The sequence below is a fragment of the Onychomys torridus genome, chromosome 9, assembly GCF_903995425.1.
Source record: "Onychomys torridus chromosome 9, mOncTor1.1, whole genome shotgun sequence".
In the NCBI taxonomy this organism is placed as follows: Eukaryota; Metazoa; Chordata; class Mammalia; order Rodentia; family Cricetidae; genus Onychomys; species Onychomys torridus.
The window spans coordinates 39590212-39878569 of NC_050451.1; the positions used below are offsets into that span (position 1 = coordinate 39590212).

Consider the following 288358-nt stretch of genomic DNA (forward strand, 5'->3'; position numbering starts at 1 on the left):
GCTGACTTTAAAGGTGAGGGAGAGTCTACCATTTGTCAGAATCATCTCTGGAAGAAGTGCATGTTATGTTCACACATGGGCACTCTTATCCCTGAACTATATTGGCTGCTCAGTAATCCACAGAAGCCATTGCCTTCTAGGATTCTAGAAATGAATAATATTTCCATAAGGAGAACTCAGCAAGGTGCTTTTGACTGCTGAGCAGGGACTAGTCTTACTTCTTATAGTGACTTCTAAGATGCAGCTGCAGCTGGCTTGTTAAGGCACAACACAGACACAATCCTATTTGCTCAGTAACTGAAGATGCAGCATCTCCTCTGATCCTCATGATGGCCATGAGAGGCAGCAAGGAAAGGTGTCCTTCATTATAAGAACCCGAATTAAAGGGGAGGTCCTATAATCCTCCTGATGTAAGTAAAGTTGGAAGCTGTTGCTTTAATTGTCAGGGTGATAACTTACCTGCAAAGGTGGTGAGCTCCTACAACCAAGCTTATTCCCTGCACATCTGTGTATCCACCTCTCTTACTACAACATATAGAATATTTCTAAGATTACCGAAATCTCCAACCTACAGTACTGACCTAGAGTAGGGATCAGTTGATAACAATCTCACATAAAAAACAATTTCAAGTAACAATAGTGTTTGAGTGAGTACATGAGGGACTAACACAATGGAAATGTTTTCTTCAAGTAGGCTGAGTTAGTTCCGGGGATCCATATAGGCCGAGTTAGTTATAAGAGTCCACTGTATATTGAATGAGTTCTCTCCAGGGTAGTGGATACCATCTCTCAAAATGAACCATGCTAAAGAGCAAGACAACGCATTGCTTAAAGCTGTCAAAATGCAATTTTAAATGTCATGTATGTTATAAAGCTTAGTGAGTTAGGCAGTGATTACTACAATTTAACAGTAATTTAATGAGGCAAGAACAATGTTTGCATCAATATGGCATTTAAATAGCCAAAAGTGACTGTTTGTAGATAACAAACTAATTTGATTTGCTAATAACATTACATTTCCTTTGTACTATTTTTCATAAAGCTTAAAACATGTCCCGGAGCTTAAAACGTTTGTTATCTGGTTTAACATGTCATTTAGCTATGCCAGGACACTGAGAGTGCCTCTTCCAAAAGGAACAGGAAAATCAAATGTTTGATACATTAAGGTTTTTATTATGGTGCAAGGCACTCTGAGTTCCTCTCTCTTGCCAAGGGATTGGCTCACTTACACTTTTAGGAAACTTGGAGGTGGGGAGGGGCAGAGACCATACAAGCTTGATTGATTGTCCTGAATTTCCTACGAAGAACAGAGTATCCTCAGTGCCTCTGAACCAGCCTCTCAGGGTCCAAGTCCCTTTTATTGGCTCAGTACGCTTGCACAGATAAGGGAGGCTGTGGTGTACTTGATATCTTCCAGTCCCGAACTCAAGCAATCTTATCCATGCCTAATGTCTGTCCCTCACTAAGATGGACCTCATACAGTTCAGGACCAAGGATATCCAGCACAGAGCTAAGCATGCATTCTCCTATGGGATGTCTGTAAGTAATAAAACCTGTGAACACATTTGCCCTGCTCTCAAAAGCTCATGGTCTCCTGGAAACTCGGAACAGCAGGCTGGCACTGATCATAGACAGGGTTAGCGTTTGAGTAAGTGTATCCCAGCTGTTGGTGGTCTCCAGACTGTGGGGCTATTGAAAGGTAGAGAAACTCCTAGGAGATGGGACACCTTGGAGGAAGGTAGGTCACTGAGTTAGGACTTTGAAGGGATATTGGAATTCTAGGCTCTTCCTCTCTTTTTTCCAGCTATCGTGAGGTGAGCAGTCTCCTCCACCAGGTGCTTCTGCCACCATGATACCAGAGGTCCAAAGCCACAGGGCCAAATGTCTGTGGACTGAGACCTCTGGAGCAGCAAGACCAAATAAACCTTCCTTACTTGTAAGTTGATTCCCTTGGAGATTTTGTCATAGCAGAAGAGAGCTGACTGACACGGAAAGCAGTCGGTACTGTATTGGGGCTAAGTAAACTCCATTATTTAGACTGGGGGATAAGAAAAGACCCCTAGGAAAACAGCTGTAGGTAGTATCAGGGAGTGTAAATAAGGTAACATCACTCAGGCACCGAGAGAGGGAAAGAGAAGAGTGTAAGAAAGAGGCATAGTATCATGGAAGTGCCATGTGTCTAGGGGAACTATAGGGCAGTGGGGCAGAAGCAGGCTCTCTGCTTACATTCCAATATGGTAACTGAATGGGCAGTGCATGGTAAATGATTGAAATAAGAAAATACAGTTTCTTCATTCAAGGCGCTTAATAACCACTCATAGCTACTGTCTCGGACAGCATGATAGTCTACATACGTCCTTGCATAAATAGAGACTATACAGACAGGTACAGACAATGTCCATCATAACAGAACATCCTAGTAGGTAGGAAAGATATAGATAACTTCCATTAACACAAAGTTCTAGTGGAAACTACTGTAATATAAGCTAGCCATGACCCATTAATAATGAGCTTTGGAGGGCATGTCAAGGTATTTAGATCTGATTTTGTGGACAATAAGATGCCATTTATGTATTTTATGTTGAGGGGATAGAATCAAATTTATAGTAGAAAGCCACTCCACAAAGATTACAGGCAGGCAAGGCTACAAATTAGATATCAGTGAAGAGAAGAGGCAGACATGGAGGCTGGTCCCTGGATGATGTTAGTAACCTAGACAGGAAAGAGAGAGGGCCAGGTCTGGAGAGGAGTGACTGACTTAACTTTGCTTTGCCTCATTTGACGTATCCAAGCGAGCTGATGAAGAGATCCTAATGTAAAATCTAAAGCTCAAATTTCAAACTTGGTTTGCAGAAAATGAATTTTTTAAGTCACCAGCACATTGGAAACAGCTGAAGCCATGCGGACAGTGGAAACCCTGAGGGAGACAGTCAAGAAGTGTGATCAGAGAAGCTGGTGACAAGGGAACCAGCCTAGAAAGAGGAAGGCAGAAGGAGAGACATAAGGTGGTGGGTTTGAGAATGGAGGCAACTTTAGCAGGACAGGGGGTAGAATATCAACCTATCAACTGCTTCTGAATAGGTAAAGAGTTGAAATTGTCAATATGGTATTGTTAGAGAGAGGCCATTGGAGACTTAGTGGAAGGTAACTAGAGCAATGGTGGGGGCGGAGGGTGAAGGGTCGTGGGGTAAGGAGAGGATAGGAACACAACGTGAAATGACAGACATGATAGAGCATTCTTTCAGGGAACTTGGTGGTGAGGGACTGTAGAGATGTGGGAGGTCTCCAGACCACTTCACCACTGTGTGACATCTCTCATAAAGATGTCAGCATGTTGCTTGAAGCATGTTGAAAGTTCAGCTGTGTCTTTTCTGTCTTTATATCCTTACCATTCCCAGTGTAGGTCTTGTGTACAGAAGGACCCTATTGGTATTTGTTTAATGACTTTCTAGCTTTCGGATTTCAAGGCTGAAGCAAATGTAAATTACGTATCATTTTTACAGGTTTTCCTGTTTGACAACTAGTTCTTAATGAAAAGGTCTCAGGTACACTTAAGAGAATGGTGAAGAGTCTATGATTTAACCAAATGTCATATTTTTAGGAACTTGTGTGAATTGTGGGGAGTCTTCCTTCTGAATAGGATAAACAAAACAAGGAAAATATGTTTTAATAAAAAATTTATTATGATTATTTACATCAGTTCCTTGATATGCATATAAATGTAAACTTTTATTGTTGGCAATATTTCACATATGGTTTATTCAAATTCAGAGTTGATACTGTCAATTGAGTGTACAGGTAGTGAGAAAATGTTATATTCACAGAATATACACACAGGTGCATCCAAACGTCATGTCCTTTTAAGCCAGTGGTATGGACACAGTGCCGTTGACCCTGCTCCTGCTCCGCAGGTGCACGCTGACATCTGCCAGGTCCTCCACGTGCTCCTCGCTCTTCTTCTCCTTCAGGCTGTTGATAAATCTCAGAGTGATTTCATCCCACTCCTCAGGCAGCAGCATCAGAAGAAACCCGACACAGATGATGATGGTGGCAGCCAGGCGGACCACGTTGAATATCACCTCCTGCTTCAGGAGATCCACGGCTAGGGAAGGGAAATGTCACACCAGTCACACCCTGTGATAGTTCATGAGCTTTTCTGAAAACCAGGGACCAAAGCCAGGGATGGAGCTCAAGACTTCCAAATGCCCTAATTATTCTCCATCACTATCTATGCTGACTTCCTGTCCCTTCTCTGTAAACCACACTTGTGCAAGGCTCAGCCCATGCAATTGGGCTTAGGAATGTTTTCCTTTCTAAGGACTTTTCCAGGGCATGCTTTCTTTCTTCTGCTGTATTGGCCCACTGCTGTGTTTTGCCTTTTTTCTTAATTTTTTTTTTTTTTTTATGAGTCAAACCTGTTCTTGTCTTGGACTTTATACCTTTTCAGGGTTTAATTAAGCTGAAATTTATATAGTCTAAAATGAACAGCTTTATAAAGGGAATTTAGTACACTCACACTGTTGTCTGACTCCCCCTGCCCCAGATCCTCGAATCCTACTTCATTCCACTAAACTATTCTTTAGACCTCTGTACAGAGGGCTCCCCGTAAGAACCCTTTTAAAGAATGCCACAACTGTGTGTGCTCAGCACGTTCCATGCTAGCGTCTATCAGAGCAGTTGTTTCTTTGTGCTAGAATGGTTCAGTTCCTCTAGTTTCCCACTCTGTGCTTCTTTCATGGCCTTGAAGGTGGAAACTACACCTTGCTCAGGATCTATCCCCATTATCAGTCTGGTTCCTGACATATGCTAACCCGTCAGAAGTTATTTGTTGAAAAAATGAATCTATGGATGAATGAACGAACTTCCTGACAACTCCACTTGTTTCTGGTTTCTGTTTCCCTCCAAATATCTTACAGCCCTTGGAGTCTATCTCATACAATTTTACACCTAATAATAAATTACTCTGTAGAGGTCCTAGCTGTTTTGTGTATGTCTACTGTCTCTTCCAAATTCATCTGTAAGATTCTTAAGGGAACAGCAATGTAATTTTTTTTCCTTTCCTTGAACATAGCCCTGATCACATAGTAAGTGCTTAACAAACACTGGCTAATTGTTTTGCAGAAAGATGGTTACTAGAGACTTGGGAATCACAGATTTTTTTTAAGTCAAAATAACTGAACTGTTATCCAGAGAACTAATTTCTATGACCAGTTTTAATGGCGGGTTTCACTAGAAAGTTTCTAGAAAAATATTAATAGCTTTCCCTCTTGTCCCTGAAGTGAGACTCATTGCTTTTCCTGGAGGGCCACCTGCTCAGCGCCCCACCCCGCCCCCCTGCCAGAAGCTTCCACAACTCCCCAGGGATCATCTGATGGGGAGCCGACACCCTGTGCATTGCTTACACTTTCATTAGTGATGTTGACTTCACAGTCCTGTGCTGTGAGGCCTTTTGTTTCCATAGGACTTCCTCTAAAAATACCCACAAAATTAGGTTGTCAGGGAGACTACATGAAACCCAAATGATACATTTGGTATTTAATTCTAAAAGCACGACCAAGCAAAAACAGAGCCTCTGTAGCTGCAGATTTAAGATCTGCTGCGTACTCTGCTGTCTTCCACATTGTAGTATTTGAAAACATCTTCCTAGGGTAGGGACGTTATTCTCCACCATTAGAAGAAACAAGTCAGAGCAAACCCGTGGCCCACGTTGTACCAGTACCTGCGTTTCCAGGGACGCTGAGCACTGTCCCAATGGAGATGAGGATTGGGTATGTCAGCACTACTCCAACGTTCACGAGGATGTTGAATGCTGTGAAATAAGGGAGATGTAGAGGATGAAGGGGTTGGTACACTGGTCTCTCAATATACAAGAACCAACACCTTTGCTAAATGTGTTTTCTCAAAGGTCTACACCTTTGTTCAGTTAATCTTCTCATTTTGGTGATGGGAGCATGAATCACTTGCTTGAATCAGTCTGATTCTTGGGTCCTCCTTTGCCAACACTGCCTGAGCTCTTGCCGGCTGGCTGACAAAGTTGTGTGGAAGAGGTGAGGTCATCAATCTTCCACACTGAATGTTACTCTGGAAGGACAGTCTGGGGCTAGCTAGAGGCTAAAAGCAGTTGACTGATAAGTTTTGAAGCTTCCTCCTTTGTTATTTGCTATTTCAGTCATAAGCTTGGGCACTTTACAGGCTCTGGTGCTCATGCCTAAAAGAAATTTGTCCAAAGACAGCAGAGCCTGTGTTTCCCCTCCCTCTTCTCTCAAGGTCATGTGGACAAATGAGGATGAGCTCAGTGTAATTCTCTGGAGCCTGGGGACGATTTCCCTACCCTGCTTGTGCACAGATCAACCGAGGTCAGATCCACAGAATAAATAGAGTAAGTTGATGCTCTTTAATTAATACATTTGGACTTTTTAGTTAAAAGACCATTATTTAAAATGATCCTCTCACCCCATCTGAAATTACCAAAATTATACTTTTCTAAGGTTTATAAATTATAGACTATCATTTTAATAGAGTTAAATGAAACTCTTCAGAGATTGTAGAGATGAGTATTCACAAGTACAAAAGGTCCTTTAGTATGAGATGGTCTCTACAAACACAGATGAAGCATGTTGCCCATTTTTCTGAAGATTCTAGACTCAAAGAAAGTTCACTTTAGTGAGGGTGTTGTATATTTTTCTGTTGTCATCTATAATTAAGTTCACCAATTTAGCAATCTGAAGTCATTTGTGTCTGGAGATGAGAGGCAGTAGGTTTGACCCTCCAAGACTCATAAGCATACAGCAATGGCAGTAAAGACTTAGGTTTGTAAATGTCCCTTTGTCATGGCAAGGCTCAGTGTGAATGAATATTCCAGCACCCCGAGTCTTTCCTTCATTGCGTGGAGTCAAATACAGAAATTTCTTACAAGTTAGGAATTTACTAAATGCATCAAAGCTCAGCTAAATTCCTCAATTGTCTTTTTATTGACTGAATTGGATTTTGGCATTCTGAGTGAATGTAATGGTGTTTCAGAACTGAGCCTTCACCTTCCATGAAATGTGTTGTCTATTTTTCCTTGGCTCTTTAGATGGAATAGTCTTCTTTGATGACCCAAGGAAAAGCATATCCAATTCAATGTGTTCTCCATAGGGAGGGATTCAGCTCGAATTTAAATGCAACTCAGATATGTCAGATGAATGTTTGAGGCTGACCTGCATCCGGATTAAGATAACTCCCCGGAGGGCAGGCCATGGCCATAGCTGCAGGAGATGTGAGAGTTCAGAGCACACCCTGGGGTTTCAGCTCTGGCTCTCAGACTAGTCCCAGCTAGATCACGTGTGATTCCCATGGAGAAGAGAGGGATGGAGATAAAAAGCACTGGGACAGGAGAGAAGCTGTCTCTTCAATTTGTCACAGCTCTGCTTTGGCACGGTGAACTCCACTGTGCGCTGGTGGTTCTAACAGAGCAGCTGCAGTGCCAGCTGGCACCATGCCTGGTGGAGTGTGGATGCACGCTGCTTGGAGACTCCAGGGTCTGAGTGCCACGGGTGGCCCAGCCTGACAAGGCTTACTTAGGAGGGCACACTACATGTGCCAGTGACTCTCACTGGTGGAGGGCTGCTTTACAGGAGGCACAAATTCCGTGAGCACAGAGGTGGATAAGAATAAGTGATGTTTTGGTTATGATTGTTCCCAGTTACATTATTTCTGGCCAGGAAATAATCTGAGCACTTTTAATTAGGATACTATCAACTTCCAAATGTGTTACTGTTTTTTCACTCAACTTAGAGGTAATGAGAGATGATAAGCATACAGTTTTGGCCTTGGAAAGTACAACTCCAGGGACCAACCATGAATGCTTGATCCTTCTCTTGAATGTTTTCCGTTTAAGGGCTTCCCTGAGGGATCTGAGCTGGAGTAGGATAAGCCAATCAACGATCTTGCTGGAATCAGGACATTTTTCTCTTGGAACTGCCGGGCTGATACTCTTTGCAGAGCCACCCCAGCTTAGAAGGTCAGTGGTGGGTCTGCAGGACGAGCATGGTGGGTAAATGTGGATCGATAGAGGAGTTGGCCTTGGGCAGCATGTGGAAGGAGCAGAAGGAAGCTGGCTCTATTCAGAGTGAGCACCGGGGGATTGGGGTATGCTCTTCTCGATGGCTGGAGAAGAGTGGGGTCTTTGGCTCTTTGATTCCTCTCACATCAGGTACCAACAGGCGAATAGCTTGGAAGTGGGAGCCTGGAGCCCAGGGAGGCATACAGCCCAGAGTTCCGGATGCCCAAGAGAAAGACCTCAGGTGAACTTTATTTTATTTATTTATTGATTGATTGTTTTTTGAGACAGGGTTTCTCTGTGTAGTTTTGGTGCCTGTCCTGGATCTCGCTCTGTAGACCAGGCTGGCCTCCAGCTCACAGAGATCTGCCTGCCTCTGCCTCCCGAGTGCTGGGATTAAAGGCGTGTACCACCACCACCCAGCAGGTGACCTTTATTTTGCCCTCAACTGGACACGGTCTACTCAGCCAGGGCCACCAAGCTCATCGCTCTCCTGGTAAGGATTCTTGGTTCAAACCTATTCCCCATACTCAGTAGAGTGAATGGTTTAATACCCAAGTGTGAGCTTTCAGCTCCAAAATGAAGTGAATTTTAAACACAGCTTCCTCAATATGGCTTTCCAATTTATTCATGATCTGCTTTTCTCTTGAATGTCTTCCCCTCCCTTCCTCCCCTCCCTTTCTCTTCCCCCTCTTCTCTCCCCTTCCCTCTCCTCCCCTCCCTCTCCCCTCCCCTCTTCTCTCTTTTCCCACTTCCCTTTCAGCTGAACCCAGTGCTCTGGCTACTTTGAACACTTGGGTGCATCATCCATTCTCGATTCTGCCTGTCGTACCATGCACACAGGAAGCATAATAAGTCACACCACATCATGAAGACTAGATGAGGCTACCTAAAGGCCCATGGTAGATAGAGGGGCCTGGGCTTTCAACTTAATTCATAAATATCTTAACCTATGGCAGCCACACCATGTACATAGCCCTTAGATAATCCAGAAAGAGCCCACCAAGAACCTTCCACATATTCAGTGTCTATAACCAATGAAATCTGGGCCATGGAGCACAAGAGCAGCCAAGGAACAACCCTATGACGACCATCTGTTCCAGGGAAAGATCAGGCGACACAGAGAATGGCAGGCACAGGCTACAACCACTTACCCAGCCACAGCCCAGCCATCCCACAGAGACAGCCCCAGGGCAGAGCTGCAAAGGAGGACCAGTGCTCCACCTTGGTGAAATACAGGATGATGGGGGTGAAGGAGATGAAGATCAAATTGAAGAAAGCCAAGGTGGAGATGAAGTGTGCGGCTTCACCCAAGTTGGCACTTCCAAGAAACATCTTAAACAGAACCTGGAAAGGAGAGAAACTCTTCAGCTGCACGTTGAGAGTTTTTGCTGCTGGAGAAAAGTGAATTCTACTGAACTTGCTGGGCTAGAACTTAGTCTCCACATCTTCCTGCCCTGCCACCTCCATGTGACTAACTGAGCTGGGATGACAAGGCATTACAATTTCCCATATTGTTCACACGGCAGAGTGACTGTCACCAAAGCGAGTCTCTTGTGGTGTTCTAAGTTCCTGGGAATACTCAACAGTGTGAAAACAAAACCAATAAGATGGGGGCATAGGGTGAAGGATAAATAAATGTTATGTGAGCCCATAAAGCTCTCACAGTGCTGACACGCTATCAATTCTCCTTTGCAACCATGGGATTTGTTGCATCCTTATTATGACAGATGCTGAAAGCTAACTGGACAGACAGCCTGTTATTAGGTTGTTAAGAGACATGCCGAGGCCTTACGTTCATAAGCACTATCCTTCCTGAGCGTGAGATGTCTTCACAAACATTGTGTTGCCCTCTGGATTAAAAACAACCTCTTTATCTGGATTCCAAACCCATGTGTAGAGGCAGACAACAAGTGGAAGTGGATGGCTAACATGGACTCACAGAGCAGGAGGAGGAAGCAGGGCCTGAAGCCTGTATTCTTAGCTTCTTAACCCTGTTCTCCCTGTGCTGATCCACTAACACACATTATCAAACCAAGCAGACTATGTCTGCCTGGATTTAGGGGTCAGATAGAATTTTGTATCTGTTAACAACTGTTATCACTTCTTGAATGAATGAATTCTGTAATCCAACCAGGAGAATTCTCTCTATATAATAGCCATCCTGCTTTCCCAGCCATTTCCAGTACCGTGTGGATTTTTAACTTCATTAAATGTATTAGTTTTTCTCTTAGAAGACTTAATCTTGCTGGTCTTTGGTCCCATCAACAATTTTAGTGGAGTCCCATGGGAGAACACATTAGGCATGTGTGGTAAACAATGAACAATTGTCCAGTTTGTCAGAATCAATGGACCCCCAAACATTGTCATTGTCCATGGGCCACAGTGGTGGCGACTAAGCAAGCCTCCAGGAGGGGAAGCAGAGGGCTGTTTCTGTTTTCAAGAGAGTTTGTTTCATCTACGATTTTCATCTGATTGAAACTCGATGAGAGGAGAAATTGGAATTGCCCTTTAGAACCACTCAGACAGTTGGCTTTTAAAGAAGCTGAGCTTCGGGAGAATAACCTTTTAGATTTGCTGTCTGAGGCCTTGCTTCTGAAGTTAGGTGCAGTGGCCCCAGTGGTGACATTTTCCTGGATGACAGGGAATCCAGGGGAGGAAGAACACAAAGTCCAAACAGCAGAGAATGGAGTGGCTTCATTTTGCTAATGGCGTGGGTTCCTTATAGTGTGTGCTCCCTATGTAGTAAATAGCACAATGTCAAACGACAACTTATTGTTTTTAATACCTCTATGGAGTTAATATAATTATCATATACTCAAGTGAACAAAAATATAGAGGAGAAGAGCTGCTTTTCTTACATTCTTGCTGCAACTGCCTGATTTGGAAGCAGGGGAGGGCCACATTGTTGGCTCCAGTCCGGGGTTGTAACCTTAGCTGCCTCATGTGGCCTTGGAGAGTTACTCAATCTTTCAAAGCTCCAGTTCTTTCATCCAGTAAGTAGAATAAGATCTATGGCATGTAAGGACATGTCAACAGAGGTGAAATCCCTGACAGATGCCCCTCACACAAGTATTGACCAAAAAAGTACTTACTATTATTTAACACACCTGTATTTTTCTAAGGTTTTCATTGCTTCCTTATTTTGTTCTTAGTCCTAAGCTGTGAGTGACAGTTGACTATAGAGGAAGATGCAGACATACCTTATATAATGCAGATGTAGAGGCCGAGCCCACTGCAAACGCCACACCTATGATGGAATCAGCGTGGAAATTGTCTGCATAAGCCATCATGACAATGCCAGTAATTGCCATGATTGCGGCAACTATCTGTCAAACAGAATGGAAAGAAACAGAAAAAAAATTATGCTTTCACATTCCAGATCAAGCTATTTAAGCCCCATGAAAGCTGCTGAATACTTTCTTAAGACTAATTACCCCCTCTTTCATCAATATTTACATTTAAGAAGGGTCAGTTTCAAAGAGACCAGTCTGTTCATGCCACAAGCATAGACTATAAAAAGCTGTGTTGATTAAGGGCAAGAAACTTTGAATTTGTATTGTTTATCTTCCTTGAGATTAATATCCTTGTTGGTGAAATGGATTTAACAGGAAGTCACATCTAAGCATTTTTATCTGTACTAAATTCTTCAGATAATTCCATATATACCTTAACCAGCTCCTTGGATCAGTGTGTGTTTCTGAACATGTCCACATAACTAAGACTTGATGAGGGAGATGCACTTTTGATAGAGTTGAGAGGGAAACCCTAGATGAAGGGCAGAAAGACCTCTGAGCATATAGTCAGGAGCAAGCTGAATCTGCATTGGTCACTTGGAATGTCCTGTGAGGCCTCTTTTCCCTTTCTTTACATGCAATTTAATTGATTTTAAAAGATAAACCACAGAAAGATCATTTAATTTAATTACCTTTTATTTTTATCACCTTGCTAGAACATTCTTTAACTTTACAAATAGAAACAGGAATAATTTGACCAAGGTTGTAACAATTGGTTGTCAGAAGATAGGACATGGGTATGTTCAGGAGCTCATTCGGAGCGGCCTGCAACCTTGCATCTGTTTTTAAAATTTTCCTGAACTTGTCCCACTGGAAAGCATTTCAAAGTTACAGCAAACAGTAAAACAGAACCTTGAAATAGGAACATGACATTTCCTCACTGACTTGAAATTCAAGGTGAGAACCTGCAAGGGATTTAACTGTAGGAAGATTCACTTCTGAATAATTTTTTAAAAAAACATTTACTTATTTATTATGTATACAGTGTTCTGCCTGCATGTATGCATGCCTGCACACCAGAAGAGGGCACCAGATCTCATTATAAAGGGTTGTAAGACACCACGAGGTTAACTGGGAATTGAACTCAGGACCTCTGGAAGAGCAGCCAGTGCTCTTAGCCTCTGAGCCATCTCTTCCACCTCCCAGTTCTGAGCATTTCAAAGCCAGTTCCTCTGAAGGTAGCTTTTTCACATTGGGGATGTTTCAGGCCATTTTGAATGCTATTAGTGCATTACTAATAATAAGAAGATGGGAGTAAAGCCCTGAGGGCAGCTCAGAGTGTGTTCCTGATGGCTGTGACCCAGTGACGCTTTTGTTAATTACCCTCAGTGGCAAGCACACAGTGGCCCCAGGATGGTTCTACATTTAAGTGTCCTTTACGAAAACCAGCCGGAACCCTTGAGAACGGATCCTATCTGTTAGCAGAAATAGAACACCTTTATAACTTGTCACCAGGGAGGTGAGAAAATGTTAGCCACCTAGCATAGCATTGCCAGGTGTGTGCACCTGCCCGTGTGTGTGTGTGTGTGTGTGTGTGTGTGTGTGTGTGTGTGTGTTATATAATACACATATTGGAAAGTATCAGGGGCATTTTACAAATAAAAAGTTATAGGCTTATAAGTAAACCCACAAGGGAATTATCTATATCTGAGAATTCTAGAAGGCAATCACTTGCTTTGATTTGGGATTTATCATTCAGCCAGAGAATGTAACCATTTTGGGAGCAGTCTCATTTTTGAAAAATGAAAAGGCATATTGGCCAACTGCATTCTGATTTGATTTTGTGTTTAAATCTTTACCACCTAAAGTGTTCATGTGCAAAAACAGATTTCCCTCTGAACGCCAAACTTGGAAGATTAAGATACTTTAAAAAATGTTGCAAGCCAACCATCAGTTTTATTCTTCTTGATCAAACAATTACATAACTGCTTGAAACAGGTTTGAAAAACAGTGTGGATCCTAATAAACTTGAGCGTGGTTAGCTGTGTTTACAAAGTAATATTTGCATTCATTGTGTATTATATGTAATTCTGAATGTCAAGAGCTATTAAAAAAAAAAAAAAACACTGCCCACAACAATTGAAAGAACAGAACCCTTGTCCAGGAACTGATAAACAGACGATACAATTATTTCTAGGACAAGCACAGGTAGGAACTCGTCCCTTTCCTCATTAGCCAGAAGTAAAAACAAATATGAATGAAGAAATTTCTATTATAAGTTTTCTCAAGATGAGACTCAGCTATGGCTAAAGATGACATAATTTTATAGCAATTGGAAATTATAGCTATAGCAAGCATCTTCAAGAACTTGTGAAAATATTCGCATGAACTCCTTGAATTGACATGCCAATTACACCAGTGTCTGTTTCAATTGCTTGCATGGGGAGAGGTGGTTTTCCCATTAGGGGGCCAGATAATACTTAGTTAAATTCTGAAAGCATAAAATCTGACTATTATGAGATATTAGGAAAACTCTTACCCATGGTAGAGGCAATGATTTATAAGGCATATAGTACATTCCTATTGAGGAGATAAATGTTTTCTACATTTTAACTTAAAGTTTATAATAATCTGAATAGATAAATTCTCTACCTCGTGTTTTAAGAAATTCTCAATGTATTTCTGATGGACACAGCTATAAGTTGAGGAATGGATCTCAGCTCATCTTGAACATGTAGGAATGCATTGGGTGGAAAGTCTATTTGGAGAAATCATTTGGATGACCCTAGAACAACTCTGCTTGGTACCACTGGTTTAAAACTTCAAAGAGTAAACACTCCAGGCATTCATATAACAAACACCCTAAGCCACACACATTTTCAGAATCAGTCTTCAAAGGCTTGGACACTCACTCAACAGAAAAATGGAAGGATGCTGCTTAGCATGCTGGTCATGAACTCCTAGGAAGTCTACATCTTAAGCAAGTTCTTCTACATGCTCATGTTGACCACACAGGAAAACTGGGACACTCTGCCTCCCATGAGAACCTCTTTTGCCACAAAATGGAATATCTAGTGGGGCTAGGTGTTTGGCTTCTGAAAAGCAAAGTTTTTCTTATAGGTTATTCCAGATTCAGTTTCTTAACCAATTACATGCATCTAAGTCAGATGAGCACAACCATCATCATCATCACCTGAATCTCATTTGGTTACCATTTTTTAACTTCCCAAAACTCTCTATTTCCTTATAGTTAGTGTGGCAATTTCAGCTGAATACCTCTGGAAATGGATTCAGTAATCACATTTCCCCAGCATGCCAGCCAAGTGATACAGCCCTGTGAGCCAGCTACCATCTTCTGCAAGCTGTCCTTCAGAGAATTCTTGCCATGAACTCTTAGGGACAATTTGTAGAGGGCTAGGAGACTATTTGAGCCTGTTTCTGAAACTGAAATGCTTGACATCCTAAACACTATCTCTAGTCCTACAGGAGAATCAAGCTTCTTTTACCTTAAAAATAAAACATAATAAAATTAAAAAAAACCCACTAAAGTCAAGAGAAGCATCTGAATTTTGGCTGTTTGTGTTTGTGTGTGTCTTTGTATCCCCCTTTCTGTGCAGTCTCCCTGAAAGCCACAGGATCTGATTGCCCTTGCATCATCTCATTCTCTGTGATGCCCATTCACAAATGGTTTCCAGAATTCTTTTCTGCCTAGCAACATCATCTAAGTTTAGGGAACAAGTCATTGGAATAAGCCTTCAATCTATTTTTTTTCCTACAAAGTTCCTATAAGATCCTCACATATCTAAATGAGAAACTGTAATCTTAACATGTTTCCTTGAGGCCAATTCTGCTTTTTGAAGCTAATGAGCATGGAAGAACTTCACTAGTTTACAAGGAACCCTTAAGACTCAAAACCAACAAGAAGTTCTAGGACAAAGGTATTAAGCTATATTGTTGACCAAAGTTGCCCTGAAGTTTGAGGCTATATATCAGTGGTTGAGACTAAGACACCAATTAAGAGCTCAGCCATTGAGTGCTGTATGAACACAGCTTTTGGGTGGATTTTAGTAGACCTATTTTCACAGAATCCTTAAACTTCTATACATGCTATATTTAAGATTATGTAAGGAACTATCTCTTTCATTCGGAACCATAAGTTGAACAAGAGCTGAAATGTGAAAAAAAAAAAAAAAAAAGAGCTGTGGGAAATCTATAGCCATCATAAAGAGGCAAGAAGTCCATAGAACATTGTGGGTACTGGGCCTCTACATTTCTAATCCACCCATGACTATTTTTAGGAATAAAATCCACCTAAAAGTGAGATCACAATCAAACCTGGGTAGAAAAGAGGGAAAGAAATCCCAGAAAGAAGGACTGATAGCTGTGTGGACAGACACTGTGACCCTTGAGTTAGTGACTAAGGGTGCCGCCCTTGTGACAATGATCAGAACCTTGCTTTCTCCTTTCTGGGATCCATTCATAAGGCTTTGTTTGGCCCAGAGGGTCCTACCGGGGACGATTCCATTGTCTATCCTCTGCTGCCACCCCTGGGAATCTTGAAGGCTCCTGCGAGTCTGCACTGTATATGAACGAGCAATTACCAAAGCAGACTAAGGGTCATTTTGAATCTTCTCTGGGGGTTCAGGATTAGCACATTCCAGTGGCAGCTCAACTCCAGTATCCTGTTTTAAAGCCACCCTGGGCCCAGTTTAATTCAAATTACAGATTATGAAACAAAAGAATCAGAGCCGCTGATGTTCTCCAGTTAGAACTGGGGGCTCTCAGAAAGACTCCCAAAGAGCCACATTGTGTTATGTTAGCTGCTTGGGAATGACATAATGGGGGGATATTTGGTTACTGTAGGAACACATGCTGAAGGAACATAAATCATCCCCTAAATTTCTAAGAAAGTTGGAGTCCGTTTAAGTATTTTCAACCATCAATTTTCTGAAAATTCTCCATTTTACTAATTTGAAAATGAAAAACTTGAAATAATGATACAAAATGTAAGAGAGGATCAAGATATCAAAGGAAGGGTCCTAAATTTCTAGTCTGGTATCGAGTTCTTGTTGGAATGAACAGGCACCAGCGACAGGGAGGGCAACCCCCAGTCTGAGGGCATTCCATCCTCTGTTCTCTGCTTCTGTGGTGCTGGTGGCAGAGCCCAGAGTCTCATGTATACCAGAGCAGCACTCTCCGATGGAGTAACTGTAGCGGTGATTTTCACGATTTTAAGAAATACAGTTAAGTACACAGGATCTCAGGGGTAGAAAAACAGCCATGTGAAAGGTGGCAAGGAGTAGATGATGGCTTTCTAATATCTTTTAAAAGTATAAATTTTACAAATTTCCATGCTAATCAAATTAGTTGTAAACAAGTACTCCTGAAAGAGCTGTTTAACACACCACAGATTACCAATAAATTGGATGAAATGACTTCATAACAGAAAAATGATGAATATTTTTTATTTCTATCTGTACTTCAATCAGTAGTCCAAGGAAACAAAGTATAAATGAGTGATTTATAGTGGATAATCTATGATTATATGAGTGTTATTCATTAGTGGTCCAGACAAGTCCGTGTTTTCTGATATGACTACAGCTTAAAGCATCTTCTCTTCTGTCCATGGTGTTATTTTGAGATGCGGGAAAAAAAAAAGGAGAAAGCCCTCATTATTTATGTTTAACAGGATCTTCCTTGGAGCCAAGCAAATGAGAGCTTAAGTCCAATGACTACCTGCTTACAACCCTGCCTCCCTTATGCCCTTCCCCTCCCCCCACACCAAGCTTTAGCTTGAGGTAGAAAGAGAAACGTTAACCTTGTGACTGGAAGCAGCCCTTTGTGTTTGGAGTGCAGGAGGATGAATTCTGGGGTTCTAAACCTTGGATTATTTACAGATGGGGACAGTCGGACAGTGTTCAGGTTGCACTCTATATTCAACCTCTTTTAATTTCTCAAATGATCTAATTATAGATGTGCGCTATATGCCTTTGAAGAAAAAATATTGTTGATTTGTCAAAAGGCAACATGCTGAATACATTTTGGCACTTTCCGGCTTCTTCTTCTTCTTTTTTCTTTTTTAAATTTTTTATGTGCATTAGTGTGAAGGTGCCAGATCCCCTGGAAATGAAGCTACAGACAGTTGTTAGCTGCCATGTGGGCACTGGGAATTGAACCCAGGTCTTCTGGAAGTACAGCCAACATTCTTAACCCCTGAGCCATCTCTCCAGCTCCCACTTTCTGGCTTCTACAGCTTGCATGTGGGCATTGTTTTTTCTTTTCAGGTTTATTGTGATTATTTTAGTTTTTTATTATTATTAAGAAATTTTCTGTGTGGGCATTGTTAAAATTAGATTTTGATATCCTTTAGGAGCAGAGGCAGGCATGGACCACTTCCTAACACATCATGTAAGTGGTGTAGCACCTTGTTACTGATTTAAAAAAAAAAAAGCCCCAGACTTCTGCTAGCTTTCCTGATACCCACACTTAACATTTCTAATGTCTCTACTTGGCAGGCAGATTTACTGACACATATTTGTTGGCTACTTAGCACCTCCTCTCCTGGGTTTACTCTCTACCAGTCACTGGAGACTGCTGGGACAAGTTGCCACAAATTCGGTGACCCAAAACAAAAGAGATGAGGTCTCACACAGGCCTGGAGGCCGGGATTGCAGACTTACACAAGGCTGAACTTCCAAAGGCAAGTTTAAGAGAGAATCCAGTCCCTGCATTCTCAAGAGACTGATGGTCACCCTGCCACCCTGCCATGTGAGGATGCCCTTCCCTCAGAGTCTCTCATAGGGATACTTTAGTTTGGATTTAGAACTTACCCTAGTCATCTCAGACAATCTTTTTGTCATGATCCTTACTGGCAAAGCATGGATTCATTCATTCTCTCTTCAAGTAACACCTGAGCTTTGCGCTCTACATTATTCTACGTGTTGGAAACACAGGTGGCCGACTTGATAAGTATGACCGGGGCAGATAAATGGGTCCTGCACGAGGGTCCCTCTGTTTAGCTTAGCACTCTGTTGTTGCCACCTGAAAATAGTTCATTTGTAAGCAAGTGCTTGCAGTTGTATATTACACAGGGCTTAAAAACAGAGGTAGCCTTTCTGGAACGGCACAGTGAACAATGCAGGAAAGGTCCCTGTTTGCATGGGATTGTCAAATTTTCTCATAGTTGGCAACCTACAACAGTGCTTCTGCTATAGATACATGACACTGGCCTCTTTGGGTGCCAAATGTAAGGTTACTCAGGGGAGTGTGTACATTCTAGAAAGAAATAAGGAAAGAAAAAAAAGGAAAAAAGTGTTCCTTATTTTATTTCTTATTAAATCTATCTTTTGACTGTTCATGTTAAGCTTTCCACTCCGAATTTCTGAGCAATGTCTCCCAAACACAATTGGGAATTTTGTAACTGTGTATTCTTCCCCTCTAAAGAGATAGAAGTCTTTCTATTAACGAGCCTGGCTTTGAACTCCTGGTCTGAGATGTCCCTCCTGCTTCAGTCCCCACTACAGGCAGCACCAGTGTACCTGGCTCTTAATTTTCTTTTAAAATGGAAGTTTTTTTTTAGTCAATGGCTGCCAGGCCCTTTGTCTCTCCGTAGACATTAACCTCAGCATTTGGAGAGAGACAAGGACCTAGGCGGATTGTCAACTAGACAATATTTGGGGAGAAAAATACATTTCAAACCCAAGCCTGGACAGCTCTTCCAGAAAAGAATAGATTGCATACTCCTGATACTTCAGGAAACAAAGTTCCTTGGATGGTTTTCCTTGTAAGGTATTACTTCCTTGATGTGGACTGGAGCATGCCAGATATGAATGGGGTCTGGCTCCTGAAATCCATGTGGTGCCCAAGAAATCTGCTTCTAACATGGAATAATCACACACGTTGTATTAAATTGTATTTGAAGTTCCATGGCATTGCTAAAAGGGGTAAACTCAGAACTGTGGTAGCAGTCCACATTTCCCATAGTTCAGCTAAGGATCTGTACCCCAAAGAACAAGTTGTTGCTTTTCTTACCACTCCTAGATTAGTCACACTAGATATATAGCCACTTTTAATAGCATTGTGCCATCACCAGTGACTTTAATTACTGTTTGGTAATCTTATCTACTTACACCAACATTAATTAAATCCATCTGGGTAAGGGCAGGTTGGGGGTTGTTCCAAAATATGTTGATTGACAAAAGCAAATCCCAATCTTTACTGTGGCTTATTTTCTCAGACCCTTCTTTGCTGAGGACAAGGAATTGATCGTGACAATAATTCTACAAGTTAGTTCTTAAGGAACTTAATTTCTCAGTCTGTTTCAGTGCCTAGGGTTGTAATCAACTGACTCCCCAGTAGAAACATCCCTTTCTCCTTTCATGATGCTGTCACTGCCGGGGTTCCTAACACATCTTCAAATTTCAATTGGTACTCAGAATCAGTAGGGACAGTTTTAGAGACACTCCATGAGACAGCAGCCGCGGTGGTTAAGAGTTAGGAAGCAGGGAGGCACCGCGCATGCGCATGGAATTGAGCGTGCCATTACCCGCACTCCCATGAACCTGTCCTTCAGCACAATCCAGGACAGCAAGAAGACAAAGGCTTTGTTGCAACAGAACAGAGCAGAGACGTCAGTGGCCGTCAGCTTCTTTAAAGCCAGTAAATACAGGTAATTTGTCAAAGTCCACAGAATAGAAAAAGGAGCAGTTCTTTTAAGAAAGAGCTTGAGTGTCAGGCCATCTTCACCGAAAATCCGACTGCATTCCCTAGGAAAGAAAGAGAGGGTAAGGCACAGGTGCGTATCTTGTCTGGCTGTCTTAGTGCCCGTTGTCAGGCAAGAACACAGTCACCAGGGCTCATCAATGTGGGCTCTCTAGAACGTGCTGAACCTGTTTCGTCACCTGTGAGTTTCTGGAAGCGCACGGGGGTCCTTGGAAAGAGCCCACAGATGCTCAGCACAGAGCAGGACCCTCTCCTCACCATACTCTCCTGAGATGGCCAGCAATTCTGTTGCTTCTGAAGATTCTCAGAGAAGCCTGGAGAAACTCAGACGTGGGTCATCACCAAAGTCACTGGCTACCCACAAAGCTGGAAGCTTCCGGTACGCAAACCCAGCAGGACCAAGATGGCTGCTGTAGGGTGAATGGGCTGCAGTCAACTCCCAGAATTCTGCAGATAGGGAGCTTCCTTGTATGTCTGTGAAGCCACACACACCTTGGGGTTTAGTTATTTCCAAGACACTACTTCTTTCTAAAATCTCAATTTAGTGACAGAGTTCTGTCAGTTTCCTTAAAGCAGAAACATGAACATTTCTTGATAATTTATTTAAATTCAATTATTGAATGTTTTTAACTTAAAAAGTAAGCATGCAGCTCAGGTTCAGTAAGCATTGTCCATCTGACTCCTTTGAATTTAGTATATGAAAATAGTCACTTTCTTCAATGAAATCTTTGATTTGTTTGAATTAGGATTAAATCGGCTACTTATCTTTTGGGGCTACTGGGGCTATTGTAATAAACATGTTCAAGCTAGTGACAGATAGGCAGTAACAGCAGTGGTGTGATGACAGTGCCTTTGCTACTGTGGGCTGAAAAGACTCCCTTTGGGAGCTTCCTTTACTTGCAATCACTAACATGTAGTATTTACTGGAAATTATCATTTGCCAACTGGTATTTTTAAAAGTAGTATAAATATCTCACCCAAAGCAACAATTTACTAATATTCGAGCATGTTTAGAGTAGAATGCACTTCTATGACTCCAGACAGTACAAATACTAGTTTAGCTTTTACTGAAGAGTGATTGTGGTCCTGAAAATCCAAGTGATTTCTAGCCAGGATATGCTTCACACAATGAAGTAACTTCCCTTCCAGGAGGAATGGAACAAGACAGGGGCTCTAAGCATAGGGAGCAGAGCTGCAAATGGGGAGTCCTATGGTAATCTCTACTTTCAAGCTGGTAAGGATGCTGGGAATTCAGGAAGGCTAAAACTTCATTTGCTACACACACACACACACACACACACACACACACACACACACACACACACGGAACCTTGTCCTGTGGGTTGGCTTTCATGTGAGATAGATCCCCAAGCTGGGAGTTTTCATAAAAGGAAAATGCAATTTCCCAAAGGGCAGTTTTAACTTGACAGAGACACGGCTTCTTTAACGAAGGGAATCAATTCCCTCAAGACAAAGCCTTGGGTAAAGCACTCAGAAATCTCACATATCACATACGAAAATGAAGGACTCTCAGCTACTTGTGCTAGTGGCACAAGGCAGCTTCATACAGAGGGCGAGCTGTAGTGTTTCCAGACTGTCCAGATGTGACATTTGCTCTTGGTAGGGCATCTGCCTGGTCAGAGAGTAAGAGGGAGTTGAGAGTCCTGGGCTTATCATTTTATCCACAACCAACAGATGCCTTTGTAAATCCACATTTACTGAAAAGTGTGAAGAAACCCATTTCTTATGAAATGGTTTCTCTCTTCTTATCCCTGGCTCTATGATGATTCTTATCAGGAGCCCAGAGTCACAGGTTGAGAGTCTTAAAGTCAGGAGGGCAGGGAAGAAACACAGTTCTACAGGGATCACCATAGAGGCTCATAGGCAAAGTGGCGAGCAAGGCTGATTGCTAGCAGAGGTTGTTCTCCTCTAGCTGGTCACATGCCCCAGGTATTCAATCTCCTCTTGTTCCCTTTTCCTACCCACCTCCTCACAGCCATCTAGCTCTTCACATGTAACTACTGTTGTAGACATTAGAAATCATCCTCCAACCCCTTCTATATCCAAATGCGAGGTGACCCATGTAAAACGGTGTGCAATGTAAGCAATAGGTACTGAGAAATGTGAATATTCAAAGAAAGGATGCTTACTAAGAAGCAGTGAGCAGTGTGCCTCTCTTTGGGATGATGGGAGAAGAGTTTCTGGATAAGAGGCATTGACAGGTGGCAAAGCTTGGAATGAAGCTAAAAGCTGGGGGAAATAATGGATTAATTATGCTCTCCCTTTAGTAGCAGCTACTTAACTAGTCACTGAGCACTTTTGTGTGCCAAATGGTACTTTAAGTGTATTTAATCAGAGACTGCTGTGTCTTTGACTCTAACTCATTGTTTCTAGAGATTTTTTTCCACTAATGAAGCATTCTTATTAAAACTATCGCGAATACCCTTTTCTCTGCAAATTTCAAACACACCTGAGGCACTTGAATTCTGGCAGTATTTAATTGGAACAACGGATTCATCAAAGTCCACTTCTAAGGGGACATGTTTTATCATCTAGATTTGATACTTTATTGAAAATTCCTTTGATGTTAGAGATAAGAAAAAAAAACCCTGAAATTCTTCCACGCTGCTCCGGAGAAAAAATACTGAGAGATCCTAGTGCTGTGGGAAAATTCTGCTTCCAGTCTTCCAGGCTAACTCATCTCTCCCTGTTCAGCCTTGAAAGCTCTGGGGGTGCCTGCTTAGCAGATGGTGTTAATGAGTCTGCAGGGAAAAAAGTTCAAAGATCTAAGGATTTTCTAACAATGTTTAGCTCACGTTGTTCTCGCTAGAGAACAGCCCTCTCTGAGACAATGTTCTCTGCTTCACAGTAAAAGCCTTTTGAGTCAGTTTCAGAAATGGCTGGCTTCACTCTACCTACACTAGCACACAGGTGGAGGTGTCTTGTCGACGTGCACACACACTCTGCAAAGCTCAGGGTTTGTCCCAACACGAGGGGTATGGAGGAGACTCAGCTGGTTCCCCAAGCAGCATTTCTGCCTTCTGTAAATGGGTTTTCCTGGATAAAGCAGCATGGCTTGCTTTAAAGTGCTCTTAAGTTGCTCTATTTCCTCTAAACTTTTAAAATTGTTTTTATCACATATGTATCTAAAACACAGGGGCTTTTGGGAAGAGCATATATATTATACTATCTGGCACATACAACTCTTTTCAAATATGACAATTACAATTTGACAATCATACTTCCTTTGTATCTTCTTTTAAAAATGCCATCATTAAAAATCATGCTCCAAATGCCAGGCAGTGGTGGCTCATGCTTTTAATCCCAGCACTCAGGAGGCAGAGGCAGGCGGATCTCTAAGTTGGAGGCCAGCCTGGTCTAAAGAGTTTGAAGACAGGCAGGGCTACACAGAGAAACCCTGTCTTGGGGAAAAAAAAAATCATGCCTCAAAGATGATCTCTATTTTAACTGCAACCAAATACAAAATATATTTAGCAATCACAAACAATTATAGGGCTTTTCTTTAAAAATAGACTATATGTGTACACCATGTATGTGCCTGGTACCGAAAGAGACCAAAAGAAGGCATCGGATCCCCTGGAAGTGAAGTTATGTGGCTGTAAGCGACCTTGTGAGTCATTGAACTAAACCCAGGTCCTCTGCAAGAGCAGCAAGTGCTCTTAACTACTGATCCCCTCTCCAGCCCTTTTTTTGTTTCTTTAAAATAGAATGTTTATGGTTACATACAGGAAACCAGCTCACAGTGCGACCTCAGTATTCCCCCACACTTCCAATTTGGTGACAAGAAATGGAAGTTGTTTTAAATCTAATCTTAGCATGTACCAATTGTAATAGTCATTTTTTTTTTCTTGTTGAGCACAGGGGGAATAAAGAGGGGTTATTAGAGCTCCTGTATGACAAATTGTTATCATCCTACTGGAGACCAATTGTTGTGATCTACTGAGGACCCTGCAATGAGCATATTTGCTGCTGATGTTGTTCCTTTGTGTGTGTGTGTGTGTGTGTGTGTGTGTGTGTGTGTGTGTGTGTGTGTGTGAACGTAGAGGCCAGAAGACAATTGTGGCTGTCATTCTTTAGTCACCATCCACTTTCCTTTTGAAGACAAGGTCTTTCATTGGCCTGAAGCTCACCGAGGAGGGTAGGACTCCAGGGGTTCTCTGGTCTTCACTTCCTCAGTGCTTGGATAACAAGTATGCTCAAACAAACTTACATATTTATTGTTTGTTCTGGGATAGAAATCAGATCCTCATGTTTGCAAGGCAAACACTTTACCTGCTGCAGTCCACAAAGAAACTTTGACCCAAACATTGCTTTTGCCTTCCAGGAGTGTTGTATAAAGCTGACATTAGCCCTGCCATGTTCCTGAGCACTCCCAGAGGGGACCTGGCTTAGCAATGGACAAATACCAGAACCACGAGACAAGTAGGCTAGCCACCACCTTGCAGATTTACCAAACAACAGACCAGGCCCATGTACTCCCACCACAAAGATGAGCATCTCTTCATGTTGCTCAGTGCTAAGCCTGCTGTCTCAGGAAACAAGGCCATTTCATCCACTAAGATAGCAGAGTGCTGGCAATAGTTACTAAATGTGTGTGTAACAGCAATTAAATTTATTAATATACATTTTTTCCCTCTAGAGTTTGAGACGTTCTGAACATATGACCTTCAGAGACAAATAAATCTGAATGTAAATCAGATTTCGATTATGCACAACTAACCTTGGAGCAGACTTTCAGCCTTTGGGAATATGTTTCATTTTGGTTAAGATGAGGATATTAACACCACCTGGAAAGGTGCTTGTTACCATGATGATGACTACCTAAGGTAAGTGACACAGAAGCATCAACCAGCTCCGTGTCTGCCATGTGTAGACACAATCTTCTCAGAGGGGAGTGATTTGCTTCCTCCTGCTCACCACCAACACTTCACATGCTCCTTCACTTGGAAAGCAAAGTCAATTCATATCCCAAAGAGGTGAGAATGTGCCGCACATTCACATAAAACAGTTTTTGAAACGTCAACTGTAGATCATTCAACATGGAACCTACCTGAATTTTTTCATTGGTGACTGCTTTTCTTGAGCTGTGGCTAGATGGCCAGAATAATAGACTGGGAAAAACATGATGTTCCAGTTGGTTGAAAACCAGGTCATGAAAAAGGGACAGTAAAAATTCTTGTAAGTAATTTTCACAATTTGCGTGGTTCCAACCCAAGACGACGAAACTGACAGGATGATCAACAGTCCCCAGACGGCCTTCAGAACCACAGACGTGCAGGACAGGCAGCGAGCCTTGAGTCTGTTTTCTTGGCTGCTGCTCTCAGGATGAGTCTGTGCCCCATCATCCCCTGAAAACAGGAGAGGAATACAGAGGTGGAGGAGCAGGATGTAAAACAGCAATCACATGTGTCGGCTCCTTTAAGAAGATGTATAGGACTGCAAGCATCAGCATGCCAGAGTTTGTCTTTTCTGTCCTCAGAAGAAAACAACGATCCCCAGCTCATCTGTTTTTTTTTTTAAATTTTGTTTATCTTTTATTTTATAAATATGAAGTGTTTGTATGTCTGTGCCCCACATGTGTGCAGGGCCAGTGACGGCTGGAAGAGGGTGTCTAATCCCCTGGAACTGGAGTCACACCTAGTCACCAGCCACAATGTGGATGCTGGGAATTGAACCCAGGTCCTCTGGAAGAGCAGTAGCTAGTGCTCTTAATTGCTGAGCCACCTCCAGCACCCCATCCTGAACTCATTCTTTCTATGGTCTTCCCTTTGCAGGGTCTAGTGTGGATCTGGACCCCACCCAGAAGGTAAAGATGCTCTTACATGTGCTGCATATTACATTGTAGGCATGCTTTGCCTTTAAGAGTGTTCCACACCTCGGCTTCTAAAGACTGTGGGCCTCATCTAGTCCCATGGGGTTTCTGCCTTGTCTCAGAAGCTCTAAGAGGCATGGGAGGCTCTACCAGGTCTCTTTTTCTTCCTCTCTGTGACTAAAACAGAAACTCCATGATAGACAAAGCTGCTCTTTCAGTCTGTGTGGGGGATAAATGCAACTGAATCAAAGCTGCCCTATATCCACCAACATGAAAAGTCAGTGATAAGTAAGTGCTTGTTCATATCGTCTTCTGAGATCTTTTACAACTCTTAAACTGAAAGCAGTGCATCCCAAGAACAGAGCAAACCATGACTATACAAAGTCATTTCCCATCTTCTAACAAATTATTGCTCAATTGTGGTTTTGGAAACATAGTAGGCCTTGTTTGAATTTTAATATTGACTAGGAAAATTCAGTAGCACTTTTCACTTTGAAATTGTCAAAACTCTTGGAGTTGAAAGCTATCAGTGCCCCTTCTCCTGATAGAAGAAATAAGTTAGAAGTGAATTTGTGTACCTCTTAGGCAGCTGAGAAGGACACTCTCCTAGCTGAGATCCCATACGGTGGCATCCTGCAGGGACACAAAATTGTCTGCAAGATTTTCTTCTGTCTCTAGGAACTAGAGGCCCAAGACTATACTTGGGGGTGGCAGCAGTGAGGGGCGGGGCTTTTCTCATCCAGCCTTTCTAGAACCTGCCTGAACATGTTCCCCCTGCCTGGTGAGCCAAGCCTGATGGACTTCCTCCTGCACTCTGGGTTAAAATCTTTACTGGGCAGCAGCTTTTAAGAATCATCTTTAAAGTGAATTCTTCACTTCAGAATATCAATGTGAGCACAACAATCACTAGGAAACTTCTTAGTCTTCTAAATGGTACTGAATTCTTGGGGTCTTGAGTAACGGGAGTTGAAAACTGTCATTCTCTGACTTATTTAATCAATAAACTCTTGGAAGACTCTCAGATCTGGTTCTCTCCTTGCGGCCCAGGGGTTCAAAGGTGAAAGGCTTGAGTTTACAAGTTTGGTAAAACACACAAGACCCAAGATGACAAGCACCAGTTCACAGAGAGATGAGGCTGTGTAGAGCAGAGAAACAAATGTGCTCGGGAGAAACTTCCCTAATGCAGAGACATTGAAATGAGCAAGAAAACAGGATTTATAGCTAGCTCGCTTGACTACGTCCAGATAATACCTGCTTCGGCAACAGTTCTGCAAATGTCCTGTGATTTATGCAGAGATGAGAAGGGGAAAACGAAGATAAATATTGATGTCAGAATGAGAGACTATTGTGTCAGGAGGCCAGAAAAGAAGCGCAAACCTTCTCAGTACAGATAAAAAGAAGAAGGCTTAGGTGAAGGGCTCTGCAGGTCAGTAGAACTCTGGTCCCTCTGTTCTGAGCACACATTCACTCTAGGCTTTATTCATACAAAACAAGCTATTCATAAGTTAGGAGCACTTGAGAAGAGGTCCTTCATTCCGTTTCTTGCCTCGTTTTAAAATTTGCTCACCCCCCCCATTAAATCTCACAAATTGTAATTTTTTTATTCATTAAAATAGCTTAACTCTGCTTTGTTTTGACTAGCCAGTTATTATGAATGGTATATGCTGCTGTTATTTTCTCTGCTTTTTGAAATATGAAAGAGATTTGGCATGTTAGAAGTGCTTGAAGGGTCGGATAGAGGAGGCTTTGTGGATGCAAGCAGAAGAGGCACCGAGGGGCTGAGCATGGAAGAATCCGGATGGAGTATCTGACATCAGACAGGGAGGGAGCCACTAGCAAGGGAAGATTCCTCAATGATGGTACCTGGTGAACAAACTCTCCTAGACAGAGAAGGAACTTGTTTGTTTGTTTGTTTGTTTTTCCTTCCCAGGGAGGTAGATATGAGGCCATTTGATGAGAAGATAGGAAATGAATATGAACTTGGGCTTTAGAGCACTATTTGAGATAGGAAATAAGGTGTCCAAGATTAAATAGTCATAGTCTTTAGCAGCAACTGGTGAATCTGGATGCATCTAGAAAGTCAGGCCTTGCTGGGAAGCTCAGGGGCATGGCTGAGGTCCCTCTAGCAACCCAGTAACCCAGGAGTTAGTGAGTAGTCAGGTGGATGTGGGGAAAGGCTGAAGGTTTCAAGTGATCAGAAAATGCTGCACAGGAACTTGGAAGACTGGATGGGTGCCAGGGACTGGTAGTCCTGACAGGAACAAAAGCACAGTGTGTGATTTTGCTGAGGGTTTCATTCTCTTTAGACTGGACACAGAGTGTTATCACTGAAACCCAGAGCTGAGCTAAAAGATGCTGGGGTTGGCACTCGAAGATGAGAAAAATGAACTACCTTGTGAATTTCACCAGAGGTCATTGACTGACTATGATAGAGTTTTTTCCACAATAGATTTTGGAGTTGGGTTCTCTATGACACTGTATATCCCTAATAAATTGCATCTCCCTGTGCTCTAACTTCTACCTCTTCCCATTTGATAAACCATCCCTCCACTTACTCTTAAGAGTCTGGGAAACATTTCTGCCCTCTGTGCCCAAGGCAATGTTTCTCCCGGATGTCTAGAAGGCTGCTAAAATGTACTGCTACTCAAGAGGAAGTCACACACATACCTGACCTGCTCTGTCTCTCAACTCTGAGTCCACAAACTCCAGAGGATCCTCGGCTCTGAAGTTCAAGAATAGGAGCAGAAGAATCTTCAGTGACAGATAGAGGGGACAGTTGCCTGCTGATGCTGCTGTGTGAAGTGGGGCAGTTGGATCCTGGTTTGCATCGGGTAACTGATGATCTGGAGGTACCTGGAAAGACAGAGTGCACACCAGTTTGAGAACTTCTGAGCAGAAGAGTCAGAAATGACTTTGAATTCCTTGGCAGTCAAGTACATGACCATGACAGTCCCAATGAACTCATTTCTAATCTGGAAAGGAATCCCCAGGAAGGAAATGCATGGAGGCTGCAGGTCTCTAAAGGCATTTTTAAAAATAGAGTCATTAACTGGAGGTGAGTACTGGAAGATGATGCGTGTATGGAAACTTGCATTCTGAATGAAAACTACTCACACAGCCCAACAGTTACTTTGAGGACAGCAAACCATGGTGTGAAGCCTGCTCTCACCTCTTTTCCTTCCTTAAGTGGCCAACTGCCAATAGCATCCCCCATCAAAAGCCACCCTATGCTTTTCTACCAGTCTGACTGCTAAAGTTCAGTTTCTCCTGTAGTCTTTGTCCGATACGGCAGATGAAAACTCAGCCTTCAGAACGCCCCCTCCACCCTAATATCCCACTCCTCTTCTAATCAGTGTTCCATCTATCCCCAAGGCAGGATGGGCTTCGTGGGTCTGTGACCAGAACAGTTGTGTAGGAACTCAAAGGAGTCTGTCCCAACAATCGCTACAAGCAAACTCTAGACTCTCCCACCCCACTGGTGCCTTTGGCAACATTACAACATAAATATCGGCACATACGTTACTATTGATGGGACCCCAGCTCTCATTGGAATCCCACTTGTTTCATCACTAATGTCCCTTTTCTGTTCCAGTAATTCATCTAGGATGCCATGTTCCATCCAGTCACCATATCTCCTTAGCCATCTGTGGTCTGCGATGGTTTCTTAGTTTTCCTGGTTTTAAATAATTTTGATAGTTTTGAGGAGTGATGATAAATTGTTTTTTAGAATTCCCTCAAGTAAGATTTGCCCTGTGGGTTTTTTTTTTTTTTTCTTTTCATGATAATGTTGGCGCTATGGGTTTGGGATATAATAGAGAGATGGAGTATCTTTTTTGTTATCAGTCATATATGCTGCTTGTATGATATCAGTGATGATGCTATATTCGCCTTGACAAGGTGGGAGTTGTTAGGTTTCTTCTTTTTTAAACAGAAAATGTTTCTTTTACAATTTTCTTTCTTTCTTTCTTTCTTTCTTTCTTTCTTTCCTTCTTTCTTTCTTTAATGTGTCTGGAGTTTTTGTATGCATGTGTGTCTGTGTACCACATACATGTTGTTGTAGTTAGGATTTTTATTGCTGTGAAGAGACACCATGATGACAGCAACTCTTATAAGGAAAACATTTAATTGGGATGGCTTGCTTACTGTTTCAAAGATTCAGCCCATTATCATCATGTTGGGGAACATGGTGGCGTGTAGGCAGACATGGTCTTGGAGAAGTAGCTGAGAGTCCTACATCTTGCAGGCAATAGGAAGTCGACTGAGACACTTGGTGGTATCTTGAGTATAAGAATCCTCAAAGCCCACACCCACAGTGACACACTTCCTCCAACAAAGCTATACCCACTCCAACAAAGCCAAATTCCTGACAGTGCTATTCCCTATGAGATTATGGGGGCCAATTACATTCAAGCTACCACATGTGTCTAGTGCTTGCAGAGATGAGAAGAGGGTATCAGATCTCTTGGAACTGGAGTTAGGTATAGTTGTGAGCTGCTATATGGATACTGGGAATTGAACCCAGGTCTTCTGGAGAAAAAAATCAGAGCTCTGAACTGCTGAACCATCTCTTCACACCCAATTTGTCAGATTTCTTGTTCTGTCTTCTTGTGCTCTTGTTTCATAGCCAGTGACTAAGTCCTGCCACTCTATGGGATGATAGACAGAGGATTTAAGCTACTTTCTAGAGGGTTTTACATGGACTATTTGGAATTCTTTGATAAATAGAAATTTTCTCTTTTCATTCTCTCATTTACTTACTGAACAGCTTATAGTGATATGGATCTATCTATCTATCTATCTATCTATCTATCTATCTCTCAAACCTGTATCACTGACTCTTGCTCAAACCACTCACATGCAAGATGAACTGCTGAGTCTCACTGATATACCCTCATCACTTTGTTTATTTTTATGCTCCTCTTTACCTCTTGGTACTATAAGACTCTCTCTCTCTGCGCTTGTCTTTTATTTTTGTGTCCCTCTCTTATAATGGATTCTTATCTTCTTGAAAAATGATGTCTAAAAACCAGTGTCTCATTGTGAATGAGTTCAATGTTATTGGGTTCTTCTGCCTCTAAGCCCTCTCAGTTGTCAGAACTAGAAAATGTGTACACATGTCAAGTTAAGAATATATGTGTATGCAGATATATGTACATATATATCCCCTAGTTAAACCTGTATCTATGTAACTTATTGTTTATATGTTTTCTAAAATTTGGGTAAGATGTTCTATGCATAGTGTGACTGTGAACAGCTCTTATTGGTTCCAATTGAGATCCACCAAAGTGATTAGATATAGAATATGAGAATTAACTTAGACCTGTGTATACCAAGATAGATATTCAACTCTCTTCACTCTTTGGACATTTGCATTTTCTCTTCATAGAAAGGCATGAGCTTCCCTTTCACCAGTGGGGAGCAGAGCATCATTCTATTTGTGCCATGGCAGCCCTGTTTTGATGTGGTTCTTCTAAGATGGTAGAAAATGTCTAATGAAAACTGGACTCTTGAACTCTCAGTGACATCCTTGTTTAATTTGGCTTCGGCTTTATCATGCTGTATACTAGTTGATAACCATGAAAATCACCAGACTTGTAGCTGCGAAGTAGCAGAATCAAGGAAAAGGAAAGTCTGTATTCCTCAGGTCTCAAGAGCTAACAAGAACTAGTCAGAAGTGTGTAAGTACAGCCTTAACTTGGTGTCAGTTCTTTTATCTAGGGATATCCACCCATCTTATCTAGTGTTCTTTTCCTTCTCTTTTTCTTTTTCAATCTTGGAAAAATGAATAGAGATGTCTAAAGATTCAGTTAGCTGTATCATCTAGTATATTACAAAGTGTCTCAAGCTGCTCTGATTAAAGTGTATTATTTAATAGTTAATTAAAATGTAGAGATGCTTAAGAGCCAACAGAAGCACCACACACTTAAGCCTCTACTGAAATCAATGCCCTCTGCCAAGAATACCTGTGGCCTTATTTTCATATCCCAAATGCTCATTGGCCATTGCATAGAGATGTTTCTAATGAACACTGTGAGTTCAGTGGCAAGAGATTGAGATCCACGTGCTCTTAGTGACTGATGCTTTTCCGAGAGGGTCGGTTCACAGATACTTCGAGGGCCTTTCAAAATCAAGTCTCTTTGATACAATGTACCCCCATGAGGTGTGCTCCTTGATCTGCTCTTAGTTTAATACCGGGTTTCCTTTGGTGGTTAACCAGCATTTTAGGTGGGAAAGAGGAAGTCTAGAATTAAGCTGGGTTGCAAATGAAGATGTGGTTGAGGCAAACTATTGGTCATGACTACCTAAATTTGGCAACTCATGTGTAGGGATTAAATGGTAAGTAGTGAATTTTTTTTTGTTGGTTTATGGTGCTTGGGATCAAAGTCAAAGCCTTTTGCATGTTAAGCACATGCTCCACAACTGAGCTACACCCCCAGCCCACATGCCGTAGACTTGTAAGCCACCTAAGTGATTTCTCCCTTTTCCTTGTTTTCACGGGAAACATTAGGTCCTGGCATTTGCATCTCCCATTCCTTATATGGCAGAGCCAATTGCCCGCTGCCAGATTTCTGGCTCATGGAGGAGATGGCAGTTCATCAATTGGAGGGATTTAGTCATTAATTATAATAAAGGCAAACCTTAAGCTTTCATGGCCATTCCTAGAGGCACACTGGGAGTTTGAGCCATGAAACAGTCATCTCAGTTTTGGAAATGAAGACACTGTCCTACCCTACATTGTCTTATCCCAATCACTTAATACAAAATGAACCATGACTAAAAAAAAAAAAAATCAATATTTTTTGATAAGAGAGCTAAATTGGAGGTTTCCAGTGGTTCCCTCCACTCTGAGCTTGTGGAACCCTGTGGAAGAAAGGGGAGGAAAGATTGTAGGAACCAGAGGGGAAGGAGGAAACCAGGAGAACATAGCCTACCGAATCAGCTAAGCAGGGATCACATGGGATCAGAGACTGAAGCAACAAAGCCCAAGGCCCATATGGCTCTGTGCCAGGTGCTCTGTGTATATGTCATGGCTGTTAGCTTGGTGTTTTGGGGGACTCCTAACAGTGGGAGTGGGTGTGTCTCTGACTCTTTTGTCTGCTCTTGAGACTCTTTTCCTTCTACTGGGTTGCTTTATCCAGCCCCAATATGGGGGCTTTTGCTTTGTCTTATTGTATCTTGTTTAGTCATGTCTGGTTGTTGTCTCTTGGAGGCCTCCTTTCTGAAGGGAAACAGAGAGGGATTGGATCTAGAAGAGAGGGGAGGTGTGTGTAGGGGAATCTGGGAGTAATGGAGGGAGGAGAAACTTTAGTCAGGATGTATTATATGAGAAAAGAATTATTTAAAAAGCAATAATGAGAATATCACTTGAGATGCAACAAAGCATTATGAATAAATCACATCTACTTTCTATGCCACTAAGTGCCTGGGTGGAAGCAGGGTTTGCAAATACATGTGTAATACCCACTCTGATAGGCACTGAGAAGAAGCTATATTAGGAGTGCTGAGCTGGGATCATTCTCCTAGTAGTCAGGCCAGGTATTTTCTCTATTCCCTCTTTAAGACATGAGCCATAGTAGTAGGGTCATTACAGACCATTTTTCCTATCTATCGAGGCTGGAGAATATTTTTCCATCTGCAGTGATGGGACTCTGCATGCTCCCAAATTAAATTTGGCTCAACAGATGGTTATTAAATATCTACTATTAAGTAGTTTTGTGTCAGGAGCAAAGTCAGACAACTAAAGGATACATAATCCATGCCTACATGGAGCTCTCAACTCAGTATTAAAGTTAGATAGGTAACCAATTAACCATAATTTTATGTGAACTGTAGAGTAAGAGGGGAGTGAATCTGTGTCAAGCATGGAGCAGGAAAGGCTTTGTGGTTACAGCAAAAGAGGCCTTAGAGAATGGCCAACACATCACCAGGCAGAGTTTTAAGCTGAGGACTGGACTATGTAGTTAGAAGAGACTGAATACTGGGATACGTGAAGTCTATGTCATGGGGTCTTACAGCAAATGACCAACTCTAAGATTCTGATGTAAAAGCACAAAAGAGCATGGGAATCCTGGCTTTCTGCCTTTACTTATTTCTTGAAAAGGAAGTTCTGCCCAATTGAGATCAAAACAGCAGGTAGTAGTTAAAAGCCCAGGCTGTCTGAATCTGGGAAGACTAGGTAAGAAGCTAGGCTCAGCAACATCTACATGTAGATACTGAACCCTATGTAGTCATGTGAGTCTCCATCCTTCTGTTTCCTCTTCCTGTTGGATTCCATGGCTTGCAGGAAGTACTGAGTAAGCACAGGCAATGGTGACTAACAATGAGCAGGGGAAAATAGTGACCCACAGTAGACTTTCAAGAACACTGACTTCATGCATTAGAAATCCACTCTAAAGTAGGTTAAGAAAAAGGGGAGTTTTTAGTTTGGCAACCCAGGGGCAGAATAGCTAAGATGTCCCTGAAGCAGGAACAGCTGGACCCAGCCATGCTATCATCTCTTCACACTGTTAGTATTCTTTGTAGTGTCAGACTTCATTTCTTCCAATTTAGCTGAGGCTCGTCCCATCTGCAGAAAATGGCAAACTTCCAGATTTTCATTCTCACCGCTTTAGGCTTCTGAGAGAAATGTAGTGACCCAGAGTAAAAAAAAAATCTAGAGTTAGGTCTTTGTATTATCTGGCTTCTTGTCTACTCACATGGCTGGTAGTGAGGATAAAAAGCCCCCAGAAAAGATTGGAAAGTGCTGGGCAGAGGGTTCCATAGGGATCTACTCCAGGGTGTTCGAAGCCGAAGGAAAATGGTCTCAACTCCTGAGTGAAGCAATTGCTTGAGTGTGTTGAATGTGAGGTGTGGTGTTTCCAGATAAATGGAAAAGCCAAGCTGATAAAGAATAGCTAGAAAATAAGTTTTTGGAAAGCACTGTGAGTAAAACACAAAGAGCTAGCGCAGTTTCCACGTGAACAAAGATATGGAAGATAGTAGACCAAGTGTGTAGATATCATTTAAATCAAGGACCCTACCATCTGCCTTTATATCCCATGGGCACAAAAAGCCAATGAAAACAATGGCCTCACAAAACATTCCTCTGAGTGGATCTGGAAACCTCACCTTAACTCTCCCCCAAATTATTAGTTAACTATCATGTACAAATTTGGTGCCAGGGAGCATCAACCTCCTTCCCTCACACCTCCTTGAATTGTGTTAATTACCTCATACATGTCTATTATCTACGTGGAAGACTAGATTCTTTGGTGGATGGTTCTTCTAACAAACTCTTTCAAATAATGTGTTAACTGTGAAACTGACTTTGAGATTTCCAAACATTTTTTGATGGTTGGAAGAGCTGTAGTCTTTTTCATGATGATGGTAGATGAACAAACAAACATAGAGAGCAGAAATAGAATTCTATACTTTTTAATTGTATTAGTTGACAGTCATAATTATCTGACTTTTTTCTCAAAGCAAGATATGAGAATTCAATAAAACATTTGGTGGAAAGCTATATTTCATAAAAGAAGTCATCTGTGTGCTAGAGAGTTGCTTAAAAGTCATGCTACTTTTTGAGAAGATGCAAGTTCAGTTCCTATCACCTGTGTTGGGCAGCTCACAACTACCTGTAACTTCAGCTCCATGGGTTCTAACACTCTCTTCTGACCTCTGCAGGCACCAGCACACATATCTACACACACTCCAGCACACATACACACATAATTAAAAATAAATCTTAAAAAATAATTTGTGCTGAATCTCATAGATGGAAAATATTCAACTGCAGTAAGATTATTGTCATTACTATTGGTTAGGCGTTTATAAAAGTTTTCATGGGGTTTGCATAAGGGTTACCTTGTTCTTAGGTAAACACAGAACATTAGAGTTATAAAAAGAGTTGTCCCAGCAGGTGGCCCACACACAGGTAATACTACAACTTTTCATTTTGATCTATTTCTATTTATTTTTTTATTCATTCATTCATTTATTCATTCATTCATTAATTCACTATTTATGTTTTTGGTGCTGGCAGTCAAACCCAGGACCTTGGGCATAGCAAGCTAATGTTTTGCCTATAAACCACATTCCCAGCTCAGTACTATGTTCTCTAAGAAACCAAAACTTCCCAGCCCCAGCTCTATCTATTATACTTGTTACATGCTCTTCACCTCCTATAGCTGATGATTTTCATTCATTGTGTAAAAAAAAAAAAATCTTGTTAAACATCTGCTGTTTATATCATTGTCTGTATTTTTGTAGGTTTTATATGAAGTTTTTCAAGATTTGCTAATTATCTTACTTCAAATGATAAGTGTCTAACCAAAAAGCTAGGTTTTCAAGAGACATATTTGAAATATTTGAGTACTCACACATTTAAAAAAGCATTTTAATTGTTAATTTTTCCTAAAATATTTATATATATGAAAGAAAACCAATAGACTACTCCCACTATACCTATCTCATCCTTAAAACAGTATTCATTTATTCTTTCTAGAATATGATGCATCTTGTGTATCTATGGTTGACTTTAATACTATAGAGTTGGCACTACTACTGATTTTTGTGACATAAAAATAAAATGCCTAGCATATGCTTAACACCTACTATGTGCCAAGAAGCTTTGCATGCACTATCTCCGGGGGTTTCAGCAACACTGCAGGATGGATTTTACTATCCCCATTTTACAGATGGGGATGGTGAATCTCTAACAGCTCAGGCACGAATCAGCAATGAGTCAAAAATCCCATTTCTCTAGTATAGTTTCCAGCTCATCAGATCAGTTTTATTAAGTCACTCCTATACGCTAGGAGCTGGTGATCTTCTTGGAAAAATGACAGAGAGCCTTTTCTGCCTGGGTGTTAGATTCTAGCCATTGGTAGCAGAGGGAAGGATTTGGATAGGATGAGAACTTGAAGAGCTGCCAACATTGGTAAGACCTGGATACTCACAAGCCAGGCTTGCTTCTGTGAATCACTCGCTTGCTTTGCATTAGGTGACAAACCGACTTCCTTCTATAATGACTGGGCCTCTCTCTCCCCTCCCCCGAACTCCTGACTTCCTCTCTATCCTAAACCAGATTGCTCATTCACACACAGGACTTTGTAAAGGCACCTGTAATTCTTATGTACCTTACAACATCACAATCACCCTCCTGCAATGCCACCATTGCTCAGCAACCTTGGGGGATACTACTGGTTCTAGAAAACCTCTGCTTACAAATTTGTTCCTGGAGATTTTCTGGAACACTTCCCTTTCCAAATGACCCTATTGAATTTCTTGATTGATAGATTTGACAGAACATTGATAAAGCAGCCTCATCACTCATTATTAGTCTAAACCTCAGTTCAAGAGAAACCTTTGTCTCTTCGCCTATTTCTGTGATGACCTGGTAGTCAATGTGACTGACATCTAATGTGGGCCTGGCTGTGCCTTAGCACTCTGCTGAATGCAGGGAAGAACAAGAAGGCATTGTGCTTGCCCTCATTTTGTTATGGTCCAGAAGGGGAAAAGCCAATTACAGAAGCAATTTTTGTAAAGTGAGCTAAATGCCAAGTGGGTGGAAAAGCTAGTCTCTGGGAGCCAATTCATGGCATAGTCCCTTGCCAGTGCTAATGGTTCACAAATATCTTCTCCTTTAGGAGCCAGGCTTTTAAGCCAGATGCCAGTGTATCGGTTCACAAAATATTTATGCCTTGATCATGAAAAGAGGAACAAAGGACAGACACACCTGCCAGGGGAAGAGCTAATGGTGTTTATACAGTCATCAGTCACCAGAGGAGGAATGCTGGACAGAAGCTGGCAGAAGAAGCTGCTTAGGCAGTCCTTCTGTGGGTTAAGACACAATAGAAATAGAACTGTACTGCAGTTCTGCCACTGAGGACAGCAGAAAAAGCTAAATGACCAGCATTAGGCCATATTCATAATCATTATGGACACCTATACATACCAGGTGGGTGGGCAGAAACAGCCCTTGAACCCAAACCCACTTGACAAGTCCCTGTCTGACATGCATAGAAACTCTTAGTTTCAGTTCCTATTACTGTGATAGAATACACTGACAAAGACAATGTAAGAACAGGTTGTTTCAGCTCACAACTCCAGGTTACTGTCCATCATGGCGGGGGAAGTCAAGTCATTAGGAGCTTGATACAGCTGGACACACTGTAGCCACAGCCAGAAGAAGACAACAATGGATGTATGCTTGCATATTTGGTTTGATTTCTTCATGTCATATAGCCCAGAATCCCTTGCCTAGGGAGTGAACCTGCCACAATTAAGCTGGGTCTTTTCATGTCAATTAGAGATGTAATCAGGATAACCCACCACAGGCACATTCAGCCGTCTGTCTCTAATGTCATTTTAGAGTTTTGTAAAGTGACAATCCTAACCACCACAAGAATCTTCTCCACTTGGTAGAGTCCCATTTTCCCCAATCACAATAGATCTTAAGGCCTAACCATCTGGGCTCCTGTCCACTACTTGTCTCATGATGCCAGTCCCTCCAATTATTCCATCTCTGCCCATTTTTTCACATTGCAGAACAGTCTTCCAGGAAGCCAAATCTGACCGTTCTAGTTCTGTGTTAAACCCATTCAAATGTCAGTGGGTGGGGGTTATCTTGGTTACATTGTTAATTGATATGGGGAAACACATTTTAATTGTGGGCAGATCCATTCCCTGAGCAAAGATTGTGAATGTGACTCAGTGGTAAAGCACTTGTCTTATACAATTATAAGGGCCTGCAGTTGAATCTTTGGACCAATAGTGTGGTGGTGTTTACTTATAATCTTAGAGAATAAAAGAGGGCGTGTGGAGAAAGGCAGATCCCTGGAAGCTCATGAGCCTGCTAGCTTGGCTTACTTGGTGATGGTCTAGCCAATCAGAAATCCTATTTCAGACAAATGTGGAGAGCATGTGAAGACTATACACCTGAGGTTGCCTTTTGACTTTCATACCTGTGCTGTGCCCCATGTACCTGCATCCATGTGAGTACACACACACACACACACACACACACACACACACACACACACACACACACACATTAGTTTCTATCTGAGACAGCTAACTTGGTAAAGTACCATTCACAAAGGTAGGAGGACCTGCTTCGAGGAAGGATGCTGAAATGTGGTCTTAGACACTACACGAAGCTCATCGATAGGAAGATGACCCGGGGGTGACAGCACTAGAGTCCACGAGACACATTTGGGCTCAAGTGTGGGAGTCATAGCATATCAACACACAACAGCAGCTGTGAGAACAGCCATGAGGCAAACTTGCTTCTCTTTCCAGTCACACAGTGAAAACCTAACCCCCAGAACCTGAAAATATGACTTTCTTCTGAGACAGTAAGAGACAACCAAATTACAATGAGGACATAGACTGGGCTTCATTTCATATAACCGATGACTTTATTAAAAAAGAGATAGCCCACAAAATACTTGGAGGGAGGACCCCATGTGAAGAAGGAAGAGATATGGCTGATGCTTCCACAAGTCAAAGGATACCCAAATGTCCAAGAAACCACCCGAGGCTAATCAAGCAGCTTTGAGTGGACACCACTCTATGGTCTCTGAAGAGAGTAACCCTGTCAATAGCTTGACTTCCTGCTTTCACAACAGTGAGACAGTAGACCTTGGCGGGTATTGAGTTTGTAGTACTTTGTTACGGCAGTCCACGAACATTAACAAATAGGTAGACGGGGCCATTTCAAGGGAAAATGTTAACTGAGTAATGCAGATTCGTAAGGCTAAGGCCCCCTAGAAGCCACGAGGTAAAATGGCAGCTGTGTAGATTAATTTAATGTGAGTGTGACATAAACTAGAGCCATTGGGGAAGAGGGACTCTCAGTTGAGAAAATGCCTCCATGAGATTAGCCTTTGGGCAAGTCTGTGAAGCACTTTTTTTTTTTTTTTTTAATTAATGATTGATGTGAGAGGAACCAGCTCACTGTGGGCAATGTCACTCCTGGGAAGGTGGACATGAGTTGTATAAAGAAGCAGGCTGAGCATTACGTAGAGCAGACCATCAAGCAGCATTCCTCAGTGGCCTCTGCTTCAGTTCCTGTCTCCAGGTTCACGTCTTGAGTTCCTACCCTGGGTTCCTTCATGATGGATTGAAGCTGTAAGGTGAAACACCCTCCACCCTGCCCCCCCCCCCCCAGTTTCTCTTGCCTATGATATTTATCCTATCAATAGAAATCCCAAGACTTCAGCAAATCTAAGAAAAAAGGTACCCAGAAGGATCAAGAGAGGGGAAGCATATTGTGTAAGAGGAGAGAAGGCAGTAGAAGAGAGTAGAAGAAGGTGGCCGTATCCAGAGTCTTTAGTAACATGACAGCTAGTGTCGTTTTGGAAAGAGTGCTGTTGGTAGACAGGGTCACAGCTGGGCTGGTTGAAGATGAGAAGAAGCAGGCGGTGTAGACAGCACACAGATGCAGAGGGAAGGAACTACTAATCCATAGAGTATATGGATTTTTAAACATTTTGGAAATTTTGTCAGATACAGAAATCTTTCTAAGTCTGCTACGTGGATGTGGAAACAGGAACATATAAGTGGATGGGAGGGTGGATGCATGGGTGGGTGTAAGAGGTGTGGATGGACACATGAAGAGATAGATGGAAAGGGATAAGCAAGTCAGGGTGGAAGAAAGGTAATCCTCATTCACAGTGCGAGGCACTTACGACAATCAGCATGGTTCTGTGATTTAACAGGAGACCGTGTAGACTGTTTTTAATTTCTTTGACATTTCCCTTCCTAGAATGTAGGGGAGCCAAGTAGGGGTTTTGCCATCTCTTGGCTCCCATGGCTGTTGCAAAGCTTTCATCAAAATTCCCACCACAAAGATCATTTCTTGGCTGAAGATGAGGGGGAAAGATATCACAGGATTTGTTCTGTTCCTTTGGTGAGTGAACAGGGGTAAATTATCTCCTGGGAGCAGTGTAAGTCAGCCATGTGAGGCAAATCACAGCAGCTGTGCAAGCATTAGGAAGTTTAACGTGCTGTTGCTGACAATTGAGTGTAATATAAAGATTTCCTTTTACAGTGTCATTATGCATGCTGTCCTCTTGAAATCTTACATTTCTCTGCTGGAGCGAAAGATAATTCTTTTGATGCTCACACAGTCTAGGAGACAACTTAAATTTGCAACTGTGATCCTGGAACAAAATAAAAGGTACCGTTCATATTATATTCGAAGCATCCCTTGAAGCCAGATCCTCTTCCTATCCTTATCCCTCCACTTCCCTCCATCAGGTTCTTGCCGCCTTTGTTTTTGATAACCAACTACCCACCATCCCAGGCACCAATGACTGTGGAGAGAAACCATCACGTATATTAGCCCTCCTTGGAGAGCAAGTGGGTCAACCCTGTCCCACACATCTATAGCCAACAAGCTAATTTTCCTTGCTATTATTTGGCAGCACTGCTCAGCTGCCCATGAGCATTTACTGAGAGCTTTTGTGTTTGAGTGAGGACTGTGCCCCAGAGCTTCATGCATTTATACTTGGTCTCCAGTGGGTGGTGCTGTTTGGAGAAGGTTATGAAACCTTGAAGAGGTGTAGCCTTGCTGGAGGAAGCATGTCATTGTGGGTGGGCTTTGAGATTTGTAGCTTCCTTATACTTCCTGTTCTCGCTCTGCCTCTGCTTCCTTTTTTCCCCTAAATTTTAAAAACATTTTTATAAGCTTTATTATAAAAGCCTTGCAAATAAATAAAAACATCCCACACCAAAATGAACCAGACCCCAAATCTATACAACTCTCTGTTTCTTGCATATAGTTGAAATTATGATCAGCCTGTATCTTAGTTATTTTTCTATTGTTGTGATAAAGACACCATGACCAGGTTAATTTATAGAAGGATGAGTTTACTTGGGCTTTGTTTACAGTTTCAGAAGGTTAGAGTTCACAGTCACTGTGGTGGGGAGCATGGCAGGCAGGCACTGGGAATGGCATGGACTTTTGAAACCTCAAAGCCCATTCCCAGTGACACATCTCTCCCAAAAGGGCCACCTCTCCTAATCCTTCCCAAATAGTTTCATCAATTGGGGCCCACATATTTAAATATATGAGCCTATGGGCCACGAAATAGCCAGCCAGCTTCCTGCTTTTTTAGGCATGCCATGCCTACTCCACTGTTATGGATTCTAGCTCTCTGGAACCCAAAATAGACTCCTTCTTTAAGTTGCTTTTGGCCATGATATTTTATCACAGAAACAGAAAAGTAAGCAATACAACTTTCCTGTGCACCTAGTGTTGAACCATGCTATGGCCTCCAAAGACAGCAAAGACCAAATTTGTGCCTGAGTTCACACTCTCTTGAGGTAAAGACGCTGGAAAAAAAAAGTGAATTGTGACCCAACATGCAACATGCTAATGTATCGACAATCCTGGTTTTAATGGAAATAGACTCTTCAGGGCTCTGGTCCTGGAGAGTAGAAGAAAATGTAGGACCCTAGAAATGAGGAAGTCATCAAAGACTGGGAAAATGACCTGCCAGTTTCTTGTGTCTGTGGCACCAGCTCTGCCATTCAGATGGAATAACAGAGAGCCATAGACATCCATGGTATGTGACAGCAACCCACCAGGAGGTGGAGTTTGGGCTATCAGATCAAATTGAGTGTTTCTGCTTTAAATTCCTCATGAACCATCTCCTCTCTGGAAAGTCTTATCCTGCAGAATCCACCCTCTCAGATTCTCTCAGTTCAGTGTTCACTTCGTTTCAGATGTATAGTATAGGAACCAGAATCTGCAAGACTGTCCCCAGCATGAGCAACTAGGACAGCAAACCCAGGGTGGGTTTCTCTTCTTAAAGGGGAGGAATAGATAGTGAATCTACTCATGAGCTCACCCATTTATCCAACAGATAGCTACAGAGTTTTTACTGTGTACCAGGCACCATGATAGGTGCCACCAAGGCCAAATTGTTAAATGGACAGGGTTCTTCTCAGTTATGGTTTATAGTAAGTGAATGGACATGTGGATACAACATGGGTAAGCAAATGCACCAACAAGAAAATCTACATTCTGTGTATTATGAGAAAAGCAAGAGGAGAGAGTTGAAGAGAACAGGGTCTAGACAGAGGACCCAAGACAGAACAGAGTGAGTCTTCAAGGGTAAAAAGGAGACAGATGGACACTGAGTGACTAGGAAGATGGCACATCATGAACAACTTTATGGATAATAAGAATTAAATGCATGTCAGGAAGCATCACAGACAACAGAAAAGCCAAGGGCAAGTTACAGAAACTATCAGCTTTGATGGAAGAAGTTTGGACTGCTCATACACAGTTGTACTCATTAGCATAAAAGAGACCATGGGGAGCAAGACCAGAAGCAAATCAAGTGAAGCTGTGGGGTAGAACTGTCTAGAAAGATGAACATCCTGGAGAATGCTGTTCTGAAGAGTTGAGAGAGACTGAGGCCTTTAAACAAAAGGGAATAGTAGGCATGCCAGAAGCAGACTCATGGAGGTCAGGAGAGAGTCTAGTAGAAGAGTTTTAGGCGAGACAAAGTCCACCACATCACACAACAGTTCCCCTGACTTCTGAAGATGATGCTCTTATCAACCCAGAGACAATCGAGACTGTAGTCAAAACCCCAGACCTGCTCTGCTGCAGCTCAGCAGCCTGCTCCTTGTGTATTGGTTACTGCATTGGTGGTCACATGCCTGACCAGGAACAGTGGCTTGCACCAGAGTGTCTCCTAAGGCATATGCCTGGCCCAGCAAAGACCAACATACAAAATTCAAAGTACACTGTCTACTGGATGTGCATGGCTTTTGTACCTTTTAAAGTGGAAAGACCACAAATCAAACTCTCATAACTTGGGACTCTCTGCACTGTCAGAAGGTCCAGGAGACGGAGGATGAAAGAAATAGCCATTTGCTATGGCCACCAGAGAGAGTGTCACAGATGGCCTAGGAAGGTTCTAAAAGAGTGGGGGAGAGAGGAAGGAATAGAAATGAGGCAGAGGCTCGAGAAGTTGGAAAGTAGATGAGGTTGAAGTCCAGTAGAATATTAGTCAAGATTTGTGGGCGTTTCAGTCATGGTGATGCTCCCACAAAAGACAAGGGAAGACAGAGGACAGGTGACTGTCATTTTCACGCATTGGTCAGCAGGTGGCACAAGAGTTCACTCTCCCAGGAAAACCTCAGAAGGCCAGTCCACTACCCCAGTCATTGCTCGGGGGGCCATTTTGTCACTGTGATAAAAAAAGAAAAGCTAGACTGAGGTACCACTGCACAGAGGAAATAGAAACCTAAGTCCTGGTTGAAAGAGCTAGAATTCACAAGCCCATTAAAGAGAGAAGAGCTGGGTCTTCCTAGCTTGTGATGAGCAGGCTTTCTCTCATCCATTCTTTCCAGCCTAACATGCCACCACTTCCCCTCCCAGGCCTTGGGACTCTTTCTGGAAGCTCATCTTTTGGCTCCCAGACTCAGTTCAAGTGTCATTAGTTGGACATTTCTTGGCTCTCTTTTGCATCCACTGTAATTACCCAGTTCTACTACTCTGCATTGTGATTTCTGGTCTACATCTTCCTTCCCCAACATCTCTCCCCCTAACACAGCTTTGTCTTGACTTGTAGTCTTGGTATTTATTAGCTTTCCATGGACATTTGTTGAAGCTCCTTTGACAGGGCAGGACAGAGAGAAGGTTCCTCCATCTTGTATTCTTGCTGAGGTCATTTTATATTTTACCAGAACTCGATCTCCTTGATGGAGAATCCCATGGACAATTACCCATTTCTATCCTAGGAACCCAATGTCAGGATGTCCTAGCTAACTTCTCTTAGTTAAATTGTCCGTGTGTGGCTCCCTTTTCCAGCCATTCACTTCCAGCTATCTTAGCTTCCTTCAAGTTGCTTGCTTACGTGAGGTGCTCCACCCCTGCCCCTGCAAGCTGCTGAATGAGATGCTAGGATATGGTTTCTGCCTTCAAATACCTTATGTTCTGGACACTTGGGCCTATACCTAGGTCCCTGAATACTGGGGTGTAGTCGCAGCTACCTGGAATAAAGACTTTCAATTGGCTATAAACTGGGTTTGAGTGATCATTTTTGGTGGGTTTTCTATAACACCTTGACTCTTGGGGAGGAAATAAAGATAATAGTACATGTAACATCCATTTACTTTCATGTGTATATTCTTACAGCTCCCAATAACACATGATCAAGGACTATTTGTCAAATGACTAATAATAAAAAAGGTTAGAAATGATGTAATTAAGGACATGGACTAATCTTTACTTTTATTTATTATTATTATTATTATTATTATTATTATTATTATTATTATTATTAATAGCACTTGAAGTCCAGACTGGCTTTAAGCTTACCATGTAGCAGAGTCTGGCCTTGCAGTCCTGATTATTTTACCTCTGCCTCCAAAGTGCTGGGATCATAAGCCTGTGCCACCACACCTGGGGGCAGTTTTCCCTTCTTTTGGATCCTTGATATCTCTATGAAAGGGTATTGGGTGCTCACTAAATATTTAGTAAATGCTTGTGAAGTTGGGATCTTAGCAGAAGAGTGAGCAGGCTTCAGATACAATCAAGTGCCACCTCATGTCTCTGTCTTTGAGAGGTAGTCACTTGATGAGGCTGCACTGACAGTTACTTTTAGAGCCTCCTGAATCTGGGCAGGAAGCCAGGGGTGGTGGTGTACATCTTCAATTATAGCAGTCCAAAGCAGAGGCCTATGAGTTCAAGGCCAGCCTGATCTACATAGAGAATTTCAGGCCAGCTAGAGCTGCATAGTGATGCCCTTTGTTAAAAAAATGTGGGCCATAGAGGTGGGATTGCTTGTCCCCTCTGTTCCTGTCTCCTGAGAGAGCCGAGAGCATGCATATGCTGACTCTTTTTGAGAGGTCTCTAAGGTTCCACCTTCTGGATGAAATTCATTAAAAGATAATCGGAGAAGTCTGATCAACAGACAAATGCAACAAATTTGGCTCTCAAAGCATTTTGGCAAATTTAATATGGTCATAAAATAATTAATTGTATGTTTGGCTCCATTAGGAATTTAGATGAAAGTGAAATACCTGTGACTTGATAATGATAGACTTGAAGTCTTTCTGGTGGCAGAAGAATCTGTCTATCATCCTATTTAGAAGGTTGGGCTTTGTCCCTTCCTACAGTTCTTTCTCTTTCCTATAATGTGCAATTCACAGTCAGAGGCTTCAGAGTCTCCCGGTCCTTCTGGAGTCTGGTTAAGTCAAGGATACTTCGCAGCCTCAGAAACTTGAGTAAACATTCAAGGAGGAGCTTTCCCAGGACATCAATCGTCATTGTGGACTTCGTCCCATCTGAAATTTAGTGCAATGCTTGTCTTTGTCCATAGCAGCTTCTAGGGGTAGGGGTTGAATATGTGGTTTGGTCCAACCCTGTCTACTGAGATCATAAATTCTTTATACTGATCAGCCTGGACCTGGGTAGAATGCCATCTTTAGCTCTCTCTGGAGAGCAGGTTGTCTTCCCTCTCCTTGCCTTAGGTTGTTTATTGGCAGAGGAGAAGGTTGTTTATAAAGATTCAATGATAGAACATGCTGGTCATTATTTTATTTGCTGCATGTTATAGCACATGGGTAGCTTGATTTTTATCAATTTTCACTAGTTAAATTTTACTGAGAATTCAAGGCATAGGCAATCACTGACTTATAAACTGTTCCTTTTTTAAAAAAAATCAATTGAGAATTCTGTGCATGCATAGACAGTTGTGTTCACACCCACCCCAAACATATGCTTTTCTAAGTGAATGAATTTCTACACATAAATCAAGGGGCAGATTGAGGTTTGACTACAGTGTAGCACTAAATCCCCACCAGTACATCCTAGTGCTGACACACTGCATATTTATTTGTAAGGGGAAATCATGTAAAGTCAAACCAGTCATTAAATGAGACAAGAAAACACTGAATCAAATGGCTTCATGATAATTTTGAAAGTGACGGGAGGAGTGGAAGAAGGTTTGGTTTTAGGAAGTTGTAGGTAGTTGCTAGAGAGGGTCCTCAGAGAAACTATTGTGTGTTTAACAAATGTTCTCAGTGTTGACACCCTGCATCTTAATTCTGCTCCATTCCCATCAAACCAAAGTCTAGTCACAGCAGTCAGTTCCTGGTTAGGTGAAAGACTCTAAGAAAGCAAGAAAGAAACCAAGGAAGGCACTCTGGTTTGCACACACACACACACACACATACACACACACACACACACACACACACACACACACACACACACACACATGTTCCTACCCTCCACACACATGTGCACATAGACACACATAAAATGAAAAAGAAATTGAGATTTCTAAGGCTCACTGGCTGGTTTAACCACTAATAGTAGCATGCCATCTAACTGCAGATATCTGCCTTTTGATTTTTCCTGATAGGAAATACAGAAATAACTGTCATTTCCTCATATCAAATCCCATATGGCAGCATCAAACTTGCCAGTTTTACCATTTTAAGCTATGGTATCGAAAGCTTTTGCATTGCTGCTGAAAGACCACCACCGCCTACTTTCAGAACTTCCACCTGTCAAACCGAAACTCCACATCTGTCCTCTGATTCTAACATCATTTCTCTATATCTACTTAAAGGATCAGTATGAAAGCTCATAGGATGCGCCACATGGAGCGTGGTGATGAGAATTTAATTTTGCAGAATTATGATGATGAGGTGGAGCTTTTAGGCTGGTTAGTTTGATGCCAATGTGTCACAGGGCTGGCATAGCAAGTTGTGGTGATTAAAAGCCTCCATCCTACCTTGGGCTACACTCAAAGAAGGAGAATGTTGGAATTTTGTGAGCTACACACACCCTTTCTGAAGAACATACCACAAAGATTCTCAGTCATTACAGGGGAAAACATCAATGATTTTGTGGGAAAACTGACAGATCAGCCTTCAAGAGAAGCTGAGGGACTGAGTGGATTGGATGGATCCATCCATTCCATCTAGGGTTTTCCCCAGCTTTGTATCTTAACTGTCTCCTCAATCAGCTGTTCATCTTGAATCTCATTCTTTCTGTCTCATCTATTTTCTGACATTTTTTGCCCATCTTAGCTTCCATGTTTTTCCTTGTCTGTATTTGCCAGATCTCTACTCTTCAACTACAATGCCTTCCTCATTTTAAATAAGGATTAAGTTTACTGTTTGCTCAGCCTTATTTATAATTTGGATTTAAAAAAAAGTCGTATAATTTATATACAACTTTAAAACTCCAATCATGGGGCCAGATTAAGAGCGCAATCAATTAAGTTTTAGCCCTAGAACCTATGCCACAAAGGCCTGGTGTAGCAGCTCACATCTGTGTAAACTCAATTTGGAGACAGATGATGTAATCTCAGTGGGCCAGCCAGCTACCTTCATGTGGTAAGTAACAAAGCAATTCCATGTAGTTTGTCTTAGAGTCAAAGAGGTTTATTTTGGTGTGACTTACAAAGAGCAAAGGGATCAGTTACAGGATCTGGAAGTGGTGAGGTACAGTCCAACACGGTTCGCTGGAGAACACTGACTTGGTTTGCAAGCCAGCATCCAGGATCATGAGGTAGCCAAGAGAGTGGAAATGTATCCATCTTAAGGGGTCCCTGTCTCAGCCACACCCCCAGGCAGGTCATAGGCAGGTGTAGCAGTTACCTGTGGCCTCAATAGAGGCAGTACTTCAAGGTCAAAGCTGGAACACTACCCACTACACTACTTGGAGAATCCCAGACAGGTGAAAGGCAAGGTGGATGACATCTCAGAAATGATAGCTGAGGTTGTCCTCTGGCCTTCACCTACACACAGACACAGACAGACAGACAGACACACACACACACACACACACAGAGACATATATGAATACACACATAGATACAGACACACACACAGACACAGGCATAAAGACATAGACAGGCAGGTAGGTAGACAGACAGACAGACACACACACACACATGCACCACACACACACACACACACACACACACACACACACATACACACACACACAACACACACACACACACACACACACACACACACACACACACCCACTAAACCTAGCCATGTATTGAAGTATCAGCCAGGCCTTTGTTCTTTAAAGTTCACATATGACAAGAAGTATGGGATCTTTATGGGCTTTTCATCTAGAGTCTAAGATATTGGGAGGCTTCAAAAGGCCCCAAACTGTGAAATTATATCCAAAATTTACACACTCACACATATTGAGTGAAATTCCATTGCTTTCGGTGTATACTCCACAAGGAAGTGAACATGGACTCTTTGAGCTTGCCTGGTTTTAAATATCAGAAATGATTTATTCTTGTATTAGGAAACAGGCACCATGAATAATAGTCACACCAAATATGCCCCCCCTGAGAGAATATCAAAGTATGACAGGAAAGATTTGGATTAGCATAAAGCTGAGTATAGGAAAGAAAAATTCAAAACAGCAATGAAGGAGTGAGCATAGGGCCATGATTTTGAAGGCGATGTGTAGTTTTCTTCTTCAAAAATATATTTACTGAACAATGTGATTTTTATTTACTGTATCATAAGTTCTCTAGCTACAAGGACTAGATGGCAGGACACTGAGTCCCCACGTGTTTGTCTTAGTGACACACCGGCAAACAGAATCATAAGCCCATCTGAAGACCACATATGGCTTTGTATATGAAAGCCACAGGCAGGAAAATGGTGTGTTTCCAGCAAAGGATAGTGGAAAACATCAGGCCCTGCAACTTGTCCTAGAATGGAATCAAAGCTGCAGCTAATTTACATCTTGTGATCACTTGGATACAGTCCAGATTGGCGCTTAGACTTGTAATCTCAAAGTGAGTCTAACAGAAGTGTTCAGAATAGAGAAATGGTGCAGGGAAACTGAGTCACCTGCAAGGTTCACAAGCATCCACCCGCATATCAAGAGAAGGCCTGAAAATGCCACCTAGTTATGGCATCCAGTCCTTAGACTGACCACATGAACTTCATGACTTTGTCCTTTTTGGATTGTATTCATCTAAAAAATTTCAGCTGCTCAGGCTGGCAAGATAAAGGTAAAGGTGCTTGCATGCAGGCCTGGCAACCTGAGTTCAGTCCTGGAGTTTGCTTAAAGGTTAGAGGGGACACGATGTCGGGTGACTTCTACACACATACCATAGCAAGTGAATGCACACACACACACACACTGCACTCTCTCACTATAAAAATTAACTAAAAACTCAACTGCTGTCTTTTTCTTAAAGATAAAGCTTTATGTAATCTTTTTGTTAGCTTATTTTATATTATTGTTATTCATCATGGAAATATGAAAGAAATATTCATTCTTAGGTGAGCCCAATGAGTAACATAAGAAAAATTACCTTACTACTTGTTCTTAAATATAGTATTTATACAGTTGCCTCAGTGAAAGCAATTCTAAAATATTCCTTTACTAATACACCTTTTACTTATGAAACATGATGGTTCAACTAATAAAAGACATTGCTGATAACAAGTGAGAATTTTAATTCTCTTCCTTTAAAATTGCCTTCCGTGAATTGGTGTATTATAAAATTCAAGATTAGCTATTTATTATGTGATTCAGAAGAACTAAGAGTTCCATCTTAATTCTATTGTTTTCCTCTTCATTCTTTAGAAATTAAGTCAGCCCAGACTCACTTGGAATGTCTGCCAGGCTTATGAGGATGACAATTCAGTATGTAGAAAATAACAATTTTATTTGGTTCCTTTTGTATTCTTTTATTTCTCCAGGTGCTAGGCTCTTACACAGAATTTTTACTTCATGTCTTTTTTTTTTTTTTTTTTTTAACCTATCAACAGCTAAGTAAATGACTAAAATACCATTGCAGTTAAAACTACAGGAGCCTGTCTGTTGGAGAGTTTGCTCAGTGGTTAGAGCACTAGCTGCTCTTCTAGAGAACTGGAGCTGGTTCCCAGAATCCACACTGGGAGGCTCACAATTGCCTGTGACTCCTACGACAAGGGATCCAAATCCCTCTTCTGGCATCCATGGGCACTGCATGCACACACACACACATGTGCAAACATGCAATTAAAAATAAGTAGTAAAATCTTTTAAAAAGCCGCAGAAATCACTGTGATAATTAATAAAAGAGTTCACATTCTAAATAACCTGGCACCCAAATAAGTAAATTCTAAGCAACCATTAAAACACTCTCTCTTGGAAGGAGTCTGTCAGATTTCTCTGAAGTAATTTCCAAACCTCCAACTGTATAAGTAAAAATTAATTTAACCAGCAGACTTCCAGCCAGGCTTCATGGATATCCACTGAGAACCATGCTGTGGTGGTGACCGTGACTACAGGAACTAAAGACCGCCTGCAGGGAGGCGGGCAGACGTCCAGGAAAAGAGCGTGAGCGCTGGAACACAGGCATGGGAACGGCATCTCTCTTACAGAGTATGCCTTCTCTTCAGAGACAGAGAGCTTTCTTCTCGGTGCTTCCTCTGACTGCTCTGAGTCTGTTTGAGAGCAGACAAGCTGCTGTCGCTGGTGTCCCCATGCCCTTCTGGAGAGAGAAAGCTACAAGTGCTAATTTGCTGTTTCCTTGGAAACCATTTGCCACACCGTCAAACATCGTTTGACCTCCACAGTAATTTTTCTTTTAATCAACTGTTAGACATAGTGAGAATCTATAAAAAAAAAATAAAAGGAGAAATCAAGATCGTTTTACTGGTAAAGTGTAAGAGTAGCCAGCCCCAAGTCTTTCCTTTCTAAAGGGGCACTTGTGGCTGAAAGCAGGATGTCCAGAGCTCAACCAGAAAATATTGAGTGTGGTGTGCCCGGGACACATAATGACTGCAACACCATGGTGTCCTTTCTTCTGATGGTGATGAAAGGGGTTTGTTCAGACCATACAGACAGATTAAAGAGTTGCCATATGCAGAAAAGAAACAAAATGTTCTCATTTAGGGATCACAGAAACAATTGCTTTATGTACACCAGTTTACTCACAATCAGCAAGGACAGATCTATGAGTCGTGGTACATGAGGGTACATAAGACCTGCATGAGGAAGCAGGGGCAGACATGGAGAGCATCTGAGAGGGGTTATATCTATCCATGGTTGGAAAAAGATTCCCAGTTAGAGCTTACCCGAGGGAGAGATGAGCAGACCCCCAACACTGCCTTCGGGAATACTTTTTTTTTTTTTTTTTTTCGAGGCAGGGTTTCCCTGTGTAGCTTTGCAACTTTCCTGGAACTCACTTAGTAGCCCAGGCTGGCCTCGAACTCACAGAGATCCGCGTGGCTCTGCTTCCTGAGTGCTGGAATTAAAGGCGTGTGCCGCCGCCACCACCCACCACCACCCGGATCTTTTTTTTTTTAGGAATACTTTTTAAGATCAATTATGTTTTTTAGAGCACTTTTAGGGTACCAGCAAGACTGGGCAGAGATTCCAGAGATTTCTCATTTATTATTTACTGCACCCCACCGATTCTCAACAATAAGCATGTTTGTATTGATACCCTTACACGACACACAATAATGTCAAAGCCCACAGTCTGTATTAACATTAGGCCTCTCTTTTGCCGCTAGACAATCTGCAAACCTTTGCTAAGTATACAATGGCATGTAGCTATCCTCATATTGTCGTTCACAGTAGTTTCTGTATTGATTGCTTTCTCAGTGTTGCTGGGACAAAATAGGAGAAGTTACGGGGAGAAAGATCCGTTTAGGTTCAGTTTCTGCTTGGTTTGACTATTATGGTGGCGAGAGGCTATGGTAAAGGAAATTCCTCACTTTATGGTGGCTAGGAAACAGAGATGGGAAGGGATTGGTGTCTAGGGACAACCTTTCAATTAAGGTATATCCATAGTCATCTACTTCCTTGAAAACTCTGCCTCCTAAAGTTTCTAGAATACCCCCAAATAGTGGTCACCAGCTGGGGACCAGGGGGTCAACACATGAGCCTGTGGGTGCATAGTTCATGTTCAAATCTTACCCATTACAGTGAGCTGAGAGAACCTCTACACTTTGCTTCTACAGTCTTCCCCACCCCCCCCAACTCTGAGGTACTGCTGATGTTTTTATGTCATATAGTTGAAACCACACAACACATGGAGTTCTCTGATTGGCTTCTTTCAGTAGGTGAGATCCATTGTGGTTTCCATTATGCTGTCTCACAACCTGACAGCTCATTTCTTTCCACCATGGATTGACATTCTGATTTTTGTTTATCCATACCTGAACTGGCGATCATCTTGATTATGTCTAGACTTTGGCAATTGTGAGTAAAACACAAGTGCATAAATTTTTGCCTGGGTATAACTATTCAGTTTCTGTAAGTGAGTATCCAGCAGCATAAGTGCCGTAGCATGGAAAGAATATGCTGGGTTTTGGAAAAACTGTCTCTCAAGGTAGGTCACCATTAGGATTCTCCCTGGAACATAAGAGCTCCTATTGTTCCCATACTCAGCATCATGCTGTGGCATTGCATTGGCTTTATTATGCACTTCCCTAATGACAACTGGTGTGGGATACCAAGCAGGAACTCCCATGAGTGTAGCTGTGGAGAGCAGACAGGAGGAGGGGTGAGTCCAGGTGATCTGTGATGGTGGATGTGTTTAGAGTGGTGGAGTGGAGAGAGACAAGAAGAAGACTGTAGTTTCAGAGATGAGTGTGACAAGGTTTGGGGACAGATCATTTCATGCAAGCCATTTGAGAATGAACGAGTGTATACTAATAACAAACCTCCAACCTCTAGCTTTTGTAGCTCTAGATTTCAGTGCTGACACAGTACAGGTCCAGGGGGTTTAGTGATCTTTTATCTATCTATCTATCTATCTATCTATCTATCTATCTATCTATCTATCATCTATCTACCTATCTATCTATCATCTATCATCTATCTATCTATCATCTCTATCTTTTGGGGTGTGTGTGTGTGTGTGTGTGTGTGTGTGTGTGTGTGTGTGTGTGTATGTGTTTGTGTTTGTGTGTGTGCATGTGCAAGTGTGTTAAGCTTGGGAAACTAATGAGAGAACCGAGTAGAGGCTGTTGGCATAAGCAGTCTGTTGCTACAAGATAACAATGGGAAGGAGAAGTATGAAATTGTCCACTGGGATGCTTTAGCAGCTACAAGTTCGGGTGAGATGAGCTCACACAATCCTTTGCAAGAGGAACCAGTGCTTGAGTCCACTAACGTTTAGAAATGAGTTTGAGATTGGACCAATAAAGGAGACCTATGCTCAACAGGTTAGCATCTGTAAGCCTGCAGCTCAGGGGAGCTTCAAAGGTGGCAGCCTGTGCCACATTTGAAATGTCAAAGGAACTGTTTTCCAGGAATTATATACATATTCTTGGAAGCCAATGAGCTGTTTTGATGTCTGAGAACAAATTTAAATAAATTCTAGAAACTGCATCAGAGAATTTATGCTAATGTGTGCAACTATACCAGCGCAGACTTTAGGTACTTGGTAATTCCAGTCTGTGCAAAAGTGAGTAAAGCCAGGAAAGGTGGTGCCCCAACTCAGAGCATCCTGGCCATGCCAGGAGAAGTAAGACAACTTTTCCTTCCCTGCAGGATCTTGTTACCGATGTACTAGTCTAGATCTCACGTGACTGTAGCAAATGCTTCAAGAAAACTGCCCTGAGCCTGTGTAGCCTAAGATGTTAAGAAAGCAGAAGTGACAGAGGGAAGAGAGATTCTATGAGCAAGAGGCATCAGGATCATGATGGGGAAACCTACAGAGACAACCAAACCAAACTAGTGAGAACTCGTGAACTTTAGACCAACAGCCGTGGAGCCTCCAGAGGACTGGACTAGGCCCTCTGCATAAGTGAGACAGTTGTGTAGTTTGGTCTGTTTAAGGGGTCCCCTGGCAGTAAGATCAGGATTTATCCCTGGTAGACGAGCAGGCTTTTTGGAGCCCACTACGTATGGTAGGGGCTTGTACAGATTTGAGGCAGGGGGATGGGCTTGGACCTGCCTCTACTGAATGTACCAAGCTCTGCTGACTCCCCAATGGGAGACCTTACCTTCTTGTAGGAGGGAATGGGGGGTGGGTGGGTGGGTGGAGAAGGCTGGTTGGGTGGGAGGAGGAAAGAGAAGGGGATCTGTGATTGGTATGTAAAGTGAATAAAAACTTTCTTAATAAAAAAAGACAGAAAAAAAAAAAAGAAAGCAGAAGTGAGATGCAGTTCTCGTCCCTGCTGCTTGCTTAAGGCCAAATGCTGACCCCTCCAGGTGCAAATGGGAACAGCTCGCAGGAAATGCTTACCAGGGAGCGGGTCAGCTACACGCGTAGATTGCACTAACACATTTAAAGACCTACTTACCAGTCTCTCAGTCTCTCTTTCTCTGTCTGTGTCTCTCTGTCTGTCTCTCTGTCTCTCTGTCTGTCTGTCTCTCTATGTGTGTCTCTCTGTCTCTCTCTCTCTCACTTGCAGTCCCAAGCATGCAATCCATGGCCTCATGCCTTCCAGGAGAGCATCCTACCACTGAGTGATGCTCCTAGCCCCTCGGTTTTCTGCCCCTTTGTTCCTAGTGGTGTCTACAGCACATGTGCAGAAAACTCAACAGCTCAGGAAGATGGCTCCTGAAGTCCATCTCACATCACTCACCCATTAATAAGTGAGATGGTGACCACTATTACTTTTGCTTACAGATCAAAACAGACAAACAAACAAACAAACAAACCTCAAAGGAACTGATAGAAGCAATTATTCATTTTACTGTTTTCCAAATAAATAATCTAATAATTCTTTTATCTCAGAATCCTATGATAAGCATTTTCTGTGGGATCAGATGTTGTTTTAGGATCAGAAAATATCAAGTAAGAAGTCAGCTGGATGATTTCTGCTCACAGTCTACTGACAAATATTCCCAGAGTTGCCAGAGAAAACTTTCTGGAACATGCAGGTTAGATTTATATAAAAATTATTTGTTGTTTATTTGGTTCAAAATTAACTGAACATTCTTTTTTATTATTTGCTTATAAAGTTTGATAACCTTATAAATCTCCAAGATGACTAGATCTTTAATGAACCACCGGATTAGTTGAGCCCACCATTATTTTTCACATTATATAAAGTGGCTCTAAGTGCTTAATTTTCCAGACAATTATATCTACTGACAAAATGCATAGTACAAGCTGGCATTTGTAAACCACACCACAAGCAGACAAAAAAAAGTATAAGGCTGTAATCAAGGAGAGTTGTCCCCTAATTCATCACATGTAAAATGTTTTTCATTTACATAAGAAGCTAGTGAATGTATCATCCCATGGGTCCTTGGACAGAGCAAGCGGTATTGATTTAGTTTACTGATGAGGGAATCCCAGCTCAGAGAGACCAAGTGGCTTGTGAAGAAACAGTAAACCTGAGCTCTGAAACTGTCTTTGCATTTCCAACTCTAAAGCTTCTTTTCCCAAAGGATAGATGCTGGTGCCAATAAGAGCTCCTAACACAGGATCCTAAAACTGGACTCCTGTTCCTTCAGTTCTGAATGAAATGCCAGAAGCAGAGAACAGTAGTTCAAAGTATGTATGTTCCTCAGACCTGAAAGTCAGAACACGCTCTCTAATCACACTGTAAAGAAAGGGAAGTCACTTCTGTGTCAAACTACCACTTCCTCACCTCCCTGTGGTCTCAGTGAAGATGAAGGTACAGCAAATGGTCATTTGCTGTGCGCCCATTGAAGTTTCAAGTTCATAACTGCTCTTGGGATGAGTATCTCAAGGAGAACTTCATAGGCAGAATTCATTTCTAAGATAGCCCTGTGGGTTAGCAGAGAGTAAACAGTAGTACTGGAAGCAAGTATCTCTCTTGGTGACCAGGGTATGTGCTAGAGACCCATGAGAGACCTGCCTGGAGGTCTTCAAAGGGATCTCACTCATGATGATGATTGCCACAAGAGGAAATATGGCCATGTAGAGGGTGGGAATAGGGTTGGGGGTACCTTCACCAGCCTGTGGTGTGGGCAACTGCTGGGAACTCTCCGTAGCACTTTATAGCCACTAATTCTAACTGTCACCATCCCTGTGAAATAACTACAAGGTTTACGTTATGTCTACATTATAGCCAAGGAAACTCAGCTGTGTACACAGGGAATTTCCCTAAATCCACAGTGTTGGGGCTGGAAAAGTCTAGTCCAGAGACTGGTTCATTGGATTCTTACTTTATTTCATTTTCATATAACTTTATTACTATTCTATAATTATTTTTATTCAGGTCTATAATTTATGAGGTGAAAGGTTCTTAACGATCGACTTACATGGTCAGAGAGCACACACGAAGATTGACTTCCCCTCTTCTGGAATTTGCACGCCTTGGTGCTATAGAAGAAGACATGTTAACATGATATTTTCCCCCAGGTATGGAAACATGTTGCCAGGTTCTCTGTCTCCTAACCCCATAGACTCTAGAGACAACTTCACAAATAACACAAATGAAGACTGTAGAAATACTGGGTTTTATGTGCAGTCTTGGGCTATATCTCAGCATTTGGTGGCAGGTATGTGAAAAATGAAGAGATAAGAAATAAAGGAAAATTTGACTTTAATCTGCATAAGAAAAATATGAATGTATAAAGAGCCTGCAATCCCATGCAGTTTATGTAGAAACACATGCAGATGTATAAATAAAGGAAATGTGATCTTCTCCGAGGAGGGTTTTTGCTAAGACCACTGAACTCAAAGCAGCATCAGTCTTCTGAGCTAATTGATCGAAAGGCTAAAAGTCACCTCCTAAAGGACTTACCACCAGTAGATTACACCATTTAGCATATCCTAAATGACTGGTTTAATAACATGGACATCATTTCAAACACTTCCTGAAGAGATGAGGGCAGGAGGCCAGCTGGGTCAGTGCTTTGGAGTCAATTGAGATTAAGTCAAGAGTCAGTCTACTGCAAAGAAAGGCAGGTGATTGGAGGGAACAAATTTTCCTCTTGTCTTCACCAAACGCTTTCTTCTGGATCACAGATACGCTTTCCAAAGAGAAGCTCTTGCCCCGTTTTACTGTATGGCTTCTAAAGCCATCCCTCCCAGTTAGGGATGGGCTCACTCTTCAGCTTGAAGTACCGTTCTGTATTTTTATCTCATAAAGTTCTAGTTAAACCAGTAAGAGCTAGCCCTGGGACTTTGGTGAAATCCTTGTGAATGGCACTGTTTAATTTTCAGGTTTGCTTGTATCAGTAGAATGCAAGCATGATGGCAGAATTGCCCTTGCCCAGAAGATGGAGAGGCAGAGCCCTTATTGTATGTGAATTTGTGTTAAGCTTTACCAATGTCAACAGGTCCCCCTGGACTTGTTAGTTTCATGGAGCAATAAATTCCCTTTATATGTGGTACGTATTTGAGTTAGGGAATTGTCATTTGTAAATAAAGACAATACTACCATTTCAATGGCCCCACAAAAAAGTAGGCTAGTGATGGGGACATTTGACCCAATCAGCTATTGCCAGCATTTAGAAGACAATTAGAAAAAAAAAAAAGGCTCATTATCTGTATCAGAAGGCTCAGTTGCTTACACAGAATGTGACTTGATAGGAGATAAGGAGAGAGCCTCACATCACCATCTTGCCTCATTAATGACACAGACAATCATGCTTTTCATTTTTCTTTTCTGAGACCATTTTTCTCATTCCCTTTTGCACACACACACACATCCAAAGAAATAAGAGACACGGAGATGTCTCCATCTCTTCTGCATTCATGTTAATAAGGCATTTTTTTTTTTTTTTGGCTTGAGATCAATGTGGTGCTATATAGCTTCATGTGGCTTCATCATGTACATTCATTTTTTCAGCTCAGGAAAACAAAGGGGCATAGGGCACCTAGCCAATCAAATTACACATTTATTTGTTTTATTGGCATCAGAAATAAGTATGTTTTGAGATATGTTTTCACTTTGAAGTTGTTATAATGCATATGAAAATTATTCCAGGAACATGATTGCCTTCTTGATGAGGGGCTATATCATTTATTAGAGATGAAGTGGAGGACAAGTGTCTATAGATGACAACTGCCTACTATGAAGACTGACTACCCTCAAGCCCCCTGCTTCAGGAAACTTGGTTTTCTGATGTTCTGGAGCAACAAGGGGAAGACAGCTGATTAACCCACAGATTCCTAGGAAATGCCTTCTTGCTGATGGTGACCATTAACATCATGGGGATGTGAGGTATCATCTCACTGTGTAAACTGACAACATGACTGCTCTGTGGTATGTGAAGGTTTTATTGCAGTATGAGAGAACAGCCAGAGGCATCTGAAAGAGTCCAGAGCAGAGAGGAACAGAACTGGACTGAACATGGACAGCAGACTGGACATGGCCAGGACTAACTGTGACAGAGGGGAGGCCAGAAGAGGATAGAGATGAGAGAGAGAAGAGGCAGCAGAAGCTGAGAACAGTGAGACTATCTGCTACAAGAAGGGTGAATAGCTGGGGCCAGGAAAGGGCCAGGAGGCTTTTTAGGCACATTGAAATATCTAACAAGTACTGTGAGAGGGACTGAGGGAGCCTGGAGGCTAGCATGGATCTTGATGCTGATAGGTGCCACAGGTATATGTTAACTGGAGAGCCATGTGTCCCTTTTGTCAGAGGTAAGAGAAATGACTCCTTTTGTTCAGATGGGAGCTGGCTTCACAAATTCTTGAGGAATTCTGGCTTTTCTCCAGAAATCCTTCTATTGTCCAGCTTGAGCTTGTGTCTAGATATCTGGACTACTCTTTGAAGGTTAGGGAACTGGAGTTTCCTTTAGACCCGAGTTTCCTCAAAGTCAACCCTCCCGCCCCATTTTAAAGTCTCTCCTCATAATACCTCCCTTCCTTTGACCATGACAACTTACATCTTACATCTCACAATAAATCATCAAGTCCCTAGTCCAGAAAGACAGGCACATGAGAAGAGGGAGGGTTCAAGTCCTTCTCCTAAGATCTCTACTTAAGGATTCTCTTGAGGGAACTCTTCTAGCTGTATGCGTGTGCGGGCACGTGCGTGTGTGTGTGTGTGTGTGTGTGTGTGTGTGTGTGTGTGTATGCATGTTTGTATGTATGTGTGTATGTATATGTTGTATGTTTGTGTGTATGTGTATGCATGTTTGTATGTATGTGTGTATGTGTATGTTGTATGTTTGTGTGTGCGTGCGCGTGTTTGTATGTATGTGTGTATGTTGTATGTTTGTGTGTGTGTGTGTGGTTGTGATGGTCATCATATTGGTAAATCATCATGTGTACTTTGAGCTCACTGAGAAGGTGGCTTTGGAAGCAGGGTTGCCTCCCAAATCCAACTCATTTTACAGCCTAGCGTGTGTGTCTTCAGGTTTTCTCCAAGACCGTGTCTGAGCATGAACTACCCCCTCCCACTTTGTCACAGTAAGGGAAGAGATCAGCTGGTGAGAGCCATTCCCACAGAGGTTAATACTGTTTGTCCCACAATACAAAAGTGCCCTTAGAGGGAAAGAGAAACAGGGATTTTAGCAATGGGAGGCTCAGACATGGAGAGAAAATTCAACTGGGACCTCTGGCGGTCTGCTGGCTTTTATCTTACCTCCAGAAACTTTCCCACTTGGTGTCTGCTTGATGTTATGAGAACCCAATTTGATGATGTCACCTCTATTGGCTGCCATTTGTTCTTAGAAGCCTCCCCCAAGGGGGCACTCTGCTCTGTCCAGGACTTTCTCCATAGGGAACTCTAGCTGGCTGCCTTACAGGGACTTCCCCACTTCATTTCTGCTGGCTATTTTGAGCACCTGATTTGATTACACTTTGCTTACCCCACTCTTTCTCCTCTCCCCTCCTCCCCTCCCCCTCCCTCGCTCTCATTACTCTTTGACTTTGGTTTGAAATATACTTAATAAACTCATTCTTTCAAAACCCAAAGTATGGCTATTGTAGATCATTCTCTGTCCTTCACACAACAGTGATGTGTGGTACACGCATGCAGTGTGCAAGGTGCACACACAGAGGAAGATGTCAGGTGTGTGCTTTATCACTTTCTGCATTACTCCTGTGAGATGGGGTTTCTTAGTGAACCTAGAGTGAGGCTGGCTAGAAGCAAACCCCAGGCTCCTCTGTCTTCACTCTCTATAACACGATGGGGCTTACAAGAACATACATGCTCTATTAGCTTGCTTTCTGTTGCTGCAATGAAGAAAATATTGACCAAAATCAACTTGGGAGCAAAGGGTTTGTTTGAGCCCAGGTCACAGTCTTACAGAGACTGGGCAGGAACTAAGTGGAGGGATCTGGAGGCAGGGACTGAAGCAGAGGCTATGGAGGAACACTGCTCACCAATTTGCATTCCTATACCTTCCAGAATCATCTGTTCAGGGCTGGCACCATTTTCTCCCACATTAATCATTAATCAAGAAAATGCCCCTACAGACTTGCCTACATCAGTCTTATGAAGCTGTTTTCTCAGTTGAGTTTTCCTCTTCCTGGATGGCCGCAGCCTTCATGTAAAGCTGACAAAACAAACAAACAAATAAATAACTGACCCTCATAATAACCACTTCAAGATTTTCACTTGAGTGCTGCTAATTCCAAACACATGTCCTCATCCTTAAACATCAAGCCATCCTCCTAGCCCAAATACATGTTCCAGATGGATCTATTTGCCCTCAATATCACAAGTTCACAGTATTCCACCAGCATGGCAGCTCAAATTCTGTAAATCCCACTGAGCAGATGATGAAACAGCAAAGAATCTACCCTGTCCATCTAGACCTCATGCCAAGTAAAACTAAATACAAAATACCTCCAGCTCTTGGGGGCGGGGGTGGAGGGTTTGAATGTCAGACAGTTTCAAGCCAAGAAAACACACAGATACACAGGAATCAGCTGTAGACTTAAGCATTTTCTGCCTCTTGAATTATGAGTCAGAGTAATTCTACTGTTTATTTCAGTATTAGTCTCTGACACCTAACCAATTCCAGTAACAACTTTGTACATGTGACAAATTCCATTTCAAAGACACAAAAAGCCAATTTATTTTTTGCTTTTCACTCAGTAAAACATTATTCTTATTTATGAAGAGGAAGATTAAGATTCAGAGATGTTAAGTAAACAAATAACGTTATATAGCAGGTATAAAAAATCACATAACCCTGATACATCATGTTGGATAATACAATCCCCATAAATTTGGGTTTTGCATGCTATCTTTATTAGAAGATTGTCTAGAGAAAGATTTTTCTTCAGTTCTTCAAAAGGGCCATCTGATACAGGAAAGGAATTAACCAAAATAATATTAAAATAAGAATAGAACTGACACAGAACTGATTGAAGACAGATAGTTGAGATAACAAGAAATTTATGATGTACAGACAGTTGGATTGGCTGACTTAAGAATGGATTGGTAAATGGGATTTGGGTTTGGGTACCAATGTTTCTTTGGTCTTTTCATCAACTAATTTTTTCATACTAGAAGGTGTAATCATAAGAACTGAAAATCAATACCATGTTACAGAAAAACAGATTTTATATAAACAAATACAGCAAGCATAAAGAAGAAGCAATGATGATCAGTCATGAGAGGTGAGACCTTTTCTGGTCAATAGTCGATTCACTAGCTGCATTTTAATGACTTTCTCAGAGGAAAGATGATCATACACATACTGATTTAAAGGAGAGATGACTGGCCTGCCAGCAAACCAGATATGCTGTCTGCAGACCTTCTCTCTCTGTCCCCAGACCCAATCACATAGTCTAGTCCTGAGCCCTGCAACAGAACACCAGCTGCAGCCTCCCTTTTCCTCTGCCCATATCTCTTGAAGATTCCACAGACCATTCACTCCTGACACCCCCCTCCCCACTTGTTGCTGTATCCCAACATTCAATACCAGCAGGCATTCCCTGTGAACACACCAGCTGAGCAGGCCAGTAAAACAGGAAACACATAGCCATCACAACTCCCTGAAAATCCAGAGAAGAAACAAAAACCAAGGAACAAAACACCCACCCAATGACAAAACCAGAAATCAGTACCTAGAACTATGATCACCCCAAACCCAGATGCCTAGACTCAAGTGTAAGAACACAATCAATAACAGCCAGGGTAATGTCTTAACTAGAGCTTCGCTATCCTACCACAGCAGGCTCTGAACATTCCAACAAAGCTGAAGCATAAGAAAAATACCTATGATGAAGATTATAGAGGTCTTTAAAGAGGAAACAAATAAGTCTCTTAAAGAAAGCCAGGAAAACTCAAACAAATAGTTGGACAAAATGAATAAAATCCCTTAAAGAAAGCCAAGAATAAACAGTTGAAGGAAATGAATAAAATTGTTCAAAGCCTGGAAATGGAAAGAGAAGCAATAAAGAAAACACAAACAGGTAATTCTGAAAAAGAAAAATTTAGAAATCCAAAGAGGAACTACAGAGACAAGCTTCACCAACAGAATACAGTAGATGGAAGAGATAATCTCAGGCACTGAAGATGAAATAGAAGGAATGGATACATCGGTCAAACGAAAAAAATGTTGATTCTAAAATTTCCTGACACAACACATCCAGGAAATCCGGGACACTCTGAAAAGACTAAATCTAAGAATAATATGGATAGATGAAGGAGAAGAATCCCAGGTCAAACAAGGGGCCAAAAACAGGGACAGAAAACATTTTCAACAAAATCGTAGAAGAAAATTTACCTAACCTAAAGAAGGAGATGCCTATCAAGGTTGAAGAAGCTTATAGAACACCAAATAGACTGGACCAGAAAATAAATTCCCCTTGTCACAAAATAATCAAAACATTAAACATACAGAACAAATAAAGGATATTAGAAGCTGCAAGGGATCTGTCCTGCTGCCTGAGACCATGTTGATGTCTGTGATCTGTGCTGGCATCAGGGACTAGGTTGATGTCTGTGAAACTGTGTCAATGTCCATGACATATGCTTCCACTGGAAACCATGTAGAAGTCTATGGTCCTTGCTGCCACTGGCTGCCATGGGCAAGGAAGCTTCTTTTGCAGTGGTATCTATGGCTGCAGACTCACAACTGAGAATGAGAGATATTGAAGGCATCTGTGAAACACCTCCCCTCCCCCATCCCAAGAAACAGTTCAGACAGAAAGCTATTGAAGACAATCCTTAAAAATTGTGATAAAGGAGCTAAAATATAGTCTTCACAGTGGGTATTAGCTGTTAAATAGATGATAACCAAGCTACCATTCATAGACCCAGAGAGCTTTGGTGAAAAAGAGGGCTCTAGGGGGAAAGCATGTATCTCCCTGGGAAGGAGAAATAGATTTTCCAAGTGGACTGGGGGCAAGTGGGGAAGGGAGAAAAAGGGATCAGGTTGGGTGGGGGGTATGGGATGGAGGGAGACAGTGGGGGCAGCTGGAATTGGGGAGGGGGCACTTGGGGGGTGATCTGGAAACCAAACACAGTGCAAACTTCCTGGAATCCATGAAGGTGATCCTAATGAGGGCTCCTAGTAATGGGGAATATGGAGTCTGAACTGGCCATCTCTTGTAGCCAGGCAAGGCTTCCAGTGGAGGGACTGGGTTGCATGCAATTGAGTTGTTGATGAAGGGGGTCCCTGGGAAATCTCCAAATAATCTAGGCTGATGGTACAACAAAGAGGGTCTCCATTGCCAAGGACAGTACCCACACAATGCATAGAGAAGTCAAGCTGGAGCTACATGGAGCCTTTACCCTTACATTCTAGTCTCTTTGTTGCAGAAGGTACCAAAAAAGAAATCTAGACACCAACACAACCACAAAACCTTTGACCTACAATCTGTCCTGCCTGCAAAATATGTTAGGATAATGGTAGTATAGAACTTGTGGGAGTAGCCAACCAATGTCTGATTTGACTTAAGGCCTACTCCACCAGAAGGAACCCATACCTGACACTGCTTGGATAACGAAGAACAGGAGACTAAATAGCATAGTGACCTATGGTAAAACCAAACATTACTGGTTTTAAAAAGAATTATACTCTTATATCAGTGCCTTATCCAGTCATCATCAGAGTCATTCTCTGGCAACATATGGGAACAGATGCAGAGATCCACAGCCGGACATTATGTGGAAAGAGAGTCCAAACTGGAGGCCTCTATCAAATATCTCCACTCAGAGCTCAGGGAATTTCATAGAAGAGGAAGTGGAAAGATTGTAAGACCAGAGAAGATGGAGGACACCAGAACAAGGCCCTCTGAATCAACTAAGCAAGGTGCATATGAGCTCACAGAGATTTAAGCAGCAAGCATAGGGTCTACTTGGATATATACCAGGTCCTCTGTGTACATAGTATAGATATTAGCTTAGTATTTTTATGGGACTCCTAACTATGATAATGAGTGGGTCTCTTGACTGTTGCCTGCTCTTGGGACTCTTTTTCTCCTGTTGGGTTGCCATGTCCAACTTTGATATGAAAATTTTTTCTTCATCTTATAATATTTTATTTTGTCATGTTTTGTTGTTATATCTTAGAAGCCTACAGAAAGGGAGTAGTTCCAGAAGGGAGAGGAAGGGAAGGGAGGTGGGAAGGAACTGGGAGGAGTAGATGGAGGGGAAATGATAATCAGGATATAATGTATTAGAAAAGAATCTATTTTCAGTTTAAAAAAAGAAAAAAATAGAGATAACTTTAAAAATCAATTGGTGATTTCATGCTCTCTGTCTCACTGAAAATCTTACAGAAGCCACTAGACATGACTCAGGAAAGACCCAGACACCTTGACCACTGGGTGAGTCCAATTTCTCTGGACCTCTTCCTCATACTTTAGATGAGAGTGTAGGCTGGGTAACCCCAGCCAGCCAGAAGCAATTAAAACAAGACACTCCCAAAATAACAAAGATCTAGGTATGTTTTTTCTAGCTGAAGTTGTGTAATAACTAGTCAGTTATAACCTTGTGGCCTGTGTTAATAAAACTCAGTAAGTAAGCCCTCCAAATTTCCCAAATGGGTAAAATTAGAAATATTAAAAAAATAATTCATGCTATGATTTTAAAATACCAATATTCTGCCGGGCAGTGGTGGCACATGCCTTTAATCCCAGCACTCAGGAGGCAGAGGCAGGCGGATCTCTATGAGTTCAAGGCCAGCCTGGGATACAGAGTGAGTTCCAGGAAAAGGTGCAAAGTTACACAGAGAAACCCAGTCTTGAAAAATGGAAAAAAAAAAAAGAAAGAAAGAAAAATACCACTACTCTATGGAAAAATGAAAATAAAATTTAATTCAGATAGAGCAAAATTTTATCTTCAAAGTTCTAACAGTTTAGCCATTTTGCAGAACAGGAGCTTCCATGTTGATAGACAACAGTTTATCAGTTTTCATGGACATCTTGGAAATGAGAAACATTCACTTGTCTAGACTCACAGAGGGATAAAGCAGCCTTCAAAGCGATGGATAAGGGCAGTCAAGATGGTTCATTGAGTAAAGGCGCTTGCTGCTAAGATTGACAATGTGATTTCTATCAATGGCACGCACATGGAAGAGAGAACCAACTACCAAAAGTTGTCCTCTGACCTCCACATGCATGCCATGAACCCACACACACTCTCATTCTCTCTATCTCTCTCTCCATCCTCCACCCCATAAACCCTAAATAAATGTAATAAAAATTTATTAAGAGATGCATAGGCAACTTTTATGTACATGAGCCTCTGTTTTCTTTTCTTTTCTTTTTTTCTTTTCTTTTGTTTGTTTTTCGAGACAGGGTTTCTCTGTATAGCTTTGCTCCTTTCCTGGAACTCACTTGGTAGCCCAGGCTGGCCTCGAACTCACAGAGATCTGCCTGGCTCTGCCTCCCGAGTGCTGGGATTAAAGGCGTGTGCCACCACCGCCCGGCCTCTGTTTTCTTAAGAGCCATTATTTTGGAGTTATTAAAGACTATCTTCTTTGGGCATACCATTGAAGATTTCATAATCAGCCCAAATCTATAAATACATATCCATTGCCTTGACACAAATGCAGTTCCTGGGATGTCTGCATATCTGGACTTCCTGACCCTAGCACTTCAGTGGAGCTTAATTGCTTAGTTTCATCTTACTAGTTGGTCCCATAGTTGTTCATTAATAAATAAAATAGCAATAGAGCCACTTTTAAGGGTGAAATAACCCCAGCTAAACATCATCATTTCTTTCTTTGCTTAACTTTTACCGTTGGTCACAAAGGCACTGCAGACTGAATGTTGGCAAAAATTGATCCCCTCTTTGGGGGCTGGTTTCACACAAATGTTCTTAAGTCATTTCAATTTTTTCTGCAATATTCAAGATGTTTAGAATATGTAAGAGCACCCTAATAATGGTGACAACCATATTTCATAAGATGTAGATTTTTCCCCTCATGCTCTAATACCTTCCAAATCAATCTTTATTGTAGAATTAATGATCTCAGAATCCTGTCAGCCATGGGGCCATTGTAGGGTTCATGACAATGTCATTGAGAATGTTTCAGTTCCTAGTAGCATTACCCGACAATTTTAATCCTTTGATGTCTCCTTGAGTCTGCCCATCATTTAAGGACCATGTGAGCAAGCAAAGAGCATTGTGCATGCTGTCTGAAAGTTCTCATTAACACTGACAAGGATTCTGCCTGGCTAGATTTTAGTCAACGCTCCTGAACTTCCCCCTGAGCTTGTCTGCACTTCTTGGTAAAATTCTGTTTTAACAGGGAACCACCCAGGTTCTTTCAGCATGTACCAGTCATTCTCCATATCTGACCACCACAGATTGGAACTCTTCATCCTCCACCATCCCCACCTGGTGTCTGATCACTATGGCCTGCTTTCAGCCTGAGTTCCATCAGCTCACTTCAGCAGAAATTACTCAGAGATTTACTCTTAGAGATTTCCCACCTCCAGCTCCTCCCCAACCCCTTGGATATCAATTTCTACTTATCCATTCTGTGTTCAAAATTAAGTCCATCTCTACCTAGAGGTCTCCGTTCCCTTATTGTGGCAGTGCTGGATAAAATTTGGAGGTAGTCTACTGTCTAGGTATCATTATGATTTGGCAATACCTTCTGTTGAGTATAACAAAATATAATGCACTATTCATGCCAACAGCCTTGCAAAAAATTATGCAGTAATCCTGGAGCATTGCTTGAAAGGTGGAAATACTCTCATCACTCATGACAGCACAGAGGAAGTGACAATAAGGAAAACTCAGACATCCCCAAGTGAGCTGGTGAATGACTTGGATGACTTAGGCATTTAACTTTTCACATGTTTGTAAGGCTGACAGATGTTAACTTTTTATGTCTAAATGAGCCTCCATGATCTTTTTTTAAACAAACCTCAAATAAAAGTCCAAATACAACATGGAAACACTATGTACCATGATTTATTGCTATTATTTTTTTGTTTACATAAAATACTGATGTATTTTTTGAAGATAGGATCTAGCTATGAAGCCCATACTAGCCTTGAACTTGCTATGTAGTCTAGGATGTCACCAAACTTCTGAGCCTCCTGCCACAGCCTCGGAAGTTCTGGGACCACAGGTGAGTTCCCCTATGCTCAGTTAGTCTGTCTAAAGTCTTAGATTTGATAGCTTACAGTGAGTTTCAACTTGGAAACCATATGTAGCAGATCAGTAGTGCCCCCTTAAAGGGCAAACCTGAGGTCCAGACTCCATGCTGAGGGAGTCAATTGTCAGTACAAACACCAGGAGAAGAGGGCATCTCCGCTGCTTTCCTGCTTCAGCCCCTTCCTAGAACAATATTCTCTGTTCTTCTCGTAGTCTTCAGTCAAGAATATAAACATTTTTATATTCTTAAATTTCATATTCTTTTAAATTTCTTTTCAAAAGGCAGAAGAAGCTGAGCTTTTAAAAAATCAAGGACAAAGCATATTTGCTTTATTTTTCCCCCGAAAAACAAAATCTGCACTTTCAGCCTCAACTGCATGTCCAGGCACAGTATGTATGAGATGGACTTCTACAAGCTAAGACTCAAATTTACCTTGGTGAATTTTTGTTGGCTAAATCTGTGAACCCTAGCCCTCACTTACACTGCTCTAGTCACTTACTTTCCTGTCTGTTCCCCAGATGCTCAAGCGTCCCACCTCCTCCTCCATCCTTCAGGTCACAGCTTCAGGACCACACTTCAGATGCCCTCCTGACTACTGAATGTAAATCAGCAACTCTGGGGATGTCAGACCTTTTCCTTTCCCTGCATGTGTCACAGCTACACTTACTCCCTTTAATGGCCTTGTTCGTGAGAGGGTGCCTGTGTGAGTTTCCTCTTGCTGCTGTAACAAATAGCTCAAACTTAGTGAGCTGAAATGACATAAACCCATCTTGCAGTGCTGCTGGTCAGAAGTCTGTGACTGGCAGCAGTTGTCACCTGTAAGCTCTAGGAAGTATTTCCTTGCTTTCTCAGAATTTAGAAACTGTTTGCATATTTTGGTTTGTGACCACATGTCCTCCCTGCTTTCATTTACATATCCCTTTCTCTGACTTCTATCTCCTGCTTAGAAGAAACCTTGTGGTTAGATCAGGTTCTCCCCTACCCTCCACTCCCTGACCCCCATATTCCAGAATAATCAAGATCCTTCATTCATTTACATCTAGAAAGTACCATTTGCCATGTAATGGAATGTGCTCACAGGTTCATGGGTTAGCATGTGGGCATCATTGAGGGGTGATTATCATGCCTATAATGGCATTTTGTTGATGGTAGAAATGGACCATACTTCTCCTCCTGCATTATATTGCATTATATTTCAGGTATTTCCATAGAATAGACACTAGATCTCTTCTGTTGCTTTATTTAAAAGTAAATAACACCCCCTTGCATGAATTACTAAAAACAAAACAAAACAAAACAAAACAAAACAAAACAAAACAAAACCAATGAGTGTGGATAGTTTGTTCAGAAGCATTTCTTAAGGAGATGGGTAAGAAATACAATGTATGTCTGGAGGCAGGGATGTAAGGGATCAGAGATGCCTTTGGCAGCAAGAAGACCCCATATTGGCCCTTTGACTATGAGGAGCCTAGCATCCCTCCTCAGAATCCAAGGGAGGGGCTTAGGCTAGGCACCAGGTGTAGATGGCATCTTCTATACCCATTCTGTAGCTATGACTGGGGAATGTATCTCTGTGTGAATGTGGGGGCCAACTGCTTCCAGTTCTCTAGTTCTGAGAGCCCAGGTCCAAGAGGGCCAGCAACAAGCGAAACACAAGAGAGAGATTTATGCTCATCAGTCAACAGGTGGTGGCTCATGAGTGGAGACAGTAATGGACTGCTCAATGTGGCTTCATGTCAGCCATGGTCCAAGAATAGGAAAGCCTCAGTGGGTGAGCAAGCTTCTTCAGTTCAAGTGAAAAGTAAGTCAGGTTGTCACATTGGACTGTGTCAGACTCCTTAGACTCCCTGGAGGGAGAAAAATGTCAAGAGTAGAAAACAGGGAGCCATTTGCTGTGAATTCTGAGCCCTAACCTAAATCTCCAGTGGGATGCTAACATCATATCCATGCACGTAACAGCAGATAATATATTATATGTAAAAAAAAAAAAAAAAGACTAGGGGCTGGGTGGTGGTGGTGGTGGCACACGCCTTTAACCCCAGCACTCAGGAGGCAGAGGCAGGTGGATCTTTGTGAGTTTCGAGGCCAGCCTGGTCTACAGAGCGAGATCCAGGAAAGGCTCCAAAGCTACACAGAGAAACTCTGTCTCAAAAAACAAAACAAAACAACAAAAAAGCCAAACAACAACAACAAAGACTAGAGCTGGGCGGTGGTGGCGCACGCCTGTAATCCCACCACTTGGGAGGCAGAGGCAGGAGAATCTCTGTGAGTTTGAGGCTAGCCTGGTCTACAAAGCAAGTTCCTGGACAGCCTCCAAAGCTACAGAGAAACCCTGTCTCGAAAAACCAAAAAAAAAAAAAAAAAAAAAAAAAAAGACTAGAATTTTTCTATAGCATTATGTAAGCTCTAATGTTTTAAGGACTCTTACTAAACCAGAAGCAAGAAGGCAGCTGAACAGAGAGTGGGCCAATGGCTTCTGATGTGCAATGAAACAGCAGATAAAACAGTTATTCTTGGAGAATAACTAAGCTCATTCCTCTCAATAGTAGACTGGCATTTAATTAGAGAGATGTGGAGAAGAACAGGATGCTGAGACGAAGCCACATATACACAGCCAAGAAAAATGGATAGCTAAATTAAAAAAAAAAAATCAACAATTTCCAGAATTTAAAATCCTGAATCATGACATGACACTAATGGAATTCAGGTATTTCTGGTACATGGACTGCTCTCACCAAATGTGAGGTCAAACTATTGACCTTTTATACATCCTAGTTCACAAAAGAGTACGCTAAGCCTATAGGCTGAAGATGATGCCCCAATACTGTGGAGAAACCTCAAATGACTGTCCAGGCAGCTGGCTGTTTCTGTCAACTCACATTTTTTTGGAAGCTGCTTGCATGCACTTCCTGTTTTTATTTTTTATTAGGTAGTATTATTTCCTTCTTGGGTCTCTGAGGGAGTTGAAGATCAGTTAGTTATAGTTATAATTACCTTTGTTAAGGATTTCAAAAAAACTCACTAAGTGCTGTAAATGTACAAATTTAAAAGACGTTATAAGACAGTTCCATTAGTAATATAAGTTAGGATAAAAAGTGAATCAGGTACATTTTGGACTTACCAAAATAGGATAGATAATGGAATTATTTTCTCTGAATTTGTCAAATGCAAATGGACTAGACATTGTTTAGGTATTTATTGTTTGTATATATGGTATATATAGTTATTGTACTTCTATATATAGTTTTTCTTATATTAGTTATAACTTTTTTCCTTTTTTTCTTTTTATTAAAATAGAAAAGGGGAAATATAGTGATATTTTATTTGTATTGAAATGTGATTTTATTTGTATGTTAATAAAGTTGCCTTGGGGTCAGAGCAAGCCATAGCAGAAGCTGGGCAGTGGTGGTGCACGCCTTTAATCCCAACACTTGGGAGGCAGAGCTAGGTAGATCTCTGTGTGTTCAAGGACACAGCTAGCATGGCAGACACATGCCTTTAATCTCAATACCAACCATAGAAGACCTGGAGGTCTGTACAAACAGGCAGTGACGAGGAGGTCATATGGCTGGGTTTACAACCAATGAGAAAGCAGAACAGAAAGTCTATAAAAAAAAGACAGGACACACAAAAGTAGGTCTCTTGCGGAGAGGAAAGACAGCAAAAGCAGTAAAGGGTAAGGCTCTCAGCTATTGCTCTAATCTCTTGGTTTTTAACTCTGCAGCTGGCTCTGTGCTTCTTATTTAACAAGACCATTACATCTACACTACAGAGAAACCCTGTCTCAAAAAACCAAAAAAAAAAAAAAAAAAGACTAGAATTTTTCTATAGTATTATGCAAGCTCTAATGTTTTAAGGACTCTTACTAAACCAGAAGCAAGAAATAAGAAGCTGCCCCATGAGCAGGCTTGCCAGCATTGTGTCGGTCCACCAGTTTCCTGGGCCATATTTAAGGCAAGCGCCTCCTCGTGGTAACTGAAATCTAACCCCAGTTACCCTCATTCCTTTCCAGGAGGACTGCAACACCAATGGTTTTGAAGCACCTTTCTTCCTTGGTTCAGATTGGCAGGAGGTAAGTTTACCTCTAGAGACTTTCTAGCCATGCGTGTAGATGACATTGGTTGTTGCAAATGTAAGGGATGGGTGTTTCTGTATGCATCTAGGGATGCTGCTAAATATCCCATGATACAAGAGACAGTAAGCCCACCCCCCAAAATTGTCCTGTACAAAATGCCAGTAGTGCAGAGATGGAAAAACACTGACTTACACTACAATGTACATAATCCCTCCTCTGTCCCACCTCTGATTATAAATGGAAGGAGAGAAAAGATCTGTGTTATTGAACCAGTTGGTGGGCAGTTCATCTTGCGAATGATTTTAATCTAGAATGGTTCAACCAGCTAGTCCATTTCCTTTGTATTTAGGGCTGGGGCATGCCATGGAAGATTCTGCTGCACTGTTTTCCTCTAACCATTTTCCCTTCCATGGACTAATCTCCTTTTACATGGCAGTCAGTCCCCTCAGACTCCAAGAGGAGGGCTGTACACTCTTGCTATATTATAAAACCTCAGGTACATATTCCTTGGGAAGTTCAATCTCACTAAAGCCACAAGGCCATTTATGAAGACCACTTTAAAAGGCTTTTTACAGCTACTATTAAATAAATTATATGTTCAATGTACTGGAGCATCAAAGAAAAAAAGGTGTGGAATTCTTGTTGTGAGTGCTCACAATAACCTGATGGGCCCCATAAAACAAGGCACGTGAGGCTACTCGAGTGTGATAAGAACTGTCAAGTCTCATTGGGAGAAGAAATCACAAAGGGATACTATTTCCGAAGAGCAAGCAGAGCTCCCATACTAAAAAAACCAAGGTCCTGCAATCAGTGGGGACCATCACCCACTTTATATCTGAAGTAAATGTGTCCTGTTACCACCTGCTGTTAACTCTGTGACCACCCTTGTCAGAACTGTTCATATCTGGCTCTTTGGTTTACTTCTTCCCATCAGCACAAGTTTTGATTTCTTGAAATTGCTGGGAACATAAAATTGTTTAGCTTCATCCTCAAGAGTAGCCCAAGTTCTTGAAAATTCTTATATTGACAAATCATGACACAGAGCAGCTGTTATCTGCTGCCATTTGTCAACAAGAGGTTCTTCAGAGGTGGTCACATGTCTCAGAGCTGGGGGCACAACTGGCTAGGGAGAGCTTTTGTCAAGCTACCGTGCAAAGGCCCGCTGAGTGGTTTCAACAATAGAAATGTATTACTTCACAATTCTGGAGTTTTGAGACCAAGGTGTCAATAGAATTGGTTTCTTCTGAGAGCTGTGAAGAATCCTGCCTACAGTTACCCAATATTCTTTTAGTTTGTTGGAAATCTGTGATGCTTTTATAGATGTATCCTCTGATTTCTGCCTTCATATTTATACAGGTCATGCCTGTCTAAATGCCCCCTGGCCTGCCCTTTTCACAGTGTACAAGTTAGATTATATGACTCTCCTCCCACTCTGCTCCATTCATCTCAACTTTTTACAAATGTAAAAAAAACCTGCTTCCAAACTTGTGTACCAAGGTTCTGGGAATTGGGACTTTAGCATGTGAGTTCTTGGAAGACACAATTCAATGCATCACAGGAAACTAGTGAAGCAAAGGAGGATTTAGAGCCTCTAGCATTCTCCTATTTAAAGACATAGGATGCCCAAATGCCTCCAAACCATAGGACACTTCAGGAGTGCCATCCCTCTTAATTCTGTTTTCTATGGTGTCCCCTAGTACTAAAGTTCTGGCTTCTATGATTCTTCAGAGCTTCCCTCTAGCTGTTCTAGAAATATCTGTCTCTACTATCAAGAGTCATCCTGTCAATCAGCATCCAAACATTGTACCAACAATGAATTAGCTCCCTATTTATTTCCTTTCTGTTAAGAATGTGAAGAAGCAAGCTATAAGTGATCCCTTCTAGAATTGTGTGCTGATCAACTAGTTTGGTGCCCTCTTTGAAGAAGGGCAGACAACTGTGCCAAGAGCCACGGAGGGAAACAAGACAGTGCACATATCACAACTCTCAGGTGGATTGCTGGAAAATATAGTGCTCCAGCAAAACCCAGTCTCAATATATGAGAACCAGCCCTGAGGTTCTTTGTGGCTGAAGAAGGATGTACTTAGGATGGCACATGTGCAGCTTATTGGGGGCCTACTGGCAGAGTGTGGTCTTGGGGACAGCAAGGCTTTAGATCTGTAATCAAATTTAAACACAGAAAATACACCAAAGCATAAGCCCAAGTAACAATCTCTCCCCTCTCCTGCCCCCCATCCCTCCCTCTCTCTGCCCTTCTCCCCTTCTCTCCCCATCTCCTTCTCTCTCCCCATCTCCCTCCTCATCTGCCTCCCCATATCCCACCCCATCTCCCTCTCTCTCCCCCTCTCCCTTCCCCTCTCCCTTTTCCTGCTTTCCTGGATTCCCCCATACATGCCAGCCTTACACTTTGCCCTTTGCCTTCTATCTTTCTGTGGAAGTGAGAAAAGAGAAGGGAAGAGGCAAGAGACTCCCACTTGTGACTGCCACCTGGCTTTTATGAGAATGTTGCCTGTGCTAGAATATGTTGAGTGCAACTCTCCAGCATCGACTATTTTTCTGACGTGGCCAAGTAAGAAATAGAATTGAGAGCCCTCTCATACTGTGGGTCCTTTCCTTAGGTTTATAAGCATTCCATATGAAGCCAACACATTTCTGGAAAGACAGTCATAATAACACACACACACACACACACACACACACACACCACACACACACACACACACACACACACACACACACACACACACACACAGCCTTTTCCAGATCCTGGATCTGCACTGGCCCTGGTTCTTCTCTACAATGACTCAGTATCATCTCACATGAGAAGCTGTGACTATGGAAATCCGTGCTATGATTTGGGGTTGGATGACTTTTCTCCCTTCAGGCTGAAGCCTCCGAGTACAGGAACCAGGCCACCACTGTGATTTATGTAAACACAACAATATTAATAGATTTAAACATTCTCAAATACTTGAAGAAAGAAACCTAAGGTTAGGTGGATACCAAAAAGGTTTCTTGTCTGCTCTCCACTGACTGTATTTAGCATTGTGGTATGAATACAGAAAGTTACGGTACCACTTTGAGGAAATCCCTTCACTTCTCTGAGCCTTGAGAATTATCACTATTCACAGAACAGTTCTGTGAATCAAATGAGAATAGCCATAAAATGTAACTACATGTTAGGATTAGGATTATGAAGACCCAGGCAGGTTGCTTTTCTCCCTGGAGACATCATTTTTCTCCCAAATGAAGATCACAGTTGTCACTTGGTGGCACCCAATAAGAGTATAAAATCCATCAAGGGCTCTCAGTTGGGTCTTGGATAAAAGCCTCACTATGAAGTGAAAAATATGCTGTTTTTTTTCCTAGAGAAGCTATTTGCTACGGTTTACTGTGAAATATTTGTTTTCCTGATACCTCATTAATAAAACCAGTGCCAAGTGTGTACACTTTCAAATGTGCCAATTCATTATTTTAAGTGCCTCTTTATCAAGTGAAAACATCTGTGTTGAACCAACTCTGATTCAGTGCTTGTCACCATGACCAGAGCATTTGTTAGGTCTACAATAAATCTCTTCCCATGTCTGCATACGTTTAAGATGCTTGACAAAGAACTGGAGAGCAAAGCCGTTTCTGTAGCACCAAGAAGACAGCAGACGGGACAGCAGAAGCATCTCTCGGGTTCCCAGACCTCCTGCTACTTTCGCTCTTCAGTTTAAAATGCAAAGATTCCACCCTGATTCTCTTCTGACCAATTCCTAAAGTGAAGTCGAGCTTAAAACCGTACATGCCTCTGGCTGCCAGGTTTCTTCAGTGAAATGATAAATGTGTTGAAGCCTGACTCAGTGTGCTATGGTTCCTAAAAACACAGATATAGCCCTCCTGACAACCCCAGCCCCCCATACAAAAAACAAAACAAAATAAAACAGCAGCAGCAAACAAACCAACAGGCCCAGAACAGATTCTGGAATGGTGACTAGCAAGCCCATATGTGTTTATGAATGAACAGATAAACCATATAGGTTTATGAATGAACAGATATACCCGTATGTGTTTATGAATGAAGGGATAAACCCATATATGTTTATGATGAATGGATAAGCCTATTGCTCCCACATTTGGACATGGGGAGAGTTAAAGACACACAGACATTCAGAGAAGTAAAGATAGAGCTGTCAAATAATCAGAGGTCAGCAAGATTTCCCTTCCTGCTAAAAGAAGCCAGGGAAGGCTGGAGTCCTGGGAATCATCATTCAGCAACTCTGCCTTGTCTCCTGGTGTGCATACCAGGCTCCGTCTGTATTGTATGACTCATGGAACCTGTACAAAGGATAGCCTGTGACTTTCAAGATGAAGTTAGAAATGACTTGTCTTTGCTGCTGTTACTTTTTATTGGAATACTTGTTCTGAGAAACCAGCTGCCATATTATGAGCAGCCCAATGAGGGAGAGACCAATGAGGCAAAAACAGCAGCCTTCCTGTAAGCATGCAACCTAGTCAAGCCCCTCAGACACCAACTCCAACTCCTAAGTGATTTGGACCCCAAACAACAGAAATAAGACATTCTTAGATTCCTGACTCTGGAACTATGTGTAATCATAAATACTTGTAGCTGCATGCTGTAAGCCTGTGAATAATCTGGAAATAGTGCCGGAGATCCAGTACATCCACTGTGGCAATACTTGCCAATTTGAACTGTTCAGTTTCTGCTGCACTGTAGACAGACATTGCAGCACTCAGACAAACATTGTTCCACCCAGAATTAAATTGGTTAGATCATCTTATCAAGGCCACTTCAGAGCTTATCAACCTATGCGTACCCCTTCAGACCCTTCATTTCTAAAGTCTCAAGTCTGTAGAATGAAATGATTTTTCCATGGTGGGTGCTAAAATTCTTGCTACTTAAAATATCTTCAAATGAATCAGGGTTTCTGGGGTGCACAGGTAGTCATAAGGATCACAGGCTAAGGGGACACACTGAGTAGGAACTGGATGGAGCCTTTTCTCTCAAGGCCTTGCACTACTGCCTATGATGCATCTATCATGTGTGTACCTCATGCCTAATGGACCACGAAAGCTCTACAGCAGTGGTTCTCAAGCTTCCCAATGCTGCCATCCTTTAATGCAGCTCCTCATGTTGTAGTGACTATCGACCATAAAATTATCTTGTTGCTACTCATAACTATAATTTTGCTACTCTTACAAATTGTAAATATCTGATATGCAACCCCAAAGGGGTCAAGACCCACAGATTGCAAACCACAATGCTAGAATCTCCAGGACATATTGTCTCAGTGTATTTCCCCAAGTGAAACTGGTGAAGTCAGACATATGACTCAACATTATTGACTTTTTGGTTTCTCATCTACCTTTTTATGGATTTTTAAATGTGCCAACAAAACCATCTTAAACCAGTACATAACTATATCAATAACAAACCAGTAAGAACCAATCCTAATCATACTGTGGTTAGAAAAATGTCCTGTAAGACTTGCCCTGGGACCTCAGGCTGGTAGCTGAAGAAAGTCAAGGGACACAGACCAGCTGGTGATGGGACCCATGTCACAGAATCAGCACCCTTTCAGAAAGCTTCAGGAAATGCTAGACTCTCCAGGAAGGTTGGCGAATAGCATTTGCTGGGCCCTGCCCTGCAAGCTTTGACTCACCACAGAAAGAATGAAACTGAATAATCTGAATTCTAAAAAGGTTCAAGAGGGTGGAGATATAGCCAGATGTAAACCACTTGCCTCTCACATATAAGGTTTCCGGGTTGGATCCTCAGCACTGTAAAACACAACCAAATGGTTTTTTTTTTTTTTTTTTTTTAAAAGGCCTCAGGTAAAATCACTACAAACTGGCAACCATTCTCTGAGCCTTGAATGCAGGATTACAAAATCAAAGGCATTTAATAACCGGTCCCTGTCCCCCACAACAACATAGAGGACAGGTCACATGATACAGTGGTAGTCTGCAAAGTGTATTCATGGTTTCAAAGCCATTCCAAACAAAAGCTTTGTTGTAAACATTGCACAGGACACGGGAAGTCTGACACCCTGACCCAGATCTCTCCCTAATCACCCTTTCGGAGGGGCTATAGAAAATTAATTATTATGCATTTGGAAGCAAGCTGGTGTCCTTTGGAAAAAGAGGGTAGGGCATCTTCAAAGAGTTGGCCAGCTATGCAAGATAGTCCTCACTATCTCTCCAAACTCACCCTCTATTCTATTTTGCCTTCTGTGCTCTACAGATGACTTCTGGGGACTCTGTGACCCAGGCTCCCTTGCCTTCCAGTTTCTAGCTGGGATTGGCTAATGTGAGGCACAGAGGGAGACAGTGATAGGAGAGGGGGACCCGAGCCCTGATTGACAGTGCCTATGCTCCTCTGAGTCAACAACTCCTATTTGGTGACTGTCTTCTAATGTTTATTAGAGTAACTTTTCCCTAAAAGCTACTGCTGGACTGATCACTCCATGTCTAAGGGTGGAGATGGCTCTTTGTTTTCCCATTCCTAGCCGGTCTTCCTTAACTCTGAGAAGCCCTCAGCAACTACTCTCATTACTACAGAGATTCAGTCTCTTCCTCTAAGTGTCATAAATTCCTTTGCTAGACCCCATTCAATCCACAGCTTTACTGTGCAACAGGTAGACTCTACCCTATTAGCATCGACATTACACAGTCTACTCAGCAGCAACCAAACACACAGGAGAAGAATGGGCAATTTTGTCTTTCAGTAAAAGCACTAAATGTTGCTTTAATTATGGAATTAACATTTTATATGACTGCTGGTCAGTGATTCAATTCTAGAGTCAGGGTTTAGGCTGTTCAGAGGGAAGCCAGGCAATCACAATATTGACTTTATCTAGAAGAATCCTCCCAGGAGGCTCGTAAATGCTTATTCTTGTTATCAAAGGATACTGTATCCAGCAGCTTCTGGAAGCAGTAATGGAAGCTGTTGAGTAAGTGACTTGTTGTGACATCGCAGGGAATATGAGCCAGGATGAAGTTACACACGCCTAACACCTCTACACAATTGTTCAGGAGTCTCAGGTTGTCAGGGACACATCTGGGACAAGTTGTCAACCCCAGTTCCATGGGGTTCTAGCAATGGAAACCACGATGGGTGAATACAAATGGAACTTGAAGGCCTCCACAAATTGGTCTGCTGGTGACATCAAGAAGGGCCTTCACTAGGAATGACAATTCAGCACCATATCTATGATGAGAAGGAAAGGAACACTCTGGGTCACCATGCAAAGCCATGACCGAGAGACTGAAAATGAGCAGCTCCCAGTATTTTCATTTTTAAAAACTACTTATTAACTGTAATAATATATTGTGTATTAAATAAAGCTTGCTTGAGGATCAGAGGACAGAACCAGCCACTAAATTAAACATAGAATCTGGATGGTGATACAAACCTTTAATCCTAGCACTTGGGAGGCAGAGATCCATCAGGATCTCTATGAGTCCTCAGCCAAAAAACTTTTAGTTCCTGTCTCCTTACACCTTATATGCCTTTCTCCATCCAGCCATTTCAACTTCCTTCTTTTTTTGGGGGGGTAGGGGCAGGATCTAGGTTTATTTCAGTCTATGAAAAACTAAAGTTCAAATTAAATTCAATCTTGCTTAAGGGAACATTGTTAAGTAACAATTCTTGATATTACATGCCTCATCTGATCTATTTGGAACCATAGAGAATTACATCGTTATGTAATCTCTGTTATGTAATCTCTGTTCCAAGAGACAAAACAAATCTGGACAGCTAAAACATATGAAAATGTACCAAGCTTATGAAGTCTCAGACCAAACTTGAATTTCCTGTACATACTCCTGTCAAATGAAGTTCGTTCCTGTACATCACTTCTTTTGCAAACTGATCTTCTACTTCCTTTCATTTGACCTAGATTGGCTACGAGACCTAGAGAAGGATCGAGACAGTGTGTGATTTCTCTCGAGACAGAGACCTTTCTCTTCTCCTATCTCTAGAAAGTGACTTGCTCCGGCTTCAAGAGAAGCTTCTCCTTCTTGGAGATCTTTGCCAAGGTGGAGGACTCCTCTATGGTAATCATCTCGAGGGCGACGACCCCAAGAGGGTGGTGGGCCATGATTCCGACTTCTTTTTTCACCATTCTGAAGTTCCACTCTTACATGGCGCCCACATAGTGTTCTTCCATCTAGCTCTCGGACAGCATCAGCGGCATCTCGGGGATCCTCAGATTCAACGAACGCAAAGCCAGGAGGGTTTTGAGCAACCCACACACTTCAGAGTGGTCCATAATAGTCAAAAGCCCATTCTAATGCAGTCTTGTTCCCATTGTTTCCAAGATTACCTACAAACACCTTAAAATCTACTGGATAGGAATCACGGTGCATTTCCAGATCCTGGGTTCAAAAAGCTGAAGCTCAAATCCCAACACTTGGACAGGCTCACCTGCGCCCTTCGGGATCTGCTTCCAAAGATGCTCTCTGTTGCCTGGCGTCCATGAAATGGCCTCAACTTCCTTCTTATTTCTGGGGTTAATGGCGTGTGCTTCCCAAATACTGGTACCAAAGACATGAGCTCTCAAGTGCCAGGATTAAAGGCATGTGACACCGCTGCCTGGCTCTGTTTCTCTCTTAGACTGAATCAATCTCATGGAGTCCAGGGTGACTTTGAACTCACAGAGATCCAAATGGATCTCTGCCTCCCGAGTGGTAGGATTAAAGGTGTGTGGCACCACTGCCTGGCATCTATGCTTAATCTAGTGGCTGGTTCTGTCCTCTGATCCTCAGGAAAGCTTTATTTGATACACAATATATCACCACATTTCTCCTTTTTTGTCTAGAGGACTCAGAGGCTTTCAGCCAGAGAATTAATGGAGACAGGATCTCACCTTCCATTCTGCCTGAGGATTATGTAGTGGTGAGAAGTTTCTTTAGTGGCTTGTTCCTTTATCTCTCTGATCTTGCAGCCTCTCTGATATTGCAGCATTTACCCCAGTATCTGGCTTTGGGTTTTTTATTATAAGATCATTTAGAATTCAAGTAACAACACTTAACACTTGGGAGATTCTACATAAAAATATAGATGTTCGCTTTTATTAAAAACAAAATTTCCATACAACACTCTACATATGACAGCACATTTGATTAATTGATGGAAATATTCATGGTATAAACTAAGGGACTAAGGGATGAGAAGGATTTAGTGTTGCCTAGAGACAACCTAGAGACATGATAGTCATGAATCTGGTGATGGTCACGCAGCTACTGGAGAGATACACAGAGAACGCGCATTTAGGTCAGCCTGACATTCAATGACTACATTAGCTGTGGCTTCAAAGTTCTGAAGGAACGGCTGTGACCAAGGACATTACAATATTACACATTTCATTCTCTCTCCCCATGGGACACAGCCACTCAGCATGTGGAGTCCAGTAGGACGCTAAGAATCCCTGTTCTGAACCAGAGGGAGCCTGTGTTTTTCTTTCCCAATGAAAGTAACTGTAACAGTGGCCTTGGAGTGTCCTTATGAAAACTAGGCATTCTGGCCTCAAGGCCTGTCCCATTGACCTACATGTATGCAATCACTGTGACAAGAGAGACCTGGGCTTGAGCACAGCATAAACAAACAACAAGATGGAAGAAGACATGACATTGATTTGCTCTATTTCTCAAAAGGTTGGCCAGCAAGGTCCATGTGCTCCCCGTTTCATGGCGGGCTGATTTAACAACATGATTCCACATCATAGTACGGCTGAAACTTCCTGGGGATTTTCTCTCTTCCCTTTTGCCTTACAGTTTACACATATAAACCACATACATACTTCGCTAAATCAGAAGTTTATAGAGAAAAAGACAGATGCTTGAATGAAAAACATTTTATTACTTAACTCAGGTCTTGATTTCCTAATCCCCAAGGTCCATATACCATACCTTTGCATTTTAAATAAATAAAATAAATAAAAACAGTTAACAATCACTGAGCAAGGCATGCAGTTGTGTATATCACTTTATTTTAAACATCTTCATTTAATCCTCTTGGCAGCCTTTGAGGTATGCACAATCATTATCTGAATTTTAGGAATGAGGAAACTGAATAACAGTACCTAGCTTGTAAAACAGGATTCCTATGAGATTATAAGTGATCTTGCTCAATCATCCTGTAAAGGAATGTCTGGTAGTCTGCAAACAATTTCAGGAAGCCAAGACCACAGGAGGGACACTTAGCACACTCCATAGTTGCAACAATATCCTCACTCCCAAGTCCCTTTCCCTGCCCCTATAGAGTGTTGAGGCCAGCTTTTCCCCTGGCAGACACCTCTATTTCCTGTGGGAGAGAGGCTGCCCCTTGCTGTGTACACTAATAAAGACAATCCCATCTGTTGAAGGTCAGACTCTGATCTCTTTCTGCCTTCTCTCTCTTTATGTTTCCTTAGAAATTTAACACTGAGGCTCAAGGACTTCAGCCTCTGGCAATCAAAACTCAGGACCCTAGTCACACAGCCTTGAGGAAAGGAACCCAGGGCTTCCATCACACAGCCTTGAGGAAAGGAACCCACGGCCCTCCATCGCACAGCCACAGTGGAAAGAACCCAGCCAACACCAACATCTGGATGTACACATGCTTCTCAGCAGCTATAAGAACACTGCATGGTCAGCGTTTCCATTTCAGCTCTGGTGAATCCTGAGTTGAGGGTCAGTTAACCCATCTCCTGACTCCCAATATACAGACACTGTGAGACTGTGACCTTGCATGAGCATATACCATCAAGTTTGCTGTTATACAGCAATGGAACACAGGGACAAACACAATGAAATCAGGGTTATGCCCTCTGCCCCCAAAAGAAATGTCTGATTAGTTTTTCAACTGCTAGTGACTCCTTGGAAAGCAAAAGAAAGGCAGGCTTCCCATCAAAGCAGCTGGAATGTGTCATTTATTTCTAGACAGTAAGTGTCCAGGGAACCTATATGTACCTGACATCCAGTTTAGTGGAGGCAGGATTTCTAGAGGCTGCAAAGACACTGGCCACTGTATGTGTCCACAGGGAGACGACACTACAAACAATGAGCTACAGCATGGAAAGTGCTAGAAAGGCCAAATATGTAGGTAGGATGGTCTGGAGCAAGAACTGGAGCTATGAAGTAGGAGGAAGTACGGGAATAAGCATCAAATAATACAAATTTTTGATTTAGGTCATTCAGGATGAGGAAGAATAACCTAGGTCAATGAAGGAGAGTAGAGCGGGAAACAACATCATCCTTAATAGCTCGGCACTCAGAGGCTCATGTGCTCCCCAGATTTTGTGGGAATGGTGTAAGTATGGGGGAGGGGAGAGAAGAGAAGAGAAGGTATTACTCCATCTAACAGCTTATGGGTGAGCCCCAAATGCTGTTAGACAGAGTGTTAAATTGGGTGCTGCTTCCAACCACCTTGCTGTTACATTGGGGGAAGAGAACAGACTAGTACTGCTTTTCTTTAATGAGGAACATGAGGACCTAGGACCACCTTGTATAGTCTTCTCCAATAGAATGTAAGTGATCCATATGCAAATGGGCCTGATGCTGTTAGTCCTTGGAAGAATGCAGATGTAAACCACCACCAGATACTATTACAATACTCATGGAAACAGCTAAAATAGAGCAGGTAGACAGCATCAATCACCGACAAAGCTATTGATCCACACTGAACCTCTCATATGCTTTGGTAGGAATGAGAAATGACACAATCTCTTTGGGAAAGGTTTGGCTTTTTAGCAAAACTAAATATTTGTGTACTTTGTAACCTAACAATTCTACTCCATTCATAATAAACTCTGTCCCCAAAGTGAAGACATATTTATAAAAAGACTCGCACAAGGATTATGGAAGTTTAATCCATAGTACCCAAAACAAAAGGCAAGCAACAGACAAAGCAAAAAACGGAAAGAAAAGAAAATGAAACTGGACAGAGCCCGGGCATTCATCCCCAGTAGAACAGAGAAATGAACTATGCCACAACAGGGTATTTCCCCATGATAAAAACAGAACAACTGTATGTTAAGAACAACAAAGGGTCTAGTCTTTCAACCTCCTTGTAAGCTAACTGGAGAGTCCACCACATTTAATGATAGAGGACACAGGACTCCTGAGTCAGAGACAAATGACTTTACTATGCACAGCGACAATGGTTGCCAGAGGGAACTGTAGCCCAATGTTGGGCACCAGATAATGGGATTATATTGCTAGCAACCCATGGAGTCTGCTTAGTGATCAAAGGAATTTATTTGGGGGTTAACTTACAAGACTGAATAAAATAATTTGTCGCAGGATCCTGGAAGGGTGAGGCATGGTCCAATGCTGTTCTCTGGTGAGCTCTGCCCTGGTCCATTCCACCATCCAAAACCATAAGGTAGCACCATGTACGTGCATCCCAGGTCTGAAGAGTCCTTGAGCAGCCACACCCCAGAAGCATATACCTCAAGGTCATAGGCAGGTATCAGAGTTACCTGCTACCTCATCAGGGTGGTGCTTCAGGGCATGGCTCAAACAGCTACCCACTACATGGACAATTTCTTGAGCTGCCATTTTAGTGAAGAGGGTCCTAACTTACCAAATTGCATCTTTTGTAGTCAATGGTAAGCACACCTGCTCTTTGCTCCTACAGGAGACAGCATCTGTGTATTACAAGCCCCTCACCACACACATATCCTAGAAAAATGTTTCCTTCAAGAGCTATATTTGCACCTTAGCTGGCAAGATGTGAAGAAATACTATAGGTGGTAAACTACTGACACACAAAATTCTATAACGGTGTTTTCTGTGTAGTTTTTTAGAGAGGCTGTTGTGGCAGGGAACTCTGTGGGAGAACTTTAGTTTATGTAGGTGTCTAGGTGTGTGCATTTGTCAAAACTCAGTGAAAGTACACTTAAGATTTGCTCATTTCATCTTAATTGAAATAAAGCTTTGTGGGCAGATATTAGGGTCCTGTTAATGATATGACTTGGAGAGGTTTACACAGTGCTGGAATAAGTTCCCTACAGGATGAATTTCACCTTACCAGCAGAGGTGCACATGGCCCTTAGTGCAACAATGGTTGTAGAGTGAGAAGTTTTAGAATACAACAAGGCTGATTTAGAGAGGAAGTATGCTGTTGCCTGTAATTTGTGTTGAAAAGTATCAAAAGTAAGCTGGGAGAATGGATGGATAAAAGGATGAGTAGATGCATGCCTATGCATACAGGAAGTACAATAAGATGTTCATGGTGGAAATCTAGGTGGTGTATACACAAACACTGTATGTAAAATTCAGTTTGGGTGCTTGTTTGAAAACAGTCATAATTAAAGATGCTGAAAAAGTAAAAGAAAATCTGTAAGAATAATAAGACACTGATGAACATTAAGAGATGATTTTTGAAAAGCCATAAATGGGGGAACTGAGTTATAGGATTATACAATAATTAGAAAACATCATTGGCACATAAACAAAATGAAAGGACATTGTGGAAAAATATTTATATAAATCCAATAGTTGAGTTGTTAAAAGAAGAGTTCTTATAAATAATACAGAAAAAGATTAAGGCTAATTAATGCAAGGATTACCAAGCTTGTAATATTAGCATTTAGGAAGCTGAGTCATAAGGCTTGTCTAGGCTACATGGTGAGTTCCAGGCCAGTCTGGGTTATGTAGCAAGACGCTGGGTCCAACAAATTAACTTTTTTGGCAAGGATTATAAATAAGCACTTAGTTAATAGGAAATATAGTATCAATACAATAACAAAATGTGCGGCATCATTAATAATCAAAGATGTAAACTAACACATAAGTACTAGGAGTTGGCAAAAGCAATTTTAAATGAGCATGACTCACAACAGAGCTAGTGTGATTGAGGCTGGCTGCCTAGCCTGGATGCCTGAGCGTGAATCCAGCTCCTCCAGGTAACAGATAAGTGGAGTAGGTACTTAACCTCATTGTGTCTCAATATCCTTGTCTCTAACACTGAAAAACAGTAGTGTTTGTTAAGTGTGTAATAGGAGTACTTCTCTACCCACCCCCACCCTTGTAAGTACACTGAGGTACAGGTCAGAGTGTAATACTAACTGGGCCCCCCTGAACATTCACATTGGAAAGATGTCTAGGAAAAAACAAAACCAAAACCAGAACTTCTTGAGATAAGTACATCTTCTTGTGTGAAGAATCCCTGATTTCTCTATAAAAATATATTTAAAGATATTGTTTGAAGGTTTTAAATGTCAAACTGTGTTATTATTTTTCCCTAGAAATATAATCCCCAGTTAGGACATTTTTAAATTGCTGCTTTCAACTCTGAGTTCCTTTTGGTGCCAGGAACATTTCCTATCACTTCTCTGCTCCTATTCAATACATTAGTCCAGTATTTGTCTCAACCCCCACCCCCAGCTCCTGTTTGTAGACTAGCCTTGGGGTCACAGAAAGTCAAAGCTTGGTGCATGGGGTCAGAGCAAGAAAAGCTGCTGCAGAAGTCACAGGTACTGCTGGCAGGACATTGAGGAGGGGGCGTAGCTTGCACCCTCTCTCCAGTATCCCACACTTCTTGGGGCCCAGTGGCTTCCGCCTTGGACCTCTCCAGCTCAGAAGCAGCAACAGTCTCTAAGGCATACCCCCATTCCTAGTGGCTCAGAACTAGCTCTCTATGGCTCTTCCCTTGGCAAATGGGTCTTTGAGTTTGAAAAAACAACAACAAAAACACAGGCCAATTTTCCCATCTAGAGGGTACCTTCACCTCTCAGGGTCAGCATCTGGGAGCCTCCTTACCTCTGTGGGCTTTGAGGAAGAGATGTCCCTTGTCTTATCCACAAGAGGGCTTCTAAACACTATAGCTCCTTGTCAGCCAGCCCTAGTCCTGGGTGGTTGCTGAGCTAACTAGCACTTTTTCTTTTTAGTTTTAAGCCTAAAGTTTTAATCCCGGGACACACCCCATTTTATATTATTGCATGACTTGAATATTCTAGAAATTTGGACAAAAGACTATAAATGGATTAGTATATGTAATGTACATGAGAAGAATCAGGAATCATCTTCTCACTGTTATGTAGGACAAATGGGTTAGTTATATCTTTATTGAAAATAAAGGGAAGCAGTCTCATTAACTCTAAGCATGACAAAGATACCACCTTAGACCTCCCAACCTTCGGGAGCAGGGCTGATGAGTCTGCACCATCCTGCCGATTAAAAATTTGAGATAATGTAGGAAAGGAAGCACAGTCAGAGCCTCACAGCAAGAGCAGGGTCATCCATCACCTGACCTGACCACGTGACAGGAGGGGGCTGACAAACAGAGAATGTCTTTTGGCTAAAAATGGACAATTACAGTGAACCTTCTTTGGCAATGATATGTAATTTCCTGCAAGGGAAAAATCATCTTTTTCAATGCTAATGTTTTTTTAAGTTTTCCTCAGTTTATTCAGAATGCAAGTATTTCTAGAGCAATGTAGGTCTTTATCTTCATAAACAAAGTTTGCCATAGCATCATACTCTTCTTAATTCCTCAATCCCCTTAATTCAAAGTCATCTTTACAAATTGCAGTTGGGCTGGGCAGTGGTAGCGCACACCTTTAATCCCAGCACTCAGGAGGCAGAGGCAGGAGGATCTTGGTGAGTTTGAGGCCAGCCTGGTCTACAGCGCAAGATCCAGGACAGGCACCAAAACTGCACAGAGAAATCCTGTCTCGAAAAGCCAAAAACAACACAAAAAACAAATTGCATTTGCTGTTCAGGACATTTGACAAGAACAAGCACTTTTTAAACATTATTAAATGTATTAATAAATAAATAAATTAATTTAACATTCTAGTTGCAGTTTCCCCTCCCTCCTCTCCACCCAGTCCTTCCCCCCAGCCCCCATTTGTTCCCATCCCCCAGTCCACCCCTCTGTTTCTGTTTAGGAAAGGGCAGGTCTCCCATGAGACATATCAACTTGAAGGAAGACTAGCACCTCCCCATGTATTAAGGCTGGGCAAGGCGACCCAGTATGAGGACTAGGGTCCCCAAAGCCTAAGAACAGGCACTTTTGATACATACACTAACCTTCAAATTTACACACTTCTAAAAATCGTTTGCTTGTTAGAAACTTGTCTTGAGAAACTTTTTCCTTACAACCAGGTGACCCTCCTCACTATACTCTGGCCAATAAAAGTCTTATAATCTGATGCTCCCTGGATGCAGAAATCATATGACCTCTGAATTCACTTGAAACTCATGAGTAGGAAGAGTTAACAAACTCACGAGAGAGGGTCTGAGCAGGTCTCCAACACATAAATTGTGTGAGCCTCAGTGCATGTGATGCTCAAGTTTGCTGCCGAAGGTTTATTCCTGGTTCTTGACTGTGTTTGAGATGGGCAAGTTTACTAGAAACCTGAGTTCCAAGTAAGTAACTTCCAAGCAAGTAACCAACTTACATAACTTCTAGAATGAAACTTGGTGCAGAGAGGAGGCATTTATTCCTACAGCACTGGGTTATTTCTTTTTAAAAACCGACAGAGAGTTGGAGACATAAGGAAATGTCTTAATGTTACTAAAGAGGCAGTTACTTGCCTGTCCCATATCTTGAAATTAATTCCTAAAGCTATTTATGCCACATGAGCTATCCCTAGACCTATACTTTAAAGGATGCTATTTCCAGGCATGAGCCATTCAGGGCAGTATCTTGGGGTTTTCAGGAAAGAAAAAATCAAATTAGTTCAGCTGGTCCAATAACCCAAAGCCATTAGAAACCTTCAGTTCTCTTGGTAACAGCTCCCTGTTCTTCAAACTCTCCTGCCTTGGAACTGCAATGTTCAGCGCAAAAGTCCTCTTTCTGATTGCTTTTGGCATGGGCTTCAGGCAGGTGAGCATGTAGTTGGAAGTGCATCTGGAATCAAAGTTTTACAGTGACATTGATCTTGCTCCAAAAGCCAAAGGGAGAGTTCCATTTCCTCTGTCATGTGTCAGGGATATTCACATATTCTGGCTGTGGGGTGGGGCTGTAGATCAATTTTAAGACTGTAAAATATAGATCTCACAATATAATGAGAAAATAATCACTAGAGCAATTTTCCAATAAAATTTTGATTTATTATGAAATGATTCCTCCCTGTCTAGCTAGTAATGGATAACTTGCTCTCTGTTCATCATCTCTTCACTTCTTTCCTCCAGACAGGGGTTTACTCCCCACCCTCACCCCATGCACGCACACGACTACATTATTTCCCTCTCCTAATTCATATCAGTTATAATCTCCAGTGTCTCAGAACATGAGAGCATTGAGATGGAGCACTTGGGGTCACTCAGTCAAAACCAGAGAATTACAATGGAGCCTAAATTAGTATAACCAATGTCCTTAGAAAGAAGGGATTAGGGCAAGCACAGAGAGAAGAAAGACCATGGGAAGATGACAGGGAGCAGACAGACACTAGCACATCGAGAGGAGAGACCTCAACTTTGCTGACGCCTTGATCTTGGATTTCTGGCCTGTAGAGTTGAGAGAAAATAAATTTCTGCCGTGTAAGCCATCCAGTTCCTAATGCTTTGTTGTGATTCCTATAAGCCAGTTAATACAAAGTTTCTTTTTGAATTAATTTTTTTCTTTACATTTTCTATTTATTTATGGGGGTGGGGGCACTGTGTGCCAGGTGTACCTGTGGAGGTGAGAGGACATCTTAAGAGAATCAGTTGTCTCTACCATATTGGTAGGTTCCAGAGATCAGGCTTAGTATCTTTGTGTTAACTGAGCCATCAGGCCAGTCCATGATTCAAGATTTCACTGGTTGAAAATCTGCATCTCAAACTAAAGAATTAGGAGAAAATGGATCAACATACACAACTTCAGTGGTACCAAAGATAGTACTTGAATTATAATTTGAGAATATACTTTTGCTCAGCAACTGGACTTGTTTAAATATATTACCTGGGGCATGGGATATAGCTCACTTGGTGGAGTTCTTGACTAGCACGCACAAGGCTCCAGGTTTAAGGCAGTTCAAAGACATTTTTAAATATGTAGCAAGTGGGAGCCCAGCCTGAGAGACATGAGACTGTGTCTCAAAAAAATAAAGTAAAATAACCAAAAGAATGAAATCACGTGTAGCATTTTCCCACTAGGTAGCTCTTGTCCGTCCTGTTTTGAACGTGAAATGTCCTCCCCATTCCGAGCATTATTTTCACCTTCTAGCATGCGATAAGGTCATTCCAATTGCAGGCTTTACATCCTTGCTGTCTCCTTCATAGCTGTGTGTGAGCAAATTCAACTCTTCCTTCTCTGTGCAGCCAATTTCTGTATTCCTTTATCACTCAGCCAAAGAAGAGCCCCTCCTACAAGACGGAGTATCCCCCCCTACAAGGCAGAGGAGCCCCTCCTACAAGAGGGAGGAGCCCTTCCTTTCTACAAGAGGGAGGAGCCCATTCTACAAGACAGAGAAGCCCTTCCTACAAGATGGAGGAGCCCCTCCTACAGGAGGGATGCCTTGGCAGGTGCTGTCTTCAACACACTGTGGTTTATCCTCTTTCCTCTTAGTACAGACTACCAAGAACCAATCAATCAGTACTAAGCAACTCTTCTTATAGGAAGAGGAACTTCATCACTACACTGAAATGCATTTCTGAAGAACATAAGAGAGAGCCTTAATTTGGAGCGAAGATTTCAATACTGTATGAAGATCGTGTGTACTCATGTTAAAACTGTGACAATAGTAGGTGGATTGTCACACTAAAGACTGTAGAGTCATTGATCTGCATTGCTCCAAGAGAAGGATGGTTCAGTTCTGCGCGCATATTAGAGTCTCCTGAGGAATGCTTAGATGATTCTAATAGCTTTCACTTGGAGGCCGAGCTAGTTGGTATGAAGAAAGGTGTATTACTTGGCATTTCCAAAATATACTGGGAATTTAAGGATGGGATGAGGGAAGGGGGATTGGTGAAAAAGACACAGAGATTGTGAGAGGCTGAGAGATAGATGGAGGAAAAGGACACTGATTTATTTTTGTTCCTAACTACTGTGTTTAGACATGTGGGACCCAGCATTGTCTTTGAAAGCAAAACTTGGAATAAATTAGGTTTGATTGCAGCTAAGAGTATCGTATTACAGCCTTGGAAAAACAACTCAAATTGTTGCATTGCGAATGGATGTTATCTTTAACTACAGCATCACCATGAGATAGCTTTATAAATTACAGGGTATAGTGGGTTATTTTGATGTGATTGTGGGTTCTTTGTATTGCTTACTCAGACAGGGATAATAACAGAATACAACTGCATATGTTTATAGTTTCAATTGAAGAAGCCCTTAAGGACGATCAAGAAGAAATTAATCATGATTGCATCTCCAGAGCACGTCTATTTCATAGTGAAGTTAGCATCACCTCAACTGCAGTTAGATGTCAAGGTGAGCAAGATTCCATCTAGGAGTAGCCAGTAACCTACCCTCTAACTGCAGTCCAGCTTATGCTGGTTGTTCTGCCTACTTGCTAAGATGAATTTGCTGATCTCACTGAGTTGTTCAAATGATAAATACTTAAGAACTCAAGCAGGATTGCAAGTTGTTATGAAAGGCTCTCTATTATTTTCCATTATAAGTGAATATAATCTTGTTCAATAACAATTCTAATTGACAACAAGGACATGATTAAAATAGTGCTATTGGCAACTGAAAGCTGCTGGGAGAGGGAGAGTCAGTTTTCCTTAAGGGATCCCTAGTATGTAGAGGTTGGTCCAGTAGATGGCCCCATCCTCAAGACTATTTGGACAACACAAATTAGACTCTATGGGCTTTAAAGTAAATAATAAATAAATGAATAGGACATTAATTAGGTTGTTTTGGAGACAGGGGTGGATATTGGAGGAGCTAGGGAAGAGAGTTGAATATGATCAAGACACATTGTATGAAAATTTACAAGAATAAGAGCATTATTTTTGAAAATAAAAATAAAAACATTTTGTAACTACAACACACTATTTTTCAATTAAATAATATGATGAAAGTATTTTGTTTAGTAACTAATGGACCATCAGGTTATGAGCACCCAAAGTACCGTTCATTCATAGGAGAGAATAATGACATAAAGTATAGTAAAGTTTAGGCTAAACAAGTTACTTTAGTATCTAGTTTTCAGCACTTAATGCTTTATTTAACTTATTTTAACTTATAATTATTTAATTTATTTCTTCACAGTTTGCCTAATGATCAGTTAATACAAAGCATTAAAGCCAGTGACCAGTGAGGTAAAGAATAATAGATTATAGTTACTACTACGAAGGCTGCAGATTACATGCTTAAAAAGTCTTAAAGGAGAATTGGATAACTTATTTCTAAAGCGTATGAGTAAAACAGGAGTATCTATGTACATGTTAATATATTTAACAAGTTTAAGTATATCAATACAGTCTATAACTCCATTAAAACAGTGCTATGACAATATGAAGCTCAGCACTGTGGTGGCTAAAGAAACCCCACTTCATGCTCAGCATCCATCTTGGTATGTCTCCAACTCCAGTCCCTGGAAGATAACTTCCCATAACCCTCATTCAATGACCTCCACCCAGAATGTACAGCTGTGAGCGTTTGCTGTGTTATGATATGACTGACTGCCTTTTGTCTTCTGTAACCCGAGTATGCAGACATTCACTGACTATTTTGGGGTCACGTGGACTACCTAATCTTGGCAAAGCAGAACAGTCTTGGCTTGTTCGTACAGACACTCAAGGTCTCCTTGTGTTTTTTGCCTTTAGAAATCCTTCCCTGATCCCCCTTTGTATGACACGTCTCCAATTTGGCTCAAAGATTGTTGTCTTGCTAGTGGCTTTAAGAAATGTGACTAGTTATAATCCAGATCATCTACAGTCTTTCCCCGGGGCGCTCACAAACTCCAGACCAGCACTAGGGAAAGTGGTCGTGCATAGGGAACTTGGCTGAGATGATGTTTAAGTTGCTATTACAGCTGTAGCAATGGTCTCTTTAGAAAGATATTAAATAAAAATAACCAAGAAAGCCATCGCTTTTCTCTGTCCCCATCTTTTCCTACCCAGATACCCTACAAGGACTTCAAATTCAGCATTTTTCAAAATGAAATCGTTTTCCCCCACTCCACAGCAGAGCGCTGGCTTCAGCTGACCCCAGTTAACAATACCGTTCTCTGATCAAATTAGATAATCTCACTCCATCACCAACTTCTTTCTCCTTACCTTAACCCACCCATGCCTTCAACTAATGTCTCCTAATTTTCTCTCGGGTCTCTCTCACTGCCCTTTAATCCGCAGGCACTAGGTTACTTACATGTTTGGAGCATGCCAAACATTTCCCAGAGAAGGGTTGCCCCACCGCTCAGCTGCTTTTAGGAATAGGGCGCAGTTAACAAAACCGCAGCAGGGACAAAAATCCCCAGTCCTGGGATCACTGCCCCGTTCCCACCGCAGAAGCCATTTCCCATCCTGTTAACAGATGAAGCTTGTGGAAACAGAAATTGACTGCATCACTCTTTTGCCTGAGATTGTTCCTACTTAGCTTCTTAGCACACGTGTCTTAGTATTCTAACCAATTTATCCCAGTCCAAACTGGAGAATTTCATTCTTTCCCTTCAGTGACACATCCTACTCCCTCTTTCTAAAATATCCTTCTGCACTCCCTGTTTTAATATAAACAATTCTACCACAAGCCCAAAGTGTAAAATTACGTTGCCAACCCAGCTAAGCCTGCATCCTTTGGGAGGAATAAGCGTGCCTCCCCGTTAGCACTGTGCAGACTCTTAGAGCGGGTGAGTAGCTTGGCAATAAGTATAAAGTACCTACTGTGTGCTTGAATATAGTACCAGAAAAGAGATATGATCTTATTTTCGTGGAACTAATCTTCAAATTGTGTAATACCGTTAGTCAATGAACAGAAAGAACAGCCCCTCTAGTGAGATGGGGCGGAAACTAACAGGGGCATTGCGGAGCAGAGAATTGGAGACTTGCAAAGTGAGACAACTTAATTCTTTTTGGGTTTTTAATTGACTTCCATGTCTTTGGTGTCCTTCAACTGTGACCCACAAAAGAACAATGAAATCTTATTTATTAATGTACACGAGTAATTTGTTATTTAATTTGTTAATGTACAGTGTCTGGCTTCAATATATGAATCGATATATGTTCAATAAAAGAAGTTAAGAAAGGGGACGAGGGAGTGAGGAAGGAAGGGAGAGAGGAAATAAGGAATGTGAAAAGAGAAGAAGACCAGGAGGAGGGAGCGAGTGGGAAGAAGAAGGAAGAAGTGCAAAGAGGGAGAGCGAGGGGCGAGGAAGGGGGAAAGAATTTGGGTTGTACGTGTCTCAGAAACAAATCTAGAAATGCTTTGGCTGAGCAAACATTAATTACGGGTGTGTAATCACTTAGGTGGACTGTTGACCAATTATGTGTAATTGTACTAGTTTTTCACCAGTGTGACAAGGGTTGCCAGTAAATAATTCACCTTGGTTTACACCTGTCTACTCTGAGCAGGTAAGTCACCTCATCTCTGTCTCTCTGTCTCTGTCTGTCTGTCTGTCTTTCTTTCTGTAATGGAAGTCAATCCAGGACCATGTATATCTCCTTTATCCGCAAGTCCTTGTGATGAGGGATGGTTTCTCTTTGCTAATGCTGGAAAATCAACACATCAAAAGAGATGCGAGCACTCACTTAGGGAGTGAAGGGCTAAGCACTGGTCAGCAGAGCACTGATGTCTCTCATTTTTCTTATTTGTGTGCAAGCCTCCACCTCCAGGTGGAGCCAGTGTGCTAGGCAGTCATGGACGTGCAGTTGGGGTTGGTTTAATTAATGCTTCCAGATAAGCCCATACCGACATACATCTGTTGCATTATACAACTGCTTACCTATTTAAGAATTTCAAACAAAGCGAAAAACAAAACAAAACAAAAACAAAAGAAAACAACAACCCAAGGAACTCTTGTATGTTTCATTATTCCAAAGGCTATTTGGTTAATTGGCCTTTTAGCAATGAATATGAGAGCTGGTTGTGAGTCCCACAGAGAAGACGTTCAAAAGAAACAGTAAATATGGCCCAACTGTTTTTGCACACAACTCTGCTTGAAGTAATTATATTTCTCTGAAAAGAGTTGAAGTGACCAAGCTGAACTTTTGTTAGGGCAAAACGTCCATCGATACACAGTGGGTTCCAGAGTCTTCCCTCAGCCTGGGAAGTCCTTCACCAACTTAAGCAAAGCTCGTCAGAAACCCAGCCAGGACCTGAGCACAGGTCAGACATGAATCTTTTCCCAAGAATTTTAAACTTGTTCCACTTTCGAGATACCTGGGCTGAGTTAAACCAGAAATAAAAGTTTAATAAAATTCAATTCGTCCTGTTTAATCGGAAGCAAGTATCATAGAAAAGTGAACAATTAAAGTCACAGAATCAAAGGGGACGGCAGCTTTCCAGCCAACTACGAGGGAAACCAAGGATATGTTTATGTTTGAGGGTGGGAAGTTGTGGTTTAGGATAGGACGTGACAGGACTTCTTGAATGCTGCCAACAAGCATCCTTGGTTTCCCTCGGTTTGGCTACTAGAGTGTGCATAGATAAGTCCTCTGATTACTAAATTGTTCCTTGAACTTTGTACAGGTGGGTTCATTCTGTATATTTTTAATGTCTTTATTTCTTCATTTGATGAAATTCATGTAAACATTTTGTGAATTTTCAGTGCATTCATTTTTTCATTTTATGAATGTCACAGCTGTTTATCTATTATCAATGGACATTTCGTTTATGAACAAACACATGCTCACCATGCAATACCTACTTTTTTAAGAACAGAAAACAAAACAGCAAAAACACAACTCTGGGTTCTAGGGACTGACTCAGGCCTTCATGTTTGTAAGGCATGCATTTTGCTGACAGGGCTGTCTCCTCAGTTCAACCTTTTCTCATTGTAAGTTAATTACCTCAGATACTTGGTATAGTGGAGGAAAGCTAGCTAAAATGATCTTTCATGGTCTTTTTTTGTTTGCATTGCTTTAGACCTCTATATAGTTTGAACAGAGGTAATGCTGGGGACATCTTTGCCTAACTCTTGATTTCCTCCTCAGGGTAGATGAAAGCTTTAAATATTTCTTTATTATGGTGATATTTGTGGTATATCTCTTGTCACAGGCTTCCAGGATGGTTTTTAATTTGTTTCCCTAATGATGAGTGATAGTTCATTGCTTTCTTGTTATTTTTTTTATTTAAGTGGCAGAGTGATGTTGACCTTCCGGAATGAACAGGGCATTACTCTCTACAGTTCTAATTTTAACAAGACATTTGCACTGAGTTGGTACTATTTATTCCTCAAAAGACAGGTAGATTCACTATTGAAATCATATGGATCTAGAGAGCTTTAAAATTTTTTAAATATTCATAACACAATCACATTTTCACTTCCTCTTCCTTTATCTTGGTTGTGTGTCTGGCCTTTTAAACTTTTTTTCACACATGACTCCATTTTGTCTGAGAAAGTCTTGCATGGTCTGGGTATACAAGTGTACAAAATACATATACAAATCAAGAACTCACTCACAATACATCAAAAACAAATTAATTTTAAAATGATTCATTCTTTGGTATACATATAATTTTTACCATTTGTTAAAGATGAAAGAAAATTTTCATACTAATAAGATTCGCTAATTGAGTTTTATATATAGGAGTTACATCATGGCTCTACATTCAATGCAAAAGTATGAAGAGCAACTTCAATGCTTTTTTCAAAGTTGAAAAACAGTGATTTTGTAATCCTTAATGCTGAGACTATGACTCATATAAAATGTAGTATAATATAGCAAAAGTATGCTTAGGGACATTCCAGATATTGCTGAAAATTCTGGCTAAACCCAAGTCAAAATTTATTTGATATTTTAATCTGAAATTCAAGTCAGCATAGAGCAATTTTTTCAAATCAAACATTTCCCCTCTTTCTAGTTATGTGACCTCATGGGTTTCAAACCAGTAGGTATGAAGCTATAGTCTAGGACATTCTCATCATTTGCCCATCTTATCTACATAGTTAGGTAATGTTAAGGGACTATTGTGATATTGTGATATTGATCATTTTCGTCTTAATTTTTTTTTTTTTTTTTTTTAGTTTCTTTTGTATTTTCAGTGTGGTAACTTACTTTTCAGTTTTGTCTTTTTAAAGAATCACTTTTTTTGTTCACTTGACTTCTTCTACTTTTATATTGTTTCTGTATCTCTTTCTTTTTAAAAATTTGTTAGTTTGGTTGGTTTTGAAACAAGTTCTTGCCAACTAGTCCAGAATGGCACTGAATTCCTGCCTCTTCTGCCTCCGATTACTGGCTGCTGGGGCCACAGGCCTCCCTCCACTGCCATGTGTGGTTCAACTTCATCTGCATTATTACCTTTCTTTCGCTTAACTTCAGGTTTCTCTACTCTGTTTCCTTTCTTCTTCTTCTTCTTTAACTTTCTCAATATAGGAACTTAGATCATCAAGACATCCAAAATTTTCAAATATAAATATTTTACTATACAAACGACTTCTAAGATGGCTTGGGTACCTCCCACAGATTTCAATGTTTTTTATTTCACTCAAAACACTTCAGTTCCCTTCAGACCGCCTCTTTGCCCATGTAGGAGTATGCTGATTAATTTCAATATGTCAGACCTATTCAGAGTCTCTGGGACTTGTTTTAAGTCCTGTTCATTCATGGGAAAATATGCTTAGTATGATTTCAATTTCAAAAAGAATTTATTAGGATTTGTTTTGTGCTAATTACATAGCATTTAGAAAGTTCATATTAGCAAAACTGTGCTTTGTTGGTAGAGCCCAGAGAGCTTTCTTGACGATGTATGAACCAGTACCAAGCCCTCATCAGAGGCAGAATACTGCTTCTATAATATTTGACTTGAGAATACTATGAAAATAAATTTCTGTGTTTACAAACTGAAAACCAACAACAAACCATTAAATGGAAGTACTATTTTCATATAAAATAGAATTCATTTCTATAAATAACATGACATTTAGGAGTCAGAGATAGGCAGATCCCTGTGAGCTTGAGGCCAGCCTGGTCTATACAATGATCTCTCCAGGACAGCTAGGACTACATAGAGAGACCCTGTCTCGCAAAACAAAATAAAACAAAAAACAACTTAAATATAAAAATCTTAAAAAAAATCATTCTGTAAAGATAGCTAACAGTTTGATATGCATTTTTCAAAATACTCTATATAAACAACCATATACACACACGCGTGTGTATGTATTATCTATATTTATAGCTGTTTGCATGTGGGTACATTTAATACATTTACAAAAAGGAAAAGAGCTCATACTATTAAGATCCTTTGTAATCTACTTTATGTCTACAAAAGGACAAATTCGTGCCTGGGACTAATGATATTCTTCAAATAAATCCATGGAAATATAATTTCTTTGAAGGATGATCACCCTTTTAAAGGTTCTTAATGCATTCATCCTACTCCAAAGAAGGCTTTCGATGGGGTCCTTTAGCTCATTTAGGAAGCCACCATTACACAGTGTAAGGACACGACGTTTCGAAAACATTGTATGAGATCTTCCAAGACACCCTGCTGCTGAGACTTACACATCTCAGAGCTATGCCGAGCAAGATTCCACCCCAGACTTCAGAGGAGGGACACGTCACCTCTGTAAATGAATCTAGAAGGATGACAGCAGATACCAACACAATGAGAAGGGAAACGTACGGCTTCACTAATGGCCGTTGGAGTGTGTTGATGAATGTGGAAATCAGTGAACTGGTTAAGGACATCAACCCTCCAGGCACTCATAGCTCTTCTACCCGGGAAGCAAAGCTGGCTTCTGTAGGAGTAGATAATGTAGAGATGAAGGTGTTTTATAGCACACAGACTGTCTATAAATCTGTATTTTAGTAAGAGGAATGCTGTTTTCCACCATAAATACTTCCTGACCTGACGGAAAAGTCTGCTTGATAAGCGCAAAGTAATGATACAAGATTTGGGAACCATTTTTTCCATGACAGAGCTCACAAATACTAATGGGAATGTGTAGGGAGCTGATGAATATGTCATGAAGAGCCCTTGAAGCTTTTATTTTTACATTCCTCTATGTTCGACCCTGTTTTCTCTTGAATAGAAAATACTTGAAAAATACAGGGCAGTAATATATAACCAAACCCACAAATCTCTTAAATGAAAAAAAAAAAATCTCTCGTTACCAGTAAAACAACAACAACAACAACAACAACCAAAAAACTGGCTCATGAAACCAGTCCAGAAATTGTCTGTGTATTGACCCAAGTCTCTAAGGTGGGTAGCTTGGGCCATTCTTCTTGAGAATCAACTTTTTCCATAAAATACATTTAATCATACCAAAGGAGACATCACTCCAGGGTCCCCATCTTACCTTAAGGGAACAACAGCACACCTCACCTGCCACACGTGGTAACCACCTCCAGGAGGCATTAACCACATTGGGAGGTCCGCCATCTTCCCTGATGGTGGAATTCCCTCCCGGAGTATGTGCAAGGGCCATGACAACAGGAGGTGGAAACAAGTCAGATGAATTTAAAGGCAGGGACTGAATCGGAGAGTGAACAGTTCTAGTTCTTGTCCTTGTGCCTGAACCAGGATGCCAGGAGAGTTCTTATTTCTTATTATCTCTTCTAAAGGAGCAGCCCTGCCTATACATGTCACTATGTATGTCACTGAAATGCCAGTCCAGACAGTCATCTCTTCTGGTGAACAGCCTTGGAACTGGATCTCTAGGTTTTAATGGTTACAATGGGTTGTGTACGTCCCCCAATTTCAGCCCATCTTTTAAATGTCACTAGGGTCTCAACTCTCAGAGGGTTACAGTAGTCTTGGCGGCCATCGAAGGTGGATACTACAGCTCTGTAGAGACCCATTAAGGGAAAGCTGTGGTTAAAGAATAGAATCTAGCAATGGTCCTGGGTGGAGATCTGACATTCCGATCCACTCCAAACATTAAAAAGTACATACTGTTGCTTTCTCTCGAGTTGATCTAGCTTGGCCTGTTAATCACATGGCCAGGAGTCCACCCTACAAGAACCCTAGACATGCTAAAGAGAAGGGAGGGGTAATTGTCCCTTTAGTGAGATAATGTACTTATTCTCCTGCGAGCCCACCCTTGGTGTAGTCCCTTACAGAGACACTGCCATGTAGCTCTGCTAAACCTCCAATTCTTAATGCTCCGGCTTCCAGAGTGCTTATAGGTATAGTCCCGAGTGTCCAATTCTGTGCAAATTTGTACAAAATTAAGTCTAGTTGAACAAATAACTTGTTTATTCTGCTTATTGTCTACATTTCAGAAACACAAAAGAAACCAAATGTGCAACAGGATCATGAGGAAGACAACTTTGATAGACTGCAGGGTGGGGTGTTTGGAAAGCCATCCACTTAAATCAGCAGATACCAGATCTGAGCCTGTGCGAGTCATTGTCTGTCCATACACTTTAAATAATACTCTGTTACCAGTGGTAGCTGTGTGTACCTGCCTATGTGACAGGTAGGTATTCATGTGAAAATTCCAAGCAACTTTTTGTCATTTTTGATTTCTTTTCATAAAAGATCTCATCCCACAATTTGGTAATGATAGTTCATCAAATTGTCTGCTCTGCACCTCTGTCAGAAGAGCTTGTATTAACAGAAATGGGGAAACATGTCAACTTATAATCCAAACATTTTAGGGCTGAGGGTTTTCAAAGCTAATTTGTTCCAGGCTAGCAAAATTTAACAGCAGCCAGGCATCCTTTCTTTTCAAAGTGCTTTTCAATATGAGTAGCTTTTCCCCCATAGTTTCTCATGAGATGGATCAATCTAATCCCCACCTCCTGGATGAATACATGTGAACAGAAATGGCAGGTTGAACTTACATGCAGGTAGAAAGGAGCCACCAGCTGTTTTGTTAGGCATATGGTGTGGTAGAGTAACAACAACAACAAAACGAAAACCACAAAAGGAATTTTAGAATCATGCAGACCAATTCTACCAGCCTATAACCATCCCCTCCCCCATGCTCTTTCCTCATCTGTAAAGTGGGGTGAATGGTGTTACCTTTGCAGGGATGAATTTTGATAACTGAGCAAATAGAAACTTAGACACACCGGCACACAGGAGATGTTTAGATATCTGCCTGTTCTCATCTTCCTTTCATATCTTATTAACAACAACAACAACAGCAGCAAATGACAAGGAGAGGAAGTCAGGATCTTCTGCACTAACTAAGAACAAACATTAGTGCACAAGTCTGCATTGCCGGGCTCTCGGAAAACACAAGGCAGGGTAGGTTAGACGTGTGCAGCCCTCAGAGAAACTACTCTCAAGTGGTCAACAGACAGTTGTGATTAATGTCTTTGTTCATGTTGTCACATTCCATCCAAAGCATCATTAGAGGTAACAAATACCAACATGTGGACCGTGAGAAAGGTGAGCCAGTGTGGACAGGGCTGAGTCAATTCTCAGTGAAGTTAGGAGTTGAGTCTGTATTCAGCATACAGTAGCCTCCTCTATAAATATTTCTCTTCACCCTGGATGTTAAATTTAGCTTAGGCTATTTTAATGCACTTATTCATTTATTTATCATTTATTATTTTTATTTATTTAGTGTGTGGGTGTAGAAGCTTATGCCATGTGTATGTGTGGAGGTCGAACATCAACGTGTGGGAGTTATTCTCTCTTTTCACCGTGAGGGGTCTGGTCTGGGGATTGAACTCAGTCTTAGCAGCAAGCCCCTTTACTGACTGAAGGCCATTCATTGGTCCATAAGTAAAGTATTTTAACACTTCTTTTTACTTCTGAGCGTGAGGCCAAAACAAGAAATGCTGTACAGTTCTTCAAAAGGGAACATAATAGCTGAAAAGATTTGTTGCCAAACTTCTTTCATGTTGTTCCAGTATTTTCTATTGCTATACTTGAGCAGTTTGAGAAGAAGCGCTTTAAAGGTCTGTTTCTCACTTTCTAGAAAAGGTTACAGGGGCATGACAGTGAAGCCTCCCCCCCCCCCCCCAACCTTCCAGGTTCTCTGCTGGTATTTCCCACTGATCTCGGATTCCAAACTATGAACTGTCTAGCCAAATGTTTCTCTTTTCTAAGAGAAAGAACTATTTCTCTGTACTGCATTTTAAATTAGGAAATGCCAAAGCATTTTACTTTAGTAATGTAGAGGAAAAAGGGCTCATTGGATGACCGGAGCAAGCACCTGACTCCTTGTGGCTAGTTGGTAGCAAGTTTCTCATCAGACCTTCCACTTTAGTTTCTTGTGAATATAAACGTCTGGTCTAAGGGTTGGAATCCTGGGTCCACATTCGGGTCTGATAACATTTCCATGGGACCTTGACTTCTGTGGCTACATGGCTATGGTGTCTCTTCGTACAGTTAGAATGAATGGCAGATAGTGATTTTTGCTTTTAGACAGCTTCAGATAAAAGCTGGACTGCCCAGAGCTCATTCCGCCTGTTCAGTACCCAGAACTCCATGGTTACTGTTCTTAAGTATCCTGACAGTATATAGGATAATATGCCTCCTTGACATTTTCTGACTTACTTGCCCCCTTTGATCTGGTTGCAGGAGAGAAGGAAGAATTGATTAAAGAGACGGAAGCATGAGGAGACAAGGTTTACTCTCCCTACAGGTAAATTTAGATCTCTGTACAAGTTAAGAGCTCACTTCGGCCTATCTGCACAGGAAGCCAGCTAGAATGTCTCCTGTCTTTTTGATGGTATATGTATGAGAGTGAGAGACCGTGCACCCGCCCAGAGTCATTCCCCACCTGATACTGGCAGAAGCTCACTTTGCATACAGAGGGTCCATCAGGGCTTCCTGCTACAGAGTCAGTGAGGAATGCTTCTTAGCCAGGGACTCTTTCCCGACTAGAGCCAGACAGCAGCCATCTCTGTGCTGGCCATGGGTTGTCACCAGGAATGTCCTATTGAACAAACGAGGACGGAGAATAAATGTCCGGGTCTGCACTGGCTACTCACCAGGCAGTGTCAGATGCGGCTCAGGAAACTGTTCTGAGAAGGAAGTGAATGGATGCATGAGAAAAACTCTAAGCAGGGCCTGGTAATAACATGGTACTGATCTTTAGTAAGGATCAGGGCCAGCGACTCATTTACAACACAACAAAACAAAGAACACACATGCAAGCCTTCAGACACACAAGGCTATCAGGATTCACCCCATGCCTTTTCACTAGCTTTATGTCAGGAGATAGCAGCCACAGTGAAGCCCCTAGTCCAGGCAATACTGACTGATGCCATATACAGATACCATAAAATCTTATATCACTTATATATGAATTGGGCTGGCTCTTGTTTAACCCCTTCAACCAAGGACTTCCATTTCCTATTACAAACTATCTCTGAATTTCCCCACCATCTCATCCTAGTCTCCTTAACTTTTCCATCTGCAGTTCTAAAACGTGTCTACAAAGCTCTTTAGTCAAAATCTGTAGACTGTGTCCTCTGTCGCCTGTTGAGGAACTGACACGATATCTTTTTTCTTTTTCTTTTTTTAATGTAGACATTTTCTGAAAGTCAGCCTTTTCTTCCCACCTACAGGATGCTAGAGTGGCCTTTGACTCTTTCTGCTTCATCTCCTCCTCCTCCCCCCTCTTTCCCACTTTAAAAACCAAGAACAACATATTCAGGCACCATAAGCATGGCTCACGCGGCAAGTGCGTCATTCATCTATTTCCTCCAATGAAACTTTTAACTTCTCTTTACAATGAACAAGGGGAAAACATTCAGTTGCCAACAGACCCGCAAAGAGCCTTTTTGTCTAAGCTGGAAATGTTTGTGATATTATCATTTATTCACTTACTATGTATTTGTTGAATCTACTATGTGGCAGGCCCCATCCTAACCACAGAAAAGACAGCAGCAGCCAATTCGACAAGTGCTCTTAGTCTTCCAGGATCTTGCTATGTGATGTTAGAGATCATTCCCTCCACCCCCTGGAGAGGTCACATGTTTAAACATGATAAATATCCTGAGGAAGAAATTCAGATGCTAGCTGAGTACCTGACAGGTGATGGAACTTACCTTGGGTGGTTGAGAAGGCTTCTTGGAGGAAGTTAAGGTTAGGTTGAGACCCAAAGTACTGAGGCTGGAAAATAAGTGGGGGGGACTGGAGAAGGATGGGACAGTATGTGCAAAGGGCAGGTGGGCAGGGGCTAGGAAAGATCACATGTTCAAGGTAAAAATAGTCAGTGTGGCCGTGGCAGAAAGGGCACAAGATGAGGCTGGAGAATCAGCCTGATAATGCAGGACCTTGTGACCAAGTTAAGAATGTAGAATTTATCCTATGGCCAATAAGAAGCTATTGCTGGCTCAAGAGAAGGGAGCACCATTTCCAGGTTTGCAAAATCTCTCTCTGATGGCAGTGGAGAGGATGATTGATGAGGGTATGAACAGACGAAGGGAGACTTTCAGTCAAAGCAAAAGATTATCTTGTTTGAACCAGGAGCACGGTGGTGATGGTGGAGAGAGTAAGCAACACTGAGGGGGAAGGGCCAGCAAGAGGTGGGAACTGGGAGGATATGGAGAAAGAAAATGGTAACATTTTGTCAACTCAAAGTTTCATGGCTTGGTTGATATATGGGCGAAGATACCACTTCCCGAGAAAGGGAGCATGGCATGAAGTCAGGGCTGGAGCACTGGCAGCTCTGTCCTTTCGGTTAATGAAGAGAAAATAGTTAAGAGCCCCTGGGCCACCCACCAGATTCAATCATGCGTAACTGCCAGTGCCAGAGAGCTGATGGACAATACTGATGTACAATAGTGATGCCTCTCTTCTGGGATTAACTTGATGCTTAAGGAGCAGCCATCTGATGTGGTTCACTCCAAAACTTTTCCCACAGCTTCCATCAACAAGACTCTAGGAAGGGCACCCAGAGACATATGTATCCATACAAACTTCAGCTGATCCCCTCCGATCATGATACAGAAAAGCATCAAACTCAAGGGAGAAAAATTAAGCCATATGCAGCACAGCATTAAAAATGAATCAATCTCATGTACCCTGGAGCTATTTTAGGACTATTGGAAAACACTTATTCAAATAATTTGCAGCCTGCAGTGAAGTTCAAGTTTGAAACCTGCTTCACACTTATTTATGCTAATACTAGGGAAGGCAGGAAGAGAGTACAGTGTTTGTTTCTAATTTTAAATAAGAATACAGGTTTCTCACTCTGGAAATGACGTAGGGAAACAGGTACACAGTGTGGCATATGGAGGTGCCATCCCAAATCCAAGATGCCTGTCACTTGTCTTTATCTTGCATAGGAAAAAGTTCCACAAGGGACAGTGAGGTCTGTTTACCAGGGCCTGGTTGCTGTCCTTTATTTTCTTAGAGGTATGTACCACATTTTTAGACTGTGTCCTCTGCTATGGAGCCCCAGGATCCACTGCATTTATCTTAAAACTAAATTATAGTTGTAACCATATTATTGTTCTCAAAATATACAATCTTACTCCTAAGGACATTTTGAATTAGGGACTTACTTTGCTTTGCTTCTGACTGGAGTTGGTACGTTACTTTTATTGACAGAAATGTGCAGGCAGTGAACAGTAAAATTAGGTATTTATATGGCTCAGTCTTGATATAGTTAGCTACTAGCTTAAGTTAATATTAGTCTATTAGCTTAAGAGTTAGTCAAGGTATTATTTATTTATTATTCTTTCTGACAGGGTCTCCTGTAGGCTGGCCTTGAACTTCTTATGTAGTCAAGGTTGACTGTGAACCTCTAATTCTCCTGTTTATACTTCCCTCTCAAGTGCTGAGATTAGAGGTGTACACCATCTCGCCCAGTTCATGGAGGATTGAGATTCAAACCCAGGGTTCCTTCTGTGCGTGCTAGGCAATCACTCTACTACCCAAGCTCCATATCCAGCTCAAATATGTTGTGTGTGACTCTTCACACACAATATTTTCCAAGGGAAGATATACGAACAGATTGGCGTCAGTGTGGATGTTTTCTTCTTTTCCTCCAACCCCAGGGGAAATTTATACCTCACATTTAATTACCTTCTGTGCCTACTGGTATTTCTGAGCTGCTTTAACAAATAGATTTTTTTTTAAGTAGGAAAGGAATATTTTGAATTTATAGGACATTTGTTTCTCCCTCAAGAAAGCATCCCACATTTACAGTTTGTAATGATGACAGAACTTCTCAATGACTGCTACAAGTATAAGCAATTTATAAAGTATTTAATAGAAGATTTAAAAGTTTAGTTTATGGCTGGTTAGTTGTCATCAGCTAGAACAATAATTCCCCACCTATAGGGTTTTTTTTTAATAAGCTCTGTTCTTGATTTTGTTTTGTATTTTCTAATACCTCCAGCTTCTTGTGAGAGCATATACTACCCTCATATGAAATGATGGGTAATCTTGACTGTCAGCTACATTGAAAAGTGCTTAGGAGATCAGTGTGGTACACCCCTGAGTGTTTATGATGGTGTTTTCAGAGAAGATTAACCACCCCTGACTGTAGGTGGTACCATACCTCATGGTCTCGGGTCTGGACAGAATAAAGAAGGAAAAAGGCTGCCTTGATGTGAGCCATTCTGCTCCACAGGCCTTCCCACCACAATGCACTGAGACCTTTGAAATTGTGAACTCCCTTCCCCACCCCCACCTCCCTGTAAGTCTTTCCAAGCACTGTAGGAGCATCAGCAGAGTCCTAGAGGAGGCATGCTAGATGTAAATTTGTGAAGAGTGGGAAGAGTCTCTGGGTCAAGGATAATAGCTCTTTCTGGTAAGGGACTTTCATCCTTCCCCCGGTCTGGTATGTATGATAAATTTTGAGATGACTTACTACACCCATGTGTCCCCACAATCTCAGTCTACCATATAAACTTACACAGTGTCTGCCTTTCTACTCCCAGGAATAAGTGATTCATCAATGATGAATGGTCTGTGATGGATGGGTGGTGACTTATAGATGGTTGATCAAAAAAAAAAATCCAGTTCAATTTTGATAGCTGTATTAAAAGAACCAGGTAATTTCTCTTATACCACATCTCCCCCCACACTCCCAATTTTCTTGCCCCTCACTCCGGACCAAAATGTCATATTGTGAAGTCAAAGACACATACTGTTCAAAATGCAGCTTGTTGGGACCACGGGGATTTATATTAAATTTATATTTGAGGAATGCTTTTCAGAGAGGGGTTATTGCAAACAGGAGACTTTGACAAGCCAAAATGACCCATTGGATGACACCTAGTTTTATTGAGGAAAATGTGACAACAAGGAGATTTTTGAGTCAGATGTCATAATCCAGGTGATATTCTGGAAACCAGACTCCCTAGGGGAGGAATAACAGATGCACTTTTACCTGGTCTCTTCCTCAAGAGGTGAATAGCACTGTTTGTGCCTTCATTGTCTGGGCATAACACTAGATCCAAGAACGTACCAGACACCCCAGCCAGAAGGAAAGATGGAGCTCCCTTGTCTGCATGCCATAAAGTGGAGGGCACCTGACATCATAATGGTATGACCCCACATCAACCCATCATCTGACAGTTGGTGCATGGTTCAAGGACCAACAATCAACTCTAGGTCCCTGGAGATGTTCCTGTCAGCTCAGCTTGGTCCCCACTGTTGACATAGACTATACCTGCACATCCTATCTGAACCTGAACCCATGTTTTCTTGCTCTCACATCCTGGCCTTTCACCACTTAGCTGGTCTCTGCAGCTTCATTCAAACCCTGACCTTAGCAGCAACTCCCGCCCAGTATTAGTCTGGTTCATTATCTTAACACAGGCTCTCGAAGGAAGGAAGAGATGATTGAAGAGTCACAGCTTTCTGTAACTTACCATGCTACTAGATGTCATTAACAAGTGTTAGAAAAAAAAAGATCAATGACTATAAATAAGTCACCTGTACTTTGCATATGCATACTCAAAAGTCTCAATTTACAGTGCCCACCCATCCAGTACAGACTTAGACAGGGTGAGAGCACTGTATGAAAGCTCCCACAGTGTTGATCCCAGCATTCCAAGCGTTCACTCCATAGCCTTCTCTCTTTTGTATTGTTAGGGTTTTCCTTTGGGTCAGGCTCCTTGTAAATAGCAATCAAAATAATAGGAAAAAAATGCAATCAGGTCCCTGGTTTTGTAGAAATAAAAGAGGGAAAATTTCTTTTGTTCGGATGAGGACTCTTCACTGTGAATAACCTAAACATAATAAAAACATCACTGCCTGAGTTGATGCAGCTCTGAAAAGTGGTAGCAACACAGATGCATTATTTCATCTCTCGCTGTTTCATTATTTAGATCCACACACTTCTGCAGTGACAGGTACCTATATTTATCTCATAAGTCTGTCAGAAAATACTGCAGTTGCCTTGTGAGCTGAGTCTACAGATACAAAAAGGCCAGTGCCCTTTTAAAAAAGGATTTTACACTTCAGACCAAAATGTCACATTGTGTGGTCAAAGACACATGCTATTCAGAATGCAGCTTATTGGGGCCACAGGGATGGTTCCCAGCCACAATGCTAAAGCATATTATATTTAAATGAATGTAAAAGTGGGGAACACTTTTCAGAAAGGGGGTTATTTCAAAGCGGAGACTTTGACAAGCCAAAATGACCATTGGATACCGCCTCCTAGTCTTATTGAGGAAAATGCAACTTGGAGATTTTTGAGTCAGATGGCATAATCTAGGTTATATTCTGGAAACTAGACTCCTGTGGGAAGGAAAACTGATGCACTCTATTCAGCCTCTTCCTCAAGAGGTGAACAGTGCTGTGCCTGCCTTCCTGTCTGGGATAACATGAAGTACAGGCTTCCAGTAAACCCTTATGTCCACCTGAAATTTTTGAGCAGCCTCATTATTTCCTAAGTGATGTAAATTCTTTTGAGGGCTTTTTGGTAGAGGGTCAATCCAGACCTCTGTCCTTCCTCTTGTAAGTAAAGCTGCTAGAGTTTACTTTGCAAGAGTCTTCTCCTCTTTTACAGCTACTGGCGACAGGCCTATGGTCTTTCCTGGTAGGCAAGATGCTCAGATGTCCATCCCAATACTTAGTAATGGTCTCTTCTAGTGAGTGTGTGCCCAGAGCCACTTTCAATGAAGACATTCTCCTATGTATTTGCAATAAAACAATAAAACCTACTCTCTTTGAAGTCAGAATCAGAATTGATTTCTGCTTCTCACAACTGAGATTCCTATAGATTAGAGCAGACTCATGGATTAATGAAATGTTACCAAAGCCAAGAAAAGCCCAAATCTGCCCACATTTGGGTGTAATAGGTGGTGGGGTTTTGATGTCATGCCAATATTACCTTGGAGTTAAAAATCACTGACACAAAAAGCTTTTTAGAAGAATAAAAATTAAATTTCAAGATAAAATCCAAGATGAAAAGCAACACACACAGTTCTAGATAAACAAAAGGCTAGATTAAAATTTAGGAGGGAACAGTAAAATCAATTGAAAAGAAATTATTGCTATCTAAACATTCATTTAAAATATTTCCTCTATATTATTATCTACTCCCTGCTTCATAGTTTCAGAATGTTGAATTTTTATGTTTGGAATTTGATTCTTTGAAATGTGAAAGATGATGAATTACAAAATGGTAAAATGAGGAATTATGTCAGGGAAAAATAACTTCTGTAGTTAAATTTTTACTCAAATGCTTTTGAAGCATATCATTACCTTCTGGTGGTATGTATGCTGTAATTACAGGTTTTTGTTTCTCAAAATCTAAACTTAAAATCAAAAGTATGAAATCAAGGACCAAACAATTGACAAATGGGGACTCACAAAACTAAAATTATTCTGTACATCGAAGGAAAGAATTGATCAAGTGAAGAGGAAGTTCAGAGATTGAGAAAGAGTATTTGTCATCTGCACAGCTGATGGAGGATCAATGCCCAGAATATATAAAGAAAATATGTATATATAAAAAAGAAATCAAGAAAACCAACAACTGTATTAAAAATGGTCTATGGATCTGAATAAAGAGTTCTCAAGAGAAGAAACGAAAATGGCTAACACATATTTAAAAGATACTTAACATCCTTAGCAATCAAGGAAGTGTAAATTAAAACTACTTTGAGATTTCATCTTACCCCAGTCAGAATGGCGAAGATCAACGAAACAACTGGCAATAAATGCTGACGAGGATGTAGAGAAAGAGGAACATGGTAGTGAGATTGCCAACTGGTGCAGCCACTATGGAAATCATTGAGGGAATTCTCAGAAAGATGAAAATAGACCTACACATAGGACCCAGTTATACCACTCCTCAGCACATCCCCCAAAGGCTCAAACTATGACTACAGAGACACTTTCTTGGTCACGTTTAATGCTGCATAGGAAATGGAAGCAGCCTAGATGTCCATCAACTAATGAATAGATGGTGAAAAGGTAGTGTGTGCTGGATAGTTTTATGTCAACTCAACACAGGCTTAAGTTACCCGAGAGGAGGGAACTTCAATTAAGAAAATGCCTCCATAACATCGGGCAGTAGACAAGCCTGTAGGGCATTTTCTTAATTAGTGATTGATGGGGGAGGGCCAAGTGCATTGTGGGTGGTGCCATTGCTGGGTTGGTGGTCCTGGGTTTTATAATAAAACAGGCTGAGTAGGCCATAAGAAGCAAACTAGGAAGCAGCACCCTTCCATGGCCTCTGCATCAGCTCCTGCCTCCAGGTTCCTGCCCTGTTGAAGTACATGTCTTGATTTCCCTTGATGATGGATAGTGCTGTAAAAGTGAAAGTTGAATAAACTCTTTCCTCCCCAAGCTGCTTGGGTTGTGGTGTTTTGTTGCAGCAATTGAAACCCTAATGAAGACACAGTGCATGTACTTGGTGTAATTCTGTTCAGATGTAAAGAAAAATGAAATGATGAAATCTGCAAGTGAATGGTTGGAACTGGAAAATACTATACTGAGCGAGGTAACTCAGGCACAGAAAGACAAATGCTGGGTGTTCTTTCTTATTTGTGGATCCTAGATCTGAATATGTAATCTGGAGTAACTGTAGAAGCCAGGAATGTAGAGAGGGACGCCAGGGGAGGTATAAGGACCCTTAGGGAAGTGGCTGATAGGATACTGGTGCTATGAAGAGAAAAGGGGTGGTGTGGGTGAGCTTAACTGGAGATAGGAGAGGGGAGGTAATATGGGGGGGGGGAGAGATAAATAACACAAAGGGTATTTGAAAAACTATAGGAAAATGTTATTTTATAACCTTACTCAAAATATATGTCGTGTGTGTGTGTGTGTGTGTGTGTGTGTGTGTGTGTGTGTGTGTACATACATATTTTAATGAAACTATGTCACATGGGGGCGATGGTGCCTTACCATAAGCCATAGACTATCTAACAAAAACCTAAGTGCTAGACAAGGGAAACACCTTTCAAGTTGTTGGGGAGGGTCCAAGAGACCCCTCAAATAATATAGGCTGTTTTCATTGTCCTTAGTTGCTTCTGAGAATTTGAGGAAGATATAATACCACACTTTACACATGTGACTTGGAGGAACCAAGCTGGGAGTTACTCCCATAATATTAGAAGGTGCTATTTAAGTATCCAAGGAGAAAAGTAATCAATAGTCCTGCCCAGTCACAAAGCCTACAAACCTCAGCAATGACTGGATAGGCAAGATATCCCCAATGGTGCAACAGGGGCACTTGTATCTTAGGGGTAACCAACAAGTCTGATTAGACTAGTTCAATTGGAGGAAACCAGGCCTGGTACTATCGACCTAGCCATTTGACCTTAGTGTAGAACTTGCTGCTTCTATTTTTCTAAAACAATATTGGTCCTAACTGTATTTTAAATAGTTATCCTTATTCCCATGGGTGAGTGTATCTTTTATTCTCATCAAGGAAGCTTCATTTTGAAGCAGATAAAGGCAACTATAGACATTCACAATTGGTTAAAATTTAGAGAACAGGTAAGTGACCATATGGTGACCAGCTCTAATTGGTGTATCTATAACACATCCCCACACCTGAAGATCAGTGAACATTACAGAAGAGGAAGGAGAAAGAATTTTAATATGCAGAGGACTAAGATGCCTGATGTAAGATATACATATGTACACACCCACACCCACACCCACACCCACACCCACCCACCCACACACACACACACACACACACACACACACACACACACACACACATATATATATATATGAAGAGGTCCTGAATTCAAGAGTGAGTGGTGGGGGGGCACAGGAGGAGTTGAAGAAGGGAGAAGGAATGTCATGTATGAAATTCTCAAAAGATCAAACAGTTAAAATGTAGCAAAGGCTACTCCAAACTGAGTAGTAAGCAGCACTCCTCCATGGCCTCTGCATCTGCTCCTGACTCCAGGTTTCTGCCCTGCTTGAGGTCCTGCCCTTAACTGCTTTTAATGATGACCTGTTATATGGAAATGTGAGTGAAACAAACCCTTTCCTCTTGAGTTGCTTTGTGTCATGGCGTTTCATCACAGCAACAGTTACCCTAACTAAGACACCTTCCAAAGATTTATAAATCACTGTGTTGTACCAAGGAGCCTCTGGAAATCAGCTGAGTTCCCCAGCTGCAGTCCTCAGGGGGATGACAGGACAGAGTTTAGGAGCTGCAGCCGAAACAGCAGGCAGTGCCTGAAATAAAAGGTTTCACAGATCAGTCTAGTCTCGCTACAGGGCTGCAAAGCCTTTGATCTCATTGGAAGGAAAATCTACTCACAAAAGAATCATCTAGAACACCACACATCAAACTGTTGCTACAAGGAGATAGAACTCAGGGTCAATTTCTAACAGTTTAAAACAACTTACAGAGTCTGTGTGAGAAACAAAACAGTTCCCTTCAAAGTTCACATTGCTTTTGGAAAAGAGGCCACCTGCTCCTTCCATGAAAGGTTTTCAAGTCTTTGAAGAAAAGTATTGTGAGACTCAAATAGGAACAATCTGCCGTGTAGGTTAAGGTTTGTTTGTAGTTAAGACAGTTAAGGATGAGTTCCTGTTTGTCCTGTGTACGTTACGATTTCTGTTTGTAATTAAAGAACAAGGTCCTTGAGCTTCCATTTGGCAGCTTTATGTCAAAGTTGATCATATTTTACTGAATTCATTTTCTACCAAGTGATAAAACTCTTGTTTGTTATACAAAAAATGGTGTGCTTTATGTACTATTTACCTAGCTTTATAAGTAAATATGCTATCGTGCTTTTTTCTTTTAAACCAAGTTCCTTGTCCTGTGTTAAGTCCTTGTAAGTTAAGGTTTCTATCTGTAATTAAGAATAAGTTCCTGTTTCTGATGTAAAGTGCAAAATGCATTTTTAAACCTACACTAAACTTGCAACCCCGTTCACATGATGTACGTCCTTACCCTTTCATTGCATCTCTCTAACAGTGTATAACAGCCAACTCTCTCACCCCTGTGAACACTTTCTCTCTCCTAGAAAAGGGGACCTCAAGAGGCTGGCAGGAGCAGCTCTCTCAAATCCCGATTTAGGGTGAGATAGTTGGCTGTCAGTCTCAGGTGCACTCCAAAATCCAGCTTGGTTTGATTGGACAATCATGTATATGCTCTTTTCTCCCCATGACTCTCAAGTATAACTGTATGAATGGAGCACTGGAATTAAAGGTTGAAAGAAGAGCAGGTATCCTGGTGTAAATATGAAGTAATGAAAAAAAAGGAAAAAGAAAAGCAAAGAAAAACAATTATCCAGCTCAGGGGTGGCACCACCCACAAAGGGGTGGGCCCCCACATGAATCATTAATTAAGAAAATGCCGGACAGGCTTGCCAACAGCCAGATCTTTTGGTGGCATTTTCTCACTTGGACTTCCCTCCTTTCAGATGACTATAGCATGTTCAAATTGACAAAAACAAACAAATAAACAAACAAAAAAGGCTATCCAGGACAACCATATGCATATACATTCGTGAACATACACACACACTCCTGGGGGCCTGGGGGAGGTGCATTATGAAATAACAGGCCTCCCTAGAAAGATGGTGACATAGGCTGGAGTTCACTAGACATTGAGAATCATGGTCATGTGGAAACAGTGTTTGGAAGACAAACAGACCTGAGTTGGCATGGTGCTTCCTGTCTGAGCCTCCCCCGTCATCACAGTTAAGTGATATAAATAGTGTCCAGCACATAAGAGATGCTTCATAGGCTTCTTTTCTTCCTTCCTCCCCTAAATGGGTTTTCCCACAGTCACAAAGGAAACACAGAGACAACACACAGAAAGATGAAGTTGTAAGCCTGAGTAATTTTCCAGTCCTTGTCTGGGGAGACGCATCTACTGAAATATCATCGTGGTGGAGTTCTTGCTACGGCCAAACTCCCCCTGCCCCCCGCAAGTCATGTAAAAGGGATCTGAGAATACTGTAGATTCAAAGACATTAAGCTAGGCCAACACTGGGCAAGTCATTGCAGAGATTTATTGTGATAAAATCTGTCATCTGTTCCTTTTAGTCACTTTCTCAAAAGACAATAGCATATTTGGAAAATGAAAAACAAAACAAACTAACAACAACAAAACCTTGCTAGAAAGGAAGAAAATCCCATGACAAGAACACAGGAAACCCCTTCAGCAGATCAGGGTTTTATTTACCTTTCTCTCTCTAGCTTAGTGCCCAGGCACAGTGGTATAACATTTCAAGTTAGGAACATCTGGGTGGTTTCACTGCCTGGGAGCCCTCTGTGTAAAGCAAGTCCCCAAGCAGGCTGGTGCCTGTGATCAGCATCTCTCTGAGGAACAGCAGGCTCTCTGGTCCTAATTCTCACTCCCAAGGCAGGCAAGTTCTAACAGCCACAAGAGCTACCATTATTCTACAAGAAACCAATAGCTAAGACTACATACAACTCCTCCTATAAATACCTGGTGTGTGATGGGTATTGACACTGTGGCACTGCTAACACAGGACACTGACCATTTCAGGGTCTCTATGGGTGGTATTTCTCAGCTGTAGCACATTTGGTGACTTTGTTGTACTTTTTCCCCCTCATGAATATTGTCCTCTGCTTTTTTTCATCCTCTGATATCCTACAGCTATGAAGATGGTTCTACTCCAGAAGCCTAAGTATTAAAGCCATTTATGAAGAGTTCCTCAGCCTATGCCATATAACCAGCCTCCCACTCCTTGGCTTACAATGCCAGTGCTTTATTACAGTGTTTGACTCTCAGGTTGGGGGGACTATTCCTCTCTTGGTTTCAGCTGAGCTCGCTCATGTCCCTGTGGTCAGAAGGCGTAAGATGGCCATAATTACATCTGCACTGGATAGAGTGTTGGCTTAGGTGTTGTGCTTCTCTGCTTGGCCATGCATCTTCATTGTGTGGGACTAGCTTTCCCATATGGCTCTCTGTGCTGGATAGTTTTGTGTCAGGTTGACACAAGCTGGAGTTGTTTGGAAAGAGAGACTCTCAACTGAGAAAAATCCCTTCATAAGACTGGCCTGCAGGCAACATTTTTCTTTGTTGGTGATTGCTGTGGGAGGACCCAGCCCCTTGTGGGTGGTTCCACCTCTGGGCTGGTGGTCCTGAGGTTTTTAAGAAAGCAGGCTGATTCAGAATTCATATGTTTCCATTTGTTTGGCTATTTGTCCCTGTGCTTTTCCAATCTTGGTCTCAATAATTCACACTCTTACTGTTCCTCCTCTTTCTCGACAATTGGACTCCTGGAGCTCCACCTGGGGCCTGGCTGAGGATCTATGCATCCACTTCCATCAATTATTGGATGAGAGTTCCAGTTATAGTGTTTGGCCATCTGATCACCAGACTAGGTCAGATCAGGCTTTCTCTCCACCATTGCCAGTAGTCTACAGTGGATGTATCATTGTGGATTTCTGAGGACATCTCTAGCACTTTGCTTTTTCCTGTTCTCAAGTGGTCTTCATTTATCATGGTGAATTCTGAACCAAAAGTTGTGGAGCCCCCAACTGGATCAGGCCCTCTGGATAAGTGAGACAATTGAATAACTTGAACTGTTTGGAAGGCACCCAGGCTGTGGGACCCAGACCTGTCCTTAGTGCATGAGCTGGCTGTTAGGAACCTTGGGCTTACACAGGGACACTTTGCTCAGCCTGGAAGGAGGGGACTGGACCTACATGTACTGAATCCACCAGGTTTAAATGAATCCCCAGGGGAGTCTTGGCCCTGGAGGAGATGGGAATGGAGGGGAGGGGCTGGGGGGAAGGTGGGGACGGGGACAGGAGGGGGAGGACAGGGGAACCCATGGCTGATATGTAAAATTAAAACTCAAATATAATAAATAAAAAAAGGAGAAAAAAAAAAGAAAGCAGGCTGAACAAGTTCTGAGGAGCAAGCCAGTAAGCAGCACACCTCTGGCCTCTTGGTCAGTTCCTGCCTCCAAGTTCTTGCCTTGAGTTTCTGCTCTGATTTCCTTAGAAGATGACTATAACCTGTGAACTGAAATAAGACCTTCCCTCCTTAAGTTGCTTTTGGTCCTGATATTTTACTATAGCAACAGAAACCCTGGCTATGACTCTCAGGACAGACAGTAGAAAGTGCTGGGAACCTTAAGGTCTAGCCTTGAATCTGCAAAACATTATTTACATTGTAAGCTACAAACAAGTCCACAGACTAGTGTGTGAGTTTTTAGAGATTGGAATGTAGACTCTGCCTCTTGATGGGCAAAGTAGGAGACACAAGGAAGGAAAGAAATATTGTGGTTATCTTTGAAAGCAGTGTACTGTAGAGCACTCTGACTACAGTTTAAACCACTTGTCTTGCCTGTTCAGATTGAAAAGATCCCCACCTAAAGCCCAGACTCAGCCCAACACCTCTATGATCTCCTCGGACCCAGAATTGTAGTATGCTTTGCAGTGTTGGGTTATAGTCAGGTTCTATCCCTATTTACAAATGGAGGTTTAAGAAAATAAAGTAGCTACATTTTTCTTCTTCTTCTTCTTCTTCTTCTTCTTCTTCTTCTTCTTCTTCTTCTTCTTCTTCTTCTTCTTCCCTTTTTTCTTTTATCCCCCTCTCCACCTCTCTTCAAAATGGAGAAACTGGAGGGAGGGTGACTTGGAAAACCAGGAGCCCAGAAAAATCCTCAAGGCCTACCTGTGGAGGGCTTAATTGAATGGCACAATAGTCCTCAGTCTTCATGCCAGGATGTCACTGTGAGCAGAGCTCCGTCTCCACACTCAGCAAGCCTGACAAGAGCCGAGAGCAACTGAACAGCAGTGGGTGGTGGCTCAAGCCTGGACAGGTACTAAAGACTGGAGCGCTGGCCTCTGCTGGGGCTCCACACTGTGGTCCGACTGTGAATCTGAGACATCTACCTTCCCGGACTGTGTCTGTCCTACTGTGGTGATACCATAACTGCCCACAGAATATGCAGAAGACATGCAGATGTTTCTGATGAGACAAAACAGTAATGCCGGGTGAGGCATGACCCTGTGGCAAAGTGCTTGCCCAGTGTGAGTATTTCAGAGGCCTTGGGTTTGATCTCCAGCTTAGAGAAGAGTAAAAGAAACACACACACACACACACACACACACACACACACACACACACAGAGAGAGAGAGAGAGAGAGAGAGAGAGAGAGACAGAGAGAGACAGAGAGACAGAGAGACAGAGAGACAGAGAGAGACAGAGAGAGACAGAGACAGAGACAGAGATAGAGACAGAGGCAGAGAGACAGAGAGAGGCAGAAAGACAGAGAGAAACATAGTACCAGAAGATGATTTCCCCAATATTTTAACTGCTGCTTATCTGTGGGACACTATAGAAGACTGGGGTCTAAATGGAAATTTAACCCAAAGTTTAGAACATTTTGTTTGGGAAAAGGCTATTCATAAAATTTTTATGTAAGATTGGGAACTGAAATTTTGATCCATGTCACAATAAATGGTTTTGGGAAACACTGTACTTTCTATAAATCAATAATTAAAGCCCTAAAAGATTTTAAGGAGAAGACCTGGGAATGTAGATTAATGGTAGAATGCCTGCCTAGCATGTGAAAGATTGCAGTTCCCAGCACTGCAACACACACACACACACACACACACACACACACACAAACGAGCGTGAGCGTGCACAATGTTTTGGGGTGTCTGATACTGTGCAGAGGGAGAGAGGGAAAGGGAGGAAAAGAGAGGGTAAAGGAGAAGGTGAGGGAGAGAGAAAGGACTGAAAATTTTCACTTAATTCCAAAGAAACAATTGACTGGTTGTTGATCTTTTAATCAGCTACGGTAGGAGGTGATCTACCACAGGTATCCATCTCCTCTCCTCCAGCCTAGTGTCAGTTCCTCAAGGGCCCACAATCCTCACTATATTGTCTGCCTACTTTTCATGGCTGAGAGTAGATAGCTATTACGTTGAAGAGAAACACAGAAGTCTGCCACCATCTTTGCCTCTTGGCTGTGAAGGGTGGTACTTCAAGGGTGAACAATGTCCAGGAGTGTGAACAGATAACTGGAAAGAAGCTGACAGCAACCACAGAATGATGCAGTCAGGTGTCAGAAGACAGAAATGTAGCCTGTAGCTGGCAGGGCTTGTCAAAGCACCCAGGTTTAGAATATCTGTGTGCAGACCTCAGGTTTGGATACATTATTGTCGCTCTGAACTCTCCTGTAGAGTCCTAATGCACATTTTTATCACTGTAAGCCATGCTACATTGGGCTTTCTCAAAGAGGCTGAGATGCAAACAGTTCCAGCAGGATGTAGCAGGGCAGCTGGACTGAAACTATAGATGAGCAGAAGCCTGGCACCCACTGTACCAAAGGGCAGAGTGGTGGAATTAATCGTTTCTAAATGCAGCTAATTGGATCTTCTACTCTGAAGTAAACAGTGATAAGGCTTATTAGATTACAATATTCATAAGTGGGGAAGGCTCAGCATGAACCAGGGTGGTCAGAAAAAAAGGAATTATACCAGGGCAAGAATTTGAACAGGCTTTGACAAGGATACAAATAAATGAGTAATTTATGCATTAAGAACATTTTGAGAGGCATCCTAATTATGTCTGCAAGCAAAGGCTCGAAATTCACAAAGTTGATTTCTTAATCCAAAAATGCTGGCGCATTAATTCTATCTGACTCCTCTGGAATGCTTCTCACCTGCACCCACTTATTGATTCAACAAATTATTGCAAGTGCCAATTTATATGCTCCTCATTCATCTTAATATTATAGGCAGTGGGAATCCAGACAGAAAGAAAAATGGCCCACATCTTAGGAAGAGGCATTTTTAATAGTCTACCTGGCTTGAAAGTTTTCTTTTGAGCAAATCTACCTAACTGGCTAGTTTCTGCCCCATTATGTTCTGATGTTCCCATGGATACCCATGAACTGGTATGGCTTATTACAAGAAAAAGTATTTATGGAATAATAAAATGAACATGTAATCACCAATTACCAGCTTTTTTTATTTCTCAAAATCACTGGAAGTCTTCCTCATTTCAGGTTTAACATTTCAGACTGCTTACTGCTCATAGGCAGGCTTTATTTCATACATTTAAAAAATTTTATAAATAAGTGCATATACATCTTATTTATACATTTAAAGCTGTAGCCAGCTTGGTGATTCAGGAGAACTTTAGAGCTAAGGGTAGCCTCCCTCCAGACTGGACACAAAGAAATTATTTTCAATCTCACTTTGCAACTTGTAAAAATAAGACTTTTCTTTTGCACAAACCACTGGCCATGAGCAGACTTTGCATAGGTATCTCCAGAACTCCAATTACTCAGAATTTCCTGTGGACGTTCATGGCTCTCACACTTAGTTACTTTTCAGTTGCCTTAACAAAACACCATAGCCAAGGCAACTTATAAAATAAAGCATTTAATTGGGTTTACAGTCCCAAAGGTTAGAGTCCATGATGGCAGAGCAAATGGATGGCAGCAGGAGCAGCTGAGAGCTTATATTTTTTTCATATGCAGGAGGAAGAGAAATCCTCATCAGATATGGTACAAGTCTTCAGAAACCTCAAAGCCCACCCCTAGTGACCCCACTCTAACAAGGCCACACCTCCTAACCTTTCCCAAACCGTTCTTCCTACTGGGAATGGAGTATTCCAACATGAGCCTCGGGGCGGCGGGGGGGGGGGGGGGGGGGGGGGGGCATTCTCATTCAAACTACCCTGCACATGACGACACTAGAGGCAGGGTTTCTGGTTTCCAAGAATGGCACTCAGGAACAGGTAGTGTTGGGTAGAATCTACAGGATGCTCCCAGAGCTAATGAATGACATTATTCAGAATTACAAGTGTTATAACATTTCCATAAAACATCCCACAATTATCCAGCAGAAGGATACATCATTTCTGGGCCCCTGAAGGTTCAGCACTGGGACGTTTCTGTGGGTGATGTTATGGCTTGAATCTGAAATGTCCTCTTGTAGACTCAATACTTTTGTTTCACAGCCGGGGGACTTTTAGGTTGTAAGTCTGGCTGGTCAACATAGGCCACTAATTTGGGGACATTGAAGGTTATATGCAGTCCCTAGTTCTCTCCTTTCTCCTTGTCACGGTGTGAACAGGTTTCACGAAATGCTCCCGCCACCAGGAACTCCTCTGCCACGCCCTCCCTGTCATAATGTATTGACATTCCCCACCCGAGACATCATGAGTTCAAAATAAATCCTTTTTCCCTATAAGTTGTTTTAGTCAGGTATTGTCATACTACAAAAACAACCAAAACACGTGGTAAAGAGAAACAATCTGGCTGCCTTAGTTAGGGTTTTATTGTTGTGATAAGCACCACAACAAACAGCAACTTGGGGAGCAGAGGGTTTATTTCATGTATACTTCTGCATAAGAGTCGACTGTCAAAGGAAGTCAGGGCGAGAACCTGTAGGCCGGAGCTGTTGCAGAGGCCAGGGAGGAGCTTCCTGGCTGCTCCTCATGGTTTATTCAGCCTGCTTTCTTATGGAACCCAGGACCACTAGTTCAAGGGTGGCTCCACACACAATGTACTACACCCTCCCCCATCAGTTACTAATTAGGAAAATTCTCTACAGACAGATCTTTTGGAGGCGTTTAGTTAATTGAGGATTCCTCCTCTCAGATGACTCTAGCTTGTGTCCAAGTTGGCATAAAACTAACTAGCACACTGGCATTACTTAGGGGAACTTCTGTTCTTAACAATATAGCTAGCTTCAACCAGGGAAGTCCATGGTTTCCACAAGCAAGAACAATAGGATTTAGTAACCACATCCTTTTGCTGTTGGTAAAGGTAAGCAAAATGCCAGACTTCAAGGACACTCTCTTCCAGAATGAACTACCTCTCTCCAGTTGTGTTGGAATAGGCTCAGCAGGGATGCTTGAGATACGTGATTTAAAAGGAGATTCTGAGGGGGTCTCAGCCTAGGCCTAGTTAAACCTCCTTACACTATTGATTCTGATCCTTAGCCTTGTTGAGTTTCCTCACCTCAAACTCGGAGGTAATAATTCCTACCTGCAAGTTCAAAATGAATAGAAAAAATAACCAATGTGACTTACCTCATACAGCCCAGGCCTTTAGCAAATGCTATTATTATATTTTATTTAAAATGAGGGTCAGCTAGAACCTGACACTCGGGAAACTGGTACATCTATTTGAGATCATTGTTTTCCAGGCTGCAGAACTCTATTTCTGAGATGCTTTAAAAACATCTATGATCACTAGCCATATATTTCATTTTACAAGCATTCACTGACAGAATGTGGGTCATTTTATTTCAGGACTGTGGGTAAGTTTTTAATTGTTACTGTGTTCTTCTCCAGGGGTTTGCACATTTCGTCTCCAAACAGGCTGAAACTCTTCAGCTACCTAAACTACTTCACACCCTGGAAATCCTCAAGGAATACTCGCTGGAAGAAGGATAAGAGTAAGTCATTCCAGTGTTTTAGTCTCTCTCTCTCTCTGTCTCTCTCTCCTCTCTGTCTCTCTGTCTCTCTCTCCTCTCTCTCTCTCTCTGTCTCTCTGTCTCTCTGTCTCTGTCTCTGTCTCTGTCTCTGTCTCTCTGTGTGTGTGTGTGTGTGTGTGTGTGTGTGTGTGTGTGTGTGTGTGTGACTGATTGGTTGTTTTTGTCTTCCAGAGCTTTGTGCACTTTCAAAATGACTCAAGGGATAGCTATTTGCAAACACCATTTATCAACCAGAAATGCAAGGACAGGGAAAATGTGTCTATGAGTGGCTGAAGGGTACATGCAGTCATGAGTATGTGTGCCAATCCTAGGTTAAGTCCATTTCTTTTTATTACCTAACTTATTTCTCTGTCTCTGTATCTCCCCTTTCTTTTTCTCTCTTCTCCCTCTCTCTCCCGCCATCCTCTCTGTGTGTGGTGGGTGTATCATCTTTTCAGTGTGAAAGTGTGCAGCAAGTGGGGTGTGTGTGTGTGTGTGTGTGTGTGTGTGTGTGTGTGTGTGTGTACCTACCTCTGTGCACACAGAGGTGAGAGTTAACATTAGGTGTCTTCCCTTAATTATCCCCCATCTTTATTTATGGAGACAAGGTCCTTCAGTGACTCCGAAGCTTGTAAATTTGGCTAGAGTGGCTGTGGAGCTTCAGAGATCTGCCTAGGTCTGCTTCCTCTCCCTGCAACTCCCTCCCTGTCACCTCCTCTCAGTCACCCTCTCCTTGCCAGCCTCCTCCCTGTCACCCCTTCCTTGCTGTACAGTGCAGACTGGCACCATGTGCCTGGCTTTTCACATGAGTTCTGAGGATCTAAAGTCAGGTCCACACGCTTGTGAAGCAGTCATTTTACAACCTTAGCATCTCCCTCATGGCCCTTTAACTCTATTCGTAAAGGCCCTGAAACCTCTCTCCTAGGGCAGGCTGCCTATGGCCATCTCCTGCCCCCAACAGGGACCAGAAAGAAACTCTAAGCAGGAATGCTTTTGTGGTAGCCTGTCTCTAAATGAATTAAGAATGTAAAAAAAAAAAAAAAAAAAAAAAAAAAAGCATTATCTCTTGTGTTAGTATTTTGAAAATCCTGCAAGTAAGATGAAGCACACTCCTTCCTCTTCCTCTCTTAGAGGAATTGTGAATGTGAAGACTTCGGATGTTAAGCCGAGGTCCAAAGAGGACTGGTACTTACTGTGGGGGCGAGCTGGACAGGCCGCCAGCCACAGCCTGCAGAAGACAGCAGCTTGCTGTCCCTCAGTGGTCCGTTCAGGAGTACTCTATGTCCTTGAAAGGGAATGCTAAGTTCCTACTGGTTTACTCCGTGTTTGAGACAAGCACTGTGTGAAGGCTAGACTTTGTCTTATGTGCTTCTCCAGGGATGCTTCTAGTTTGGCCTCCCCAGTTCTTTAAACATTCTCGTGTGAAACATTTCAACCAGGTAATGAAAGCAAAGAGATGGGTAGTGGACCCTCACGTACCCAACATCCAGCAACGAGCTACCTGGGTCCAGTCGTCGCCCCTCTGTGCTTCTCTCCACTTCCTCCTTGGATTGTTTTGAAGCAAATCATACATTATATGACTTACCTATACATATTTAATCATGTGCTTCTAAAATATTAGGATTCTGTCCTCCTGCCTAACCACAGTACTGTCATGGCAGCTGAAAACATTCATAGTGATTCCCTGTTGATTAAATATACACAACCCCAACTCCCCCCCCCCAAATAAACATACAGGGGCTAATTGTATACAAATGAATACATTAACACGAAACTGACCCCTGCCGTCTGTAGGCAACCAAAATCTCTAAATATCCTTAGTTAATTTTAAATTATCCATGTGGAGCAGGGCTGCAAGGATGAAAGTCTACTTTGGCAAAGAGAGTGATCCACTTTCTGGGGCGCTGGCTTCCCCAGTGTACTTAAACAGCACATCTAATCCCTCCACTTAACTAGACATGATGGAATGCTTGCACACGGTGAAGGGAAAGCAGTTTATTTTTAGGTTCAAGTTGTAGAACTGTGTGTACCTGTCCGAGAAACATCACAGAAACCTAATAAAGTCAGCCTGACCAAGCTGGCAGTTGGCCAATTCATTGGTTTATTAAAGAAACATTGAAGTTTTCATGGTTAGAAAAGTCAGGATTATGAACTATGTGGGAAGCAGCAATGGTGAGGGCTGAGACTGGTGTCATGTGTGTATTTGACTCTATGGACATTTTTGGAATGTGTGTTTATCGTATTTATTTATACCATGTATTTATCACCATTCTCAAGATACAGAAACATTCCCATCCAAAGACCTCTTGTGCTACCCTTTTTAAACCAGTGTTTTAAAAGCATGATTCAGGAACTGCATACATCAGAGTTATCTGAAGTAGAAACAGGTGATCCTTACAAACTCAGGGCCTCACTTAAGAAAATCTGGGCTGGTTTCGGGAATCTTCATGTTAACCAAGCCGCCAAACAAAGCTTTGTTTGTGTTGTCGGTTGAGAACCTTTGTCACAGTCCCACATTCTTTCCGTCACATTAACATACAGTTTTCTTTAAAACTAGACCTGAACTGTCACAAAGGAGAATTAAAATGGCCGCACATAAACATAGGGAATCTAGTATGGACCAAGTGGATGAGACTTACAAAGATGCTAATTTGGGCCTCAGTTTCAGTGGTTCAGGTCACATAACTAGTCATGGCCATCTTTGCTGGTAGAGTCTCAAGATAGCCCAGGTTATCACATGGCAAGAGACAGTGAACACATTACATGGTTGCTTCTCTCTTTTATGAAGCCAGCAGCATTTAATAATGAGGCCCTACTCTGATGGCCTTATCTAATAATTCTAATCACTTCCCAAAGGCTTGACCTCCAATTACTATGGTCCAGGTAAACTTTCACCTTCTTCATAATCCCCACTGGGGATTACATCTCAGTGTGTGAAAGCTCAAAGGGTATTCAACCCATGTCTAAACCATAGCTTGCAGGGTCAACCAACACTTCAAAGCTTGGGCTGTGTGATTCCTCAAATACTCAATAGGAAACAAAAGTTCCTATGAGTTTGTGCACACTGTGCTAGGAATTTATAAACATTTAATACATGAAGAAAGAGATGCTCAGAGGAAAGACACTTCCAGCATATGTACAGCCGGCAAGCAGTTGGCTTGGACTCTAAAAACACCAAACAGGTGTGCCTGATATCAATATTCACACTTTGTGATGCCAAGATTTATATAGAAAGCATGGAGTGACTGCCACGAACCTGCTCTAGATTTTCTATTTTCAGGATTGAAAACAGATCTTCATGTTGCTGCTTTTTTGTCATCCTTTGAGTTTGGGGAAAGAGTTATGACAGGACAGTGGTGCTACACAAGATATGTGAGCGGACCAGTGAAGTACAGAGATGGAGGGGAAGCATTTCCAAACTTCCATAGTGGTTTGACGTTGCTGAGACAGCGGAGAACCATGAGTGGGTTTGTCTCATTGAGCACAACACAGACCAGCTCAGAATGTCCATTGTATAACAGGATCCCGTGCATCTCAAGCCACACATAGAGCTACAGAACAGCTCTGTGTACTCCTTCTTGCTGTGTTGGGGGAAAATAACAGATCCTTTCATACAGATAGCTTGGCAAGTGCCGGGTTTTTGCAACCGAATGACTTAAACGCAACAGCTGTCTTTTTCTTCCTGTTCGCCCGTGAGGTAGAGTAGATATCATTTGAGCAGCCTCTCAGAAACTGCCCAAGTCTCCCGAGTCCCCAGCTGTCTCTGATGGGACTCATCAGGCTTCCTCACCCCGCCGATGACCATCACACGAACTCTAGACTGTGGCAGGTTCTCAAACAAAGTCAATTCCTGCATCTAGAAGTCTCCTAAGTTTTAAGAAGTGGGAAGGAGAAGGTTCAAGGAGAAGATGTGAGTATGTTTCCTTCATGGGCACCTCAAAAATGACTTCTGGAATATAAATGCTGATGTTAACTACTGTGTATGTATTTTTTATGACTTCTGGTCTCTCCAATGGCCTGATTTTTGTCTTCTACAAGCTGTTTGCTTTAGAATGTGCCATCCCATTCCTCACAGGCCAGTGCTCCTCTGTCCCCTTTAATCTAAGAGATATGGCAGCTATGACAGCTTTCACTGAGCTGTGATACTGAAAACTCCTGTGGCAAACCTGGAGCCAGGAGCTTTAGGTGAATTATTTCACTTTACTAATAGAAACCACATGTTATAGATAGTCCCGCCCAGTTTTCATAAGTAGGAACTTGAGTAAGAAGGTAAAGTTATTTTCTCTGTGTAAAACAACAATTAATAAAAGAAAGGGCAAAGATTTGATTTCAAACTTTGCTTTAAATTATTTTTGGGTAAATAAATATCTACCATTATTAGAGGGTAGATATCATAATATGAGTGTAATATTATAAATGTCTCACCATTGCTCCAGTGTAAAGAGGGGAGAGGGCAGAAGTGCCAGGAGGATTTGACACCCAAGAGTAAGGAGCTTCGAGTGCCCCAGGGGGCACTCTTCAGTTCCCCACTCCTTCAGAGCCTTTGGTCACTGCTCATTGGTATCTGCACATGCACAAGGAGCAGTCTGGTTTTAAAAGTGCAGATTTCCTTGAGTCTATTCCAGAAAAGACAACACCACAAAGTGCATCACATCACTCAAAGTTGTGTGTGCCTTGAGCTGCTGGACCATGTCTTTGTTTGGGTTAGTATTTAACAATGAAAGCAAAGTGGGGTTAAATACACAGAGAGAAAGTGGAACTCTGTTTAAAAAAATACGACGAAGCCAGCAGGACATTAGTGTTCAAAAATGAGAGTGATAAGAGCTCTAGGCTCTGAACAGCATTTACAAGCCAGAATATAGCTAGGGTCTCTTGGAAGAAGCATAGAATTTGACTTACATTAAATTTTGAAAAAGTCTGTATGGAGCATGAATCCACATTCTGAAATCATAAAAATGAAGCCTTTAAAGACACTTTCAGGGCTGGGATAGTTTTCTCATGATCCACCAGACTGGTGATTTTTTTCTGTAAATACTTGGATAGAGAAAGCAAGGGATGGACTTTCCTGTTCTGGGCTCTGGAAGAGCTCACAGCTCCCCACTGCCTTTCTGATGGAGTCAAGATAATCAACAGTTCTCAGAAATGTTGGAAGGGGCAAGGGAAGAGTTCTTCAAATAATTTCTTACATCTTGATATTTTTTTTTAATTGCTCTAATTTTCAGTATCTTTCAACTCTAATTCACTTCCTTAAGAGCCTGCTTGACAAGAACAGGAGAGATAACAGCTGAGAGTGTTTGCTGCACAAGCATGAGGCGCTGAAGTCACATCTCCAGAAATCACAGAGAAAGCTGAACATGGTTTGAGTGGGAGTAATCTTAGTGCTGGAGAGGAAAGGAACGGAGACAGGAGAATGGCTTCAAGTTCAGTGAGAAACTCATCACAGCGGACAGTGATGAACACCGGATGTCTTCCGCTGGCCTCTGGGCATGTGCACAGGAGCATGCTCCCCTCTACAAATGCTCATATACCACACACACACACACACACACACACACACACACACACACACACACACACACACACATTCTGGAGACCCAACCATGAGAATTCTCTCATATGCCACACTGAGGGCAACACCAGGAAGAGATTGGACAACCCACAGCTCAGCATCAGTCCTTCCTCCAGGGTTGACATGACTGTCTTATTTCAGCTCTTTTGTTTTATTGTCCTAGACAAGAAGTGCCCTTACCATAACTGCTGGAAAGGAAGGGTTCCCAGATGGGCAGCTCCATCAGTTTAGGATATGTACAACAAAGATTTCCCTTCTGTTTCAGGTTTAGTCAAAACACCAGAACAGGGGGGGAAAAAAAAAGCAAAAACAAAAACAAACCCAAAACTCCTTCTACATGTTCTTCACACAGAGACAAGATCCTGTGCAATTATTACCGCAATGAGTTTAAGCCTTCCAGATTCAGAGTCGCCTCCTGGGAGGATTATCATCCCAGGGAGGAGGGGAACTTGCACTTGGGTCTCCTTCAACTCCCGCAGAGTCTGCTGAGGAGACAAACTTACTAGATTCCCCCAGCTCTTAGGCAGGCCCTGCTTGTGGCTGCAGGAAGCTGCCTGGAGCTCCCCAGTCCTGTCCCTCACCTTCACGCTTAGCATTCTCAATCCTGACCTTCTCAATCACCTTTCAACCAGAGGCTCATTTTCCTCTTGCCTTGATCCCCATGGTAGGCAACTATCCCTTGTCTCTTAGAGTTTTCTATCTAAGGAGTCTCTGGGACTCTAGGGGAAATGGAAATAAGAGACAGTGGATAAAAAAAGGGAAAGGAAGTTTAATGATTTCAGGAAACAGGGGCATCACTACAAAGTGGTCAGCCGTAGAGTGTCCTGGTTTTCCTCTGTTCCTCCATTCTGTGCTGAAGCCAGAGGAGGTTTGTGAGGGATCCAGATGGGAGAACAGTTTTGTTTTCTAGTGCTAGGCTCTAGAAATGGGCTGTGGTGTGCTAAGCAAGGGGTACCTCAAAACCAAGCTGACTCACACGCCTTATGAACGGCAGCAGGTGTTCCCCGAGTCTCCAGGAGCACCTGCCTCCAGAGGACTTCTGTTCAGCAGTCTCCAATCACAGCAGGGCTCACTGCAAGGGACTGGGCATGATAGAGACAGACTCAGGGTTTCATTAGTGAAACTTAGCCAGCCAGGCTCTGAGCAAGAAAACTCAGCCACCAAAACCTAAGTGACAGCACAGGGCCCCACCCCCTGCTCCCCACCCCCTTACTACAACTGGAGATGAAATGAAGTAGGGGAAAAAATAAGAGTGTGGCAACGCATATCCCAAAGGACTTGTGTTAAAAAACGTCTGCCAGTAGAATGTGGGGTTGAATGAGTTCTTTCCTGCCCCATTGATGGTGGGAGTTCATAAGGAAGCTCAGACAGATTATAAATGAGAATAGATTTAGCCTGTTTATCTAAGCTTAGAATCCTGGTACATTTCATGTTTTCTCAAGTGCTGCACTGAAATTTCAGCTATCCATTATAAAAGAGCACAAAGATGATGTGTGAAGACAAAGTTTCATGCATACACCTTTTAAGCTTTAGTTTAGTAATTCCAAACTCCTCCCCCACCAACAAACCATCTATCTCACATTTGACTACAGGTTTCTGTCAACTGCTCTGTAACTACCCTGTCTCATTGGGCCTCTCAACTCTCTCAGGCTATCAGGAAAGACGCCACCACGATGCATATATTGTGAAGGATGTGAATGTGCTAAGTGATTTTCCAAGATCACAGAGCCATGGAGAGGGTACCAAGCTGGGAAGCCAGGCCAGATTCCCTGTCCAGAGCTCTCTGTATTGTGCCATCACACTTTTCTGACATCTTCCTGTGGGACTGCTAACATTTGGCTGAGGCCGCTGAAGTTCCCTCCTCTCTGCTAATCCCTGTGTGCTCACAGCCAGAGGACTTGGGACAGCTGCTCTATTTTCTCTTTCCCTTTGTATCTGTTCTGACTTTGTTGTTTCCTCCCATCTGTTTGCTTTGAATTCATTTTCTCCTCTTTGCTGTTCACTTAAGATACACACTGAGGGCTTTGATTTGAGACCTGTCATCTTGCATAGCAGTATTACTGGAGTTAAGGTCGGAGGCTGTATCCTGGCAGCCCCAATGACCCAAGCTTAACCACTGGTCCTTAATAAGCAAATTAAAAGAGCCAGCTAGGCATGGTGGTATGTGCCTTGGAGTCCAGAACTTTTGAGGCAGAGGCAGGTGGATCTGTATAAATTTGAGGCCAGTCTAGTCTATATAACAAGTTCAGGCCAGCCAAGGGTACTTTGACCTTGTCTCAAAAAACTAAAATAAGTAACAACTAAATTAGCCAAAGCAGTTGTGAAACACAGAAAAGAATGATTTATCTAATGTGGTCACATTGGGAAGAGAGACAAGGAGATCCAGAACCTCTTCAAGTACATCTTCAGAGTCTTTGCACAAGGTTTAGGTTTAGTAGAGGGCTAGGGTTCTGAATATTAAAGCAGAATATTCCAAGGTGTGGTCCTGCCCAGGATGGGTTATCCTGTCTGGGCTTCAGTTTCTCCTGAAAGATTAACTGATAAAGTCAGTAATAGAGAAGTTCCCCTACTCTAGGTAGCCCAACATTTAGCCCTCTCATTCAGTCAGCATGAATTTCTATTCCTATCCCTTGGTGTTTATTGTTTCAACATTATGATAGTCAAAGTGAAGGGTACAAATGTCTCTTCAGCATGCCATTGTTCCTGCCAGGAATCCAGCCAGAAAACAAGCACCTAAGGCTATGAATTTTCCTCTAATACTGCACCAGCAGCACATGGTGTTTTCTTTTCATTTAGCTCAAACTTCAGAGAAGCTTTGGACCCTTTTACTTGTAAGTTTTTCACTTGATTTCCGAATGTTTCAAGGAGAGATTCCAAATGTCTGCCTGTTACTGATTTCTAATTTAATTCCATTGAGGAAAAGAACTTTCCTTTTTGCTTTTGACTTACATCCTTCTTAATTCAAGACTTGTCTTCATGATGGGAATGAAGTCTGTCTTGGTGTATTTTGACATATTCTTCTGTTTGTACTGTGTAGCAGTTTCAGAGTTAAGTTTAAATATAACATCTTGCTGTTTGTTTTCTTGTTGCTCCATCTGCTGTGTGCTGTTTCCTTTTTTTCAGAGGAAGTAAGGGTTTTTATTATCCCATTTCATTTCCATTGTTGCTTTATTAACTATATATGTGATGATTCTCATTTAATTATTCTAGGACTTTATTTGGCATTTTTGGTGCACATACACACAGACAGACAGACACAGACACAGACACACACACACACCTCACTCACAAGACACTGTGATTCACTTTCAAGCAATAATACAACACAATGTAGATTAAGACATTTGTAGTGGTATGCTTCTGTCTCAGTCAATGCAATCAAGACAACCCACTTCAGTCAATGCAATCAAGACAACTCACCTCAGAAGACTTAAGAGGTGGTTCTAGGTTTTAGCAAGTCAATAATTCACATTGACATCATAAAACATAAAAATCTTAGCTCTTTGCTCACATATTTAACCTCCAGACTTTTCACTCCTGTATAGACATCCAGATTCTATTTATCTTCTGTTTCCTCTTCCTCTTCTTTCTCCTCTTCCTCCTTCTCTTCTTTCTATTTCTCTACCTCCCACCCCCTCCCACCCCCGTTTCTTTTTAAAAATCAATATAGGTATCAAAACTAGGGTCTTACTCATGCTAGGCAAAAGCTTTACTAGTGAGTAGCAAATATTCCTATCCCGCTTTTAAAATTAATTTTGTTTCTTGATTTTATTGTTTGAAGGCAGGATATCATGTATCCCATACTGACCTTAAACTGGTTACATAAGTGAGGATGACCTTAAACCGACTCCCCATCCTCTGCTCCCACCCTGAGTTGGGAGTATCTCTTTCTGAAAATACCTCTTGCTTTCAGAAGCTGAGCTTTACCTTGCAACTAAGTTAATCACGTGCCCTGAAACCATGGGAAGCTATGCACTTAATCTGTTTCCCCACTGTGTATTCAGCCTGAGCAACTTGCCTGGAAACAATACAACAAGCCTTACAATGCCTTGGATCTCCTGTGGAATCAGCTTCTACAAGCTCTGCTAAATGCCTTCTTTAATCTTAAATTATGTAGTCTTCCATGCCCTGACCCAGAAGGTCAGTTAAGTAAATTCTTTTCTTGTAAACTCTACTAAACTTTTTTTTCCATTAAGACAAGAGATTCCTCATTCTTTTCCCATATAATTTTTTTTCTGTGTTATTCAGTAAATACATGTACAAACCTCTTTGTTGGGGACAGATGACAGACAGAAGATACAGGGAAGAAAAAAATGAAGAATTCAGATTTGGACTCGCTTTTGTTGTAAGCTACTACAGAAGGTTTTTAATGTGGCACTGTCGTGCAGAGCTAGGTCAATTAGCATGCAATGCTGTGGCTGGCCAATCTACCCTTTTTTTAATTTTGAGACATGATGCCATTAAATTGCCTAAGATGGCCTTGAACTTCCTTTGGGGCAGGCTGACCTGAGCTGGCAATTTTCTTGCCTCAGCCTCCTAGAATATGAGATGATAAGCATGAGCCACCAGGCCTGGCTTATTTTTTTTTTGTCTTAATGTTCTTGTTTTGTCTGTCAATCCTAATTTCTCTGTCTGTCCAAGTCAGTCTCTATCAGTGATATCACCACCATTCCTGGCACTGTTTAACAAAATGAAGTTTCTGATACAGCTTTGCTACCTACGCTAACACAATGCTCTGTTGCAGACCCCCAGAACTTTCCTTATGTCTTGCCCACTGAGCAGCCAGTTATTCCTTACATTTAACTGTAAGTTAAACCTTACAGTTTTGATAATAACTTCTGTGTCAGTTAGGGTTTCTATTGCTATGAAGAGACACCATGACTATGGCAACTCTTTTCCTAAAACTTTCTTTTTATTTATTCTTTGTGTCGCTCACATCATGCATCTCCGTCCCGTTCATTTTCCATCCCTTCGTATCCGCCCTCTGCATTGCAGCCCCCTCCCCCAATTTAAGAGAAAAAAAGAAAAGAACAAAAATCTCTTCATGGAAGCTGTAGTGTGACACAATGAGTCACACAGTAAACACTTTTATTCATACATCTTTATGTGCAAGTGTTCATTGCAAAGAGTCTTTGGTTTGATTTGAGGCCTCTGGTTTCTGCTACACTATCAATGCTGGGCCCTCACTGGAACTCCTCTTGGATGTCCTGCTGTTGCCTTGTGTTGTGGAGATCCTGTAGCTTTGGGTCTGCTGGACCAGTCCCCTCATGTGCTCCAGCAGATCACAGATGATGTGGATATTGGGGTGGGCCAAACCATAACCCTGGGGCTGGGCCTGGGTGGTTACAGGTTGGTCAGCCTGCCAGCTCTTCTTTGTCCTCACCACCGGAATGAGCTCTCCTTCATTGTCCTAGTGAATTCACCCCTTGCAGCTATGACTAAGGGGCGGGACCAATGTCCTCAGGGTTGGATCTTCCACACCTGTAATTTCAGGGCCAGCTCTACTGTGTTGCCCAGGGAGGTGTAGGGGCCACTCTCCTTAGTGCTGCAGCTGATGTGGGGCAGGGCTTGCTCTCCCTCTCTTATGACATCAGGGCCAGCTCTCTAAACCTGCCTTAGGCATTGATGGGGAAAGGACATCTCTCTCCTGCCCATGCTGCCATATAACAGGTCAATTATATGTGAACAGCTCTTCTATGCTCACAATATCAGGACTGGCTCACCCACACCTCTGCCAATAGGGTTGGCTATATTGTGCTGTCTAGGCTAGGTGCAGGGCCTGCTCTCTGACCACAGCAACTCTTATAAAGGAAGAAATTTAATTGGGGCTGGCTTACAGTTCAGAGATTTAGTCCATTGTCATCATGGTGGGCAGTGTGGTGGTAGACAGACATACATGGTGCTGGAGAGGTAGCTGAGAGTTCTACATCCAGATCCAAAGGAAGCAGGATGAGACTGTGAGACACTGGATCTAGCTTGAACATCTGAAACCTCAAAGGCCACCCCCCAGTGGCACACTTCCTCCAATAAGGCCACACCTCCTAGTAGTGCTACTTCCTGTGAATCTATGGGGGCCATTTTCTTTCAAACCACCACAACCCCTTATAAGATAAAAGCTTTATGAGTGTTCTTTCTAACTCTAAAGGTTGCCTTTTCAGCCTGTTGCCTTTGCTGTGCAGAAGCCATAGTTTGATACTGTTGCACTTGTCCACTGGTCTTGTCATTTCTTGCTTGTGCTTTTGACGTCACATCCAAGACATTCTTGCCAGGACCAATGCCCATCTACTCTTACTTTCATGCTTTGTTCTAGGGTTTAAGTTTTAAGGCTTTAAAATTCTTCATCCACTTAGGACTCACCCAAAGGATGATGAAAAACATTCGGCAATAAAACATTCAGATTCAGTGTAGCAAATAAAATGACAAAGATCCATTGAGTTTTCTCTCAGGAAAATTTGTTTATGTCTTAGACACAGTGCATAGGGGCTTTTAGGAGCCTTACTGTGTCATGAGAGGTTATGTCTAGCAGACTAGGATGAAGAAAATCACACAGCTTCACAGAGTTAAACAAATGCAACATAAAAGAATGCAACACATATTTGCATCATTAAACAAATATTCTACAGCATGAAAGAATGTAATACATCTTAGTATTTCACAACATACAATAAATACGCTCTAGATATGTATTCCCTTTTGATTTGTGTGTCATGTTATTCGCTCTTTGGAAGTTATACTTTTGCGATACCCGCATATCCAGCCTCAAAAGATATCTTCATGCTCTATTTCTCTAGCTAATTTATGAACAAATATGTTTCATATTTGTGTGTATATATATGTGTGTGTGTATGTGTGTGTGTGTGTGTGTGTGTGTGTGTGTGTCGGGGAAGAGAATGTGGATCTCTGTGATACAACTATGACATAGGGAATTTGTTCATCTAGAAAACTAAGACTGTGAAGTATTGAATATTCAGAGTAATTATCATTTACTACCTCTGTGATCTTGGGAAAGTAACTCAATTTTCCTTTGCATAAGTTTATGCAATTTCCCTTCTATAAATTTATGATAATATCTGTTAGTTAGGCTATGTCTTAGTTACTTTCTGTTGTTGTAAGACACCATGGCTAAGAAAACTTGTAGAAAAAAATAATTTATTTGGGGCTTATAGTTTTAGAGGGTTAGAGTCCATGATTGTTGTGATGGGGGAACATGGCATCAGGCAGGCAGGCATGGTACTGGAGTAGTAGTTGAGATTTTATGTCTTGATCTACAAGTGCAAGGCAGAGCAAACTATCTGGGAATGGTGAAGACTTTTGAAACCTTAAAGCCCAACCCAGTGATATACCTCCTTCAACAAGGCCACATCTCCTAATCCTTCTCAAACATTTACACCAATCAAGTATTCAAACACAACCTATTGGGATCTCACTCAAACAGGCTATTATGAGGATTAAATAACTTGATATCTATGAAGAGCTCAATTTAGTGTCTGAAAACAACAGACAGGTATGGTTCAAATCATTACATTTGCATTTCAGGTTCACAGAGTACACAGTTAGAATCTTTGCAATTCACCACTTCTCAGTTTATCTGCTAGTTCACACTGTTGTATCTTGTATCTTCCAAAGCAGAAGCATTGGTCTTTTTCATCTCATTTAATACTTTAGAACATAGGCTTGTCATCTCCTTATCAAAGGTTTCTATTTATCTTATGGAAACTTGGAGGGAATTCCTGGTGACTTTTTTGCCAACCAAATGTGGCAGAAGTGACATTCTGGAATGTATAAAATTGGAGCACAAGAAACCATCTATCTTATAGAACACTTGCTTATGGAATCCAGATACTACATCTTGACAAGCCCAAGTCACAGGAGAAGTTGCCTGTGGGCACTCCAGTTCATTGTTCTGTTTTATCTTCAGGAAATTGCCCACATCAAAGGTCAACCATATGGTTGGTTTATTTTGAATGTTCATGTTAGTTAAACATTCAAGTGATTCTCACCAGCATCAGACTGAAGTGATGTGAGACTTTCCAAGTAAGAGGCTTACAACTGAGCTCCACCAATCTGCAGATCCATGGTAGATATAATAAATGTTTGTGAAAGCACTAGGCTTTGGGATCATTAGTCATGTGACAGTGAACTACTACTGCTTGCATCTTTTAGTCTCCTTGCAAGGACTCTAAGAATAAGAGCTTTCTTGGTTTATCTTACCGGCCAATGGCTCAATGTAAACAGAGTACTATAAGTAACTACAAACTAAAATTATAGCCATTTCAAACCACCATTCCTCTCAGACATGAGCTAAGTAGGATATAAGTTCACAGCTCATTTGTAGCCATTCACTGCATAAATATTTGAAAATGATAAGCTGTCTTTTTTTTTTTTTTGGTGCTTCCTGATTTGAACTCCACTCTCTTAGGAATTCTGAATTTGCCTTTTCATCAAAGTAACCCTGGCTTTTATTGAGTGCCAAAAGTTTTGAAGCCCTACTTGGGGAAAAAAACTTAAAAACACACTATTTAAAAACTGCAAACTGGATAAAGAGATGGCTCAAAAATTAATAGCATTTGTTGCTCTTATGGAACCTGAATTCCATTCTAAGAGCCCACGTGTAGCTCATAACCATTTGTAATCCAGTTCCAGGAGATTTGATGGGCTCTTCTGACCTTGACAGGTGCCAGGCACACATTCAGTGCACTTACATACATACATACATACATACATACATACATACATACAAAATATTCATATAAATAAAATAAAATAAATACATTTAAAAATAAGCAAAAAACTGTAAGTAATTTTATATCCCTTGAGGAAACTGTAGATGGTCCTTTGTGGCAGACAAAACTTTGATTTAGAGACAGAAAAACTTAAATTATACAAAGCTATCACCAAATCTCTTTTAAAGATATAGAGGTTTGAGGCTGCCACTCCAAAGTGCTCAGTGTTTTGAACAACAGTGTAGGATTTATCTTATTGGTACACCAGTGTCATTTTGTAGATATTATCTTCAAAGCAGGGGTCTTCAAGCTTGAAATTACTCTTTCTTAGAGATTTATGTTATTTACGTGTATGGATGTTTTAACTTCACATGTTTATGTGCACCACATGTGTGCAGTGACCATGTAGACCTTAAGAGAGAACCAGATGCTCTGGAACTGAACTTACACACAATGTTGAAGCAACATGTGTGTGCTGGAAACCCAACTTTAGTCCTCTGCAAAAGCAATAAGTGGTCCTAACCTCTTCGCCCTCTCCCAGACCCCAAATTTCTTTTTTTTTTAATATATTAGAAACATTCTGCATTATTTTTATTATGATTAGTTTATTTTCCTATATTAAAACACAAAAGAAATAGGGATTGAACACCTGTCATATTCTAGGCATTGTTTGAGGTGCTGGGGATGACCCTGAATGCAGAGAGTGTATGAATTATGCAATGACTGCAGGTGAGCCAAGCCATTCATTTTCTACATGTGGCATTGTTCAAGATAGAAAAAAATTCATGTTTTGTGAAATGTATTAATGATGTTCAGTGTTAATCTAATATCACCAAAAGGGCACAAGGCGTCTGGAATGACAGCTGTTAATGCTGTCAGTTGGCTAGGGAAGGACCAACTGACATGGGCAGCAACAAGGAGTCAGAAAGGAGTCCTCCCAGGAAGGTAAAGATATCCTCCCTCCAGGGTCCTGTCAGTCAAATACAGAACAGCAGCAGGTCATTCTTCAGTGATAGGGTCCTGAGAGAGAGGACTAGGGAGTCAGAAGATAAGGAGACAGGTAAGTTTGGGAGTGGGAGGTCTTGAATAAACTATGTCTTATTCCAAGCAAACTTATTAAGAAGTACAGCATCTTATATACTGTTTCCAGGGGAGAAAAGGAAAAAGTCAGCAGAGACTATCATACAAGGAGATGAAGTCAGTGGGAAGCTAATCAAACAAAGTTACACAAGAGAAACATGGGACATCTCAAGAGGATTGCAGACTGAGAATACAGAGCCCTTTATATTGGGAAGAGTTAGGTTCTCAGGACCCACAGCTCCCTCAAGGCCATTACCTGCTCGGCCAGTCATATTCCTCATCTTAGAGAAGAAGTTGTGTTTCTTCTCTCTATCTCAGGACCTCAGAGAAAAGCTCCCAAGACCCTGGCCCCAGCCTATTACCAGCTCTGCCAGGTATAGGCCTGGTTTTATACAAGAAACTACATTCCTTTCCCATACATCAGAGCCTCAAGAAAAGTCAGTGGGAACCTCAGATCCAAGCCTCTTGAAAGTTGAAAAACTACTGTCTGCAAAATATTGAAATTACTATGTCAGTGTTAATAGATGTTTGATTAAATGTCTATGAAATACAGCATTGTGTCAACAACATTAATTGTTAAAATTAGTATTCATTAAAATGTTATTACACTTTGCAAATAATTAATTGTTCGCATTATCTCATTTTGTAAGAATTCTCAGAAATGTACAATGATTGCCAAGAAATCATTCCTAATGCTCAATTAAACGAGTTGCCAAATAATTTAAAAAATTTATCTATATCATCAGTATCAAATTAATATGGGATGTGAGTATGTATCAACATGTTTATAGAAGGTAGAATGTGGTCTCAGAAAGTTTGTGAGCCTTGAAGCAATGACAGTTCTCAGTGCTGAGCTAATTTCCCAGAACCTCTTCAGCAATGGTGAGTAGTCCCCTACCTGTAAGGAGCAATCAGGGCTACTTTAAAATTGTTTATCACTGTTATATGATTTAGAAAAAAGTCACCTCTTCTAGGTAGATGCAATCCCAACCAAGAACAGAACTTCACAATGTGGGGTAGAGTATATTTCAGCCTTGTGTGATTCCTTGTTCAGGGTGTAGCTTTCACAGTACAGCCATGAATAGTGTCCTGTGGACTTGCCCACACCTGTCTGTACTTGTTGGCTGTCTATGGTCACTTTCCCTTCAACAATCTTGAAACCTTGGTTTTCAGAGAAAAATTTGGCTTGGTTATTGTGTTCTTGTAGGAATTAGGTATAGGATGTAGGAAGGGGGAGAGTGAAGACTCATATTTGAGACAAGAAGAACAAGATAGGTTTGTGTCAGATCTGAAAACAGATGTGTCTAATAGAGAAGGAATGTGATTAGGGTCATTATCAGGACAGTGTGGACCAGAGCATGATAGTATCATTATAGAACATTAGGCAGAATGCTCTAGAGCCCTGAAATGAATAGAGACTTATGTCAGCACACAGCGTGATAGTCAGACAGCGTGGCCCGAGCCTTGTAAATAGGGTACTTAAAGTAAGATTTATCTCATAGTTACAGGTTATTGAAACCAAGACAGATGATGACACTGTTCTTTTGCAGAGGCTCTCACATAACAAAAAAGCTCAAGAAGAATTTTAAAAAGTTCACTAAAATATAAAAATAAATTTACTTTTGCAACTTACTCTTTAACATGTCAGCAGTTATCTTAAATGTAAATTAACAAACTGAAAGACAGAGATTAGTGAGTAGCTAAGTAAACAGCCCATCTGTATGCTGTTTACAGAAAATTTATTTCAAACTCAGCAACACATAGAATAAAAGGAGAAAAAGGGTCTACCACGCAAATATTAAATTTCTCTAAAGCAGTACACACAAGCACGCACACATGCACACACACACACACACACACACACACACACACACACACACTAAATCAACTTCCAAAGAAAGAAAAATGAAAATGACTAAAGACAGTGAGGAATATCCCCCAATGACAAAAGGAACTCCCCACCAAAAAGAGAAGTGATCCTAAATGTGTGACCACTAAGCATCACAGCCTTAAATATACATGGCCTAAAAAAATGATAGAGCTGACAGAATTGTCACATATGCAAATATTTCTGGAGACTTCAGAATGCCTTTTTATATCCAATAGAATACCAGGCAGACAGCAGGTACAATGCAATTTGAACAATGCAATTAGTAAACGTGACCCAATAGTCACATGTGGAACACTGTAGTCAGCGAGAACAGAGCCCATGAATTGTGTCTTAGTCACTGTTCCACTGCTGAGAAGAGACACCATAGCCACACAACTCTTTTAAAAGGAAGCGTTTAATCGGGACTTGCTGACAGTTTCAGAGGCCTACTAAAGTATCATCATGGCAGGGAGCATAATGACAAGGAGCATGGCTATAGGTAGGTATGGAGCTGGAGAAACAGCTGTGAGCTACATCATGATCTATAAGCAGAAAGAGAGAGAGAGAACTGGGCCTGACATTGGCTTTTGAACCCCGCCCCCTGTTAGATCCCCTTCTTGAATCCCACCTTTATTCCCTGGAGACCATGCCTCTTGGTAAGGACCCAGGGTCCTATTAGTGCTTTCCTGTTGTTCCTTTAAACCTTTCCTCTGAACTCTTCTTTGTAGCAGGAATCTTAAAGAGTCTTATTAATAAAATCAAACCTGAGGCCAGTTATTGGGGTGAATGCTGGGAGATCAGAGAAGCAGAACAAGCCAAAGCTACCTCACCTCGCCAGTTCCTCAGCTGGTCTTGTTTCTTTAGACTGGATGCTTCTGAGTCTTCATCCAGAATGAATCTCAGCTGAACTGCTGCTCCAAAGCCTAAAAGCTTAACCAGCCAAATGCTTCTAGTTTCTGGTCTTCACGCCTTATATATCTTTCTACTTTCTGCCGTCACTCCCTGGGATTAAAGGCTGGATTTCTGGGATTAAAGACATGTGCTACCACTGCCTATCCTCATGTTTAATATTGTGGCCATCCTATTCTCTGACCCCAGATAAGTTTATTAGCCTGCACAATATTTCGGGGAACACAATACCCTGTTTTTGTCTAAAAATTTAAAAAGCTTATAACTAATACAAGAAAAATCATATCCAATAAGTATATACAATATACACAGTCAAGATTACATTAATGATGTTTACTCCATTAACATTTGACAGATTCAGGCGAAAAACTCCATTATATATAACAATGTCCAGTCCAGTAACATTTGAAAAACTCAGACAAAAAAAATTTCATTACTTATCCTATTTAAAATAAGTAGTTCCTTTCTAAAAGTAGATTCAAAATTTGATCTTTTTTCTTATCATATTCATATTCTCTTTTTTCTTTTCATAAAAGTTTTAATAATCTACCTTTTGTCATTTTTATATCTTTCCCTTTTTCTTTTTAGTGTAGATTCAATGATCTACCCATTTATCCTATTATTTCTTTATCTTTTTTCTCAGGGTAGATTCAGTGATCTACCTCATATCTATATTCTCCCTTTTTTTTTTTTTAAAAACAAAAACTCTATTTTTGGGTTAATTGTCAAGTCCCGTATCATTTATCCAGCCACTTCATGAGAAGGTGCAGGGCTTGTCTCAAGTCCTTGTTCAAGTAATCTGTCAGGCTAGATCATCTCAGCTAGCCATCTCAAAATTGTCCTGAGCAGTTTGTAGTCCAAAGCCAATCTTTCCGTGGTGTTAATCAGCTTAATGGCTTTACCATAGTTCTTGTGGAATCATCATTGTGGGGTCCTGTCATTCTTTTGAAGATTTCAAAGTCACTGTTAGCCATGGTCATGGTTCCCTGCAGATTTTTTTTTTTTTTTTGTGCCTCCTCTGTGATTTGGAGTAATCACAGTCTAATAAATGTCTGTCTCTCAGGACCACGAATGTTCTTCCCTAGAAGAGAATATCTTCACAGCAATTTCTCCCCACCATTTGTCTTGCCAAATGTTTCCAAACTGACCTTTGCCGATGCTTTCTTGTAACACGATGGTCCTGGCAATTCTTCTCTGAACAAGCAGTAGTAAACTCTTTGTCCCAGGTAGCAGCATCATCGCAGTCACCAACATGATGAAAAGCAGCCGGCAACTGATGCCTCCATAGTCCCACAGCTGCCACCATTTGTGGCTAGGCCGAAGCTTAGCAAGCCTCCTAGGCTGGCCTCAAACGCAGGATCCTCCTGCCTTTGCCTCTTCCAGTAAATCCTACCGGCGTGTGCCACCACAGCCAGCAGAGTATAGCTCAGGTCTGAGCAGGGGACCGCAAGGCCACAGGCAAGCAGCTTTTTTTGTGAATTCTTACCATGAACGTTGGGCGCCAGATGTAAACCTTAACCTTCACTGCTTTTGCTGTCTTTCCTTTCTGCAAGAGAGTTACTTCCTATGTCCTGTCTTTTATACAGACTTTCTGTTCTGCCTTCTCATGGGTTGTAAACCCAGCCACATGACCTCCTCGTCACTGCATGTCTGTACAGACCTCCAGATCTTCTATAGTTGGTATTGAGATTAAAGGCATGTGTCGCCATGCTGGCTGTATCCTTGAACACACAGAGATCCTGCCTAGCTCTGCCTCCCAAATGCTGGGATTAAAGGTGTGCACTACCACCACCCAGCTTCTGCTATGGCTTGCTCTGACTCCAAGGCAACTTTATTAATATACAAATAAAATCACATTTCAGTATAAATAAAATATCACTATATTTCTCCATTCATTTATGTTACTCACCAATCCTCAGAAATGCTGTCTGCCAGAGACCCCACAGAAACTATGCTTGTTTTGGATTCAGAGTAAGCAACAACAACAAAAGCAAGGGAAACCCACTGAACAAATATGAGGCCAGATATCTACAACAAGAAACATCTCAAACATCAAATCTCCAGATGCCAAGATCCCATCACCCAAACCTAAGCCTGAATAGCCAAGACACATGACTCCCCAGAAGCCAGCAACCCTATTACAATAGGTCCTGGGAAAAGCAATTTAGCTGAATCATAAGACAAGTACTTCAAAATAGAAATGAATATGCTCAAGGACCTTAAAAGAATACATTTAAATGTCTTAATGAAGAATCTGAAAACACAAAGAGTTGAATGAAATAATGAAACCATTTCAAGACATGAAAGTGGAATTTAAAAAAGAAATAGAATCACCAAAGAAAACCCAAATAGAAATAAAATAGGAAATGAAAAACTTTGGTTGTCAAAACAAGAACCTCATTGGTAAGTCTCATCAACCAAATACAAGGCATGAAAGAGAGAATCTCAGGTCTTGAGGACAAGGAAGAAGAAATGAATAGCTCAGTCAAAGAAAATGTTACATATAAAAAAGAAAAAAATATCAGGCATACAAAGCATCCAAGAATTCTAGAACACTATGAAGAGAGAATACCTATGAATAATAGGGATTGAGGATGAAGAGGAAACCTAGGTCAAAGGTAGATATTTCAAGCAGGGTTTCTCTAAAAATATTTAACATAAAATCTTAGAAGAAACTTTCCTAACCTAATGAAGGAGGTGCCTATCAAGACACAAGTATACAGAACACCAAATAGACTGAACCAGAAAAGAAATTCCCAATGTCACATAATAATTAAAACACTAAATATATTGAACAAAGAAAGAATATTAAAAGGTGCAAAGGAAAAAGACCAAATCACATATAAAGGCAGACCCATTAAAATAATACCCAACTCTTCCATGGAGGCTCCAAAAGCCAGAGGAGTATAGACAGATGTTCTACAAACTCTAAGAGACCATAGCAGACCCAGACTGCTATACTGAGCAAAACTATCTATCACAATAAATTGATAAACAAACAAACAAAGAAACAAAGATTCCATAATAAAACCAAATTTAAGCAGATCTATCTTCCAATCTAGTTCTACAGAAGGTGCCAGAAGGAAAACTTGAATCTGAAAAGGTTAACTACACCTAATAAAACACAAAGAATAAACAATTCCAGATCAGCAAATCAAAAGAAGGGGGGAAAAACCCCACACTATAACAACAAAAGAACAGGAATCAATAAACTATCAACACTAATGACTTCAATTCCCAAATGATAAGACACCGAGTAACAGATCGGATTAGAAAACAAGATCCAACTTTCTGCTATATCCAAGGAACATACTTCACCATCAAGGATAAACATTATCTCACACTAAAAGGGTAGAAAAAGATTCCAAGTAAATGGATGGAATAAGCAAGTAGGTGTATCCATTTTAATATATGGTAAAATAGACCAGATTAAAGCTAATCCAAATATATAGGGAAGTACATTACATACTCATCAAAGGAAAAATTTACCAAGAGGAGATTGTGATTCTAAACATTTATGCACCAAACACAGGGTACCCAAGTATATATATATATATATAAAACCCTAAACACTATACAAGCAAAGTCACACATTGACCCTCATATAATGATAGTGGGTGGTTTAAGTACCCAACTCTCAACTATAGATAGGTCATCCAAATAAAAATTGAACAGAGAAAAAAATTAACAGAGTAATGGTTGAGTCAAATAAGGTCATAAATCAAATGATTCTAGTAGACATCTATAGAATATTGTGTTCAAATACTAAAGAATACACTTTCTTCTCAGTAGCCAAGAGAATTGTCTCCAAAACTGACCACATAGTTGGACCCAAAACACGTCTCAACTGATAAAAGAAAATTTAAAAAACACCTTGCAGCCTATCTGACCACCATGGATTAAAGCTGAATATCAACAATAGAGTATGGAAGAAAGTATAGAAGCTCATGGAAACTAAACAACTCTGCTGAATGAAAATTGGGTTAAGACAGAAATCAGGAAAGAAATAAAAATTTTTTAAAAAATTTAATGAAAATCAAAACACAACATACCTAAGCCGATGGGAAACAATAAAAGTGGTTCTGAGAAGCAAGTTCATAGCACTAAGTGCCTAAATAAAACAAAACAAAACAAACAAACAAAAAACTGGAGGGATCCCATATTAGTAAATTAGTGATATACATGATGTCTTAGTTAATATTCTACTGCTGTCAAGAGACATCATGACCATGACAACTTTTTGTTGTTGTTGTTTTTTGAGACAGGGTTTCTATGTGTAGCTTTGAGCCTGTCCTGGAACTCACTCTGTAGACCAGGCTGGCCTTGAACTCACTGAGATCCACTGGCCTCTGCCTCCAGAAGGCTGGGATTACAGGCATGTACCACCACCTCCCAGCTGACCATGACAGCTCTTATAAAGGAAAACATTTAACTGGGGCTAGCTTGCAGGTTCAGAGTCAGTGCATGATTGTCGTGGCAGGAAGCATGGGATCACACAGGCAGACATGGTGCTGGAGAAGAAGTGGAAAGTTCGATATCCAGATCCACAGGCAGCAGGAAGAGAAAGTGACACTGGGCCTGGCTTAAGCACTTGAAACCTTGTTAAGTCCACCCCCAGTGACATCTACTCCAACAGGGCCACGGCTTCTAAAAGTGCCACTCCCTATGAGCCTCTGGAGACCATTTTCATTTAAAGAACAACACCTGAAAGCTCTAGAACAATAAAGGAGAAATAATACTCAAAAAGAGCAGGAGGAAATAATCAAAGACATGGCTGAAATCAATGAAATAGAAACAAAAGTACAAAGAATCAATGAAACGCAGAGGTAGTTCTTGAAGAAAATTAACAGGACAGATAAACCCTTAGCCAAATTAACCAAAAGATGAAGAGAAAATATCCAAATTAATATAATTGGATTTGAAAATGGGGGCATTACAATAGACAACAATCACATTCAGAGAATTACAAGGACGTACTTTAAAAAATCTGTTTCTACCAGCTGGAAAACATAGAAGAAATGGATAATTTTTTGATATAAATGACCTATTTAAGTTAAATCCAGATGAAATAAACAATTTAAACAGACACCTAATTCCTAGTGAAATTGAAGCAGTAATTAAAAATCTCCCAACCAAAAAAAAAAAAAAAAAAAAACCAAAACACCCCCAAACCAAAACAAACAAACAAACAAACAAACAAAACCCAACAAAACCCAAAATCTCAGGGCTAGATGGATTCAGAGCAAAATTTTACCAGACCTTCAATGAATTAACATTATTATTCCTCAAATTATTCCATAAAACAGAAACTGAAGGAATATTTACTGATTCATTTTGTGACTCCACCATTATCCATATAACTGAACTAACTCAAAAGAAAAACTGTAGACCACATCCCTTATGAACATAGATGTAAAACCAATTTCAATGAAATATTTGCAAACTGAATTCAAGGACACAGCAAAAAGATTACTCACCACAATCAAGCTGGTCTCATCACAGAGATGCAGGGATGGTTTAACGTAAGTAAACTTTTATTGAAACATAATACACACCATAAACAAACTGAAAGACAAAACCATCTCATTGGACGCAGAAAAGTCCTTTGACAAAATGAAACATAAACTTATAAAACTACTGGAGAGAAAAAGGATACAAGGGACATATCTCAATAAAATAAAGGCAATTTTCAGCATGCCTACAACTAATATCAACTTAAATGGAGAAAAACTCAAAGAATTTCCATTAAAATCAGAAACAGGACAAGGATTATGTCCACTCTCTCCATACCAATTCATTATAATATTTGTAGTCTTAGCTAAAGCAGTAAGACAACTGAAGGAGATCAAAAGGATGCAAATATGAAAGACAGAAGTCAACAAATCTTTATTTGTAGATGATGTGATTATATATATAAACGACCCTAAAAACTCCACCAGGAAACTTCTACAGCTGATACACTTTTAGCAAAGTAGCAGGATATAAAATTAACACACAAAAATCAGTAGCCTTTCTATATAGAAACTACAATCAGAGAAATAAATCAGGAAAATAATAGCTTTTATATATCCTCAAAAGTATTCTGGGATAACTTTAGCCAAGCAAGTGAAAGACTTGTATAATAAAAACATTAAGATATTGAAGAAGATAACAGGAGATGGAAAGACCTCTCATGCTCATGGATCAGTAGGATTAATACTGTGAAATGGTCATTCTACCAAGAGCAATCTACAGATTCATCTCAATCTCCATAAAAATTCTAACATAACTCTTCCCAGAAACTGAAAGAATAATCTTCAACTTCCATTGGAAACAGAATAAAATAGAGATAGCTAAAACAATGCTACATAATAAAAGAACTGCTTGAGGTATTATGTTGCCAAATTTCAAATTCTACTATGGAGCTATAGTAATAAAATCACATGAAATTGGCATAAAAACAGACATGTTGATCAATGCAATTGAAGAATCAGGCCTAATTCCACATACCCATGGACACCAGAGTTTTGACATAAAAGCAAAAAAAAAAAATGAATTCTGGAAAAAAGACAGTGTCTTCAACAATTGGTGCTGGTCAAAGTTGATGTATGTTGAAAAAGTGAAAATAGATCCATATCTATTACTCTGCATAAAATTCAATTCCAAAGGATCAAGGACCTCAATTAAGAACAGATACTCTGACTCTACTAAAACAGAAAGTAGGGAATATTCATGAATGCATTGGCACAAGAAAGGACTTTCTGAATAGGACACTAAAACCAACAATTAATAAATGGGAACTCATGAATTTGGAAGTGTTTCTGTATAATAAAGGATATCATCATTTGGACAAACAGCAGACTACAGAATGGGAAAAGATTTTCACCAATTATGTATCTGATCGATAGCAAGTCTCTAAAATATAGAATGAACCAAGACAACTGAACATCAAGAAAACAACCAAATTAAAAGTGGAGTACAGTCTAAACAGAAATTCTCAAAAAATGAAACACACAAGTGGCTGGGAAACGCTTAAAGAAATGTTCAACATCCTTAGCTACTAGGGAAATGCAAATTAATACTGATTTGATATTTAATCTTAAGCAAATCAGAATGGTCAACATCAATAAAACAAATGATATCTTAGGCTGATGAGGATGTGGGCTAAGGGGAACACTCAACCACTTCCAGTAGGACTACAAACTTGTATAGCCACCATGGAAATTAATGTAGTAGGTTCTACAGGAAGCTGGAGATGGATCTACCTCAAGATCCAGCTCTTGGGCATGTACCCCAAGGACTCTCCACTCTACTACTGGGGTGTTCATCCGTGTTCATTGCTGCTCTATTCAAAATAGCCAGAAATTGGAAACAACCTAGATATGTATCAACTGATGAAATAGTACAATTTATGGTACATTTACACAATGGAATATTACTTGGCTGTTAAGGTAAATTAAGTTTACATGAATAGAATTAGGTAAAGAATAGAACTGGGGAAAAATTATACTGTGTAAGGGAACCCAGATCCCTAAAGACATATATTGTACATTCTTTTTTATACACGAACGTTAGCTTTTTAGCTTTTGACATGTGTGTTACAATCTGAATAAACACAAAAGTTAGGTGCCCGAGGGAGACTCTCCCAAGAAGTGAGAAATAAAATATAGGACAGAGAGATAAAGAGAACTAGAATAGGAGGATTAAGGAGGCAAGGGGATGATAGAGAAGTGTAAAGGAGAGAATATGGGGAGGGCGATTTGAAAAACCACATGGAAACTTACTATTGCAGAAACTTCTTGAAATATATACATACAGGACAGGAATATAAATGGAGTCACTACATAACACAATTGCCCAATTTGACATCTTATACCATCAAGTAAAACCTCCAGTTCCAAGAATGGGTTACATCTTGTTGAGTCATTGCCCAAACAGGTCCCATGAAACCCCAAGCGTCACAGGCTATTGCCAAGACTATTGGTTGCTCTCCACAACCACTCCTAAAGACAACATGTAAGTCATCAAACATGAAGAAATCTAGCTGCATCCTAACTAGAAGCTTCATCTCTACTGATTAGTGTTCATGGTATGGGAAGGTACTCTGCACATTACCAAAGAAGAAAGTATTATCAACACCACCCAGATACAAATACTTCACCCTACAACAGTGACTTCCCTGTAAGATATACTGGGTGAGTAGTGGCATAAATGTTATGGGAGTAACTAATGACCTTTTAATTTGATTTAAGGTCCACTCCATTAGATGGAACTCTTACCTGACACTGCTCAAGTAGTCAAGAACCTGGGACTAGATGGGTCGTGGATCTAAGGGAAAACCTAATTATTGTTCTGCTAAAGGAAATAGGAGTAAAATGACTCCTAGTGACACATTGCTATCCCCAGAGATCAGCGCCTCACTCAACCCTCATCAGGAAAGCTTCTTCTTGTAGCAGGTGATCATTAACAAAGAGGGCTGATGTTTGTGGCTTAGCGGCTGCACATGGATTTACTGATATCTTAATTATCATCTGTGGCCCCCACACATCTGCAGTCAGTACCCTGCTGGCCACTCAGGCTGCAGCCTGGCAGGACTTCCAGTCCTGTGGCCCTGGCAGCTGCGATATATAGGTTTAAATTAAGTCTCTGCTGTTCTATTTATCAATAAGCCTAGGGAGTCAAAGGCTGAGGTGAAGACCTGCTAGCTCAGAGAGGCTGAGTAGCAACTAGCTGACCTTGCTTTTTGACTGGAGACACCACAAGAGACACAGCTCTTCCCTCATCCCAGAATCAAAAGGAAGCTCACACTCTAGTCTCTGCTCTTTCCTACTGGTGCATCTTCTCTATCCAAATTGTTGGCTTCTCTATGGCAAATTCTGGTCAGCTAGTTATTGGCTCCCCCCCCCCCCCCCCCCCGGTTCAAGATAAACTTTATGGACAGACGGACAGCCTGGAGTATGACAATGCTATCAAAACTTCCCATAACACAGGTCTACAATTAGACATGTGAAGAGTGAGAGGCTTTGAAGCATTCAGCTAGAAGTGGAATGTTGTCATCGAACACTTCCCCTCAGGGTTCAGGGAGCTATGCAAAAGAGGAGGAGGAAAGATTGTCTGAGTCAGAGGGATGGATGGCTCCAAGGAAACAGTGTCTTTCAGACACAACAGGATCGATACACATGAACTCTCATACACTGTCACAGCATGCACACTGTCACAGCATGCACAGAGCCGACGTAAGTTCAAAACCAGAAGAGTTTTCAGCACTGAGAGGGAGGAACAGACACAGGGTCCCACTCCCAACCAAGAAACTGTCTGTTACTGATACTCGGTGTCAACAAGGAAATCAGTTTTCTCCAATGGAGTCTTGCGGGATGAGTCAGTGACACCCCAAAGCAGGCCCCATGCCCAGGAGTGGCCAGCACAAAATGAACTCAGTGGTATTTTTGTGGGCTTCTGGTTTTGTTTCAGTTTGTTTTGTCTTATGTATCTTTTCCTTGTCAGTTTGGTTTTCATTTCTGTGGGTTTCTTTTAATTTCTTTTTTTGAGAGAGAAAGAATATCAAGTTAGGCAGCTGGGAGGTGGGGAGGATCTTGGAGGAGTTGGGGAGGGGAAAACATGATCAGAATATGAAGATATCTTTAATAAAATGAAAGTAATAAATATCTCAACATAGGGATATTTTTGAAAGAGGCAACATTGGTTCTCACTTTCAATTGCTCTAAAGATTCTGAATTGTAAGAGAAAAATAAATTGAAAATAAAAATAAAGAAAAAAAAATAAAACATGCTTTCTTTTCAGAGACCAGGGCAGCTCATCCACCACAGGAGTATTAGTGTGAGCCGTAATCATTAAGAGCATTCCCAAAAGAAAAGCACACAGCTTACCCTAAGAAGCCATTTGGCTTCTCTGCATCCCTACCTGGTTCCGTAACCTTCTTCAATGGGCTTGCATAAACAAGGACAGCTGTGGACCCAGTGCCCCTCTGGGGCCAGATAGGTGTCCATTTCAGGCATGATTATTTTGAAGTCAGTCACAAACTCTAACTCACATGCTTCTGTTCCTTAATTTGCTTCTGTGCAAAGGCAAGTGGATTAATTCTCTGATAAATATGCATTAGAATATTAGTCTTCCAAAACTTCTGAATCTATGTAGAATTAGTCCAAAGCCTCATGAAGAATCTCTAATTTCAGTGCTTCAATTCCACCTGCTGCCTCCCTCTTTAACAGACAATAAATAGAAACCTGTCTTCCTCAGTTTTGAAGAGGACTTAGTGCTTTCTAGCTTGAGACATCTTCCCTGAACAAGACGACCAACACATGACCACAAGGTGGGAGCGTGTCCAGAAAAGCAGTCAATGCTGAGCCAGCAACTTCATCTGGTACTTAGGGATTCTGCAGCCATCCTTCACCTCACCCTAGGAAAGAACTGAAAATGAATTTTCTACCTCTTTTGTGAAACCCAATGTAATGTTAGTACTTGGAATGAGTTTTAGTTGCAATGTCACATAGTATTAGGCCAAGGCATTTTTTAAAAAAAGAGCAATCATAGCATCCATATTTTACCGATGCTTTGCATTAATCATTGAAAAATACCATCTGCTTCTCTGCCAAGACACCCAATCTGTATTTAGATGAGAAAGTACAATAAAGATCCCCCAGTCACAAAAATCAAACTCTGTGAAAACACTAAGCCTCAGATAAGTTCTGTGAACACAGAGTGGGTCTCAGGTGACTCGTTTGGAAGAAGGAAATGGAAGTCTCACTTCACCACCGAGAGAAGAGCCTGCTAAAACCCAGCTCATCAATGGAAGCCGAGTGCACTTCAGGGGGCCATTGGGATGAAAGTGCCCGAGGCTCCGGCTTTCCCCATCTGACAAGTGGTGGCAGAGGGAAAGGAAAGGTTTGTGAAGGACAGGGCATCTGTCTTTGTTGTGTACAGTGTAATGTGATGATGTTTCACCAACCTGTTTTCTCTCTCTCTCTCTCTCTCTCTCTCTCTCTCTCTCTCTCTCTCTCTCTCTCTCTCTCTCTCTCTCTGTGTGTGTGTGTGTGTGTGTGTGTGTGTGTGTGTGTGTGTGTGTGTGTGTGTGTGTGTGTGTGAGAGAGAGAGAGAGAGAGAGAGAGAGAGAGAGAGAGAGAGAGAGAGAGAGAGAGAGAGAGAGAGAAGCAGGATGTTGGGCAGGGCTTGCATCATTTTACGATGGAAAAGCTAGGAACAATTCTATTTCTAGCTTAGCAGCTATCATTGAGATAAGTGTCATCTTGTAACTAGTAATCAGGACTCCAGAGAAACACAGTAGAAAATCTAGCATTCCAAGGGACAGGATAAAAGCAAGGACAGAGGTTGTTGGCCTTTGATATTTCCTGCTGTCATGGTCTCTCCTTTTGAGCTCTCAGGGACTTTGAGCTGTGCAGACAGGGAATCGCTGGGGCAAAGATGGGGTAGTGGGGGTGAGGGATGTATACCTGACCTTCAAAGACTGGCCAGTCCAACCTTACAGGTTGCCATTCTTCTCCAGGACAGGTGATAAGTATGGGAATGTCCAGGGCAGTTCATTATCCCGTAAGTCAGAGTGTGGAGTGGTAAACACTGGTCCTTATCTCTGCCTTGGTACGTTCACAGTGGTGAGAAGTATTCATACCCCACACTCCTTTGTTTGCCCTGTGTATTTGGAGAACAGAATCTCTGCATGTCTAATTTCCTAATGAGAAACTCCAGGCACTCTTTCTCATGCCCAGAATCTCAATGGTCAATTTTAGATTTCAATTCTGGCTTCTCCTGCAGTTTCCCAGGAGCTTTATATCTCATAACCAGTTCCACTGTTATTTCAGGGCCTGATGAGTTTTCTGGAATAGATGATTCTTTCAGAGAGTATAGCTTTACTTCATATTCGTCTAATGCCTTTTCTCCTTCCTCTAGTCTCTTCAGGCCCATTAAGTTAGCTCTTATTACACACTCTGAACTTATCCACTCTAAATTAACCTGACAGGAAATCTCTCACCTTCATACTTCACCTCCATTTGGGTCCATACCACACAGCTCCATTTAATAATTATAAACACTATTAGAGCTGACTACATACCAAGCAAACATTTTGTGACTGAGCTACATCCTCAGGCCTAAAGCCATCTTCCTGTCATGAGGTCTTGGATTCCTCAGCTCTATATTTATAAGTGGGGTCAAAGATATATTTTATAGTCTACAAGTCACTTCAGACAAAAAAAAAAAAGTGCTATGAGGGTACAATGTGAAACAGTATAGCAACTCACAGAGAAATTAGGAGGCAAGATTGATTTTTTAAAAATGTTTATTACATTGTGTGTGTGTGTGTGTGTGTGTGTGTGTGTGTGTGTGTATGTGTGTGTGTGTACACATGTGTGCTACAGTGTGCAGGTGAATATCTGAGAGGACAAATTGAGGTACTTGGTTCTCTTCCTCCACTTTGTGGGTCCCAGGGATTGAACTCAGGTCATCAGGCTTGGCAGCAGGCACCTTCACCCACTGAGACACCTTGTCAGCCCAGACAGGGGATGATACTGCTAGTCAGCAGACCAAGAAAGGACAGAGGTGAGTCCACCTACATACAATCTGCTATAATTTTTCCTAAAGTTATAGGCCCTCCTTTAACAAAACTGTCCAATAGTTTAAAAAGCACAGCTATATTCTTCTAGAGACAGTAGCTATATTTCACAGAGCGTATTCATAATTCCACTTAGAATAGCATGCATTATCTTTAGCTTTCCGAACCCTTTTCCAATGCCTTGTCTATCCTTGTGTTTCCAGGCACATTTGCACATAGAAATATGGAAACACGTCTGAGAAACAACAGCAAAGATACACTCCAGGCTTATATAACACACTGAACCACACATGCTGCTAGTCACGTTTCCTCTGGCAGGAAGTGAAATGTCATGCACAGTGATTTAACAAAAGGAGGGAAATTTTATTTTCAGGTTTTCTCTTCTGAATCACAGAAGAAGATATAACAAGGTTAAACTTGAGGAATTATTTAGGCAATAAAAACAATTGGATAAAACCCAGCTACCTGAAGTTCCCCCAAAGACACATATACAAGCGGAATACTATAGATTAGTTTTTATTGAGAACTTAACAATGCGTTAGGCATATGTAGTGTATACATTGATCATTTACAGCTTCAACCTCACAAGGAGTTTCTGTCAGGCTCATCTTACAGATGAGGTAACAGACACCATCCCACCGAGGTTTTATAGTTCGCAGTTTCTTAAACATAATGACTATGAGTTGTTTCTGGTGCTCACATATGCTGCATCCCATGATTTCATTCCAACCTTGTCTCTGAACACACTCACACTTTGCACCATGCAGCTGCGATGCCATGCAATGCCAACAAATGCTGCATGAAACACTTCAACTATGATGGAAGACTATGGTGTATTAAGAATCACGGTATTTTTACTCTATATCCAAAGTTATATGATATTATAGAAACCCAATGCTTTAACTATGGAAATCAGAGACTTTCAGTATTTTCCTGCTGCTACCCCTCAGCATGTAAGTATCAAGCCAGTGTGTCTTTGGGTTTGATTGTATTAAAGAAGTAGATCAAGGCCAGGTGGTGGTGGCACACGCCTTTAATCCCAGCACTCGGGAGTCAGAGCCAGGCAGATCTCTGTGGTGAGTTCGAGGCCAGCCTGGTCTCCAGAGCAAGTTCCAGGAAAGGCACAAAGCTACACAGAGAAACCCTGTCTTGAAAAACAAAACAAAACAAAACAAAACAAAACAAAACAAAAAAAAGAAGTAGATCATTAGGGGCAGGCCATTGAAGGTTATCTGCCACTGTTTCCAGCCTGTGTCTACTGTAATGTAAACACCATACTCTCCTTTATTATGTACTGAGCCTCTCAACCCTGCTTTCCCTAATATGATGGATTGAGAACCTCTAATACCATGAGCAAAGATAAATCTTTCATTTCTGGGCTGCTTCTGTGAGGAATTGGTCACAGAAATGGTAAAAATAGTTAATAAAGAAAAATGATACCAGAAGAATGGAGATGTTACTGTTATGGTATGGAAGATAGAAGAAGTAGATAACAAGCAGCTTGCCACGGTCATACAGTTTGTAAACAATGTAAGTTTCTGTGTGCTTTCTTGGTTGGGTCTGAGCGACTGTGGGACTGGCGGGTAAGAGAGATTTGTCCTGACTGGGCCAGGCAGGAAAACTCTAACTACAAATGGCGCCCAATGTGTTGGCAAGAATTTCCACCTAAAACCTGAGAAAAAAGATTCTAAAACAGAGCTAAAAAGAACTTCTTAGTTGTCTCTCTCAAGTTAGCGGCAGCCTGCCGGTTTGAGCTACTATGGCGGGTTCCTGGCGTGTGCGTCTGACCTACAGTGTGTCGGGAATGAGGAATCTATAAGTGACACTTTACTCTGCTGCGTGGTGGATTTAGCCTTTGCTAGTTAAAAAAAAAAAAAAAGGTTTCTGGGCTATGCGCTGCTTTGATAGAACTGCTTCTCATAGTTGATGGTACACATGGCTGCAGACCATGTGTACCACCGCCATGGTGGGAAGCTGAGGTGGGCGGAGCCAGCACCCACAGTGGTGTTTCAGTCTTACAAAGATGGATATTACACAGAGAATCTGGTTTGTGTTGTCTTTGGGATTTTTAACTGCAGAAAAAGATTTGATTGTAAAAGCTGTTGAGTTAAACAAATATGTAAATTTTAAAGGTACCTTGTCTTCAAAATTTGGATATAAGGATATGTTGCTTTGGAAAGGAATCTCTGCTTTTGTTTCCACAGAAAGCCAGAGACTATGGATTTGTTCCAGATTAAGATACATCAGGTTTGATCAGCCAAGACCACCTGAAAGATCTCCGATGACACCATGGCCCAGATGATCCAACATCCAGAATGCTTTCAAGGCAACTGGCTCAGAGGTTCACCCTAATGGACTACTCCATAATCCTAAAATTTTCTTTGTGTCCCCATAAGATACAGCGCCCCCCTCCAGCAGGAAGTAGTAAGAGAAACTACGCCCACATTCCCAAAATTCAAGTTGGCTTTGGAGATGGAATTGGCTCACTCCTTCTCTAAACCCAAGCACATTGTTAAAAGAAAAGGTTAAGAGATTCTTGTGTCCCAAATCAGAAAAGCCCTCTGGTGTGGGACAGAAAAAAAACCCAATATTTTTATTTAAAACAGGTTGATTATAAATGAGATCTCTTTCTAAAGAAGAAAAGGGGATATGATATAGATATAATAGGATGAAAAGGTAGATTAGGGAACTTACTTCTAAAGAGCAACAACTTGTTTAAAATGTTTTACATTGGTATGGATTTTGGTCTATCGATACAAACTTAAAGTTAATATTGTTATACTGTGTGTATATTTCTACTCTTGTTTAGGGTATTATGTTTATATTGCTCATTTTAAATTGTAATGGATAATTAAAAATAGATTGATAATTAGTCATCTGTGATAATCATACTCATAGCCATGGTAGTTAAGTCTTCTAGGTATACATAGAGATATTTCAGATAGATAGGTAATCTTCAAATATTTCAAAGACCTACAGAATATGGCATTTAAAATATTTTTAAAATTTAGACTTTCTGGACAGTGAGACATGTCTGCTCCTGGCAGCACCAATTTACTTCAGAGAGGAGGATGGGCATTGAAGACACTTCATATCTTATCTTCACCTTGGCAAGAATAGCCATTTGGGCAAGAAACTGTTCTTGCCTGGACTGCTTGATCGACTGGACATGCAGGACCCATAGAAAGGTGACCACTAAACTTTGCTTGACAAAATGGTCCTTCAGGTTCCTGTTTCGCAGAGGAAACTGTCAGACATTCTACAGGACACTGAGAGAAGTGACCAAGAGACTCTAGCCCTGTGGGCTGAAGACAGATGCCCCAACTTTACAAAGGAACATTAGGTGACTGTCCAGGCTGCCAGCTGTCTCTGTCTATTCTTGCAAGACTCCTGAAAAATGCTTACATCCTTCTCCCAGTTCTCAGGTAATATTATATCCTTCTGAGGTCTTTGATGTGGTTGAAGACTAGATAGTTATAGTTTCCTCAGTTATGATAAAAGACAAGTTAGATATAAAAACCTTAGACTCACAAATATAAGATAGATAGGATATCTTCTTTAATATTGTAACTGTAATTCTTGTTTGATGATTGTTTTGTTATATGTAATTGTACTGTGTAAAAGTTAAAACCTTCCTTTAAAAAAAAAAAAGAAAAGGGGAAGTGCTGTGGATATCGCTCTGTGTAAATAAAGTTCTGATTGGCCAGTGGCCATGCTGGAAGTATAGGCGGGACAAGAGAGAAGAGAATTCTGGGAAGTAGAAGGTTGGAGAGAGACACCGCCAGCTGCCGCCATGAAAAGCAACATGTAAAGACACCGGTAAGCCACAAGCCATGTGGCAAAGTATAGACTAACAGAAATGGATTAATTTAAGATAGAAGAAGTAGATAACAAGCAGCCTGCCACGGTCATACAGTTTGCAAACAATGTAAGTTTCTGTGTGCTTTCTTGGTTGGGTCTGAGCTACTGTGGGACTGGCGGGTAAGAGAGATTTGTCCTGACTGGGCCAGGCAGGAAAACTCTAACTACAGTTATGGCACTGGACCATGGGACTCATAGGCCTTGGAACTGATTTAAAGGAGGAATGTGGATAACTTTGGAGCTGGAGATAGAGAGGAAGAAATTTTATGTCAGTATAACATTCAGACTGCATCACAGTTATTGCTCACTGTCTCTAGCTAGGTTTATAGTGAAAGTCAGGAGCAAAGGGGTACAGAAGGATTTTGGAAACAAGCAGTTTGGGACCACACATTTATTTAAGTCTGCAGACAAGGCAAATGTCTATGAAAGAGGTGTAACTGTTAAAGAGATTTGTATTTCCAGAGAGACACAATACATTCTGCATTGGGACAAAAGGAGAGGAGATTTGAGGGCAAACCCTTTCCCATTGAAGCCCACATAGTATAAGCATGTAAACTCATTTAAAAGACTTTTAAAAGGAGAGTATAAGGGATGCCCTGCTGGGAAAGGCTCACCTACGGATATATTTTCCATGTTCAGTTCTGTAAGCGTTTAGAGGCTGCTGCAGCTGTGGTCCAAAAGAATGTTGCCATGTAGCAACATCTTCAGCTCTCAGAAGAACTTGACTTCATCTATGTGATGCTAGTTGTACAGGTATACAGAATGGGATCATGGAGGCTTTCACTCAGGTTTCACAGTAAAACAAATGAGATCAGGCAAATATGGAGTAGGGTTAGGTTCCATGTAGGGAGCCCCAGAATGGGCTATGCATATAGTTTGGAAGGTGAGGCTGAACTTTAATGGCTCCTTGGGATGTTGCTGGGGGCCTGCCAGGTGTTTTAACTTTATAGTTCCTCACTTCTAAGCATTTGCTTTGAGTCTCAGAAGAAATTTCGGATTTTGGATGTTTGAAACAGTCTTGAGTCTGTTAAAACTGTGTGGGCTCTTGAAGTTTTACTAAATGTATGTTTGTATTATCAAATGGCCATGGCCACACAGAATGTTATAGTTTGAATCTGAAGTGTCCCCCATGGGCTCATGTTTTGATTGCTTGGTCCCCAGTTATAGTGCAATTGGGAAGGCTGGGAGGCTTTGGGAAGCGGCTGCTGGCTGTCAAAGATAGATTACAGGCTTTGATGGTTCTATCCAACTGCTGATTTTGTTTGTGTTCTCTCTCCTTGGTCTACTGTGAGGGAAGGAGCTCCTGCTACATGCTGCTATTTCCCTACCACAAACTGAGTGGTCTACTGGGGTTTTTCTGTTATCCTGGATTGAGAGCCTTTGGTGCATGAGCCAAAATCAATATTTTTTTCCCCAAAGCTGTCAGGTTATAGACATTCAAAAGAAACTAGACAAACTTCCTTCAAGGTTTACTCTCAACGGTTCAGCCAACCACAGAGGTGTCCTCAGAATTTCTGGTCAAATTTACATATTTAACCCTTTTAGAAAAATGTGATCATGTGTTAATCCAGTATGATAAGAAATCCCAGCCCAGTGTAGTGACATACACCTTTAATCCTAGCACCTAGCACTTGGGAGGCAGAGGCAGGTGGATTGCTGTGAGTTCGAGGCCTGCCTGGTCTACACAGGGAGCTCCAGGACAGCTAGAGATATAGAGTGAGACTCTGTTTTTAAAAAGATAAATAAATAAATAAATAAATAAACAAACAAACAAATAAATAAATAAATAAATAAATAAATAAATAAAAGAAATCCCAAATCAGCAAGATGCAGTGTCATTGTTCAGTCTGGAATTTCACCTACTGGAAGCCGCCCCCTAACCCAACAAACCAGAAGGAGGAGACAAAATGTGATCCCTTTTATTAAAAAAAAGATAGTGTATAAAATATGGCTTCAATTTCTAAACAGAGTTAAATGAATGAAGTGATGCATACATGATAATATGAAGGTATTTCCAGAGCAAGCTTATGAATAATTAAAAGATTCATCATTAGAATGCTTAAGTTTTCATTTCCCGAGAATAAGAACTCTCCACCCAGTGCTTTGTAACTGATAGACACCGTTTATGCTCATCCAGCTGAGAAAACGTCATCAAGGCAGCTAAAGAATAAACTTAATCTGGGCTCCATAGTTCCTTCAGAACATTCTCACAGCCTAAGTCAGAAACAGGAGCATTACTAGATAACATGAAGACAATATGATTTCCATCTACATCTCGTTTCGGTTTGACACATAATATGTCAACCTTAAGAGCAAAAGCCTTAAGAGCGAGTGGGCAAAACAAAAGAACAGAAAGACAGCAGAAGGGTCTCCTCAAGGCAGCAAACCCCGAACAAATGAATTATGGTTCTTCCTCCTCCCAATATTCTCATTTTTTGTGTGTGCAAACATTGCCATTGTACTGAATTACACCTGCTGAATGAAGCAAGGAGGCACAGCTGGTTCCTGGCTGTAGTGCATAGGAGGAAACTAATGAAGTAGCTAGATCCCAAACTGAGTGGAGCATGCACGTGTGTGTGAGCACGCGTACTCTTTCTCTTAACAAATCTTGTTTAATGTTCATGAAATACTCAGTTTCTCTGGGAATCTCAAACAGACAGAGAACATAAATTATTAACCACTTTATAAACACTAATAAGATTAGATGTGCTCTTGCCATTCAGGCAAAATATGTGAACACATTAATTTGAACTTGCTCATATCTAAAATATCTAAAACGTCCTCATTTTATAGCTCTTTACCATACAGAAGAGTGTGTTAGAACATGTCCAAAATTTTACATAGAAAATGTTGCTCTAACGTCCCAGTGACGTTGAGGTCTCAGAAAAATATTTTTCAAAGCACCTTTGCAAGCAACTTGTCAAACCTGACCTTCAGAAGATCAGTGAGTCTTATCCAGAGCCCAGCAGCCCTGGGCTCTGTCACCTCTGCCAGAGGAGAAGAGAGCTTGCTGCCTGCTGGGTGATTTGCAGGCAGGACTCAGTCGTGTTCCTTCTGCCTCAGGTAATCTATTATTCTGTTTTTAGCATTTCCAGTGTAGGCAAGCCAGCTGGATTCCTCCTGGGAAGTGGCATTGAGATTATTCATAGGGTGCAGAATGAGACCAGACATCTGAGTTAAAGGGGAAGAGGGACTTTAGAATGTCCTGTTCATTGTGGCCATTAAATATATTGTCCCTGACTAGCCTTGTGTTCTTGTGCCAATCACCTAATCTCTTCTGACTTCAATTCCTTATCTGTAAAATGATAGAATACTACCTTCTGCTCAAAGATTCTATGAAGTGTGGTTGGTTCTGCTGATGGGGCATTGCATACTCATGAAATTTAACAGAAAGGTATTTAGGAAGAAGAAAAAAATGAACGATAAAAGGTACTTTTAAGAATACACAGGAAAGTTCAGGCTGACTTATGCAAAGTCAATACCGAAAAAAGAGTGTTGAAACTCCAAACAGCACGCTAAGCATGTGGTAAACAGAATTACCAGTGTCAGTTTGTCTCCTTCCTCTAATAGGATCCTCGTCACACCAGAGGATATTGGAATGTATTTCACAATTCATATTGGACTTGGCACGTGACTTGCTTTGATCAATGGGATATTAGTAAAAGTAATACAGACTGGAGCTTAAAATATGTTCGTGAGTTGGAATTTCTCTCCAGAGCTTTAGCTATTGCGAGTGGGAAAATGTACCATTGTGGCCAATGTTCATGAGTCTGAACCCTAGAAAAGATCCATGGGACAGTCCTGAAGTAGTCCCATGCCCCAAAGCAAGCCCAGCTGAGCCCAGATGACCAGCAAATCACTCACTAAGCTGTGCGCACCACAAGTGCATTGTTGTAAGTCACTGAGATCCTGATTTGGGGCCACAGCATTATTATAAGAAGATTTGACAGATAGAACCTATAAAGAAACAAAATATGAAAAAAGAATAAACTGCCTAGAGGGACCAAAGATGATAAACACCTTAAACTATATAGAACTCAACCTATCACAGAATTTAGAATTAGCCATTCTCAACACGACTGCAAATGTGCCAAAATTACAATGATGTTGAATTGAGAACCACACACAAATTGCAAGATCTTTTGTACCAAATTTAAAATAAGCACAATTAATAATCCTATGTAGTTAGTTTGATGACAAAATTAGTCCTTTATTGGGTAAGAGGCGGTGTTGTGGGAAAGATCTAAATAGTCCTGAAGCTTCATTTGGAACATCTGTTTCTGCAAGCTATCATATATTGCCTTTCCTCTTTTCTCAGCTAAGAATGTTGCAGATGTATGTCCTAATCCACAAAGCATTCTACATGCACCTGCCACAGAGATGAAGTTTCAACTTCTCCCAGGATCCAGAAGCTACCAAATCACAACAAATAAACTTATGAAACATATGCATATATCTACCCTATAATTAGATGACACTGTGCTCTCATCTGATTTTTATGTTCTCCTGTTGGTTGGAGCCAGGATACCGTCCTGATCTGTCAGTTTTAGGACCTTTCTAGTAAATGCAACAAAGTCTTAGTTTCAACAAATTCAACAGGACCAGAGGGTAAATGGAATGGAGGATAATCACAAAGCTCAGTCCATATCGGAGTATTACATACATTAAGAGCAATGGTATAACTATTATTTTTTGCCAGTAGGTAATAGGTTCTATGCCTCTGATGGTCTGGATTAGTCTTCTCTGCCTGCTGTCGTGCCTCCCTGCCATGATGAACTGTATCCCTTTAGGACTGTGAGCCAAAATAAACCCATTCTTTCTTAGGTGGCTTTTGTGAGGGATTTTATCACAGCAATAGGAAGAGAAACTAAGTCAATAAGCAACTGGAATAAAAAATGTTGAAGTTTGTGGTAAACTGTATAACTTGCTACAATTGCATGATTATAATGTTAAGTGTAAAAAGCAGCATACAAACCTTGTGACCTGGTTTGTTATATAATAAGGTCACGAGATGTAAAAGGGAAAGGCTTCCAAGTCCAGGTTTGGGAACGTTATCAGAATATTGTTAACACAATCTCTCTGAGTGGTGGAGTGTTTTTTATTTCTGTTTTTCATGTCTTTTTTGTATTAAATATCATTTAAAATTCTTTCTACTAAATGGCAATTTTGTTCTTTTAAAATGTGAATTTTTCACTGTTTATTATACTTTGTTCTGTCTTCTTTTACATGTTTACCAAAAGAGGTGAAATTAGTATTGCATTAAACTTTACATATTTATATCACATCAGCAATAATACATTTTTGATCCCATAGCTAAAATGAAAGCTAGAATTTTTAAAACTTAGCACTTAGCAAAATAATGAGATTATATAATTTCCACAGTAGAATTGAAAGTGCTTTACAGCACAGTCATTAAAAATGAAAGTATTGTTTTGTTATTGTGCATTTTGACATTACAAATGACAAAAGAGTATGGTATTTTAAAGACATACTAATAAATTTGTAATTATTTTCAATAGAACAGATTGGCTTAACTAAAAAGTTACATTAAAATAAATTATAAATGTCATCTCAAAAATAAAGAATTATCATTTTGTTTATCCTAGAGAACTTCAAAGAGTACTTAATAGAATATCTTGATCTCTATTTCTTTAAAGACAAATAGAAACTAGAAATGTGGAATCATTTTCCTAAGGCCACAAAGACTTAAATGTAATCATGCCAGACACTTACTGATTTATGAATGTCTCCCAAGTGCACCATTGGAAGCTTGAAAATATGTCACCTCTGGCTGTGTAGAGATGATGTTTCTTTTTCTTAACAGTCTCATGTTGCAAAAGTAATTTTCTTAAAACCAATATTCAATGTTTTCATTTCCAAAGCAAGCACTTGAAAAAACTAAAATGACTTTGCACTTGACTGTGTGGGGGAATTGCTACTAATAACTGTTGTTAAACAGCATGCAAGAACATGATATTCCATCTTACTGCCTGATAGTAATAAGCTTGGCAGAACAGATTCTAAATAAAAAAATATACTGCTGCCTTTAGCTTCATGAAAATATGTATGCTTTTGGTAGTCGATCATTTAGTACATTTAAAATCTGGTAACATTGGGGATGGCAGTTAAGAGCACTGGCTGCTCTTCCAGAGGACCAAAGTTTGATTCCCAGCACCTATGTGGCAGCTCAAAACCATCTCTAATTCCAGTTCCAGGGAATATAATGCTCTCTTCTGACCTCTTAGGACATCAGACATTTATGTAGTATACAGAAATACATGCAGGCAAAACACTCATGCATATAAAATAATAAGAATAAGAATTTTTAAAAATCTGCTAATATTCATGAAGAATAGACTCATAAGCAATGTAAGCCTACATTTTTTCTTTTTATTTTATTTTGTAATTTAATTTTACTTATCAGCCATGGGTTCCCTTGTCCTCTCCCCTCCCGCCCCGCAGTCCCCCCAGCCCACCTCCCCCATCCCCATCTCCTCTAGGGCAAAGACTCCCCTGGGGATTCAGCTCAACCTGGTAGATTCAGTTCAGGCAGGTCCAGTCCCCTCCTCCCAGGCTGAGCAAAGTGTCCCTGCATAAGTCCCAGGTTCCAAACAGCCAGCTCTAAGGACAGGTCTGGGTCCCACTGCCTGGGAGCCTCCCAAACAGTTCAAGCTATTCAACTGTCTCACTTATCCAGAGGGCCTGATCCAGTTGGGGGCTCCACAGCTTTTGGTTCATAGTTCATGTGTCTCCATTAGTTTGGCTATAAAGCATTCAAGAGAGACTACTGATATTTCATAAAATTAACAATGCAAGACTGCTGTTTCCTACTTCATAGTTTTCCCTAAATTTTTAGGAGGGTTTAGGAATAGTTGTTGGAGTTTGTTTAATGTATGTATTTTTTTTTTTTTGATGATCTGAAAGAGGTAAGAAAGAATAAAAATGACTTCCTATCTATCCAACATATACATATCAATTACATCATGATTGCTAAGACCATCCACGAATTTGTCTTTTTCTAGAACAGAACTGCATTATATTATTTCATACCATACTAAAGAGAAGATGCTTCATTCACCTGCGTTGTCTAGGAAGACTTGGTAGTACTAGTGAGAAGAATGGGTATATTGTATGTGATGAATTAATACCAAAGGGTATGCTGACATGCTAGGTAGGGAGTCTTCACGAGAGAACACCCTGGCTGTTTGAGAACTGTAGTAGGGAGAAACAGTTTATTTTCCTTACCCCAAATTTTGCATAAGCACATTCTCATTTTACTCATGCCACATCTGGGGAAGGGGAGTTGCAAACAGGATGAGTACATGTGGGATAAACGGAAGGGGCATTCTCTACTCTGCTCAATTCTTCTTCCTTCAAGGAAGGCATTCTCTTGGCTCTTTGATTCCCAGAGCCTCCCCTGGGAGTAGCTCTGTTGAAGAGATGCTGCTGAGTGTCTCTGCCTACCTCAGGACCCTTGTTAGTTGCCAAGGTAGCCAAGAGGGCCAACACTCTTGGCATCTCCCTGACTCTCTCATGGTGCACAGGCCGTATTTAGCCCCATGTTTTTAGCTACATTTTGTACCTCAACTTGTTCTGAAACCAACAGGACTGTAGCAAGGAATTATATTTCCTTTCAGAAAAACATTTCCATTCATCACTGAGGGATTTGAAAAAAAAATCCCAAGCCAATCTACTGCCTGACTTGTAAGGAAGATTATTATTCATCACTTAATATAAGGAGCCCCCGTGCGAATGATTCACTCACCAACACTTCACTCTACTCCTTCTACCATTATTTATTAATGTTTTACATTTAAAATGTTCATTGGTTTTTTTAAAGTATTGTGCTAAAAGGAAACTACTTCAACTATTTCAATTCCATGAAAGGAAAATACATTTGTCAAAAAATTAATGTCCAAAATACATAAAGCATTTGATTATATGCAAGGAATCATAATAGGTGCTTTATAGGGACAGAGGGGGATGGCTCAGTGGGTAGAGTTATTGCCATGCATGTTTGAGGACCTAAGTTTCCATCTCTAGCTCCAGGGCTTTGAACCCCAGTGCTGAGCATGGAGATTGAGACAGGAGGACCCCAGGGGCTCACTAGCCAGCCAGTCCAGCCAAACCAGTGCACTGGCTCGGCTCTGTCTGCAGCCATGGCTTTGAAAAGATCATGCTTGGGTAAAAGAATATCTATTAAAACTTAAAATCACAATTATAGGGACTAGGAAAGGCCTAGCAGGTGAAGTACTTGCTCTATGAGCCCGAGGACCCAAGCTTGAATCCCTGGAACTCATATAAAACTGGTCTCTTTAATTCCAGTCTTCCTACAGTGAAATGAGAGGCAGAGACAAGAGAAGAAGAACACAGAAGCTCATTGGCCAGATGCCTGCTATGTAAGACAGCAGCAAACAAGCAATGTTGCCTCTAACAAGGTGGAAGATGAAGGCCAGCATCTGTCTGTCCTCCACATATACACTGTGATATTGGTATTCCTGAACACACACACACACACACACACACACACACACACACACACACACACACACAACTGTAGTAAAAAATGAATTTCAGTGTTGTAAATTTCTCTGCTGGATATAGAATCAATGACTAGTGATCATTCTGAGTTGATTTATTTCTGTCACAGGTCCTTTTCCCCATCCTGACCTAGTATCAAGGTGTTCTCCATTTTAGGGAATGAGTTCAGTTAACACCTGTTGGGGACAAACTGCTCCACAGGCAGGACATGGTTGTAGCCATATTGCAATTATGGCAGCTATGATTACCTGCATGAGACTCTCATGAGACTGAGCCGATTAACACGCAAACATTGAAGGTGGGAGAGCTCATCAGGCAGTGTACAAGGCAGCTCAAGGCATGTCCCCTCCTTGGGGACACATGAGCAGTTAATAAATGCTGGTTGAAAGACTTGTCTTTGGTGGTATAGCCACTTTCGAATCACCATGCCCCTGTCAACTCTTTCATCCATGCTTTGATAAGGAACCCCAGTTAAGCCTTTGGTATACCAGGCTAACCCTTCCTCGGTGGCAACATTTCTTGGGAACATTATTGGTGTTGTATCTGGAATGGCTAGAATGTGTCCTATCTCTATAGAAAAAGTCATGCAGCAATTGGTACTCAGTCAGGGACATCACACAATTAAACATCAGCTTTGGAGGAACAGTTGTTTTCCCTGTACAATGGGTGACAAAACACACAGCTGAAGCTAGGCCACCTGAGAGCAGAGCATCCCTAGGGGCAATCCTGACATGACCATCCTTCTCCATGTGGTATGTAATGACAGGCCTTCTTGCTATAGTAGTGGCTGCAATGTCCCTTCTAGTGATGATAAGATATACAACTGAGGCTGTTCCACCAACAGTAGCATGTACATGGAAGGATGGTCATCATCTAAATGATTTGGGATGGTGTATCTCACATCTTCCTCGTAAGTGTAGGGATAGCCCTAAAGCAGCTGATAGGATGGAGACTACACTGCCGTCTTTGAAAAGAGCACACATGGGGCATTATTGTCAGCAGTCTGTGATGGTGTTGCTTGGCCTTTGTTGTGGATGATAAGACATACAAACAGAACTCGGGCGCCTTCCCAGAAAGAGCTTGCTAGTGTAAAGGGGGAATTACAATGAGGAAAAGACATGCAGGATGCTGTTTTACAACTGGCCTCTGCTTTGGCAGGAAAGTGAGACAAGAGGAGGATGTGATGGAGATGTCGGCTTGCCATGTCTGATGACTGGGTGTGGGTATATAAGGAAGTGTACAAATTAGAACTGTGTGAAATCATCCCTTCCCAGGAGCCAAAACTGATAGTTTGCATTAATTTGAATAAGACTGGGAAATTCTAATGCTTTCAGGTGGCAAACTTTCTGTTTCTCTGAGTCCTAGATACTAGGTTTTAAGGAAATAAACAGAATATAAATTTCCCAGAAACATTCTAACTACAAAGCAAGGGTTCCTGTGGGCAGCAGAAGCCTCCCTGGCCAAGCCCAGCTGGAGAAAGAGTTGGCGAGGTCAATGCGGGGATATGGAGTTATGGCTGGAGCAACAGCTTCAGATTTGGAGACCTGTGCTACTTACCACTGTAAGTCAGAAAGAGGGAGGGTTAGGGTAGACTGCAAATAGCAATGATTTCAGAGGATAGATTCAAATTCACCTTCTCTGCTTGTAGCTGTGTGACTTGAGATGGGAGTTACATAATCTTTCAAGGCTCAGTTTTTCATGTCAAGAAAAAGTGTCTCCAGGGTTGATATGACAATTAAAAGAACACAAATAAACAACAACAACAACCAAGAGGCCCAATGTTTTTCCTGATGCATGCATGATAGATGCTGAGAAAATAGCTTTCCCATCCCCCTTCAGAGCTCACAACAGACACCTAGACATATGGTGCAAAGTACCTTAGGTTTGCAAAGTGCTTTCAACTTTTAAAACACCTTCACAGCTGTTTCCTTACTTTGTTTTTTATTAGGAATAAAAGGAAGGCTGGAAGGTATGAAAACAGGAAGGCAGAAAGACAAGAAGGAAGGACTTGATATAAAAAAAGAAAATCAGGAACTGTAGAAGCAGCACAGGATGTTACATAACAAACACACACGCCTCTGGCTCCACCAGACCCGAGGCTGTGACATGCAGTGGTCTTCAGAAGACTGTTGAGAACCGGGCTCACAAATTAAGTCCATAGGAAACACCCTTCACTTAAAACAATAAGTCAGACATCTGAGTTTGCTGTGTGGGTTTGACCTAGAAATTCATTTGGAGGAGAAAGAAATCTTCCTATTGTAACTATTGGCAAGTGGAGCAACTGTGGTACCTGGCCTTGCTAATCACTGATGTGTATTCCCCAGTGGGACCCCAGGGATGTGATAGAGGCTGGCTACCTATTAAAACTTCCTAAATATAGCCTTCATGGCACCATGTTTGCTAGACTCTTTCACATCTCAAGATCCAAATCAAGTAAAAGCTTCACTACAGATAAAAAGGAGACCCAGCTGAAACCTAAATTATGCCTTCCCTCTTCCCCCTCCTTTCTACACATGCTTGCTTAAAGCCTCTCAGCATTTCCCAAAATATAGATCATGCTAAAGGGGAACATCATCAGTCCCACCTTCTGGCCAGCCAATACTGCTCCTTTGGCCTTTGACTGTGTTTTGAAAGCTGTAACATAGAGAAATGGGTGTAACAAAATAACACTGCTACAAATATTCATTACAAAATACATAGAACAATATCTGAGAGATATTGGCATAGCAGGTGGCCTTGCTTTAGAAACCCATGAAAAAGTGAGACAAGGTGTCCCATGCCATGGAAGACATGGTGTCCTTTCACCTAGTGGTCAAGTATCCTGGGACATTGTGAATTTGGGTTTAGTACAAATTATGCTATTTTGAAGGGCATGACTTGACCCAAATCTGTTCACTTCAGTGCAGCTGTAAATTTAGACTCAAAGGTAGAAGCACCGCTTAAGAATCTGTCTAAATTGAATTCACCCAAAAGTGATATGTCAGCCGGGTGGTGGTGGTGCATGCCTTTAATCCCAGCACTCAGGAGGCAGAGCCAGGCGGAACTCTGTGAGTTCGAGGCCAGCCTGGTCTACCAAGTGAGTTCCGGGAAAGGCGCAAAGCTACACAGAGAAACCCTGTCTCGAAATCCCCCACCACAAAAAAGCCATGTGTCTTCATGTTCTTCACATCACCATGACTGTATAAAACAACAGAATGAATTATAGTTCTATGACATAATGTGACCATGTGGTCCCCAAAGGAACAGCATGAGAAGTTCTGGGACCATGGGATATGCCTTTCCTCTCTTGGGATCAAGGGATACCAACAGACAAGAGCAAGCTGCATCTATGTAGGGTCATCAGGTGCCAGCTTCTGTTCTAAGTACTTCACATCACTTGGTTCATTCAATTCTCAATGCAATCTTCAGCAATGGGAGGATTTTCATTGTCATTTTTCATGAATGAATAGAAGGCAGAGAGGTTGAGTGACTTCCCTGAGATTACTCAGATTTGGTGAAGGCCAGGCCCAAGCCAGGCATTTAGACCAAGAACTCTCACTTCCCTGTATTAAAATCTCAATATCAGGATAGATACCCAACTCCCAGTCAAAGGTCCCTTCCAGGGCACACTTTCTCACTGTTATTGGCACCCAGTATCTAATGGACATTAATGAATATGAAGAACAGCCCAATGAGTATGTAGAGAGAAGCCTAGAGTGACACAGTCAGTGGGTTGAAAGAGCAGGACAGTTCAGAGAAGCAAGCAGTGGCCTGGCTGATTAAGGAAAGGATTCATAGAGGGACTGTCAGGGCTGGCTCGACAGCAGAACCTCTGCTCTGTATGTTTAGAGAATAATCTACAGCAGCCATACTTAAAGTTTTGAATGGGCGAGTATATTGAGTATGTAGCAAACTGAAGTAAAAGAATAAATAGTGAGAGATGGATGGATAGATGACAGATAGGTGATAGACGGATAGATAGATGATAAATGATAGACAGATATATAGACAGACAGCAAAATGTCAGAAATCAACTTGGGTAGTCCAATAGAAGCAGTCAGTTGGTGTTCCCCATAGAGTCCTGGGCAGAGCAGAGAGTCCCCTTAGATGAAGTTTCCAAGTAAAGAACAAACCACAGCTGAAAGGTAGCATCATCCATCAGGGGCTTATAAGCATCCAGTAGAAACAGACTGGCGAAGTTGAGGCAGTCCACTAGAGAGCCTTCTGAACTTTCTGTCTGAAATGAATTCCCATGGCTGAACTCCCATCTCCTCTTGCCCACTGCAGGCTTTTCTATAATGTGGGATAAGCCAGTGGTTTCCAACCTTCCTAATGCTGCCACTCTTCAATAATGACTCTACTAGGAACCTAATAACTTCCAATCATGAAGTTCCTCATGTTGACCCTGAACCATAAAATTATTTCCATTGCTACTTCATAACTATAATTTTGCTGCTGTTATGAATCACAATATCTGTGTTTTCTGATGGTATTAGGTGACCCCTGTGAAAGGGTCCTTTGAACCCTGAAAGAGGTCACAACTCCCGGGTTGAGAACTGCTGGGATAAGCACTGGTAGCTTCAGAAATAATTTTACTTCCAGATGTTGTGAAGAACACAGTGTTCTTAACACCTGAAGCTGTTGTTTTTTCTGTTTCATCTCCCTGTCACAGAGTTAGAGTGGTCAGCCCATACTCAGACCTGAAACCTAGGAGGACACTTTGAGATATTCATACCTGGGTCCACAATAAGGTGGGGGTAAACTCTGCTTCCAGAGCCAGCTTTTCAATGAGCCCAGTGAGCTCAAACAAAATACAACAATGTACTACTATGATGCACATTACACTAAGTCACACCAAGGTACAGAGATGGATGAAGCCAGTAAATCGCCATAGTGCCGAATGTTCTAGGGTTCACTGGCTAATATATCATGGTGGAGTCTAGAAGTCTAGCTTTAGTGGTGAGAATTAAACCCATTCTACTTTTTACTGTAGGTAATGCTGTTATCATGACTCCCACTTTGGAAGACCAGGTACAGGTGGAAGTGTCTGCTGAACTGCATGTTCACCTTGCTGATTGGGAACTAAATTTCTGAAAGACCGAGAATGTGCCTCTCATATTTTGGTAGTTTCAGTGGTCATAGGCCTTTGTTCACATAGAAGTCTATGAATGAAAAATCAAGTCAATCAATAAATCTGATGAAAATTTCCTACAGACAGTGGCTTAAGATATTTTAACCTCTAATTGATTGATCTTATGAGCATATGAGAGTGCATCCTCACAGTAACTCTGCTTTTCACACTTAGCATGGCCGTAGAATGAGAGAGCTGCTGTTTCATTCTAAAACACGTTTGGGGTTAGATGATCTTACCCAACAGTAGGTTAATGAAAGAACATTGAGTCTGCTCAAAGTTAGATGGCGCTGACCCATGACATCCGGTAATCAAGTGAATTGAAAGTGCCCTCGGTTTCAGGGGTTTTCATCCTTTGATGGGTTAGCTGAGATGCTACTATTGGTGAAATTATTAAGGCCACTCCACGTAGTTAAAAGGGAGGTTTATTTTGTGGGGTAACTTACAAGTGAAGGGATAGGTTGCAGGGTCTGGGAAAAGTGTAGCGCAGTCCGGCGGTGTTCTCTGGAGAACTCTGCTCAGTCTACCTCCAGCGTCCAGGGTCCAGGAACCAAGAGAGCTGGCCAGTCTGGATCTCAGGTCTTCAGGGTCCTCTCTCAGCCCCGCCTTGTAGGCGTAACAGGTACCGAAGCCTCAATGGGGGTTGGAACTTCCAGATCGAAGCTGGAATGGCTGCCCACTATAAGCGACCTCCTGTAGGTCAAGAAGCACTTGTACCTTCAGCTTTGAAGTTTCCTTTTGCACAGGCAGTGGGAAATGTTAGATTAAGAAGAGGAAAAGGAAAACATGACAGCAATTGGAAGACTTAAGGCAAACTCTAAAGAGAGTGCCTGCACGTTAACTCTGTGTGGGACCTTTAAATACTAAAGCAGTCTTGGCCCAGCCATGGTAGTGGTTCCGGAGGCTGAGGCAAGAGGATTACTAAGAGTTCAAGGTCTGGTTGGACAACATAGCAAGTGCCAGACAATCTGGGTCTACAGAGGAAGATCGTCTCAGAAAACAAAACAAAATAATAGCAACAACAACAATCAGATTCTTTCCTCTTCAGAGAGAGAGGGATAACCCCCAAAGAATGCATGAATCTGGATCTTGTTAGATGGCTCAGTATGGAAGGGCACTTGCTGCCAAGCCTGAAAACCCGTTTGGTTCCCAAAAGTTGATTTTCAACCATTTGTCCTCCGACCTCCACGTGCGTTCCATGTGTGCTGTGGCTGTGTGTGCACACCCACCCGCACCCATCCCCCACACCCAGTTGCTTCCTCTGGGTCAAACAACTCACTCCGAGCAACATGTTGAGTGCTAGCATTTTTTCAATTCTAAGTGAATTAAATCAAATAAATGTCATTTAATGAACTAATAGTTGGTGTTTTGACTCACGGAGATTTGGGCACTCACTCTTTTTCATTGTTTTTCAAATGTAAAGTGGTGAAGGTCAGCTTAAAACACAGGTTGTCACTCTAAACATCTGAACTCCTAGTGTGGACATGGGGCAGAGGTAGAATGTGATAAAAAGACATAAATGAAATGGGACTGCATCTTCTTTCACACAGTCTTACAGATCCTTGCCAAGAAAACTGAAAATCTCCTGCTTTACAGAGAGGGGAAAAAGAAAAGGAAGAAGAGAACAAAGATTTGGGAGTTCTGTGCATGGCAACATCTCAGTGAACATTTGGAACAAGGATAATACATACATACAACTTATGGCCCAAGCCTGCCAGTCTCCTGTTTACACAAATGAAATTTCACCGCACTCAGCCCCATTAATTTTTGTCTATATTGCCTATGGTGGCTTTTGCAACACTAAAGCTGTGGAGGAATCAACAAGCTGCAAAAGATAAAATGATCCCCAAAGCCACAAATATTTATTACCTAGCACTCTACAGAAACTTTCCCAACCTTTAATTTAGAATAATGCCAAAGTCACAGGTGCCGATTTCTTAGTGACAGTTCAGAATGCCGAAAAACTGTTATCAGTTCACAGGCCAGCTTCTTCAGACAGTAGAGTTTAACTAGAACCGTTAAATATTTTTAGGCGTTTATATAGTTCATTCCATGAATTGCCCATTGTTCTTGCCAAAGGAATGCACATTGGCTGCTAATAGGGAGAACAGAATGTAAAGGTCTTGCTGTTGATCCTGGCAATTGGCATCTAACATTGTGCCCAGACTGTATTTGTTGTTTTATTGTATTTCCCTAATAAGTGAGCATTTTACATGTGCATAACTTCCATGATTGAGGAAAACTTTAACACACATAATATTAGGTCCAGCCTATATTGTTTGCTCCCAGGGTCCTCGGAAGAGTCTACCAACCAGCTAAGGATTCTAGTCTGAGGGATATTCAATGAATCTAAGCACACCGCATTCTTTAGTCCATTCACTTTATTCTTCTATGGCGATTCTATCTGCACAGTTTCTGTTCTGTTCTCTTACTTAGCTCCTCCCTCCTGCTCTCAGTCCCTCCTGCTATTCTCTCATCGTTCTACCTAGTTCTTTCCATCTCCATCCTCATCTTTGTTCTTCTCCATCGATCCTCTTCTCCCAGTGCTCTCAGAGAACCACTATATATACCCACATGGTAATTCTAGGGTAAAGCAATGTAGAGGCTTGAAGTTTTCAGGGTCTCAGAGAGAGGTGATAAGGACCCACTCATAAAGCAATTAATTGTCAGCTTTCAATTATAACCCCAAAAGGGGAGTGACTAAAGGGGAGTTCTCTGGTAGGGTCAACTAAAGGCTAAGATCAATTAGGGAATTTATGTGCTCAAATTATAATCTAGAAATGGCTAGGTAGAATGTTAGGGGTCAGTAAGTCACAAGAACTTTAGTAAACTGTCTTTGGCGCCACTTTTCCCACTCGTCCCAGCTGCAGCTGCTTTCTGATAGGGAGGGGGACATATGCTAAGGTGGCTAAGCAACCTATGTCAGAGTGTGTAGTATTTGGTTAGTAAAAGCACTTTCACTCAGAGTAATTACTGAGGAGAAAAATCTAGGAATAGCACCTGGCTGAGGAGGAATAAAAACTTAATTTGCCCAAGAAAGAAGGTTGGCACCTATCACCTGCCTGGCCCGGAGGCAATCTCCTTGGGTCAGTGGGAAGTAACTGCCTTAACTCAGTATCTAGCAAATGGCTAAAACATCATCCCAGGGATGTGAACAGTAAATCCCTTAAGTTAGGGTCTTGTGTAGATAACCCCGGGTGAAGGTAAGGGGTTGAGGACTTAATCATTAGTGGTTCTTTTCTCTGTCTGTGAGTGAGATGAGCTAATGTGAAGTTTTGTCCTTGGAAAAAGGTATCTTTGCTGAAATACTTTTGTCCAGAGAATGGCCAGATATATGTTAATGAAAGATAAACACAACTGGGGACAGTTGTCCAATTACCCCAAATGTATAGGGAAAGTTGTGCCCAAGACTGAGATGCAATCGTGAGATTATATGTACATGTAACATGGAAATGCATGGTAAATGGTGAGACTCATATCTGTTATTGCACAAGAAGTTAACAAGAGACAGCCAATTCATTCAAAAGGCAGTAATTTATAACGCCTTGCACGATGGTTTCCTCTAACAGAACCCTAAGTTCTGATATGTTGACCTGAATATTAGTTGTCACTGCTGTATACTCTCATGGACTTTCACTACCAGCACCTCTCAATAAAATTTAGTCTACGACATTGAAATGCACAGTAAAGAAACAATGGAAAAATCATCTCATTAATTCTTAAGCCGCAATGTTTATATCTACCTCTGGTGCTCACCTTGTTCTAGCTTCGTCAGCTTGGCCCATGCAGCTTCAGCATCTTTTTGATGATGTGTGATACCTCTCTGTGCATGACATTTCTCTGGGTGAGCCGCTACTCATTACATTTCCCTTCCCTTGTCCCAAGCTCTTCCTATGGACACCAAGACGCTTGACCAGCAGCAAGGAACAGCACCAGCACCAGCGTTCACTCCAGCCACAGTACTCCTTACTTCTTCCTCATGAGCACTTCCTTACTTCTTACCCAAAGCACACAGAAGGAAAAGTATAGAAAAGGGAGGTGGGTTTCCAGAGTGAAAACAGGACAGTGGTAAAGAGTCAATATGCAATAAAGAAAAAAGTGGGAAAGACAGGAAAGGTGTGCAGGGTTAGATGGGCATAACTGGATCCCAAGAAGGGACAAAGGAAGAAGGAGAAAGGAAGTCAATGTGCAATTCGAGTTTTCTATGTCTCTGTCTCAGGCCCAGTCTCATCCTGTCAGGGCCTTGGTTTAGACATGAAGAAGAAAAGGAAGTCATGCTGTGGCTGGGCTTCCCACAGGGCTCCTGATGTGTGGCCCTGTTCTTCCCAGACACATTGTCTTTGTCTGAGAGGACACACATTCCATTGTGCTTCACAGTCTTGCAATTTGGGGAGAATTACAGTGTTGCTTGTCATCTCTCTTAATCTTTACTGGACCCAATAACATTTCAGGTGTCACACCTCTTTCCTTGTATTACTTTTCATTAATTAGAGCCAAATGGCTAACCTACAGATGAGACTATTGTGCACTGATCATTCTGGAACAAAACAACATCAAACACTGAAACTCAGACAGTGGCTCCCAGCCCTTTTCAACTCTCATTCTTTGCACTCACACAGAATATGAATGTCCTTGCATGGCATATTCTTAATATTTGGAAGTCTTGGGTCAGGACCTACCTGATTCGGGATCTATAATTCCATCTCTATGAACAAAGCATCCATTTATTATCTCTGAATCAGAAGGCATATTATGCATTTTAATATTTAGGAGTTGCTAATTTCATATCCTGAATGTATTGATGAATTAATAACAAAACAGTTGAGTCTGCTATATAGATACTGAACTTCACAAATTTATAGCCTGAGAGGCCGGGATAAGGATGAGATAAGTATGGTGCCTAGTGCATGGCTTAAGGAATTATTCACTTTCAGAATTGTGTAGACACAGATTCAGCCATTTTTGGCGTAAATGGTTGTGGGAGTTTGTAGCCAAATGCTTCACCTCCTCACCCAACCTCAAGTATGCAACATGACTTTGCATTCTAGAGGCAGCTGTGGAGGGAGGTATGACTCTGGTTGTCCACAGCAGGAACAATTTAGCAACAAACTTTCCCCCTATCATTGTCTTCTTCCCTTTATCATTCTTCTGAAACTTTAGCCCAGCTCCATAGAATCACTTCTCAATGACTAATTCCTAAATGCAATCATGAATCAGAAGTTCCACTTTCTAGAAATAGCCAAGCCGAGAGACTTGATTTACTATGGAAAGCAGGCCATAGGAAGCAGTGGAGTGAGGGATGCAGTGGAAACTGTCATCCTTGCCCTCAGCTCTAGTGGATGCAAATGGGGGACATGTAGAACAAGACTTGTTGGTTTTTTTTTATTTGGTCAGAATACAGGAATGAGAATGACCAGAATTGTGGGGTTGGTGAGTTTTGGTTTACTAAAGCACAGGACAGACTGTCAAGAATTCTATATGGGATTCACTTGATGAATGCATGACTCTTTTCCCCAGAACCTCCCAGCTGTTTGTGATCCTGGTTCCCAGAGGGTGATTTCCTATCAGTGGAGGTGGTCACGGCTCTTTGGTGTTGAAGCTATCACCACACAAAGAGCTGTGGTCATAGGAGTCCCTCAAGCTCTCCAGGGAGCACAGAAAGGGTCCAGGATAAGGTCAAAGCTATTCACCTTGACTTTCCTAGAGACCTAGGATTGATGCTATGCAATCTGAACAGGAAGGAGGGTGTTTGAGTTCCAGGGACTTTCCTACAGGTGGAGGGTTGTCATTATGCTTCTGTGCCTGGAAGTAATGTTAAATGGGTCCAGCAGGTGTAAAAATAAAGCAAAACAGAAGTCTGGACCTTTGAGGGATGCTTATTGGCCAAATGAACAAACAAGTAAGCAGCTCAGATTTGCTTAGCCACTGTCTAAGAGTGAATGGACTCGAGAGGGGGTTATGCAAGAGCAAGATGATGAATATCAGTTGTAGCCTTGGGACCAATTGTGTGTGGGCACTGTGGCTTGCTTCAATAACCCTGCTGTTTTACACTTGTCAGAGGAGTGCAGCAATTCTGCCGCTAGCCCGAGAAAAAGCCTTTTACCAAAATCCCATAGCAAGTCTCACATTCAGTGATAAAGACCTAAAAACGTTCTATTTAAGTGTAGTTGAGAATTCCTACTACTAACAGAGCTAATTAATACCCCGCAGACATCCCAAGCAATAACTTAAAATCATGAAAAAAATTAAAGAGAATTAGAATTGGAAAAGAAGAGATAAAATAAACATTATGCAAAGTATAATTGTCAGTATAGAAAAAAAGCAAGAAAGCCTTCAAAGACATTACTAGAATTGATAATAAGATAGGCTAAGCTGTGAAATACAACTTCTAAAGTGAGTAATTCATTTACATTTATAACATTATATTTTAAGATAAAAGTTAAGGAAAATGTCACCACAGTGAAGCATATGAAGAAGACGGAAAATCTAACCCTACAATAGTCAAGCTTCTGATAAATCTACCATATTGATAAAGGGATTGGGAAACTCTCGAATGGAACAGAGGGCTTACAAACAGTCCTATTCCTACTGAAAAACATGACACATGGTGGGCAATGGTGTGTAGAATTGCATATAGCTGGGGGACTAGATATATGAATAATGAAATGCATATCCTAGAGTCACACTGGGCTGGGACTCAGGTAGACAATCTTCACTCTCCTTCTCATCCTCTAACACGATTTCTCTGGTCTCATCCCCACCCCTGTAGCAGACTGCTTGCATGGGCCTGTCCTCTCACTATCCCTTCATTCTCTGAGGATTCCCCAAAACTTTGTAGCAAGCCCAGCTTTTTTATCCCTGTGGACTCTCTTACTTCCCCACTTCTAGCCTGTTCCCATCCCTTTGTGTCAGCTGTGATCCCCAGTGGCCACACCAAGCAGACATCTTCCCTCCCCTTCCTGTTCTCAGTTACAATCTCTCTACTTCCATACCCGGTCCTTTAGTAGCTTAGCGGTGCCCTCCTCCCACCTCAACTTCATTCACTAGAGATGCCAACTCTTAGTCCAGCCCCAGGGTCCCCAGAGTCCTTTCATCGCTGTCTCACTAGAAAATTCTTTGTTTGATTGCAACCTACTTACAGATCTTCTCCTCACATCTCCAGCTCCCTGGATGCCTTACCTCTAGGTATGAACAGGATCCCCTGCCTTCTTCCTGAGGCCCCTCTGAATCAGCCTTTCCCACTTCTATTCTCTCCGACAGTGACTGACCTGCAGAAGCACTCCCTACTAGGCAACCTGCAGCTACCACCATACTTTCCTATGACCTAGAGAGGGCAATAGCAACCACTCAACAAAGACAAGACTAACATCAACATTCAGAATCACCTCAATCATCCCAACTCCAGATGCCTAGATACCAGCAAAAATTCACAATCATTAATAGCTAACACAATATGCCTGTAACAGAACCCACTATCCTACTATAGTAGGCTTTGAGAAATGCAATATAACTGAAGCCTAAGAGAGGAACTTCAAAATAGCAATTATGAATATGTTCAAGGACCTTAAAAAGGATATAAATAAGTCCCATAAGAAACCTCATGGTGGTGGTGGGGAAGCAAACAGTGGAAAAATGTAATTAAAACAGCTCAAGACATGAAAGTAGAAATAGAATCACCAAAGAAAGACCATACTGAGATAAAACTGGAAATGGGAAATTTAAGAAGTCAAACAAGCCCCTCAGAGATTGGCTTCACCAACAGAACACAAAAGATGGCAGAGAGAAGCACAGGCATTGAAGACAACGTAGAAGAAATGGACACCTCAGTCAAAGAAAATGTTAAATCTTTAAAAAAGTAAAAAAAAAAAATCAAGGTACAAAACATCCTGGAAATCTGGGACACCATGAAAAGACCCAAATCTATGAATAATAGATACCCAAGCTTATGGGACACAATGAAGGCAGTTCTAAGAGGCAAGTTCATAGCACTAAGTACCTACATAAATAATTGGAGAGATCTCCTATTAGTAACTTAACAGCACACCTGAAAGCTCTAGAACAAAAAGAGAGGATAACACCCAAAAGGTGTAGACAGCAAGAAATAATCAAACTTGGGCTAAAAATCAATAAAATATAAAACAACAAAAATAATAAATGGAATTGTGTAGCAGTCTAGTCATCTTTGTTTTACATTCAGTATCCTACTATGAGTGAGTACATACCATGTTTGTCCTTCTGAGTCTGGGTTACCTCATTCAGGATGATTTTTTCTAGATCCATCCATTTGCCTGCAAATCTCATGATGTCATTGTTTTTCTCTGCTGAGTAGTACTCCATTGTGTATATGTACCATATTTTCTTTATCCATCTTCAGTTGAAGGCCATCTAGGTTGTTTCCAGGTTCTGGCTATTATAAACAATGCTGATATGAACATAGCTGAGCAAATGCCCTTATGGTATGATTGAGCATTCCTTGGGTATATGCCCAAGAGTGCTATAGCTGGGTCTTGGGGGAGATGGATTCCCAATTTTCTAAGGAAGTGCCATATTGATTTCCAAAGTGGTTGTACAAGCTTGCATTCCCACCAGCAGTGGAGGAGTGTTCCCCTTGCTCCACATCCTCTCCAGCATAAGCTGTCTTCTGTGTTTTTGATCTTAGCTATTCTGCCAGGTGTAAGGTGGTATCTCAGAGTCGTTTTGATTTGCATTTCCCGGATAATTAGGGATGTTGAGCAATTCCTTAAATGTCTTTTAGCCATTTGAACTGCCTCTGTTGAGAATTCTCTGTTTAGTTCTATAGCGCATTTCTTAATTGGACTGTTGGGCATTTTGATGTCTAATTTCTTGAGTTCTTCATATGTTCTGGATATCAGCCCTCTGTCAAATGTGGGGTTGGTGAAGACCTTTTCCCATTCTGTAGGCTGTCACTTTGTCTTGTTGACTGTGTCCTTTGCTCTACAAAAGCTTCTCAGTTTCAACAGGTCCCATTGATTGATTGTTTCTCTCAGTGTCTGTGCTACTGGTGTTATATTTAGAAAGTGATCTCCTGTGCCAATGTGTTCAAGAGTACTTCCTACTTTCTCTTCTATCAGGTTCAGAGTAACTAGATTTATGTTGAGGTCTCTGCTACACAACTCCAGGGAGGGTACCTAGAAAACAGGACCCTAGGAAAGACACAGGGATCACCCAATGACAGAGAAATGGATGAGATCTACATGAACAACCTGGACGACAGTGGGAGTAATGAAGGGCAAGGTTTGAGGGAAAGAAAGCTTAGGGGAGCAGGAGATCCCAGCTGGATCAAGAACAGAAAGGGAGAACAAGGAATAACACACCATGATAAATGAAGACCACATGAGAACAGGAATAGGCAGAGTGCTGGAGAGGTCCCCAGAAATCCACAATGATACATCCTCTGTAGACTGCTGGCAATGGTCGAGAGAAAGCCTGATCTGACCTAGTCTGGTGATCAGATTACCAAACACCCTAATGTTCATGCTGGAACTCTCATCCAATAACTGATGGAAGTGGATGCAGAGATCCTCAGCCAGGCCCCAGGTGGAGCTCCAGGAGTCCAATTGTCGAGAAAGAGGAGGGACTGTAAGAGCGTGAATTGTTGAGACCAAGATTGGAGAGGCACAGGGACAAATAGCTAAACGAATGGAAGCACATGAATTATGAACCAAAGGCTGTGGAGTCCCCAGCTGGTTCAGGCCCTCTGGATAAGTGAGACAATTGAATAGCTTGAACTGTTTGGGAGGCATCCAGGCTGTGGGACCAGGACCTGTCCTTAGTGCATGAGCTGGCTGTTTGGAACCTTGGGCTTACACAGGGACGCTTTGCTCAGCCTAGAAGGAGGGGACTGGACCTACCTGTACTGAATCTATCAGGTTTAAATAAATCCCCAGGGGAGTCTTGGCCCTGAAGGAGATGGGAATGGAGGGGAGGGGATGGGGGTAAAGTGGGGGTGGGGGCGGGATGGGGGAGGACAGGGGAACCCATGGCTGATGTGTAAAATTAAAACACAAATATAATAAAAAAATAAATAAAATAATCAATGAAACAAAAAGGTCGTTCTTTGAGAAAACAAATAAGGTTGATAAACCATTAGTCAAATTAACTAAAAGACACAGAGAGAAGACAAATTAATAAAAGGGGGACATCACAACAGATACCAAGAAAATTCAGAGAATCAAAAGGACATACTTTAAAAAACAGTACTCTGCCAAACTGGAAAACCAAAAAAAAAAGATAAATTTCTTGATATATACAATCTACTAAAGTTAAATAAAGATCAGATAAGCAACTTAAACAGTGCTATAATCTCTAGTGAAAAAGAAACAGTAATTAGAAGTCTCCCTTACGCTCATGGATTGGTAGTGTTAATATAATGAAAATGACCATCCTACCAAAAGCAATATACATATTCAACTCAATCCCCATCAAATTCTAACATGACTCTTCAAAGAATTTGAAATGACAATTTTCAGCTTTTTAGCGAAACATGACCACGTGCATGCATTTGCACACACACACACACACACACACACACACACACACACACACACACTAAAAAAGAAAACAACATCATTAACAATAAAACAACCAAAAAAAACCCCATGATCAATCACCACCGCCACCACCACCACCAACAACAACAAAACAAAGACAAAAACAAACAAACAAACCCCAAACCAAACCAAATCAAAACAAAAAACTCAGAATGACTAAAACAATCCTGAAAAATAGAAGAACTGCTGTAGGTAAAACCACCCTGTATAACAAGTTGTACTACAAAGCTATAATAATTAAAAAGAGCATGGTATTAGCATAAAAACAGACAAGTTTATCCATGGAATCAAACTAAATACTCCAACCTAAGTCCACAGGCATATGAACAACTGATTTTTGACAAAGAAGCCAGAAATACACACTAGAAAAATGACAGCATCTTCAGCAAGGTGCTGGTCAAACCAGATGGTTGTATATATAAGAAGAAAAATAGATCCATATCTATCACCCTGCATAAAATTCAACTCTAAATGGATTAAGAACCTCAACATAAAGCAAATTACCCTGAATCCAATAAAAAAGAAAGCAGGGGGATAGTATTGTATTCATTGGCACAAGAAAGAACTTTCTAAATAGGACACTGGTAGCACAGGCACTAAGACCAACATTTAATAAGCTGGACTTCATGAAATTGGAAAGCTTCTGTACAGCAAAGTTGTCATCATTTGGAGAAAATGGCAATGTACAGAATGGGAAAAGATCTTTACCAATTATACATCCAATAGAAGGTTAATATATAAAATATATAAAGAATTTAAATAATATGGATATAAAAAAACCCAAGTAACCCATTAAAAATGGTGTATAGAACTAAATAGAGAGTTCTCAAAGATAAAACACAAATGGCTGAAAAGCACTTAAAGAAATGTTCAGCATCTTTAGTTGCTAGGGAAATACAAGTTAATCCTGTTTTGATATTTCATCTTATGCCAGTCAGACTGGACAAGATCAATAAAAGAAATGACAGCTCATACTGGCAAGAATGTAGGGAAAGGGGAACATTATTCATTTCTGGTTGGAGTTCAATCTTGTCTAGCCATTATGGAAATCATTGTGCTGCTTCTCCAGGGAGCTGGGAATAGATCTACCCCAAGATCCAGCTGTTTCACTCTTGGGGGTATACCCAAAGGACTCTACATTCTACTATAGAGATACTTGTTCATCCATGTTCACTGTTGACCTATTTATGATAACCAGAAACTGGAAAGACCCTAGATACTTTTTAACTGATGAAAGGATACTGAAAGTGTGGTACATTATTACAGTGGAGTATTTTTCATCTGTTAAATACAAAATCATTAAAGTCTCAGGTAAATGAACAGAATTAGAAAAAATCATCCTGATTAAGATAACTCAGATCCCTCTAAACCAAATGATATGTATTCTCTTATATGTGGATTATAGCTTTCAAGCCTTTGACAGCCATACTATAATCATATAACCACAGAAGGACCTCCCAAGGAAAGGGAAAGATAATATATAGTTATGGAGTGGGAGATCATAATGGGAGAATTAAACAGAGAGAGGAAGAGAAGAGGTGGATAATAGAGTGTCTTAGGGAGCACAGCAGCATGCAGGCAGACATAGTGCTGGAGTAGTAGCTAAGAGTCGTACTTCTTGCATGTAGGTAACAAGAAATCAACTGACTCACCAGGTGGTATCCTGAGCATAGGAAACCGCAAAGCCAATCCCCCACAGTGATACACTTCTTCCAACAAGGCCATAACCACTCCAACAAAGCCACACATCCTAATAGTGTCACTCTTTATAAGATTATGGGGGTCAATTACATTATCTATGAGGGAAAGACAATGAACTTTGATCGAGATCAATGTTCAATGTCATTAAACATGTTAATGCTAACTAATATGCAAGCAACAACAATGGAGTCATTCAGAAATATTGTTATGTATGACATTTTACTAGGAAATGATTTTTATAAACACACACACACACACACACACACACACACACACACACACACACACCATGAAAGAAGACTCCCACAGTTTTACTCCAAATAAGAATAGCTCTCAATACACATTACTACCATTGTATCTTTAAATCACCTGCTGTACATTGTTCCCAACAGAAGATAATGAAGAGTAGCCTGAAAAGAGTTTCTCAGGTGGATGTTGGGGACAGAACGTGAGACCAGAGACACAGAAAGAAAAGGATAGGCGTTATGTAAGAGAATTTTTCATAACATGGTGCAGGCCACAGGAGAGACAAATTGCTTAAAGCAGATTCAATCCTCATTTCTCACCAGTGACTGAGGTTACCCAAAGCTTCATGTATCCTAGTAGTTTGTATTGAAGATCAATTAATTCTCACCAGAATACCTACAATTCAGCAACCTAAATTATGTCATGTTTTTCTCCCTTTGAAATGCAAGTATTTGTCAAAGGAATAAAAACAGAAAAAAGAGAAATTTTCATTTTTAGTAACATATAAAGCAGCTGTAAAATATGAAACCTGTTATCTCCTCTGGAGTATCTTTTTATTGTTAGATTTCATGATGAGTCACTGCCTTCTATGGGGATCATCAATCCCACAAATTTAAATGGATTAAGGTAATAAGAAAACTTGGCAAGGATGCAAAGGTACACTAGAGAAAGAACTGGGTTTTCTAATCATATGCCTAACGCCTTGAAAGTCTGTAAGATACCATGAGGCCATGTGGTACATCTCTGACATATGAAATCCCCAAAGGAAACTTGGGAACCCAGAAGCCTTTACCTTCACCTTGGGACACACTGAATGTTAAGTAAGCTCCAGTGTATGGGCTGGAATTAGGACCAAATGTGACCAAAGTACATTGTATATTTTTAAATTTTAACAAAACAAAAAATGAACAATGTTGCTATCATATAAACCTCATAAAAGATCTTGTACTTTCATGTAATCCAAGCATTTTATTTGGTTTACTATATCAATTGTTAGTACTATTTCACTTTTAATATCTTTCAATCTTATATTTGTATCACACCCTCTTTTGTGATGGGATTGTTATTTATGACCCGTCACTCACTCATTTGCTCCATAAATATATTTAAGACTAAACAATGTAGTTTCAAAATCATGTTCTCATGGGCCGCAAGATTATACTAGAATCCATATTTTTGAAGGAACTCTTTGGTTAATAGTGATTACAACTTAGTGTAGAAAATTCACTTAGTGTATCACTGGACAGAAACAAATTTTAAGTTACCAATAAATTATCAGGCTTTCAGGGGTGAGGATGTGCTCCAAGTGCATCATGGGAGCAGCAGCAGCAGGTAGTAAGAGCATCTCACAAGACATTAGACAGATGTTCAGGGTCCTGGAAGGATAAACCCAGCAGGGAAGCTAACTTCATAACTTGGTCATTCAAGTGTGGCATACTTGTTGACAACTGTGAGCCCTGCGGGCAAGTAAAGTCAACCTTCTGCTTTCCATCATGTCTAGAAGCATGGATTGTTTAGTTAAATCAAATATTATGGTAAACCCCAATGTGAAAATTAAAAACCTTAGCTCTAGTCTATGCATCTAGGGGTACCTGAGAAATTGATCCCTTTTAACTGGCTTCTGAAGTTATTACCCTGCTACATGCTAGCTCTGCATCAATTCCCTGGATGAGGAAGCCTGCATGTGGGAAATCCAGCATGCAGAGGAAGGCGGGAGCAGAGGCAGGTCTAGAGTGGACAAGTGATGTGCCAGCTCTAGAAGATTTGAGGAAGTTCTCACTTTCAGGTACCAGCTTGGGATCTGGACACTCTTCAGAGGACCTCCCTAAATTTTAGTTTTTTTCCTTCATCCTAGCCATGGCCTGGAATACACAAACAGAATCAGTACCTTGCAGCTTTTTTGAAGCCATGCAGATGCATCACTGGCAGCTGAAATCCCAGTGGGAAGCCCTGGAGACCTGCAGGCCTTTATCTTTGTCTCAGGGCATGTTGCATTGTCTGATTTGGACACTTACCTGCCTAGAGGTAAATTTCTTAGACTTTCAATTTACAGTACCGTTCTGTCAATGACATCATTGTCCTGTAGCCTGATGTACACAACATTTAGCACTAAAATTAGATTCTAAATGAAAGAAGAGATAGAAGATAAGCCGGTCATCATTGAAAACAGTGGTGTCTATACTACAGGTGTGGGCAGTTCACAGGACAGCAGATCTATTCTCTATGTTCATGTAAAGATTCTGGTTCTTAATCATTTGACAGTTTCTCAGAAAAGTCTCTCTCTCTATCCTTCTCCTTTCCCCCCATTCACAGGCTTTAAAATTAGCATGTTCCCAGTTCTAAATAAAATGAGTAATTTAATATCAGCAAAGAAATAATATTGTTTGTCCTAAGGATAAATGACCCAAATATTCAGAAGGTCTCCCGGGGTACCAGTAATTTCTTGCTGCAAATCAACACACCTTAAAATCCTTGAGTTAAAGCAGTCCCTCAGTCACCCTCCTGCTTTGGGGTCATGTTCCACCAGTGTTGCTCCTGTCTTCTCTTTGGATGGATTTCTAAAGTCTGGGGTACCTTGGGTGTTTTGTTCAGGTTTAACCTCTTCTTATTCTGTAAGCTTGCTCCCTGAATGTTCCCAGATACCACACTGCTATACGTCGACATATTCTAAGTACACACCTATAATGTGGATTTCTTATGCAAATCCCAGGTTGGGTTTTGTGACTGCCAAAACCTTGCATCAATATCAGATCATGACATCCCCTTATATAAAACCCACAGCCCCCACAGTACTCTCCATATCATCCATTTTCTGTGCTTTCATCATCCCCAAGCCCTGTATGACTTGGTGCACACTACCTTCTGAAGTCTTTTTGAATTCTTGCCCACCTCAGTCCAATTTTCCCCATCTCCTTTTTCGTCCTCTTTGCTTGGAACACTCTTGCTGGGCTGCCTTGGACTCTGTCTGCAGCTTGGCCCACATACTCTCCCCCTAGCTCATCCTCATGGCTCTTTGCAGAATCCATAATGAGTTTATCTTTGACTTGCTTGTCTTTGTCTATATCTCTCTCTAGTAAATAAATCCCATGAATTCAGGATTAGCATTATTACATACTTTGTGTGGACCTTACTCTAGAAGAACAGCAAGGATGTAAGGCGTACAAAGATGCTGCAGGCCTCTATCTTGTTAACTGCTACCTCCCAAGTGCCCAGCACTGCCTGGTACCTAAATGATGCTCAGTTAGTATTTATCAATGAAAGAGTGAATTATCTAATGACTCTGAACTCATTCTTTTTAATAGTCTTGGCTGTCTAGGCAGTTGGTAATCTGATATGTAGGTCTCTCCCACTTCTAACAGATTCATGCTTATGCACAGAAACCCAAAGCAAGGCAGACAACATCTTTATTTTAAAAACATCAGTTTAGTTTTATAATCATTTGAAATATTTTATTGAATTATAAAAGCATTTTGAATGTAGACATGAAAAAATTAGAAAATAAGTTGCTTTTAATTTCACTGTTTAGATAAATAATGCCCTAAATACCTAATTTACTATTTTGTTTGCTTGTTCTCTTAGAAACGTTTTTCTTGGGGCTGAAGAGATGGCTCAGTAGTTAAGAACACTGGCTAGTCTTCCAGAGGACCTGGATTCAGTTCCCAGGATCTCCATGATGGCTCACAAACATCTCTAACTCCAGTTCCAGAGGGATTTGATGCCATTTTCTAGGCTCTGTAGGCACTACACACATGTGGTGTGCACATATACATTCAGGCAAAACACCCATACATATACAAATAAATATAACTCTCAAAAATGTTTCTCTTCATTACAGATAACTTCTCAGTTTGGAATTTCCACTGATTTTATATTATATTCTCCAGAATCAAGAAAAAAGAACAACATTACACAATTGTCTGTAACTGAAGAATGTTTAAATAATGTTGATGCTTTTAGGTTATCCCTACTAGCTTATTTGACTGAAACAATGTCACTTAAAAGGTTTATAATCAGTTAATCAAAAAATGGTACCATTAGAATTCAAAATTGTATCACTGGTAATTAGGTCAGAAGCCTGAGTTACTAGAGTTGAAAGTTAGTATACAACTTCCATTCAGTCAGTGTTCAATTAAGAAGCATTTTGCTGAATACCTCATTTACAATGTTAGTGATGTTCTAGGACCTGCCAATGGGGCAACAGCAAAGGCTCCACCTTCCCAGGTAGACATAGATATTCATATAGATGATAGACAAACAGGTGCAGAATGTTATATAACAAGTGCTTTTGGATAAAACAAGGTAAGGAGAATGATGCAGGATCCTAATTTTAGTTTTTGAATGAGGCTATCAAGGATGACCTCGCTGAGCCCTGAAAGAGGTGAGGAAGTCAAGCATGAAGATGCTAGGAGAAAACATTCTCTGACCAGAAAAAGGGACCTACTGCAAAAGTCCTCAGCTGGGAATGAGTCTGGCTTATTCTAGAAAGAGTTCAAGTTCAGTGTAGCTGCTGCTGAACAAGATGAAGCAGACAAATGGAGTTGGAAGACTGTTCCGGGTTATAGTGCTTGTTACAAGAACATGGATTTTACATTGAGTAGGTCTGAAAGGAGGAAGAAGTCAACACGGTACAGAAGCACTCTGTGAGAGAAAAGCAGACTTGGACCAAGATGGAGAGAGCCTCAAGCTATACACTGATGGCAGAAATAACAACACAGCATGTATGTAGGCGTTGGAGGGAGGTTAAGGAAGGTCCCAGAATCTTAGGTCTGAGCAACTGGAAGAAGGTAATCACAGTTTTCTAGGAGTTCAAAACAGAGAGGTTTGGAGGGAAATTTGGACCATTCAAGAGAAAAATGTTTTGTTTAAACAAAGTAATTTTATTATTTATTAATCAGCTTGTTAATTTTGCATATTTATCATGCAAAGTGATGAAATCATGACATTTCCATATATATATCTCACAGTTATGCATACATTTACAGGCCTCCATGGCTTCCTTTTGACTTGGTTGCTTCTGTGAAGAATGCTGTTGAAATTTTGATGGGGACTGAACCAAATCAGTAAAGGACTTTCAGTAATACACAATTTTCACCCCACTGATTCTGCTAACTCAAGAACATGGTATGTTTCTCTATCATCTAGTGTCTTTCCAATTTCTTTCCTTAGTGTTCTGAATTTTCACTGCAGACATCTTTCACCTCATTGAATAACTTTATTTGCAACTTTTTAAAAAAGGTTTTTTTTGAGACAGGATCTCTCTATGTAGTCCTGGCTGTCTTGGAAGCCATTATGAAACCAGGATGTGTGGTGATATATTGTGTCCAACAAAATATTGCACACCCTAATAAAGCTTATCTGAGGACCAGAGGAAAAAGCCAGCCACTATATTAAACATAGAAGTCAGGCAATGATAGCACACACCTTCAATCCCAGCACTAACCATAGAGGTCTGGAGGTCTGTACAGACAGACAGGAAATGATGTAGTTGGGTGGAGATAGGAACTGAGATGCAGAACAGAAAGGCATATAGGCGTGGATATATAGGAAGTAGGTCTCTTTGGCTGAGGATTTCCAAGTGGTAAGTACGTGGCTAGTTTCTTTCTGCTTTTCTGATCTCTCAGTTTTTCATCCCAGTATCTGGCTCCAGTATTTTTTATTAATAAGACTGTTTAGCAATTTGTCTACAAGGATGGCCTTAAATTCACAGAGAGCCACCTGCCTCTGCCTCCCAAGTACTGGGATTCAAGGAGTGTGATACCATGCCCAGCTATTTGTAGAAAGTTGAAAGGCTGTGATAAATGGTATTTTCTTGCTGATTTCTTTTCTAGCATATTCATTATTGGTATATAGAAAAGCTTCTGAACTTTTGTATGTTGACTTTTTTTTCCCTGCTGTTTTGTTGAAGGTGTTAAGCTGATCAAAAAGTTTGCTAGTAGAGTCTCCAGGGTCCCTCATACATGAGCATAGGATCTGCAAATTGGGATGATTTTAAACAACCAAAATGTGTAAGCCTTAGGAATGCTTGAGAAATAATTATTTGATCATATTAAAGAGGAAAAGGTAGGAAGCAGAGTGAATAGCAATTGCATATAAGTGGGGAAATATTTTAGTTTCTTTTCTTAGTGCTGTGACTAAATACCTGATGAGAAGCAGTCCAAGGGAGGGAAGAATTATTCTGGCTTGTGGTCTAAGGGCTCTAACCTGCAGCAGAAGGGAAAGTACGGTGGTGGGAGTGGCTCAAGACGAAGGCAGTGGGAGCACTCCCATCAGAAGGATCACGAAGCAGAGAGGGATGAGTCTGGTGCTCATCTGGCTTTCTTTTTTCCTCCTTCCTATTCAGTCTGACACTCTAGCCCCTGGGGTGAGTGATAGGTCCTCCTTCCCTGAAGATACCCTCACAGACACAGTCAGAGGTGTGTCTCCTAGGTGACTTTCAATCCAATCAAGTTGATAAAGAAGGTTAGCCACCACGGGTTTTAGATAACTAATGTAAATCATAAACAGGAAAAAAAAACAACAACAAACATTCTTCTTCTCTGATGCTGGATGTGTTTATTTTAAAGGGTCTCCAAAAAGCTATCCAAGGAATTTGGTACTCTCTTCCTACTCACAGTAGCTTCCCAGAATGGATCAATTCACCAACCAATAAAATACAGCCTCACAATCTTTAGGATATGTTCTGTAACAAGAAAGTAATTACTGATTTTTCTCTTGAGGGAGTTATTTTCTATTCTCATTAAATATAAGTCCTTATGTCCATGATAATGCAAGGTGCAAAATCTCAGGATTTTTCATCAAGTAGTCTGTCTGTCCACTGAAGGCCATGGAGAAAAAAGCTAGAAACTGATATGAAATCCCCAAAAATGAAACCCAAAGAAACAGCAAATAAACAAGTTGTTCAATGGGCCCGTGGGTACCTGCCTTTCTAAATGCATGAACGATTTCCTCAGCTGAAGATTCTGTGGCTTTCAGCTGATAACCTGATTTACATTTTGGTCATGCACAAACGCTTCCATGAATCCCAAACCCCTCTAATTAGCTCTTCTCCCAGGCTGCTTCTCAGACAATTTTTGCAAAAAGAAATAAAGAGTCCGGCACAAAATAAAGTAGCCTGTCACGCAGTGTGCAATGTTCCAAACAAGTTCCAGCTGAGAGCTCAGAGGACCCTCGAGATAATTAAGTGGTCTTCAAATTTATTTGTGCACTTGAATCTTTAGTAAGACTATTATTTTAAAGAAAAAATCCCCTAGACTCAATACCAGAGATTCCAATTTCTTTGGTCTGAGAAGAAAGAAGGGGTTTTTCAAAGCTCCACACAAGATTATTCTCCTAGGACTGAAATAAGCACATTAGAAATCAAACAAACAATGTGAACTATAAAACCCACTGAAAGAGGATATTCTAAATAGTACCTGGTAATTGAATACTATAGGAAGCTTCAGGAAGGGAGAGTATATACAAAATGTAAATAATGGCATATTTGAATTTTGAAACAATGTAAAGATTGTTTTTCTCCAGCAGTAGAATATCCTGCTTCCTACACCCCCATAGTTATTTTCAATTTGATTTTCTTCTAAATCTCATGAAAGCAGCTCATTTCATGGCCAAATTCTTTATGAATGTATGGAAAAAAGTGTCATGCCTCAAAGTATTTCCCAGAAGCTCCGCTGGTCCTGGTGTCCATCTCCCTCCACAGTAGCTCGTCTCCTAGAAATCCGGGCAGGATTAGAATGCTGTCTTTACACAAACTGCAAAAACTGAGCAGCACAAAATGGGAGTCAGCATCTCCATCTTGAGAAAAGAAGGTGAGCAAAGGTCTGCAGGAACACCCTGAAGACAGAACAAGATTATGCAACAATGATAACCAGGGTTTCCCTGGACCCCAAGCTCACCAGTGAGGCACTCCATAGTACCGGGAGAACTAGTTGTTTTAAGAAGCAGTCCCCCTCATTCCTCATTTAGGCTGTAGGTGGACCACACAACATTTGTCAGGTTCTGCAGTTCATGAGAAACATAACAAGCTGGCCTGGTCCCCAAGCAACTTACACGCTGCTGAGACAGGAATGCACACACACACACACACACACACACACACACACACACACACACACACACACACAGCCTTTCATAGACAAATGACCAGTAAGCTGCAAAAGATGTTAGTGGCATTGGAAGCAGATCTTGAGCAGTAGCTAGGCTGTCAATCAAAGAAGGAGGAGACTAGACAGCAGGGATTACTTTAGAAAAATCACTCTGGTAGGAGCAGAGAGAGTCTATAGTTTGGGGAGGTTAATCGGGGTGGTAAAGATGGAGGGATGTAAGTCAAAGTTCGAACAGCTCCCATGGAAGTGCCTCTCAGCTGATGTGCAGCTATCACATTTTGAAGAAAAATACCACCGCCACAGAAAGCCATTCATTGTCTAGGGTCAGAGTACAAGCTGGAAGTTCTGCAGAACCACAGAAAGCAGCTCTCAAACTTGCTGTGCCAAGAGGGCAGTCCAAAAGTGAAAGGAAGGCCGTTCTCTCTGGAACCTAAGAGGAAGGTGTGGTCCTAGCGCCATGTTCCAAGTGCAAGGAGAAAATCAGGGTGCCAAGCTGCCTGGAGCTGCATCCACGGGTGCTGAGACAAGTTGCCACTGTAACAGAGGTTGTTAGCTCACTGGCTGGGGCTGGGCATTCTAGCCCCTCAGGCACAAAGTACAGGGTTCTACTGTTTCAAAGAAAGCTGTTATTGGAACATGGTCCAAGCATGTCCATTTGAGAAAACAGTAAGAAAATAAAACAAGTGTCTCCTGAGCTGAGTTTCTTCAAAAACATGGAATTGTTTTGGGAATCTGCTTTCATACTCCTCTCAGGTATAGCAGATAGGAGTGAGTTTACTTCAGACAATTCATGATGACCGGTTATTGCTATTGTTTATATGCCTCCATGGAAAAACATGTTTTTGCAGTGTGGGGCTTGTCTGTCACATGCGGTTTGTCTTTGTGATTGGACACTTTACTCATGTGACCCATCTGAACCCTTGGAGGATACACTGTCTGACGTTCCGAATAACGCTGAATATTGCGTGACACTCTGGTCTGCCTCACTTATCTCATTTATGGGCTCCATTCTCCCAGGTCCCGTTGCCTTTAGAGCAGTGACAGCTGTGAATATGAAAACAAAAAGAAAAAGGAAAAAACCCAGAAAATCTTCAGATTGTATAGTTGGCGTCACTGGCAGTTTTGAGGAGAGCGGCTTCATGGAAAAACATGGTACAAAGAACAATCTCCCAGTAAAGAGAATTTAGAATGAAAGAGGAGTACAGAAACAAGCCCAAATTTTATTTCAACTTTTTTTTTTTTTTTTAAAAAAAAGCAGGATCTCACTATGTAGCCCTGGCTGGCTGGAGGTCTGCCTGTCTTTGCCTGCTTAGTGTCAGGATTAAAGGTTTGTACCACTATTATCACAAATTTTATTTTTTAACGATTGCATCCTATTTATCTATTCTGGGTGGCAGGGGGGCACGTGGAAGACCGAGGACAGCTTGCAAGGGCCAGAAAGCTCATAGAAGCCTGCTTTCTTTCTCCACCATTTGGGTCCCAGGATGCCACTCAGGTTTCAGGCTTGCTGGAAAGTGCTTTACCGTCTGAGTCCTCTTGACAGCCCCTATTTCAACACCCAAGATTTAATTTCAAAGTAGGAAGATTCTATGTAATTCTTCACATTTAAAAAAAATATCAAATGTTTTGAGTTCTACTGACAATAAAGCGCTTCAAGAAAAATCTTGGAGGCACTGCTCCAAAGAAAAGGTTTATACAGCACGAATTCCCTTCTCCCCATCCTCCCTTCGCTCCAGGTTAGTAACATTCAGCAGTGTTGTTAAAGCCACATTGCTCAGTTTGTAAAATGGAGTCTCCTGCATGGTTAACATGGCCTCCTCAGAGACATCATCTGGATTAAACGAAACAACGTGAACAAATACCCCCTCTTCCTAAAATGTTTCAAGGAAACTCTTTGGACCACCCCAGCTCTGGGTAAGAAAATACTTCTTACAGCCCAAGGATGACAATGCAGTTTCTTACTATACTACGGAAATCTTTGGAGGTGTATCTAGGAAGCCCTGAAGCCTATCCTGAGAAAGATTGAGGCTATGCAGAGGCAGAGAGACAAACCGAGGCTGACCTACTGCTTGGGGTCTTTCCCACCTCTGTCTCCCAAGCACTAACTAGAAGGCCTGAACCACCAACCAAGCTTCAGCATGGCTGTTGACTGCTCTGACAGTCACTACCTGTGTTCAAGAGTTTTTCAAGCAGTACTGGTTGCTGCGCTTTCAAAATGATCAATTCTGTCCATCAGAAGGGAAGCTGCCAGGACACTGATGGCACTGGCTGATGATGTCACAAAACAAAGAATCACACTCTCTTTTTGCTATTTCCAAACCCTCCATTCGAGGCTACTTTGTCAGTCACTGTAACTGAATGCACAAGGTCCCCCACCTCCTATGGATGCACTTTTGTGGCACTTACATGTACATGTGGAGTGGAGACTAGACTTCAACTTCCAGTGTCATTCCTTGGGAGCCATTCACCTTGTTCTTTTGTTTTCATCTGGGAGAGGAGCCTCAGAGCATGACTGTGGGGGCTTGTCTTGACTACATAATGGAGGTGGAAAGACCAGAAGGCAGAGGCATTATTCCCTAGGCATTCTCTAGGCACAGGATCCCAGACGACCTAAGGTGAAAGCGAGCTGAGCAGCAGCATGCACGTATACATTTACTGGTCTCTGTTCTTGACTGTGGATGAGACAGGACCAGTTCCTGTCTTAAGCTCTTGCCACTGTGACTTCCTGCTATGATGGACTCCACTACTCACCCAGTGAGTTCAGCAGTGCTGGTATAGACAGTACCAGCTGTTATTTTAGGTACTGGGGGTGCACAAACTGGAAGAAAAGCAAACCCACTATTGGATTGATAACAAGACATTGCACTGCTCTGTCAGATTTGATCGTTTTCCCTTTCAGCTCTGATTTCCACATTGTGCTCTGATTTCACGATCTACCTCACCAGTTACTCAAACCAGAGCGCTCTGGGGAAGTGAGGGGGGTTGATTTCTCCTATTTCTCTTCATACTACTGGTAGATACCAAGTTCTGCCAGTCTCACTCCATAAAATTTCTAGAATCTTCTTCCATTTTATTACTCTGTTAATAACCCTGTGCATTTCCTCCCCTCAAAGTAGTTACAGTTGCTAGGAAACAAATCTCCTGACCTCCAGTCCATTTTCTCTCCATTCTGTGCGGCTTTTGAGAAAAATGACTCTAATGTGACAGTTATGTATGCAAACCCAAGACTCTTTACTGTCTTTATTGTAAATTGTAAAACCTGAATCTCTTTGCTTGGCATTCAAGATGCAGGTGCCTTGATGTCCCTCTTTTTTATTTTATTTTATTTTATTTTAAAACCTTTTCTTCTACTGCTTTGCTGTGTTTCATTTCTAGAATACATTGCTCCAAGGTCATCTGGCAAGAACTTTAATAATAATAATTTTTAAAGTGTTGCAACATACAAAATAAGAGAACACTTACTGTCCAATATGTAGCCTCCAAAACATGTCCCAGCTACCTGGGCATCTGATACTCAAATTTCTGTGTGGCCCTTTTCCCATGAGCCTGGGCTGGCCCTAGCGATTTACTTCAATAAGTACAACACAGATCTATGGTGTTCTGTCCCAAGAAGGTACTCTAAAAGACTGTGGCATCTCCCTTTCTCTTCTTTCCATTCTTGCTTGCTTATTTTGATGGTAAGATACTTTGAGAGAAGCCTACAGACAAGGTACTAAAGGAAGCCCCAGGCTAATAGCTCACAAAGAACTGAAGCCTCCACCCAGTGCCTAACCAGCACCTGAATCTTACCCACAACCACATGAGCAGGCCAGGAAGGGAGTCCTTTTCAGTTCACTCTCAAGATCCCTGAAGCCCTGGGAGAGACGCAGACAGAACAAGGGGATGAAGGTAAGCTGCGTACCTGTATTTCTAACCCATAGAAACTATGAAATATGTTTTGCTATAAGCCTTTAAATTATAGGGTAATTCATTAAGCAGCAACAGATTAACAGTAGCTGACTTTGTTGAACATGCAATTAAAAAATAATTTGATGGTATAATATGTAATTATCTCCTCATAACAAATTTCTGTTTTAAAATTAGAAGAAATATTTACTCATTGGACAGGATTGGATGAGTGTCTCTTCTGTGAGAGGTACTTCCTATGGCCTTGGAGGAGAATAACAAGCCTGGAAAGGCTGGCGGCTTGCCACCAAGACACTGAGAGTCTGAACAAGATGATGCTGGAGAGTGGACCACGGAGTCCAAGAGTTTTAAAAGAGAAAGTGAGAGGATGCTGAAGGATACTGATGTCTACTGGGGATATGACCAAAAGCCCAAAACCAAGCCATAGCTAGGTGACAAATGAGTGCTCTAATTCCAGGGCGATGGCAATAAAAGCCTCCATGAAGCTCAGTGAGTACACAGAGGGAGGATGTCTACCCTGTAGGGGGATCAGAGAGATTAACCTGAGCTTCATTATCACTGGAAATCTAACTACAAAGTATTGGGGAAGGGGCGTGTCAGGGGACAGACACAACTTCAGAAACACAAAGCTGGAATACTCCAACTGAAAATGATGAGTTAAATTCAAATTAAATGTATCCTTGAACCAAATTCTCTTTCCCTGGGCCCCATAACTCACAACTGTTACTCGAAGCCCATTGGCAGTGGATGAGGGTAGGTGGGAGAGAAAGGACAGTCCCATTTCCTGGGATTTTCCTGGAGCCTTGGAAGGCACCTTTGCAAGCGAAGGAGTCTGAATTTCCTTCCCATCAGCTTCGGTATGGGTGCCTCTGGGGACAGGCAGGAAATCCTCATTTTCCCTCTGGATTCAGTTGCAGGTAGGTTGACCAGGACCAGCACCGGGCTTTATGGGCCAACTTCACTGTACACAGACCAACACTTGTGGTGATATTGTGTTCCCCAAAATATTGTGCACCCTAATAAACTTATCTGGGGTCAGAGAACAGAACAGCTATAATATTAAACATAGAGGTTAGGCAGTGGGAGCACACACTTTTAATCCTAGCATTCTAGAGGCAGAGGTCCATCCGGATCTCTGTGAGTTTAAAGCCACACTGGAAAGAGCCAGGCATGGTGATTCACACCTTTAATCCCAGGAAGTGATGGCAGGAGGTAGACAGGTATATAAGGCATGAGGACCAGGAACTAGAGCTGGTTAAGCTTTCAGGCTTTCAAGAAGCAGTTCAGCTGAGATCCATTTGGATAAGGACTCAGAGGCTTCCAGTCTGAGGAAACAGGATCAGCTAAAGAAATGGCGAGGTGAGGAAGCTGTGGCTTGTTCTATCTCTCTGATCTTTCAGTGTTCACCCCAATAACTGGCACCGGCTTTGTTTTTTATTAATAAGACCTGTTAAGATTCATGCTACAAACACTTCTCCAGTTCTGATAACTATCGATGTAATCATAAAACAGACTAACGGAACAGGCCTTTTTTTTTTTTTTTTTTTTTAATATTGCTCAGTTTCTTTGCAGATGAAGTGTAAGAATCTGTTTGAAAATGCTTTACAAATTCTATGTGAACTGTACAATATAAATTATACAAAAGTTGTGGTAGTTGCTCCAGGAAGCTGATTGCAGGAGATGTTTGATGCTGTGAAAGGTCACACTGTGTGCTGGCTTGTTTGTGTCAAAGTGACACAAACTAGAATCATTGGAGAGGAGGGACCCTCTTTGAGGAAATGCCTACCTGAGATGTAAGATCGAGCTGCAGGCAAACTTGTAGGGAATTTTCTTAATTAGTGATTGATGGGGGAGAGCCGAGTCTGTTGTGGGTGGGGCCATCCCTGGGCTGGTGGTTCTGGGTTCTATAAGAAAGTAGGCTGAGAAAGCCATGGGAAGCAAGCCAATAAGCAGCACTCCTCCATGGCCTGTGCATCAGCTCCTGCCTCCAGGTTCCTGCCCTGTTTGAGTTCCTGTCTTGACTTTCTTCAATGATGGAAAGTGAGGGGCATAAGCAAAACAAACCCTCTCCTCCCCAAGTTGCTTTGCTCATGTGTTTTATCACAGCAATAGGAACCCTCACTAGGATGCACTGCCACCAGCAGAGCTGAGACACAAACTCGGGATCTTTGGCACCAGAGAAGCGTCACTTCGATAGTCAGAGACAGCTCTGGGTTCAGAACTCAGCTCAAAACTTGCTAACTGTGTAACTCAGACAAATTATTTCCTTTTTCTGAGCTTCGTTTTCCCCCATCAATAAGATGGAAATTGTAAAGTGAATGCTGTTGCATTATTGAGAGGATTAAAAGACAGAAGCCGTGTGCTTGGCATGGTGCCTCAACATAGCACATTCCCAGTAAATGCAAGTCATTTTGATGCCTACTGTTTTGTGCCCTTTACACTGAACCAGAAGGCAACCTATCCTAGAGGCTCACCAGTAGTTACTTTGGGACCAAGCAGTGCTTAGAAGATATTAATAAAAAGCAAGGCCTGTCTGCAGCCTCTTACCACATCCCTTTCCACATGCTCTACACTTAGATGTTGCTCCCTGTGCTGGCACTTCAGGTTCAGGTGCTTAAAACATTTTGTCCTTCCCCTTCCCTTCCCACATGAATGAACTTCAATGATGTCTCATTCCTTCTAGATTCTGATTTCCAAAGTAACATGGTCCTATAACCAAGGTACTGCTTGTAAGATTGGATAATGCACTTTCTCGCCCACTTCATTGCCCTGGAATCTCTTCCTCTTATCGGAAGTCCACAGTTATACAGTCTGTCTGCCTGGCACAGAAAACCAGGAGATTGGATCAGGCTTGGCATAGTGAATGCAAAAAGTCATGAATGATGAGGAAAACTAATTTCCATACCCCCATACCAAAGAGTATTTTCAATACTCACAAGGAAAAAGGATTGGAGAGGGTAGAAGAGACTCTGTAGGTGGGTTTGTTTTTTTTTTTTTTCAGAAATAAAATCAACATATGAGGTAGATCTGAAGAAAGACCAAAGTTTTCTTTTTAAAAATATATAGGAATAATTTAAAAACCTAATACATAAACAACAGTGATGAATAAAGTGTAGTAGTGATAAAGATAGGTAAGCACACCACTGGGACAGACTAGAAAGACCAGAAATAAACCTTTGCATATATGGCCAAGTGATTTTCAGTAAGAATGCCAAGACTACACAAGGGAGAAAGTACATTTTCTTCACCAAATGGTGTTAGGGAACTGGATATCTGAAGAAAAAGAGCAGGAGGAGGAGCAGAAGATGTTACGTTAGACCTTTGCCTTTCTAAATTAAAAAAAAAAAAATCTCAAGTTACATAAAAAACCTAAGCATCTATGTGTGGATGTTAGCCGTTAGGCTTTCGAAAAGCAGTCTACACTCCATATACCCACAGAGGTTAGCTATGGAGTAAGGGACCTGGGGAAGGGATAGATAGATCTCCCTAGGAAGGGGAACTAGAGTAGATAGTTATGGAAGGATGGAGAGAGGAAACCAGAATCGGAGAATCAAATATGGGGGAGTGAAGAGGAAGGCAAGGGAGAACATGCAGGGAGGCACAGCTAAGACTAAGGGTCATTTGAGGGGTGAAATGGAAACCTAACACAGAAGAAGCTTCCAAAAATACATACATATATGAAGAAGGTCTACACAAAACAAAGCAGCCTCCAGTTCCAGGAATGGGTTCCATCTAATCAAGTTGTTGGCCAAAGAAATGCCATGGGAACCCCTAAACAACCTAGGCTATATTGTCAGGGCTATTGCGTTGTTTTTCTCAAACCAATGGTAAGGTACTATTGCCAAAGACACCTATACAACTCATTGAGCATGGAGACTGAAAATTCAGTGAATTCAGTGCTATGGTTTATTGTTGTTTTGTTTTTGCCCTTAGAAGAAGAGTAGGAAAAAGTGACACATGCAGCTGCATCTGTCTGGCAAGGGGAGAAGGCTAGAAAAGACAGCCCTGGAAAATGAGTTTGGAATGAACACTGGTGGTTAGAGCTAAACCCATTTTTTCTTAATTCCTATTTCTTAGAAGGTTTTTTTTTTTAAAAGCTTTCTAATCTATAGCAATATATATGCAAATATACTTATTGAATATAGAAAAATAACAAAATCAGAGTCACCAATAGTCTCTATACTAATGGATAATCGGATAATCACAGAAGACTTTGGTATGGGGAGGTTTCATTTTGCCGTTTCTAATCTTTTTCTCTCCTCTCCACCTTCCCCCATACATTGAACTTTTTGGTTCATCTTACATAAACAATTTTGTGTTCTGATTTTATGTACTCAATATTGCTTTGTTTATAAACTTAGCTTTTAATGGTTGTGTGGTATCCTATATGGATATAGTTTAATATATGAATTATTTATTATCTATTTCCACACTACTGAGTATTCAAAGATGTATATACTATGAAATTTATAAGTAACATTATTATATGCTTGCAATATTCCTTTGGATAAATGATTAGAAGTAGAATTACTCGATTAACTTTGGATTGTCAGTTGTTTTTTTAAATTTTAGTTTGTGTATGGGTGTCTTGCCTGCATATACATCTGTGCACTGCTTGTGTACCTGCTGCCCATGGAGGACACAAGAGGACATCAGATCCCCTGGAATTGGGATTGGAAGTGGTGGTGAGCCACCATATGATGCTGGGAAATGTACTGAAGGTCTCTGGAAGAGCAACCTGTGAGGAGCCAAGGAAGCTTTGAGTTAATGTATATTATTGACAAGGACCAAAATCTCTAGACCCATGGAAAATTGGCAAAGCCTTCGGTATACAGGTCAGGCTTGGAATTGGCTATGGTGATATTTTATTGGTTTACCCCAATAAAGCTTATCTGAGGATCAGAGAAAAAAAGCTAGCCACTATATTAAACACAGAGTTCAGGCAGTAGTAGCACACGCCCTTAATCTTAGCATTCAGGAGGCAGAGATTCATTTAGATCGCTGTGAGTTCAAGGCCACACTGGGAACAGAGCCAGGCATGGTGGCACATGCCTTTAATTCCCAGCACTAATTAACCATAGAAGTCTGGAGGTCTGTATAGACAGACAGGAAGTGATAGAGCTGGGAGGAAAGAGGAAAGAGATGTAGCTGGGCAGAGAGGAAGTAAGAGGGCAGTGACAGAAAGGCATGTAGGCGTGGGTATTCAGGAAGTAGCTCTCTCTCTGGAGGCTAAAGAGTTGGTGAGGTGAAGTTGGCTGGGGCTTGTCCTATTCCTCTGACCTCTCAGTTTTCACCCCAATATCTGGCTCTTGGTTTTTTTTATTAGTAAGACCATATAGCAGTTTGTCTTACAATTGGCAAGGCTTTTCTCTGGTCTCAGTGTGAATGTTGGCAGTATGTGTGAAATAAAGCAGGTGCAGCTTCTTCCACATAGATGTTTACAGCCTGAGACTGCTCCCATACACAGACCTCTTAGGAGACCAGCTAACTCCTCCCACCATGTTGCACATCATCAATGTGCCTAGGTTCCTCTCCATGTTTAGCTGTCGTTGCTGCCACTCCATCAGAATGCACACAGCCCACCTGACCCCAGATTATGTGTCTTTTGCTTCTTCTGTGTCACTGTCTTTTCTTCATTCTCCCATCACCCCTAGTTAGGCTAAGGCACCAGGCCTCGAGGATTGTAGTAGCAGCTAATGTACTTAACCACTGAGCCATCTCTCCAGGCCTGCAGCTGACCATTTTTAAGCTCATTTAAATGTTTTGGGGACCTTATTAAAAATGTCAAATTTCTTTCCATCAAGTTTGTAGAAATTTATTATCCCATTAAGAATGCAAAATGTTCATTTTGTCATATTATCATGCAATGACTGTTATTTATAAAACAAGAAAATAGAGAAGATGTATTTTTGAATCAGGGAAGTCTGTGGTTTCTTGGACAAATCACTTTGGTATCCATTTTCTCCCTAGTCAGCATAAGTAACCCTGAGTATAATTACAGAGAGTGCTTTGCAGGGATGTTTCTGGTGTTTGTTTGGCTGTGTTCATTTATGGTTCTGAGGAACATCCAGGGCCATGTGCACACTTGGCAAGTGCTTGACCACTGAGCTCTGCTCTGCAAAGATGTGTTGTAGAATGCTGTGAAGATGTGTCACTGATTAGTTCAATAAAAAGCTGACTAGCCAATAGTGAGGCAGAGAGGACGCTGAGAAGAAGAAGGCAGAGTTGCCAGCCAGACACAAAGGACGCTGGAGAACAGGATGGACAGTATGTAGATGAGGTAAATGAACCTCAGAGCAGCACACAGATTAATAGAAATGGGTTAATTTAAGTTATAAGAGCTAGCTAAAGACAAGTGCTGTGGATAGCGCTCTGTGTAAATAAAGTTCTGATTGGCCAGTGGCCAGGCAGGAAGTATAGGCGGGACAAGAGAGAAGAGAATTCTGGGAAGTAGAAGGCTGGAAAGAGACACCGCCAGCCGCCGCCATGAAAAGCAACATGTAAAGACACTGGTAAGCCACAAGCCATGTGGCAAAGTATAGACTAACAGAAATGGGTTAATTTAAGAGAGAAGAAGTAGATAACAAGAAGCCTGCCACGACCATACAGTTTCTAAACAATGTAAGTCTCTGTGTGCTTTCTTGGTTGAATCTGAGCGACTGTGGGACTGGCAGGTAAGAGAGATTTGTCCTGACTGGGCCAGGAAGGAAAACTCTAACTACAGACAAGTCTAAGTTAAGGCTGAGCTTTCATAATTAATAATAAGTCTCTGTGTTGTGACTGGGAGCTGGCTGGTGGGACAGAGAAAGCCTTGATACAAAGATGTTCTTAAGTGATATTTGTAATCAAACCCCTTAGACAGTAAATCAGTCAAAACTTCATGGAGGTGAATGTGTTCTAGCAGGGGTGGGAGTGGAGGATAGTTGAGGATAGGATTGTATCACTTACTAAAAGAGTGATACAGAATCAAGACTTTTCAGAACAGGATACAGCCAGCACTTCCCCTCCACCTCAAGGAGAGGAAGCTGGTGATAAGGAGAGTACAGGCTGCCTGACAATAGATACAGTCCAGTGGGGGGGGCAGGTGGACACCCCAACTTCACTCCCCTCCAGTCCCTATTTCTTCTTTGAACACTCAGCTCCACTCCCAAGGGCAGGACAAGGGAACTTGGTGGCTGTGGACAGGATATTTGTGCCACCTGTGGTGGCTGATTTGACTCTCAGATTGACAGGATTTAGAATTGCTTCCGAGTATTACTGGGTTGGAGTAAGGCTTCACTGCATGGATTGGCAAGGTGTTACTTCTTACTTTCCTCATCGATGAGACAACATGTTTGACAAACAGAAACTTAAAGAAAGTATGCTTGTTTGTTTTTGACAATGCGTCACTTGGGAAGAGTCAATCTCAACTGAGGAACTGCCTCCACCAGGATGGTCTTGGACATGTCTATGTGGGCATTTCCAGAGAGGTTTGACTGAGGCGGCAAGGCCCTCTCTGACTTGGGTGCCCCATGGGCTGGGGTTCACAGAAGGAATGCAAGTAGATGACTAGCATTCATATCTCTGCTTCTTCACCGCGGAGGCAAGGTGACCAGCTGTGACCTAAAGTGCTTTTGGTCATGGTGTGTTAGCACAGCAGTAGTAAGCCAAAGTAAGACAGGAAGGGAAGTTCATTTTGGGCTCATAGGTTGAGGGCAGAATCCATCATGGTGGAAGAAAACACAGTGGTGAGACCAGCTCTTGCTGTGGCAGCCAAGGTGCTGAGGGGGCCTTGGGCAACTGATGTGAACTTAGATGAGGCCACAAGAGAAGAGGTCCCATGATAAGATTAATAGCTATGGTCAAAGAGGGAGAGAACAGATCTCTCCTCCCCTCCCCTCCCCTCCCCTCCCCTTACACTTCCCTTCCTTCCCTTTCCCCTCCCTCCCCTCCCTCTCCTCCCTTCCCCTTATACTTCCCTCCCTCCCCTCCCCTTTCCGCTCCCCCTCCATTCCCCTTCCCTCCCCTCTCCTCCCCTCCCTTCTCCTCCCCTCTCTTCCCTTCCTTCCCTCTCCTCTCCACCATGAAGATGAAGTAAAAAGGCAACTATCTGCAAAAGGCCAGACAGCAAAGATTCTGATTCCTTCATCTTACATTTCCCAGCCTCCAAAAATGTACAAGATAAATGCTAAGGCACACAGTCTATGGGGTTCTTTTTTGGCAGCACTCCAAACTGACGAAGATACTGGCAGATCTAGTCATAAGGTACAGCCTCTCAGCACACTTGGGAGGGAGAGCTCAGCAAGTGAATCTGGGTGTGGGGGAGGAGGGAAACTGAGGCTCCTGAGTACAGGTGGCAATAAGAGATGAGAGGGTGTGTAGTCTGGCAGCTTCAAACACTACTACGGCCATCAATCCACTGAGAGTTAAATTTTTCTCTGGGATTCTCAAGCAGCAACTGGGAATATTCCCAGGTAATCACACGTTCTTATTTCACAAATTTCAGAAATGAAAACCCTGGTGCTTTTTTCTTCTCTAGAGGCCAGGGTGTATTTGTGGGCCCAATAATGTCTTTACAAAACAGAAAATGCATTAACTGTATCTTTATATTACCCTGGCAGAAGAAAGCATTCTGATCAGCAATTGAGTGAAAACCCCTACGGTGGCTGAATCTATTTTTTCCACAGAAATGTACAAAGTAGTCATAAATGTTTCATTTAAATATGTCCTAATCACAAATGTATATCTGTGGCTTAAGAAGTGCTTTTTTTTTTTCTTTTTTGCATTGGAACTCTCTGAGCCAGCAAACAACTCTGGAAAATTGTCTTTAATCCCTCACAAATGACTCAGAAATGCCACTGAGGTTTTAGCACACATTATTTAGCAAATCCAAGCATCTCTAAGCTAGGAGATATGGAAAACCATAGCAACCAAGGGCAAGACTAGGGAGGTGGCCAGTGCTTGAAGGACATGCTGTCAGGAACATAAAACCTTTGGATGCTCAGAAGCCCCTCCCTCCCAACCACCCCTTTGCACCCCTTTGGCCCTGTTCAGACTCTCAGACTCAGAACATGGACTTGCAGTGGAGTGACTTCAGGAATCTATCTAGTCTAGATTCTCCTTCCAGATACTCTAAGAAAACAAGACCTTTAACAAGTCTTTAAGCAGCTCACCCAAAGTTACATAATGAACAATTCAAAGACATAAAAAGTACTACAGCCAAAGTCTCGGTGCAACCATTAGCAGCTTGTTAGTTTGATGGGGTGGAATGGGGTGGGATGGGGTGGGGTAGGGTGTGATGTGGTGGGATGGGATGGGATGGGATGGAAGGGGAGGTGGGATGGAATGGGAAACCTAAATCCCCTGCACAACTCTGACAGCAATAAACCTGCTGTTATAGCCATAAAAAAAAAAAAAAAGTTCTGTGAAACTGAAATTAATCTTTGTACAACTAGACTCACAGAAAGCAAACTGTACATTTCATCATTTCATAGAAACTCTACCCTTCAGAAAAGTATTTCATATATTGCTTTCTGTGAGCATAGTCCACAAAGACCTGAGGTGTCTTTTGTAGAGGCTGAGGTACCTGCCCTTAACCTCTACCCAGGGTTCCATAAGAGAAATGCTTCCAGGATTCCAGGAGCGAGGGAAAAGTGAAAGATTTCTATAATAATTGCACACACACTCGTGCACAAATGGTCTTCATTCTATGTGCTCTTTATTGTTGTGTTCTTTGTTTCTTCCATCTTTATTCTTCTACATCTTTATTCTACATCTTTATTCTACTCTACATCTTTATTCTCTACCTATTACAAACTCCCATATCCATTCATTAGCAACTTGTTAGTAAAAACTGCAAAGCAAACTCTCAGGGACAAGCATTCCGATAAGAGTCACACTTGGCAAAAACTTGGTCAGCTTAACTGGTGACTGTCAATAGCTGTAGGTTGTAAAAAGTGCTGGCTCATCTCTTTTATTTATTTAATATATTTATTTATTAAAATTTTTTTTCACTTTACATACCAACCCCAGTTCCCCTTCCCTCCCCTTCTCCCGCCTCCTCACCTCCCTCCCACTCTACCCCCATCCACTCCTCAGAGTAGGTAAGGCCACCCATGATAGTCAACAAAGTCTGGCATACCAAGTTGAAGGAGAGCCTAGCCCCTCCCCATTGTATCAAGGCTGAGCAAGGTATCCCACTGCAGGGAATGGGCTCCAAAAAGTCAGTTCATGCACCTGGGATAAGTCCTGGCCCTGCTGCCAGGGGCCCCACAAACAGATCAAGCCACACAACTTTCACCCACATTCAGCAAGCCTAGTTCAGTACCATGCAGGTTCCCGAGCTGTCAGTCCAGAGTCAGTGAGCTCCACCTAGCACCGGTCAGCTGTCTATGTGGTTTCCCCATCATGATCTTGACCCCCTCTTCTTTTTTTTTTCTTTTTTGGAATGCCATTTATTGAAGGAGGGAGGAGGTCTTAAATACAGGCTTACAGCACAATGGGAGAACCCCGGAGGGTAGAAGTTCGCTTCTGATGTTTTTTGTTTGTTTGTTTGTTTTTGGAGCTGAGGATAGAACCCCAGGCCTTGTGCTTGATAGTCTGGCTCATCTCTTAAAGGGATAGCTATAGGGGTTACAAGGGAAGAAACTGAACCAGAGAGATTTAAGGAAAAGGCAAAGAATATGTGTACTATTTTATGTGATTAACAATACTTGGACATGGTTTATTCTGTTAACCACCTGAATCTCAGGACCTAAACATAGTTTACTGAGCCTAAACTCTTCCATTAAAAACTGGTATAGACACAAATACAAAGTGTTAGCTGTTTTTCTTGAATCTGAGTGGGGAGGTGCTGGTGGAGGAAGCTTAGGGCAACATAGGTGCTATTGATCTCTTGAAGGACCTGCGCTAGCACCTCTAGTTCACTATAATACTCTTGAAGGGATTTGATCCAACAAGGCCAGGCACCTGCAATTCTGCTCTGTAAAAGTTCCACAAGGACACTTTGTTTGGCCAGTTTTTGTTTGTTTGTTTTTTGTTTTGTTTTGTTGTTTTTTGAGACAGGGTTTCTCTGTGTAGCTTTGCACCTTTCTTAGAACTTGCTTTGTAGACAAGGCTGGCCTCAAACCCACAGAAATCTGCCTGCCTCTGCCTCCTGAGTGCTGGGATTGAAGGTGTGCGCACCACCACCCGGCCATTTGGCCAGTTTTGCCTTGTCAGTGGCTATGGATGGTGAACAATACCTTTAAGTGTCTACAGTCCACATGGAACACTTAGATACTGTTGTGGAGCATATTTTAACATATTTCTATTCATCAAAATTATACAGTTCAATATGAAACCATCTTCTTGACCATCCACAATTATGTGTACCCATAAGATTGAGATGTAATCATGAGACTACATGTACATATTATATGGAAATGCATGGTAAATGGGGCGATATCAAAGCTTCAAGTTCTTAAGGAAGGAATGCAGTTCTTCAGGAAGAAATGAAGTGGCACATGAAAGAAACACAGATATGGAGCAACTGGTCATTTATAGTCAGTAACCCCGTGCCCTTGCCAGGTGGGGCTTTCCATCAAAGAGTTATTCATTTGATGGGTTGGCATGAACACCAGTCATCACCTGCTGTATACTCTCCACGGCCCTCAACAGTTTTTTGATTTTTTTTTTTTTTTTTTTTAGCCTGTTCCATGAAAGATCTTACAGGTGTTAGAGAATTTGTTCATTTAGGTAATGACAAACATTGTAAGAACACCATAGCAGGTGTTCCCAGAACAATGCTAATTAGGTAAACGTCAGCAGCACAGAGGTCACCTGCTTGGAGCTAATAAAAAACACAATTGATCTGAAGCTCATTGCCACTTGCTGGCATGGTCATGACCATCATCATAATTTAATTTCAAAAGGAGACAGAATTCTGAAGTTCATTCGTAGATGTTGATGAGCTTCTCTAAGGCTCAGTTTCAGCTCTGTATGTCCTAAGGTAGTAAATGATATCTGGAGGGGACCATCCCTGCCTGAGAAGCCTAGTGCTTTCTTTTGCTTGCGGCTCTGCAGAGTTTTCAGACTTTGTGTCCACATCTGACTGGTGTTTTGGGATGGAGCCCAGGTACCAGCATGCTGTAAACATGCCCCATGTGATTCCTATAAAGCAAAACACAGATGCCTGGGCTTCATCCCAAATGACTGACTCAGGAGCTCTGGACTTTGCGACTTGGCAGATCTTTGTTGTGAAAAATCTCTCCCTTGTGATTCAAAAGCATTCCAAAGAGTGAAAAATCTTCTCAACTGAGAGCTATAAATTTCCTCACATCATCAGGGGTTTATCTTGGAGAAACAAACCATGTTAAATGAATATTTGAGTACAGACACCAGCTATACCCACAGCTAACCTCTTGTCAGATTTCCAATTGGGATAAACACTGTTTGCTCTGTAAGGTAGCTGTTGCGTGGATTTAAATATGCCATGGAGATTCCACAAGCAACTCTGATGTATCTTTTATCTGTTCAAATATTCACAAATTACCTTTATGAATATTAGCTTCACACCAAACAATAAAAGTATATATATTAAGGACAAACACAAACTACAGAAACAGCCTACATTTGAAAATTATTTAATTTTACCTTAAAAATCCTTTGTTCCCTCTCCTTTTATATGTTAACATAAATTTGGGTCTGTTTATAAAACCTTATGCTGAACTGAATATAAAACATAAATACCACATTAATTTAGCGATTCTTTTTTTTTTTGATGGAATACTTGACTTATAGGATATTTTTATAGTATTTTTATTTTATAATTAACTTAATTTAACATATTAGCCACAGATTTCCCCCGTCCTCTCTCCTCCCACCCCCAGCCCTTCCCCCTAATCCACACCCCCACTACCACCTCCTTCAATGCAAGGTCTCACCTGGGGAGTCAGCCCAGCCTGGCAGACTCAGCCAAGGCAGGTCCAGTCCCCTCCTCCCTATGCCAAGGCTGAGCAAAGTGTCTCAGCATATGCCCCAGGCTCCAAAAAGTCAGCCCATGCACCAAAGACAGGTCCTGGCTCCACTGTCTGGGGACCTCCCCAACACCTCACTCTCACCACTGGACAGAGCTACAAAATCAAAACTTAACAGAGGAATAAGGGACTTAACTGATGTTATGACTCAAATGGACTTAATTGATATTTACAGAACATTGTACCCTAACAAAAAAGAATATACCTTCTTATCAGCACCCCATGGAACCTTCTCTAAAATTGATCACATACTCGGCCACAAAGCAAAGCTCTACAGATACAAAACAATTGGAATAACCTCCTGTGTTCTATCAGACCACCATGGTATAAAGTTAGATTTTAACAACAAAAACTACAGAAAGCCTACAATCTTATGGAAACTTAATAATGCTCAATTGAATCACCAGTGGGTCAAGGAAGAAATAAAGAAATAAATTAAAGACTTCCTAGAGATCAATGAAAACGAATTTACAACATACCCAAACTTATGGGACACTATGAAAGCAGTGCTAAAAGGGAAATTCATAGCACTAAACACCCACATAAAGAAGTTGGAGAAATCTCACACTAGTGACTTAACAGCACACCTGAAAGCTTTGAACAAGAAGAAGCAAAGTCACCCAGGAGGAATAGACACCAGGAAATAATCAAATTGAGAGCTGAAATCAATAAAATAGAAACAAAGAGAACACTACAAAGAATCAATGAAACAGAGTCGGTTCTTAGAAAATCAACAAGATAGACAAACCTCTATCAAAATTAACCAAAAGGCAGAGAGAGAGAGAGAGAGAGAGAGAGAGAGAGAGAGAGAGAGAGCATCCAAATTAGCAAAATCAGAAATGACAAGGAAGACATAACAACTAACATTGAAGAAATCCAGAGAACCATCAGGTCATACTTCAAAATCCTGTACTCCACAAAACTGGAAAATCTAAAAGAAATGGATAATTTACCACATACCTAAGTTAAATCAAGACCAGATAAACTATTTAAATAGACCAATAACTCCTAAGGAAATAGAAACAGTCATTAAAAGTCTCCCAACCAAAAAAAGCCCAGGACCAGATGGTTTCAGCACAGAATTCTACCATATCTTCAAAGAAGAATTAATACTAATACTCTTTAAATTGTTCCACACAATAGAAACAGAAGGAACGTTACAAAACTCCTTCTATGACGCTACAATTACCCTGATTCTCAAGCCAAAACAAAGATGCAACAAAGGAAGAGAACTGCAGACTGATCTCCTTCATGAACATTGATGCAAAAATACTGAATAAAATATTGGCAAACAGACTCCAAGAACACAGCAACACAATTATCCACCATAATCAAGTAGGCTTTATCCCAGGGATGAAAGGGTGGTTCAACATCAATGTAATACACCATATAAACAAACTGAAAGAAAAAAACCACATGATCATCTTACTAGATGCTGAAAAGGCCTTTGACAAAATCCAGCACCCCTTCATGATAAAGGTCTTGGACAGATCAAGAATACAGGAAACATACCTAAACATAATAAAGGCAATCTACAGCAAGCTAACAGCCAACATCAAAGTAAATGGAGAGAAACTCAAAATGATTCCACTAAAATTAGGAACAAGACAAGGCTGTCCACTCTCCCCATACTTATTCAATATAGTACTTAAAGTTCTAGCCAGAGAAATAAGACAATATAAGGAGATCAAGGGGATACAAATTGGAAAAAAAAGCAATTCTTATTAATTAAAAGAACATCAGAGACAGACTGCAAACATCATCTGAGAACAACCTGGCATTATAAGATGTAGTTTCTCAGAAAATGAGTCACTGAGCATGTCTTGGAACTCCAGCACACAAGGCTAGAGAGTTGGTTCAAAGGTCAAGAATATTGGCTGTTCTTCTGGAAGACCCATGTTTGACTCCCAGCACCAATATGGTGGCTCACAAGCATCTTTAATTCAAGTTTCAGGGGATCCATTGACATTTTCTGCACCAGGCACTTAATATGGTATATCATACACATAAAATAATAAAATAACTTAAAAAAAACTTCAGCATATAAGTGTCAATACCAAAAAGACTGAGTTGGTCAAGTGAATAGAAAAGTAAAATTTGACTCAAGCAGGAATGACTGCAAAATGTTGCACTTTCCCAAACAACTACAGTACACCAACATGTCCATGCTTTTCTTTTCCTTCCATCCTACACATTCGTTCTCTCTATACAAGTCCTAGCTGAGAGCAATAAAAAATATCAAAAGTTACAGACTGCAAGTAGTGAAACATGCTGTACTTGCTGGGAGGTCAGGAGTGGTAAACAGGCAGGTTGAAGCACAGAGGACAACATGTTTTGTGCCAACAAGTGAAGTGAAGTCCGCTGTAAACACATCCCTGTGGAACTGGTCCCTCATCTCTGCTGCCAGTGCAAGGAGGGGAGATGTTGGGATGGATGGTAGAAAGGACAGCGATATAGCTAAACCATCCTTCTATTAATGGAAAGTCCCAATACTGTGAAAAAGTGTGGCATATTTACTCCAACTAAAATTAGATCAAATCCTCCTTGTCTAGCATACCAGTACAGAGAGCTGCCTCTCAGAGAGGCTCAAAATAGCAAAGCTAAGGTGCTAGCAGACCAATTCAGAAGTTTCTTTTTGCTACAAAAACTTGAAAACAGACCTGATGTTAGTCGTTGTGTCTAGGAGGTGACACATGCCTGGGGAAAGGAGCCATCTCTCCACCCCTCAGTTATTATCATTACACTAGTCCTCCTTATTAAAGATCACATTTTTCAAAATGTCACAACGTCCAGGTGGATCTTGTGAGATGTCTCCAGTTAGACCCTTTAGTTTAGAAGCCACGGTGAAGCCACATGACAACAGCAAACTCTTACCTCCCTGGAATTACAGCAGAATGGACTGGGAATAAGAATCAGACCTCAGCCCTAAGGAAAACTTTATAGAAACTAACATTTCTAACTCTCCAACCCCCAAGCCTTTCTCAACACTCCTGAAAAGCAACAAATGACTGATTTGCATTTCACGCCCCCTCCCTTCTTTCATTTTGCCTCACTGTCTGTCAGCATAAGAATATTTAAAAATGACTGATAAGAAAGACTAAGAGGAGCAACAATATTCTGCAGCATGTCTAGCCTATAATTAGCTACTAATGACTCAAAAATTGGCTCAAGAGGCGTGGCCTCTGCCCACTTTTGGCTATTTTCAACATCTTGGAGTCATGGGGGACACCCCAAATTCAGCATGATTGAAATCTCCTTTGTCACTGACCATTCAAGGACACTGCTCTTGCAGCCTCCCCACCCCATCAAAGGCTTCATTATTCCATGCTTGAAATCATGCCATTGTCCTGACTCCATCTTTTCCCTACCCTAAGCCACAAGCTCTAGGTAATTATCACCATTCATTCCCTTGAGTGTATCACAATGTGTCTTTCTTTTCCTGTTCTTTTCTTCACTTTATTTGTGTTGTTTAGACTGACAGGTAGAGAGCCAAGAACAATGTTCTAAGGAAACATGTTAAACAGAACTGTCTGCATCAAGAAGCAGGTGTGTGAGCACCAGGCACACAAAAAGCCACTGCTGACCTGAGTGCCGTCCAAAGTGGCTAGAAAGGAGGCAAGAGAAGGTTCCAGCAGAATGAATCTTCAACCACACAGTGAAGATCTTGGACTTTTCAAAGTAGGCCAGTGCCTTACAGGCTAGTAATACAACTACTCATGTACTGCTTATAATAATTCTTACCTTCTTGATTACTTTTTCACAAATTAACTTATTTTTTCCACGTTAATTAATTTATTTAATAACAAAGTTTTATTTTAACTCATAGACATTCTATTATAAATAGTCTGTAATACATACAATAGAAAAAAAGGTTTGTGCTGTTGTCTGTATCTAAAATATTACCTCAAGCCTGTGTATCAAAGGCTTAGTCTTCAACTTGGGAAGGTAATTGTTTTTAAATGCCCCAAAAGAAGGTTTTTGGATCACTTGGTGTATGCCCCCAAGGGGAACTGTGGAGCCTCAGTTTCCTCCCAGGGGAACTGTGGAGACTCAGTTTTCCCCAGGGGAACTGTGTTTCTTCTCTTTTCACTTCCCTACCACAGATGAACATCTTTCACACATGCCATGTCTGTGCTCACACCACACACACACACACACACACACACACACACACACACACACACACAGAACAAGGCTGACCAGCCACAAACTGAAGCCTCCAAACCATGAGAGAAATAAATACTTTATCTCTAAGCATTAATTTATCTCAATAATTTTTGTTAAAACAGAAAATCACCACATTATAATAAACGTACCCAGCACAATAAATGTCAGCTAATCCCCAGAGTTGCTTCATCTACATCCCCCTAAGCACCACCATCACTTCCACCTGCGTATACACATGCATTGTCTCACTAAGTAGACCACAGATAGTTCATATTTTCACTTGTACATATATGAAGGATAACAACTTTTTTTTAACACATTCATAATACAATCATCACACCTAAGAAAGTTAACTACAGGTTTTAAAGATCATCTCTAGCCCAATACAATAAAGTTGTACGTCAATGCCATTATGAAAATCTGAATGAATTTGTCATAAGCTTTTAAAAGAAAATATTAGCATAATATACTTATCTAAGGGAATATTTACCTTGAAATCAGTTCTCCTTCTTAAAAATAAAGATTACAAAGTGTTGGATGTACTGTTGTGGATTTATACTTCCTCATTGTCAGCAGCAGGAAGATTAAAAGATTGCTTGTACAGGAATATACATTTCTCATTTAGTATTTAATTCCATGTCTTAAGATCACCTAAATCACCATACATTTACCCAGGAACATTTCTCTTTCACTTTTGAAGACTCTGCTACCAAGAATAAGAAATTACCTTGGAATTCTGATTTGATAGAATCCACGATTTTGCAAAAGTGTTCTATGCAGAAGGAAAATATGCTGCAGCCATAAAGAGGGATGGAAAGCCTCTTACTATGTCTGAGATGATCCAGTCAACCCATTACTACCTGAGAGCTTTTCTGTTGTCTAAGCTGTCTCTGCCTCTCCAAGACAATTACCCCAGGAAGAATTTCAGTGTCATGTCTCAGGTCCTCATGAATGAGTACCCTTGTCTCTGAGTAAATTACCAAGCTTTCAATAAGCTCACAATATCACATTTTCTAGATTATTTCTCACCGTAAGTCTCCCACAAATACTCCTGTGGCTTCTTTTTCATATAGGAAAATTCCACTGTCTTTCATGTGTTGTTTTCAAACCTCCCAGATATGATTCTATTATGATTTGAATTTAACCTATTCCTTTATATCTGTTCATGTGTTGAACACTTGGTCCCAATTGGTGGTATCATTTTAGAAGTGTCTAGAAACCTTGGGAGATAGGCCTAGCTGATGGATATAGGTCACAGGGAGTAGGACTTTGGAGGTATATTTTTCTTGGCGACCTTCTGTCTCATTTTCTGCTTCTGGGTTGTCCACATGCTACTGTCCATATGATATCCTTCCTGAGGACACAGGATCAGACAAACATGAGCCGAATCTTTTGAAACTATGAACCATAAGAACTCTTTCTTTCCCGAAGTTGGTTCTGTTGGGTATTTGGGGGCACAGTGGGGAAACTAACACAGACTCTTACTTATTTTTCTAGATTTACTTCCTGGTATTATTCCAGAGGCCTTTTCATTAGATGATTTCTTCTCATTGCTGTCATTCAGAGATGGCAAGCATAAAAATCATTTATGGACTCTGAATGGTTTAATGCCACTGCCACATCTTACTCATTGACTTTCCCATCTTTCTCAACTACCTGGGAAAGTCACATCTCAAGGCTTTCCTTAGGGTTTAGAAGTGTGGCTTAGCATCTATATGTTCTCTGGCCCAGCTCTGCATGAGTTCTATGCATCCTTTAATAAATTCATTTAAAACATTTTATTTTAATTGTGCATATATGTGTATGTCTGTGGGTATGTGGACATGAGTGCAAGTGCCCACAGGGACCATAAGAGAATGTCTAGTTCCCCAGAGCTGGAGTTACAGGTGGTTGTTAGCCATCTTACATGGGTGATGGGAACCAAATTTAGGACCTCTTCAAGATTAGGAAGTCTTCTTAACCACTGACATCTCTCCAGCCCTAAATTCCATTTTTGCTTAAACTAGCTAGGGTTGACTTTGTTGTATACTAGAAAAACCCCTTTCTGGGGCACTCAACTGTTCCTTTTTCTACCTCAGTCCAGGAGTTTGGAACAACCTCCCCAGTTCACTATTGACTACATCTGACCCTTCTATCACATTCCTCCTTTCCCAAGTTTTTTTTTTCCTAATCTTTCTCAAACACTCTTTCCAAATCCATACAGCCTATTGTTTGTGTCCCTCATAGAAAACCAGTGCTTACCTGTGTATTTCATGGTCCATCTCTGCTATTTCTTATCTCCACAACTGGATTTGAGGTCCTATGCTTTGACAGTGACTCTGTAGCTAGTCAGTTCTTGTGCTTAATACCTGGGTGTCAAGGTGACTCAGAAAAAACATTTCTGTGCTCATCAATGCACATCCCAGTGGGATAAGTGAATGATGGGAGAGAAAGCAAGCAAAGTCTGTGAGAGAGGATCCATGAGCTTGGGCAGGGAAAGAACTCACTCTCCCTATGGAGGTTCTGAGAAGATGGAGAGGGCAGAAGTTCAGCCTCAGGAGTAAGAGGCATTTGCCAGATAGGCAAAGAAAGGAAAAGGGGGAAGTTTCCAACTCCCCCAAAATACCAGAATCCCCCAAAATGTGTCTTGTTTCCCAAATAGTTCATGTGCTTCAACAGTCTTTTAGTCAAAGCTTTAGCACATGTGCCTAAAGGTTTCAACAAACATAGATTTCGATAAAGAGACCATAAAAGAAAGGCAAGAAATGAAACAAATTATAGTCAAACCAATATATTTTCCCCCAAATCAACACTGTGCTATTGAGCTCTAGCTACATGAAATACAATTTAATGTTGCCTCTGCCTTCAAGGTCCAGTGTTTGTTTAAATGCAGTCTGTCTTGTAAGCTATACGTAAAGAAAGTTAAACTACAAAAAACCTTGACAGTTCAATCTCACAACAGAACATAAAAGGCATATGTAACACATAACCAAGCACTGAAATAAATGCAGCCCCAAGGATGGTTTTAAAAGAATGATCAGCTTATAGTGCACAGGCCAGGGGAGATGTTATGGAAATGATAGATAAACAGAGTATGTGTTCAGTGCAAGGCAGGAAAATGCACTGAATTAGTAAATAAAACCATATGGCTGAAACAGAGAAGTGATATGGGAAGAAGAGAAATTAAGGAACCAGAAAAATAGGTGGAGATCATCCCTGGTTGGCTTGTATTTGTTATGTAGACCAGGTTGGCCTTGAACTCACAAAGATCCGCCTGCCTCTGTCTCCCAAGTGCTGGGATTACAGGTATGCACCACCACACATAGTCTGTGAGCTCACTCTTTTTCAACACAAGGATTCATTATGTAATTCAGGCTGTCTTCAAACCGTAAGCTCATGATCCTCCCACCTCAGCCTCCCAACTGCTGAGATTTCCAGCATAGGCTGCCACACCAGCTGGAGATCACTTTCAAGGATGCCGTGGATGAAACCTCAAAGGTGAAAGCAGTTGCTTTTAGAACACTTATGACCATACAAGTACCACTAAGTAAATTATAAACCAATCCTCAAATAAGGCATTTTAGGGAAATTATTTCTAGGAATGTCATGCCAAAGAGCGCGGTGGTTTCTGCCTTCTAAGGCTTATAGTGTAACTTTTGTACAGCCTAATGAGTGAATGATCTAATGAGCAAATGGACTTCAGAGCCAAAGAAGCTCCTCTACCAAGGCTTTTCTATATTTGGTAACAAAATAGATCAAACATTCTAAAACTTTGATCTGTCTTCATGTCACCTGCATAAGTTACATCCCATAGTCATGGTGGCAGTAATTATTGACCCAACCTGAATACCAGAATCATCTGCTGAGCTTTGGAAAAATGCACATACTTAGGGTCCAGACCCCAGAAGTTGTAATTGAAGCCAAGGCATCAGAAATGCTGAAAAGATTCCACAGAGGAGCCTGTCACACAGACAGAGCTAAGAACTTGACATAGATTATCATGAAAACACAACACCTCACCTTCTTTCTATACTTTCTCACCAAAGACCTAAATAAAATGCACAAGTGCACATTTTAGTCTTCTATATGTCATCCAGGTAACAGCTATTAAGATACTAATGAGACAGTATGGAAATACTGCACTAATGTTAATAGCTACCTCTCTTTTCTAACATTTTTATGTATGTATGTATGTGTGTATGTATGTATGTATGTATGTATTTATTTATTCTTTGTGTCTTTCACATCATGCCTTCTGATCTCCTCCCTCAATAAAACAAGATAAAATTTAAGAGGAAAAAAAGGAAGAAAGAGAGTATCTCATTATTTATGGGAGCCATAGTGTGACACAGTGAATCATGCAGTAAATCCCTTTATCCATACATTTTTATATGCAGGCATTTATCACCACAGAGAATCATTGATCTGGTTTGAGGGCCCTGGTCTCTGCTGCACCATTGACACTGGGCCCCCACTGGGACTCTTCCTGGATATCCCATTGCTGCTCTATGTCTTGGAGATCCTGCAGCCTGGTCTACAGGACTAACATCCCCTCCCCTGCAACCCCTATCATTCCCCTATCCCCATGCTCCAGCAGATCACAGATCAGGTGGTTGTTGGTATGAGACAACACATAACACTTGTTCTGGGCCTGGGTAGTTGCAGGGTTGGTCAGTCTGCCAGCTCTCCCCTGTCTTCTCCATCAAGGTGAGCTCTCTAGCACTGCCCTGGCTAGTTTGTAGTGATGATCAAGGGGTGGGACCAGTTTGCTGGCTTTCATATCTTCAGGGTCAGTTTTCCCACACCTACATCTTCAGGGCCAGCTCTACTGTGTTTCTCAGGTGAGGTGAAGGGGCCACTTTCCTGATTGCTGCAGCTGATGAGGGAAAGGGACAGTTCTGCTCTTATGAACTCAGGGCCAGCTCTTCCACCTGCCTCAGGCATTGATGAGTGGTAGTGGAGGTTGGAGGGAGGGAGAAGAGAGGATAAGGCATCTCTTCCCAGCCTATGCTGCCACAAGACAGATGAATAATGGGGACAGACACAGCATTGAGATGGCTCACCCACACATCTGCCTATAGTGTCAGCTCTGCTATGCTGCTTCCCAGGAGAGGTGCAGAGCCTAACAGCCACATTTTGTTGGGAGCCTACTCTGTGTCACCATGTGTTGGGAGCACAAAGGTCCTTGTATCCATAAAGCACTAGGGAACCAGGAATGTTAAACACACAGGGGCCTCTCCTCAGAGGAGGAATTCCCTATTTTCCACCCAGAAGGCTGGGAGTGCATATTGTTAATGACCTGGTGACTTCTTTGCACCATGGAGGCAGACCTCACTCACCTTGTGCTTTAGAGGCAGACCTTGCCTATAATGTTTTCCCCAGACTCTTCCCTTCCTAAACCATTATCTTTAGCTCTCCATTCTTATGGAGGATTGTGTTGGCCCACTTAGGTTTCTAGTGAGATCTGAGCTTGCTTTACCCAGCAGAGCTACATTAGAGGATTGCTTCACCATGTGCATGGTTACCAGGTATTTGGAAGGGGCTACATTTGGCTGTGCTAAGGGGAATCTTTTGCCCCACCCCTTTGCATTCCTTTAAAAATCCCTTTAGAAGAGACAGAAAGGGCCAGTGGATTAGGATCCAGGCCCTCCCAAGATTATCACATGTTTCTATCTGTCTATCTCCTCTTTATATTTCTATCTAAATCTCTTATCCTTTACCCCTCAAGAGTACCCTGGGGGAAAAGTGGGACCTGGTCTCCCACAGGTGATGTCACATGAACTTTATAGCCAGCTGACCTCTATACTATCTCACTCAGAGACAACACTAGATTCCAGGCTCTTTAGCTATAGAACTCACCCTCATGGTCACATGTACTTTGTAAAGGAGTTTTTAAGTAGTAGTCACACCTTGATATAAAAATACTGATCCCTCCTGGATTTTCACTTATGTTTTGATTGGTGGGGTGGTACCTTTAATGTCTCTTCTTTTTAAGTGTCTCCTATGGCACATGCAGCAACAATGGGCAGCTATTAAGGTGACTCAACAGGTGTTAATGGCTCTTAGACATCCAATTCATAGACCTCCACAGGTCTGGAATGCCTGGCTTCCTGAAATTCAAAAGGCTACTGCCTGACCTTCCCCACCATGGGTGACTTCCAGGGATGGACACTCTTTAAGGGCTGATAGTCAATGACAGGTAAGAGCCTGCTTGGCAAGCCAACCTAAGATAGACACAGTTCAGTTGCTGAGCCCCCTTCTGGTGGGGTCAACAAGGCTGGAGCAAAGAACTCTGACTCCCACTGAGCACCTAAGTAATAAAATAAAAGGGTGGGTATGTAGTAGGAGCGGCCCATAGAGTTGAGGAAATTGGCTTAAACCAGTTGCCTAGGCAAGCACATAATGTACTTCCTTATGAGCCAACCTGGAGTCTGCCTGAGAGCCTAGCAACAGGTGCTGTCAGAGTTCCTGATTGTGCCCAGCCAATGAGAGATCACCATGCAAGGCTACAAGATTGGGACACAGTTTGGGTGCTGGAGAAAGGTATATAAGGCCTTCTCTGTAATTTAATAAATTCGTTTGTTGTTTACCTTCAACTGACTCCTGGTGTCTGTGCTGTTGATGCCATGCCTTCTAACCCCCTCCCTGGAGGGAGCCATTAGGATCCAGCAACATTGCCTTAAGCTTTATTGTGCACCTGGAATTGAAATGATTGTTACCTGAAAACCTGGAACAGGAATAATTGTTACCTGGAAAGTTTTCCCCTAATTATACTGTGCTTTGAATATGTTGACAATGAATAACTTAGAGTCAGACTCTCCAAGTCTGATTCACTTCCCTGCCTGGACAACAGCAGGGCCCCCTTCAACCATACTGCCTTTATTTATTTATTGTTTTTACACATTGGTTTATTTAAATCTAACAAAATAATATGAGAAGAATCTTTAATATTCCCAATTTCAAAGGCACAAAGCTAGACCAGATAGCCAAAACCCAAACCTAGAAGTTTACTGATCTAAAATAAATGCTCTTGATGGTCACTCCACTAGACTGAATTTCCAAACAAAGAATAACCAGTAATTCATTGACTATGTGATTGACCATTATCTCTAAGCCAGGCACTGTACCCTCACACACACACAGCATGAATCAATATCCACACTCTCAAAAGGAAAGCATGCATTTTGGAGTTCTAAAAGATAAAATTATTTCAGAGACTACTCCAAAGAAGCTGACAATAAGATGAACAACAAACTTTGTCTCACATGAAATAAGCAAAGATTTTGCTATGAGAATATTAAGTTTTCTAGAGATGGCTTAAAAATATAGGCTAGAATGATGGAAACATACAAATGAAGTCTCTAGGAAATGAGTTATGGCTGATCCCCAAGGGTCCATGCTATCTGAATCTCAATCTCTCTCATCTCTGTTCATTTGAAGATGCTAAAGGCTAACCATTAGATTTTCCCCTCATTGGTCCCTAAACAGAAACCTCTTGCTCATGACTGAGGTCACCAAAACGTCATTGATGTGGATTGATTTTCAATGTGCTTTTAGAATACCATCCACCCCAGAAGAACAAATGTTTTCAATAGAGCTGGTTCTGGGTCCTATCCCTGGTAGGTCATCTGAAGCCTGAGGATGTTGATCTTTTGAGGATGATGGATGCCACGGATAAGTTCTAGAACCTTTTGTAGAGTCTCAGGACCATGCAGAGCAATCCACAAGTAAATTCTTCCATAAAGGTCACTGACTGAATCCACTACTTCATTTTATCTTCATTTTGTGCCCATATTTTTAAAAGGAAAGATAACTAGGTCATTGGATATAACTTCATTAAAAAAGAGTGAAGAGTGCCTTGTTGCACAGGGCCTCCTCCACAGTGTAGCAATCATATTTATTATAAGACTTTAAAATTATATCAAAGATAAGTTATTAAAGCAGTACATCCACTATGAATGATTGGATATTTGAGCACGAGATGATGACATATAATTATAAAAGGTAAGAATCAGGTATGTCTGGAAAATTTGGGAATTGTGAAGATCAGGCAAAGGAGATGGGAGTTTATTCACAGGTGTCTAGTCCCTCAGAAGTTCTGGATCAGGAATGAAGACCAATTATTATGCTCAAGGATAAAAGGCAGGAAGCCAACACAGAACTTGAGGAAATGGGGCAGGAAGATCCAAATCCACTCATTGACATCAAGGTTTCGAAAGTACTAGATCAAATACAAACAAACAAGACATTGTACTTCCGTGGAATAAGTTTAGAACCAGACCTTTGTTTGACTCACATGGAACAGAACTGGGAACTACTGGCCTGCTTTTTCTGATTCTCAAAATTCCAGTTTCCTAAAGGTCAAAAATTAGTGTGAAGAATCATGGTCAAGTGTAAGTGGTGGCATGTATTGAATGCCAAAATCCTGTGATGGAGATTATAGACTCATGAACTGAAGTCAGGATTATTGACAGTGAGCTTCTACATAGTACAAGATATCTTAATTATTCTGAAAGATGGTACCTGAGTCTATTCTAACAAGCAGGATGAAAAGCTGGCACAAACCTTCAGCTAAATACTTCAGAATGTTTGTCTGATGAATATTGGGCTTTTTAGTATCTGAAAATTAAGCAGAGGAGATCTCTCAAACACTAAGCTATTGCTTTTTCTCATCAGATTGTGGAAAAAAACAATGATCCATTTCCCGGTTGAAGCAAATTCTTCACTACAGGTAGTTATATATTAAATTCTTTCTCTGTCTCTCTCTGTCTTTGTGTATCTCTCTCTCTCTTTTAAGCAGAAATACTGAGCTATGTTTTGTTTATGCTGAGAATATTAAAAATGATTGAAAAATAACTAAGCTAAAAAGGTTATAAATCTAACAGAATAGCATGGCTGATAGCTCATCTATGATGTTTATTTAAAAATGTGTGTTACTTTTAAATTTTCACACACCATCTAATCTATTATTTCATAACAAATAAAAAATTAATTTTTCCAATAAAAAGGCATTCTTAAATAGATTAGAGTCAAAACAGGTAAACCTAAAGGAAATTTCCCTTGTTAGAGTGCCAGAGATGTTGTATTTGCCTCCACAAATCCAATCTGCAATCAACCCTACCCTCCTTTATGTCCTAGAAGCTAAATGGTTGGAGGCTTCCACTAGGAGACACTTATTCTTTAATTTCCATGATGTTTGGTCCATGGAGAGTACTCATCTGGAGGCAATGGGAGAGAAAAGAGAGAGCTATTACTGAAATCACTGGGAGCTAGGTTATGCCCTGAAACTCACGGTCGGATATAGATGACCTGCCCCCTCCTTATAGGTACTGTTGGGAAGCCTTTCCCACACAGCTATGCTTGGTGAAGTGTTCCCTCCTCTTGAACTCTCTCATGGTTCACTGCTCCTAATTCTTTTGGTGTCTCTACCTCCTGCTATCCCTCCTCTAAACAATCAATTTGAGGGTTTATTGATTTCCTGCCAGAACTTGGACAGAATATTGTGAAATATTGTTATTCCAGAGCCTCCTCTCCTTGGGCAGATGGGAGGGTAAGGGAACTATCATGGACAATTCTGTTTGGATTAGTGGGGGTTCTGTTAGTCCTAGGGGTACAGAAGAGAAGGCTTGTTATTTCCTGGGCAAGGACTCAGAGAATAAGGCCAGATCACCCTCTTTCTTAAGTCAGCTTAACAAGTTAGCACTGTCTGGATACTGTTAGGAAGAAAAAAAATATTCCATGGCACCTACAAATTAACCAGCAAGGCAGAGCAACTAGAAGGAAGACAAGAGAGGCTGGCGGATGAGGGAAGGGCTCTGAACTCATCTCTACTCGGGACTTTTCCTATGCAGTCAGAACCGTTCTCTTAATTTGATAATAAAAATCTGTAAAGTCGAATTTGTACGTAGGTCCCAGAAAAAGACTTTACCAGAGATGTGTGTTGCATTCTGCCAAAGACAAAGTAGAAGTATTAATTCTCTCTCCCAGACCTTCAGATAGAGGAAGGTGAAATCCACCATGTTGACTTCAGGTCCCTCTAGTGGAGAACAGGTTTGGGAACACGGAGTTCACTCTAAAGTCAAGTTCTATCTGTGACACACGTGATAGCAGCCCATGGGCCGGGCAATCTTTTTGAGCCACTATTTTCTCACCTTTCACAAGGTTACAGTCTCAGCAGTTCAAAGAGCAGCTGTGAAATCCTGGGTGTTATTACCTGCTGATGGTTAAAATGGGCACAACTGTAGAGTAGTGGCTGTAGCATCCTAAGTCCTCTGTGTGCCTTAGCAACTTAAGACTCTTGCTATTTCACTGTGTTTATTTAGGGTCTTATAAGCATTCAATCTTCACCCAGTCTCAAAAGATGCTTTGCAAAGACTTCAGCCTGATATTGTTTATAATCCTACTATGACAGTATATCATATATACATGGATGTAATGTTTTATTAAAAGCTGTGGGAATGTTAAATATTCAGTTATAGTATAAGATGAGATTCCCAAATTCCTGGGTTTTCTTCTTGGATAAGTATTCTATGTGTTTTCTATGACAGATGTCATGTGTGCTTCATATGTATGAGCTTTACATATAAAATGTAACTTAAAAGAAGACAGAAGTCTCAAGAAGGCTTGAGACCTCATGTATTCATTTTCTGTCTTTTATTAAGTAACCACACTGGGTTGGGAGAGACACATAAGTAGAAAGGCACAGAGCTTGTGTTCCTCTCAGAAAAGATACCTAAGCCACACTAAGAAAGCCCCTATGCAACAAATGTAATTGGAATATAACAGAAGTCAAAAGCAGTAATGAGGCCACTGAAGACAGCTTTATTCAAGATTACACAAGGGGCAGAGAGTAGAATTCACAAGGTGTGAAGCAAATTTTGTTTCCCTAGTGTGGCTTCCGATTTGAAAAGGCTACCTGGTGTCTGTCCTTGATAGTAAAGAGGGGAATCTTAGATGAAGGCAACCAGATAAGCTGTTTCAACCAAACACTGAAGTAACCCGTCCAAATCAAAACATATATATGTCATTCTGAACTCCTCCCCAAATGCAGATCCTACCAACTCTAAGCCTCACTCTCTATACCATGCTTCACCAACCTGATGAGACTCCTTCCACATCGGCAAACATGCATGTTATCAGAACAGTGGGGCTAGTTTCCAGGGCAGCTGCTTGTTGTAGCATGCTCCCTTTCATTTAATCTGGCATAAACAATGGGTAGCACACTGGCCTCTGAGTGGAATTTCCCTGAAATTCATGTGCCCACCTTACAGATTAGGTCCACCATAAATATATATGAGACCACAGTAAGTCTTTTGTAGTCAAGAACATTTCCTGTGGTGCTGGAATGAAGGTTCAGGGTTTAAGAGTTCTTTCTGCTCTTCCCAGAGGACCTGAGTTCAGTTCCCAGCACCTACATCAGGTGGCTTACAATTGCCTATACCTCCAGCCCCAGGGGATCCAACACCCTCTTCTGGTCCCCACAGGTACCCACACAAGCATGCACTGGTACACACATAGGCACATAAACAAATGATAAAAATAAAATAATTGTTTTTGAATTACTGTAGTGATGAGAAACAGCACTTGGCAACTCTCAAATGGATGCAAGAGTTAGTTATCCAAAATGATTTTCATTGCATGCTATGAGAGCTAGGAAATGCATCAAAGTGATGGTGATGGATGGGGGGGGCCACATAGAACGTGTAGGAATACACACTACTGACCCAACCCTGATCCTCCTGAGTCTATAAAATGACTCTTTCCCTTAGAGAGGAGACGATGCAGAAACCCTGCTTTAACTGGAAAAGGGAGAGATTCTTTCATATCAGTCACCTGCAGACTGTTCCTGGCTACCAGCTGTTACCAGTTCAGGATAAATATAGAAACTGAAAGTAAATACTGAGAAACCAACACATCAACTCAACACTACCACCGTTCAGTGCATGGTTGTGGTTTCAAATATTAACTTTCATTAATTTCCCTACATCTTTGATCTATGATAGTTTGAAACTTTAAAATACAAATTGTTTGATGAAGAACCAGATAGTTGATTGGATGAACACAATCCTAGACTCTTTTCATGTTTCCGCTACTCCCTGGGTTCTCCCAGAGAGCTTTATGAAGTACTGATGCCTAGGTCTCCTTCTGAAAGAATTTGTTTTAACCAAGACATAATGCAGTGAGGACAGTGGGGGTATGTTTAATTCCAAGGTGTTTTGAATATGAAATGAAGTATTTGAAAATCATTTGTTTCATAGAAGTAAGGGGTAAGAAACATATTTAGAGATTGGGGAGCTGAGAATGCCCATGAAAATTATCCTTTATGTTCTGTTACTTTGGAATTTTGAAAAAGGAATTTATTATATGTGGTTCACATATACTTCAATCTTTTCTTTTAAGCAAAGGTAAAATGTAATTATGTGAGGTGCAATTATTATTATTTTTGAGACAAGGTTTTACTATATAGCTCTTGGCTGGCCTGGCACTCACTATGTAGACCAAGCTGGCCTCAAACTTGTAGAGAGCCACCTTTCTCTGCCTCTGAATTGCTGGTATTAGAGGCATGTGCCACCACATCTGACTGTGAGTTGCAATTTTTTTTGAGACAGCATATGTGTAACAAGAGATATCCCTGACTGTCCTGGAACTTACTCTGTGGACCAACTAGGCTGGCCTCAAACTCAGAGAGATTCACCTGTCTGACTCCTAAGTGCTGGGATTAAAGGTGTGGACCACCACTACCTTGTGTGAGCTGAAATTTTAAAAGCAAAATTTATATTGCAATATTACCTGCATACAGAAAAGAACACAAACTTTGACTATACAGATCAATGACATTTCTTATAAAGCAAACACATCTGTGTAACCAACATTCAGCTCAAGAGATAGTATATTATTTGCTCTCAAGTTGTGATGTCTAAAACAACTTCCCACTGAGAGAAAATAAAGATATTGTACTTTGCCACTAAGAATATGCTACTTATTTTGGTTCATAAAAATCTAATTCACATCAGAAAATTTCAAGGAAAGAAATAAAAAGTATAGTGATTCTTGTAGTAGCATATTATTTTAATGTGTTACTTTTGTTTATGTTGCATTTGTTTAATTCTGTGAACCTATGTTACTGTGCCTGTCTAAAACACCTGATGTTCTAATAAAGAGCTGAATGGCCAATAGTGAGGAAGGAGAGAGAAATAGGTGGGGCTGGCAGGCAGAGAGGATAAAGAGGGGAAATCTTGGCAAAAAGGAGAGAGAAGAGGAGCCAGAGAAGGGGAGAACATCAGGAACCAGCCACCCAGCTACACAACCAGCAAGCCATGGAGAAAGAGTAAGATTTACATAGGTAAGAAAACAGGAAAAGTCCAGAGGCAAAAAGACAGACGGGTTCAGTTAAGGAAAGCTAGAAACTAAGCCAAGCTAAGTCTGGACATTCATAATTAATAATAAGCCTTTCTGTGTGTGATTTATATGGTAGCGGAGTGGTAGGCTCCCCAAAAAAGCAAAAAAAAAAAAAATTAACAGGTTTTTTCTAGGAAAGGTGACAGATTGAGCAATGCATCCATCTACATTTCCTCATTTAGGAGATCACACTAAAATTTCAATAAATGAGTTTTAAAGGCATAAATCCATAAGAATGGGAGAACCAAGAAAAGATATGATTATAAAATTTTAGAAGCTGGAAAGTAAAGAAATGATTTGGTAAGTTTGAAAAAACTGAAACCTAAGTAGAGGGGAACAAAAGGAAATTACTTCCTTTTACAACAAAGACTTTCAAAGCCCCAGAATTGTGGTGCTAGTTACTACTAACAGGGACAAAAGTGGTGTCTGTAGCAAAGTCTATCTGATACAGCTGATGGCTTCTTAACTCCAACTCTTGTTCTGTACAACACTGGGCTGTACTCCCTTCTCTGTGGCCATGACAACAGGTTTATCCTCTGTGGATGTTCAAGCAGAAGTCCATAGGGACACCAGGCATGGACCACTATAGTAAAACCATAGGAGAATTAAATGAACCTACATACACTGCCCACTGGGACAAGCAGGCTTCTTTCTAGTTCAACTCACAGAATATGGGAGGGACATCAGGAGATTAAGAAAACCTGTGATCCAAGAGAACAGATCTTAACAAAATGAGACTGAATAGTCAAAGAAGCCCTATTGTTCAACAACGGGGTCCTAGTAGACAGATACCTGTTGGGAAGCAATTATCCATGATCTCTCTTACACTCCTATGCATTCTGTCCAAGGAAAGATTTTGGTTCTGGACATCTTCTCAAGAGCCTATTCAGTCAATAGGTGTGGAAGGTAAAAAGTTCCATGCAGTAGGGAAGGCAAGTTTGTTACCTGTAATAATTACGCTCAGTTGTCAACCTGACATATCTGGGAAAAGAGACCCTTACCTGAGGAACTCCCTCCACCAGACTAACTGTGAGCATGTCCGTGTGACATTTCTTTATTGCTTATGGATGTAGGAGGGGCCAGCCAACTGTGGGCTGTACCATCCCTGGGCAGGAAGTTCTGGCTTGTATAAGGAAGGTAGCTGAGCAAACTGGGAAGCAAGTCAGGTAAGCAGTGCTGCTCCAGTGTCCCCACGTAGGCTTGTGCTTCCAAGTTCCTGTTTGGAGCTCCTGCCCTGGCTTCCCTCAGTGATGAACTGCAACCTAGAAATACACACTCAAATAAACCCTTTCCAACCCAAGTTGCTTTTGGTCAGAGAGTTTTATCACAGAAAGAGAAAAACAAACCAAGAAAATCGCCCAGTGCCTCACATGTATGTGGAGTCTACCTTTTGTATTTGTGGAACTTGGAGCAATAAGGACAAGATGAACATGAAATTCATGCTGCTTGCTATACTGTGAGGGACAGGTCTTTTGACTCTAGCCCAGTATTCTCAGGACATTTATCAGCATCCATGAAACTACAACATGCAAACTTGGTACCTTGAAAGAAGGGTAAACATCAAGAACTACTCTTAGTTTTTGACCACCAAATGTTGAGGTTTGATTATGAAGTGTCTCCTTTCCCTGTAGTTAGGGCTTGATTGTCAGCTGATAGACTTTTGAGAAATGATTCATTGCTGAAAGCTTTGACCTAGTCAATGGAGTATGGATCCAGAGGGGCCTAGTTGGAGGAAGTAGATCACTAAAAGCATGTCCCACAGCAGCCCCTTCCTATAACAGCTTCTCTCTGCTCACTCTCCACTGTGAAAATGTTTCCCACCATAGTCTCATGTCACCACATTGTTTTAACCAAGTGTGCCACAATGAGGAACCATAGCCAAATTCTCCAAAACCGTGAGCTCCAAAACCATGAACCAAAATAGATCCCTCTTCCTTAAAGTTGCTCTCTCAGATGTTTTTGTCACAGCTATGATAAAATTGACTAATTCTCTATCCATTGTCACAGATTCCAAATAGTTTTTGGTTCTTTCGTATAGAATATAAGCAGTTAAATGAACAAACAAACAAACAATAAAACAGAAACTTTAAAGATTATTGACTAATACTGATAGATTTTTTTAAGGCAATTTGGAGAAAATAGCTCATTCAGAAGAGGAAAACTTCAAAAGTATATTTATATTATTGGGGGAGTAAATACATATTACACCCATAAAATAGGAAGAGTGTGTCATATTTTTAAAACAAATATTTATAATACAAAAGAGAGTTATCAAAACTTTCATGAAATTTTAAGTCAGAAAATTAATAGCCTTGCAGTGAAGAAATCTTTTGTTAAGGTTGTCATTGTGTCATTGTCCAGCAGGGACTGTGGGATGGTGTACAACAACCTGTAGCATATGCAGATGCAGACTCTACCTCTGAGCCTGCTGCCTGGCTGTGGGTTCTCCATGGCTCTGTGCAACTACAGAGGCCCCAGATGAGGAAAGTTTCACTATCTGGATTGGACCTCCCCAAAGGACTGCTGTGGTCCATGATGCCACCAGAGACCATGATGATGCCTATAGTCCATGCTTCTGTCCCCAGCACAATGAAATCCAAGATCATGTGATCATATGCAGAACATATGTACTGTTGCCTGAAGCTTTGGTGCTGTTCTTGGGCTTTGTTGCCTCTGGGGGCCATCCTGATGTGAGTGGAATGTATAGCCATCTGAGGCCATGTTGAGATCCAGTGGCCTTTGCAGCTGATGAGAACCATAAATGGGTCAGTGGTCCTGATATGGCCAAGGGCCATGTTGATGTCTGTGGCCCAGGTTACCATCTAAGCACATATTGATGTTTGTAGACTGGCCTGCTGCCTGAAGCCATGTTAATGTCCTAGGGCATGGGTGAACTGATCCTGCCCCTCCTGAGACAGCATGCCCTACCTATGACAGAAGAGCCCACCTATCTCTCCAATCAAAGCTCAGGGGCACCAGCTGTGGCATGGGCGTGGGAGAGCTATCCCTCCACCCCCACTGGAAGCCACACAGCAGTCCCAACAGTGGCATGAGTATGGGAAAGACAGCTCCATAACACATGGCTGCCCCATGGCTTCCCCCCTCAGTTGATGGCTTCTGGCATGGATGCAGGCGGAAAAAGACTCTTCCTCTCTTGGGGGCCTGGCCACTAGGGATTTGACCATGCTCTGGTGAGTGTGTGAACAACACAAAATGGACTTTTTTTTAATTGGGGGAGGAAGTCATGAGGGAGGGGTGGCAGATGTGGAAAGACTGGGAGGTGAGTGTAGTCAGGGTGCATGATGTGGGATTTCCAAATAATCAATAAAAACAATTTAAAAAAAGAAAGAAAGAAAGAGAGAAAGTAAATAAGAAAGAAAAGAAATGAAAAGGAAGGAAGGAAGGAAGGAAGGAAGGAAGGAAGGAAGGAAGGAAGGAACCTTTTGCAAAATAAACACAGAAATAAGGTAAATAGCAGAAGAAAGAAGAACTAGAGCCTGGCTACTTCTTTATAGCAAAAGCTACCAAGTCAGAAATGCACCACTGTGCAACTTCCTAGGATCCAGGGGAGTAAGTTAGTTATTGCTACCCAGTGTAAGCTAAGTCCTTTCACTTGCACCCTAAAGCATTCTCATTGGTTGCTGAACAGTACAAATGCTCATCATCTGATGAAACTTTGGCAGCCAGTATGACTTGGAAAGTAACAGTAAACTGGTCTATGGTGAGAGCAGGGGATAAAATGGAAGCAATACCTTTATCAAATAAAATCCTCAAACTCACTAATTTGCATTAATTTTGACATAAATATTAGAGATGCCAGCAGCTATGCTATTTTCCTCCAGCAAAACTGAGCTCCTCACAAAGCTTTTAACTCCAGATTTCCTGTGAATGTTTCTGAATGTCTGAAGGAAGCGTCTGGGAGCCTTTTGGGAGGCACAAAAAGTTGCAGTGCCAAGCAGAACTGTACTTGGAGAGAGAAATAGGTTGTGCTGTTTTGGTGATGAAGCTGTCTGTGCACATCAATGCAGCTCACTACCTTGAGCATCAGCATACAGGAGCACCTGAAGTATAGTCAATGACCCCACAAACAACCTTCTCCATTGTCATGTAAGGCAGCTCTATCAGAAGAGAAAGAGAAGATGAAAAGAAGAAATCCAAATTAAGTCTAGAGTTTAATTAATATCAAAGTACCAATATTGGTTTTACAATTTTGACACATGTAACACAGTGAACATGTAGTGTTCATAGTGGGCAAAGGTAAGAGAAGGGAACATGGGAATGCTCTGTACTATGTCCATTACTTTCCTGTACACCTAAAAATATTCCAATCAAAGGTTGTTTAAGTCTCCTTGAATTTTTTAGTAAGGCCCAGTCCTTCAACACAATTTATGAAGTACATATGTGCTCTTCTTTGTGCTAGAAGCACAATTCTGAACAAATGGACCCATCCCTACCCTGAGGGAACTAAGAGTCTAGCAGGCAGTGAACACATTAAACAGTCACAAAGATGAACAGAAACTGTAATTGCAGGCTGCAGTAAGTGCTTCAAAGGCAAAGAGCATGAGATGATAGAGTGCAGAGTTGAACAGCCCTGAGATGATGGCACTTAATATAAGGCCTGATCAGTGAGGAGGGGGCCACCAGGTAGCAGCCCAGGAAGAAACAACCAAGTCTTTGTCAGTCCAAAAGCATGAGGGTTCTGGAGCATGTGCCAAGATGACACAGCACAAGGAGAGTGAGGGGGAGTAGAGCCAGCTGAAGAGCCAGCGACAGGGGACTCTGGTCTGGGTTCAGAATTTTATAGTTTTCTGAAGAGTCTCAGAAACCATTTACATTCATTACCTTTCTGTTGCTATATTAAAGCACAATGATGAAAGCGATTTATGGAGGAAAGAGTGTATTTTGACTATGGTTCCAGAAGGATAAGAGCCTATCAGTGTGGGAGGCAAGGCCGCAAGCAGCAAGCAAGGCTGCTGAAGAAAACTGACTCGTATCTTCAAAAGCCAACAGGGAGTAGAGACAAAGAGGAAGTGGCTAGGTGTTTTCAGTGCTCAGAGCCTACCTCCAGTGAGAATCTTAAGTCTCCCCAAACAGTGGGACCAACTGGGGACCAAGTATTCAAATATCAGACCTATGAGAGATGTTCTCACTCAAGCTGCTACACCACTGAAGACCTTAACCAGAGGGATGGTAAGAATCAAGTAAGGCTCTTGAAGGATCGCCGTGAGGTGGTGCCAACCTGTAACCTCAGTTAGAAGGTGGAAGCCAGAGGGCTGCAAGTTCAAGATCATCTTGGGCTACTTTCTAACTACAGCAGCAGCAGCAGCAACAACAACAACAACAACAACAACAAAAGACCCACCAGCATTATTCTAAATCACCATGGCTACTAATTCAATGTGGATCAGAAACATCAAACCAGGCAACATCCGATTCATGTATTCACAGTTTTGAAATCATTGAAAACCAAAACTTTCTCAACTTCTAAGTATTTCTGTTCTAAAAAGACTGGAAATTCTAATGGTACAATTTCAGGTGTGCATGCCACTTTTGTAGAACCTGTCACCCTAATTCCAAGCAGGGATGATGGTGCTCCAAATCCTTCCTGAACTCACTGGGGCTGAATCTTTCCTATAAAATACATATAATTAAACACAGTCCTAAGCAAAAGTTCAAGACAGACACCAAACACATGTGGTGTGGAGCACGGTAAGATGGCTGCAGGAAAACTTTCCTTCTCTGACACCCTTAGGAATCTCATCTTTACTAAGGCAAAAATAATTCTTACTTTGTATGTCCAGTTTTCAGGACCAAGAAAACATTATTGACACCTCACTGGGGCCATCTTGGCTCTAGCCCAAGTCTAAAAATAGCAAACCCCAGGCTGCAGAAGACTGTAATTTTTCAATCCCTGTTTAAAATATACAATGTTAAATGTCATTCTTGATTACAGTACACTGAGTCTGAAGGCCCTGGGATGTTGCCCTCTCTGACCTAGAAAAAAAGTATGTCTTCCAAACTTGATTTAATCATTGACCCTCAACAAGGCTTCATAAGCAGCCTGCAATGCCATTTGCAAGCTCCCTAGAGACTTCACCCTGAGCAGACACCTGGAGTTTCCAAGTTTGTAAGATTGGACAGTGTCTATAATCCCACTGAATTTGTTGTAGATCCATGTGAAAAGGCTATCAGGACCAGAAGAACAGATGGAAACTTGGGAAGAAGAGGGTCTCATATATCATACATGTGTCTGGATGTGGAAACTAGAGATTAATGTCAGGCTCTGTCCACCTTGGTTTTTTTTGTTTGTTTGTTTTTGTTTTTGTTTTTGTTTTTTGAGACAATGTCTCTCCTTGACTTGAAGCTTATCTATCAGTCTGGGCAGGCTGGCCAGTGAGCCCCAGATATCTGCTTGTATTCTGCTTCCCCAAATTTGGGATTATAAGCACATGCACATTTGGCTTACATGGGTTCTGGAGATCAAACTCAGGTCCTTATGCATGCCAGGCAAAAACTTCACCTATTTGTGCTATCTATCCAGCTCTAGTATTATAGTCTATGATTTGATAAAAAAAAAAAAAATGTATGCAAATCTCTGTGAAACAAATTGCTATCAAGATGACTTTCTGGTCAACTGATTCTTTTCCCTAAAAAAGTCCCCTGCTTTCACCATCAATACTGCAGGTCAGTCAGGTAGCCAGGATGCAGTAAGTCTGCCCTACCACCACCCATAGCATCTAGAGTGTGTATATAAATTGGAACAAAGAGTGGCTTTTCCCAGGATTCTGGATTTAGAAGTAAGAGACTCTTGCTCAATCTGTCTGTGCTCTTGAATAGAGGACACGTAAACACTAAAACTGGTGGCAGTGACTATTTTTGACCATTTGGGCAAGGAAACAGAGAAGCCAGCCTGCTGCAGAGATGAGAAGGAAGAGCACCTACCAGAAAAGAAAGAGAGGGCTTCCTGTTTTCCCAATCACAGGATGCTGCTGATTCCCACATAGAGCAGTGTGTCCCTGTGCTCCAACCCCACAGAGACACTGCAGGACCCTTCAACAGCTTCCAAAACCAAACAAGCCATTGCTAACACTCTGGGTCTTTCCATTGTATTTAGTCTCAAATGACTGAGAACCAGTTTGTACAAATTCTGTAAGCCAAGAGTTCTGAAAGAATTTTGTTTAATCAATTTTGGCCTCTCAAAGCAAATAAACAAATCATCCTAAAAAAGTAGTTTAAAAAGGCAAGGCACAAAAGTGTGTGTGTGTGTGTGTGTGTGTGTGTGTGTGTGTGTATCACAATTATAGCTACAATGGTAACACTATAGTTTCTATTTGTTAAAAGATCAAGAAATGAAACCCTAAATGTATTCAGAAGATTTCAGAGAAATTAGCTAAAATATAAATACTTATGTTAAGAAAGCAAGATTATTTTTCTTCTTCTTTATATTCCTCTAATTTTGGAAGTTTATAGGGACTACAAAGATACTTTTTAACTACAACATAAAATAGCCTGTCTGTTATATTTACTGCTATGTAAGTAGCATTTAGAAAGAGCTCTCCCCTTAATATTCCACATAGGGGAAGAAAAATGTTACTTCCCATAGACCATTGCCAAATTTACCTTACTTATCACTTCCTCCTCCTCGGTTGCCTCTTACCCTACCTGTACCCCACCCTCTCCAGGCACACAGCCTGCTTCTTGGAGTCCACTGTTCCCTCCCCCTTTCTCTTTCCAGCCACTCTTTTCACTTCGATGGCTGAGTTCCTGCCTCTCCAGACATGCAGACTCATTCTATTTCTTGTTGATTCTGGATTTGCTCCCCTTTCTTTTGGATTAGTCTATGATACAAATATTTGTGGCAAATGAGTTCCAGTCCACTTTAAACAAAATATGTCTTGTTACAGTCCAGGTAGGAGTGTTTCAGTTGTAGCATTGGGTCAACCATGAGCAGATGGAGGGGAAGGCAATGTCCACAAACAGGCATCATTGTGAATGTCATAATTGGTAAATTGCCTTTAACATCTTGATAACATACTTTTATTTTTAGCAACAACCATGCAAAATGCAATGTGGATATAAAGAAATAATTTATTTAAGGAAAAAGTGAGTACCTTTGGAACTATATACCTGTTCCTTTCATTTTCTCCAAAATCTTAGCAGTTTTCATATACTGAATTGGGCATTAATAGGCAGATATTTTGTAGGAAGTATTTATAGAATCCTCTCAACCATTTATGTGTGATGGCTTGGTTGTCAACTTGACACAGCCAGGGAAGAGAACCCTCAGCTTTGAATTGACTCCACCATATTCATCTGTTTGGGGGTGCTAACTGGTAGAAGATGTCCCAGAGAACCGTGGGCAGTACCATACCTGAACTAGTGGTCCTGGGATAGATCAGAATAGTAGCTAAATACATGTGGAGGCAAGCCAGTAAGCAGCACCCCGCTATGGTGTCTGCTTCAGTCCCTGCCTCCAGGTTCCTGTTTGAGCTCCTGTCCTGGCTTCTCTCCCTGATGGACTGTGACTTGTAAGATGAATTAAATCCTGTTGTCCCTAAGTTGGTTTTGGTCAATGTTCTCACAGCAACTGAAGGCAAAAACAATACACTGTGAAACAGATCTTATCATCCCTTTCTTTTTTTAACAGAAATAAAATTGTTGTCCTGATAAATTAATCCTTGTATACAAATTTAAAAGGCTGCCAAGTGGCTGAGTAGAAGGATGGGCTTGTCTGTGTTTTCCTGTTGTCAAAGTTTATCGCCTTTGGGCTAGATCTCATTCTCCAACAGGTCATAGAATAGGCAAATAACATATATCTGAAATGTAATGCTAAACCTAATGTGGGTAAATAGCAGTGGTATTTTATAATATGTGTCTTAAGGTTTTATTACTCTGAAGAGACACCATGACCATGGTAACTCTTATAAAGGAAAACATTTAATTGAGGCTGGCTTACAACTCAGAGGTTTAGTCCATTATCATCACAGAGGAAAGTATGGTGGCATGCAGGCAGACACAGTGTTGGAGAAGGAGCTGAGCATTCTACATCATGATCATCAGGCAACAGGAAGTGAATGTCACACTAGATCTGGCATGAGCATTTGAGACTTCACAGCTTGCCCCCTAGTGACACATTTCCTGCAACAAAGCCACATTTCCTAATAGTGCCATTCCCTAGGAGCCTATGAGGCCATTTTTATTCAAATCACCACAATATGTTTGTCTAGTTTATTATACATTTGTGTTTTCAATTCATATTATATGAATATATAATAAACTACCACACTATACAACAGCACAACAAAAATTCTGATCAGGGAGGCATGTAAATGACACTTATTTGTACAAGATACACCCCTCATATATGAAGAAGCACAACTCCTGTCACCAGGATATACACTAACTATAAACAGGAATAAATATCTAGTGCAGTCATTTCACTAGTAAGATGCAGTTGCATAACTCATTCCTATATTAGGAGATACACTAGTGTGTCACAAGGATCAACAGGATAATTTCAAAAGAGAGAGTGGGGGAGACTCCATTTTCTTTCTTAGGCTTTTCATAAACATACACTGTTCTGTTTTTGTTGTTGTTGTTGTTGTTGTTTTTTGTTTTTTTTTGTTTTGTTTTGTTTTGTTTTTTATGTCTTTACTCAAACACAGAAAATCTTAAGACAGCCATACAGACTCGGAAGTTCACAAGCTTCAGTGCACTGGGTCAGATGATCATAGGCTGCTATTTGCAGATCCTCTTGACCCTGTCGTTGGTGGTAATCTTCCTTGTCCTCCCATCACTACCATCCTGAACTCTTTATTTTACAATGGAGAAGAGGTACTTTTTTCCAAAGAAAACCGAAATCATTCATTCATGAGTACAACAAACTTGACGGAGAAGAAAAATTTACCCAAGCTGAGATAAAAGTAAGTCCTCATCTTCCCCAAACTCTGAGAGTCAAACAGTCTCATGCAAAGCCAACAGCCCCTGATGGCTGACTAAGACTCAGAGGAGATGTGAGCACACAATATTGGGAACACAGAGGGAGGATTAACCCAGCCTGGGGCCAGCAGACAATTCCTATAAGACAATATTTAAAACAGGGACTTTAAATATAAATAGGAGCTTTCCTGCTAGGAAGGGCATGCAGGAGCATCTGGGCTAGTGTTTAGTAATGCTCAGAGAAAGAAAAGCACGTGGAGGCAACAGTGTCATTAAAACAGCGAGCTACTTCTTGATGAGACTCAGAGCAGGGTGTGTAGAAACCAGATGGGATTTATAAGAAAAGAAAAATCAGGCCTTAAAGCACATGCCAGTGATTAGTTAAGTAGGTTAAGATACTTGCATAGATGAGAAAGGATAGATAAACTAAAATTAAGTTATTAATATAGACCAATAGGAGAAATGTTTGGTATAAAATAAAAACACGTACATGTGCAGTTAGAAAAAAAAAACTGAAAGGATGTATACTAAAGTGTTAACACTAATCACCTCTGGGTGGTGGAATTATGAATAATTTTGTCCTAATCTTTCTTTGCTTCTGTGCCTTCCAGATTTTCTGCATTAAGCATGTATTATTTGGCAGTTTGGATGGAGAGGAAAGTATGTACTAAAATAGAATTTATAAGCTGGGCTTGAATTGTGATATCCTAAAGAGTTTGGATTTTATTCCACAGAAAATGAAAGACTCTTCCAGGTATTTGATTAGGGAAGTTGGACGAACAGACTTTTACAGAAAGAAACGTTAAGTAGGCATGCTGTGATGGAAGGTCTTGAAACTGGGAAAAATATGATAGACACAGCCATGCAGAGGCAGGAAGGACAGAAAGCACTTGGCTGGAGTAGAATAGACAGGACTTGTTAACTACAAAAGGAAAGGATTGAGGTGGAGAAGAACTCCAGAATTCTGGTGTGAGTAATTGCTTCTATACAGATACTGGAAGCTAACAGGCGTAATAAGAAGGAAAAAGGTGGAATGATGACTTGTTTCTTTATGTGACATGCCTGGAGGAATTCAGGTGGGTGTGCTACTAGAAAGTTTGGAATATGGGCCTGGATGTAGGAAATAGAGGGGCCTAAGAGTACACTTGCATAAGACATGGAGGAGTCTGAGACTGAATGAGCTCAACTGGATAAAGCAGAAAGTAAACAGGACCTTGGGAACTGCTGAGTTGAATCAGCCATTGGCACACTCAGAGGACCATAGAGTCAGAAGTGGGTAGAATTCTTGTCTTCTATTTTGATTTACAATACGATACATATTTCTGAGGTGCAATGGGATGTTTTAATGTTTTGCATATGCATTGGGTAGTGATCACACCATATACATTGGTCTGTCACTTTAAACTTTATCATTTCTTGATGTGAAACATATTTAAATTTTTCTCTCCTAGAAGTGGAAAGAGTTTTTCTTTGGATAGAGTATGGTCACAGCTGGCACAAAGCAAGGGGCAGGGCTTACCACAAATCTTCAACTGCTAATAGACTGTCACTACAGTCTATAGAAAGAAAACAGGACAAGAACAAAATCATAGGTCAAAGAAAGGCTGCTGGCTATCTGCGCCCAGGGATAAGTAGGAAAGTTTTTGGAAATTACTGATGGATTCTTCTGAGAACAGCTGGACTCTTGAAAGCCAAGGCTGACCTGCAGCAAAGCTGTGGTGAGACAGTGATTCCAGACCTCTTTTGACAAACAAAGATATTTATGTCATCAGAGAAGCACCCAATGTCCTATTTCGTCCTACATTTCAGCCCTCCCTCTAACCACATAATTCCTAACTTTATTTCCACTAACTTTTGATGGTGCTGAGTCCTTCAACACCTCAATCTTCCCATGTGTTCCCCAACTGTCCCTAATTATCTTTCTCTCCTCTCTTCTCTGCTTCTGCCAACTTTAAGAGCCATGCTCAATCATATACCACTTCCCTTGATAGAATTCATTTGCTGCTGTTATTTTTATTAAATCCATTGGAATTTATTAAATTCAAGGAATAAAATAAACTTCTCCAGCCCAGCTGAATTCCATTTGACTCATTCCATGCCTTTGCTGTGTCAGAAGAAGACAGTCTATTGGCTATTCTCAATTTAAATCTGTGACCAGAAATTTGAAATATCCAGTGACCCCTGTGCTTGAGCAGTTCCTCTATTTGTCTGTTTTAACAGCTCATGCGTTTTCTTCCTGACAACCTCTATGGCCTCTTCTCAATCCTCACTCAGTGGATAGTTTTGCTTCAGTCTGGAGAACACTGAAGCAATCAGCAGAGAAGTTCCAAAGACCTCTACCATTTCAGTGATCCATCCTCCAGAGCCTAATCCACAACTTTGGCCTCCCCACACTCCTTTGAAAGTAATGTCATTTCTATATTCTGTCTCTCTGACATCACTAACTTGTATATTGAGTTATTCATCTTTTCATGCAAATGTCCTGTTTACTTTAGACCCATTTTGACCCTACTGCCCTCATTTCTTCTGTTCCTTTTGCACAAAAATCCTTAAAGAATCTATATTTACAGTTTGCAATTTCTCCCCTCAAGTCTCTGTTACACACATTCTAGTGCGTGTGATCCCACCCACCATACTCTTGTCCACAGTCTCATTAAGTCTCTATGGCCCTCCATTGTCAAGTGCATGATCAGCTATCAGCTTCATTATACTTGACATTTTGAAGCACTGGATTCCTCTAACCATTCCTCCTGAAACATCAATGGTTTCCACTGCATTGCATTCTCCCAAGTATCCTCCTACCTCCCCTTAAGACTGTCTTGGTCTCCTTTATTGGTTTCCATTTTTCCTTCTGACCTCTTAATGTCAGAGAGCTCCTGCGTGCAGCCCTTGTACCTCATCTCTTCTCTGCATACACTTACTCCACGGAGGTCTCATCCAGTTTCAGATTTAAAACAATTTTTTTTAAGTGCTGGACAACCCCCAATGCATTTCCAAGTCAGACATCTTTCAACTCCAAACTTACTCTAACTCTCTGGCATTCCTAGTGTATCTGAAACATTCTCACACATGGGCTCACAACAACTCAGATTTATTCAAACCCCAAACTATACATTTTGTTTTCCTCTTTCTTATCAATACCACAAAGAGTTCACCAGGAGATCCTTTTGGTTCTAATTCAAATGCACCCAGAGTCAGAACACTTATCCCCACCTCCAATGCTGTCATTCAGGCCACCATCATCTCTCACCTAGGTTACCAAAATAATGTCCTAATTGGTGTGACTGATCCTTTTGAAAAGCAAGCCAAGTTATCTTACTCCATTTTCAGTACCCAAGAACTACCCATGCCATTCAGAGAACAACCCAAAAGACTGACAAGGACCTATAATGTTCTACCTCATATGATTCCCTCTGTTCCCCAGACCCTCTTCCAGATGCTCACTGCACTTCCTCTGTCATGCCAGACAGGTACACAGCACTGTCTGATCCCACTGTCTGGAATGTCTCCCTCCTGATGTTCACATGGCTAACTGTTCCACATTTCCCACAGCTTTGCTTAATTGTTCCCATGTAACATTGTGACAGGCTCTGCCTCCCCACTCCCAGAATTTCAGCCCCTTTCGTCCTGTTGTAATCTTTTTTTTTTTTTTTTTTTTTTTTTTGCCATAGCTGAGGACCGAACCCAGGGCCTTGTGCATGCTTGGCAAGTGCTCTACCACTGAGCTAAATCCCCAACTTGTAGTAATCTTTTGAAAATCACTATCATCTTGACACATACAAAAATATTTATATGGTTATTTTCTGGTTCCTTCTCTCTGAGACTTAGAACTCTAAAATTGAAAAGACTTTCATATGTCTTTTTGGGACATATTCCTTATATGTAGGAATTGCTCAATTAACAATTAACAAGAAGATGAATGTATGCATCCTACCTGATCACAGATAACTTAAGGTTAGCCTTTATCCTATTCCAAGTGTGTGTGTGTGTGTGTGTGTGTGTGTGTGTGTGTGTGTTCAGTAAACTGATCAGTAAATTGAACAGAATTTTTTAATGGATCAGTGGCCCATAGAAAACTTTGATTTATTTATATTTGATTACATTTCTTTTCATTTCTTCACCCTATTGAGTTTGTTCTTGATGAGTTGTAAGTTTAGAAACAAGGTACATTGAAACGAGGCTAATCTTGACATATTTTCCCCAAAATGAGCCCCCAATCTATCTCCAAAAAGGCAAACAGCATGGATCTCTAGAGAGCACCCCATCCTGAATATCTCATATATGATGAGTCAGGAGAGGGAAAAGCCACCTTACCTTTGCATATCTGATACTCCTTGCTGTAGCTTATTCCTAAATAGATTCCTCCAGATTTTCCCCAAGCTGTTGCTCAGTCCTGGTAGCAGCTAAATCAATTGACCATATTGTACTGGTTTGCTTCAATGTGTTTGTTTACTAGTTGAATCCTGCATCAAGAGCGGGATTATTTCATGGTGTTTGGTTTCCTGGCCCTCCTCCAACTCTCTCTCTCTCTCTCTCTCTCTCTCTCTCTCTCTCTCTCTCTCTCTCTGTCTCTGTGTGTGTGTGTGTGTGTGCATGTGCAAAATGACAATGTCACTCTTGCTCAGAAAGAGTATACATCCTGAGAGTTAAATTTGACTACCCTTGGCTCTCTGTTCTTCTGAGATTTGCTATCTTTAGTGGTTGAACTATGTGGCCTGAATTTAGGCAAGTGCCTACCACTAATAGGAATGCCAAAAGCATCTTTATCCTCTTTTTGCTTCCAGTTACAGCCTTGGCTGATGCACTTCCCTTTTTTGCCCTGTTATTGTCTTGCAAATGAAACATGTGCAGCTCTCTGAGCAAGTACAAAAATAAAATATGAACATGTTCTTATCTAAAATGCTACTTCCCCAGTATTCTTTCTGGGTTGCTCTTCATTAACCAAAGTTCCATTGTCACAAAAATTATAATACTCTGTAATTTTAGAGACAAGTTCTAAATTCTCTTGACCACCCAAATCTCTGGTTTCCAATTTAAATACTCAGAAATGGCATTCAAATAATTTCCACAAGGTCTAGTAAAGATTTCAGTTCAAGTGTTTAAGGTTAAAGAAGACACCCTTTGCCAACAGGAAAAGAAAAGAAAAACTACAAAATTTTGAGCCTGTAGTAAAAAGGTTTAAAAGAATGTTCCACAGCATGTTATTTTCCTTCCAGAAAATTCTAACACTATATAATTACTTTTGTATGGAAATGAATAATGTAAGCCACTATTGCTAAAAACAGCTAGACAGAAACATCCAAAGTAGACAGGCCTTTCCTGAGAGCAGATAAAATATTAAACTGGAAAATATCTGTATGAGGATGGCCCACAGGACAATGCTCTCTGGTTATTATTCATTTGTGAGACAGTATATCCCAGGACAAAGTTACATGGGAAATGAAGTGCTTTTTCATCTATGTGTCAAGATTAGTGTGGGTTCTCTGCTTCACACAGAACCTATAATATTGATGATCCCAAATTGCCGGGAAAAAATACCAATCAGAATGCATCTACGGCACATCTGGTTAAAAATAACAGCAGAACCATCAGTTAAGGTCCTTCTTTTGTGGCAGAAATGCTTTGGTAAGGAAAAACTGAAATTCCACTTGCATGGAGATTAAAGCGAAGCTACTCTCCCAGTTCAGAAAACAAACAAACAAACAAACAAATAAACAAAAAACAGGTTTCACTTTGGTGGTTGGCAGAACTAAACCCAGCAGATACAGTGGTGGGTTTATATATCAAGAAAATAGAAGGTAGAGACTAGGAACATAGAGCCCTTCACTGGCCCCCTTCACCTCTATTCTCAACAACATGGCGTGTGTGTGTGTGTGTGTGTGTGTGTGTGTGTGTGTGTGTGTGTGTAGATGAAACTGCTCCCAAAACCCGAGAGCATCCATGCAGACTGGCTTAGCCTAGCCAGAATAAAACTGGAATCCAACAGCTCAGAGGTGGCCGCGACGTGCAGCGGGGGCGGGTGGCTGTGTCTTGCTTCCCAATCCCACTCTGCCCGCCTTTTGCATGATTTCTCATCAAGCGCCGCAATTCAGGCACCTAAGCAGGTTCTTTTCTCTGCCCAGGATGGAGAACCTCCTAAGGACGTTTTATCATGAGCAATTCCAATACTGGCAACATTTCAATGGCCCACGGTGAACAAGCTGACCCACCCAGCCATCCCAGCCTCAACCAACTAATGCCCCCCACTGTCTTCGTCCCCAACGCCAGGTGAGCACCCTGGCACCCAGTAAAGCCTTTCCGAGTGGGTAGCCCAAGGGCTGATGGTCAGCTAGTGGAACAGCCATGTTAGCCTCCTTCAGGCATAAATCAGCCACCAGTGAGCTGACCGACGACGCTCAGGAGCGCTCGTCCTATCCTCTGCACGCCTCCACCCCCAAGACTGCGACTGTCCCCAAACTCCTGGGTTCAAGCGGTCAGCCCCCACGACTGCCTCAAGGTTCAGCACCGAGGACAGCAGACGGCGGACATACTTTTCTCCCTAGAGGTCCTAGAGGCCAGGAATGTGATTGTGAGAGCGCAGACCAGGCTGCAGGTGTCCTACTGCGCGCCCTCCCGCACCGCACCCCATGCCCCGGAGCGACCACCTCCCACCCTCTTCTCTCTCAGGACGGCCTCCCGGAGTCTTACTTTTCTGGCTGGAGTAACCAGGGTAATAGCCATAGTAGCCAGTAATCCGCAGGATCCGGTCCTCGATGGTGGCTACCCCGTTGGGGGCCGCCTTGACATCCATAGAGAGCGCGGGGCGGCGGCTCCCGGCGCCGCGGGGCGTAGATCAAAGCGCGGGGCCCGGGAGCTGCTGCAGGTGCCGCCGCCGCCGCCGCCACCGCCGCTGGTGCTGATGTTGCAGCTGGTGCTCCCGCGCCCCAGCTCTGACTCCACCGCCCGGCGCAGCTCGGGCTTCGCATCACAGCGGCGGCGGCAGCGGCGGCGGCAGCGGAACGGCCCCCACTCTGGCCGGCCTCTCCGTCAGCCTGGCAGCTCTCCCGCCCGCCACCAGCTCACTGCTGCCCGAATAGCGCCCCCTCACCTCGGACGCCCACCCAGGTCTGGGATGCATGTGGGCGCCCCACCTGGTCTCTGACTTTCACCAATAACCCTTGGGCCAAAAGTAGACACCTCCGAGCCCATTTGAGGGAAGGGATGGTCGCTAGGTGCTTAGGGTGAACAGCTGTAGGTGGGAGAGACCCATAGAGAACTAGGGGCAAGTAATTAAAGAGATGCACACTGTAGTTCAGCACTTCTTTTCCTACCCTGCGTTTCTTCCATGCTGCTGCCCATCCCGCCTTGGATCTGAGAATATGAAAGCATCCACAGGCGTTAATCCTTGCAACTCGTCTAGACAACTAAAGATCCTTTTTTCTTTCTACGAATTGAAAAGAGAAATGAATCCCCAGCAGGTGGTGTGTGGAATGCTTATCCAGGTGAACACAAAGACTTTAAGAGTTACAGTCCTCACGGGACCCTCTGCCCTCCAATAAACACAACAAAGGCTAGGACCACGCATCTGAGCACAGCACACTCATTTGCCCAATTCCAAATATCCCATAATCTAAAGAAAACGTATTTTCTTCTTTCTTGTCACACTCAACAGAAGTGAGGCCTTTCAAATTGTGTCTGGGCACGGGAGTTGTTGCGACGATCCGGAGAGAAAGACTTCCTCTCTATGCAGAACATTTCGAAGCTCTATGATCAGAGTGAGCAACTGTTAAACAAATGTGGCTTGTCAGAGTTGATGAGAGGCCCTGGGGTTAGGTGAATGCAAGGAGCAAACGGCTACCCTGCTCATAGTTTACAGCCACAGTCTCCTAAAAAGTAATCTTCCAGTCTTCGCCTCCTATGGGAAAGGACACATGAGGGAGGAGTGGAGGCAGCCGTTATCTTGGAGGCAGTCAGATCCCCCGCAAGCCCAAGAGGTATTTGACATCCCTGCCAATTTTCACATTTCTAAAGGTCATGAGAGGTGGGGAGCAGAAATGTGAGTTCATTTCCCAGCTCCTTTCTTCCAATAGTCCCTTCACTGTAGATAGGCCCTTAAGAACAAAGAAATCAGCCAGGCCATGGTGACACACTCCTTTAATCCCAGCACTTGGAAGGCAAAGGCAAGAGGATCTCTGAGTTAGAGGCCAGCCTGGTCTACACTACACAGTGAGCTCCAGGACAGCCAGGGCTACACAGAGAAACACGGTCTCAAAAAACCAAACCAAACCATCCAACCAGTCAACCAAACAAATAAAAACTAAAAACAAAACAACAAACAAAACAAAATGTGCAAACCATTTTCCTAAGATGACATGGGCTTTATTTAACATGTGAAAGTGCAGCATTTGACAGTGGGCTGATCATCTTTATTCAGACACAACGTTCTACAAGGCCTCTTGAGAACAGACTGAGTCTCAAATGGGTGTGGCTGTGAAGAGAGTCCCTAAAGAAACCAATTTCCTGCTGCACCTGTTTATTGGGTTAGAAGAGAAGTGTGAAAGGTCAGACAGAGCCAAAGGGCAAATTTGATGCTTTCCAATGGGAGAAATGCTCAGAGCTATGGGAGAAAGCTAAATGTTTGAAGCAAAAAAGGAAAGAAGTATATTCATCCCCATTCCGATGTAATTTGTAGCATGTTTTTGTTAGTTTTACTATTTGTATAGCAAATTGTATATAAAATACATTTATTGCACACAGAAAGATATATTGATTAATTTAAAATGTTCCTTTTGTTTAAAGTTTCTATAAAACAGAAATTGCCTGTATTACATAGAGTATGCATTCAATATCATTCATTTTAACAGAACACACTAAGGTACATTTAATAAGATAGTAATTGGGAAATGATAAAAAAAAACCTTCAGAAGTAACAAACATATTAATAGATAGACTTGAAAGGCAACTGATTTTGCCCTATGAGTGCTTATACTGTTCATAGTCTGCCTTGGAAATACAATTTTAAATAGGAGAACATTTACAGATGTCTTTAACCATTTGCAAAGGTCAATTGATCACAGGTACATGCTATACTCTAGAATATGCTTTTTCAATGGAGGGAAATGAAATTATATATATATAAACTTCTGCTAGTAATAAGGACTCACTTGCAAATATAATAGTGGTTTTTCTTCAGCTTTTCAGATCTTTTTCTGGACATCCTTGTAAAATTTTAGAAATTATATCGAGAGGAGAATTTGTGAAGCATTTTTATGTGCTTACGTGCTAAATCACTTTCCACAATCAAGACAGATATTCAATTTTATAAAATTGCCTCAGATCTATTCTGGAAGAATTAAGGAAAGAGGTAATTTAACAAATGAAGATTCAAAGTGGTTCACGATGCTTATGACAATCCTTCATACGATTCCTCTGTTCCTCATAAATCATTCTCCAACCCTAAAAATTGCTTACAGTTTTTGAAAAAATTTAAGTATTGTGTGAATATACATGGGATGTGTGTATGTGCATGCATATGGGTCAGAAGTTAGAAGAGGGCATCAGATTTCATGAAACTGTTATAGTTGTGAACATCTGACATGGATTCTGGGTCCTTTGGAAGAGAATGAAATTCTTTTAATCATGGAATCATCTCTCTAGCTCCTGACTGCAACATTTTAGTTATATCATCAAGGCATTTAACCAAGGGCATCCAACTGTGATTCTGAGTTTTGATATCTGGGACATATTTATTTTAGTGGTCTGGTAGACTCAGCTTAGATATTTATGCTAATTGTGTATAAAAACCAATCTATGTTGTTAAAACATATCAAATCAAGTAATTCATGTGATGGGCACATCATGCACAATCACATGGATATAAGCACACACAATATACACACACATTGCTAAAAGGAGTGGAAATTACTCCCCACTCCTCTGAGAAATTAATGTAGTGTGCATGCTTTCTTGAGCTAAAAGTAATAAGACTGCTTAAAGAGCCAAGAACATTGAAGCTTCTATTCCTGAGGGAAAAGTCTTTTGTACAATCCTGACGGCTGTGCCCAGGGTTGACCTCCAACAACTTGCACAATGTTAGTGTTTAAAAACCATCTGGCTTTTAGCCAATCAAGAAAGGGCACCTGGGAAGGAAAAGCTATGGCCTTCATACACCACTTTAAAGAAAGCTGTTTTGAATATTTAGCTATTACATCATCAGCTGCTCCATTTGGAATGCTGACAGGGCCTTTCTATTCTAATTTTAGGCAAAGGCGAGCATTGCTAATTTACCTTTCAGCTGAAAGGTGCTGGGGATCCAGAAATCTGGGTGTCTGTGTGGGAAGTAAGGGCAGAGTCTATGCTTCTTCACTCTGAAGCGGCAAACTTGTTCTAGGGAATATTTTCCATGCTCAGTTCCCTGGAAACGCACTGAGCTTCTTTAGAGAGAAAATCTTAAGTGATTTCAACAAAATTGAATTTTAGAACATATCTTCCCCCTTTTCTGTCTGTCTGTGTCTGTGTTCTTCTGTCTCTTCTCCAGTTTCCTTTCCCTCTTCTTCAGTGGTATAGTACAATAATTTGGAACAAAGACTGTGGAGCCAGACTGCCATGGGTGCTCTATGACCTCATCATTCTCTAGCTGTGCAACTTTGGTAAGTCTCTTAAATTATGTATGACTCCATTTCCTCACCTTTAAAATAAGAACAGTTATGATTCTTTGTACCCCCTCACATAGTAGTGACTGACACATCATAAGCTTTGTAAATGGTAGGTAGCACTGTTTTCCTCTGTGCATACCTAGAGCCCTCCAAATGCCTCTCTTCTTCTGTGAAACTGGCTCATTGCTCCTACCTCACTGTATTTCTGTGGCAGTGAAGTTGGTAGTATATAAAAATGTGGCCAGAGCCTGGCTCCAAGTGACACACAAGAAATGTTAATGTTGCTTTTCCAATCCTACCCTTGTTCCATCTATTATTTATTACTTAATTAATTCATACTCTAACACTTTAGGAGTTTTTCTGTGGCAGTTACTTTCACAGGTCTCCTTCAATTCTTTGAACCAGGACAGGAATCATGGGAGGCAGGTCTTATTTACCCAAGGAACTTGGTTGACTTCAGGAGTTGACTTCAGGATGAGATGGGAAAAAGACTAGTTGTTCTAAGACACTACCTTGACTTAGTGTTCTCTGGAAGTTGGACATCCTTGGAAGATCTTTGGGGTGCTCTGTGGGAGGATGAACTATTGCCACTGGGCTTCTCGCCCTCAGCAATGTCTGGTGCCTACCAGCTTGTCCAGAACAGCAGAGCTTGAATGAAGTAAATCTCCAAAGTGCTACAGGAGCCTCAATAATACTGAGACTACACTTTCTACTGTTTTTTTTTTTTTTAATCAGGGTGGGAAGTCAGAGTAAGATTTACAGTAACTCAGAGTGAATAAGACTTTTTCAAACCTTTCTGAACAGCTGTGTTGTTTGTTATATACTCAAACTTGGTACATACTTTACAAATAAATTTTTCTGTAATTTAAATGTCCTAATATGCTCTACACACCAGTCTCAAACGTGCTTTGTGCTATTTATCACATGAGGTTTAACATAACATTACCTGTAAAAATGCCAAGCCTGCTGAAGCAGTCATTAGTACTGTTTGCCAAATATTTATCATCCTCCCCCATTTTAGCCATAGGATGGAGCTGCACTTCCTGCCCCCTTGTGGCTGTGGGAAGTTATGTGACTGATGCTCTTCTGTGTTCAAAAAGGGACATTTGTCATCCCAGCCGGGGGTGGTATAACACTTAAGTGTTTTCTTTCCCTCTGTCATTGTGATCATCAGTATTCAAGATGACTTTGACATATAAATGTAATGTTACTAAAATATTAAAATTGAAAGGAATTTGAATTCCTTCTACCAACACTATATTTAATTTTAAATCACAGTATCCTTACCCTTTGAGTTTTGTTTTGGTTGGTTTTGTTTTCCTTTGTTTGGGAATTTGCTTGTTTGTTTATTTGTCTGTTTTGTAAGGCCTGGTCTGGACTTCTTGGGGTAGTTCTGACCAGGCTTCAAATTCATAATTTTCATGCTTCAGCCTTCCGAGTGCTGGGATTACAGGCATACACCATCACACAAACTCCTCTTTACCAAAGACATACCACACATATTTAAGAACCATCAATTAAAGCAATTTATAAATAAACCATAAGAAGACATAAGTGCATTGTTAGAAACATCATGAACGAACAGAAATCATAGAGAACAGACTGTTTCAAACTTATTAGAATATAGCAATAGGATAGAAAGCCCACAACATGCACTCAATAATCTCACATCTGAAACAATAACTGCTATTAAAGGAAATTTCAAGAAAGACTTTGGCTTTTGTGTCAAGAAATAATTTTTAGAAAAATATATTCCCAAGGCTTTATTTCATCATTATTTCAATGTCTGTGACATTCATCCAAAAATGCTCTTTAAACACCATGAGACAATACAGAAGCAGCATACTGGATAGTTCTCTTTCTTTCTCTGGCTACTGGATGATGCTGGAAAAGACTCCTGACTAATCAGAGACAGCTTAGCTCTCAACGGAGGCACAGAAAGGATTGTGCCAAATACCTTTCATTCTCTGGTTCTCTTGCTTAACCTTTGGAATGATCAGCTTTGCAAGGATTTCTGTGGGCTTCAGAAAAGCCAGAGGCTGACAGCCTGGGGCTTCCTTATTGATACTGACATGAAAATGTACCTGCTTGATTCAGGGTTTGTAACCCAAAAGTTCAGGGCAAATGTAGCATCAGACCAAACTGCAAGACCAGGAGATCAGAGCTGGTACACAAAGTCATCTCCATTCTGTTCTCAAGAGCTTGCCCTAAGAAACAGTCACTTGTTCAGTCTCTTGCCAACATCAAGAATCAGTTTACTGCTCTGTCTGAATGTTAAATCCTGGTCAGTACAATAACATGTCCTTTCTAGTACATATCCTAGTATAGAAAAATCCACCTCTTTCCCAAGCTCTGCTTTCTACAGAACACAAATGAAAACATTAATTTTTCAAGGCTCTCGTCATCCTCTCCAGATTCCGAGTTGGAAACTAAGTGGAGAGAGTGCTGGCCATGTTGGCAGTGGGCAGCATGCCGGCAGTATAAGCTGTGAAAGCAACTACTTTAATATGTTCATGGTTAAAAATTACAGATTTTGTATTTTCCTGTTATTCATATAGTCACAGCATATAATCTGGTATGTCCCCAAGATCACCCTATAGCATGATCTGAGGGGGAAGTTTATAGACACCATTGTCTAGCTAGGCTTTCAAGTTGTGTTTTATGGAAACCAGATATCTTCTGAATTCCAAGAGGTAAAGAGACTAAAGTAATATTTCATGTTCTCACAAGTTTTGTATTCTTGTGACCATCAAGGAACAATCCTGAGAACAAACAAAGAATTGAATCAACTCAAACCTCAAGATAGGAAAATGGTTTAGAAAATCACAATGAATCCATTGACTAGAATATTCTGAAGAACTTAAAATAATAGTAACAAAGACCATGGAGCAATAAGAAAAATGTCAAGATTATGAATATGCTTCAAAATATTCTAAAATATTATCCAGTCATATTACATTATAAATAACATGTATACATTCAAAGAAACCCTAAAACTCTTTCCAAGTTTGTTCTCCAGTGTTTTATGTGCACTATGCTATCATGTGCTGCCTGTACATTAATCTCTTCAGTAATTGCAACTATCTGCATTCCAGCAAATGTCACGAGGTCTGACTAAAGGTCTCTAGTTCTTCTATCTCCCCATGTTCTCATAAATAATAACTCAGAGCTCCATGACAACAAATGCATAAAAATTTTTAGAAATCTCAAAGAAGCCTTAAAAACTCTACAGATTCTTATACTAATAAGGTGCTCCTGGGACATAACAGTTCAGCCCCAAGTACTAGCTGATGCTGTGTAGTAGAACCAAGTGATGAGAACATCCATGCTTGAATACTCTTGGGTACTACTTGGGTAGATGCATCTTTATCTGACTAATGCTATCAGTTGTTCAGCTACTTATAAAGATTTTCTTTTGAGGAACCTTTTCCGATGACCCCATCCCCTTTCTGAAGGGACCAGATATTTTTTCCAACAGAGCTCTTTGTATACAACATGTCATTCCCATGCTGCATGATGAAGTTCCTCAAAGATAGATACTATGTTTTCTTCATCATTGCTTGACCAGTGAATGAGCAGAGCTTCTCAGAGTGTCTGGCACTGTCAGGCAGTCAGAACACATGAAGAACAAAATAATCATTGTAATAAACAAAAGCTTTCATGAGTAGCCTTGAGCCACTTCCCAAAGTAGAGGCAAGGCACAGACACTGATAGGCTGATTAGTCTCAGGACCAGGACTGTAAGAACCTCTTAGTACAGAGTTTAAAATGAGAATACTGCACTCTGGACATCTAAGTCAATGGCTCGGTAGACTTTCACAGAGTCTGTGGCAGCACTTCATAGTCTCAGGGAAGCATTCTTTTCATGACACTGCAGAATGCTGGCTTTTCCTACATGGCTCTCTAACTTGTCCTTGTGCTCATTCAAATGTATTCTTCTCTGATACCCTTCCTAATCTGAGTGTCTGCCTATTTTTTCCTCTTCATTCTCTCTTGCCCTGCCCAAACCCTGTGCTCAGCAGGTAAAAGGATTGAAGGAGCCTTAAATTAAGTTGAAACTTAAGATGTCTATTCCCCAATCTATGCAAGTTGCATTTCTGTTGTGATCAATACTTGCTTAGTTAACCAACTTAGCATCCAGTCATGCTGAAATGCTGCCCTTCATCTTTTGGAGGTGTAGGGTAGAAATAAACCAAGCTAGTATTGCAAATGCGTGGAATTATTCATCTTTTTTTTTTGATGACGTTTTCAGTATCCATTGCTTAAGTCAATACAAGCTCGATTTGACAAATTTCTTCAGATGTATAATTAGTTTAGAGGTTTGGAGTTCCTCCTTATGTAGAATCTTCTGCTACCATGTGTAAGACACTTGTTTACCCATGTTTTCCTTGACTTGGGCGGAAAAGTCGTCTTTTGTGCATGAGCGAAAGCATGTTATTCTTTTCATCTTTGCTGTACCCTCCTTTCCTTAATCCTGCTCTGGTCTAAAGTCTACTCTGGCTTTCCTTTCACTGGGGTATATCAAAATTATACTCCTATTATCTAGATTTTACTGCATACCAAACAACCACAAACCTTAGTGGCTTTATTACCATTGGTAAGCCATCATTATTGGTCAGTTGATGAGTCTACTGATAGTTCCAGGCTTGCTGATCATGGTTCGACTCACCTAGGCATTGATGTTAGCAAGTGGCCAGTTGGGAACTGGTCTATGTCTCCAGTGTTTTGTAATGTTGACTATTAGTCTCCAAACTGTGTTGTCATGAGTAAGCCTGGGATAACCTTTTGGGTTCTGAGACAATGCATGGTAGTAGATGTGGAGAAAAACCTACTTAGACAATCCAGTCACCTAGTGGCTCACATGCTGACAAGCAGAATCAATTTCTCTACCTTTCTAATCTGTTCTTGCTCTGTAACTTATTTAGACCAACAGAATATGTCGTATGTAATATATTGCAAATCCTTCTAGTTGATGGAGTTACTGTAAAGAAATTAGGCCATTTCCATGTTCTACCACATCTATCCATGGTAACTCAGAATCAGTATTGCTAAGAAGACCAATCAGAGGTTTGATGACTTCAATTTTCTTTTCTTTTCTTTTTTTTTGTTTGTTTGTTTCTTATTTTCACAGAATGTGACCTTTAGCAGAATTACTTGATTCCAGATCAGCACCAAGTAATCTGCCAGTAGTGGGTTAACCAAGGCCTAATTTTATTAGTCAGAATCTAGCATTGAAAGGTTTCACTTAGCAGTGAGATAAGATCTGAACAGAAACTGAAGCCTTTTGCATGACATGGAATTCCAAAGCCCCTGACTTCAAAATGGAAAGCTAAATGTCCAACATTCATCCAGGCTGGGGCTTACTTAATACAGGCACAATCAGACACCAAACAAAGACTAGTGAGTTTGATCAAGTGGGGCTGTTGTCTCTCTGTCATGATAAAAGTGGGGACCTGGATAGTTAGGACATTCTCTGCTTACTGGCTGTGGGAGCATTTACCACAATTGGTAGCAAAGATCTGATGGACACCCTTCCTTACCACACACTGTATTTCTAGTTTCTTAGAAACACAAATAAATATTTTAAGTCCATACTTCTTTTCTATAATTGCAGAACCTGGTTGTTGGAGGATGAGAAAGAGGGAAGAAATAATTTCTATGACTCAAAAAAAACCTAACCTAATATAACCACATTTATATTTTTAAAATGCCTATTTTAATCAAATAATCACATATTCTAACATATTAAAAACATGTAAATGCCAGGTGAAGATAAATTACTATTTCAAAACCAGAAAATGCAGCTAGTTGCCTTAAATTGGGAAAGTGATGATCAAATTATAAGCCAAAAGGAAAAGAATTGAGAAATACATGTTTTTGCTTATAAAGGAACTGAAACCTTTTCATTAAATTTTTTCATCTACATTTTTAAATTTACTCTTAAATACTTAAAGGCTACACACACACACACACACACACACACACACACACACACACACATACACACATACACACGTACTTAGTATTAACTGCTTAACTACTGCCTGGCCCATAGAGACAAGAAAGATTTTCATCCATTACATTATATTCAGTTTCATCCCAGAAAGGAATTGAAGTGCAAGTTCTGAAATAATAATTAGAAGCAAGTAAATACTAGTGGGAAAGTAAAATTAAAAGTGGAAGCCAGAAAACAAAGCCAGAATGAGGTCAACAGTGCTGAGCGGGCCAACACATTTTGTTAGAAACAGCAGCAATGCGTCTTGAGGCTTCCTAGACACCAAAGCACACTTCCTTTTTCTAGTTTCTAATACCTAATGGTCAGAAGCTGAAGACCAAGAGAAGCATAAGTCAGTCCCGATGTGAACACAGAGAGTAAGTTTTCCCAGATATGTCCCTAAACAGAACCTCATGCAGTGTGTTCCAAACATCACCCTGTAGAACAGGCACAGGAAAATCAGAAGCCCAGTGCCTGATAGGACCACAGTAAAGCACAATGGGGTGTAAATTGACAGTGCACTTTAAACACAGGACTTATCATTTTTAACTAATCCCAAACCAAAGAATGGAGAGCAGTGGGCTACCTAACTCTCAGGCAATCTCTGCAAACATGGATTCCCCTAAATGAAAAATACAAGCACCACTAAATCCTTTAGATAACCATTCTCTACAGGTCTTTTCTCTTATTTTTCAGTGTTGTTAGGCAAAGGTGGGGGTCCTTCCTTCTAGTGTGGATCACCACACAGCCTTCTGACTGACCTTGTACAATTTTAATCCCCTCTCTTAAACCACAAATTACTTTCTCTAAAATAAAGCTCTCTTTAAGTATATAAACAGTTCAACAAAACTCTTAGAGCAAATCCCATCCTCCTAAAATTGGAGGCTATGGGCCCCCATCTACATATTCAGCTCCACTCAGAGAGTTCACTCCACTCAGGTTCCAGTTCAGTTTCCTGAATGAATTTCTTTGAGGTCCCCAAGAAACTGTCTTGCCCTTCTGGATTTTAAATGTGCTTTTTCTTCTGTCTGAAACACTCCTCAACTCTTTGACCTCTTACATTGGCTGGAACATTCCTTTCTCATCTCAACACAGAAGGTATTTCCCCAACAAAGGCCTCTTTATCTGTTGGTCTCCCTCTCTAGGCTGTAAACACCACCCACAAAGCTCCACCATCTGTTTCTTGCTCATTTTAATGCTAATCAGCACAATACCAACAGTGTTTAATAGATATCACCATATTTATTGATTAATTAGTCAATATTAGTTATCACAGAAAAGCCTTTGGACCTAAATAGTCTGTGTTACTCTTTATAGGAAGATCAATTTGTTTCCTTTAAAATAAAAACAAATGAAACGATATTTTTGATAACTTTAAAAACATTGACAAACTAGTTTCCTGACTAAACTGAAAAAATATACACTGCCTGTTCTATTTCCATACATGCAGGACCAATATTTTCCTTATAAAACAAGCTGTAACCCATTCCTCAACAAGAACATATATTGAGGCACTGTTCTTTATAGTCTGGGGAGGGAACTACAGTAGCAATGTTTCTGGTCTTAATGAGGGAGTTTACTAGGCATATAGCAAGCCAAAGTAAATGAACAAATAGTGATAGGTAGATATGAAGACAGACAGGAAAGCATCGTCAAACTGGGTGCTCAAAACATCCAGCAGAAACTGTCTGGAAAGTTCCATTGAGGTAGTCAGTTGGAGTTCTGAATGGAGAGAGTCCCAGGCAGAAGATGGTGTCCCTTCAGGTGGGACTTTCAAGTAAAAGAACAAATGGCGACAGACAGAGATAACTATGAAATCAGCCACTCCCAGCATCTGGTAGACACCAACTGGGGAAGTGAAACAGTCAGCCAAAGTTCCCAACCGAGATTCCTATGTCCACAGACCAGCCTCCCATGCAGGCATTTTTATATCATTTGTCAAACAATTGCACCCTCTGTTGGAAATGATTTGCATTCTAGTTATTGTCAATTGTCTAGTTATTGTTTTCATTCTTGGCATGTTTTGCTGTTATCTTCCCTTTTTTATTTTGTCACAGAGGTAAGGGGACAATCTATATCCAGACAAGGGGCTTTGGAAGACAGTTTGAGACAGGCAACTCAAGTTCCAGAGATAACTTTAGTGAGCTCAGTCAAAGCATGGCAATTTATCAGTACAATGTGGACTTCAGAACCCCCACATGTTATCCTTTTAGACCACGATGGTCATTTTAGTGTGGAAAAAATTTTAAAGCAGGTGATGCCAAATGCAACAATTTTAAGAGATTTACAAAATATTCAACATTGTAATTTTTCCATAAGGTAATTTGAGTTTGAGAATCTTAACCCATGTGGAACATTAAGAAGACTTAGGGACTTAGAGATTATCTAGAGAATTAGGATATGGTTCATTCCTTCCCCAGAGTTGGACAACTCCTTCATCTCTACCCTGAGTCTGCTCTTCCTGACATCTCAGCCATAAATCTTGGGGATCTCCAAGGGTTACCACAAGTACAAGAGAACTCTCAGCTCTCACTATGATGTCATCCTACCAATATTGTCTTTTACCCATCCAAGCACTCTTCCCCCAAGATGGCTAGTAATGCAGGTTGTTTCTGAACTCCAGACTGAACTCCGTTCTCTTTGCATTTCACATTTCAGTGACCTCTCCCAACCTGACCATCATTCACCACCAGGAGTGTAGTTGGAAGTTTTTCTGTGTCCCACCTGGTCCACAGCTGCTCAGACCTAAGTAAACACACAAAGGCTTATATTAATTAAAACTGCTCAGCCATTAGCTCAGGCTTACTACTGACTAGCTCTTGCACTTTAACTCAGTCCATTTCTGTTAATCTCTATGTGTTCCCTGGCTTTACCTATGTGCCATTACATGCTGTTCCCTGGATGGTGGGCCAGAGTCTCCTCACTCAGCCTTCCTCTTCCCAAACTCTCCTTGTCTACTTATCCCACCTAGACTTCCTGCCTGGCTACTGGCCAATCAGCATTTTATTAAATTTGTGTATAATAGCATTATCCCACAGGACAGGAGGAAATCTTTCAAATCATAATTGTAGCAAGACTTCCATTAAAGTATTTCTTGAGTCCTCTGGTGGCACTGGAACCCTCCCCCGCTCCTTTGCCTTTTGTAATGCCTGGCACCTCCTCTCATGATTTCTGCTCCACTCAATTGAAACTGATATTCTCACATCTGTTATACCTACTGGAAATCAAAAACTATAATACAAGGTTCGCTTCTGGGTTCCTTTTGATGTGTCCATTGTCAAATGCTGCACCTAGAACAGAGTAAACAGAGAAGGTAGGAGGAGTGAGGTGGGAAGGACCAGGAAAGGAGGAATGGAATCATAATATCCTTTGAAATATTTCCAGGGCTTCATAGATTTCTGAAAATTTCTTTATTTATGAAATAGGAATAAAAATGCAATTTGCCTCCTCGAAACTATTATGGGATAGAATGAAATGAGCACTTAAAGCAATTAGCACGCTGTGTACCTGCAGTAAGAACTCAATAAATGCAGAGCAATGTGAAAGCAGGACATGATAGATGTGGAACAGAACTGAGGGCTTGTTGACATGAAGGGCTTATTTCCATGGCCCCAGCTGTTTAGAGGCAGGGTGTAACGCTTCAAGAAGTAAAGCCACCATCACGGGGAATTGTCAACCTCCTGTGGAGAGTTACCTGGTGGTTCATTAACCAATAATTTATGTTTTAAATGGATAACTGTATGTCAGTCTCAGGATGCAGTTAATATTTCCATCAGGATAGAAGCTGATACCAAAGTATTACCATTATGTTTTTTACTTTTAAAAGTGTATTTAAAAATTTTCAAGATTATAATTTAATTACAACATTTCTTCCTTTCCTTTCCTCCCTCCAAGCCTACCATATACCTCTCCCCACTCTTCTTTAAATTAACAGCCTCTTTTTTTTACTCTTATTGCAGACATACATGTAGATGTGTAGATATAGACACATGAATATATTTATTCCTAAATATAACATATTCAGTCCATGTAATGCCACCTGTATGTTTTTTTTTTTCCCCAGGGGTGATCATTTGGCACTGGACAACCAACTGGTCTGCTCTTTTTGAGGAAAGACCACCTCTCTCATCCTCAGCTTTCTTCAGTTGTCTTTGTGAAGGGTTGAGTCAAGCCTCATGGGCTTTTCTGTGTCTACTTTTGCATGTTCATTTGTGTCATCCTTGTTCAGCCAACATTTGGGCAGTCATTTTGGTGGGTCTTTATGCATGTAGTTTCTGGAATTACTCGAAGACAGTCTCACAGACTCCTCCCTGGTCCTCTGACTCTTACAATCATCCTGACTTTCTCCTTCACAATTGTTCCTGAGCCATACGTACAGAAGTGTTTTGTAGATTGGGGCCGGGCTCTACAACTCTGCATTTGAACTGGTTATGGTTTTCTGTAGTGTTCTACATTTGTTTGGAAGAGAAGTTTACTTGATGAGGGGTGAAAGCTATGCTTATCTGAGGGTATAAGGACAGATGTTTACAGATTGGCGTTAGGTATGATACTGACTTAGTAAATTAGTGGTTGTAGATTCTCCTCTAATAACTGTGACTTCACTAGCACTGTGTAGTTAGTTAGATTTCCAGTGCCAGGTATAGTCTCCCTCTTGTTGAGTGGGTCTTAAGTCCAATTACAGAGCTGTTGGCTACTGGCAAGATATGCATGACACTACTGCACCCTTAGAATTATTGTGCCATGTTGGCCATTGGTGTGGTTCACAGCTGGGTAGAACTGTTGGTTGCCTCCCTCTTTGGAAGCTTGTGTGTCACCTTCTGGTACTATGAAAGCTAGTTCTCAGGGAGGGGACATTCAGCTCACTTCCAGCTCAGGGGTGTCTAGGACCTGTTTCTGAAGTGCATGCTATCTTAAGCAATAGGAACTTAGCTTCAACCTTTGTGGGGGCAACCAAAGTCAACAGCAATAGGCTGTATGTTTTGAGAATCTCTTGGACAGTATTGGCAAACAATACAAAAGAGGGCTTTTGTGTCTGGTACTGGAGTTTTGGCTAGGTGCATTCTGGCTCTTAGAGGGAGGAAGCACTGTCAGTCAAGATGAGACTGGGTTACATGAATTAAATTTTTTGGTAAATTGTTAACAGCATGATTCTGTGTGACTTCTTCAGACATGCTTATTGTCATTTTACCTCCCTCCTTCTGTATTTAATCCCCTCCACCTCCCTAAGGAGTCCTTCTTTCTCATTTCCCCTATCAGATCACTTGTATTGTATCAGTCTTCTTAGCCCTCTTTCGATCTTCAGTATTTACCCCATAACTTCTCCCTAAGGAGCTCCCCACTTTCCCATTTCACATGCACCTTGCTAATTCCCCCTCTATTGTTCAACCCCTCATCCTAAATATGATTCTGTTTTAATTTCTTGGTTTCTGTAGTTACTCCAGGATATGTACTCACAGCTGAAGATTTAGAGCTAAGAGCCTCCAATGAGAGAGAACATATGATTTTTATCTTTCTGTATCTGGGTTTCTCTACTCAATATTACCTTTTCTGGTTTTATCCATTTCTTGCAGGGTTTATGATTTCATTTTTCTTTACAGCTGAATTCCATTGTGTATATGTACCACAGTTTCATTATCCATTTGTCTGTTAAAGGACAATTATGTTGTTTCTGTTTCCTAGCAGTGGTGAATAGAGCAACAGTGAATATGGCTGATCAAATATCTTTAGAGTACAACATTGAGTCCTTTGGGCATATGCTAAGGAGTGGTACAGCCAGGTTATATAGTAGACTTATTTTAGATTTTTTGAGAATTGTCGACATTGTTTTCCATCCCTTCCAGCATTTGTTGTAGGTTGTTCCCTTGATCTTTGTTATTCTGACAAGAGTAAGATGAAATCTCAAAGTTGTTTTGATCTATATTTCCATTATATTTTTTAAAAAATTAAAAAAAAATCTGTGTGTATGTTCAGTGTATGTGGAGGTATGTGCATTACGTGTGTGTCTGGTGTCTGAGGAGTCCAGAAGGCATCAGGTACTCTGCAACTGGACGTATAGATAGTTGTGAGTGCTATTTGGAAGCTGGGAATCTAATGCAGGGCTTTCTCCAAGAGCAGCACATGCTCTTAACATCCTAGACATCTCTCCAGCACCCACTCCTTCATCCCCAGCCCTATTATGTTTTAAAATGTGGAAAATGAGCCAGTGGGATGGCTCAGCCAGCAAAGATGTCTGTAGTCAAGCCTGATGGTCTGTGTTTGATCCCCAGCACTGATGTGGTAGAAAGAGAAATAATTTCCAGAAGTTGTCCTCTGATTTGCATGGGTACTCACAATCATACACATATGCTCACATATGTACACATGCACATTAAACAAGCCAATAAAAGTGTAATACCTTTTAAAAGATAAAATATGGACCACAACAGCTGGCATTTTAAAAACTACATCTTTTTGAAGTTCCATAAGTTGGATAGTGACATTAATCTTTTTATACAAATCAAAACAATAAGACATTATTTTAAGTGCTGACATTTTCCAGTGTGCGCAGAATGCTCTTAGGAGGACATTTTTCAGATTGCCCAGAGACCTCATGGGGTACGGCTACCTTTATCCTTTTCAGAGTTCAACCTCCATCTTTGCAGGTCTTGAAACTTCAATTTTGGCACAAGGCTCAAACAAGTTCTTTTGGAGAGAACTCAGACCAAAACAACTCAGCCAGGTCATTGTGTCCCAATTAATGAGTAGGTTTGCTGAAGGATTCATCCGTAATGAAAACAGGTCATAGGCAGAGTAAGCGAGCTGGTACAACCAGTACTTCTTTCCCCTCCTTCTTACAAATCTACCAAAATAGTCGAGAACTAATCAGGAATTTGATTACTGAATCTAGATCCACAGAAAGCTGTATGTTTTAAAAATGCAAAGGAGTCAGTCCCAGTGTGGCTATCCCGAAAGTGATCAGCAAATGACCCATACCCTGATCTTCCCATAGTTAACAGTGTCCACCTCGTCTTCAAACTCAGACTTTTCCTTCTCAATGTAATATGACCATCAATCATACGTTTAGGGCCAGGTAACCAAACCACATGTTCCCACTCCCCAAAACACTTTGTAACTGAATGTCTTTAACACATATCTTGTGTGTTGATTTCATCTTGAACTTCCTGACCATGAAGGGCACCTCCTATCCACTCTACAGATATCTTCCTCCAACATTTCTCTTTACCAGAATGTTAATGTGGAAGAAAAGGTAGAGACAACACAAAAATGTTTACATGAATGAAGTGTTCCACACACATCTATAATAAGGGTGGTGATGTTAACGCAGTTGGAATATCTGTTGTGCTCTGCATTTAATGATCAAAATAACTAACTTCTTTAAGCCTCAGACTCCATTTTAAAACAAGCATAAAGCTGGACATGGTGGTTCACACCTAAAGTCCCTCTTGGGAGGGTGAGGCAAGAAGATATATAGTGAGACCTTGCCTCAAAAAATAAAAACAAACAAACAAAAACAAACAAAACTCAACCCCCAACAAAATGCAATTAACTAATGATAAATAAAATGGATATAATACTAAGAACATCTGTCTGAAATGCTTGTTATAGGGATTAAATGAGAAAATGAAGTTCAGTTTACAGAGTGGGTCCTAAACAAGTATTGATTCCTGGCTGGAGTGATGGCTCAGTGGATAAGAGTATAAACATGAAGACCAGGTTTGAATTCCAGAACCCATATAAAAGGCAGGCCTGGCCCCATACACCCCTGTGAGTCTGTCTGTCCCTGAAAGGGACAGAGTTAGGATGGTTGCTGGTTTGGGACCCCCTGTTTAGGTAAAAAATGCCAGCTCTGAGTTTATTAAAAGACCCGGCCTAGTGCAACAAGGGAATGTGGTAGAGGAAGATACCCAATGCCCTTCTCTGGCTTATGTGCTTATTCGCAGGTATATGATCCTGCACATACATGTGCACTACACACACACACACACACACACACACACACACACACACACACTCACTCACCCTTTACTTTAATGAATGTTATCATAGTAATGGAAATGGGGCTATTGCTTACACTGTAGTTCAGACATGCAGAGGCTAAGCTTGCTTCTTTATTTTCTGTATATTTAGTTTGGTTTTCTTGAACCCCTATTACATGGATTTAGGTTTTAAACATCTGAGACAGTCTGGTTTCAAGCCTAATAAAACAGATTCTTTAAATAACCCCTCTAGGCATACTTAATTTTTAGGAGATTTCTTGCTTCATTTTCATGCTTCTTCCTTAGTTTCTCTTCTGGGTGGCATTATCAAGTGAGTGAGGATGAGCATATCTTACAAATCCTCCTGGAGAGCGAAGATTCTGAGTTCTCTTGGCATTTTCTGGGCTTCCTCATATCTCACACATGGCTTCCATCCAGATCCAGTTTAGGGGGTGAGGTTTCGGCGCAGGGGATATTTGGGCCCCTCCTCCTCCCCACAGCTGTTCTTGGAGAGTAGCTCAGGTCTTAGCTTCTTTCTGAGATATACACCTGACTCTCTTGGAAGAACTAAGGAACATCCTTCTTCCCCTCCAGTTTACACAGGAAGCACATAGTCTAGAAATATGTTGTAGCCATTGTCTGCCAAATTACACTGCATCTGCACTTCAGGCATTTGTGTTTTATGCTAGGGAAGATTGACCAGGCCAAGATCCTCCAGAAATCCTAATGAGAAGCAGAGGAGAGACTCTCTGCCCACCCACCTCTCAATTCCTATATGATACTTCAGGAGAGAGGAGATGATAGGGAGGGAGGGAAGAGTATATACTTGTCAATAGGAATATACTATCTACCTATCATCTATTTGCCTATCATCTTATCTATCTATCTATCTATCTATCTATCTATCTATCTATCTATCTATCATCTCTCTATCTAAACTCTCTTACATTTTTATATGCCTTGCATGGGAAAACATTTGAGATTTTTTTTTTTCGTTCACACCCTTGATATTCAGTCTGTGCAGTTAGGCAAGCACTCACAAGCAGAGTCTTTCCTGGACGGAAAAAATGCTACAATCTAGATTCATTGGCCTATTATTGATTTGTCAAAGGGAAGTCAGCAGGCTTACACAAAACCTCTTTCTTCACGCATCATGGTTTTCCAGACTTTTTTCTTGCTATAGAGGTCATGTTTCCACCTTCTCCCACTGGGTGATAAGCTTCAATAGTGAAAGACTGCAACTGCATGATTTTTAAGGACATATGACTTGTCATACTCAGTTACTTATCTCTTCCTGTATTCACACCATAAACCATGCGATAGTGCCGTTATAGCTGGGAAAGTTTGGTTGTTCTTGCCAATCTTAATTTCAGGTCTGACCATGTAACTTGTTTTAGCTAAAAATAAAAGCAGAAGCTAGGGCAATTGGGTACCTTTACTTTGTGAAGAAGAAGAAAGAACAAAAAGAAGAAGGAGGAGGAGAAGGAGGAGGAGGAGGAAAGAGAGAGAGGAGAGAGAGAGAGAGAGAGAGAGAGAGAGAGAGAGAGAGAGAGAGGGAGAGAGAAGAGATTGGAGAGAAAAACAAGAGCAGCTGGACTCAAGAAGAGAGAGTTAGGGTGAAGAGCCTGATCTGAAGCTTGAAGCAGAGTCCAGTCTACATAAGCTAACTCCATTATACTGCATGTGTGTGGAAAATACATGCTTGAATGGGTATGCCTATGAGATTTACTATACAACATGACTGAAGAACCAATTAGTTCAAGATGGAGGTTGGAATGCATCAGTTAAATATTTGTAAAATATCATATTTATCTCATTATCGTGATCTTTAGGCGATTGCATTACCTGGACTGGTTCCTCTTCCAAAGGCTGATCGCTCAAACTCTGTGATAGAATGAGCCTAATGCTGAAACATCAATTTAATGTCTATCTCTCCAAAAGAAATATCACCACTAAATACAAATATCCTGACCAAAAGAAACTCAGGGAGGAAAGTGTTAATTTCATCTTACAACTCCCAGGTTACAATCTATCACTGAAGGAAGTCAGGGCAAAAACTCAATTATGAACTGGAGGCAGGAACTGAAGCATAGACCATGAAGAAATGCTGCTTAGTGGCTTGTTCTCATCATAGCTTGCCCAACCTGCTTTTCTTCTACAGTCCAGGACCTCTTGTCCATGAGTGGTAATTGCCAACAGTGGGCTGGACCCTTTTCACATCAATCATTAATCATGAATAGACCCCACAGACTTGCCTTCAAACCATTCCTATGGAAGCATTTTCCCAGTTGAGGTTCCTTCTCTCATATATGTCAATTGACAAACAAACAAAAATGTAAGCAGTACATCATGGTGGCTCTGTCAGTGGAGGCATGTAGCGTCGGCTCTTCACATGGCCTGAGCAGATAGCAGATAGCTAGGTCAGAAGCAGGCTGACTGATAAACTTCAAGGCTTGCCTTCTGACTCAGCTCCACCAGCTTGGCTTCTTGCTACAAATGTTCCATGATTTCCCCAGATAGCACCACTATCCGGGGACAACATATTTCAAAACATGAGTCTGTGTGGGAAATTTCACAGTGGAGTCATATCAAGAGACAATTTCGGCTCAAGTTGTAATGGCTCCCACTTTTTTAATGGGTATCAACATTGTTATTCTAAAAACCATCTTTGGTAATTCATAATCTTCTCTGGGAATATGTAGCCAGAATGAGATGGTGGTGATGAAGGTTAGATATATATTCTCCACTTCTGTGTATGTTTAACTTTGACTGTGTATCCTTTAGTCTGTCTAGAATAATCTATTTTCTAACCTATATTCCTTTTTAAGTCTTTGTACTTGATTGTCAGGGTTATTTATAAACTCTAACTAATTTTAAAAATTTAAAATCACAAATGTGAGGAGAAGGAAAATTTTTCCAACTAACAGGTCTGGTGACAGAGTTAAGAATAGAAGGGGATAAAATAACTTCCAAATTATAGTGTCAGGTTCCTGTACTATTTAAGCAGCTTTTCTAGCTTTTCTAGGTTCTTCCTCAGCCTTTTAGTAATTTTGACAAATCTTAAGTGCCTTTATTTCAAGGCACTGACTATAGAACTCCTCTGTAGATGATTCTTAGTATCCAGACTCTCAGTAAGCAAAGCTGAAGATGATCAGGACATTTGTCCTTCCCCAACAGGCTTTGGCTTTTAATCACTTCTGAATTCACCTTTCACAGCAATACCAACTCAGCCAGTAGAGTACGTGTAGTCATAGAATTCATGAATAAGTTAGTGGACACCCACTCTTCCTAGTGTTATGATTTCCAAATACTAGGCCTGAAATTCGATTCCAATATTCAAAACAGATGGGGGCTGTTTTCTGTTTGGTTTCCTTTCCATTCAAGATAACGAACGATTCTAAGCTACCTCCCCAAAGGATAAAGTTCTGAGTTTCCTGATGGGGCATTTCCTCATAGAAGCAGCCATTTCTTTCCATAGTTTCCAACAATTCATGTATGTTGTGCCTTGGCATAGCAATTCCTTTCCTCTGCAATTCAGAAATCAGTTGTCAAAATCTAAGATCTGACACAGGGATATGTCTGCTATTATGTCTAGCAAAAGACAAACAGTAACAGCTAACGCCCTAGTAGTAAGGGATCAGTCAATTTATAGAAAGGCATGGGAGTGTGAGCTTCCATGTTGGAAAACTTTCTCTGCTTGCCTCTGTGGTGACACAGACTTTATAAACAGCAAGAATGCCAAAGACATCCCGTAGGACCTGTCAATGTTTCCTCAAAAAAGAGTTCATTAGATACACATATTGCTTATCATTATTGGCCATGTTGTCATTTGGAAGTCCAAGTAGGGAAAATCTGCTTCCAAGCTCACCCAGGTTTTGGGCAGAATTAATTTCCAGAATTAGAGTAGAAATAGTCTCCACAAAGTCTCTATCATCCCCAAATGTAAGCAGAGTTATTTTACAAGTCAACATCATAATGTAACTCCGAGGAGGGGATAACATTTTATTCTTTGAGCTTCTTCTAGATAAAAGGAAGAGATTTATGTATTTCCTCACTAATTTTTCTTCCCATTACCAAGAATTTGAGGAGGAAAAAATGTGATTTCCCAGAGTCTGCTTTTATTTGTATAGCTAAAGTTAGGGGCTGGGGTATAAGGTCATGTCCTTTAGCAGAGTTAGTTATTAAGTGGCCACACAGAAACAGGTGAAGGAACTAGTCAGAGCATGGAAAGGAAATATACAAAACAGGATTACTGTGCATAAGAAGAAGAGTAGCCTGAGCATTACAAGTTCACCTAGGAAAGATAAATGATCTAATGGGATAGGGTTCCAGAGAAAGCCTGTGTGGCAAATAGATAAGAAACTTCAGAAGAGAACTGATTTAAAAATAGCTGCCTAGACTACGATGGTTGTGCAAACCTATAATTTCAGTGATAGGGAAGCTGAGTCAAAATGATCTTGATTTCAAGGTGGTTTGTGATATGCTCATTTTTTTTTTTTTTAATGTGTGCTTGAGCTTAGGATAGCAGTAGGGTATGTGGGGAATATTCCCACTCCAACTCCACCTTTCTACTTGCAGTGCTCCCCTGCTGCACACTCATTTCTTCTTTCCCTCAGTTGCTCCCAAACTTTTGCTAAAGGTCGGAACTCACAGAGGGCTTTAGTAAAGGAACCTGGAAGGTACTGGGAGAATAAAGCAGTAAAGGCAATGATAAATCTCATTCTTCTTCATAACCAAATAAACCTCCATTGCATATGCAGGCCACTCTTTATCTATTCATCTGCCAGTGGACACTAGCCCGATCGATTCCTTAGCTCTTACCTTATCTCTTCACACCTACTTATGACGGTGTTGAAGGTAAGAAGTACCTAAGAGGAAAGGTGACTTGGGTACCTCACGAAATTCAGACCACGAAATGAAGAAACATGGGTCTTTATCATTTCTGCTGGCGACAGGAAAGATGGGTCTTCATCATTTCTGCTGGCCACAGGAAAGATGGGTCTTCATCATTTCTGCTGGCCACAGGAAAGATGAATTTGCAGAGACATCTCACAATGTGCTCTTCTTTCAGCTGACTCTTGATATCAATTCTCTGTAGTCTCCTTCTGTTGGAAACAGTAGTGAGAGCCACAGCCTTTGTTTGCCATAGAGAGTTGGAATCTTTTGCAGAAAGATAACAGCAAGTGATCTACTGCATACATTCATTGTAAGAATTAAAGTAAATAATCATGCTTGATGAGTGCTGATTAGTATATTATTGTTGGCTTGTTAAATAAGAAACACAGAACCGATTGCAGAGTTAAAAACCAAGAGGTCAGAGCAAGAGCGGAAAACCTTACCCTTCACTGCTTCTGCTGTTCTTCTTCTCCGCAAGAGAGCTACCTCTCTGTGTCCTGTCTTTTTTATAGACTTTCTGTTCTGTTTTCTCATTGGTTGTAAACCCAGCCACACGACCTCCTCGTCACTGCCTGTTTGTACAGACCTCCAGGTCTTCTATGGTTGCTATTGAGATTAAAGGCGTGTGTCTGCCATGCTGGCTGTGTCCTTGAACACACAGAGATCTACCTAGCTCTGCCTTCCAAGCGCTGGGATTAAAGGTGTGCACCACTACCACCCAGTTTCTGCTCTGGCTTGCTCTGACCTCAAGGCAACTTTATTAACATATAAATAAAATCAATTTCAATACAAATAAAATATCACTATACATTATCATCATTTTAAGTGATATGATCTATACAAGGAAGACATTGGGAAGACAGAGAGCCATGATTGAGAAATTAGGATGTTTACATTGTTTTGAATTAGAAAAAATGAAATTGATCTCATTCTTGTTTTGAACTTACTTTACCCTATTAAGCACAATAGGCCTTTTAAATAAATTTTATTAAATTTGTTCAGATATATGTATAATGCTTTCTTATTGCTCTCACCCCAGACCCTTTGTCATCTCCCTTCCCCTCTTCTCAGCCTCCCTTTCACCCTTACAAGTCTCTTTCTCACGTGCATGTATTTTTGTTTTATCTTGTGACTTGCTGGCTTTAACCAGGGCCATCTGTGTGACCATGAGTTTGGAAGCATCTGTTGGGGCCTGTTGGGCTCATCCATAAGTATGCAACTGAAGACAATGACTTCTCCTCACCTAGAATCCATCATCAGCAACTAGTTCAGTAGGGAGTTTTAGGGTCCTGTATTAGCTACTTTTCTGTAGCTATGATAAATACCATGACCAAAAACACATTAAAGAAAAAAAGAATTTAATTTGGCTTATGGTTCCAGGGAAGTAGATGTCCAAAATGGTGAGAAATGTGTGGCAGTGGGAGCAGGAAGCTGAGAAATCATATCTCACTTAAAGAGGCACAGAGAAAGAACAAGAAATGGAACAAGCCTTCAAAGCCTTCCTCCAGTGATATTTTTCTTTCAGTAAGGCTATACCTCCTAAAGTTTCCAGAGCCCTCCCATCAAGCTGGGACCAAGTATTCAAGTATATGAATCTATGGGGGATGTTTCTCATCCAAACCACCACAGGCTTCATGAGCCCTTCCCCTGTCTATGATTGTCTGTTGACTGTTTTCAGGCTCAGTCTGTACAGGTCCAGTGCAGCAATCTCAGCTGTTGCTCATTATTGTAATGACATTCTCTGTCCTTCTCCCTACCTTCCAGCTCTTAACATTCTTTTCCCTTATCTTCCTGAACCTTAGAGGGAGTGATATAAATGTCCTCTTTAGGACTGAGCATTCAACCATCACTTAATCTTGATGGTTTGGCCAGCTATGAATTTCTCCATTCAGAGCCATTCATGGCAAAAAGACTTTTCTGTGATTAGGGCTGAGAGTAACATTTGTCTATGTATATATATGTATGTGTGTGTGTGTGTGTGTGTGTATGTGTGTGTCTATGTATGTGTGTGTGTCTATATATATATATATATAACATTTTAGCACCATGTCAATTTAGCATGGTCATCAGTAGGGCCTAAAACTCTCTTCAGCCATGGGTTTTTGTCTGCATTTACAATATGAAGCACAGATTCCCTCCTGTAGAGTGGGTCTCAAATCCAGCTAGAAAGCAGTTGATTACCCTTATAACAGTCATGCCTCTTATACCAATGGGTACATCTTTCCTGGCAGATTAGTGTTATAGTTACTCAGCTGTGAACACTGTGATTTTTATTATGTGCCTTTTAATGCTCTAAACATAGAAACTTGTCATTTAAACTATTGCACATTAGACAGCATCCATATTATGGCATATTGAATAGCTATTTGAAAGCTAAATGTAAATAATTTGGAAAATGCATGTGCTTTCTTTTTATTCAAAGATTAATAGCTGAATGGCCACCGAAGTTTACCTTGGTGCCAGACACTGAGATAATAGTGTCAAACATGACTGATAAGTTATCTGCCCCAAATTTACATTCTGCTCAGATATCTGAAATATGTTTTTTTCTGCATTAAGTTTTCGTTCAGGCCAAACTTATGATAGCTCAGCTATTATTTACCAGTAACTTTTAGGTCCACCCTAGATACACTGTGAGGGTTCCTAAGGCAATGGCTCTTCTTGGCTGCTACCTCTATTACATCTGGAATAATTAAAATGCTAGTTGCTGGGTACACCTGTGAGAGATTTATCTTGATTTAATCATTTGAGGTAGGAAGACACATCTTTAAATCTGGCCAGCATCTTCTGGTGGCAGTCTATATAAACAACATGGGAAAAGGAATCTTTTGTTCTTTGTCAGCTTGCTCTTACTGTCACTGGTAAATTCATTCCTTCAATGGTATTAGAGCCCACTTCTTTGAGACTCTGACATATACTGAAAACCACCTGAGACATTCAGCCTTGTGGATCAAACAACTATTCAATTCCTGGACTTTCACTGGTAGACAGCATTTGTTAGAATAGTTGGACCAAAACCTATAAGCCACTCTTAATAAACCTCATATTATATAATATGAGATTTATTAAGAGTGGCTTATAGGTTGTGGTCCAACTATTCTAACAATGTAGTTAAGTTCTATTCATTTTGTTTCCCTAGAGAACCCTGAGTAATACTCTCTAGGAGGATCTTTGACACCTCCCTGAGATGCAGTAGCAAGCCAAGCTCAGCATCCTGTACAGTGCCAGCACCAGCAACAAGAGGCTACTAAGGAAGCATAAGTCATGTTGGCAGACTCTAACTAGGGTGGACAGCACAAAAAACTTGAAATATACCTTGCAGCATAGCTTCAAACCATGTGACCCAGATGGCCAGGGCCAGCACAACAGCAGAAGCTGTCACACACCAATCTCTGCCATGTGGTTCATGTTCAGCAAAAACACTGGTCATGCAAGGAGGCTCAGGGGCAGAAAGTTCAGTGCAAGGAAGATCTATCATCATCGAAAGTTTCAGAATGCCACTATGTTTCTTCAATGTGGAGAGGGCTTCTGGATAGAGCAGTGCCTATTAATTGTATTGATGAGGTCACAACAGTAAGGCATATAATAAGGTGTGAATGTAGACTGCATCTATATTATGCACAATTATCTTAGACAAATTGTACCCTAATTTTTAAAATGTCTCATTAAGATGAACACTTTTTTTTTTTATAAGATGTGTATCTTACTTTGTGACCACTAATGCTGTCATTAACCAGGCAGGGTGGCCCATGCCCATAATCCCAACATTCAGAAGGATTTCCACAAGTTCAAGGCCAACCTGGTCTATACAATGAATTCCCTCCTCAAGAAATAAAAAACTTATTATTAAGCTATTATTCTAAGAAGTAAATTATTGACTTATTCACACAATAGATGATCACTGAGCCATTGAAAGTACCAGGCACCAAGGATGCAGGAAAGAACAAGATGGACTTAAGTTCTTCCCTTGTAAAGTTTATGGTCTATGGACCAGGCAATCATTCATATTACTGCTCGGTAAGAATTTCCTCCCTGCCCTCCCACTATGGGCAATTTATTCTTCTTTAATCCATTGAATTTGGATTTGGTTCTTGATATTGGAGTAGGTTATTGATTTGCTGTAACTAAAAGAACTTCACAAAGCATCTACAACAGCATGGCTGGCACTGCTTTATATGCTCCTAAGCTAGCCAAATCACCTGCCAGTGGAGGTGCCATTCTATGAAAAGTGTGGCAACTAGGGTAGGGAAGAGCAGTAACAGTAACAGACCGACTGCTGCCCATTCTAATTACGTGTAAATTTCTACAAATACTGCAGAAATTTCAATGGATTTATTCCTTTTAAACATTATTTTATCATTACCATATACTCATTGAATAAAATACGAGTTTCATGATATTTTCATACACGTATATCATGTGCTTTGCTCAAATTCACTTCCCATTGCTCTTTCTTGTATCCTCTTAATGAATTTATGGCTTATACATATTAAATAAAGGTAGAAAATTCCCATGGTTTTCAAAAGATTCCAAAAATTTTGAGAAAACAGTTTTATATATACACACATACATACATACATACATATACATATATATATGCATATATATATATGGTAATCATCTTCCAAAAATCTTTATGTTCATTTATTATTCAATAACTTTCTAGTATTCTAAGGTACAGTTAGTTTTGGGGGTGTCTCTCACATTTTGAACTAAAGACATTTTCCTTCATCCCTTCACTTTTAATCATTTCAGAATGAGATCAGGAAAATGTGACCTGAGCACACTCTGTATAATTCCATGATGCCATATTGTAGGGAGGCTCTGAGATTAAGCCTGTGTCCAGGACTTCCCATTTTTGAAAGAACGGTGATGAAATGCTTTACCCAGATGATGCTTCTGATCTCACCAGGAATCATTTTCTCCATATCCTCCCCCACTGTCTCCTGTAGAACTCCCGGAGTGGTAGTCTGGCTGCACAACCGCAGTCAGCATGCAGAGGATGTGGCTGCCTATCGACCAAGTCCATTAGCACATTATGGGAAGCTAAAAGACTTGCCAAAAATAATTCCACTCTTCCATCCACAGCTCCCAGACCACTTGGCAGGAGAGAAGCTGGCAGATGTTACAGGAGCAATTCATTTAGAATTTACAAGACCCATTATGGATATCAATACCCAATCAATCCCTGAAATGAGGGATCAGGAGTATATTAGATATTTTGTTTTGCATCTGAGGAACAAATGAATTAGATTAGAATTTTGATCTTAGCTGCTGCCTCTACTGGAACTTCCCTCTGAAGTCATGAAGCTGTCATATTCATCCCGCAAGGCCACACTCACAGCCCAACATGTCCTGTGCGTCATCCTTTCTCCACAAGCAATATTATGTTTCTTGTTTTGTAGTTTTATTAAGGTTTCTAACAACCTGAAACCCTACGCAAGTAGAGACAATTTTTTAAATGCTCACTTGTAAAAGTCAGTCTGTGAACAGTTGTTATTATTGGCTACAGTTAGTTTATATAATCCTGTTTCTTTCTTAAAAGAAAGCAAACAGCCACAGAGTAAAGGTGGGCTTTATTAAAGACAGAGCTCAGCCATGGCTCACAATGCTTTCTATTAGTTGGTGGACACAGCTTGAATCTCTGTCATCAGCACAATAGACCTCTCTGAAAGCTCTGTGAGAAGAAATGAAGGTTTGTGTCCTTTCCTGAAGCCACTGTGGTGAGACACAGAAGCAATACATTCCCTTCCTGGGTTCCTTTTTGTCTCCCCCACCAAATGCACACTGTCTCCATGGTTCTATCCATGTGAAAATACTAACAGTTAATGATGTGCACTGAACATTTCCTGTCTATTTTATATGTACATACTGTATATATAATATGTATATAGTATTTCATTGATAAATTTGAACTTTATTCTTTGAAGTAGATATATTCCCACCTTTTAGATTATTAAAGCTCAGAGAAGCTATGAACTCTTCTTCAAGATTGCATAATCAATAGCTTTAAGAAGTGAGGATTTAAATCCAACTTTATTAGTTGCCAAAGTCCATGCTCTCTGCTACGATGCACACCACCTCTAAGATGTCACTGGTTTATGTAAGAACAATGTCCAAGAATGGAGTTGTGTGAGGATATTTCTTAGTGCTTGTGAGAAAACAAGGTAAGAGTCTTGTGACCTCTGCTTCTTCAGGACACAGAATTGTTCTTGGAATTCATTTCTATGCTCCTCTTAAGTGTAGCAGATAGGAGTGAGTTGACTTGTTATTCATGTGCCTTTATGGAAAAACATGGTTTTGCCACATGTGGCTTGTCCTTGTGGTTACACACTATACTCATGTGATTCTTCTTAACCCTCAGAGTATAAATCACCTGATGCTCTCTGAATAAAGTTGGCTATTACATGAGACTTTAGTCCACCTCTTTCTTAAGTTCTGCCCTCCCAGGTTCCTGTTGACAACTAGAGTGGCAACATGTGTCTTCTGTAGAATAAGTCACATCTTGTGAGCAACTCAGGTAAAGTCCCAATGCTGACCTGTCAATGCATGTCCGTCATCTGTCATTTATCACAGGCCTCAGCTCCTGGTGGATTCTCCATTTTAGAAAGGAGAAACCTTATTTTTGACCATACTGAGTCATCCTGGACCACAGGACACTAACAGCCATATTATGAGAAAGTAAGCCATGCTTTGCCATCTGTCCCAGCTGTTTAGATGCACTGTTTACTCTCTATTCTTTACAGAGCTAAATGATGGTTTTGGTTAAATGGGACTGTCTTCTCCATGGCAACAACAACAAACCCTCAGTGAAGGTGCTACACAAATTTGAACTTAAGTTTATCATGTTCAAACCCTTTCTTAATCCAAAATGATCAATGAGGTTTTTTCATGAATATCAATAGTATTTTTATTTAATTTTAAGTTCAGATAACTAAATTGTCTATACCTAAAAATACCTTGAACATTAATACAATTAAATGATGCCCTGCACTAGTTTGTCAAAGCCATACTAGCCAGTTAATAGAAAATAGCAGATAGAGATAGATCAGAGCAAGCAGTTTATACAATTATATTCCTTATAAACTAAAGTAATAGCTATTCATAAAACTATGTTTGGAATTATTGTACAAGTTTAAACAAATATTATTTATGGCATTTTTTTTGTTGATGTCAGGACATGCAATCTGAAATTCAGGAAAAAGATAATTCTTAAAATAATTCATGATTTTACAAATCATAATTTCCCATTTCAAGAAAATGGCTCAAAAGAAAGAAGTTGAGTAAATAAATAGTCCCTTTGTGGCAATATTTAGTAACGAACAAATAGAAACCCAAGTGTTCAGCAAGAAACAAATTGCTCTGCAGCTGTTTTATTTCTGTAAGTGTGGCAACCTCTGAAAGAAGGACATTTGGATTCTGTTATTGCCTAGGTGTATAATAGAGCACCAAATTGCAAAAGTTAGAATAAAAACAATAAAAATGCTTCCCAAAATATAAATGCACATACAGATGTGGAGCTGTGCCAATGGCATTCCCCTGTGGTGATTTGTTGAACTGTGTCTTCATAAGTACCTCTCTGTATTTCACTAATCTTATAATACGTGTTAGTAAGTTTTTTTAAAACCAAATTTGGACACAAAACTATTTATTGGAATAATTAACTTTTACTCACACACACACACACACACACACACACACACACACACACACAAAAATCCCACCACCAGTCATTTTCATATCCCTCTCATGGGTAAACTTACTGCATCATGAAGTCCTGCTTTCTTCATCAGTCTTGAAAGTAAAAAGACACTTGGGAGTTTCAGGGATAGACAGTTACTTGAAATTGACTGCTAAACAAAGTTACGTAACTGCAGAGCTCACAAATTTTTTTTGCTTCAACATTTATCCCAAGTCAGCATGCAAGCCTTTTCTCCTACCTCCCTGACAGAGCATGCAGAACAGTGTGCAGTGAGTGCCTAATTCACACTGTGTTGGCCACAGTTAGGAACTATGACGCTCCAGCTATGTGAATAGGAGGCCACCCAAGTACTCAGCAAAGTCATTCAACAGGAAACAGAGTTCAGAAACTTTCTCAGCCTTCCACTGTACAGCCTGCACTCTGTTAGTGGACAGAGACCTGGCCCAAGCCCTCAGGATGGACGTAGACTGCCCAAGCACATGGCCTATCATCCTGCCATCCTAGGGACTCCAGGTACCATTTTAATAAAGATATGCTTGACTGTCTGTTTCTGCCTCCCCTGGGAACTACTTCCAGAATCTACAGTGCACCGAAGCCAACCAGTGCTTAGAGGACGTGTTAGTGGGTGTCCTCAAAGCTAAGGAAGGGAATCTTGAGGATTTTGTGTTTGTTGTGCTCTCTTGTCCTGGCCTTCTACTACTGCTGTAAACCAGCCATGCTCAATGGTATTGATGTGTCTGTACAAACACCTCCTGATGAACTCAATGTGTACTCCTCAAGAGCAGGATTCATGCCCTAAAAGCACAATAAATATATGTTAAATAAACATTGTCAAAGTGGACTTCATTCACCCTAAAATATAATTTTGACAGATCAAAATAGCTTTTTTGTCAGACTTAGTAATTATGACCTTTAGAAAGTAGAGTGAAGACACTATAGGAAGGCAACTGAATATACCAGTAGACCAAGCAAACCCCTTAACCACTAACTTGGAGAAGATACCATCATGGGTAGATATTGATATATCAATTGGAAAACTATATAGTAGTGAAAAAGAATAAATTATTATTAATGTATTCCATGACATGAGTTAATCTCATAAACATGGTAATATGAAACATTATCCTAACAATATCAAATACAGCTCCAGTTTCTATTCAATTGAGTTACAGAAAAGATAAATTTTGCTGCTAAGGTGTCAGAATAATGGTTCCCTTAGAATAATATTAACTAGAAAACAATATGAATGAACCCTCTAGAATTTAGAAAATTTCTCTATCCTGACTTTGGCACTCTGTATAAGAATGTACATTTATATGCCTTTAAAATGTGAGTTTTCATTGAACTGTGATTTTATTTTTCTAGAATCATTTGTGAAATATAGTGACTTTTCACTGAATGGTAAATATCTGAGCAGTTGAACAGACTATACTCTTTCCCTGCATGCATTCTGTTATGTTTCATTCTATTTTTACTGCAACCATTTATCTGGAAGCCCAGCCATCTACCTGAGCTCACTGACATGACAATGTATATCCTGACCCTCAGGGTTCCAGAAACCTGTCTTCTTCAAAACTTTACCAAAAGCACTGAAGATAAACCACATGAAGATGACACACAGACACTCTTGCTCTCTTTCTAGTGGCTGCTGTCACTTTGGAAATGTTATCAATACACATTGTCTTGGTGTGTTAAGAGATCCCTGATAGAACTGGATGGTCCAGCTGGGACAGGGATGGAGTGGGAGAGCAATGAAAGAGAAACCATGATAGAGGGAGACATCATGGGGATAGGGAGAAGTCAGGTGCTAGGTAAGTTCCTGAGAATCCACAAGGATGACCCCAGCCTAGACTACTAGATATAGTGGTGAGGGTGCTTGAACTGGCTTACTCTAGTAATCAGATTGGTGGATACCCTAACTGTCATCATAGAGCCTTCATCCAGTAACTGATGGACGCAGATGCAGAGATCCACAGCCAAACACCAGGCCGAGCTCTAGGAGTCCTGTCAAAGAGATAGAAGAGGGATTCTTTGAGCAAGGGGCATCAAGATCATGATGGGAAAACCTACAGAGATAACCAAACCAAATTAGTGGAAACTCATGAAATTTAGACCAACACCTGTAGAGCCTCTATGGGACTTGCATAAGCAAGACAGTTGTGTAGTCTGATCTGTTTACAGGGACCCTTGGCAGTAGGATCAGGATCCATCCTTGGTGCATGAGCAGACTTTTTGGAGCCCACTACCTATGGTAGGACACCTCTCACAGACGTGAGGCAGGGGGACGGGCTTGGACCTGACTCTACTGAATGTACCAGGCTCTACTGACTCCCCATAGGAGGCCTTACCTTCTTATAGGAGGGAGTGGGAGGTGGGTTGAGGGAGGAGGCTGGAGGGGTGGGAGGAGGGAAGAGGGGGATCTGTGATTAGTATGTAAAATTAATTAAAAATTTTCATAATTAAAAAAAAGAGATCCCTGATAGGGTTAAAGCTCCTTAGCACTGTGTGGGAGAAGACATCCTCACACCATCTACTTGATCTGCAGTTCTATTAAACTGTCAGTATGATAAATGACAAAGAGAAGGCATAGGGGCAGGGCCATCTCCACAGTGAAATGCTGAAGTCATAAAACATGGAGAACTGAAAAGGATTTAGGCCAAAAACACAAACCATCCTTTGTGATAAGATTTTCCCTTTGCAAGAAAAGAACTAAGAGAGTGAGATATTGACTCCCAGGTCCGAGCAGAAAGTAATGGGACAGTCAGCCCTCAGCCCTGAGGTGTAGCTCACAGATCAGTGATGTGCTGTCCAGTGGTTCAGTGGCTCCACCTTTGCTCCACCCAGTCCCCCTGGAGTTCAGTAAAAATACACGTTGTTCACTTTGTACAAAGATAGTGTATACAGATCATCCCTATTCATCCCTTTTGCTTACACAAGTTAAAAAAAAAGACATCTTTGAAATGGAAATATAATTTGGTCATTGGTTCCACCTACAAGTTATCTAAAGAGCTGCCACCCCATGCTTGCTCATCTTGCCCCTAAATTTAGCTCCAATGGATGGCACAGTCTATAAACAGGGTGAAAGCTATTGGTTTCTGAATGCTAGGGATTTGAAATGAGTTCCATTGAGTCTCATTTCAGTTTCCAGGCAGCAATGAGATAACATTAAAAAATAATATTAACTTGTGATATAAACCAGTGGCTACAAAAGTGCTACAGTTAAAATACCTTTGAATATGCCTTCTTCATGGTGCAGTGGGATTAGTAGAACAAAATGAATAATCTCCATTAATATCTTGTTACAAAAAGGAAACCAGAAGATTCGTATCAGTGACTTAGGTGGGTCCAGCCCCTCAATAGTCCCCAGCTGATAATTTAATCTTTGATAAAAAGAAATGAATCTACATACATGATACTCTTTAATTTATACACATTATTCATCTGAGTCACATGAAGCAGGTCAAATCCATGCATTCCTTGACTTAAGACACTATGATTTTCCTTCTGGGCTTAAGATATATAATAGTAGCATGTCCCACTGTCAAGGAGGTGTTCAGAAGAACTGTCTCTTCCAACACTTGCATCTTTAAAGCAATTATCTGTCCAGATTCAGCTAAACAATAAGCACTTAAGATGTTTGACATTTTTTTTTGTAGCTATTTGATCTGCATGTCAAGATTTCTATTGCATTAAAAGAAAAGAGATATGAGGTCAGCAACTTTGGTAAGAGTCCTGTTGCTTCTAGTGAGCGAAATTGTTCAAATATTTATAAACAGTCAGTGTTTGAAGCATTTTTTCCATGTTCCTTTATTGACTTGCTTATGGATTTTTAAAATGGGTTTCTTAAGAATATCATTCAGTATTTCTGTAAGTCACAATTCATGATTTAAAACTTGTTCAGAAAATGATAGAGGACTCCACAGAATGGTAAGCTCCCACCTGCAGTGTGAAATTATCTTTTATTTTTTTCTCATTTGCCATAAAAATGCTTCTCTACTTCTCTTAAGCTCTCAAAATGTGTCAATGAAACACTCAGAAATGTGTGGGAAATGTGTGGTCAATGTTGGGCACACACAGGTTAGGAAGAAAGGAGATACCTTGTATATAAGAAACAATGAGTTGTTACAATGGTGATGCTCACCATCCTGGAGTTCTTTGGAAGTTACCATGTTCATTACCTTTGCTGAGTGAGCATCTGCCATCACTAGATACAAAACAGAAAATCTGTTCTATTTCATCCATCCCAACAAAATTCTTCATGACCAACAGTATAACCCTAGTTCTTCAGAAGCCTGAGGCAGGAGATAACTCACTGTGGTCCCACAGAAGGAAGTGGCAGGTCTAGCCTGAGTTTTGAACTTGCTAGGTAACTACCATAAACTGTGTTATATGCTCCACCCTTGAAATTACACTAGCACACCTTACAAGGGTGGTTTCCCAGATCTGTGGGGAGAAAGCAGTGCCATGCTATGCAAAACTCTCTGGTAACCATGGGGTACTCCAATAGCATCAAAGGTTTGCATAATTCCGAAATCATATGGCTTCAAGTGACAGAATAGCCTTTGAAACTGGCTTTAGCAGAAGGAATGCATCGTCTCATGGAACAGGCCAACGAAAGGCTGAATGGAGGACAGCCACACTTGAGGGGTCACTACTGGAAGTTTCTCTGGCCCTTTCTGGGATCTGCTTTAGTCTGCTGTGATGAGGTTCTCAGGCATTCTTTCTCAAGACTGCAGTACATTCAGTCTCTTCATATAACCAGTAGGAATAATGTGGATGTCCTCCAGTATGCTCCAGTAAACATTCCATATAACATCTGATCACCACACAGACCTAGTCCTGAACAGATTACCACTTCAATTATATGCTGGGTGCAGGTGTTGGTCACATGACACAATACATGTCAGAGACCAGCATGCCATGTGCTTCCCGCATATCTTGAGCCCAGGGGTAGGGTGGAAAGGAGGAAAATGGAAGCCATCTTACCCAAAGAATAGAAAAAGACTTCTAAAATATTTTAAATGAAAACACTGTGAATCTTGTCAGTGAGATAATGATAGAGAATGCCTATTCCACACTAGCTATGGTATGCAGAATCCTTCTAAATTAGAAAATGTTTCCATGGAAAAAGGAAGCAGGAAGCTTTTGCTCTTTGCCTACTTCCCCTCACTCTCACTGGAAAGTTCATCTATCCTTCAACTGAGGATTTCTTCATTGGTGTTAGAGCCTACTACTCTGGGATTCCTGTATACTGAAGACCAGAGGAGACATTCGGTCTCATAGGCTGAACACTACTGGATTCTTGGACTTTTCATTGGGAGATTGGTTTTATATATATATCTATCAGTTCTGTTTCTCTAGAGAATCTTGATTAACACACCAAATAACACCACCCTTTTCTGGGTCAGAAATGAGTCAGTGTAGTGAAGAGTCTTATTCAAAGCCACCCAACTGTTGGACAAAGCAGAACATGAATCTGGCTCTTCTTATGCCAAAGCACAACTCAGTGCAGCCCCTCCCCACAAGCTTGACTGGCTAGTGTGCTTTGAGTGATATGATTTTTTTTGTATTTAATATTCCAGAAGAAGTGAAGAAGGTACTAGTAAGCACAAACCTCAGATCTCAGTGCACTTCTGCCCTTTACTGTAGGGAAATATTACTCTCCCTTTGAGTGTGGACATTAGCAACAAACACACTCTCCCAATATTTCTCTGCTATACTTAGAAATGGCCGGTGGCAATGTGAACTGTGGTCTTTGACAAAGCTGGATGGTGATAACTTCAAGTGTCAAAAAAATTCACATCTTTTGCTTTGAAATTCCACTCCTACTGATTAAATCAACTGAAGTGACCTATAACTTTGTGTATAATAATATCCCTAGTACTTGCATTAATTAGTGCCTTTAAAATATTAGGGTTACACTCTACACAGCTCTTATTCTCTGCCTGTTCTTGAGTGTTTATGGCCTTCAGGTCTGTGCTCCTTCTACATAGAGGGCTCCTCTTTCCCCCAACACTCCTGCATGATACTTTCCCCTCTTTCCTTCTGGTCTCTTCTCAAACATGAGCCCATCTAATGCATCCTCTCTAAATAGCACTTCACCAATGCCTTCTGTCTGTCTCATTACCCTGGCTTGTTCTTGACACTCACTCCATATTTATATTTTCTCTCTGTTGCCCATAAAGTTAGAGATTGTGATTTAATTCATTGAAATGTAATGTGTAGTTTTAACAACAGTTGGAACACTGCTGGGATAAATTTTTATTTTTGATCTCTGAGCATGGGCCTCTATATTTCTGCACTTAACAAAAGTTTTATTTTGCAATTCATACTCTTTTGGAAGAATAGCTCAGGCAGAAACCAATAGACTAGCTTAAGAAGTAGATGACAAGCAAATCATGGCCATGCTGCCTGTCAGAGAGCTCCAATCTGAATGCAGAAATACAGCAGAATTGATAGATATTTGTAAAGAAGGCACATGTAAGGAAAACTGGTGGTCAGGTCAGACTGGATAGTAAATTTACCAGAAAGGGATGGAGACACAAGGCATCAATCAAACCAGGACCCAGAGAGGCACAGTGAGTTTATTTTCAGTGATTTTATGATAGGAAAAATAAAGTTGTGTGGGGATAACTGAGATGCCAAGGATAAAGTTTATTGAAGAAACGTATGTTCAAAGTGGAGATTTTAGACATTAGAGCTTACAGAACATTAATCTACTTGCCGCTTGTTGATCAAAGGAGGACAAGGGACATAAGCTCCATGCCATTTATGTTGAAAGGAAGTCTAGATGCCTGATCTATGAGTTGTAGAAACAAAACTGTAACAGGTGATGCCTAGATCTAATTGAGAAAAGATTCCAAAATAACCAGACTAGAGTGCATCAAGGAGATACGGTCAACATCCACTTTCTCTGTCCAACTTCCTGTCCCCACAGGCTTCAAAACCATCATCAAAGACAGACAACATCCCTACAGAGACTGCTTAACTACCTCCCACAGCTGAATAAATAAATCCCTAGTTTAGACACCCACATGGTTTCCAGACATCCATACACACAAAGCACCCACACATAAAGCAAATAAAATTTTAAGTTAAAATTAGAAATCTCTATTTAAAAAAAGAGTTGTGCATACACAAATAATGGAGTCATATAATCAGATATATGCAACACACACATTTGTGTATTTATACATTTACAAAAAGTATATATACTATATTATGCATGTGTTTTTCTAACAGGACTCTGATTTTTATAGAGGCATTTGTTTAAATGACTAACCTTTCCACCACAAGTCTATTAAAAGTTAATTTTCTCTTGGAAGCACTAAATTTTGTGCATGATGAAAACCTAGTATAATCTAATTAATATTTAATTGAAATGTCAGTTCACTGCCATAAGACAAGATTTATAAAGAATGGTGTAGAGGGTAATCATAAATCTCTGAAAAGCTGGGCCTGGTGGCATGGCACACGCCTTTACAGGCAAATGGAGCTCTATGATTCCAAGTCCAGCCTGGTTTACATAGCAAGTTCCTGGACAGCCAGAAATATATGGTGAGACCCTATCTCAAAAAAAAAAAAAAAGAAGAAGAAAAGAAAAAAGAAAAAAGAAAGGAAGAAAGGAAAAAGAAAAAAGGAAAAGAAAGAAAGAAATCACTGGCAAGAAAAAAAATGCATAAACTGAATTACTTGTACTGAACAAATGAATGCTTAGTGTAGAGGTACAAATCTACCATAATGGACATTAGAAACATAGGTAACTATCTCCTTATGACCCAGCAACACATCTTCATGAGTATATTTATTTCCATAAATATTGTATGTCTTAGTTAGGGTTTTTATTGCTGTGAAGAGACACCATGGCCATTTAACTCTTATAAAGGAAAACATTTAATTGGGACTGGCTTACAGTTCAGAGGTTTAGTACATTATCATCATGGCATGGTAGCACACAGGCAGACATAGTACTGAAGAATTAGCTTAGAGTTCTACATCTGGATCCTCAGGCACCAGGACAAGAGTATGACACTGGGTCTGGCTTGAGCACTGAAAACCTCAATGTCCATCCCCAGTGACACACTTTCTTCAACAAAGTCACACCTTCTAATAGTGCCACTCCCTATGAACCTGTGATTCTGACAATGATGTGGATTTTACAAGGTCTGTTCCTAAGCAGCATACATAACTAGTCAAGGATTGAAGGATATTCTTGCAGAGAAAAAAAGTGCTTCCATCACAGTTCTAGTTATTAACTTGGGAAAGTGGAGTCACTTACTATTTGAATAAAGAATAGATATAAATATTTAGGAGTTTTACATCCTGATGCAACTCGACACTAATGTGCCTCACTGGCAGACCCATTAACCATTTAGGTAGGAATGTGAAGTTTACACAAGCTGAATTATTTATTTCATCATTATTGTGCCAACATCTTTGAAGGTGTATCTGCTGGTGGTAAAGTTCCACTAATGTGAATTTATAGTAAGATAAAAAAGTAACCAAAAACTTGGTGTCTCTCTCATACTCTAGACTAGAGGAAAATGCTCAGTCTACTGAGAAAGTTTCAGTCACTAGTGGCATTCATAACCTGGAAATAACCAATATCTTTTTAATTGAACTAAAGACATGATCAATAAGGGAAATCAAAACCTGGTACTAGAAACCTAACCAACTACCCAGGGCTCGTGAAGTCATGGATCTTGAAGAAGAGTCCATATCAATTTACTAAACTGGCATAATCCCTAATGACATTCTAAATATTTGAACATTTAAACCTACAAATAAGTGTAGTATTCACCCTGAATTAAGGAAACCCTTCTTTGCAATAAATGGAGACCATTGCAGAAAATCATATCCAATCAAACTGCAGAGTTGTAGAGCCCAGTCCCAGTGGTTACATCTACAAAACAACATCCACTCCTAAGGTTCAGGAACCATTGAGGAAGCGGGGGCAGGAAGATTCTATGAGCCAGAGGACCAGGGCGTTTTCTGTGAAACTGTGTCTCCTAGGAATGTTAGAAGCTACATAAATAGAATGTAATGTTTAAAAGTATCCCTCCATACATATACAATGTAAATTCTCAATACTGTCTATCCAGAATGGTCTTTCCCCCTGTGTCCTCTGATATCCACTTGTGTGCCATGGCTTGTCTGCCCACACACATGTGCCATATGCATATACTAAGAATACAAATATGATGAAATGAAAATATTACTGATAGCATAGTGAAATGGAGAAAAAAAACAAGGGGAACACACAGAACACAAAAAGGAAAGGAAAAAATATGTAGAGTTGGAGCAACTTGTTTCTGGGTCCTCAAAAACTGGAGATGGCCAGTTACACCCATAGGGCACAGGATGGAGAACAAGGAGAGTACAGGCTTGATTTGTAGGGTATTGTTATTCCTACAGCATATACAGCTCTTGTGCCTGTGTTAGACAAGTACTTGACTGAGGACATTTCCAATGTGGCTTGCTGAGCTAGCTCCCAAAGTTGGTCCTACCTGTTATCAGAAGACCTCAGTTTCTTTCCAAGTGTTTGTCTTCCTAGGACTGGTTACATGTCCTAACAGCCTGACGTCTGAGTTCTCAAGCAATAATGAAACAGATAAGCTATGACTCCTTCCATGATTATTCACTATGATTTACACATGTTATTGGCCACATAGGTCAAGGCTAGTTCAGTGTGTGAGCATGCTATACAAAGATATGAGTACCATGAGGTCAGGATCTTAGGGCCAGAGCCGTCTTTGAAGCATATCACCTCTGTCCTGTTGTTCTAGCAGTTAGTAGAATGCATTTTATCTACAACAGTGCTTCAAAGGCAGCTGTCCCTCAGACTTGCTTTAGCTGGTGGAATGAATACCTGCAGTGGAAAGCTAGTGAGCTCAGACTCAGCTGGTGCTGGTAAGAGAGAGTTTTGTACTCTACTCTGAGTAGGTGACCACAGAAAACAGCAGCAGTTAGAGGAATTTGCCTTTAGAAGATGGAGATTTCAGAGAAAATAAAAGTTAGCCTGGAAAAGAACCTGTCAGCATGAAACAGACAGCAGAAGAACAGAGCATAGAAGTGCTGGGTACCGAGGGAAGAACATAGAAAGAATCAAATGCGCATTTAAAAGGATAGAAGTCAAGCATCAGATCCTCAAGATGAAGGCATCGATGGTGAGTTGGGAAGGAAACTATATCCAGAGCACCCCACACTGCATGATGGCACAGAAGGCCCTGGACCACACCTAACACACTGCAGGCTGAGGAGCTATGGCCACAACTAAGCCAACTTTGGAACAGCACACTTTCAATAGTATTTTTATGTATTACATTATTATGTGTTGGTAAATGTGTGTATGTTTCTGTGTATCTGCTCATGTGGAGGCTGGATGATCACCTGCAGGAGTCATTTAACTTCTCTCACTATGTGGGTCTTAGAGATCAAATTCAGGTGGTCAGGACTGGCAGCAAGTGGCTTCACCTACCAAGTCATGTCACCAGCCCTCAAAAGATATGTTTATTGCACAGGCAATGTGTGTATTGAAAAGTCAAACAATAAAGATAATAAAGGCAGAAAGTGGGGGCTCAACCTCTAAAGAAGCTACAAGTTAGAATTTGTTACATTTCCTTATGAACATTTCCTCAGATTATGTAGCCACATAGAGAAATACAAAAGGTCGGAGTGCATGCATGGTATTTATTGTGGTTTCTGTTAGGTCCAAGAGAACCTCCAAGTCTCCAAAATCCAAAAGGTAGTCCATATATCAAAAATGGCTTCAATTGGACTATAGGATGTAGCTGGCATTTTCTTTGGGCCTCCAACCAACTTGCAAGTGAAGACACAGAGACTTATTATTAGTTATGAATGCTTGGTCTTAGCTGGGGCTTGCCCCACTAGTTCTTTTTAACTTAAACCAACCTGTTTCTCTTCATCTACATTTTGCCTCAGAGCTTTTTGCCTTTCTTTCATTCTGTATGTCCTGCTTTCCTGCTTCTTCTATGTCTGTCTGTCTGGCCCCTGTGCCTTTCTGGCTCTCTTTTTCTTCTTTCCTCCAGCCTAAATTCCTCCTCCTACTTACTGTCTCTGCCTGAAAGTCCCACCTATATCTCCTCCCTTGCTATTGGCCATTCAGCTTTTTATTTGACCAATCAGGTGCCTTAGCAAGGTAAGGTAAAACAGTAACATTTCTGTTTATAATTAGACAAATATTCCATAAATAAATGCAACACATCTTTACATATATAAACTGATATTCCACCACATAAACAAATGCAACACATCTTTACACAGTTAAGTTAATATTTCACAACAAAGGATTTCTGGTGGTGAGATAAATGCCATCACTAGTTCCTGAGGTCCCCCTCTACAAAAAGAAGTCATTTCTGTTACCTCTGTTAGAAGGGACATATGGCTACCCATGGTGTCTACCAGCGTATCAAAGCTCATGCTGGCCTCCAGGGTCCCTCAGTATCACAAGTATCTGTTACACATTTCAAAGTCCATGCTAGTATACTAGGTGCTTCTCACCTCTTTCCCTACCCTAAATCCAGCTCAGGGCTTCCCATCCCACAGATGCATATTCCCCTTATAACCCTGATATTCTTCTTGTCATGTATTTATTCCCTCTCTCTCTCTCTCTCTCTCTCTCTCTCTCTCTCTCCCTCTCCTTCCCTCCCTCCCTCCCTCCCTTCCTCCTCTCTCATATCTACAGCAAAATCCATGGATCAGTCATGCCATCTATTTATATAGTTTCAACGTGAAATGTTCTTCATAGGTTCAAATATTGGGGACACTGACTCTAGCTGGTAGTTTCATTTGAAAGAAAGTGGTATCTCTCTAGCTTGAAGAAATGAGTCATGAGGAGCAGACCTTGAAGCTTTAAAGACAGACACCATTTCCTGTTCACTCTCTACCTTCTGAGTTTAAATGCAAATATGACCAGTTAGCTTCCTGCTCTTGCCCCCATGTGTTTCCTGTCTGCTACCATCTCTTTGTGTTAAGATGGACTGTATCCCTCTGGAACTGTCATCCAAAATAAACCCTGCTCCTTTAAACTGTTTGTGTTAGGGTATTTTATCACAGCAATGAGAAAGTAGATAAGACGATACAGAATTTTTCATTTTCATATACTAGTATAGCTTTGACAACTTCTGTATAAGTCATTCTTTGCTGAAATACCCTCTCCTTTTTATGCTGAATTTATTTGTCTTAGGGTTGTTGTATGACATATTTAATGCAATCTCCAGCAAGGGACATTGTAATTATTTCTAATTACTTACCAATATAATACTTGGAAAACTTTTTATAGAAATACCCTTGCTCATTTGTAGAGCATTTCTATGGGAAAATTTCCCCAAAGTCTAACTGCTATCTCCAAAGGGGTTTACAATTTTAAAGTAAACATTACCTTCCTAAGATGTTTAACTAATTTGAACGTATTTTTCAATATTATGTAATTTATGATTAATTTACAAATAGACTAAAATGTAAAAATTACACATGATGTGGATAGACTTCTTGTCAAGTAGTTCTGAACCTAGTCTGTCATAGTTAAAATTTTAAGTGTTTGGAATAAGTCATTAGTTATTACAGTATAAGGTAAAATATGTCAGGTGAGGAAGGCACTGTGCTTACTCAAGGAATTACATACGTCTATCAGCAAATTTGAGGTGCACACACTGAAATCCTCCATCAATACAGCACCAGTCCAAAATCCGGTGTCTCCTTGACTTTCCCCTCACTTTCTACTTTGCAATATTCTTCATGAACTCTGTTTATCAAGACAAAGTGCCTAGTAAGTCACTATCACTTTGGTGTATATCAGCATTATCTATAACCTTGATTGTGGTACTTCAATGTGAGAACTGAATGCAGAAAAATTAACTTATAAAGGTGTTGGTTTTTTAATGGAGTTTAAATCAATAGAAAGGGAGATAAAAATCAACCCAAGACAATGTAACAGCTGCCCAGGACCTGCATCCAGTAAGTAGATGGGAGGCGCTACTGTCTTCTCTTGCATGTGTCTGCTGGCATAAGTTTGTGACTCCAGCTGGATTAGCAAGCACTACTAAACACTTTCCCTTTCCTTGTGGTCCCAAACAGTCTCCACCTGCCAGTCATCGTCCTTTCTCTGTCTTCCCTGGTCCCTCATCCTCCTCACTCTACAGGAACTCAAAGAGGTGATAGCACAGCCAGCAGCGACATAACTCCCCCTCTTGAGTTCATAAGGATCAACCTTCCTGAGCGAAATTTGTCACTAATCAGCTCCAAGGTTGAAGCCTTTAAGGCTTAAAGAGAATTAGAAGTGACACTTCTTGGAAAATAATTGAGGACTCATGGTTAATTTTATGTCAAATTGACACAGGGTAAGGTCATCTGAGAGGAGGAAACCTCAAGTGAGGAAAATGTTTTCATAAGATTGGGTTGTGGGAAATCCTGTAGGCCCTAAAGTGTAGGGCACTTTCTTAATTAGTTATTGATTGATTGGGGAGGGCCTAGTACAATGTGGGTGGTGATATCCCTGGACTGGTGGTCTTGGGTTCTATAAAAAAGTAGGCTGAGCAAGCCATGAGGAGCAAGTCAGTAAGCAGCACTCCTCCGTGGCCTCTGCATCAGCTCCTGCCTCCAGGTTTCCTGTCCTGTTTGGTTCCTGTCCTGACTCTTTTTATGATGAACAGTGATATGGAAATGGATGCCAAATAAACCCTTTCCTCTCCCTAAGCTGCTTTGGCCATGGAGTTTCATCACAGCAATAGTAACAACAATAAGACATAGATAGGTTAAAAAACTCATTTAGGCCAATCTTCACAATGTTTTTTTTTTTTTTTCCCCTTGCAAATACTTTTTTTTGTATTCCTCTCTTGCATGTTTCTCTATTTGGTCTTTGATTTTGTTAACATCTGGTAACATATTCAACATCTACTTGTTTCACCCTTAAGAAATCACCACTTCATATTTTCCTACTTTCAAGTGTTACAAAAGAGCACTCCTGCTGACATCAGCAACTTCTGTGCAAGTAATGATGGAAAGAAAGACAGAGACCCCAGCTTTAACATGCTCAGTTCTGTGGAGGTGGCCTGGATGGCCCAGGTACTCCAGAGCATATCAGCAAGGATTCTTACAAAGACCCACCATCCTGCTAATTTGGAAATTAGCAGAGTGAGTTGCAGTCCTAAATAGTAAAGGTAGAGCGGGGAGCTACCCACTTCAGTTGCCAAGATGAGACAAATTCCCATCATAGTAAGCAGTGACTGGAAACAACATTCAGAAGCTTTATTCAATAAGCCTTGACTTTAAGGAAAATGAGTTGGCATTGCTCACTCATATTGAGTGAGTCTAGACTGATCCCTGCCAGCTGTGCTCCCACTTTTTTCAATTCCTTGAAAGTGAGGAGGGCAGAGGGGACTGAGAGGAACAGAGAAAAGAGAATCACTGGCAGGTAGACCTATTTGGTTGCACCAGGAAGCTGAAAGGGTTTTACATTGGTTGCCAATTTGATTGGAGCCAAAAATGTTTGCTCGCAGACACACGTAAGATAGGATAGTGTCATTGTGCAGCACTTACTGGATTCAGATCCCTGGCAGCTGTCCTGTTGCTTTGGATTGATTTCCTCTTCTTTTCTATTGGATTACATTTCCTTACTACTTCCTTCAGAAATACCTCTGTTCTCCTTGTGTGGGGGCATGCCTTACTTGGTAAATAAAATGTGACTAATAGGCAATACTCCTTGAAAGCTGTCCAGCCATTAACGTTTGCCCATCCATCTGCTCAGCATGTGTTGATGAGAACCTGGGTGGTGCTATGTTGGAACTGTTGTCAGAACTGTCCAAGGATCTGAGAGCATAGCAATGTAACTGGACATGAACTTTTTACTCCTGGAGCAAGAGGTCCCAGCTGGATCAGGAACAGAGTGAGAGAACAAGGAAAGAGACACCATGATAAATGAAGACCCCATGGGAGTAGGAAGAAGCAGAGTGCTAGAGAGGTCCCCAGAATCGACAAAGATACCTCCACTATAGACTACTGGCAATGGTCAAGAGAGTGCCTGAGCTGACCTACTCTGGGGATCGGGTGGCTGAACACCCTAACTGTCATGATAGAACTCTCATCCAGTGACTGGTGCAAGCAGATGCAGAGATCCACGGCCAGGCCCCAGGTGGAGCTCTGGGAGTCCAACTGGTGAGAGAGAAGAGGAATTATATGAGCAAGAGATATCGAGACTATGATTGGAAAAAGCACAGGGACAAATAGCCAAACTAGTGGAAACAGATGAACTGTGAACCAATAGCTGAGGATTCCACATGGAACTGGACCAGGCCCTCTGGATCAGTGAGACAGTTGATGAGCTTGAACTGTTTAGGAGGCCCCCAGGCAGTGGGACCAGGACCTGTCCTTGGTGCATGAGCTGTCTTTTTGGAACCTAGGCTCTATGCTGAGACACTTTGCTCAGCCTTGGTTCAGGGAGGAGGGGACTGGACCTGCCTGGACAGGCTGGGCTGAATCCCCAGGGGAGACCTTGCCTTGGAGGAGGTGGGAATGTGGGGTGGATTCGGGGGTGGAAGGAAGGAGGATGGGGGAATCTGTGGCTGACATGTAAAATTAAATTAATTATCAAATAAAAATATTTATTTAAAAATACTTTATTTTCTGGAGTACTTTTGGATTCAAAGCAAAATTAAGTGGAAAAATGCAAAGAATTCCTGCACATTCCTTGTCCTCACACACCTACATCACTCTTGCTATTGATCCACAGTGATACTTTTGAAAGCAATCAAAGCATATCACTATCATCTATCTTGGTTCATGTTTCACAGTCCTGGAGGTTCTAGGCCTGTGGCACCAGCATCAGAGTGGTTCTGGGAAGGTGCC

At 41.1% G+C, this 288358-nt stretch overlaps 1 protein-coding gene and 1 pseudogene across 2 annotated transcripts; both read right to left on the reverse strand.

Moving 5' to 3' along the window:
* Positions 1-3660: 3660 nt before the first annotated feature.
* Slc35f4 (solute carrier family 35 member F4) lies at positions 3661-242370 on the reverse strand. Of its 2 annotated transcripts, XM_036199560.1 has the most exons (8): positions 241983-242370; positions 28499-28684; positions 25070-25367; positions 19823-20042; positions 11245-11370; positions 9196-9388; positions 5720-5809; positions 3661-4102 (listed from the first exon to the last, which is right to left on the reverse strand). In XM_036199560.1, exons 1-8 carry the CDS (start codon positions 242083-242085, stop codon positions 3861-3863), a joined length of 1458 nt encoding a protein of 485 aa, XP_036055453.1. In that variant the 5' UTR covers positions 242086-242370; the 3' UTR covers positions 3661-3860. The 2 variants fall into 2 exon arrangements, with proteins under 2 accessions (XP_036055453.1, XP_036055454.1); XM_036199561.1 differs by lacking the exons at positions 19823-20042; positions 25070-25367 and having other exon boundaries at positions 241983-242078.
* LOC118591345 lies at positions 80191-80682 on the reverse strand (annotated as a pseudogene).
* Positions 242371-288358: the final 45988 nt, after the last annotated feature.

Coding starts and splice junctions, on each gene's coding strand:
- Slc35f4 (XM_036199560.1), bottom strand. CDS start 242,085: ATGGATGTCAAGGCGGCCCCCAACGGGGTAGCCACCATCGAGGACCGG. Junction 5,810..9,195: donor GATGGCTGGGCTGTGGCTGG/GTAAGTGGTTGT, acceptor CTTATTTCACAG/CATTCAACATCCTCGTGAAC. Junction 4,103..5,719: donor CAGCGTCCCTGGAAACGCAG/GTACTGGTACAA, acceptor TCCCTTCCCTAG/CCGTGGATCTCCTGAAGCAG.